The following is a 263,792-nucleotide window of genomic DNA, read 5'->3' on the forward strand; positions in this document are numbered from 1 at the left end:
TTCGCTCCAAGGTGAAGATATGTTTAATATAGAAGTTTTCATATATGTTGAGTGTTTAAGGTTGTATGTTCAGTAAAGATCTAGGCAGTGCAACGTAGAGACCTATTTTGCTGACAAAATGCAGGGATAGGATTCAATTACCAGACATAGGTTTATAGTACTATCTGAAATCTGTAGGATACCCATAATGTCTGCACAAGGCTGGCAGAGGTGACCCAAGATTTAAGGGGCCCCGCCTCTTCTGGAGCAGCTGGAGGCAAAGCAAAACAGCCTCAAGCTCCCCAAATGTCACGAAATGTTTGTCTTCAGGCAACTCAGTCAAGACCTAGGAATCTACTCAGGATGAGCTAAGCAGCACTCTGGGCTCCACTGACTGCACTGACTAGCTTTCAGTAGACTATAATGGGAGATTAGACATCTGCTCATCTGGAGGCATCTATTGGCTAGACTGATTATGGTAGGGGTTAGGCATCTGTCTCACATGCCAACACCAAAATTTCAGCATCTTAATCTACAATCTGAAACATATACTAAACCAGGGTCTCATTTCCCCAAGCATTAGTGGCCACATCTGTCCAACCCTCTTCTTCTATTAAGTTACAGCATTTAGCTCAAAGTGAAGAGCTTGCGCATAGCCAATTATTTTATGGCAATTACTTAGTGATACTGTGTAAAATAATAGTTCATATCTATGGCACTGAGATCAATATAACATGCTAAAGCTATCAGGACTTGCCCTTCTGAAGGAGTAGGTGAGTTATGGGGCACAGGCAGGAATGAGGTGAAGAAATTGAAAGGATCTCAGCCCGGAAAATTCTTTAGACTAACTCAGACCTTATGTGTACATTTTGCTAAGGATTGTAAGAAACACTGTGGCTTTCTCTAATCTCTTTCTATTGCACTAATTGCTTCTCTAAATCCCTCTCTCTCAACTTCTGTTTGTATTGAGTAGCGCTGAGAGACAGAATTATTTCAGTATACAGCAACAAAAGGATGTCTGTCAGGCACAGGATGCTCTTGGTTGACACCTACCAGTCCAACAGTCATAAACAACTTGTGTGTTCACATCCTTCTCATAAGGACCACTATTTGTCCTGTGGCACCTTCAATGCTTGAGTATTGCCAGGAAAAAGCTTATAAAAATGGAGACGATAGATACCAAACAGGTTGACTAATATTATCTGCTTAATTAATTATTAGCAGCGGTTTTTTTGCCACTGTCCAAAAAGACTAATAATTAAATTGCCTGGTTTCTTAAAATGACCTTTATTATTAGAGCATGCTAGACCTGCTTCCAGGAGGAGCTGGTACTATAGGTCAACATACAGGTAATTATTACCTGTAAAAACCCACTATTTCTATTGGCTGGTACTGAATTTTTGATGTTAGGAGTAAAAGGGTTTTTCTTCCGTCACCAAAGTTTTCCAATTAAAAAAAACCCCAAACATAATGGTATCACTACATATCTTTTTAGTGAACAGTCAGGCAAAGGGAATCTGACTCACTCTCCACAAACCAGCTTCTGACAAATCCAGAGGTGTTTCCACAGACTGAGCACCCAGAGGAGACATGAAGTTGCTCAAGCATTCGGGAAACTAGGACATTTTGCTTGCAAATAAGGGATTTAAAGGTGCACAGAAAATATTCTAGCTCCCCGCAGACCCCTTTGGGAGGCTGCTGAGAACAATAGGTCTGTCCACACTTTGCCCCATTACATCTCTTGGCATAAACACCTAAGTGTTAATGCCTGTATCTGACTTGCCACAGTGCCAAGGAAATCGTGCTGATGGAGTTCTCGTTTTGCAAAAGCTCGGGGAGGAAGGGTCTTGAGCCTTCTGTACGTGTGAGGTCCAATACAAGAAAAAGCTAGTTATGGCACTGAGGGCACCAGGCCCACCTAAAGTAATTTAAACCATGATAACACTGAAAGATCAGAGGTGGGTTCAATCTGCTATCTTCTCTAAGCCCCCTAGGTGCTGTACCTTCAAGCTATTCCTTTCTTTAAAAATTTCAAAACTTTAATCTTCAATTTTAAAACCTTCAGAAGGATAATGGGGTTGAATGTGTGATTCAACATGCACATCAATGGCATGTACTTTTTATTCTTCTCCCACATCTTAAATTTTCCTGATAACTTGTTAACATGAAGAAGGTGTGCCCTAACCTTAATGACGTTATAAATGTCCCTTGATATAGAGATGATATTTATTAATTTTTCAACAGGTATGAAACAGCCTTACACCTTTTCTGTAACAGTAGCTGGGGAGCAGTTGAATTCAATACTTTGCTAATATCCTGTGCATCAACGTTTTAAATCCTTATCAATAGCTGGATCAATTCTTATTAGTAAACTTCATAGGGCAGGTCTCCCTGGCAATTGAGGGCAATCAGAAGATTAGTGTCTAACATTCAAGGATAGCTCTTTGCTTACTCAGTAAATTGAACTATCCATCATGCTGCTGAACTCAGGCCCAATGGGCATTAGAAAGACACGGTGGCAATTTGCACAAAGTTCAGTGAGACATATCTACATTCTCTCTAAATAAATGGAAGTTCAGAATACAATTAAATATTTCAGATGCTTGCCTGTGATTATCCTCTTCTTTGTTATTGATTTGCCCCTGATGTTTTCAAGCCCTTTATCCTTTACTGTGTCTGTGCTCAACAAAGGTCTTCACGTCGCTTCCAGTGTCACCCAGGAGCTCTGTGTTTCCTGTTCTACAGAAAAGTCTACTTGGAAAGGGGTAATTAAATCTTGTTTAGTTCAAAGGACAGGAAGAATTCCCTGTGGGATGTTGACGATTCCATAGTTCCCAGTGTTTTTGCTTTATGTTTATCTCCAATGAGAAAATATAAGATGAAGAAGGGCACTTTAAATGTTTTTTTCTCCTTTCCCTTCGCATCTTGCAATGGTCTTTTACTGTCTGACTGCTTAACCGAAGGCTCAAGTACTGCATTGTTTCTCTGGTTGCAAAACTGCCTGTCTGTTTCTTTCTGAAATTGCTTTACAAGGTAAGATCACAAGAATGGCATCCGCTTTAGGAGCACCTCAATGGACAAACATTATTCAAACTCAAATAAGTGCAAGAAGTTCAATAAATCAAGTTTTTGCTGTATGGGAGACAAGATTATTAATAGATATTCTGAGACCATTTGAGATTGTTGCCTGGCATAGGTGCATGGATACACCAAGCCTTGCTAGGCTGCTGTCTCTGGTAGGCAATGGCTACCGACTACCAGCACAGCTTATAAACAGAAATGTAATCAAGACTGGAGCAGAAGGAGAATCAGCAGTATAACAGGCTTAATGAGGGAGAAGCGCATGATCTCATCTGTGTTTTCAAAAGTAGCCACGCTTTCTGGATGATAAAGCAACACCAAATGTCAAAAAGCTCCTCCTCAACAAAGTGACTCATCTGCTCTTTTTCCTGCATCCTACACAGCTGCCATGTGTTTATGATTAGCTATGAACTGCCATTTGGGTACTTATTTCTGCTATATCTTTCAATACGTGCTTCTGAAGTGTTCAGTCAAAGAGAATCATAGGAAGAACTGAATCAAAAATCTATTAACAAGCAAAGGACAAAGTCCTAGACTTGTCCTCCCAGAGCAGCCACTCAGGTGTGACAGCTTCCACATCCATCCAACTATCAGGACTTACTGCCCAGGCAGCTCTCAGCATGGGCCCAGGATCTGAGGATTCAACTCTTTTCAAGGCTATCAAACAGTTCTGGAAACAGAAGAGAAAACAAGAAAGTGAGTAGCAGTTTTCCTTCCCTTTCTCACCTCCCAGGATATCTGTTGGTAACCTCTTTAAAAAGCTACATGTAGAACAGATCCTTTGGAAACTCCAGCTTTCTGCTTGAGCGTCAGGATGGTCACAGTACTTCAACTGGGCTTGGGATCCTCATTTTTAAAACCCTTCCTGCAGCCTCAGAGATCCACGCCAGTGCTGTTTCTGACTCTTTTCAGTACAGTGCAATGTTCAGGTACTTTGTGATAGTCAACGTCAATAGACTTGATTTGGGTGTAAAGTGGGGGACAATTCCATTGTTAAAAGACAGGCTTGCAGTGCTATTCTAACGTGGCTGAGCACTGGGCATCTGCAGAGGATATGTGAATGTGAAATGACCTAAGAGAAACCCATGCACTTTTGGAGGGCAAGTGGGATATATTCTTTGGGAAGTCATATTGCCTCTCCACTCACTTCACTGCTACTGCCACAGCTGATGCATCTCACAATTTCATCACAGCATCCTTTTCCTGACAACTCGAAATCAATGTGTTCCAAGTCATTGTGTCCTTCTATCGCTCTAATTGCACTTTCCTCTAGGGAATTTTTCCAAAGTTTATTGTAATAAAAGGTGTCACTGCTGAAGTATACATGAGCCTTTTGTGCTAAATATATGAACAAAGAACAAAAGACAAACACTTCTTTTAGTAACTTACCTCTTCCAGGGGATACAAAAGAAAGAGAGACAGAAAAGAAACAGAAGAGCCCACACTAGACATAATGATGGACAGAGGTCTTAGTACCTTCTTCACATTGCTAACCTTTTGGAGACATCTAAGAGGTTACTTGCTGAGCAGGATTCAAATCTATTAGGAGGGTCAGAAGAATGGAGTGCTTTTACAGAGATCTTTTCACTATATTCTGGAATAAAAACTTTAGTTTTATGTTCCACTTTATATAGTAAATATGAACACTGATTCTAATGCTAGTGATTTTCTGCTATCTTCAATCATAAAAATCTATAAGTAAAAAAAAAAAAAATATTCCTACCTAGAGACACCTCAAAGACCTTCTTTTATTCACTTGAAGTGGAACTAATATTTCTTGTTGAAAGCTTTGCTGTAATAGGTTGACTTGAGTTTCATAAGTTTGCAGGAATTCAAAAAGGTCAAAGCTTTCAGTCCTTAAGAGTATTTGTCAATAATAATACATGAAGAACTGAACATTGATTGATCAGTGGAGTTGAATGTTCTAGGTTACATTGATGTAGTTATGGCTTCCAACTGTTACTGAATTTCATAAATGAAACAGGAATAAAACACAGAAATACTGATGGGCAATATATATTTTACAGTATAAACAGGAAAGGCTAGAGCAAATGCCCAGAAGTGTAACCTCTTTTTATTCTCATTGACCTTGCACAAACAGGTCATTTAGCTCTCACTTATTAAGGTATTTTAAATAACTCATATACTCAAAACAAGTTTTTAAGACTTTTAGGAACTCCACAGAAAAAAATAATGTTATAAATTTGAATTATATTAACTTGAGGTGTGTTTGAAGAAACTAATATCAGGCCTTTAATGACTAGTTGGCCTGGTATGGCAAACCTTGACCTTGATTAGCTTTGGTCTGCTAAGTCCGTCTAGAGCTTTAGAGTTTGCACTACCCTGGTCACTAAAAAGCTGTTGTAGGCCTTGCTGTGAAAGAAGGGAAATAACTGCTAACCAGAGGTGGCCCAGCATCCTGTGACAGAGATGGAATATGAACATCTGGATGAGGATGCAAGTGTAATCTAACAGAGTTGTTCTGAAATCTATATAAAAACAAGTGAGAAACCATGTGTGCTTTGATTTAATATAGAGGAGCCGGGACTGTGTTGTACCAGTGCCACGTCACAGATATACAAGTGCTAGCACCTCATGTAGTAGACAATTAATATAGGCATTTGCTATAGAAAAGAAATCCATCTTCTGGAGACAAAAAAACGGCTTTGGTGTCTCTCACCAGAGGGTCTGGTAGCCCAGATGTTTCTGAGATTACCAGTTTGCTCTACAAGTATTGTAAACACAAAGACCCAGAAAAAAAATCTTCTGCTTGTTTCTTAGGCTCTCCATTAACTGCAACTTCAGATGATCTATGAAAAATCTTTGCCCCGTTGTCCTTTTTCGTATTCGTGCTACTTCTTACAAAGAAGTTATTCCTCTAAAACAAATAAAACTGGAGGCAAGGGTGGAAACAAAGTTAGGGAAGAGAGAATTTCTAGACATTTTTGCCATTGTCAGTCATGTCTAGTATTGGACTTTGAGAACAAGTTCCTCCCATACTCTTGAAGGAATATTACGTGGCAGACAGTAAACTGAAAAACACAAAACAAAGATCATAGAATCATAGAATTGTTTAGGTTGGAAAAGACCTCTAAGATCATCAAGTCCAGCCGTTAACCTAGCACTGCCAAGTCCACCACTAAACCATGTCCAAAAGCGCCACATCTACACGTCTTTTAAATACCTCCAGGGATGGGGACTCCACCACTTCCCTGGGCAGCCTGGTCCAATGCTTGACAACCCTCTCGGTGAAGAAATTTTTCCTAATATCCAGTCTAAACCTCCCCTGGCGCAACTTGAGGCCATTTCCTCTTGTCCTATCACTAGTTCCTTGGGAGAAGAGACCGACCCCACCTCGCTACAACCTCCTGTCAGGTGGTTGTAGAGAGCGATGAGGTCTCCCCTCAGCCTCCTTTTCTCCAGGCTAAACAACCCCAGTTCCCTCAGCCGCTCCTCATCAGACTTGTTCTCCAGACCCCTCACCAGCCTCGTTGCCCTTCTCTGGACACGCTCCAGCACCTCAACGTCCTTCTTGTAGTGAGGGGCCCAAAACTGAACACAGTATTCGAGGTGCGGCCTCACCAGTGCCGAGTACAGGGGCACGATCACTTCCCTACTCCTGCTGGCCACACTATTGCTGATACAGGCCAGGATGCCTTTGGCCTTCTTGGCCACCTGGGCACACTGCCGGCTCATCTTCAGCCGGCTGTCGATCGGCACCCCCAGGTCCTTTTCCGCCAGGCAGCTTTCCAGCCACTCTTCCCCAAGCCTGTAGCGCTGCATGGGGTTGTTGTGGCCGAAGTGCAGGACCCGGCACTTGGCCTTTTTGAATCTCATACAGTTGGCCTTGGCCCATCGATCCAGCCTGTTCAGGTCCCACTGCAGAGCCTTCCCACCCTCAAGCAGATCAACACTCCCACTCAACCTGGTGCCGTCTGCAGATTTACTGAAGGTGCCCTCGATGCCCTCATCCAGATCTTGACAAAGATATTAAACAGGACTGGCCCCAATACTGAGCCCTGGGGGACACCACTTGTGACCAGCCGCCAACTGGATTTGACTGCATTCACTGCAAGTCTTTGGGCCCGGCCATCCAGACAATTTTTTACCCAACGAAGAATGCACCCATCCAAGCCATGAGCAGCCAGTTTCTCCAGGAGAATGCTGTGGGAAATGGTGTCAAAGGCTTTACTAAAGTCTAGGTAGACAACATCCACAGCCTTTCCCTCATCCACTAAGCGGGTCACTTTGTCATAGAAGGAGATCAGGTGAGTCAAGCAGGACCTGCCTTTCATAAACCCATGCTGACTGGGCCTGGTCACCTGGTTGTCCTGTACATGCCACGTGATGGCACTCAGGATGATCTGCTCCATAACCTTCCCCGGCACCGAGGTCAGACCGACAGTCCTGTAGTTCCCCGGATCCTCCTTCTGGCCCTTCTTGTAGATCGGCGTCACATTTGCTAACCTCCAGTCAGCTGGGACTTCCCCGGTTAGCCAGGACTGCTGATAAAGGATTGAAAGTGTCTTGGTGAGCACTTCTGCCAGCTCCCTCAGTACCCTTGGGTGGATCCCATCCGGCCCCATAGACCTGTGTATGTTTAAGTGGTATAGCGGGTCGCTAACCATTTCCCCTTTGATTATGGGGGCTTCATTCTGCTCCTCGTCCCTGTCTTCCAGCTCAGGGGGCTGGGTACCCAGAGAACAACTGATCTTACTCTTAAAGACTGAGGCAAAGAAGGCATTAAGTACCTCAGCCTTTTCCTCATCCTTTGTCACTGTTTCCCCCCACATCCAATAAAGGATGGAGATTCCCCTTAGCTGTCCTTTTGTTTTTATATTTATATGTATTTATAGAAACATTTTTCATTGTCTTTTACAGCAGTAGCCAGATTAAGTTCTAGTTGGGCTTTGGCCCTTCTAATTTTATCCCTGCATAACCTCATGGCATCCTTGTAGTCCCTCTGAGTTGCCTGCCCCTTCTTCCAAAGTTCATAAACTCTCCTTTTTTTCCTGAGTTCTAGCCAAAGCTCTCTGTTCAGCCCGGCCGGTCGTCTTCCCCGCCGGCTTGTCTTTCGGCACATGGGGACAGCTCCGGCGCCTTGAAGACTTCCATCTTGAAGAATGTCCAGCCTTCTGGACTCCTTTGCCCTTCAGGACTGCCTCCCAAGGGACTCTGTCAACCAGCGTCCTAAACAGGCCAAAGTCTGCCCCCTAGAAGTCCAAGGTAGCAGTTTTGCTGACCCCACTCCTTATTACTCCAAGAATCAAAAACTCTGTCATTTTGTTATCGCTATGCCCAAGACAGCCTCCAACCATCACATCGCCCACAAGTCCTTCTCTGTTCACAAACAACAGGTCCAGCGGGGTTAGCTCACTGACCAGCTGTGTCAGGAAGTTCTTCCACACACTCCAGGAACCTCCTAGACTGTTTCCTCTCTGCTGTATTGTATTTGCAGCAGACATCTGGTAAGTTGAAGTCCCCCACGAGAACAGATCAGCAGAAGTATCACAGGTCAAAGTCAGTTGGCCCTACACATTTCTTCAGAGGTGAAGTTGTGTTGGTCCTAATGGGCTTGTCAGAAAATAGTTGCATTGGTTTTTTCCATCCGTATAACTACATTAAAAATAAGAAGCAGGTGCCTAGGAGGTAAAAATCAAAAAAGACCCTATTTTTTTCTCACCCATGACACATGCGTGTCCCTCTGTTAGTAGAAAGAAAAGAGGTTATGAAAGATAACCTTGATGAAGGGTTACCATAACACAAGGATCTCCAGTACCATACATTTGCAATCACGTTATCACTGAGGTTAATGTTTTGACAGCAGTTCAGAGGCAACCAAACCACTCTGAAACTCAGTAAGCTATAGCCATTTTCCTTGAAAATCCTACAGTTGTTCTTCAAGCCTACCTAACTGAGGTTTGAAGGTGATAAAGGTTTCCCAGAAATCTATGACCGGTACACAAAGTAAGCAGAGAATTACTTAACGGTTGGAACATGAGGCTTACTGATATAAATATCTTTCCCCAGGTGTTATGCATGACCTTGTGAGTAAAAGCCATCACCCCATTCACACTGAGTCACTTTCAAGTAAAACACTAGTGTAGCAGAATAGAGGCAGCGGATTCAAGGCTAGCTCCTTAGCTAGTATAAATTAGTGCAGCTCTTCCAACAGTGGCATTCTATTGAATATTTTCCCTTTGAGTTATTGAAAATGCAAGCATGGAAAATACAACCTCTTGGTGGAGGCCACTGAAATCTCTCTGAAATGCTGGCATCACATGCACTGGTGAACATTATGTGCCATTCTTGTTGATGCAGAAGCAGATTAAAGCCTCCAGCTGTTGTGATTAGATCAACTAACTATTGGTGAAAGTATGGCCCAAAAATCACATTAATCTGAACTCACTGTTTGTTTTACACTTAAGTTGATTCCTGCTACTAAGAGTCGAAAATCTACTTGCTCCAAGAGGTATATGTCCTTTGAGCACTGCAGACCTCAGTGACCTCAGTGTTCCTATGCACTGATCATGACTGATACGTGTTAGGTGACAGTCCAATGAAACAAAAGTGACATGTAAGTAAAATTAAGTTGCTTAGTCAGTCCCATGCCAACTCCAACAATTCTTTTGGCCTCAGCAATTTGTACGGACACACTTTTAATTGAGGTTGGCTTAACAATGCTTTAAGATGATTCTAGTAGTGTAGAGTTTTGAATAGACGTTGATTTGATACTCCGTTCAGGTCTGGTACACCATCTGACTGTTGGTAAAACTAAGAAAATTAAACATTGAAGAGTCAGTTCTGAGCTCCAGAAATGCAAGAAAACTGTCTTGCAGCACCCTAAACAATTTAAACTCATGGATTCCTGTATGCACCAAGGAAACCATACTTTAGCCTCCCCTGGATTGTCCCAATTATATTTGGATTCTTGACAGCAAAGGGAAGGAGAAGAGAAAAATATTATTGACAGAGCAAACAATTCTTATCTCTAGCAATGTTCATCTCTCCCTGATAGTGAAACTTTTTTTTCTTTGTTGTCCCATATTCTGTCTCCAAATTTTTTTTGTAGGGCTTACCAAGGTAAAGGTTGGGGTTTTCCATAATATATACAGCATTTTAAGTAAAAACAGCTATCAGTATTATCACTGTAATAATATCATGGTTGTAATAAACCTAAACCCACTTAATTTCATTTGTTGCTTATGAATTTTCCAAAGTTTTTGGTTTGAATTACTTTTGCAGAGGTCATAATAAATACTGATATGACACATTTTTCAACATGAGTTCTCTCAGATAAAAACAGAATGATTCACTGGATGATCAGTTTTGTAATGATTTAGATGGGAGATTCATTATTTATTTAGTATTTTGAAACATTTTGAGCAAGGTTCCTAGAGTGCTGTGAAAACAAAAGGCCAATGTTTCCCTGGAGTGAAGTCATGGTGAATTGCAGTTGATGACTACACAGAACCAAGCAAAGGAGCTTCAAAATACCCCCATGAAATAATTGGGAGGTAGTTCAAAGAAAGCAAAAGATAAAATAATTTGTTTGCCAGTACAAAAAGAATCTGCCTCCAAGCAGGAGTCTAGGAACAGATTCCCTTGATTGCCAGCCAACAGTTTTACCCATCTGAACAAGCTAACTGTTTTATCCGTCTAAACAAGAAGTAGTCTGGACACAAAATATGGACACTGAATTATTTTGTGCATCTTAGTCTTCAGAGATGTAATTTCCTTCCACCTGTACCCCTTGTTTCAGGGCTGTCAGGCTGCCGTTTGTCTGGAATGGGCTGACAGTTGTACCTCAGAAGGTGAAATTTTCTATCCTCTCCCTCCTGAGTCTTTGAATGTGTTTTGACTGCTGACCTCAAAATGTCTTCAGACATTAGGAAAGGACGCAGTTTAAGCAAGGCAAAGTGTCTCTGCTTAGTCACCATGTAAGCAGGATACAAATATGAAATCAAAAGATGCTGACAAAGCAAAAAAACCCAACTGTATGCACTTGTGGTGACTTCCATCCAAATCCAAAGAGGTTTTTTTGGACGCAACAGTTCAGCAGTGCATTACACATGTTTTAGTTACACAAAATATAAAAAAATGTCATGGGGATATAGTTAAAGGCTTGCTTGCAGAACAAGAACGTGAGGAAAAATTTCTTTACTGAAAGAGTAACATTGGAACAGGCTGCCCAGGGAAGTGGTGGAGTCCCCATCCCTGGAGGTATTTAAAAGACGTGTAGATGAGGCGCTTAGGGACATGGTTTAGTGGACATGGTGGTGTAGGGTCGATGGTTGGACTTGATGATCTTAGAGGTCTTTTCCAACCTCAATGATTCTATGATTCTAAGAACAGAGACTTAGGAGATCAGCACCTTCTGGAAGAGATGCAGGAACTGACCATGTGAGCACTCAAGGACCATTTCAATGAGAAGTAAAGCAGACTGGCTGAAGCTTTGATACACTCAAACACAGGCAGATTTGGGCCTAACTAAAAACAAGTGCTGGTTGCCCGAGAGGACTGTATCAGATTCTGCTCTTCTCATTTGGAGTGCATCTGTGTTTTGTTGGTTTGGTTCCTTGTTTTTTGTAAGGAAGGGGATCTGGAGACAGAGAAATTTGTTTCTTAGCCTAACTCATTCCCTGAGTATTATTAATGATGAAGTGTGGACTAGATACTTGCAGCACACTCATTCCTTAGAGACAGGCATCCACTTACTGCCATGACGTGTGGAGTATTGACTGAAGCCTGACCGTGACCATGAATTTATGGGGATTTGGTGTCAGACTTTATATCCTGAAGGAATAAACCAAAATTTGGATTCATTTTGCAAAGTGATATATTTAAATTAAGGTGCATCTATCTGAGCTGGTTTAAGCTTGAGTTATATCCATTGGAGTAGTCAATATAGGCAGCAGAGCCCTGACAACAATTCAGCTCATGCTAAGGAAGACACATTAAGCGGCTTGACATGACCTGGGGTATTCAAGACAAGCAGGTGGGACATAAGGGAGACCTAAATCCTCCTTGAATGGAACCTGGAGGCCAGAAAAGATTTACGGGGCATCTCAAATAAGCTGTTACCCTCAGCTTGCTAGGTCCGCAGGCTCCTCTGACTTCACTGGCTAGATTTCCACTACCGGTAATGAGATCTGAGACACTCAGCTTGCAGGCAGAACCTCACAAGTAGACATCGAAATTTGAGTCAAATCTATGACTTGAAACACAACTTGTATAGTTATACTGTTCATGAATCTTACATTTTTCAGTCCTATAACTTTGAATTTCATGGCACTGGTTTTTCATGGTACCACTTTTCGTGGTATGGCAGATAAGCTGTGCTCTTACAAAGAGTGCCCATAATTGGTCCAGGAACATTTTACACTGTATGTACACAGAGTCTCACACAGCACGGTCCTTGTGCATGGCAGCTTTGATTGTTGTGAAAACATCGATAAAAGCTTTTCTTTTGAAAATACTGGATTGCCTGTGGAAGGGAAATTAACACTGTTCTGCTTCAAGTTCTTATTCATCTACCTGGAAGATAAAATGTTATATACATATATATATATATATATCTGTCTGGTTTTACTCCTGAAGCACTTATCAGAAGTATCTAATTAAGAAATTTATTGCTTTGTCCCTATACATTTCACGGCTTGTAAGTGCTGCCCAGGAGCCCACAACCATGCCTTCTCCTGTAATCTCAGAACACACACCTAAGGAAATGAACACACGCCTCTATCCAACTGAAAGAAGCATTTGATTGTCCATTTAATTGGAGAGGGATGATTTAGGGAGCAGGCTGCTAGCTTAGCCACCAGTTATGCCACCAGTTTTACCTAGTATGGGTATGGATCTATTTTCCCAGAAGAAAAACCAGGTTATTCTCAACCAAAATAGTTGCATGGTACAGACTTACAAAAGCAAAGACTTAATAGTTACTTCCAACATACAGCCTTATTTGAATTTCTCCTATAAAACAAAAATTAAATTTTAGTGTAGAAAATTATTTCTAAGAAAAATCCAAATGTTAGCTTATGGAAATCGCAGTTACCAGAGTAACCCGAACTCTACTCTGTGCAAAAATGTAATTACAGCTGAAGACATCTTGATGTATGGGGTCCAGAAAATGGAGGAAACAGTCATTTTAGGATTTTCTGTAGAAAAGTCTTAGCATATTTAGGTGCTTCAACTATGTGTTTCCCTGCTAAGACATATATTCCATTTACAGATACAGAAAAAAAAAAAAACCAACCTCAGGGGGAGCTTTATCACAAACAGCAACAAATTCCTGCAATCTATTCTATCAGTTGTAAGCCAGTACTTATTTCTAAGTTTAAAGGGGAGTTTTTCCAGTATATCTGAGCAATGTAAAGGAACAAGAGAATCTCCATTATTTAAACAGGTTTACTGCTCTTCTACGATATGAGTTTTGCATCAGCACTTCTGGCCCTTTGCTTGCAATCCTCAAATTGTCTTCAAGAACTCTCTAAGAAAGCTCAACATTTTATAAAAATCTTTGCTCTTCTGTCTCAGTTTCCCCTGGAACACTGCTTTGTTTCTATGTGCTGCAAGGCACAGAGAGTCTTTCAAGTACCATGTACTTTACTACACAGTTTCACTTACCTGGAGAATCTGTTATAAGCACCCTTGACACCTCCTCACATCAGCATTCACTATGAGGACAACTTGTTCCTGGATTATCAACATAAAGACAGGGAATTAATAATATTACCGTGCTACCTTACAAAAATTACCTTGCAAGAGTGAATTTATTACATAGCAAAACTACATTGGGAGCTGCTATTTGAGACACCTTTTGTAGAGGATTACAGGTTATACATGGAGTCATTCACTCCTGTTACCCAGGTAGGACCTACCCCATGTCACCCCCTCTAAAAGTTACCTGACTCAGCTGAAATCACTAAGAACTGTGCTGATTTATTCTGGCTGACGTTCTCTAACAAGGATGGTTGCGTACACAAACATTTACTGTGATTACACATCTAATGCTCCCTCTCTTTGGGAGATGGACTGTCTTAACCCAGTTTTCATTCATTTAATCTTTATCTTTAATAATTCTTTTATTTAATCATTTAATCAGAATTTAATCTTATTGAACTGTTTGTGCGGTGTGGGAGCCGAATCCTTTCTAAAACTGGAGCGATTTAAATGAACAGAAGACTTTGAAAAAAAGTAAGTCATTGAATGGGGTTGTGTCACCTTCCCAGAATTGCTCCCAAACCCAGTAAGATCATTAGAAAACTTCCAATAGATTGACATTAATCTTTAAGAACGTATCCTGAACAAGACAGAAGGAAAAAAAAATCTAGACAGCTCATCTGTTTTGTATAATACTATAATTCTGAAAACATTGCAGATTTTCCCTACAGAGCTACATTTCACCTAATTTATTGCTTAATAAACTCACACTCCACTCAAGGCAGATAGGTCTTTATAGAAATTTGAAGAAAAATTTCCATTTTAACTTCCAATTTTTAGTTATTCCTAACTTTGTCAAATTTTGCTCCTGATTCAGACTCAATCCAAACTTGATTTTATTTTTTGTTGCTCTCTTGTTGCCTTTTTTTCATTTGTTTGTTCCATGTAAGCTTGAGCAAAATTAAGCCTTTTCCTTTCTTTTGTCAGCTTTTTTATGTTCTTTTGTAGAGCAAACAAAACAAACCCAAATCATGTTCATTGTGTCCTTTTGGAGACTCGAATGCTAACACAGGTAGATGCTGAAAGCTGTAAATTCTAGCTTAGGAATAGCCCTGGCAAAACATACCCCTTGTTCGAAAGGAAACAGATTCTGATTTGATTAAACTAGGTGATTTTGACATTTTCATGCTGTTCACAATCACTCGGGGTTTTTTGGGGGGGTGTTATTTGCAGAACAGCCTGAGCCATAATTCAGGGCAGTAAAGAGGCTGCTCGTAAGTGCTGCTCAGGAGCCCACAGTCATGCCTTTCCCTGTAATCTCAGAGCACACACCTAAGGAAAAGAGTTTTGTGCACAAAAGCAAATTCATTACATACCAAAACCATACTGGGAGCGGCTATCTTGGGCTTTTTGTAAAGGGTTACAGGTTGTAGGTGAAGTAATATTTCCATCTCACTGTTTTCTATAACCTAAATTCCCTGATTACATTGCATCCCCTTGTAAGGTGGGCATGCGTCCCATCCTTTTCTTCATGCACAGCAATGCCCCATGGTGGTCACACGGCCGGCAGTTAGTCCTGGGGAAAGCAGTCCAGAGGGGGACCACATCTGTGGGATCTGAGGGGTGCAGAGGAGTCCTGTTCTTTTGGGAGGAGGACCTCTGAGTAGGAGAAAAATGAAGTTTAGCGATTGCCTGTTGCCTCCACACCAAGTGTGAATGACTGTCTTCCCACAAAGGTTTTGTTGTGGGTGTCCTTGATCTTTGAAAAGCTGAGGTAAGCCACATTCAGCTTATTTCAGAGCATGAGAAAGGAGAAGTTCAAACACATCATGTGATAAAACAGCTGCATTAATATCAGACCTTGCTTTAGTTGCTGTCAACTGTCGCTCCATGGAGATCAAGCTCCCCAGCTCTCCTACCTGCTCAAGGTTTTCCAAGCTTCATGATTTAAGAAGCTTTAATGATTGAAACATTTTTACTTGAATTTTAAGGACAGGGAGAACTGTATTTTCTGAGCACTGACCTTGCAAGTTTTTCAGTGTGTAGGCTGCAGGATTTAGCATCCTTCCCATCTATCTCAGCTCCTTCTAATCCTAACAGAGTGCACTCTCATTTCTACCCAGCTGTGGGCAGGAGGCACGGCCGCAGAATAGGAAACACACCACTGAGCTGACTCTGCTCCAGACCACAAAATTTACTTTCTGAGAAAACTGATTTGTACTATTTGAATATTACATAAGGAGGGTAAACTTTGAATACTAGTGCTCACTTTTGGCTATAACGATTGCCTGGTGTTTGCAATTCCCTGGGACCGTGAAACGGTCAGGACCAGATCAGATCACTGCTCAGGGAAACCTGGCAATGGGCATCCTGCTGTGAACACATCAGTGCAGATGTGAAACTCTTTAAAATGCCCCAATCTGTTTCTGTAAAGATACTGAGAAATATTTATAGGTTGAAAAACACCTCCCAGCTCATCCTCAAATGCCACCAAGGCATGGTATGTTCCTAGGTGGGTTGATGTGCTCTGACCCTCGAGGCAGGAGCAGGAACTGCATTGCCTTTAAAGCCAGAAGTCCAGCTGCTTTCCAGCCACTGAAATGAGGCAGTGACACTCGTCTGATTAAAGTCTATTTTGTGTTTGACTAAATCATAACTTCTAAGAGCGTTCCTTATCTTGCTCTTATAAACATCACAGGGTGGTAAATGCAGTTTATGTTCTGGCAGTTTGTTCTAATAATCATAGAATCATAGAATCATAGAATCATAGAATAGTTTGGGTTGGAAGGGACCTCTAAAGGTCATCTAGTCCAACCCCCCTGCCGTGGGCAGGGACATCTTCAACTACATCACGTTGCTCAGAGCCCCGTCCAACCTGACCTGGAATGTTTCCAGGCATGGGGCAGCCACCACCTCTCTGGGCAACCTGGGCCAGTGCTTCACCACCCTCAGCATCAAAAATTTCTTCCTTATATCTAGTCTAAATCTACCCCCCTTTAGTTTAAAGCCATTCCCCCTTGTCGTGTCGCAACAGGCCCTGCTAAAGAGTTTGCTGACATCTTTTTTCTAAGCCCCCTGTAAGTACTGATAGGCTGCACTAAGGTCTCCCTGAAACCTTCTCTTCTCTAGGCTGAACAACCCCAACTTTCTCAGCCTTTCTTCACAGGAGAGGTGTTCCATCCCCCTGATTGTTTTTGTGACCCTCCTCTGGACCCGCTACAACAGGTCCGTGTCTTTCTTATGCTGAGGGCTCCAGAGCTGGACGCAGCACTGCAGGTGGGGTCTCACCAGAGCAGAGCAGAGGGGCAGAATCCCCTCCCTCGACCTGCTGGCCACGCTGCTTTGGATGCAGCCCAGGAGACGATTGGCCTTCTGGGCTGCGAGCGCACATTGCCTGCTCATGTCCAGCTTTTCATCCACAGGTACCCCCAAGTCCTTCTCGGCAGGGCTGCTCTCCATCCCTTCATCCCCCAGCCTGTATTGATGCTGGGGGTTGCCCCGACCCAGGTGCAGGACCTTGTCCTTGGCCTTGTTAAACCTCATGAAGTTCACAGGGGCCCACTTCTCGAGCTTGTCCAGGTCCCTCTGGATGGCATCCCGTCCCTCTGGCGTGTTGACTGCACCACTCAGCTTGGTGTCATCTGCAAACTTGCTGAGGATGCACTCGATCCTGCTGTCTATGGCATTGATGAAGATATTAAACAGTACCAGAGGTACTGTCACTTAGGGGAGTGGTAAGTCTTTGAGTTTTGGGTTGGTTTTTTTAACTCACAGCCATTTGTTCCTGCTGTGTCTCCCCACTTCTGTAAAAAGGATTTTGGCACCCAGTATCTTCCACCTGTGAAGGCAGACAACTGCCATTCATCATCAGAAATATGTGTGTCAGGTTGGAGGGGCAAAGCGACCCATTTGTAATAAATTTTCCTATTAAAATACTGGTTTCAACCCATTTCTGGAGCATTCCTCTGCAGGAGAAATGGTGTTTAAGTTTGAAGTTCTTCTGGGTAACTGCTTCCTTCTGTTCTAGCCCATGCCATTTCTATGCTACTGTAAATGAAATTCACATAAATCAGTGTGTGATTCTGTTTCCAAAGTCCTTGGCTAGACATTACGTGGCATTTAAGTGTTGCTTTCAGTCTCCGGTGTGGAGACAAGAAATGTAGTAGCGTTTCAATTCCCAGTCCCAGATGAAAACATATTCAGGAAAATTTTACCCAAAGCTACTGCTAATCTAGACAATGAATGGTTGAAACAAAGAAAGGAGTGAAGTGAAGTGAAAACAATTGTGACAATATTAAATGTAATTCAAAATCTAAGGCACATCACATTAAATCCTGATGTATATAGCACATTTAATAATTTATGATAAACGAAACCTCACAGCTATCACTGAAAATGCTGATACACTGAAAACAATGTATTTTTTTAATATTCTGAAGAACTGAAAATGAGATTGATTGTCACAGTTCGGAAATGTTTTAGGGTGCCTTCAGATCCAGATATCTGAGATGTCTGAAGATAGGTTAAGATAGGTCTTGGAGATGTCTAAAGTCCTCTCATTGCCAGTGGAGATCTGGGACAGGATTGTTTAAATATAAACACAAGGTTTTATTCTGGAAATAATGGTGACTTTTACCTGACTTCCAGCTTCCTCCCCAAAAGGTTGTGGATCTTCTGTAGGTCTGGTATGATACTTGCAATCCTCACGTATCCATCTTGAATACCCAAGAACAAATAACACTAGTCATATACATATGAGCAACTAATTTATCTCAAGGTGTCTGTTGGCACTTTAGAAGACAAAGTAAAGAGTATCTCCTTTCTACAGAAGAATCCAAAGCCTATCATTAGGTGACATTTATACCACAAGCTTCTTCAGACTCAGGTTTAAAGCTGCTTACATATTGAGTGGGGAGGGTCCCAGGGCCAACTGAAAGTGTGATGCCCAGGTCTATAGCTATCTGAATTCTTCCTCCTTTGCATTTTGGCACACCCAAAGTCAAGTCTATGTAGTTGTCCTGGTTTCAGCTGGGATAGAGTTAATTTTCTTCCTAGTAGCTGGTACAGTGCTGTGTTGTGGATTTAGGGTGAGAACAATGTTGATAACACACCGATGGTTTAGTTGTTGCTGAGCAGTGCTTACACTAGTCAAGGACTTTTCAGCTTCCCATGCTCTACCGACTGAGCAGGCTGGAGGTGCACAAGAAGCTGGGAGGGGGCACGGCCAGGACAGCTGACCCCAACTGGCCACAGGGACATTCCATACCATGGGACGTCATGCTCCGTACATCAACTGGGGAAAGCTGGCCGGGGGGGCCACTGCTCGGGGACTGGCTGGGCATCGGTCGGAGGGTGGTGAGCAATTGCATTGTGCATCACTTGTTCTGTATATTATTATTATTATTTTACTTTATTTCAAGTATTTCAATTTACAGTATTTCAAGTATTAAACTGTTTTTATCTCAACCCATGAGTTTTCTCACTTGTGCTCTTCCGATTCTCTCCCCCATCCCACCGGGACAGGGGCAAAGTGAGCGAGCAGCTGCGTGGTGCTCAGTTGCTGGCTGAGGTTAAACCACGACAGTAGTCACTTAGGCACATGAGTGAGTTTCGCTAATATACTAAGGGTCTGCACAGGTCTTGAATCACTACCCGAGTCATCATGAAACACTGCTTTTCATGTTCTGGAAGTGACATAAGTCTCTTTCGGGGTCCACTCCTACATCCTTTGTGTGGCTTTACAATGCAGTTATGAACAGGGATTCAAAACAGAAATGGCTACAGCTGTTCAGGATGCCTCTGCCCTCCTTTGCCCAAGCGTTTGTGATGTGGGAACTGTAACCAAAGCTTTCTGCTCCCATATCAGTAGATACCTGAAAATCTGGAGATTAGTTTTAAAGCTGCTGACAGAGGTGGATTGGAGCTAAGCTACAGGACTTTGGACTGACTTGAATTCAGAGTGTCCATGTTTTTATTTTGCTGACTCTGCTGCAGAAGTTTACATACGAGAATGGTAACTTCCTAAGATACTCTAAATTAGATCCTGTAGAGTTCACCGTGGCCTCACATCTCTCTTGTATCCCAACATATCCCAACAGTCTGTATCAGGCCCGCCATATTCACTACATGTTTTAGTGCTGTGAGAATACTATTAAGATCTGTTGTGATCAGTCAGGACCCGCAAACCACTGTGTTAAGGAGTATACAAAATAAAGACATGATCCCTGCATTTTCTTTACCTGTAGGGGTATTATCTATAGGAGTCCGCAGCTACACACAGCATTATTTTCTTTCAGACCTATTGGAAGACCTATCTGTCCATAAAGCCTGCAAATCACTAGGAAATAATTGATCTGTTTGTGTGCCAAAAATAGAGTTGTGTGATTAAATAACTTTTTCTAGTCCATCTGGAACAAAAAATGTATTCACATTTTCAAACTAACTGAAAACTTGTAAAAGCTCTTGAAATTGAATAAAATGTTTTCTTTGAACTGAAAAAAAAAAATTCCTTTTTTTCAAGTCTTTTATGGTTTTATAAAAATACATTAAATTCCAAAAAAATAAAAGCTATTTTGCACTGAGAAGTGAATATGACTTTGTTTTGTACAAACACTTCAAGTTCTGTAGGTTTCAGGGTTTTTTTTTCTTCTTTTTTCCCTGATGAATTATTCAGTAAATGTGAAAAGAAATTCACAATACTTTTTGGACCACCTGACTGTATTTTTAGAGGAGAGAAGTGGGTGGTAAAGTCTGAATAACTGCTACCAAGAGTTTCACCAACTTCTGCCTGCAACTACTCCACTCTTATCGTCACCATAATGTCTTAAAAAGCAGACTAAATGGGGAGAGGAGGAACGCTATAGTTGCTATAGTCAGTGAAGCACAGCAAACATGGGAGAGCCTGGCCAACTAGACAGCTAGACTTTGCACATGCTTGGAGCAAAATTAGACACTGATGAGCTGTAGATATTAATGAAAATTGCTGATAACTTCTGGAAGAATGAATTTGGACCATTTCGAGTAATAACTTTCCTTTTTTCTCCCAATAATAAGAATTTTTCTATTTCTTCTATATTGACCATCTGATACTCCCACTATATCCCTAACAGTAAACTAATTCTCCAGTGACATCCATATGTAGTAAGTTCATTTTATGATTGGGAAAACAATCTGGAAAAGAGGGAACTACTTTCACTAGCAGTAGTAAAACCCACTCATCTGTGTTATTCCTGTTTGTTCTGCAAAATCCTACTACCCCTAATTATTCTGTTTGGAACTCCGTTGGGACTACTGTTGAAATAATCCAAAGTAGTACTTGTCTGCCCTGTAAACTGCTTCCCCATATGCCCTACACCATTGCAAAGTACAAAGCAATTGAATGTATGGGATTAAAATGATGAGAATAGGTGTTGTCCATTCAGTGCAAATCTTGAAGTAGTCTGGAAAACAAGAAACAATTAGTGAGAGAAGTTCTTCTTGAAGGAAAAGAAAGATCCGTGTTGTCAAGTACTGAAGTGGTTTTTCTCTTTAACCACCTATCAGTGAAAATCAAACCAAAATTATCTGTTCGCTTCTCACTCTCTACCCAGATGCCTCAAGACAGCATGTTTTTTTGCTTTCTTCTGTCTCCGAGAGATGACTCTGTCTCCAGTCTTTTTCAGTGTCACACAAAAGTTTTAGAAGCTGTTGTAAATATGCATGAGAGCATTTTTAAGGTTTTCATCAAGCAACCTCCTTTTGTGTCAATGAGGACAAGCCGAAAGAAGAGGATCTGTAACCAAGAGGAAAAAAAATCTATGTAAAAACCAGTCCACATGAAATGAAGCAAAGATCTGATAGAAAACCCTCTTGTTATTTGTATTTGTTAACCCTTTGCATTTAGAAGCTAATGCTATACAATTGCGATTCATAATATGTGTAGGTAATATAATATACTTCAGTAATTTGGGCATGTGGTAGGGACTGTAGGCATGGACAGATCCCCTTCCTCCCACACGATTACGCTCTTCTGAAAGGCTTTAACAATTTAAAGGTTACTTTGTCAAATGAAAAGTAGCAAATTCCAATTGTCAGAAGGCATAAAGGTATGAGTTTGTTAAGCCTTAACAGGAGTGCTAAGTCTTTCCTGCAGCTACAAGCCTGTACCTAGTCTCTTACTACAGCTCATCTGACCAAGAGTAACTAGTTAAGCAATAGTAAAATAATTGTCGGTCTGAATCATTCCATCAGAATCTCCTCTTGAAAACCAAAGAAAAGACTGCTGTTAAATGTCAAGGATTTCTTGCCTGGCAATAGACTGAGATTTGGAGATTTATGATACACTTTAAGAATTCATTTTCCTGATGCAGAAATTATTCAACTGCCATCCATAGTGAGCCCCTGTGTTAGGGATGAAGTGGCGTTACTTTTGAGATGAAAGTGAATTCAAGCTGTAAAGGCTGTTTATACACTTTATAAACCCTCATTCTTCATGTAAACATGCATAATTCTCACCTCTGAATAACTGTGTATTGTTTATTCTTTAGCAACTGTTGTATGCAGAGAAAAAGTCTGTGGTGGGTCCCTAGCTGACTTTATGTTCTTTTTATTCCTCTAACTTCTTCTACCCACTCGGCACGGCAGGTAAGTAACAGAATATTGTTCACAAAATCACAGAATCACAGAGTGGTTGAGGTTGGAAGGGACCTCTGGAGATCATCTGTTCCAACCCCACTGCTCAAGTAGGGCCACCCAGAGCCAGTTGTCCAGGACCGTGTCCAGACAGCTTTTGAATATCCCAAGGAGTGAGATTCCACAACCTCCCTGGGCAACCTGTGCCAGTGCTCAGTCACCCTCACAGTGAAAAAGTGTTTCCTGATGTTCGGATGGAACCTCTTGCATTTCAGTTTGTGCCCATGGCCTCTGGTCCTGTCATTGGGCACCACTGATAAGAGCCTGGCTCCGTCCTCTTTGCACCCTTCCTTCAGGTATTTAAATACATTAATAAGATCCCCCCTGAGACTTCTCTTCTCCAGGCTAAACAATCCCAGCTCTCTCAGCCTTTCCTCATAGGAGAGATGCTCCAATCCCTCAATCACCTTCTTCATGGCCCTTCGCTGGACTCTCTCCAGTATGTCTGTGTTTCTCTTACGCTGAGGAGCTCATAACTGGATACAGTAATCCAGTTCTCATTCCAGTTCTCAGTCCATTGCTCAGCCTTGACCTCACACATCCTCAAGTGAGAATGAAGACTTACACATGAAGACAGGTTCAGTCTCTCAAAAAAGAAACACCCCTGAGGTACTAAGGAGGCCTTCTGGTTGGTGAGCTCAGGCTGGAGCATTAGCTGCTCAACATGAAGAGCCATCCTTGATCTGTCCTGCTAAGGCTGTGCCTTTTGGAGGAGAAAGATCCCAAAAGTTGTTGGACTACCAAGGGTAATTTAGGCAGCAGGATGATGCTTTCTCTTTATGGTTAAGGGACATCTCCCCAGGAATCAGTTCCTTCTCCAACATACATCTTGCATACGCTGTGAGCAGGGCTTTCAACAGGAAAGGTGAAAAATGTCCAGCTTCATTCTTTTTTTTCTCATACTCTTCTGGGAGCAGATAATGTTACTTCCCCATATCCTTCATAAGCAATTTAGCCTCTACGTAAGTGTATATAAAACAGGTGAGTAGTACCACTGAGGCCACATTAGCTGTTACTCAAAGGAAAGAAACAGCCTCTTTCCACTGCAATTCTCTAACTGATTTTGAACACAGGCTTTCAGGAGAAGATTAATCTCTCCTTTAATGATCTGGAGGTATTGAGTAGGTCTCTATTGACTGGAAAGAAAGACCAAGATGATGAGCCTGAACGTAGAGCTCCTCGGTTCTTCAGATGAATCCCACTCCAAAAGCTTAGGTGAGGTGATGAGTGTGCATTTTCTTTGAAGGGTAAACTGTGTACTAATGACATTTTTTTCTCCATCAAGACTCACAGAACTACCCACATCTGAAAATCCCACAATCATCAGCCAGTAGTTGTATGTGTTGAGTAGCTGTAAAAGCAGCCTTTACTCATTAATTGCTAAGTCTTGTAAAAGAATGAGTAAATGGGCTAATGTCAGCCTCTTCATGGAACTGCTGTGTTCTGGGCCATCTGTTTTTAATTTCTTCATTTACTGAGAAACCATCATGTTCCACACATTATAGAAAATACTGAAACCAATTTAGAGCTTCTTTGGCATTATGCTCTTTCTGTGTAAATCCTGTTAAAGTTTATTTCATAAATGATACTTTTTTTTCTGTTCTTATAATGATTTTGAAATATTTAAACAAGAGCGTGCAAAAATGTGAGATATTTTCCAGATTTTATCCTACTGTGATTACAGGAGTGTGTAGTACATTTTAGAGCCCATGACAATGCTACCATTACTCACACAATGAAAATAATCATTAACTGGGGTGTCAGTGGCCAGTACCACATCTTCAGAGATGCAGAATGTTCACAGTCCCAGCTATACACAGTAACAGAAAATTAAAAAGTGATGACCCTTTGAGATCAAGGCGAAGGTAAAGACCTTGAGCTGACTAGAAAATTAAAAAATGAGGCATCCTATTGAAATGAAAGATCTAGGGGTCATAGAACAAAATGTCATGTTCAAAGACTATTATTCATCTTGGAGATTAAAAATCTGACAGTAAAGGAAGCAAAAAGGAAAAAAAAAATCATAAAAATTATGTGCAAAATCTCTTTAAAGTGCATGTTACTGGGAAGTGGTTTAGGGGACTGCTCAAAACCATTCAGTGATTTTTTTTGTTGTTGTTAGGGTTTTTTTCCAAAACAACTTTCATGTGTGGATGCTTTGATCCTAACATGTAGCTCATTCACAGTTGTGAGTGAAATCTTGCCAAGTAACAGAATACTTCATCAAATTTTGTTATAAATGAATAATATGATGACACACTGCTACTAATGACATAATATGAGGTCCCCACAGAAGTAAGAGAGTCATTAGTGTAGAAGCAGGTAGTAAAAGACAATCTTCTTGAAAGCTTATAGTCTAAACAGTGGGAAGGGAAATAGGGAGGAAGAGAAGGGAAGTATGGCTCACAGTCACCCCTGAAAAGAAGAGAATAAATGTTCCTCCAGCTTTTCAGAGTTCAGTTCATGCAAACTGCCCATTTTGCCAACCTGACTGCCAGATGTGGTATCCTTAAAATATACGTCCTTTTGTATGGCCATGCTTGTATTTGTAAAGGTAGGGACACAGTTCCTCACCAAGGATTTTCAGTACCTTAGGAGGGGGAATAGAATGTAATGAAAGAATGGGTGCTACAGTATGTTTCCCAGAAACAGATGTGATTTATTGCATGAGTTTAAGAACAGAGCCCTTTGGGAAAAAAAACTTCCTGGGTTCAGATTTCCATGTTTTTCTTGTCTGTCAGATGTCTTAATTTAAATGTCATATACCACCAGCATCTCCTGCCCACTCCAGAAATAATTCATTCTCTACCAATCATAGATTTTTCATTTTAATGTTTTTTAGTATCACAAGTTCCAACTTTTAAAGTATTTTGAACTTTGTAACTGTACGTAAAAAATAATTTCAAATCAAATAAAGACTTTTTTTGTTTTCCTGTTGGAAAATATCAGGCAGTACATTTGAAGATTTTCAGAAGTGTGAAACTTTTGTAAAAATGGAGCTTTGCCAGGCTTGACACTTTGTTTAGAGCAATTTCCCTCTTGGCAAATCTACATTGCTTTTAAACCAAACTGACTGTGTTGGATAACTTTCACATGGTTCTAATTAAAACTGTTCCAAATTACTTAGTACAACCAACCGCTGTTTTCTTGTATTGACACCAAGGAGACAGCAGCGGTTGGAGCACACACCACGTGGATCATCCCAGCCTCTCATGGTCAAAGCATGCTCTGTTGCCTAAACACATGGCCAGTTCTACTGATTAATAAGGTCTCCTTCTGAAAGTAAGCACATGCCACGTTTGAATGAGACAACCAATACTGAGACCTGGACAGCACATAGGCTTTGGCAGGAAAATTCACGTGTGTATTCAGTGGCCTCAAAGATCTGGTGTTGAAGTCACTGTGTCAGACTTCCTGTGGAATTTGGGACAAGTCATCTAGATTGTCTGCCTGAGGACAGGTATCTCAAAAACTATGAACCTCTCCAAAACTTTAACATATTCAAGGGCTGCATAAGTACCTTCATTAGAAATAAATCTAGTATTATCAAATATAACCCTACTTAAAATAACAGGCAAGTTTTATTATTATTTCAAATTTAGTAACACATACATCAACTGGAAGTGGCTTAATTCATTGGGGTTTTGTTACAGTCTAAGCCTAAAACAAGCCCTATTAGTCCATTCCTCAGGCTGCTGCTGCCCAAAAGTGGTGAACTATAGACCCCGTGGGATAAGCTTGCCAGTAGCTAGGGAGAAGGGGCACAACATAGTTCCTGATAGTAGCAAATTACCCAGGTACTTGGTTACACAGACACAATCTTCCATATTCCTTATGCTGCCATTTAGACTACTACCAAATTTTCCCCCTAATGGTTTGAAAAAGAAATTAGGAAAAAAAAAGTGAATTTTTTTCCTTCTATGAGGAAAACCATAGAATTATAGAATCATAGAATCATTGAGGTTGGAAAAGACCTCTAAGATCATCGAGTCCAACCAGCAACCCAACACCACCATGCCCACTAAACCATGTCCCTAAGCGCCTCATCTACGCGTCTTTTAAATACCGCCAGGGATGGGGACTCCACCACTTCCCTGGGCAGCCTGGTCCAAGGTTTAATCACTCTTTCAGTAACGACATTTTTCCTCACGTCCGATCTAAACCTCCCCTGGCACAACTTGAGGCCATTTCCTCTCGTCCTGTTGCTTGTTACTTGGGAGAAGAGACCGACCCCCACCTCGCTACAACCTCCTTTCAGGGAGTTGTAGAGAGCGATGAGGTCTCCCCTCAGCCTCCTTTTCTCCAGGCTCAACAACCCCCGTTCCCTCAGCCGCTCCTCATCAGACTTGTTCTCCAGACCCTTCACCAGCCTCGTTGCCCTTCTCATGCCCAACCATGTTCTGGTTGTTCTTTTATTTTCTTTTTCACAGCATGGAACTCTGCCAAATTAGGGGCCATTAGCCCAAATAGCTGGTCTGTTCCCACCTACTTATCTGTCAGATGGAATAGGGAGGAATTACATGGGATCTCTAAGGAGATTCGTCTACGTCGTGGACTTCTAAGCTACACGATCTGAGATGTTTATGACACGGTAGAAAGATTTGTCGAACAAATGTTGAAAAAATATTTGTTGGTAATTTTTTTTTGGAGGAAACAGTCTCCTTGGTCTTGTATTTGTACTGGTGTGGCCTGACAGGTGACCTTGCCTTAGTACTAGAAATTAAGGCAATTAGTAAGGTGTATTGAGTTCACGAGTGGCCATGTAGCCTAAGTGTGAGAGTGCCACTGCAGAGCCTTTTATATAGCCTTTTTTTTAATAGACACTTGTGTAAGTTTCACAAAGGAGCCCAAATATCCTTTAAATTCCAATTAAGAATTTAAATTGCTCATAAAATTTATGCATATACTCATATATTGATAGAACAACATTGTTTGGAATGGATCTCTGGAGATGGTCTGGTCCAACGCTCTGCTCAAAGCAGGACCAACTTAGTTCAGACTGCTCAGGGCCACATCCAGTTCATTTTTAAATATCTCCAAGGGTGGAGATTTCACAGCCTCTCTGTTTCCCAGTCCTCTGAACTAGCTGCATAGTGAAAACTTTTTTCCAAATATATCAACATTTTTCCTTCATCACAACTTCCACATGCTGCCTTTCATCTTGTGACCTGTGGGCCTCTGAGTAGATGCTGCCTCTATCTTCTTCATGTTCCTCGTCATTGCCTGGAGTCAACAGAAGAAGATACATATGCAGAAAGAGAGCATGCATCCTTAAAAGCACTAGTGGTTACCACTGAAAGAGTTCACTGAATTTCCTTATCTGAATAGTTTCTTTGTTCAGCTAAGAAATACAGTAAAACCAGCTTTAATCCTATGACTAAACATCTATTCAGTTTTGCCAATTAAAAAAAACAAAACAAAACAAAACAAAACCCTGTGACACTGGCTTAAGTATCCAGAAATAAAAAGGAGGGGGGGAAAAAGGAATTATTTTATTTTGCCTTGGGAGCACCGGCCTGGAGCATAGGCGTGGGCTCTCCAGCATCTCAGTGTTCAGCATCAGGACCCACCTTGCCATGTAATAGTTCTCACATATCTTCCTTCTTCAAAGCAACACAACTTTTTTTATCCTCAAGGCTCCCAGACGAGTTTTTTTAGGAAGCCAGTGTTCTGATGACTAGAAATTTTCTTCTAAGTTGCAGTTAATGTTCATGTGTTTCTCTGCCTTTATTCCCTCTGGCTGGAGCAGTCTTCTCCTTCCTGGTATTTACTTTGCAATGTTCAGGACTGCCAGCCTGTCTCCCACCTGCCTTCCTTTGCTACAATAAACAAGCCATATCCTTTTGTCATAGTTTTTTTCGTTAAAATTGCTCCCTGATCACATTTTCAAGCTTTCCATTGTAGCCAGGAGAGCTAAATATGGTTTGACTTTTTTTTTTTCTTTTCTTTTATATTCTCTTTCACTTTTTCTGCTGTAAACTGGGAACCATGAAACTGAAAATCTGCTGAGCTTTATTCATTTTCAGCAGCTAAGATATTTTTTAAAACAATCACCAAATATTAAGAGAATGCAACATCAGCAAAAATCTGGCATGATTGTTAGGGACTGGCTGTGGCTTTAAAGAGCTACAAAAGGCAAACAACAAAAACATATCTTTTTTTTCTCTCTTCTTATGTCATATTAATGAAATATGATTTTTTATATTAATTGCATGAGTTAATTCAGGTTCATTCTACTAGCATATGCTGTCCATTCAATTTCCAGGCCTTGATAGCAGTATAGACAAATAATCACATATCTTAGTCCAAAGCCAACTGAAACCTTTTGGAGAAAAAAAAAATTCAGGCCATTCTGTCCAAAATGCAAGCTTTTTAATTTAATTGGTCTTCTTCCCATGAGAGCTGGGTCCTCATTTCTAATATAGGTTGCATTTTTCCAATAAAAATGCTCACTTCCATAGAATCATAGAATCATTAGAATCATAGAATCATTGAGGTTGGAAAAGACCTCTAAGATCATCGAGCCCAACCATCGACCCTACACCCCCATGCCCACTAAACCATGTCCCTAAGTGCCTCATCTACTCGTCTTTTAAATACCTCCAGGGATGGGGACTCCACCACTCCCCTGGGCAGCCTGGTCCAATGTTTCACCACTCTTGCAGTAAAGACATTTTTCCTTACATCCAATCTAAACCTCCCCTGGCACAACTTGAGGCCATTTCCTCTCGTCCTATCGCTTGTTACTTGGGAGAAGAGACCGACCCCCACCTCGCTACAACCTCCTTTCAGGTAGTTGTAGAGAGCGATGAGGTCTCCCCTCAGCCTCCTTTTCTCCAGGCTGAACAGTCCCAGTTCCCTCAGCCGCTCCTCATCAGACTTGTTCTCCAGACCCCTCACCAGCCTCGTTGCCCTTCTCTGGACACGCTCCAGCACCTCGACGTCCTTCTTGTCGTGAGGGGCCCAAAACTGAACACAGTGTTCGAGGTGCGGCCTCACCAGTGCCGAGTACAGGGGCACGATCACTTCCCTCCTCCTGCTGGCCACACTATTGCTGATACAGACCAGGATGCCATTGGCCTTCTTGGCCGCCTGGGCACACTGCCGGCTCATGTTCAGCCGGCTGTGCATAGATTGTCATACACAGAAGTGTACAACAAAGCCAATTTTGCTGCAATACCAAAACAATGATGTGCTGATCATATTTGTTTTTAATGAGAGACAGCCTGTATTGATTACACCAGAAATGAATTATTAATCCAAGTGTGACAAAAAATTTAATTATCAAAATCTTGACTATGTTTCAAAATCTAAATGTGCCTCTCTCTCTCTCTCACATGCCTTCAGCAGTCTGTGGATCTACTGTTAAAAGAGACAGATCTGTTTGTCTGCTGAAGAAATAAGTAGCTATTAGTTTGAGGTGAAATTAATAGGGAAAAGGGCAGGACTTTATCTCCAGGAGACTGTACATAAAATGATTGATTGACTTGATGACAGATTCCCAATCCTTGTTTTAAAGTTTTGGGAAGTTCACAACTAAATTTGCAATGGTCATGAAAAATCCCTCCAGCAGTAGCCAGTCTGCGATCTCACAGTGCTTCCGTGACAGCACGGGGAAAAAAAGCTTTGACTACACAACATAGTATGAGATTTTCTAAAACTCATATTTTGCAAATCTTTTAAACTGTACTGTAGTAAGCACTTATGCACTGTTTGAAATAGTGAGTTTGGTGAACCTGAATCACTGGCACGTACATGTCAATGGTCATATGTAGGCATATTTCGGTTAACATCCTATAAAACATTTTGCATGCAACCAGGAGAGAACTCATAATTCTCATTTCTTAGGCCAGCCAATATCCTCTTAGCTGGCTTTCCCTCTGCCCAAATCCACAATCTGAAATTGTTTGCTATGTCCTTGCCCTGGTTACTGACACCCGACCTCTTAATGTATTTCACAGAATCATAGAATCATAGAATCATTAAGGTTGGAAAAGACCTCTAAGATCATCGAGTCCAACTGTCGACCCAACACCACCATGCCCACTAAACCATGTCCCTAAGCGTCTCATCTACATGTCTTTTAAATATTTCCAGGGATGGGGACTCAACCACTATTTCCATCTAAAGCGTTAAAGTGATGAGAAATAAAAATGAGAAACAAAAGAGAAAACCGTGGTTGAACTTTCCCTTCATAAAGCTTGTCTTTGTTTCTCCTTGCTCTGCATCTAACTGTTCATTTTATGTTTTCTGGGTTGTTATTTTTTCCATAGAGGACAATAAGAAGGCTGAATCACATATTCTTCTCTCAGGGAGGACAGACTTACCTGTTTACCCATGCTTCCATATTTTAAATAATGGGGTGGGAAGGTTTTCTTTTCCTCTTTGCTGTGTTCCATCCTATGTGTTGCTTTCTTTGCTTTTGTTTGTTTGCTTTGGTGGATATGAGAGTCATTCTGATGGGATATCATCTTATTTCTTTCCAAAAAGCATGTTAGGGTACTGTGTATGATGAGACTTTGCCCAGATTAGCTGTTTCAAAGTTAAGCCTAGACCAAAGTTAAAAATAGTTTTGGATTTTTTTTACTTGAGGATATGAGAGAAGAGCTAACTGACAGTGGCTGAAGACACCTATTTCTCCCCAGTGATCATAGAGAAAGGCAAAGAAAAGCTCGACCACAAGGGTTATGTGAAATCCATTTCCTTTTAAGAAACTGTTTTTGAAACTGGGATCATGTCTTCAAGCAAAGACGTACGTGGAAAAAATCTGAGATGATAGAGATGTAAAATTTGGGAAAACAAATGCAGGGATAGAGAATATTTCTACAGCATGTACCATGAAGGGTCTTGGAAATTTTTATTATAGTAATTTTAACTGTCTTTCTTTACACACGCTATCAATTTTGGCTTCAATGATACTCTGTTTTGGATATGTCATTATGTTCAGTTTCCTTCTTGATACTGTTACCGTTTTCTTTTTGTGTTAATTACTTTTTCTTCCCATGTTTCCCAAGAATGAACTGTTGCAGCTGTGGTAAATGTTGAAAATTCTGTGCCTAAAGGTAAAAAGAGCTGTTGGCATGTTCAAATTAGCTGACATTAAACAATAGCAAATGCTCCCTTGCAATCCTTGTGGCAAAAACAATAAAATAAGGAAATTACTGGGCATAAATAAGACTGTAAATAAAATTATAGCTTAATCTAGCCCTCTGAAAGAGTGGTAAAGAAGGAAAGGGAAGGAAAGAACCAAGGAAATTCAGAGGAAAAAAGGAATGAAATTAAATGAAATCACATTATCAGGCCCTAAGTACAATTGGCTTTTGAGACAGCTTTGAAAAGTGTATGTGGGAAAAAGCAAGGGAACAAAGAGAGAAACAGCAGAAGATATTCAAGAAGATGCTGGGGAGAGGATGCTGACGCTTTTTCTAGTGTGTTTCAGATCTTATTCATATGGAGTTTTACAGATATCTTTTTTCAATCCTCCTATTGGCTCCACAGTGAAACCTGCAAGGGTCTTTCTCTAAAACTATTATAGCAAGAGAAAAGGATTGTGAGAGCAATGACACAGTGACATGAACCACAAATGCCTCCTGTTTATAAATGAAAACCAGAAAAGGAGGTAAACATCTCCAAAACTAGGCCTTCAGGAGAGCCCTGTGAGCAGAATCAGCAATCAAGAAATAGAAGATCTGGTTTATGGGGGGTTTTTTAAGGCCTTATTTTGAGCAGTAGTGGATATAATTTTATTGAGCTGTTGCAATGAACAACTAGAATTTAATGCAAATAATACTTTTGGGTACCCAGGACATTTCTTGTTGCAATATACATATTTACTCAACGTGCAGTTAATCTATACAAGGATTCATAGAATTTAACAAACAAATTATATATTCTTTTTCAAAAAAAGAAACAACTGAATTGGTCAGGCAGTTGGACTAGATGATCATTGTAGGTCCATTTCAACTGAAATATTCTATTCTATATGTCATTTTAGCAGTGAGACCAGCTTTCCTTTAGGGAAGTGAGCTTAATTTTGGTGGTCTGCTCGATCAATAACTTACTAATGTAGTAGCATCACTTTTGAAGTAAGTAATAAGATAAAACTATTAGCTATAATAAAATGTCCTTTTTTCCAGTTTATGAAATTACAACCTTTAATCACATCTTTCTTTTCCCATTACGTTCCACCAACATCTTTTATTTTTCCCTCATCTCTTTGTGGTGTAGGCATACTAGAGCTCCACAAACACAGTGTAAACCATCTAGCAGGATCTGGGATAATTCTTGCTCCTGCTGAGGTCAAAGGCAAAAATCTTGCTGAGATCACGACAGCCAAATTGCATCTTTTGCCACACTTCTGATCTCTTCAAATTCTTTTACCTCCTTATTAACTGCTAGAACCACTGTTGACCTCCCTGGGGAGTTTTGTAGACTGTAACAGGAAAGCCTGAACTTGCAGTAGAGACAAAGCACAGTCTAGCAGATAGGTCATTGTGCTTGGGCTCAAGGAGACTTCAGGTTGATTCCCAGTGGTAGCCTGTAATGTAGAAACTTTGACTTCGTCCTGGTTTCGGCAGGGATAGAGTTAATTTCCTTCCTAGTAGCTGGTACAGTGCTGTGTTTTGGATTTAGGATGAGAACAATGTTGATAACACACCGATGTTTTAGTTGTTGCTGAGCAGTGCTTACACTAGTCAAGGACTTTTCAGCTTCCCATGCTCTACTGACTGAGCAGGCTGGAGGTGCACAAGAAGCTGGGAGGGGGCACAGCCAGGACAGCTGACCCCAACTGGCCACAGGGACATTCCATACCATGTGACGTCATGCTCAGCACATCAACTGGGGAAAGCTGGCCGGGGGGGCCGCTGCTCGGGGACTGGCTGGGCATCGGTCGGCGGGTGGTGAGCAATTGCATCATGCATCACTTGCTTTGTATATTCTTTTATTATTATTATTATTACTACTATTTTACTTTATTTTATTTCAGTTATTAAACTGTCTTTATCTCAACCCACAAGTTTCCTCACTTTTACTCTTCCAATTCTCTCCCCCGTCCCACCGGCAGGTGGGGAGTGAACGAGCGGCTGTGTGGTGCTCAGTTGCTGGCTGAGGTTAAACCACGCAGACTTCTATGCTTCCTACATAGTTCAGCACACCTCTCTTACATTTCTCTCTCTTCCTTCTCCTAATTACCTGTGGTGCAGGCTTGCTCACTCAGGAGCTGTCTCTCACTGTGATCTGAGAGGTTCTGGGGATTTCTGTGATTATGGGGTTTTTTTCCCCCAGAATATGATCAACATCCTCATGCTATTTGATGCTCAGTTTATTGAGGAAAATAAGCACCAATCCCAGAGAAAGGTTCTCTGTATCAAAGTCTGAAGGTTTGTAGCATAGATTAACAACTAATAGCTAAGGGCAGCTGCTCTTTCTGTCTCTGTTAAACTCTCTTGTCTGCATCCACAATTTGTATAAATTGGTCTCAGCTGTACCTGATGTGTGCAAGTTCAGATCTGACATACCACGTGTGGTTTGAGCAAGTCACACTGATACCTGCTCATGTTTCGTTGGAGCTTAAATTTAGAAGTGCGTGTTCATTGCGTTTTTTAATGTGAAAATACTGAAAACATGAAATGCTTTTGCACAGGAGGGCTTCTTTTCCAGGCTATGCCTTTGTGAAAGCATTTCTGTACAGTATTCATCACAAATATTTATTCTGCTTTAGTTTTCACACTTCACGGTAATCCCAGCTAACATCTCTGCACACAAGAGTCTCACGCCCTTCATTATCTCACACTTCAGACCTCCTCATGTGTGGGGTTTCTGTATGTTTTATATTTGCATAGGATCCATCTGCCCCAGTCACCACACTTTTTTGCTTCAACGCAAAACCCACGATCAAGTGCCAGAAGTGTAATGAGTTACCATCTGTCAGTTGGAAGTGTATTAACTAACAGCGCGAGCGCTCCTTGGGTCTTGACCCACGTGACTTCAGCCAACGGTTGGAACATTTCCAGGTGTTGCTCCACTTCTGCCAGAGGCCATCATCGCTGCAGAGCAGTTGGGGAACATGTAAACTGATCAAAGTGAACGAAAAAGCTGCATCAGACCTTGCGTTTGGAGCAGATGAAGCATTCTGGTCTGGTGATGCTTCGTGGGATCAGTGTTCCTCACCAACTGTATGGAGAAAGCGGCTGAAAGCGGTAACATTTCCAATTGAATGCATTCAGCTATACTCACTCAGCTGACAGATGTAATTGAGTGGCTCACACGTCCTTCCCCTGCAACCACAACAGAGGGGTTCACCTGACTTTACCTAGACATATTTTACATGCTTTGGTTACTCTGCTGTAAATTGACATTGAGATAGCGCAGCAACCAAGGCCGTGGGAGAGAAACCAGATAGGAGCAGAGCAGCGAGAAACATTCATTCTGTCTGCTGTGCCAAGTGATTGCAAGGATTTTTTCATAAAGATTTCCCAACTAAGATTTCAGAGGGTTCACATTTGGGGATAACAGCTGCTCTCTAGAAAAGCGACACCCCTCGCCCCAGCAGCACGTGCTTGGAAAGTCCAGCATTGTTGGTTTTGAGACTGGTAATGATATATACCCTGATGTGAGGGAGGATAATGTTGTCCTTTGGGTCTAGGTAGAGAAGATTCTTTTTACTAATTGGTACCATTTCATCATCTTGGAGGGAAAAAAGAATCAGAGATGACTCATTTTTCATAATGACCTAATTTTAGAAGATTGACATTTTTTGGTATAATAAATACAACTTTGGGGTATGCTCACATATAGTAACAAATTTAATCCACCTTCTAAAAGCACTTTCTGGCATCTTTGATTACTTGCTGGAACTTGAACATCTCTTCTGATTCTATCTTTCTGGTTTCACAATGGAAAATAAGGAAAAATAAAATATTTCCTGATATAAATCCTAGAAGATTAGGGTATCTGTAATGGTGTTTCCAAGGCAGCAATAACAGAAATAATTTGCAGAAGTTGTTGTTGGGAGGTTTCAAATTGTATTTTTTTAATGACTTAACAAAACTGACTGATGCTAAGAAACCAGGTTGAGAATAGTTCAGTCTAACAATGGATTGATTTCACATTTAAGCCTTTTAAAATGACCCTTCATCCCAGTCATGCAGCTTGTTTATATTTCATTTCATAGATGAATAAACTTTATCGGTATAAATTCATTACCTGGTTCTTCTGCTCGTTTCTTTCTTTCTGTTCATCAGCTGCTAAATAATTTGACTTCAACTTAAAGGTAGTTTAAGAAAGTTCTGATGCCTCCTAAATGATGCCTTTTGGGCAAAACTGCAGATGCTCTGATGTCAGATAAGTACCTGCTGTTAATTACATTGCATCTCTAGACACAGTGTTAAAAAGTGTACAAAATAAAGATTAGAAAGAATCTAGATTACATGTGAGCAAACCAGCCTGAGCACAGGAAATAGTGTAATCAGATTACTGCTACCTGATCCATACGAGCCCACGTAGAACAGCTACTTGAGTGATTACCCTCAGCTGGCTTACATGTCCAAAAAATTTATTCAAACAGACATTTTGGAATCCTTAAGACATCTTAAGCAACTCATCCCAAATATGCCAGGAATAGCGTGTAAGAATTAGCATGCAAAGTTTCATACCCTTCAGTTTTGTTGTGTAGAAGCTGAGAGCTAATGACTGTGGTACAGAATATTTATCTGAAGATCAAGCAATATTTTTGTGGAGTCCATATTTTGTATGCATTCTCTGAGCAAGAACGAACTGCTAGCACAACACACAGCTAGTTTCAGCTTTACTTGTGGAGGTTTAATTTCTCCAGTCAGGTCACAACAAGTATGAGTTACCTAGAATTAGTCTGTTACTAAGTGGTTCTTTTTCCCACTGTCTGACAACTGTAATACCTGATTTTCTGGAGTCTCCCAAAAGACAAGTTCATGGGATTGACAAAGACGTGCACCTTTTTGGGGTTGTAGAGTTCTACACACTTTATATTCTTGATACTAGCTGTACAGGACTATACAAATCAGGGGAACTTTTTCCATCATCTCTTCCAGGGGGTTCATGACCCGAGATACTAATACCCCAGAAGAGCTGTAGTTACTGTCCATTCTGTCTGTGGCCAGCACATATATGTGTGAAGCAAAACTGTACTAAGAAAACTGACTGACCATCCTTGCTGGCATTTGCTCTATTACTTCTTTGGAAATACAACAAAAGCCATAAGTGAATAAATAATTCATGCTTTCTAGCCTTTTTTTATCTGTATGGCAGGAATATTTTGATGTTTTTCCAGGTCTGTTCTAAGTCAGAACTTTAGGGATATTTTTGTAATTCTCAGCTCGGGCCTTACACGCACCAGCCATCAGGAGGCAAAGCCCCTTATAAGGTGAGCCCGGCAAGGCAAATCCTACATGAGGACCCATTGCGATATGAATGTAATGAAGTAGCTGCCAGAGCTCAGGTTATTCCATTATCCAGGAACAGAGAGGAAGAAAGGAGAAAGACTCGTTGGTGGAGATCCAGCTCAAGATTCAGATGTCTAAATTTAGGTAATAGATACAGATATCTACACGTAAGTTAGGCATTTAGATTCCCATGACAGTCATTAAAAACCCAGTCAATATAATCAGTGGAGCTTACAGCGTGATTCAATTCACAAACAAGTTGATACTTTCAGATGAGCTGAATAACTTTCCAGGTTCTATTGATGCTACTGACCTTCTGTATTGACCATTCATTATACAGTCCATTGGTATCAACGTGATTTTATATACCTAGCTCATATAAAGACAACCAGAGTTAAAAAACACAAATGAAGTAATTCAATTTAGTTGTCTATAACACAAAGTTTCATAGGGCCATCTGAAATGCCATAGGGTTTCTGAAGCACCCAGAAGAGCTGACAGTCATAACACAGGACCTGCAACCTTTTAGACTGACAGCTGGAGCTAGATGGGAAGCTCAGAGATATCTATAATGTCATTGGATGCTTATATAGGGCAACTGAATCAAGTCATAGATGTTTAAAAATCTTGCTCTCTGTGTTCCTCCTCCTCCTCTCCATTCCTCATGCTTATAATAGGGCACAGTTGCAAACTAATACTTGCTCCCAGGAACAGAGGACATTGGTGTAAGTGTTCAGCTGGGAGTGTTAGCTCCTGCCTCCCAGTGCCTCTGGATGCGAACACAACAGTGGCTGGCCAGTTCCCCTGCTGATTCAGAGCCTAAAGGCTCAAACCTAACCTTCATATCCTATGGGAAGATATCTGTGGAGTGCAGGAGTGACCCATTCAGTTCAACCTTGGCTAACACTCATCACTGAGCATTTGCACTGTGTACTAGAAAACACCATCTCATTGAGGCAGAGTGCTTCATGGGTAATGGAAGTAATCAAACCATCAAGATCATGGGATTTTCACAACTAACATTTACTTGCCATTTTCCAGTTGAGATATATTTGCTTTTTTTTTAAGAAACACTGCAGTACCACAATGCAGAAACACTTTCTTTGGTATCATTTTACTCCTGCAAGCTTCATAGAAAAAGACACCAAAATTAAAAAGAAAGGGAGAAATAAAAGGGGGGGCAAGGGAGGGCGAAGCAGCAGTTTCCAGACAAGAAGCACACTTACAATTCAGTGGATGGTTCATACCCAGAATCTCTTTCTCAGGACGTTTACAAATACACCCTGCTCTACTGAAATGACCTTTACATGCCATCGGAAAAGAGTCACTGCAAAGAGTACATGACACCAAACACATCTCCCAAAAGCAAATGCCACCTCATCACATAAATGTCAGTAGGCAAATCTTTTGGAAGGAATGCTGATGGGCAAAGTCAAGTCCTGTTGCACTGCAGTACAAGACGTGCTTCGAGAGTTCAAGCCATGTACGTTTATTTTTTAAAGACTCCAACTATTTCTTTTGTCTTGTTTGGATTCTTCCAGGAGTCTAAATGATTGACAATCCCTAATTAGTGTCTGATGGAAACGTTGAAAATAACAAGCTCCAAAGGAAAGACAAAGTTTAACAGGCTATATTTAAGGGTAAATTAAATAATCTAAAATGACTGGATACCTTTTTCCCTGTCTCATATACATTGCAAATTTTTTTTTTTCAGTGGTCAGCTTAGACTAGGTCTCTGTCTGTAAATTATGAAATATGCCAAGCATGGAACATATCTTACTTCAGAATAAATGTGACTTCTGTGAAAATCAGGTCTTAAAGTTTTTAATTTCTACACTGGCTCTTTCTCCCCTACACCCAAATATATATAAGGAATTAGGATGTTTCAATATAATCTTATCACATTACTCTGAAAATGGAAAAGAACAGAGAAGGAGCTTTTCTATAACTCCTTGATATTGATATCAAATGTTATCATTCTTTGCACATATATTTTATTCTTTTCTCATGGACATTAATTACTGTACATTCTGTAACACGTTGAAAGGCAGATTCTGTCCCTAGAGTTCTGCTGACCCACATTATCATATCTCCTTATTCAGGAGAGCTAGCTGAAAATCTAGTCCCATAAATTGTTCACTGCAGCAAGATGTAAGATAGACCGTCATTCCTCACCTTTAATTAACTTTCTTTGTCACTGCATTAATGTGGAAGCATTAGAATACGGAAAGAACAAGGCACTTGCTTCTTTATATCTTTCTAACAGATTTCTGTTAAGTGCTGTTAAGATAACCACTATGAATCTGTGTAATTCGTAGAAGAAACTATTCCATGTGTGGAATGACAAACATTCAAGTATGAGCTAACAGAATAAAACAAAGTCATAGACTCTGAAAAGTTTCCCCTAGAGAAAGGAAAACCTAACCTAAAGATACAATTTCAAAGGAGTAGGGAAGATTAGCTCTGCTTTTCATGATCTTATTATTGACTTCAGCATAATAAAAGAGAATCTCAAGGCAAAAACTTGACTTTCCTAGCACACACACATTCAGTTATTTCTTTGTGCTTTTATGTTGTCCCATTTCTCAGCTTGAGAATGATTGACTGTGTTAGTAATTTTTCCTAATTATTGGGGAAAGACAAGAATGACATTTCTGGTACAAGAACAAATGGATTCAAACTGGTCTCAAATAAATTTAGGCTACACTTTGTTAGGTATTTTTAACCACAGAACAGATTCCAGACCAACCTTTTAGTAGGTTGGAGAGGGCAACCAGTCTAGTTGAGATAGAGTTTGATTAATTGATAAATACAATTGTTTCAGCAGCAGAAGACTAGATGTGGAATGAGATTCCCTCAATAATCAGTAGAGACAAATACATTAGACCCTATATAGGATGGTGTGAACTGCCCTCCATAAGTGCCCATTTCATTATATTATTTCACATGAAGCAGAGAAAGCTGTCTTCAGCTAGACATTAAACTTGTGGATAGGTAAAAGTTGGCATGTGACAACACTGACAACCCAATAGATCTTCCATCCTGTAGCATGTTGCCCAACTTCACTTTGGTCACGCAGTCCTGGATGGGAAATTCACCTGTCCCTTTTACTCTCATTGAGTACTTGGTCCATCACAATTCCAGAGTGTGTTTAGGGATTTTGCACAGGATTGCTTGAGGTTAGCTGCCTTGTTCCTAATTCAAACATACCTTTTCAGGCTCCAGAGATGTAACAGAAAAATAAACTAACAAACAAACAAAACCAGAAGGAAAACAAACAAACACACACACCCCCAAAGAAAAAAAAAAAAGCTAAAAACCAAACAAGTATACAATATTTTCTTGAAAGAGAAGATCTGCCCAACTCTACTTTAAATCCACTGGATACCTATAGCCATTTTATCCAAGGCTGGGTATCCTTTCTCTAGCTGTATTTATCTGCAAGGAATCATTTTGTCTGATTACAGTGAAAGTCTCCTGACACTGTCTTTCCTTAATACCGAATATTCAGTGGTGAGTAAGACTAATAAGCAAAAATACCAAATAATAGTAATGTCCATAAGTAAGAACCAGATAAAATCTTCAGGCTAGATAGACTACAACCCTGACAAAAAGGATGAAAGTAGAACCAGAACTCTTTTTTACACGTATACTGAAGCTTCTGATCCTTTTGTCCAAGGTAGTGAAGGAGTGGCCAGATTTCATGTGCCACATAAGGTTATCTCCCTACATGCTTTAGTCCTCTACCCATTCCTCCTTTGGCTGACTTAACAACCTAGGTTGTCAATCGGTGTTGTCTTGACCAATAGTTAGAGCAGAAAAACCTAGACAGAACTGGAGTGATGACTCCAAGTGCTGAAATTAAGCAGAACAGAGTCAAGACGCTCCTGAGCCGAGAAGCCAATGTGAAACAGGGCTTAGAGAAGTTGCACAGGGCTATGAAAGCTGAAAATTCAGCTGGAGTAAAGGCGGAGAAGATTGGAGGTCGGTTATTTTGTTATAGTCGGTCTGGGCTTAAATATCCTTCAGGCTAGCCTGCCATGCCATCTTTGGGGCGTGACAAGGAAATTGGGACCTAACTGCAGATTTCTATCATGTATCTGAGAAAGCATGGAGGGAAAACACTTGGTCTTTCTCTGTAAAGTAAGAAGGACACAAGTGAAGAGTGATGATTTAGGTTATTTCTACACTGAAGTCCAAAGGCATGATAACAGCTCCTGTAAACAAACCTAATGTAATATTAAAGCAATTTTCTCCAACACTAGTCTCTCTCATGACTCAAGGTCGATAGTTTTCATTAAAACTTGCAAAACCCTTCCAAAAGTCCTGAATAATACAGATCTCAGTCCCTGTGATGATACCCCTGCCAGCTATTTTAATGCTGCCTTGGTAATATATACGTGCGCTCCAAGACCAGCTTTGAATTGCACTGCCAACATAGCTTTAGTCTTGTTTTCCAAAAGAGCTGGGAATCTAAAATTATTAATGCCCAGGAAACCGAACAATGCAACAGGACCTCTGTGACTCCACACAGTAACTATTCCAAGAGTGAAATGTTTGCTGGATATCAAGGCTTAAAATTGACCCCGCTCCCATATACTTCCCACATCTTCCCACTCCTGACGTGTGTTCAGAATTCATCCACATGGCACTTTGATCACGGGGCGCATGTCTTACTGAAAGTCAAAAGGATTTCAATTCTTATGTGACTAAGTAGCTTTTGAAAATACAATGTGTGCTCCTTAGGGGCTTGGATCCCTTCGGAATAAAACATGACAATTAAACCTCTCTCATCATAATTGCAAAAAGATGAGTAACAGACAAGTGTGGATTTGTCAAGCGGAAATCATGTTAGCAAAGTCTAATTTTTCTTGTGCATTTTGTGAACGGGAAAGAAAAAAATTGATGAGGTATACTATGGCATCGGTAGGGCTTCTAACACTATTTCTCATGACAGTTTCATGAGAAATGAAGGAAAAGCCGGTCTTGATGAAATTATTACAGACTGGGAATAATGCCACTCTATACTATTCCCAAGGAGTAGCTATCAGGAGCGTAATGTCAAAATGCAAATATACATCACATAGATTCTATAGGGTTCTGTTCTGCATTTGATGCTTTTTCGATAACCTGAATGATCAAAAAGAGAGTATGTTCATTAAATTGGCAAATACAAAGTAGGGAGGGACTGCAAGAACACTGGAGGACAGGATTCACATTCATAAATATCACAACATAGAAAAAAATCATCTGAAAGAAAGGAAAAATGCAATAGGAACAAGTGTAATATAGTCCCCTTTATTAGTAATAACTGACTTTACGTGGACGGGATGGGAATTAGCAAGTGAGACAACAACTTTTCAGGAAAAGGGGTTAAAATGGATGAACAAGAGTCAGTGATGGCTTATGCTTGCTAAAATGGTAGTTACCATAAGGAGATGTATGGTCTGAAGATAGGAGACACTGTTGGTCAGGTTATGTGCATGTGTACTATGAGGGTGTTGAGACACTGGAACAGGTTGCCCAGAGAAGCTGTGGATGTCACATCCCTGGAAGTGTTCAAGATCAGGTTGGACGGGGCTCTGAGCAACCTAATCTAGCAGATGTTCCTGCCCATGGCAGGGAGGTTGGAACTAGATGATCTTTAAAGGTCTCTTCCACCCCAAACCATTCTGATTCTATGTGTAATCTGCAATCCAAAGATATCATGTTAGTGTGACTATATGCATGTAAACATAATTATATGCTGAATAGTGAGATGCCTTCAATGGCATCACCATAACCCAGAGATGCTCATAAAGGAGAAGCTTGTGTTGGTACTCCAGAGACGGGGGCCTGCCAAATGGTACTCAGGACCAGACCTGGATGGCGGAAAAATAGCCTGAATTATCTTGCCAAACTATTCACCAATGCTAAGAACTTGGCAAGAGTGTGATGTCAACTATTGGACTCCACAATCCAGGAAAATGGAAGAGTCCCTCAGTGGAGTCCAAAAGACTCAGGAAAATTCAGTGAAAGGAGATGGATAGGACAAGAAGAGATGGGCTTAAATCACGGCATAGAAGATTCAGAATTTAGGAATTTTCCTATGATGAGAATATTGAGACACAGTCTAGGGGAGATGTGGGGTATTTGTCAATACAGTGTTTTAAAGACAGGTTAGATAAAAGTTTTTTAGGAATCATATATGGATCATCATATGGGAATTATCTTGCTTTGACCCAGGCAAGGTTTAGATGCATTTTACAAGTTACTTTTCTACTACACTGCAGCCTGGGTTACTGTAGTTTTACTTTTTCATATGTGGAAAATACGGAATAAGAACCGCTGTCCTCATTAATTTGTTTAGTTTCTGTTGAATCATTCATCTTAAAAATATGGATAAAATGAAAATATGTAATAGTTGAGTTCCACTTATTTTTAAACAACTCACTTTGATTTTATGTTTTGAAATGCATTAATCATGACAGCCAAGTAATCCAGGCTGCTTTTTTGTGGTTCTGTTGCACCAACAGAAGCATGAAAGAATCCAGGTTATTTCTGTTGTAAACAAATGCAACTTGGATAGATGCATATGGGGAACATCCTGTAGAAGAATTTGTTCATCGTACACTGGCTTTCAAAGCAGAAGTGTAATTTCAATGCAAATGCCCCTGGAAGAAAAAATTCTGATACACTTCCATATGAATTACCCATGTGTATGTGTGTGCGCGCGCATGTTTCACTTTGATAAAGCAAATTAAGCTGAGAGAAAAATTTTCCTGAATGCAGAAACGTGCAAGAAGGCAGATACAGCTTTCCACTGGGAGTTTAAATATATTGAGTGGCTTAGAAACCTGATAAAGACAAAACACTGTACCTTCTTGAGAGGCAGTGTGCTATGCTGGTTGTGATAGGTGTTGATGTGAGTTTGAGTCTTGGGGGTGACATACCGCACTACCCATCAGAAGTCACCCTCATCCCCATTGAATTTCTACCCTCAAAGATGCGTCTGTTCTGGGCCATTAGTCTCTGCCAGAAAGACCCCACCTCATCACATCAGTCATGTTAACCCCCAGAGCAGGACCATAGCAGATTCTTCCTGAGTTTGGGAGGGGATAGACAGCGTTGCCCGTCACTGAAAAAGCATGTTCAATTAAATTAACCCCAGGGAGTCATTGAAGTGTATCACACCCTTTTTCTGCCCACAGAATGGAAAGAGGACCAGAAAGCTGATTCATTTTCCTTTCTTTTCCAAATAAAGCTTATTTATGAGCCAGATTTGTTGCAACATCCTGATGTTAAAACTCAAGCTGTAAGCGAGGTGGTACCAGATCTAAATTGACTTCACTGGCAAATAAAATGGAAGAAGGTGTCAATTGTCCTCCTCCACTAGATTTTAGTGTGTGTGATGGGGCCTGAGGCTGGGAAGGACGTGTTGGCTTTTGACCTTTTCTCCTTTCCAAAAGAAAATGGAGAGAACTGTAGAGGTGATATATGCACAGCCACCTCTCTCCGCACCATCCTCCCTCCCACACTCACTACAGCAACAAGGCTGGAGTCAACCAACTCTTCTGGCTTGTGAGAACACATCGTCTGCAGATTTGAATTCCTATGGTGAAGCCTGAGGATGGTGCCCAGGTCTTCAGACACTGTGGTTATTCCTGTTCAGATTGTATTTGGCCATCACTCCAAATGCCTTCCCTCTCCCCATGTAACACCTGTATGACCACTGCTTAATCTTTCCTCTCAAGTTTTTTTGGATGGGAGGTTATGCCAAGAAAAATGCATACACGATTCTCAACAGGTTTCAAACTTATTGGGCATGTATAAGTGTATTAAAGCTGATGGCTTTTTTCTATATTATCCGAGTTCCTTGTAGCAGAAGTAGTTTCACTCGGAAAACATGGGAGAAAAATAAAACTTAGACCACTTTGCTGGGACAGAAATGCCTTATCTATGTGGTTTAAATCACAGCTGACAGTGGCTGAGATTGAGCAGATTGCATGGGACAGCCATTTTGTCAGGCTTACATCAGCCTAGCTGGCTTTAAGAATTGATAAAGTGCCACTAACATATATATTAACAATAGATGGAAGTAGCTGACAAGAACAACCCTGGAGATCCCAATGACAGTAGGCTGATCACTGATGGAAGATGAAGAATGCAATAAGCAAAGGGGATGCAATAAAAAAGGGACTTAGTTCTCAGATTAGGGATCACTTGAGTTGTAAGCCCAGAAATGAGTAATTATGAAAAGAAAGCCTTGAGGATCCTTAGTTTAAGAAATTATCTTCCTATTTCCATGTGCCTATTCAATGAGTTAAAACAGAATTTGATTTTAATAGTGGTGATATAAACATTGCTTTCTTTAATAAATTTGGTGCTTGCAGCTTTTCCATAGCCTACCAATTCTCTGGCCTCCTTTTCCACTAATAAATTTGGAAGATAACATCATCACTTCAATATAATTCATGCAACCTGACTTCAAAATCTAATTTTTAAATGCCTAAATATGAACTGGTCAGTATGGATTTCCTTTAGCAATAGTGGAGAGAAATCAACACCTCCAGAGGGCAATTCATCTCCATCTAACACAGTCATAAAATGCTCACCAAATGAATCAATTTCTGGAGGCAACTTTTTCTCTCCATTTTCTCTCTGTTTTCTGTAAAGAGAACTTTCCTAAGCTTAGACCAGCCTAGAGTTACACACTTAACATTTAGACATCTAAAATCGTGAGATATGAATCACCACTTGAGTTGCCTGAACCCTTCTCTTCTGGTTTTGTGAAGTGAAAGACTGTGCACAAGTTATGAATATGCTGTAATCATCTAGTAATGTTGTTCTAAATGTTACATCTCATAGGCAGCAATTCCTCCTTTAAAGCAATTGTGACTTTTTTTTTTTTTTCCTTAACCATTCATCAAGCAGGAGGCTAGCATGCAATAAAGGAGACAACAAGAAGCACCTTTCAGAGACAGTCCATTTGAACGATGATCTTAATGTTCTATCATTACAAGTCACTAACTTCTCCAAGGTACAATTTATGGTGGTTTCCACACCTGTTTAGTTCTCCTGATGTGTTCTTCTATCTTTATAGAGCTGTTTAGCAGAGCCTGTATTTCTAAGTTTCATCTTTTATTTTTTCTCATAACTATTATTTCCACCCTAGAGAGCCATGAACCGTTTTCTCTTACTCTAATACATTAGGTAATGTGACAGTTACCCTGCTCACATCAGGAATGTAATTCATCTTTCAGATGTCAGCCTGATTCTGTAGTAAATTTTCAATGTTTCGAGGAGAATGGAAGAATGTTTTAAGGAAAAGCCTAAGGATGTTTATGGCCCAATGTAAAGGGAAGCTAGATCAACTGGACCATGGTTAAAATATCGCCAAAATCTACCCTCAGTGTCCTTGAGCTTTGGCTGGGGAAAGCTTTGCATTCAGTCCTAAAGTCCTTATTTTAGAGAAAATAAATGAGAAGTGAGGACTACAAGCTGGAGAAGGAACCTGTCTTAGTTATGTACAACCAAACACCGACCTTTGCATGATATTTCAAAGATTTTGAAGATTTGCCAGAGATTTTCAAAGGTTTCAAATTAAAGTAGGTGAGATTGATCTTCCTTTCTAATAGCTTCTGATTCAACTAAATTTTCCACTAATCCAAGGAAAGTTTTTGAGTTGTTTTGTTTTATGTTCTGTAGAATAACTATTAAGCAAGGTGTTCAGAATTTAACCAAGTACAAAGGGCAATATTGGCTGCCTCTTCTAGTTGAACCGTACATCTAAGCCTTGAAACATCTTTCTAATATGGCACATTAGACAGTGTCCAGCTTCTTTGTTTTAATTACATTGGGATTTGCAAGTGCTCGATTTTACCTTGTGTTCTACATTCCTGTGAATCCCACATTTTGCAGGATCCACCATAACAGGAAACAATGGGTTGGTTAAACCTGATTCAAATCCAACAAAGCAAAATGAGGTAAGCAAAGAAGCATGCTACAAAGATATTTGCAATATAAATACGTGTATATAAGAGCAGAATAGGAAATTTGTCATTTAGAGGAGCTGGCTGTACATGTTTTTCAGAGCAGATTAACCTCTTCCCCAAGAATCTCACAATGTGAAAATAAAGGAATCATGGTATGTGGACAAAATATAGATATTTGTGTTAGAGACATCCAAATCTGCACTATTTACCTTCAGTCAATGGAAAATAACAAGCCCCTTCAGAGGGCAATTCCTCCTCAAGTAGACATCAGAGTATCTCAGACAAATCCTGGCCCAAACTCTCCTTTTCCTCTCCACTGATTATTGCAAGGGTCTGCACTGTGACTAACTGTTGTAGTCAGTTAAAGTCCAGTGAAATTATTGCCGCTTGGTAGAACTGATTTTTCTATTCCATTCTCTGCTTGGGAAAACAAACGAGCAATTCTCAGATTCTCCAAACTAATCCAAAATATAGATGTGAGTTGCCTGACAACTATGGAATTATAGGATATCAACAAGTCATAGTATCTTGTAAGTCCACTGACTGAGAAATATCTAAGTGGTAGCAGGATAATTTAGCCTGTGAACACATTTGGATTTAAAGCGGGTCTGTAGCACATCAGACTATGGAAGCAAATGTTAGAAATGACCATCTGGTGAACTCCTACAGTTCTCACTGAAAGCGCTTTAGAATACGGTCGAGAAAGCCTTAAGCTGTATCTACACTGCTGGATGCATTGACTGCAGGGAGATTTCCCTGGTCCCAGCCCAAATGATGAAGTGTAACTCATGTCCATCCTGTTTAAGATCAGCCATCTCTAAAGCACGGTGTGGTATCCACCTGACATAGCATTTCATTCATGTCTTCCCTGGGCTCTCTAGAGTGCTCCTGTGGCCCTAGGAAATAATTCTAATTTTTAAAAGCATTTGGATATTTTTCCAATTTAAAGTGTCTTATATAATGTGAATGTTGTGTCACAGCCCACAAGGCAAATGTTTTTATAGCATGAAACTAAGGAAATGCATTGCATGTCCAGAAGTGAGACGCGGGAGGCGGGGGCGGGGAGGTATGTGGTCATTGTAATGACCACAGTGATGTCTGCTGTTTAGCAGAAATAGACCTTATCTATTAGCTTTTCACCGTGACTGCGTCAATGAAATCACTAAGGTGAAATAACAAGAGCAAGAAGGTCTCGCACAGTGGGAACAGCTGAAGTCTGTTCCTTTGGTTTTTCATAGGAAAAAGGACGCAGAAATGTGTCTTTTCAGTGCAGGTGGAAAGATAGTAACCACATTTAGAAAGCTAATCTTATTTAAAACAAACCAAAACAAAAGTGTCTCTTCTATACAAACAGAAAACAAACTTTGGGATTTGGGCAATGGAATAGTCCTGCAAAAAGGTCTTTTGTAAACAGGTGTCTTCTACCAGTTGCTTAAACACTACTTCTACTTGGCCAAGACACAAGATGTTAAAAAATAAGAGGTAGAAATACCATTTCTTGTGAGTGTTTCACACAGCATGGTTTATTTTTGGCTTGCTGCTCGGCTACAAAGTCTTGCCCGCCTTACATGGTTCAATGGCTTCAAATAAACAACCAGCAGTTCAGCTCTAACCGGGACTGGATGTTGAGTAATGTTTGCAAACAGCGAATACTAAAGGGCACAAATATGGCTGAACTTCAGAATTCAGCTTGATGTTTGTCATTTATTTTGTATTTGTTTTGGAGCAGGGATTCAATCAAATACTAGTGATAATTGATGACATACTGAAGTTTAAGAATGACAACTTTAAGTCACAGATGTATGTACCAGAGACCTAATATAAAACATCGTTGTACGCAAACATTAAGAAATTCCCCTTTTCAAGGCAATTCTTTGTGTTTTCTGTAGGTGTTTACCGATCCCGTAGCTACGGCTTAAAATTCACTCCCTGGAGGTTAGGCACTTGGAATCTTTTTGGAAACTGCATTACAGCTAATTGAATTGCTGGACGTTTTCTCATTCTATGGTCACATGGTTATCACTGGCTGAAACCAGTGGCCAAAAGTTTTCCCTTTTGCAAGAGTCATAATAATACCAACGTCCACAATAGTTTTTACTCAGAGAATAGATAAGAGCAAGACAATGGAGCTAAAGATGGGGCTGATCCCAAAACTTCACTTACTCAAGAGGCACTACAGCACTAAATCAGACATATTGGACATTCATCAAACCAGTTGAGCCCACAGGCATGTGCATCATGCCCTTTCGAATATTCATCAGTAATGAAAAGACTCATAACTTGGCCATGATCCAGGGATGGTGCTGGTCAAAAGAATTTTGAGGGTTTCATAACTGAGCAAACCCTTCATGTGGCTCACCTTCTCAGCAGTGATAGTTCTCCAGGGAGGCTGTGTCTGCCTTTCCATGCCACTCTGGTCTTGGATCATGTCCGGTCCCACCACTCAGTCCCACCACCGTGTGGGATGCCGAGGGTGGTGTTAGCCAGTAGATGTCACTGGTGGAGCACTGGGCTATGAGGCAGACACAGCAGACTGTCCAGAAGACGAGCTGTAGACCTGCCGACAAATAAAATGGCTAATTATCTTCTGATTGTACAAGGACCAAATGCAAACACACAGCCAAAAAGACCTTGAGCTTCAGGATTTTTCTTTTTAAATTATTTTTATTTATTGCTTTGTCAGCAATATGTTGCACCTGGGAGAGAGTATTTTCAGACCAGTATCTGTCTGGAAAATGAGGCAGCGATTTTCTTCTCTGACACACTTTTGTGGCTATTCTGGGGAAGAAAGAAATTGTAGGGGAACAGGTACAGCCTCCTCCATTCATTTTGCATCCTGCTCTTCTTACTGTGAAAGCACAGTTTACGCTGTGCAAAAGGCAAGGGCTCAATGAAATGTGTCAGGGGTGAACGATGCCCAGTGCAGGTTCCTCTCTTCACTTCCACCTGAACGTCAAGAGGCCAGCCTCTCCACCAGAACGTGCCACGTGTGGAAAGATTTATCTACATGGCAGTCCAAGATATAAGAAGATACCAGCAACGGCACAACCTCAGCAACATGGAGCTCAGCACGGGAGCCTGTGTGACCTTTAGTTAAAGCTTTCACTGAGGCGTTACCGAAATAAAGCAGGGTGAAACTTTACCCTCAGTTAACCAGTCTGAATCCAAAGAGGCACAACTGCCTCCAAACTGTGGACTGCAGGCTCAGAGGTTTGCTGTGATTATTATTTTGGTACTGAAGTGCTGTGCAAACCCAGAACCCAAAGGTTTGTTTCCACCTCACAACTTATAAAAAAATAGAATTATATAACAGTTAATAACAAATAAAAGAGTAAAAAAAAAAAAAAAAAAGAAACAACAACAGCATGGGATTGACCTGCTTAAAAATAAATGTGGATTGTCTCCTAGGCTGCCTTTCAGGTAGAGGATATCCAATCAGGATATTCAGAGGGGTGCAGGACATTACAGGTCCTAAAATAAGTGCCTAAAATAGACTGATTGAATTGTGCCATGAAAGGCTTGCTTTTTTATTCAATCCATTTTTGGAGCCCTCCAGCTCAGACAGACACATCTGCATAGAAGGTGTCTAAACTCAGAGGTGTCCCACCAAGAGAAGCACAAACAAAAGGCTGGCCCTGAAAATAAAGCGTGCGGAAAAAAAGCAATTTCCACCATAAACGAGCCCAAAAGTGTCTATACTCAAATTGTGTTACAAGCGATCAATACCTGTGGCTAAGGTGAGCATGATCTCTTCCCAAGCATAGTACTAATTCTAACACTTTAATCCAAAGCTGAGATCCTGACAAACCCTCCTAGGAAACATTTTAATTTCATTGATAACTTTTTAATACTCCGATTAGGTATTTCCTTTCACTGTGGCATCAGATATCTAGGTCAGTAGTTTAACTTCAATTTTCATTCGCGTTAACTTTGGCTTAAATTCAGGGGGCGGGGGGGATAGGTTTGGAGAGTGAAATCAAAATATCACGTTTGGTCCTGAGCAGCTCATGCCATGCACTGTTTACCAGACTTTTTGATAACCTGTTTCACACACTAAGTACTCTCACTTTAAGGACTGGTGTCTGTCTTATCTCTTTGTCTGGATTCACCTTCCGAGCCAGCAGTCATGCCATTTTTCTGATTCTTTTCCTCTGTTTAACAAGAAATTCAGATCTAAGTAATTTGTTTCCATTAAAACTTTGCAAATTATGTCTGTATAACTAATAGAAGCCATCTGATTCATCAATGCTGTTCCATAGATCAGAATAATTGCTTGGAGGTGGAAAGAAGTAGAAATATACTGACTCATCAAGACAGGGGGTTTAGTGAACTATGAGCCAGGATTTTTCCCTCATTTATACTAATAAAGTACCTTTTAAAGTGCCTTGCACGCAGCAGCACACAGAAACAATTATGAAATGGATTTGATGTCCGCATCCTTAGGAACAGTCATAAAAAGAACACTGCTTCAAAAATAACAACCCAGGCTCATTTTTTTCATCGCTGGCAGGACATAGCCTGTTCTTAAAAACTCCTCCATAATGCATTCCCGCAATGTAGGCTACAAATGTAAGAGCCGTGTGCCTTCCAAGCCTGTAACACGGGAGGGGAAACCTGGCCTTTCCGCTTCAAAGATACCAGAAGTAAAATAATTGCAAGACCTGCTACATGCCATTAATCACAACAAAGGGAGAAATTTAATTACGCTTTACTAGCCGGTCTGAAAACCTCCAAGGAGAGAGAGAGGCTGTTTCTGAAAGTGATGCTGTGTTAAAGACTGTAACATGATATAGGGCAAGCACCTGGTTATGAAATCACAGGATTTTTAAGCTGGAGGTGCTTTGCCACTGCTCCCACTTTAGGTCATGTACAACAAGGGCGGTTCACAAATCAGTGAACTACAAGGTGGCACCACCCCGCCGGAGACAGCAAAATTAAGCACTCACTTAGAGACACTAGTGAACAACATAAAGATAGTTTATTTCTGATGAATCCTAACTGCTTTGGGGTTGTTAAGGTGTTAGGGTGGATAAAGGCGTTCTGCATGGATTTGAGCAACCCCAAACTTTGAAAGCAGTGAGAGGAGGAGAAGGAAGTTTAGATTCTGCTTCTGAGTCGGCACGCAAGCTCTGCAGCTTGCAAATCCTCCATATAATGCTTCCAGTCAGGACTTTGGATGCCATGACTCCATAATTTTTAGCATTTGAATCAGGCTCTGCAGTTTACAATTCAGACAGATCACATAAATAAAATATACAGTGGAATCATTTGCTTTCTTATTATAGCTACAAACAGACTAATAGGCAAATAAATGAACGCAATCAAACTGAATGTTCTCTTCATTATTTCGTGGGAGGTAAAAATCATCTGCAAACAAAATCAGATATGTTTTGTGAGTTTGAGATACACAAGTATTTTGAAAAGGTAAACAAGGTAATGGAACCTGGCTAGTACGAAATTCATTTTAATTCAGAAGAGGAAAAAGAACAGTGTATGTGGGAGCTCAGTAAAACAGACAGCAGCTCAGGGAGAAGTGTGTTGAGAATTTCAGTGGGTTGAGTGACATAGGATCACAGTCATTTGGGGAATGATTTCTTCTGTATGCCTCAGTTCACCATCTCGAAAATGGGCAATGGTCTACAATTGGCACAGATCTTCCAGTCAAAGAGGCTTCAGAAATTCTTGCCACTCATTGCCATTTTTTCTGACAAGCCATAGGGGGTGTTGTGACATACTGTTCTTTGTGTGTGTGCATGGTTGTGTGCTATACAATAACACGATACAGTCAATAAAGTGTTATAAACAATGAACAATCCAGACAACAGAAAAGCGGGAATAAGGGGGGTGGTAAGAAAAACACCCCAGACTTGTACAGATTGTTTAGGTAGTCCCTATGAAGAGCTGCTTCATAAGAAACACTTAGTCATCACACCTGCTAATCATTCAAACATTGTGCTGGGTCTTCACCACCATCAGTCTGAGCCCAGGTTTTCCTACACAAGGTCGGGACAGAATTAGGTTCTTGAAAAGGAATTCTAAAAGAGGAAATAAATCTATTTAACCATTCACCTCAAATAAATTCACTGGTAGAGCAGAGCCCTACAATGCTGGGATCTCTTCTGCTCTCTTTCTGTTGCTCACTACAGACCTTTGGTCTTTCATTATAGGGCTTAGGGCTGTAAAAGTGTTAGGAACTTCTTGTAACCTCGAGGGGATAGAGAAGGGAGGGAGGTGTGTGGAGTGGATCAAACAAGACCTGGTTCATTTCATGCGGTTGCAGTGTGGATCCAATAACACCAAATGAACCATCAGGACATGGTTCAGGTCATTCTGTTGTTCTGGAGGTAAAGGACATGCCTGGAGGTACCTCTGTGCGAGGAGAGACTCAAGACTTTTCCACCGCAAACAGCTGCCGCCTTTGCTTCTCTGTGCTCCTTGGGCAGCAAAGCCAAGCTTGTAGGAGATGGGAAGAACTGGAGTTTTAGTGTTTGCATTCATAAATAGTCTCTCTTTGTCATCTTTCACATGGAAACAGTATAGAGCCTTATAATTATTAGTCTTTAACTCAACAGGTAAGCTAACAGTTATGCAAGGGAACAGGTCAGGGAGCAAAAAATGCAAGAAGATCAGCACATATTTCATTTCTGCCATTCGTTTAGTGATTGCCCAGCTAATAAACAAAACTGACTGAATCAGGCCGCTCCAGTGGTACCACATTTCAGTCTGAGCCTTAAAAGGCCAGATATCTGCAATAGGCACCAGCAGAAATACTTAAGGATGTTTACCATTGGGATCTTTAGGCACTGATAGTGTTAGCTGGCAGCTCAACAGAAGTCTCAGGAATGTCAATAATTCCTGAAAAGTAAGCTTGGAACCTAAGAAAACACTGTTAAGGGTCAAACACCTTTTCCCATTAGGGATTTGATGTGTAGTAAAGAAAGCTGAAAACTCATGCACACTGGTTATTTTGGAGCAGTCCCTGCAAGCATACATTTAGTTCACAGTAAGAGAGAGTGCAAGGCAACTTGCTTCACTTTGAGAAGAAATAAATTACCCACTGCATAGCCAAATTATTCGAAGTTTCCTCCGAGTGAAAATTAAGTTAAACACATCAGTCAATCTGGACCTAAGAGAATTTGCAGGTGAAGAAAGTATATTTATCTTGCTGAGCTTGAAATCTCACACACACGAGCTCTAAGCCCCTGTGTACGAGACTAACACTGACTCTTCCTGCTAATATGGTTCCTTGAAGTCAAAGACACCAATAAGCATCTTAGAGACCAATTCAACTGGCTCAGCTTAGAGACCTGGAGTCAAACTCTGTTCCCAGGGTTGTGAGTCACAGCGGGGATGGGAGAACATGGCAAAGTGGTCACTACTTCCAGTAGGGACCCTCATCACAGTTGGCTACATCCCTTGAAAGTTAGCAGTTGAACCGTGGAAGTCTGTAGCGTTGTGCTAAAGAAAACTAAATTTGGTCGTGGTTTTCTTTAGGAAGGTTTTTATGCACTAAGCGTGGAATAGAAAAGCAAGAAGGACTTTCTAATCTGCTGTCTCAAGTGGAGCAAACCCCTTGCATAGATCCAAGGTCTCCACTGGACAGGTGCTAATCTGAAGTGAATGGATAGAGGCCAATAGAGTTGTTCCAGATTTTGGAGTGCAACAGAGAAGAATGTTGCCAGAAGCTCATTGCAGGCTTTGAGCCGCAGGGCTGCCTAGGTGGCAGTCTGTTTGCATTATTTTTCACTGACTACAACAGTGAAGCCACCAATGTGACTGCGTTGTGACTGCGCTAAATGTGGTCCTGATTGATTAAACCCAATAGATTTATATGGCTCGGAGCTGGAACAGGGATTTTGCATGACACAAGGGCAACAAGATTTAACGACAATGGTATTAGTGGTGTCCTTTTGCCCGATGCACGTATCATGTGTAATCACATCAAGGGGAATAAACTCAATCAAAGTAAATGCTGTCAAAGATAACTAGCATTAGGCAAAAGCATCTACAAATAAAACCATCATGGGCCTTCAAGTCTGATCCATGCGTCTGTGTGGTTGGAATAAATAAAGGCCTCAGACCTTGTTAGCATAAAGCTGATTTTCATTCAAAGCATAATGGATGGCTCTTCCAAGGAGACATATCACTATGCATGTTACCACCTTCTCCTTCATCAAAGAAAACCTATGCTTATGTAAAGGAAAATCAAATCAGTTGTGCTAAAATGGTTTGGCTGGTTTTATCTTCTTTTTTATTCATTCTTAACCATATTCTTCTTTCCCATTTCAGCATTTTAGGTCTTCATGGAGGAGTACAAGGTCATACCACTTGCCAGACAGGATCAAGTATCTACTTCACTGAGAAATCAACCTTAGCCAGATGCTTGGCAAAGGTGTTAAGAAATGCCACTCTGGCTGCAATTTATTCCAACGTGAGATTTCCTCCTCATGTCTGATCACTACGAACAGTTGTAAACTCTAAAGCAGGAGACATCTGTCATTAATGTCATTTTTATCTCATTCTTGACACCATATAACTGTTCAGTCCTTTCAGGATACTTGTTAAATACTTAACCTTGAAAACTCCCTGCCACCATAGCTGCATCTATATGAGGATATTGAATCATAGAATCATAGGATCATAGGATCATAGAATCATAGAATAGTTTGGGTTGGAAGGGACCTCTAAAGGCCATCTAGTCCAACCCCCCTGCCCTGGGCAGGGACATTTTCCACTAGATCAGGTTGCTCAGAGCCCCGTCCAACCTGACCTGGAATGTTTCCAGGGATGGGGCAGCCACCACCTCTCTGAGCAACCTGGGCCAGTGCTTCACCACCCTCAGCTTAAAAAATTGCTTCCTTATAGCTAGTCTAAATCTGCTCTTTTTTAGTTTAAAACCATTCCCCCTTGTCCTGTCACAACAGATCCTGTTAAAAAGTTTACTGCCATCTTTTTTGTAAGCCCCCTTGAAGTACTGATAGGCTGCAATAAGGTCTTCCCGAAACCTTCTCTTCTCTAGGCTGAACAACCCCAACTCTCTCAGCCTTTCTTCACAGGAGAGGTGTTCCATCCCCTTGATCATTTTTGTGACCCTCCTCTGGACCCGCTCCAACAGGTCCGTGTCTTTCTTATGCTGAGGGCTCCAGAGCTGGACGCAGCACTGCAGGTGGGGTCTCACCAGAGCAGAGCAGAGGGGCAGAATCCCCTCCCTCGACCTGCTGGCCACGCTTCTTGAATGCTCCAAGGTTCTGAGTACAGTTGCTGATGAATCACCCATGTGTAATACTAAACTCTCTCAGCCACTAAGATAATGTGACCAACTATGAAATGACTATTGAAGTAGTCCCTGGCCTGTAGTAGGTCCTCAGCTGTGCTAGAGAGGGCTAGCTGGACCAAAATTTAACAGTGCAGAAGATTGTATTCCCCTGCCACCAACCAAAGGTTTTAAGGTGCTATTTAGTCTACCAGTATGATGCAGTTAGCGAGGTCAATAGTCTAATAATGTGTTGAAAGGAAAAAAAAATGCCCTTTAACTTTGTTCTGTTCCCTTCTGTACCTGGCTTTATGAGAAAGAAAACACTATTTGTTGCATTCTCTATCCCGTCACTTAGTTTTTACTACTTAACTATTATTCTCTTTCTCTTTGTGAAGCTACCAGTCTTTTCCTAGAATTTTGCTTTTTTGATTAGATTCCCCTCAGACTCCCTCCTACCAATATCTGAGCATTACTTGTATCCTTCTCTGATTTGTTTATGTTCTGCAAATCCTTTTCAGGACAGACTAACAAGTACTGTCAAGTGCATCCAGAAGAGACCAATTTGTAGTTCCTTCTGGACAGATTGAAGATCTGTCTGCAACACAGAGGAAAGAATAAAGTCACAATTGCTCATGAAACAGGGATGAACAGAAAGGAGATGTATATAGTAACCAATCGTATAATGAAAGACGACTGCCCTTGCTTTAGAGACTTGGTTTCTTTGAACTCAAATGTTCTCCATCCCTTCTTCAGGGTACTATATCAGGAGGTTTGTGTATCTCCACTTGACAGAAATCCTATTCTGGTTGGAGGTGCCTGGTGTCGTCACAGGAGCAAGTGTGGTTGTGTGGGAAGGCACCATTAGTGCATGGAGATCATTCCATGCTCAGCCAGGGTTCTCCTGTGGAATTATGGCCACAGGTTGCCCAGGCTTCCCATACTCAAATGTCTAAGCTAATTCAGATATTATTCAAGAGATTGCATCTGAGTTATGCAGACAACATTACTGCTGACCCTGAAAAACACTTTATTCCTGGGCTGTGTTCAGTTTTACTCCAAATGCCACAGAGCAGGAGGAAAGGCAATAGGACAACCCATGTCTCCCTTGGCTACGTTTGCCCCCATCCTAATATTTACTGACCTTAGCTAGCTCCAAATAATGAGCAGCAATACAAAGAAATGAAGCCTGACAGAAAGGCAGTTTTAGCTGATTTTTCTCCTTACATTCAGGATTATGTTTGTGGTCAAACGGAATTCTTGTGAAAAATGTTACTTTGTGGATATCTCTGGATTTAAAATTTCCTTTTCCGAAGTGGGGGTTGATGACTTGGATTCAGTTGAGCCAAGCAAGAAGATAATGAGGTAACAAAAAGGAGAGAAAACATAAAATAAAAAGGACGTAACAAAATGGGGCCACCCAGCTGGAAAGCAGCTTGGCAGAAAAAGACCTGGGGGTCCTGGTGGACACCAGGTTGAGCATGAGCCAGCAATGTGCCCTTGCTGCAAAGAAGGTGAATGATATCCTGGGCTGCATTAGGCAAAGTTTTGCCAGCAGGTTGAAGGGAGGTGATGCTTCCCCTTTATTCAGCCCTGGCGAGGCCACACCTGGAGGACTGGGTCCAGTTCAGGGCTCCTCAGTACAGCGGAGATACAGACATACTGGGCAGAGTCCAGTGAAAAACCACAAAGGCGATTAAGGGACTGGAGCATCTCTCCTATGAGGAAAGCCTGAGAGAGCTGGGACTCCCTAGAGAAGGAAGGCTCAGAGGGATCTCATCAATGTATATAAATACCTAAGGGGAGGGTGCAAAGAGGATGGAGCCAGGCTCTTTCCAGTGATGCCCAGTAACAGGACCAGAGGCCATGGGCACACACTGAAACACAGTTTCCTGAACATCAGGAAACATTTTATTTATTTATTATTCCTTTTTCTTTGTAATTCATAGCCCATGACAGCTCTTCATGTATTGCTTTCACCACATGCTTGGGTACGTCTAATTGGACACCCAGTTCCAATTTTTAGCTAACTAAATCACAGCATGCTGAGTTCAAGGCCTGCTGGGAACTTGATGCTCTCAGACATTTGTGGTCTAGGTGCCCATGTATGGATCTAGGTGCCCAATGACAATTCTAAGCATTGTGGCATAGTGATTTTCCAGATGCCATCTGGGAAGAAAGTTGAAGAGGTGGGAACAAGCATTCAGATCATCCAACTCCAAAGCTATTAGCTCTTTGCTGTATTTCTGCAAACTCGAGTTACATATTGCATCCTTGGTTTCAGCTGAAGAGGTAGTATACGCATAGGTGCAAACGTGACCTCAGATTTGATTCCTATAACTCCAAGATCATTTTTCCTCTTTCATTTTTCTCCTGGCATCCTGGCCAAAATCACCAGGAGAATAAAAGTCAACGGCAAAGCTCAGCTATGCTAAAGAGCTTCAGCTCTATGAGCTAAAGCCTTAGACATAAATGAGATACAATAGGAAGCAAACTCTTCACAAATGCTTAGGGAAGACTCCAACCAGCCTTTTGTAACTTAATGTTGTATTCACTGGGTTTTATTCAAAGAAAGAGAAAAGGAAATTCTGAAAAGATAGCAGAGTCCACAGCACTTAGAAAGTGGAAAAGAAGATGAAAATATGATATACTGAGGGAAACTGGAAATAAACCCACATATAAAATCATAGGGGTCTGGAGAACAAGTCTGATGAGGAGCAGCTGAGGGAACTGGGGTTGTTTAGCCTGGAGAAAAGGAGGCTGAGGGGAGACCTCATCGCTCTCTACAACCACCTGAAAGGAGGTTGTAGCGAGGTGGGGGTCGGTCTCTTCTCCCAAGTAACAAGCGATAGGACGAGAGGAAATGGCCTCAAGTTGTGCCAGGGGAGGTTTAGATTGGACGTGAGGAAAAATGTCTTTACTGAAAGAGTGGTGAAACATTGGACCAGGCTGCCCAGGGAAGTGGTGGAGTCCCCATCCCTGGAGGTATTTAAAAGATGTGTAGATGAGGCGCTTAGGGACATGGTTTAGTGGGTGGTGGTGTTGGGACGATGGTTGGACTCGATGATCTTAGAGGTCTTTTCCAACCTCAATGATTCTATGATTCTATGATATATTCAACTAGAAAATGAGGCTACATTCAAGCTGGCAGAGCCCTGTGAGCATTGCATTCCTTAAAATTACAAGGGGAAAACTGTTCTGTTTTTTTAATCACACAGAAAACAGGCTAAGGCTTAAGGGACACATTCTGCAGGGCATTGATTACTGGCTCAAAGGATGCCGGTGTGCTTAGTGCTGCCTTTGGGTCAGTGGGACTAGTTCCAGTATTGCTGCTTGACCTTGCAAATAGACACAAATGGGCTCAGTGGTATTGGTCCCGTGTCTCCTCTTTCCAGGCTATGTACTTTCTGATGCCAGGATGACTTCGACAGATTAGGCAGAGAAGTCTGAAAGTCTCCTTTCCTCTGTTTTGGAAATAGTACTTTCATAAAGCCTGAACTATAACCCATCAAACTTAGTTCCTTTGCTTACCTCTGAGTTTTAGCTGGATGGTTTTGTACTGAAAGTGGGTGAAGGTTGTTACATTCCTTTTACTATTCATTGTCTGGCTTGTATGCTTAACGCTCGACAAAGATAACTTTAGCCTTCAGTTTTAATATGCCAGGTGCACTAGAGTGTAAAAGGCATGAGCATGATTTATGATGTATTCACAATGTTCATATTACAATAAAAATGCTGAGGTGCTATTGTGAAACATTTCATTTTAAAGGTTCACAGTCCTAAGAAACAAAATTAAGCATGATGACCTATAGGATACGTCAGCAAGTTGAAACAAGGAAGTGCTGTGATTTGAATGGGTGTCGTGGGTTAACCCCAGTCAGCAACTGAGCACCACGCAGCCGCTCGCTCACCCTCCCGCCTCCCAGCGGGATGGGGGAGAGAATTGGAAGAGCAAAAGTAAGAAAACTCATGGGTTGAGATAAGAACAGTTTAATACTTGAAATAATAATAATAATAATAATAATAATAATAATAATAATAATAATAATATTGTAATGGAAAGTAAAACAATGAGAGAGAGAGAGAGAAAAACAAAAAACAGGGCAGGGGGGCTGGAACCAAACAAGTGATGCAACCACTCACCACCCACCGACAGATGCCCAGCCAGTCCCCGAGCAGCAATTGCTGCCCCTCGGCCAACTTCCCCCAGTTTCTGTACTGAGCATGACGTCCCATGGTATGGAATGTCCCTTTGGCCAGTTGGGGTCAGCTGTCCTGGCTGTGCCCCCTCCCAGCTTCTTGTGCACCTCCTCGCTGGCAGAGTATGGGAAGCTGAAAAGTCCTTGACTTAGTATAAACACTGCTTAGCAACAACTAAAACATCAGTGTGTTATCATATTATTCTTATGATAAATCCACAACACAGCACTGTACCAGCTACTAGGAAGAAAATCAACTGTATCCCAGCCGAAAACAGGACAATGGGGTTTTGCGCTACAGCTCCCCACACTTTAATTAATATACTCTGCATGGGAAAGCCTAGGCTAAAATATGCAGTCTGTTCCATCGTTTCCCTCTTCATTAGAAAAATGAACACAACAGAAAGAGAAAGCTGTGACATATAAGCATTGCTTTCTTACAAAAGGAGAGAAACGACTCCCACACATTTAAATCCTTAGGATATAAGATGGCTTTCAATGCACCCCTCTTAATCTCTTGAAGTAAAGGACAGCCACTACTCGAAATTGTGAGTAACCACCACAACATGCATTTAGGTTTGTGCTTCAGATCCACTGTTGTTCCAAAGGGAATGAACTTTACTGTTTTTTCTACTTTTTGTCTGTTATTCAATCAAGGTCAGACTGATCTTAAGCATCTGGAAGTGATGAAGTTGAGGGACAGCACATTGATAAAAGTAGTAAAGTTTCAGGGGAAAGTGTAAACTACTTTCAGGATGAAGTTTGATCAGCTTATGAAAGGGCTGTGGTTGTGTGTGGTAACAGGATACTGGAATCATTATTTGAACAGGTCTCCACCATTTCCTTCTCTTCTCTCTAATCTCACTCTGCACAGAAACATGCTTATTCTTCCTGCAGAATGATTACCGAGTGTACAGGTGGTTGGATGGACCCCAGTGGCACTCAATCAAGGCTAGACCACCACTAGCCTTGTTCCCATCAACTTGATTGGTTCCTTTTACATTTCCACTTCTCCCCTGCAACACATGTGGGGACATTGAACGTTTGCTGGAATATTTCATTCTCTGAAAGCTTGAACTTCTCTGTATTTCAGGATGTATAGAAGTCTGAGCCCATTACTCATACATAGAAAGGGCCCATTTCATTGTCTTTGGAAAGGCATCACCCTTGTGTACCCAGCTCCCACGTTTCTCTTTTGTTCTCCACTCTGGGGAACTCCCATGTGAGTTTTGTCCCGTTACGATGACTCCACACCTTATATTGAGATGTGAGCAAAAAAGCACAAAAAATTATCTTTTTTGAGCACATCTATCATCTAATTGTTCAGAACAGAATTCAAAGTGGGGGCAAAATGCTGCAAATGACATAACTCCATTGAAGTTATGTCTCATACGTTCACTGCTTTATCTAGCCAGACTTTTGAATGATTTACTCAACTAACTAAAAATGTTTTATTGGCTATTCTTCCTTTAACCATCAGTGCAGACATCGCAGGGGACTTTTGCATGCCCTGGTATAAACTTTGCTCCGCTTTTTCAAAAATGATTGATATTAGGCTAGAGTAGCACTTTCTGGAAAGCAGGGGACTGGCTGAAATGATAAACAGTGGCTGCCACTTTCTGCCTACTTTTAGGATAGAGAAAAGATTGCACGGCATTATATTAGTGACCAACATGTGACTACGCCAGGACTTTCTATGGACTTGAATTTTTACCCCATATCCCACCTCTCATACTACACACACACACACATATTAGGTCAGCAAACGCCTGCCTTTATTTTATAGGTTACACTGCCAGAGGTCAATGCTAACCAGGCAGGAATAAGATACAAAGAATAGAATAGAATAGACTATTTCAGTTGGAAGGGACCTACAATGATCATCTAGTCCAACTGCCTGAGTAATTTGGGGCTGACCAAAAGTCAAAGCACGTTATTAAGGGGTATTATTGAGGTACTTAATGCCTTCTTTGCCTCAGTCCTTAACAGGCAGATCAGTTATCCTCAGGGTACTCGGGCCCCCTGAGCTGGAAGGCAGGGACAGCGAGCACGATGAACCCCCCATAATCCAAGAGGAAGCAGTTAACGACCTGCTACACCACCTGGACGCTCACAAGTCTATGGGGCCGGATGGGATCCACCCGAGAGTGCTGAGGGAGCTGGTGGAGGAGCTCGCCAAGCCGCTTTCCATCATTTATCAGCAGTCCTGGTTAATGGGGGAGGTCCCGGACGACTGGAGGCTTGCCAATGTGACGCCCATCTACAAGAAGGGCCGGAAGGAGGATCCGGGGAACTACAGGCCTGTCAGCCTGACCTCGGTGCCAGGGAAGATTATGGAGCGGTTCATCTTGAGGGCGCTCACAAGGCATGAGCGGGACAACCAGGGGATCAGGCCCAGCCAGCACAGGTTCATGAAAGGCAGGTCCTGCTTGACCAACCTGATCTCCTTCTATGACCAGGTGACCCGCCTAGTGGATGAGGGAAAGGCTGTGGATGTGGTCTACCTGGACTTCAGCAAGGCCTTTGACACCGTCTCCCACAGCATTCTCCTAGAGAAGCTGGCGGCTCACGGCTTAGACAGGTGGACTCTGCGCTGGGTCAAAAACTGGCTGGACGGCCGGGCCCAGAGAGTTGTGGTGAATGGAGTTACATCCAGTTGGTGGCTGGTCACAAGCGGTGTTCCCCAGGGCTCAGTTTTGGGGCCGGTCTTGTTCAATGTCTTTATCGATGATCTGGATGAGGGGATCGAGTGCACCCTCAGTAAGTTTGCAGATGACACCAAGTTGGGCGGGAGTGTTGATCTGCTCGAGGGTAGGAAGGCTCTGCAGAGGGACCTGGACAGGCTGGATCGATGGGCCCAGGCCAACTGTATGAGGTTCAACAAGGACAAGTGCCGGGTCCTGCACTTCGGCCACAACAACCCCATGCAGCGCTACAGGCTTGGGGAAGAGGGGCTGGAAAGCTGCCTGTCGGAAAAGGACCTGGGGGTGCTGGTCAACAGCCGGCTGAACATGAGCCGGCAGTGTGCCCAGGCGGCCAAGAAGGCCAATGGCATCCTGGCCTGTATCAGAAATAGTGTGGCCAGCAGGAGCAGGGAAGTGATCGTGCCCCTGTACTCGGCCCTGGTGAGGCCGCACCTCGAATACTGTGTTCAGTTTTGGGCCCCTCACTACAAGAAGGACGTTGAGGTGCTGGAGCGTGTCCAGAGAAGGGCAACGAGGCTGGTGAGGGGTCTGGAGAACAAGTCTGATGAGGAGCGGCTGAGGGAACTGGGGTTGTTTAGCCTGGAGAAAAGGAGGCTGAGGGGAGACCTCATCGCTCTCTACAACTACCTGAAAGGAGGTTGTAGCGAGGTGGGTGTCGGTCTCTTCTCCCAAGCAACAAGCGACAGGACGAGAGGAAATGGCTTCAGGTTGTGCCAGGGGAGGTTTAGATTGGATATTAGGAAAAAATTTTTCACCGAGAGGGTTGTCAAGCATTGGACCAGGCTGCCCAGGGAAGTGGTGGAGTCCCCATCCCTGGAAGTATTTAAAAGACGTGTAGATGAGGCGCTTAGGGACATGGTTTAGTGGGCATGGTGGTGTTGGGTTGCTGGTTGGACTCGATGATCTTAGAGGTCTTTTCCAACCTTAATGATTCTGTGATTCTATGATTCTAAGGGCATTGTCCAAATGCCTCTTAAACAGTTAACTTACTGTTATTTGAAAGATTAAAATAAAATAATCTTTTTTTTTTCTTTTGTTTTTTTTCTTGTATAAGGTTTTAATTTATTTTACATTTAGGATCTTTGCCCTTATGAAATGAAAAAGAAAAATCTTTCTGAATCTGACCAAAGGCTGAGTTTGGGGATAGATGAGTAGAAACTGTAGAAATATCCTGAGTTAATCACAACAGATACTTCAGACTGCTGCTTCCCCATGTTGCTTTAAAAGACAACTTTGCAAGGCTTTCAATAAGTAATGAAATTAACAGAAACAGGCATCTACATGATATTTGGAGATGGTTCCAGAATGCATCTATGCCTGAATACAGCTTCTCCCACCCCATACTAATTACCCTTCAACCCATCAAATACAGAAACAGAATTTTAACTAGCTGGGAAGCCAGCTTTCCACTGGAATAAGGGGTTTTCTGTTGAACATTAGTGAGCTGGATCTTAAGTTTGCAAGATTTTAATTTGAAGATAAGTTATTGTAATTCATTGAATCTCAACTATATATTGAAAAGACTTTGCAGATAACATTTTCTAAAGTGTTTAGCAAAACTAATGGTGAAAAGAATACAAGAATACATTTCCTGCAGAAATTAATGAGTTTCTTCTTATACCCTATTTAAATTGTTATCATTGATGCAGCCAGTCATATATTCAGCAAAGCTGCAGGAAAAAAAAGGAAAAAAAAGAGTGGAAAAGAATTGCATATTAATGGTAAGGCAAGGGAACGAAACTGCTGGTATATTTTAACCTAGCTAGTCTGTCAGGGAGACAAGGACGTTGTGAGCCTGTGAGCAGCCATGTGCAATGGTTACCGGCAGAATGGACTCATGAGCAAGGGGCAAGGCACCGTGGTCAAGGCGTGCAGAGGTCAGGAGCTAGACCTTAATCAAGCAAAGTAAGATGAAAAGGTAAGAGAAGAGACCAAGATGAACTTCAGGAGTTGGCATATGGACAAGTTTAGAATGGGACATATGGAATGATGCGTTGTAGGAACCAAGAGCTATGACTAAACAGGAAGGAACTACGAGAGAGACACGCTTTGCTGTTGCCAACTGATAACAACTGCTCAAACAGCCTCCTATACCTGGCACACGTGATATCCCCAGGCAGATTCACCGGCTACTCCTTCCTCAGCTCATCAAGCGCTTCAGGCCCAATGTCCCTCAACGGAACAACTGTTCCCAGATTACCATTTGCAGAACTTGGTCATCCAAATGAAGCTTAATGAAGGTCAACATAATGGGAATCTTGGCTAGAAAATCCAGCTACATTGCCTAGTTTCCAGGAATCATCTTCACTAGTGGTAGCTAGATATCTAACTTGCCTGGAAGCCATCTCTTGTCAAGGCATGGGTCTCTGTTTTAAACGCAAACTGGCATGCCTTGGAGGGTAATTTGAATCACAGAATAATTTGTGTTGGAAGGGACCTCTGGATGTAATTTGGTGCAACCCCCCTGAGTAATAGGTCAAGCACTTTGTGAAAGGAATAGAGTGGCAGCTCTGACTTCCCGGTCCTCTGAGCCTGTACTGGTTTTATAGCACAAATTACTCTCACTCAGGTTAAATCAGAAGTTGTCAGTATGATTATAACAAATTTAGGTTAATGCTTCTAAACACAAGGGCCTATCTCCAAAGTATATTTGCATCTGTGCGATTCCCTTTTTTCTAATTTCTACATTTTCCGCTGCTCCTTTTCTATCCTGGCTTTGCTGTGTCTGCTTTTGTCACCTTTACTATAGCTGCAGTCAGCCATTTGGATAAATACCATAATGACAGCAAAGAGACCTATAGTATGGTATACCAGCCAATGTAACCACTATTATAATATTCATTCACTCACCGTATGACGTTGTGCTCACCAATAAAAGCCTGGGGAAAGGAGAAGGAAGAGGGACATTCATGGTTATGGCACCTATCTTCTCAAGGAGCTGTTGTGCATGCAGAGGCCCTGCTCTCCAAGAAGAGGCTGGAATCTGCCTGCTGACGGGAAGCAGTGAACAATTTTCTCTTTTTGCTCTGCTTGTGTGTGCAGCTTTTGCTTTTTTTATTAAACTGTCGTTATCTTGATCCATGAGTTTTCTCACCTTCCTTCTGTTTTTCTCCCCATCCTGCAGGAGTTCCGCATAGGTACCTAAATTTACATGTCGTAATTGACAATCTCAAATCCACCCCTCAAAAGGACAGGATCCAGTTGCCTAAACATAGCTGCCTAGTGCCTTTTGTGGTCACAGGATATCTGAAACTCCTGAACCAGGCTCACAGATATGATGTGGAACCCACAGAAGACCAGTGCTCATCTGGTTTGGCAGCTGGTGGCTGGGGGATATCCGGTAGCATCTCACATGGCATGAGATGACTGTTTAGGTGACCAAATCCTACCCTAGCCTTTTACAATTGCAATTTAAAAATGGAGTTCAGACCATCTTTGTGGGAGTATCAGACTTGCTCACAGTCTTTACATGGGAAAACAAGATATATAACAGCTGGCCAGTAACAGCACTATGAAATGAAAGCAGAGAGCCTTGTGTCGCAGGATGGTGATAATGGGATTTGACATGAAATGTACCCTGCGGTAAGAATAAACAAGACTGTACTTAGTCCCTGCCTTCTCTTCCTTTGTTTCAAGTTGGGAGCTCTTGAAATAGAGGAAAAAAGTAAGGGAACCGAGGCAGTCAGCTTTGCTAAACAGTTTGGTGAGCATATGGATTTGGTCTTTCTTCAAGAATCAGCATGTAAAATTTCTTAGACTTTACTATGCAGAAGCCTGCAAAAAGATCTCTTTGTCATAAAAATATATACATCTACCACTCAATAGTGAATCACCTAATGCATACAGCCCCTTCCATATTTGGGACTTTAGCCACATAGGTATAACTTTATTGTCTTAGCAGTTTTTTGTACCTGTTTTTTTGTTTGTTTGGGGGTTTTTTGCTCTAACTGAATTTCCATGCCTGACTATTAAGAAGGAACATCATTTTATTGCAACTCTTAATGACACTAGAAATGTTTGGGGATTATGTACTAAGAGCAGGGACTGAGCTCAGAATGATTGTTTGCTTCCTGCTATGGAAAAAATCTGTATGAGTATTTACTTTTCCAGCTCTTACAATTTTCTGTAACTGCAGGTTTGAAGTATTTTAAAAACATCTTTGTGTCCTTCCTCCTGAGTATTGTCTGCATTCCAGATCCAAAAGCTGCTCCAACCCCATTACCACACTTTATGTCTGCACCTGATAGTAAAAGTAGATGTAAACTTGAGAGATGGGTTTCTCGTCTCTGTAAAGGCTGCGGCATCCAAAGCTTCCTGACTCACGTGGCTTCAGCTGTTTGTGAAACACTGCATTGATGCAATTTAGAAGCATTGCAGTTGGAGAGAGAGAGTTTTTCAAAAAACCGTGACGCACTGTGTGACGCCAAAGAAACTGTTTCTCCTTTGACAGCCTTCGCGTTGCTACCTATAAAACAGCAATAAGGGCACTCTTCTTAGCAGTAATAACCCAGCTGAGTCTCTGAGCCTTTTGAAGATGTGTTTGCAAAGCAGGAAGAGAAGAGAAACCAAAATACTGAATGGAACCTACAGCAGAGGTAGAATGGTCCTGTTTAAACTGGACACTCTAATACATACTGCAGGCTATATAGCAGAAAATGACACCATGAGGAAATGAAAACTCATTCTAGCAACATATAATCAGTCTTTCAGCAGCTTAAGGAGTTAGCATTGAATAAGACAGTAAGTCTTCATCTTCAGTGGGTCTTTATTAATGCTGCTGTTAAAGTGGCTGCTACATCGACTTGTTTACATAAAAACCTGTAAAAATTGTATAAAAAAAAAAAAAATTACAGGCTTGTGCCTGTAACAATTGTGCTGGCACACACAAAAAGAAGCCATGTTCTAGCCAGCCCTGTAGCACAAATAATAAACGGGCCATCAGAGGTTCAAGTCAAAGCCCACTACATTCCTTCCATCAGAAGAAAGTGCACCAGGCTATGGGTCATCCGTTCTGCTGTTCAATGTTACTCTTCAGCATTGGATTTGGGGTTGACTTTTAGAGGTGATGATCTGCGTGAGTTAGGCAGTATCTTTGCAGAGCCAAAGGGTTTTTTATAGAGACAACAAAGCATTAAATATATCTATTAAAAAATACATACATACATATGTACATGTACATATATAGTTATATTTATACACACGTGCGTACTCCAAAGGTAGTGTGGTAAAGTACAGCATCTGTTTAGCTGTCTGCAAATTCTCTCTTCCTTTCCCACCTCCTCCCAGATAACCCCATGCTGCTGGGAAAAAATAAGATGAAAGATGCGGTGAGAGCACTAGGCAGTTCTGTATGTTTGCATCTGGAAAGGTGAAAGGCCATTTTATGGACAGAGACTTTTGAAAATGTGGTGATTTGGGGAAATATATTCCAGCAAACAAGCTCCCTTTCTCACACACCCACGCACGTACAGAGATCCTTACCCAACAGTGGTGTGTGCCCAGCAGCACTCCAAGCTGCAACTGCCCATTCTGAGCACATCCACAGTGAAAAATGACTGTGCAAGGAGCTTGGAGTTCCTGACTCTTGGATAAATGGGGGGGGGGTGGGGTTGGCTATATCTGAGAGTTTTTTGGTTGCAGGACTTTGGTTTCGGTGGTTTTTTTTTTTTTTTATTTTATTTTTTAATCCTGCTGCTTATTTGTCTTCCCACCTGCAAACTCTAATTTAAAGTATGTCTTGTTCTGTTCCTATGATACTGGTCTGTATTTTGTTGCCCTTTATCATGTAAAGGAAAAAGGGGTCCAGCTGAAAAGGTGAACAGTTGAATTTAATGTTAACTGAGTCAATAAGCAGAAGACTTTCAGCTTCATCAGAAAAAGGGGTCAATTACTTTAGGTTTGCAGCTTGGTTCTGAGCCTGACCCATGACCTCACTGGTAATTAGTGTCACAGTTGCACTATGCAAGGAGACAAATGTGCTGTTATTAGCAATTAATATCACAGCTGACTTGAGCTCTAAAGGTTCACGTGTGGCCTGAAGGGACATTTGAATGCTTTGTGTTAGCAGCTGGAAATTTTATATATGCCATTGTGTAAAGTCAGAACATTGTGAAGACCCTTAAGGCACTCAGAAACAGGATAATAATATTTGAATCTGTGCCTCAGCATCTCATGCAAAATATGAAGTAAAGTCTCAATGCAATGACAAGCTGCTCACTGTTCTATTAAAAAAACCCAACAAAACAGGTAAAAGAGGTAAAATGGTACCAGATACTTCCCTCATGGCCTCCTTTCTTTCATAACTGCTATTGGCATAAGGAGATACTGAGCCTTTCTATATGAACCAATTTGCACTTAAAATGGGAATCTAAACAGGCGCCAATACTGACATCCAACATAAACTCATCTGAACCCAAACCTTAAACTCCCTCAATACCATCCCTTTTCACCTGAAAGCTTTCTAGACACCTCCAGTGCCTCTCATGCCTTCAGCTGGACTGGTCTGATTAATTAAGAGACAAACACACATGCTTATATGACTGTCGTGGTTTAACCTCAGTCGGCAACTGAGCACCACGCAGCCGCTCGCTCACCCCCCCAGAACCCGGTGGGATGGGGGAGAGAATTGGAAGAGCACAAGTGAGAAAAACTCGTGGGTTGAGATAAAAACAGTTTAATAATTGAAATAAAATGATAATAATAATAATAATAATAATAATAATAATAATAATAATAATAATACACAAAGGAAGTGATGCACAGTGCAATTGCTCACCACCCTCCGACCGATGCCCAGCCAGTCCCCGAGCAGCGCCCCCCCCCGCCCAGTTTATGTACTGAGCACGACGTCCCATGGTATGGAGTGTCCCTTTGGCCAGCTGGGGTCAGCTGTCCTGGCCGTGCCCCCTCCCAGCTTCTTGTGCACCTCCAGCCTGCTCAGTCGGTAGAGCATGGGAAGCTGAAAAGTCCTTGACTAGTGTAAGCACTGCTCAGCAACAACTAAAACATCGGTGTGTTATCAACATTGTTCTCATCCTAAATCCAAAACACAGCACTGTACCAGCTACTAGGAAGGAAATTAACTCTATCCCTGCCAAAACCAGGACAACACCACTGGAGTCCTAACACTAGCTGGAGCAGCAGGTTGAGCCCAATCCGCTAGGCTAGTTCAGAGCTAAACTACCTCGTGTAGACCCCTGACTGGTACCTTGTAACAAGCAGAAGTAATTACTTTCCTTTTGACCACAGTAGGGGTGTTAGACCTGTTTTTGATGTAAAACCCTGCTGTTCAGGACACAGTCTAAGACATTTTAAGCCTGTAGCACCCACCTGACAAGAGACTGCTCTAACAATCAAAGCACAGATGAGGAAAAAGAGGGAGAAAATATGTGGCTGAAGATGCTATCTTTCCACAATAGTGATGCCACATTCGTGGGGCTAGAGGAGAGGAGCCCAGACATCAACAGGTCAATAGCAGTCCAGTAGTCCATGAACCTGCATCACAAAACACCAGGATCTAAATATAAAGGCACTAACCTGCAGATCCCTGTATCTTTTTATTAGACATGTATTTTCATTTCTCCATGCAAAACCTGTACAGTTGTGTTAGCTCTGCCAGGACGGAGATAAACTGATTCACTGCTAACCCTCCAAGAGGACCATAGAAGGTGGGTGACCTCATACTCCAAGTTCCCCGCTCTCTCCAGCTGTGGCCTGTTATCTCCCTGCCCATATTGCTACATCTCAGTTTCCCACCACAAGACCTGCTGGACACTGGGCTGCTAAACAGCTCTTCTGCCACCATGTCTGCTGTCTACTGGTGTCTCCTGAAGCACCACCCGCCAGATAGGAGACTGATGATGTGTTGCAAGGTTTCTCTCGTGAAGCAGGTGGTCCTGACGGTCCGGCACTTCCTTGGAAAGGGGATGGTAATTAAGCTGCAGTAACGCCCCATGTGCTGACTCTGGCCTGGGGAGCAACACGTAACCCAAGAAGTTACTATGAAAAGGACTGCCAAGCCTCTATTGGTTTAACAAACCAACACTTGTTTAAGTGGAGGTGCTTGCGTCACAGGTGTTCTCCTGGAAGTACATTCATAACCTCAGGATTCAGAAAGCGAGAGAGCAACCTGAACAGTTATTCTCTCCGCCCCCCCAAAAAGATGCACTGCGTCCTTCACAGCCTGAGGATGGTGGAAAGGTGCAGTGGAGGCTGAGGCATCTGGGCATATCTACACAGCGTACGTTCCTGCCAGGCAGGTAGGCATGTCTGTTTTCACCAACTGCCCTTCTGTCAGGGATGTTAGACCCAGTACTGGGTGAAAGCAGCACTGATTGCCCTGTTACTCTGGGGAAATGGCTCCCTTCTGGCCTTGCAGAGGTTGTGGGGATTTATGGACCCAATATTTTCCTTCGTGTTTGCCATAGGCAATCTATGGTGACTCATTAAGACTTGCAAATGTAATCACCTGTGAAAGCTCTCAGAGTACCCTCTAAAATTCACCTCTTTTCTCTTAAAATGTCAGGAGAAAATGCAAAGGCAATAAACTTTGCAGTAATAAGGAAACTTGATCATCTAGCAGGCCTATGAAACCTACATTATCTTAAATAGCCTAACGTTATTTAGACTAGTCACCACATAATGGATGTCATTAGCATTGAGAGCAATGAAGTTGTGCATGCAGATCATTGTAAAGAATTTGGATGCATTATGAGATAAAAAAAACAGCACCAGGATAAAAAACCAGCACGGGGCTGGAGATAAGGGATGTATTGTCCTGGTAGTGCTCAGAGGTGTGTATACAGAGGTACAGCAATTACTTCCTCTATTCAGAAAACAGAAGTGGGCAGAAATCTCCATATGCTTGTCAATGCTTCTTAGCAAAATGTGGTTGCTCTTATGTAGAAATTAAAGTTGAGCAAACTGATGATTAACAGGATGAGGAGAAAAAAAGCTCATAATAATCTAGCAGTCAAGATGGGGAGAGGCAATTCTGAAAATAAGCAGGTGACAGTGGCATTTTCTCTGTAAACACTATATGCCTTCCGAGGAATTTGTTAATCAAAATAATGAAACAATTCAGCTAGCAGTTGTCAAGTCACCCGCGTTTGCTCACCAGATTAGCTTTGGTCTCCTGCTATGACCTTGTAACTTAATGGAGACATGATGTGAACAGCAGCCAAAGAATTGCCCCCAAAATTCTATTTCCTACTATAGTCATCGTAAGAGCAACAAGATAAGGCAAAAATGATATAACTTAGAGGATAAAATATATTAAGGATCAATTTTCTAATTTTCCTGTGTGATGCTGATTAATTAGGACCTATAATCAATTGCTTTTTGAAAAAAGCAGTCTTTCTTTGCCCTTTTCTTCTTCTGCAAAACAGGGATTATATTGTTTTTCGTGGTACGAAAATACATATGTCACAACCAATATTTCTAATTTCCATTCAGATCTTCCAATGAAGAAGTGAAATAAATCCAAAGGACGCCTTGAACCCAAAGTCAGGCAGCATTTGCATCTCACTCGGAGGCGGAAGCTGGCAAGGGCGGGCGGGACCGAAGCAGTTGCCTCTGTCCATGGTGCTGGTTCCTGCGTCAGGAGCGGCCCGACTCCACTCGGGACCTCTGGCTCCTTCTCCGCCAGCGAGCTGACAACAAGGTTTTCAGCAGATTTCTGATGATTTTCATTAACATCAGTGCCAACACAAGTGATTATTGATTGCATTTTCTTTGGCAAGCACTCCTCTCTAAAGGGTTTTTACGCATCAACATTCCAGCCATCCTCTATGGCTGTGAGCGTGAGAGTCACTGTAATCACCCCAGGGAGGAATTTTTGTGATCCAACCTGGATGTCTAGAGTGATGGCTTTACAGCCAGTAGACCTCTGGTCGGTAGAGTCCAGGACAGAATCAATTCAGTGCTAAACAAGATGTTTGAATAGGTCAGATAGCTAGTGACTTCAAAATAACTGTTTCTTTCTTTTGTTTATAAAACAAGTTGTCTTGCATTGGTGCAACTGTTTACACTGAAGTTATCTAAAGTTACATGAGGATAATTCCACTCCATTCAAAATCAGCCCACATCAAAAAAAATCCAAATTACAGTAATCTCCCTCACTCAAGATGGGATTCATCTTCCCCAGTACTGAAACTGTAAAGCAGATACCTATTCAGACCTGCATTATTTCAGGCTCCTTCCGAAGTCAATGAAGAGAGATGGGCATATTCAGAAGGTGATCCTAAAATTGTTGCCTCATATAGGTGAGATGAATCACCCCCACCCTTACAAAAAGGATGAAGTCCATTAGCTAAGCAACAAGGGAAAAGGCTGCTGCTTTTGTTAGCATTGTTGTTTCTTGCCAAATATGTCTTCTGTGGACGGCTCTGGATGACTTTGCCGTCGACCCATGTGTCCATACAAGCTACTCATGTGCCAGCCTTGGTCTTGCTTATGTTTTCTTTTTAAACATTCATTTGCTTAGCTTCTTATATCTCTACAGGAATGCCTCTTGTTGCTCTCTAATGACCCTGAAGTAATTTCCCAGATATTGTGTTGTCAAATGCAAATCCCCAAATCATAGTACAAATCCCAGTACAACTGGGTCTATAGTTTTTTCCCTCCTCTGACTCTCAAAAAAGTAGACATTTGCCACTCTTGCTGCTTTATTGTCTCAGTAACACATACCTGACCATGATGAATTCTAGCAAATTCTCTTTAAAAGTATACAGATTAATTAAAGGTCTGCTGCATATTTCTCCCCTAAGCCTCTAGGCTGTTAATAAACAGAAGAAAATCTTATTTCAATAACCTCTCTTGTAATTAATATTCTTCTCTGCTTTTCCCTGGGTATCTTAAACATCTAGTGCCACACTGGGACTCAGTTGGATAGTGTCTTCCTACAGACAATGCATAGCCCTCTACGATGATATTAGAAGTTGGATGACTAGTAATGTTCAATTTATGTTAAAAACTAAACATGCATGGAAAGCCGATGTCTAAAATTACTCACTCCCTTCCTTTCCTTTCCCTTTGACTTTGGCTGTACTTATGGTCCATTTGTTTGATCTGATTATTTTAGGCACCTCAGTTTAGCTGCCTGATAATCTCCTGCCTGAGTGCATGCATTGGTTCTACCAGAGGAGATCATTAGGACCAAATGAGCCCACAATAAAGCAAAAAAGCCTAATAATTTACCCTGCTATTTAAGAAATGCAATGCTGAACATATTCAAAACTAGTATTAAATATGACTCGAAGATCTCACATATGGTAACTTAAGACGAAAGTGGTCCCAGGTTTCTGAAACTTCTGTAGTAAATAAATTTCTGCATTGCTGTTTTAGCTTATGCCTATCTACAAGCACCAAATGGCAGTTCTGCAAAAAGATAGCCGTCCCAGTGCTTGGTGGGATCTCAGGTAGTCGTCTTATTCCAGTTGATGATCTTTTAGCTTTTCCAAGATAATTAATTCTTATGTGTGCATATATCCTGAGAAGTATAGCAGATGCAAGTCAGCTGCCAAATGACCAGAGTCAAGCGTATAAAGGGTAAGGTGGGTATATGACAGACGTCATAAAGATTGAGGCGTACAACAGAAATCGAAAATTCCTTGATTACAAATTAGCGATATTCTAGGGGGGCTGTCTGTTTGTTTACTCTTGTGTAAGGTGTTTTGGTTTGTACCTAAAAAGTGCTCTGCTAGTTGAGTGATGGAATTAATACAATTAGAGACGGCCACAGCTGTAGTTTTTTATTTAATAACCAATCCCACTCCTCACACCCAAAAGGAAAAGAGCAAGAAAAGAAAAAATAAGAAATAGAATAGCGAGGGGAGCAACCCTCTTTCTGCCACATGGTTCTTGGCAACCCCAAATTATTTTGATCAAACCATAATAAAACACTCTGTTTCATTTAGCATTTATTCAATGTTTTTTTATTCATTTAGATTTATTTTTAAAACAGAAAACTGCAACAATTAATTCAGCTACTACTTTACTAAGAGTTATAGAAACATAACCGTTTTCAAACACTTCTCCCAGTTTAACTTCATGCTTTTTTTATGCTATTTCAAGCACAACAGTAAAATATGGTCAAAAAGTTCAAGCTGGAGCACTGCTTGTGAGTGACGAGGGGTTGCCTCTGATTTTGGGATACATGTGGATTTGTTTAAAGATGACTGATTCTGAAGATTTTTTTTTTTTCCCCTTTGATTTGATCTCTTTGAAAAGGGAACTCATTTTCATTGCAAAGGCATTGAAGGCTCCTCAGTAACGAATTTACAAGGCTTATGTGTCACAGCACATTGCTGTTCAACCCTTGAGAAAATAACCACAATTATTAGGTTATTTTAGGACCTTCCATTAAATTTGAGGGTACAAATGAAAATACATTAGTCAAATGAATTCAACTGGCTTTGGAGAGTTAATATTTTCAATAGATGTTCTGATAAAAGTATTTGGCTGTGTTCCTTTATGTATTTACAAATATTTGTGTTACAGCCTTCCGTGATGTCTTACATTTCACCCTTAAAGAACCTGTCCTTGGCTGGAATTACACTTCATTTTTTTTTTCCAGACTATTTTTATGCAGCTATTCAGGCACTAGGTTTATTTATTGAACTAGCAGTTTAAACTGGGTCCCAGAGATTGTCTTGCATCTCAAAATGCTATTTCAGACCTTGTCAATCCTGATCCTTTCCTGTGGACCTGGTGATGTTCTTACAATTCCTTTTTTCTTCCTGCATCATTTCTGTTCAATTCTCATTAACCCTGTGAGTCTTCCAACTACAAATTACTCTGACAATTTTAGAACAGGAATGTATAATTTTCCATCCTGTGGGGTTCAATTAGTTGCATTCACTTGGTTGTAGATTTGCCATAATCTTTGAAAACGATTCCACATTATTTGTGGGTTTCACAACTTGAGATGAACACAGGCTCATACTCACGGATAGCTTTCCTTGTAGCTTTTCATATTCGGAAGATTTTCAAAATCAGTAATCAAAATCAATAGTCATTCAGAATCTGGGGAATTAATGGTCTTTGTGAATGCAAACCTTGCAGCTTCTGAATGTCATAAATGCTTCATTGTTCTGCTCCATCTTAGCAGCTAATGAATTCTGCTTAGACATTTCGTATTTTCTATCAATGGTGACAGCACTGGCTTCTTTTTTTTCAAAAACAAGAATGTACATTTGAATTGCCCTCAATTCCTTCGATTTTTTTTTCACCTTCTTTTTTCTTAGATCTGCAGGTCAATAATACAGGTTATCACAAGTTGCCCAGTGAAATTACACTCAAATGTTCTATATCTATCTGTTGCAAATAATCATTGTTCTACCATCTGAAAACACATTATAGAAATTAACTTCAAACAAACCTAGAACAATGATTGTTGGAAGACTGCTTTCTTCTGTGCAAGGAAAAATTTCACCAGATTCAATCTCACATCCAGGAAAACCTTGAAAATCCTTTTGTTTTCCTTAATACTCCATTTAGAATGATTTATGACTTTCAGAATAAGGTAGCTTGGGCACTGTGGAAATTCAGTAACTCTCAAAAGAGGGCTGACATTTTAATCTTGGCCTGACAGATCATATGAGATCTTCTGTGAATATAAGATCTGGATAACCCCTCTTAAATCTGTTTTCAGTTTAATGTTTTAGATTGACGATGCTGTTTTTTTTCTCTATTTTTCGCTACTTATCAGTATGTCCTGTAATAGAGGAAGCTTTCTTAAAGACTTTGGGAGACTTTGGTGCAACTGAAGGTTGGTGTCACCTCACTCCCTTCACTGTCTGCCTCAACCACGTAATGGCCGGGGTGCTACACTTTTCCAGTGGCAGATTTGAGTTTTACCTGTAAGGACCACTGATTAAGTCTGGAAACAGACAAGTGACCCTGGCTGCACCAGGACTTTTTTGCCAAGTTTGTTTATGTTCACACATTCTGTGAACGTATTTCCAGGTGATTTAGAGCCTTCCTGACAGAGCTGGGCTTGGGGGTGAAGAGGGTTGGCTAAGCAGAAGTTTTGAGGATGTCAGAAGAACCTACACACCTCTGGTGATGTGGTCTGACACAGCTTCCTCAAAACAGTACTGGAAGTTTGCAGTGAAATGAGGAGCTGAAAGCAGGTCCCTCCCACCTCTTTCTAATCTCCAATCTACAAGGCCATACCTTTTTACTCGTCAGTTCCATTGATTTTCCCCAAAGTACACAAAATAACACTGTTGTTTTTCCAGTTAGGCTGATGCCCCTTCAGAGAAGAACATATTGGGGTGGGACTCAGTTCACAGAGGGACACCAACCTTTTGGGCTGTATCTGTACGTAAATTGAAATCCCGTTAATAATCCCCTACACCCATTTTCCACTGATCAGGAACCAAGAAGGGAGGGAACATGCAACACTCAGCTGTGGACAATACCGATGTAATACAATAAACCACCATAACAGGAGTCCAATTACTACATCTTCTTACTTCAGCTAATCCATCTGACTTAAGCTGCAGTGGGTAATGTTTCTGACTACCTTAAAGCATCAATGTGTTTTTTTTTTCCTTCTCTCGTCTGAAGCTGGCAGACAGGTATTGCTGCTTTATTCATCTTGTTTCGCAATCCTCATTTATTCTATCTCAGACTCAAAACTACAGCCACTAATGTAAGAGGGATAAAGAGGAGGTATGAACATGCTGTTCATGTCTTCATGCTAAACTTGTCAGATCAAATGAGGGATTTAAGAACTGCGTTGTAATCTCAAATTTGGCAGCATTGCTGGGAAAAGGAAAGGCTGGTGCTAACATGTTTGATATTGGATGAAATTGATCCTGGAATCATTAAAATGGATATTTTACTTTTTCTTCACCTGCCCTACTGACTGAGCCATTGAAGTCTTAGTCTTGCAATATGTCTGTTCTGCTCTTCTAGCCCTGATTCCCAAATGAGACAGTGAATTCACTAGAATTGTGAACTTCAGTATCTCTTTTACTCTACTGTCAGGTGCCTAGCAGCTCTGTCAATGCTCATCCATCCTAAGCTAAGTCTTTTTCCTCTCCTGGGTGTCTGCTGAAGTCTTTAGCACTGTTGTCATTTGACCAGATTAATGAATGAGGGAGCTGAAATCACCACTTCTGGGTAGGATTCAAAGCCTACACCACAGTGAGAGTCTCCATTACCATGGGTTGGGCTTCAGGTCATATTCCCTATGATGTACGGGAGGCTTTGAAGCCTGTCCTCTGAGGGTAAACCCCCAATGCCTACCAGATCACTAGACTATCCACCTGTTTAATAAAAACAAATGGACCTGTAATGAAAAGTACTGAGGCCAGACCCATGACTGGAAGTAATCAGCATTCCTCCATTGACTTCTGTGATGATTTAAGGATATTAACTGACTATCAGCTCAGCAGAGCATTAAATCAGTGTTACACAGGAGAAAAATAATTCACCCTACAACATTACTATTGAACAGGTCTCTACAGCCCAGTGTGTATGATGCTCATGTTGGTAATGCAGCCTCAATTCTATTTCACAATAGGATTGTTTTTTCCCAGCACGGAGTCATTCAGTAGCCTGTGTGTTCCACAAAGGCACCGCCTGCATTCCAGCCTCTTGCCAACAAGCCCATGATTTGTGTTTTGTTTGGTGTTTATTGTTGGGACATTGTTTATGTGATTTAGTGATATAAACAGTGTTGATTGTGTGGACAGAAATTTAATAACTGCATTGCACAAGTCTGAAGGTTGTGTGTATTTTTAGCATATGCCAGGGTTTTTTTGTTTTGGTTTGGTTTTGCAATTGGGATACAAGTGTTTAGTTTATGAAATGCAAAACACTGACTTTCTGGAATTTGGTATTAGACTTGGGACTCCTGGATTTAAAATCTAAGCATTTACTGCTGGACTTCATAGTTTCACCCCTTCTGTCTGTGCTAGTGCTCCAGCTGTTTTTGCAACTGTATTTGAACTAACCAGAAACTGGGGTTTTTCTGAGTCCTCATCCATCCCAGGAACTTGGTAAAAACTCTAGCACCATGCCCATATGGACTGCCTGTCCTCTGCAACAGCACCGCTGCCAATATCTCTACACAGCTGTCCCTGCTGAGATTGTCCCCCATGCTAAATCTGAGGTGTCGGCAGGCAACAGAGAGGTCTCATGTAACATCTGTGACATAAATTGACTAAAGAAGGAAGAAAGGAGATTTCCACTGAATTCTGCCTTTACTTCTTTTCATTAGTCAGTGCAAGTTTTGAAATCCCAGGAAACTGGAGGTTTTCCTCTTAGCTTCATGTTCTTCCAGCTTATAAAAGATGAATGAAGCTTACTTACAAAAAATAAAAATCTAAGGACAATTTAAAGAATTTTATCAAAATATGTCTTCTTTTTAATGAGAACATATTTTGAATCCCTTATGTTCTTCAACCAACAGTGGATTACACATAAGAAAATTTAACTGTTATTGACTCTACTGAATAATAGAGTTATATTTTTTAGGCTGAGTGGGTGAGATGTATACTTTTTATACTGAAGGCCTGTCTGCTTTGCTGTTAGTTTAAATGATGATTTTTCCTTTCAAAACCCATGGCAGCCTTCCTCCATCCTCACCTTACCCAGTACTGTGACAAATGTATAGAAAAGCCATAAGGGAGAAACAATTCCGTGCGCAAATAATATTTACCATCGCAGCAACTTTGGTCTCCTAAACAAGCATCCTCCACCTCCAAAGAAATATTCTCATCCACCCTGTGCCCTTAGCAGGGTTGTACCACGCGTGCCCCACCCACCCCACTTAATATCAGACACAGAGAGTTGCAGAAACTGTGACTTATGTTGTAAAAGCCCTTAGTGAGAACCGGTCCCTTTGCTCTGTGTCTTCACCGCACGTAGCACGGAGGGTCCTGATATGAGTTTGGTGGCTCCTGGGACCTGCACTCACACAAATGCATTCATAGCGTTAGTCATAGCTGGAGATTACAAGGACGGCTTTGAACTTCCACATTATCTGAATGGTACTGATGGATGGCAAAGACAATCTCTAACTCAGAAAATGAGGTAATATTGCTCTCTCTCTCTTTCACATATATGAAGAGTTGTTTGTCTCCCTCAGCCTCCTACGTACCTGGTTAAACAGGCATGATGGAAGTCGCAGTGATTTTCACTTATTTCGAGTCCTCAGCAGGAAGGGTCAGACTGCAGGTTGAAGACTCAGAGGTCTTTCTTGCATGATGGCAGGCTCTGATACAGATTTTATCACTGAAAAATGAGGTCTTGGGGTAGCAATTCTCTTATGGAAATGTCACTTCAGCAGCAAGTAACCGTCAAAAAAGCAAATGAAATCTTAGGAATTCTGAGGAAAGAAATAAAGGAAAAAATGGAAGGCATAGCTACGGCACTATGGGTAACGTGCTTGCATCTTGAGAATTGTGTGTGGTTCTGGTCACCCTATAGTAACTCTGGAAAAGCTACTGGGAAGATCCATCACTAAAGGGATGATCCATCACTGATGGATGGCATCTGAACGAGGAGCAACTGAATAGGTTGGTGGCTAGCCTGGCAGTGGGATGACCAAAGAGGGTATGATGGACACCTATAAAATCAAGAGTGATGTGAGCAGTGGCAGTGAAGATGAAAAGGCAGCAAATGTTCCCTGTTTTTCTTGTGTAGTAATTATTCCACATCAAATCAAACTAGCAAGTAGCCAGTTTGAAACAAACAAAAGGAGATGCCAAAAAAAGGGATGTTGAACTGTGAAACCCTCTGAAGTAGGTTGCAGCTAAAAGTTGCATGAGTTCAAAAAACAATTGGAGATAATTCCAAAAAGGAAAACCCATGAAACGCACAAACACACCACCTCATCTCAGGAGGTTCTCCAAGCCTCCACCTCACAGCTAGGTCTCATATTGTGGGAGGTCGAGAGAATATACCAAGGAAACTTGTCCTATTTCTGTATCCATCCCTGGGCAACTGCTTTGGACATATTGAAGACAGGTTACTGAGAGAGATGGATTTGGGGACTGATCCCATAAGGACATTTTTACAGGTTTTACCTTCTCAGTGCACCTATTTTTAATGTTTGTTTGCTGCACAGAGCAGCGCTAGAGTGGGAAGTGAGTACATGAACATGTTTGGTAGGTTAAATATATAAGATTGAAGTGTGGGGAAAAACAGCTCATTAATATTCCTAGAATGAGGGTGTGTTATCTGACCATATATGGTTTCTGAGAACACCGCCTAAGAGCTGTGCCATTCCAAGTAAGTAATGACAGAGGAAAAAACTACCAGAGGTGGTTTGCAATTATACCCTCCCTCAGATTGGAAACTGGAATGAAACATATAACAAGCTTCGCATTCACAGGAAACATCATAACACGCTCGGTGAGCTGCGTAGTTTTCGCAGGAATGGTTATATTACCTAAAGAAATAAAATGAAATTCTATTGACTGAAAGATATCTGTCTTTCAAGCCACAGGCATATTTACTAGGGTGTGCAAGAAGTCTCACGGAGGCAGGGTGAGCTAGTGGGTGGACCGGAGGGCTGGAAGCCAGCAGGGTCCTGTCTTCTCCCTCTAGCTACTGAGGGTTTTCCCCGTCAGTTCCTTCGTTGGTACAATTTCTGTTGTTTGCAGCTGAGTAACTGAATTTTCAGGGTTTTTTGCAGTGCCAAAAAAAAACCCCAAAAAGGTGGAGAAGAAATATTTTGGGTCGGCCTCAGAAGCTTTAATTTCTTAATGAAATAAAAAGGGGAAAATAATTTAGTGGAAACCAACCCATTAATCCCAAACTATTCTTTTATTTTAGCTTTTATGGAGAATGTATTTTAATGACATCATGTTCAAAATTAGAAATGAAACAGTTATTTTAAGAAAAGGCTATTCAAAGATATCAGCTTTTTTTTTTTTTTTTTAATTGTTAACTGGACATGAACACCCTCAGTGCTTTAACTGACAGATTTAAAAAAAAAAAATTCTTTCTGAAACAGGATTTGCGCAAAAAGAAATTTTTCAGCCCTGTTACAAACAATAATAACTGGGATTATCTCCCATAATGAGTTTGTGCAACACATAGCATAATTGCATGCTTGTAACCAGTCCTAATTCTAGAATAGTAATAACCAAAATTTTAAGTGTATATCTGAATTTTACCTAAACCTTCTAATTACATTGAGATTATCACAGAAATGAGATGCTAAATGAGATTTTGGTTCAACAGCTGCAGAGATAAAAATAACAAACCTACCCATCTTTTCATATTTTTCTGCTTGCTCCAACAGCTGGTACCAGACTCAGAAAGTACAGAAAACGCAAGAAAATGAAGATAAGTTGGACTAAACGCCAGCAGAGTATTTTGACCTCCTCCATGGGCTGGATTCTAACATGGGGTAAGAATCTTGAAATGGTGCAGCTGAAAGAAGCTAGCTTGAATAGGCTGAGATTTCACAGCTCATTTTCCAAAATCATTTATTTATATCAGATTTGAGTCCAATCCAAAAACCTAGATCTCACACTCCAGACTTTAAAAAGCAGAGAAAAACATTCAGCCTTTTAACCTCACCCTGCTGATCTTTACACACAGGATAACCATTAACCACGGTCCCCTCTCTGTTTTCCAGGTTTTCTGTCCTCAGAGTACTAATCCATTTTTTCCTGCTATCCTGGATTTGTGTTTATATGTTTCCTCCAGTCCCTGTATGTTTTGGGATTGCAAACTTTCTTAAACAAGCATAATTTGATGGGAAAAGCAGCTGTACAATAGCAAAGCTTTCATGCAGCTTATGTTCCATTTTTTGCTCTACTGTTCACCAGGGCTGATGTCCTCCTCAGATTTCTTTGCAACAAATGCAGACTTTTCATAGCTGGGCATGATAATCCAAAAATATCACTCACATAATTAAGAAGCATATGTGTGTTGCATGCTGACAACCATAGTTAAGCTTGCTGGATTAAGTATACCACTTCAGTGTGAGCTGGAAAACTAGGTATCTTCATCCGTGGTGTCCACATGCCCTCTCAGAGTTTCCATAGCTGCTTAGTAGATGATTTCTTTCACCCAGCTGGTTTCAGGAGGCAAATAAAAAAGTCCCTCTGCCTCTAAATTTCATGTCACTCTTCTACTGAATGGCACTAAGGTCTACTATGGGTTATGCCCAGTGTTAGATAAAACCATATGTAAACTGGCTCGTGTCCAAAGTCAGTACATTTCAGCATGTGCAAAGCCCAAGGTGTTAAAAATATTTATAGCCTGAAGCAGCATTCCAGCCAAAAAGCTACAGGTCTCAGAATAAGGACTAAGAGTATAAACAGAGACTTGTTTCATCTAGTCAACATCCTGTAATGTTCCCAGTAGACTGTAAGTGGGACTTCTCTGAGTTCCTAAAACCCAAGAATGTCATCCCAGAAGGCAAACATGTTAAGGCTAATTTCAATGGGAGTGATGTTTCTTATAGCCCTTTAGAAACACTAGCCTAGACATGCATCTTTAGATTTTATGAATCAAACCAGTTGACTTCTAAAAGAGCCCCGTTACAGTCCCAAGGCAGATCTGCTCCCCCTAAAGACACAGAAGGAGTCTTTTGTTTGGGATGCATCTCACCTAAGGTTATATATCCCCAATAAGGGCACTTTCTGCAGGAGTTATCCTGCTTTCCTTTACAGCTGTGGAGAGAAATAGGCATTTTGAGGTATCATCCATCTGCCCAGGTTTAGACAGCTGCTTTAGAGAGAAACAGATCATTCACTGCACTCCACAGACGACTCACTAGATCTCTCTTATCCAGAAAGGGAGTTGAGGTTTGTCAGCTCAGCGGCAGACGTCAGATGAATCTCTCTCTCTGTGCCCTAAGTAGTTTCTATTCCCAACGTGTATCTCAAAGACTCTCATCCTTTCACCATCCAACCCTTCCTGGTTCTGGTTGGCTTGTCTGGATGCATGCTCTACCAGGGCTAGCCTCAAGTTTTTCAGCTTTTTCAGCAACTAGAGCAACGATTCTCTCCTGTCATGCAAAATCTCTAACCCAGCAGCTCCTAAGCTTTTCTCACCTCTTCTCTCTTCCATAATCAGAATATTTCTTCCATTTACACTTTCAGGCTGGCCACTCTACTTGGGCCCCTGGTTATAGCAAAATAAAATATACGCTATTTTGGATAAGGATTGCAATAATCCTGCCCATCTGCTAAATATCTTCAGTTGAGCCCTGAGCTTCCTCCTCCAGAGTAGTCCTTTTCATGACCAGCTCCCTTATTAAAGCTCACCAATATTGTGTCCCTGCAAACACATTGCCTAGTTTTTTTGGAGGTGTTTAAATTTCCGTTCAAGATGAGAACACTCTGGAGCTAATAAAAAGCAAGCGGCTCTGCCACGGCTTACTGGTATCCTAGTTCTGTTTGTTGCTATATATGTTTCTCCAAACGGTTATTAAGCAGATTGCTTTCCCTTCCAACTAGTTGAGAATGTGAATTTCTTCTGCCGGTAGTGCCTCCTTCCACCCTGCGGACTTCTCTTTTTGGAGTCATTTCTCTGTAAAGATGACACTCACTGACGTGCATTGTCCTCCTTCTTCTTCCCAGAGGGGAGCTGGCACAGACTTCAAACAGCATCTCTAACTGCATTTTGCAACAAGCCAGCCCTCACCACTGATATTAATATGTGTCTGCAAAACATCTCGCTCAGGTCATCGTTGCCATTAACTCCTACCTTGTGCTTTCCTCTCGAGAGCACAGAATGCTTTGCAAAAGAGACAGGACTATCAGCACTGCTCTGCAGATGGGAAAACCTGAGCTGCCATTTCAGCCAAGCTCTAACCTAAGGTTCAAGCAGTTACCAGCCAGACTGCCTGCTCCGTCACTCTGCTGGAGATTATCTTCACAGCAGAGCTGGTGGAAATGAGTGTATGGGCTCTCATAAATCACTTCAGGGTGAAGTTCAGGAGCTGAGCTCTCATAAATCACTTCAGGGTGAAGTTCAGGAGCTGAGCTTAAGCACTTTCCAATACCTGAGCACCTCAGGCCTGTGCACACAGACCGTTCTGCTGTGCAGTCTGTAAGTGCCACCAAGGCAGCAGGGACAGACCTGGCCCTGGATGTGGAGTAGCCAAGAGAGATTGAAGGGCTGCTGCTTGCCATTTTCACACCATCCTGGAAAGCCACATGGACCCAACAAGGCCACACCCTGCGCCTGTTGCATCTATCCTGCAACTATTGCATCTACCCTATCCCGTATCTATCCTGCAACGATCTATTCACCATACACAGGACCTTGCTATGCAAATACAGCACTGCACTCTCTGCCTTCCAAAACGTACAGTGCCCACGGTGTGGTGGGCACTGCTGAAAACTTCGCAGGTCATTCAAAGGGACACAACTCAGGTTTTTTTACTGTGGCCCTAACTCATAAATTGTGTAGACTACATCTCTCATTCACTTCTTATCCAAAACTGTCATCAGCAGAAATCCTTCAAGCCAGATAAGGTGTGACGCTGCTAGGGTGTGACTCATCTGACCTATTTCCAGGGTAAATTGAACCACAGCCTAAGGGGACCCTAGGGAAACCGAGTCAGACGGTGGTGTCTAGAGCTATGTGGGATGAATCTCATCTTTATGCTGACTGTTTCCATATTTAATCTTCTCTGTGGCTCCACTGTTGTTTCACCAACCCTCCATTCTCACTCTGAGGAGCATAAAAATGCCTGTTTACATCTCGATAGTGTGTGCATCTATGTGCTCCCACTATGCAGAGGAGTCAACTCCCATGGGCACCTGATGGTTTGGGAGCATAACCCCCATATAGCTTTGTACTCATAACACCTTTAATCACATTTGAACATTTTTCCCCAAAACAATGAAAACCTCAGTCCTGGGGAGAGTGTAGTTAAAGCACATTCCAGGGAGATCACAGGCAGAGCACAATGCACAGAACAGGGAAGAGACAGAGAGATTCATCATTGTGAGAGCAGCTGTGGACATGGAAATTACTTACCGACTTCTTACAACCACTGTCCAGGAAAAGAGCAGAAAGAAGCAATTAAAAAAAGATACCAATTATCCCCATAAACCTTTTGGCGATTTCCTTTGGTTAAACTTGGTCCAAAGTTTCTCATTGGAACCGTTGATGTTGGCTGCTGATTAAAAGCATCCAAATGGATACATTTAATTTACCTTTTTGTCATGTTGCAGTGCTAAAAGAGATCTAAGGCAGACAGCATTAGAGAGGATTACTCATGTATCCAGAAGCAAATACATTCCTTAAAAAGGAATAAAACCATCTCTTTGTGACTATCTTCTAGAAAATTCCTGAGAGGTTATTCAAGGGATCATAAGAGACCAGAACACTATTACAAATAATCAGAATATGTTTTTTTTAATCTGAGTCAGAGCGTATGAGGAATGACCCAAATCTAGCAGCTGTACTTTTAAGAAAGGGACTGAAGGAATCCTGTATCTTTTAACCTCCTTCCTTGGTGTTTGACCCATCAATACTGCTACTTTAAAGCTTCACTAGTCATTGAATTCACCTGTGTCAAACTGGCATCCCAGAACGATGCAGCAAATGCTGAATTCCCAAGGAATCAGGCATCAGTGCTGTGGATCAATTTTGTGCTCTCGTCGTTTCTTCTCTTGCCACTCGACAGGTGAATCCATGAATGCGAACAAGATCTAAATAAGGCTGTAGAGCATCATTTTCAAAACATATTGAGTCCACAGGCAGAAACGGTCGCTCTTAATGAATCTTCATGTTTCAATTGTATTTACTTTAGCTTAATAAATCAATAGTGCATGCTGTGACAGCTGGAGGATTGCTGCCTATACACCCAAGCTAAATCAAAAATGTCAAGACAAGTGCTCAGGATGCAGAATCATACAGAACAAGCCTAGAAGGGACCTCAAGAAGTGATTTAATCTATTCCCTCTCCATGCTAGCCAAGCCCATGCCTGAGAAATGTTTCTTTAACCTGGGCAGAGATCATCATTCCACATTCTAAAGATAATGAATATGACTCATATAACTCAATATAACCATACAACCAATACAAACTGATTGGGAATATAACCATAATCTCTTTCCTTTTTTTCCCCCACTCTCCATAAAAGGGTGCATCAACATGGGGAAGTACGAAGCTCTGTGGATGGGTGTGGGGAAATCCCATGGATCAGTACAGGCTGGGAACTGGCTGGCTGGCAGCTGCCCTGCTGAATGTGGCCTGGGTGTTGTGCTGTGTCCCTCGGCGTGTTTGCATGAGACGTATGCTCTGGGCCCCTGGCAATTTTGGTAGCCCTTTTCTCAATCCCTTTTAGTTTCTTCACATCCCCCTTGAGCTAGAAGAGGTGGGGGAGAGCAGAACTGTCTACAAGGTTTCAGGAGTGACCTCGCCAGTGCTGAACAGGGGAAGGAAAAGAGCTTGACTTGATCGGCAGGCCACGCTGACCCTCATGAATGCTGATATGGGCTTTGCCTTAATTTCAGTTGGAGCACACCATTGGTTTATATTGTCTGATGTCCACCATAACACCCAGACACCGTTAGCAGGGCAGCTGCTCAGATATAGACGGGGACATATCAACATCAGAGTTAATTGAAGCATACACATAGGAGTTACCAGGCTGGACTGGGTATTATGCCTCATTCCATATCCAAAAAGGCAGCTTGGACCAATGATTAGAGCTAGGGACCAGGATTTAAATGCATTGTCCTTTACAAACTACTTCGATTATTTCAGACAAATCCTTAAAGGCTCTAATCAGACCATCTGTTACAGGTACTCAACATCCTAATTACAAATCCCACAGCCTTTTTGTTCAAGAGAGCAAAACAAATTACTCAAAGTTTAGGGCTCCTATTTCCATTTAACTGTATAGTCAATGAAAAGAGTTAGGCATGGTGTCTGAATTAATCTGTATCAGGACATGTGAGTGTATTCCTTTCCTTTTCCATGGCTTTTCTCCATCCGTGTAGTTATTTCCTACTCCAAAAAGGCATTATAAAAAATCATTCATTCACACTGTAATACGCTCGGGTAATGTGGCAGAGAAGAATATCAGTTTCACAGGCAGGTCTGTCTCAAGCACCGACCAATACTACATATTTCAGAAGAAGCTGCCAGTAAAAGTACAGATCCTGCTACCTTTTTGTTCATTTGTACCCTATCGTTGCTATTAGTTTGTACTCTGAAGTATGAGTTATTTATTCTATTTAACACTGCTGCAGATATATCCCATTATCCACTAATTTTTAGTGGAACATGGTCATCCATAAATGCCACCTACAGATATGTGCTCTCCCTCTTAACCTTGCATTTGGCGTTAATTTATCTGGTGGCAATTAATTCCTCAGGTTATTTATTGTCTGTAATTAAACAAACTTCCTTTTACTAATTTTAAATTAGTCGCCATTCACTTTTATCAGTCTTCTTGTTTTAGTATCAGTGTGCCTGATTTTTCTCAATGCACATTTTCTCAATACTCATTTTGTATTCTTCTATCACATCCCTTCACATTCATCTCCTCGCGCCCTGCCTTCCCTCTGCCTCTTGTGGAAATCTTTCCCTGTCAATGGTCATTGCTATCACCCACTTCTGAAGATCTCTCACTGTCTACTCAATCTTTTGGGAGATGAGGCAGCCAGAAACAGGGAATGGGGATGGATTCATCATACTAGAAGGCACATATCTCCCCTTGAGCTACTTACATGAGGTTCCCTTTATAGTCAATGTCAATCCAGTCAACAATACCTTTGGAGTTTGGTTTCTAACAACAAGGTTGAGAAATCAGTAGCACAAGAAAAGAAAGCGGTGGGTTCTCTATCTCTTGACACTTTCAGGCACAAACTGCTCACCTTCCTTGGAGCTATGCCTCAGCCAAAGACGATTTAGTGAACTCACTGTAAGAAGTCCACAGTCCCAGTAATTTATACATCCTAGACTCAAAATCTATCATAAAGAAGAATGAATTACCCTATGCAGGGAATAATCCTTTTCCATTGACTGTAAAAGGAGCAGATGGAAACCAGCTCATTTTAGAGCAAGGTATTCTATCTCTAACTTCACTGTTTAAATAATGGTGAGGTGAATCCCATCCCACATACTATGTAAGAGATCAGGGTGGATGAGCTAATGATCCCATCTGGCCTTTAAATCCATGAAAATCTCTGAAATATGAGCTGATTCAAGGGACTACTTTCCCACACAGGCAGCCAGCGTAACCAATTTCTGCAAGATAGAACTGAAGTCAGCCAAGATTTTTAAAAACATATGTAGAGTTAAATACTATGATTTAAAAATACTGGAGAGTTTTGGGAGAAGGATTTACATTCTCCACTTCAGAGATAAAACAACCAAGGAACGAGGATTAGGAAGAAACTACTCATGCGGCTAAATTGTCTCAGAGCTGACTGCTTCATGACTCCTTCCTACCTGCAACCAAACCAGACCTGTCCCATTTTATGCTGTAATCATAAGACACACTTTTTAAATGTCCCGTCTTTGACCCACTCACCTTGTCCCAGGATGTCATGTGTTTGTGGTGCAGTAACCCTGCTCTGCTCCCACTGGAGGATCCCATGCATCAGGCATTGATATCAGTAGACCAGCCAACTGTTCCTTGCATTTGAGGTCTCAATGGAAGAAAGAGACCACGGTGACTTGCTACATGGCAAGGAAAGTGACATTAAAAAGCTCATTTCCCAATAATGGCCTACTATTACAGGTTTTATCCTTACTGTGTGACCTCAGACCATGTCCATCACATGGCTCCATAGAGAAAGTGTGCACTCATGACGCGAACAGCTGACTGTCTCCGTGACACAGCCCAGTGTATATCTTGCATCAGGTTTCCAGTAACTTGAAAGGTCTGCCACATGCTTGTCACTATCAAAGACAGCAAAGACAGGACCAGACAGACCATGATTTGATCCAGTATAGTAACATCTTATTTAAATTTTACTTAGACAGCTATAATTGAAATGGAGCCTTCACAAGGCAAATTTCCATGTTGGATATTTTTTAAAGTCCAGCATCAAAAGAGAATGTTCAATACAAAGACTACTAAATTAGCCTGAAAAACGAATCTAGGGACACAGTCTTACATTTTTCCTCCCAAATGAGCATGTAATTAAACATTCTTTTTGGATTTGAGTAATTTCAGTGAGCTTCAAGCCTTTGGGCTACATTCTGAAGTGGAAGATTGATTTTATAGAGGTTTTGATGAAAAACTGGCTATATTTTTGAAATTGATTCCATTTCTGTACCACGTCTGAGTGAGATTCATCCCACTTATGATTCCAATGACTTCACTGGAGATTAATGTGAATTAAATATGACTGGTGGTGCCTCATAAATTTCCAGATACCCATATGGTAAACGGTTCTGCACATGGAACCATGGCTTTGGACGTATCTACAACTAAAGATATTGCAGCATGCCAGATTGCTATTAGAGGTTATTGTCACTGACATACTATTAGAGTGCTGACTTTGCAGATGGCCTCCTCTGCTCATAACTAATGAGACAGCTATCGTGGCTGTTTTGAAATGGCAACAAAACACACCTCAAACCTGAACAGAGATATTCAAAACATTGGCAGACCAGCCAGGTATGGTATAAGAAGTAAACTAATCACATCATTGTGGTGATGTGCCCAAGTTAATCAGCCAATTAGTTTACCAATTAATTAGTTATCAGGAGCATCATGCTTCCCTCCTGTTTTCATTTCACTGTAAAGCTCTGGTCTACTTACCACCTCCCAAAGTAGCTTTGGAGAGTGTACATAATACTGCACTTCCTAGGAGAGACCCAACTTGCGGGTGTTTGTCAGTCGAAGGAGATCATGGTCTACCCTGCTCGGATCAAAACAGGATCATCCTCTAGGAGCTGTTTCAGCTCATTGTGGAAAAACACATCCCATTCTTGAGGACGCAATCTGTGTTCCCTTAAGTCTGGCCAGAAGGTTGGGTTCTGCTTTGGATTCCTTTCTCATCATGCTGGTGTGAGGTTTCCCTGGTACCTCTACTGTAATCAATCTTTCATCTGTTGATCTAGCTTATCAATGTGGCATACTCATGAATAATTGCCCGAGGATATAAATAGTGTGCTGATTAGAATGAGCATTTGAATGCTGGCTATGTCTGCATGACAGCCTAGCCACCTCTTGAACTCCAGATAGTGCTTTCCTTAAACCACCTTCTGTGCAAATATGAAGGACTTGAAACATTTCTGCAGCGCTGGAGCCCAGCCCGGTGGGATTGCCTGGCCAGCGTGGGAGAGCAGAGTCCTGGCACTCCCTGCCGTACCACGTGAATCAGCCCAGTAGCCAGAAATTGAGCCCTGAGCAGACACACCTTGTGACGATGTTGAGCAGCAGACCTGGAAATCACATGGGCACAGTCAAAGTATTTTGCCACACAGAGCTCACTGCAGTGCATGCAAAGTTCATAGGCCTGAAAATAAAAGCTGTCTCAAGATATCCATGGTGTATCTATGCAAATATTATCACTGTTATGAGATACATGTGGAAGAGGATCATAAATACATAGTATGTCAAGGTTTTATGGCTCAGCCTCTATAAATATTCTTCAGATTGCTTCCACAAGGTGATTATTACCCCTGGCTAGGTAAGAAAAGGATTTTTTTTAGATCCTTCTAATGACAATCATAGATTTTTTAGCTATCTGCCTCTATTTTTCCCTCTTTTTAAACAATAGAGAAATTGAAAAGTCTTGATAGGCTTTGGAAACGAATGGAATATAAAGGGTTACACTAATGTATCTACAGTTTTTAAGATAATTTATCTTGTTTAATTATGTACCAAAACCAAAGTCTCGTGCTTGTAGAAGTGGATTTCAAGCGGATGACCATCCTTTGAAGGAGCCCACAGATAACTATTTTCCTGTTTCCCAACTCAAAGCAGAAGGCAATCCAAGCAAATAATTTCAGCTCAGATTGTTATTGTTTGTATAACCATTGCACTTATCGGCTTTATGGATTGGACAAATAAGCCTAAAAGCTAAGCAAATTGAAGGGATAAAAAGGAGAAGTGTCAGCTTGCTGAAATAACTGAAGTGAAGAACTGTGCCAGATTTGAATTGAGGGTCCTGGTTCACAGGCTGTGCTGTCTCTCTGAATTAAACCCTCAACAACACAGTGTCTGGGAGCATTTCAGCATCAAGATTTCCATTCAGTCCACAATTTTAATGCCTGAAGTGACCTACTACGTGGCCAAAACCAGAGCACAGGGCACATCTGGAGGAGATACCACTAGCCGTGACCAAATACTCCTAGATGAGAGCATTACCAGCGAGAAAGGTCTAGACTGTGGTCAAGATGAGTGGGTCCCACACGTGCTTGCTGTTAAGCTAGACAGCTGGAGACAACAAACCCCTGAATCCCAGTGAAATCTATGTCACCCAGCTTTAGACATCTACGGTCTAGGCTTCTACACCCGAACTAGTCAACCCTGAGCTGCATAAGCTTTTTTTTAAGAGGATTCACCTGAGCTGTTTCAGATGTTTACATCAGGATGAGCTACATCATTCCCTGGATTCAAGTGATTAAACTCCCAATGATTTTTAAAAGCCTGGGGAGGCATATGAACACCTGTAACATCGTGCCCCATAGCTCAAGAACCATGACAGTTTGAAAGAGCAACACTTATTCCAACACAGTACTTGCATCTTGCCCAGCCTTCGTTGCCTGTCCGGAATAGCACAGATGTATTGCAAATCCTGTAGATCCTGTATCGTGTTTACCACACTCACACAGCTACGATGGAGCATCCCAAACGACATTGTCAGCCTATGTTTAAGCAAACAAATTCCACCCAGAAAGCCCAACAAAGAGGTTGTGTAAAGGAGCAATGCTCTTTTTTATGTGCAAAAGACACAGTGACTCCAGTAAAGCCAGAAAATTATCTGAAGATGCAAACTGTGGTGCACTGTGATAACACTTCACTATTTACAGGCCGGCTTTCAACAGGGAGTGTGCTTGCTTTTGTGGCCACAATTAAAGAAACACATGTAAATACCGACATTTATTACAGGGCCCTTTTGCTGTTCAGGAACAGACCAAGCCTTGCACAACATGAAAAGCACAGAGATTTCCTTGCTGTGAAACTCATCCTGCTGGGGACTGCCTCAGCAAAGGCTCAAGCTCCGCGGCCTTGACAATGACAATCCCTGCAGGGAGGAAAGGAGGTTATCAGAGGGGGTATAAAGTGACATCACTACTCCTTAAGGTGAAACAGGTTTCAGCCTGCTTGCACTAAAGAGTTAAAACCAGCTGTCTCCCTTGCAGAGTGCCTTATGCAGCCTGTGCTTTGCAAGTGTGGCATGCGCTGGCAGCAGAGAGAAGATAGGAGACAGCCACTGTTGATAACTAACTCTTTATATTATGCTTCACTCTTGTCTGGGCCTGACTGGTTGTTCTCATATACAGTCCTATTTATCTGATCTGGGACACTTTTGACTCAGCTCAGGAAAACCCTGAGTAAGTCCCCAAACAGGAAACTGTTTGAATAGACGTTTAGCTTTAAGCACTTAACGATAATCCCACCAACTTCAATAGGATTTGAGTAACTGAAATTTAGAAAAGTCTACTTTTTTTTTTTCCCTGACTGTGGATAATTTCTTAAAATGAAGACTTAGCTGATTATAACCCCCAATTAAGAGATTACTTGTTAGCTTTACATTGTTTACAATTATTAGTTTCTCACTTGTAAGCAAACTGGAAGACTGGATTTCATTTTGGAGTTGATTACGGTCTCACATTTTATAGTCATCCTTGGTATACAGGGTAGCAGAGAACCTTGGTTTGACCTGGGTGTGGTTAAGTGGGTCAATCAGAATATCTTTAGATCTACAAATTGTATCTGCGTATCTGATGCTATGACCTCTGGTCTCCACCCATACTGCTGAAAAACTTTGATGGAAAGTGTGGAGACTTGATGCAGTAAGTTTCCAGAGCTGCATGCATCATCAATCAGATATGCCTGGAACACACACATAAACAAACGAAAATTGGTAAGCTGCAGTTAAACAAGATGGGGATGACTCACTGCAGAGTGAGTACAACCCACTCACCTCCCCAAACAGCATGAGATATGGCACAGCTGCCTTTGAATTCACCCTCAGAGAACTAGTGGCATTAAGGAGGGAAAAGATATTGTAAGTTTTCTAGCCCAGCTGCTCTTGTCAATGGGTTGTTTGATGTGCAAAACACATCCATCACCCCGTTTCTCCTGGGAATCTTGCCTGCTATGAATGCCTGAAGATAGTAGGATCTCAATGGGGTCAGCAGAGGTATTTGTTTAAAAAGGTCGGTCCCCTGTCTTACTTGTGACCAAAAACTTGGGTACCTGAGAACAAAATTTCCCATAAGCATATCCATGAATGCTTGATGCTGTCCTCAATATTTGCATTAGAATATTTGTTCCTTTGCCAACTGCATAGAGCCCAGTTTTCAGGCTATCATCTCCAGCCCAGGATGAACAAGTACGCAGATGCCACTCCCCCCCCGCATGAAATTGTGGAGCATGAGTGATTGCTCTTTGCTATTGCTAGCCGAAGTACTAGTTTGCTATCCAAAATATGTTTGACGCAGCATGCAACACGAATATGAAAACCTACTCTGCTCTGAAAGGTTTACAATCCAAGAGGTGGACACAGAAATGAAGACACCTTAAAAACACGGAGGACTGAGTGTAAATAGAGAGATAAGGTAGCGTTTAGGGAGAAGACTGATGTTATAAATGCCAAGGGTCATATTTTTTGTTGAAGCAAATAAATAAAACTTTGTTGAACCCCAGTGAGCCTCACTGGGGCTACGCCGAGCCTTTAATACATGGGGAGCCATTCCAAGGCACGGCAATGTAGCACCTCGGAGGCAAAATCCAGTACCAAACTCTTCCGCCCTTGAGAAAGGCCGGTCACCTCTCTGTGAAATCCCTTTCGGAGTCACCAGGTAGTACAGGAGACAGCAGCACAGAGCCTACACATCAGGAAAGCTTAATAAGTTCAATGCCATTATCTTAACTCAAAAACACTGGAGCCTGATGTTTCACTTCCCTCGACATATATTATGTCATCTTCTTGGATAATGTTTAGCTCTCCATGGGAAGCATATCGTTATATGCCTGATATTTTCTAGATGGCTACAGCAGCATCCACAGTTTAAAATCTTTTTCCCTGAAAAAGCCAGTGCCAAACCTCCCGGAAGATGGTTGCAATTCTCATGCATCAAAGTAATGCCATACACTTTAACTCCTTCATTGTCATTCATCTCTTGATACAGAAAATGAGAACGGGACCTCTCTGGGGAAATGATTGCTTCTGGAATATCTTTATGTCATTGGCATTTACACTGTCAAAAAATGACAGGAACCATGGAAAATCTATTGTTGTCAATCCGGTTAAATCTAACGCGATTTAGTCTGCAAATACCCCTGGATTAGAAGAGGGTTTCCCTGTTTTGTATAGTCAGTCTGGCAGGTTTTGAGCATGAAACTATTTTCTGCTTACAAGGAAAGAAGAGTTTTCTGGGAAAAAAAAAAAAAAAACCTCAAAATGGTCTGGAAAATTACATTTATGTCAGACAAATTCTTCCCAGACAGCATTCATTCAAGAGAATGAACTGTCATTTCTTATTCCCCCCAGAAACTGTTTTATTTTTCATATGCGTTGAAGGGACTTAGAACATAACACTTCTCTTCATTAGCAGATGTAATGTTTTGCTAACATATAGTAAGGACGCTTAATTTGCTTGCACAAAATATATCCTGGAGGCAGCAGATGAGAAGAAATGCATCAGATGAGGGAATCAAGCAAGCAGCATAAACCCTTAATTGTGATATTCAGCAGCTCAACCAAGGGACCTGAACTGCAGCAGACAGTAAGTCTTTAATATCTGATTCATAGCAAGAAGGAATGGAGGAAGAGCTCCCAACCGTAATACCTGGTTGGACTCTTCCTCTCCAACAGATTATAACTCTGAGTGAAAAGGGACAAGCAGAGCTGTTCTCATTTCTTTGCTGCAAGAAGGATTTTGAATAGCAGGTTTGAGTTGGAAACAAGGGATATCCCAGCTAAACAAACAGATGAAAAATCAATAGTCTTACAAAGGGTGTTCATCGACTGCCAAAAAAAAAAAACAACCCAGGGGGCTGCAGAAATTCATTCTTCACTGATATGACAGCGGCATTGGTTTGTTTGGGGTGTGGGACAGTGAGCTCACGGGAGAGTCCTCCAAGCAGGCAGATACTTTCCCATTAACCACTCAGAGAGTCTCTGATTTAATTTCTTTCTTTGGAAACAACCAGATTTTGGAGATGCATGAGAGACAGCAAGTTTCAGACTCAGGTGGTTTCCTACTGAGCTGCAAAAAAACCCTTCTGTTTGGGGGGAAGAGGGGGCTGTATTCCCCTCTCCCTATTCTCCATCGCCGTGCCCGAGCCCCAGGCTCCAGTGAGACCCTGTGATCTCTGTGCCGTTTGCCCGACCGCTGCCTGCAGGTAGCCCAGCGCTGCTGGGGAAAAGCCTGCATGGTCGGGGCGTACCGCACGGCTGGCCAGCCGCCAACCAAGCCTACCGCTCTTGTGCAAGCAATTGACTTGAACACAGCTGAAAGGACCAAGGCCGTTGTCTGCTGAGATGAAAGAGTTCCCTCTTTGCATGCAAAAGAGCGGAATGAAGGCAGACTGAGTTTGCTGTTCATTTTAGAAGAGTGGAAAATAATAATAAAAAAAAATAATCGCAGGAGCTTTTGTGACAGATAAATCCCAGTGAGTGTTCTGGTGTATGTTCAGTGCTTTGAATGTCAGCTGGACCTTTCCTTATGCTGGGTGTCGTGGTTTAATTTCAGTCGGCAACTAAGCACCACGCAGCCGCTCGCTCACTCCCCCCCACCCGGTGGGATGGGGGAGAGAATTGGAAAAGCACAAGTGAGAAAAACTCGTGGGTTGAGATAAAAACAGTTTAATAATTGAAATAAAATGATAATAATAATATGATAATAATAATAATACACAAAGCAAGTGATGCACAGTACAATTGCTCACCACCCGCCGACTGATGCCCAGCCAGTCCCCGAGCAGCGGCCCCCCCGGCCAGCTTTCCCCAGTTTATGTACTGCGCATGACGTCCCATGGTATGGAATGTCCCTTTGGCCAGTTGGGGTCAGCTGTCCTGGCTGTGCCCCCTCCCAGCTTCTTGTGCACCTCCAGCCTGCTCAGTCGGTAGAGCATGGGAAGCTGGAAAGTCCTTGGCTAGTGTAAGCATTACCTAGCAACAACTAAAACATCGGTGTGTTATCAACTTTGTTCTCATCCTAAATCCAAAACACTGTACCAGCTACTAGAAAGGAAATTAACTCTATCCTTGCCGAAACCAGGACACTGGGTCTGGACTTAAGAAAGAGAAAAAAGGTAACTCAGACCAGCAGGTGTAAAAAAATGGGATAGTGCTCTGCAGTGTGGCCACAAATGCTCTGCTGGGCACCAGCTCCTGCTCTCTACCTCCTTCCTGGGGTCTGGCTTCCCCTTGTCCTAAAAAAAAAAAAAAAGGCATTAAACTAAAGGGGGGTAGATTTAGACTAGATATAAGGAAGGAATTTTTTATGCTGAGGGTGGTGAAACACTGGCACAGGTTGCCCAGAGAGGTGGTGGCTGCCCCATCCCTGGAAACATTCCAGGTCAGGTTGGACGGGGCTCTGAGCAACCTGCTCTAGTTGAAGATGTCCCTGCCCACGGCAGGGGGCTTGGACTAGATGACCTTTAGTGGTCCCTTCCAACCCAAACTATTCTATGATTCTATGATTCTATAAATCAGAGTCCACTGTCCCCCATGGCTCTGCCAGACCCCTCAAGGCTCCAGCACTCACGGTGCCCAGACCAGCTGGACGGACCATGTAGATCTTCATTAATAGCATGAAGGCAATGAACAGTGTTGACTTTTGAAATGTCACCATTTTCCACTTTAATTCTTGCTGAGACAAATGTGGCGGTTCAGACTTCTTAAAACTGGTTTCAGGCTCCCAGTAAACTCAGACATATCCAGTCTCACGGGTTTTGGAGATTTTGTCCACAGCTGGTAAAGACAGAGGTGGATGAAAGCTGGGATCTTGGAGATCAAGTACAAGCAGACAGCTTGGAAGAGCCCTGAATCTATTATTCACTATGTATTGCGCTTGTCAGTTTACACCACGACTTACAGCATTTATTTACAACATAAACCAACATTTATCACTGAAATTAGTTACAGTGTAAAAATTCCTGTTTTCAGCTGGTAAGGTCTTAAACACAGTTCATGATATTAGCCACAGAGGTTCTCATCACCCAGTCAGAAACTGTTTGGCGTTTGATCTATGGACACCAGCAGCAAATACTCTCTGTACAGAGCAGCTCTGTGATGCATCTGACCAGGCTGTGTAAAATGTTCCATTTCCTGCCTTGTCCACAAAAACATCAGCTGTGTCACGTCCTCTAATGATAAGTTGGAGCCTTTATCTCAAGTCTCTAGAGCGTCATGTTTCAGCACAACCTTTTAGCTTGTATAATCTCTGGTGTCAATCAAGAAGTTGGGTGCCCTTCCTCACGTGGCTTCCGCTGCCAGACTCTTCTTTGTGAGAGCAAAATGCTTCTTCATGGTGGCTGTGACCTAGGAGGAAACCTACTTCCCCCGGACACAGTTTATCTTAAGAAATATGGTTGTGGTGATGCTAGGTATTCTGCTTATCAGCTTTTTGCACACATAACACTGCCATTACTGCCTCCTCTCTCTTCCTTTGCTCTGCAAAGCTCTAAGGAGACAGTAGGGAGGGAGAGGCAGGCACCCTGCTTCCTCTGTGTCTTCAGCACGTCATGTACCCTGGAGCGGTTTTACCATGCTCCCAGTGTAAATAGCGCTGTTTTAATAATGCATAGTTTTCTACTCACCTTAATTCATTTCATTTCCAGGAGAATGCCACCTTGGGTTCAGAGAACGTTCTTGCTTGTTTGCTTGTTTGTTTGCATAGGTTTTTTGGGTTTGTTCTTCCTGAGCCTGAAGAGTTTCTCTTTTTATGCCCAAACATAAATAAGATTTTTTTTTTTAATTATTTTTAAGAGAACTGTTTTATCCAAGTACTTCATGAGTGAATGGTCCCCTGTGGATATGTAATAGTAATTGCAAAGCTTATTTTTCTGCTCCCAGTGGCATTGATTGTGTGAAAATAAATGTTGAGTACTATGAAGCAATTAATCCTTAACTCTCCTGGGAGTTTCGTAGGTAATTATTACTATCTTTAGTTTATAGAGTGAGGTGAGCAACAGGAGCTGGATAATTTGCCCTTGCCCCAGAGACCAAGGACAAGATTGTAGACTGCTTGTATCAAGTAGATCCTTTTAACTGAAATATTCCACTTATGCTCTTCAGATGTTTCACGTTCTGCTCTGATGTATCCACTTCTGCTGCTCTCATAGCTTTATGAGGCTATGACATTGCACAGGTGGAGATTTCGAGGAGAACTTCTCCACTGGGTAACTGTTGGGGACAGCTGGGGACAGAAAGGGAAGAGGGTCTGAGCTTTTAGCCCTGCTGGATGGTGGTCAACTTGCTCTAGATTTCACCTAGGGCCACACTAGTGTCTTCACACAAGGCCACGCCACACTGAACTGTGCTGCTGTGCTAGCTGGGTACCTAGTTCAGAACTCTCTGTGCTCCACTGAAGAGCAGAGACATAACTAGGAGATGAACAGGGACCACCAGGAGCTGCTCCTCTGATTCTCAGAATAACCAGAGTCACTGAACTCCTTGGGTGGGATTCAGCCCCAGATCCAGGAACCTGAATCTCAGTGTTGACACTGTCTAAAGTCCCATAGCAGCCAGTGGAGAGCTGGTCAGTCCAGTCGGTGGGGCCTGGAGAGCAATTCAGCTCATCTTGCACAGGCATTTGACTTGCTGAATATCTCTTGAGGCTCCATTGACTTGAGGCTCCATTCACCTCCTAGATATAAAACCAAGCAGATGGAGCTCATCATTCATTGCAAGAGGGAAGGAGTCTTCCAATACTCCCTTGCTCTCACGGCTCTTATCTGAACCATTTACAATGCCGTAGCAGTGCTCTAGATGGTTGGCCTCACAGCCAGGAGCAACATTTCTGCTCCAGGGGCAGTGATCTTCATGGCTGAAGGTTCACCTTTAAGGAACCTTTGTAGATGACATCCACTTACGGAGCAAGGTGTTGATACGTGGAGAGAACTCAAAGCAGAGGGTAAGTGGAGGAAAGATGCTTTGCAGGGAGGTATTTAGAATTAAGATCACAATTAAGGTAGGAGAATGGAGAGTACACATTCTCAAAAAACAGCTTTTTCTGGTGGTGGAACTCAGGCATGGCAAATGATGTTCGCTGGATTTGTGCACAAACTAAATGTAGTGTGATTATTAGATTCCTCTGTCTTAATCAGAGCTTATAATTTTTCTCTGTGTCCCGTTCCTTAATGGTCTCATCTACTGAGATCCTAAGGGTTATCTCGTTTGCTCTGCTCACAAAAAAAAAAGTGAACAAATCACAGTGACATGTTGAAGACTTCAGTAAACATTTATACAACAGACTAGAGGACTTAGCTGCACCTATGCTTATGCCCACAGTGCTTCTAGCCAAAGTGCGGTTAGTATCACTCAAAGATCATAAGTTTTGAAAGGACAATACCCTGTTTGTATATTCTTCAGCCAGAAAAAAAACTGAGAACAGGCCAGGAAACAGTGTTGCAACCTATAACCTATCACACTGACAGTACTGCCTCACTGAGACTGAGTCCACCTTCTGTATCTTGTATTTTACTAACATCATAAGCTTGACAGAGTAAAAACTTTTTTTTCAATGTTAGTACAGCACGGTATGATCCCGACCCACAACTGGAGGCTGCACGCATGAAACAAATACAGATATAAAAACTAATAATAATTGTTAATAATCTCATAGTGCAATACTGCTTGAGTAAAAGGTAAGTATGATCTATTTTCAGAGGATTAGACCACCAGATGGTAAAAAAAACCCAAGAAAATCCCATGGATATGATATGATATGACATGATATGATATGGCTGATTTACACCAGCTGAAAGACTGGCCCTTCCCGGTATTTTTGGCTTGTGCAATCGCTCTTGTGGAACCATCAAATCGAATACGATTTTCCTATGTTCAGTCTCATCATTCACTCACTGAAACAACCGGTTAGCGTTTCAGTTGTTTTAACTTCTCTGCTTTTGATAGTAATATGTAAGCTATAAAAGGGGTTCACAATATATATTTTATGGACTGTTCATAAAGCTGACAACTGTATACAAATACATTAGACAGCTCATTTCAGTTTTAGCACCTTGTTTATCTTTCTTCACTTTTGAAAGCTTTTTCACCATAACATAGTATCTCCCTGTACACACATGAAATATTTTTTATTGAAGTGCCATGGCCATGATTCTTAACTCTTTTTGCCGGGCTTGGTACAGAGTAATCTGAATTGTGAATGGTGAGGACAGAGATAATTCAGGTTCAGTTGGATGTTTGAAGCCCTAGCTACACTGAATGAAACCTCATCAGCTGTTTACATCTGCCAAGAAAGTCATTCAGCAAAGAGGTTTTAGGGATGTAGGCTGACTTCAAGTGGTGACTGAAGATGTCTACCTACGAACGCCCACATTTCATGCTTGTCATAAGAAATCCCTTTACAGTCAGTAGAGATCTGTTCAATGTAGACAATAGAGGCCAGGGCACAAGCCACTTGATCCCAAAGGATGCAAAATAGATTAGATAAAATGTGCTCAGGTGGCAATATTTAAATTCTAAACATCCACAATTAAATAAACTGAATTCATCAGCTAAGCTTAGTTTAATGGAAAGTGAAGCAAATGATCAAAATCTCAGACAACATATCTAATTGATTTACACAGAGATAGGCTCAAAACAGAACCATCCTCTGGGGAAAATACATCTTGGTATCATAATATATCAGTAAGTCAGCTTAATACTTAAATGCTCCTGTCCCCACCCACCTAAGGCAAAAAATAAAGGTTTAAACCACAACCATCACTATGCCACTCCATAAAACCACAGTGCACCGATGTTTTTAATACTTCTGGCTCCCGTCCTTGTCCCAGAGAGGATACACAGGGTCAAGAACGGGTACAGAAGAGGGCAAAAAGGATGCCAAACGTATGGCACAGGCTCCAGGCCAGAGAGCATGGGGCTTTTCAGCCTGCAAAAGAGGGACTGATACAAAATCTTAAGCCACATGGAGAAGGGAATACGTGTTCACTGGCAGCGTAAGATTTGGGGGCATGGGATGAACTGAGCAGGAGGTGGGTTCAAATCAAACACAAGAGCTGCTCCCGGCACCGTGGAGTTCACTTGATGCCTACAGGCCATCAGACCTGCTGGACCTACACCCAGCGCAGTCCGTAGGGCAAAACGTACCATTCGACAGTGGTTGAGACTTTTCCTGTAAAATCACTGTCACGAGACACAAACCCTTCAGGTTCACTCTCCGCAAAGAAACTAAAGAGCAACATCTGCCAATACCTCCGCCTCTCCCCCCGAGGGAAATCTGTCTTTAACAGGCTACTTGAAATCGTTCAGGCTGCATGAATGAATGAAATAAGCAAACATAAAGTGGCTATTATTAGCGGCGAGAGGCAGTGACCAGCTAATCGGCCATTCCCCTGTCATTTTATGATCCGAACTGAGCTTTATATAGCTTTGTTGCGTGTTCAAATCATTGTACAACTAATTGATGTAATTAACATCTTGGCCCTCTTTCTACACTGGCAATTTTAAGCCACCATCAGGCCTACGATGAGAAACGAGAGACAGGACTGGGATTTTTCATATCAAATGCAAAAGAAAAGGGAAAAAAAGTCTTTCAGATACCAACAAAAGCACAAGTCTTTCCATAGGTAAAGGTGGGGGGGACGGGGGACGGGGAAGACACTAAACTGTTTTTTCTCACCCTTTGCGTGTTACCTTTAAAAAGTGAATGTTTTAGTGGTTTGTTAAGAAGAGCTAGAGACTGGATATAACTTTAGTATTTTAACCCATTAAGCCCTTTCCCTAAAAATGGCAGGTTTCCTGGTCGTGTCAGTAAGTTGAACAGCCTGGAATCAGGGAGCTGTCTCCAGGGCCTCCCAAATACGAGGATCTTGTTTTCTCTCCTCAGCAGGTTGTTTAAAAGACAACAAATCTGTCCATCTGTTTGAGCCTGAAAATCTAGCAGGACTGGGGAGAAAAGAACGGCAAGGAGTATATTATTTTTCTTGTTGTTACCTTTATTTATGGGGCTTGTTTGGGATTCCACGCTAAAGCAAGCCTATACCTGTGGTTCCTCTTGAGTTGAAAAGAGCGTTGCCCTTAATATGAAATTAAATGCTCCACATCATGCTGGAGAGGGGAGGGATTTCCACATTTGCATCAAAAATGCAGGTCAATCTGGTCTTGAGCTGTTCTTCCAAAATAAGAAACCCAGAAATGTCGTGTCACTGACCTGCACCTTGGAAGTTTTTTCTGTTTTTCTGGGGAGAAGGACAGAGAGAGGACATACAGATTCACTGAACAGGGCTGGGATTTGCAAACTTTGGTCCACCTAACCCCTTCCAACCAAGCAGCTATTTCAGAGGAAGCCAAATGCCCCAACCAGCCATTCCTCTCCTTTCCCGGCAGTGCTGGGTCGCTTTCGCAGCACGACTCAACCCACTTGTAGAGCTCATGGCAGTTCCTGGGCCCATCTCCTGTGCCTCTAACTACCACCCCCACTAACAAGACCATTTCCCATCACCCTCCTCAGTGTCTCCCAGGGCTGAACCCAGCAGGGAGCCCCAGGCTCTGCAAAGAGGCGAGATGCTTTTGCCCTGCAGGCTGTGGCTCTGCAAGCTTCTGGCTCTGGAACGGGAGGAACCCCACAGTGACTGCATCGGCTGGTGGGCGAACACTGAAAATCAAGCTTTGCTGCTTTCCTCAGCCTCGGTTTCTTTCCAGCCCATTGCAATGATTTAAAAAATTAAAAATAAAAAACAAAGGGGGCAAAAAAAGGCAAAAAAGAAAAGAAAGGTGAGAAGGAGAGAAAGTAATGAAGTAAAAAGGAAAGGAAGGAAAATAAAAAAGGAAAATAAGTGGGGAGCAGAAAAGGGAGGGGAAGGGTGAAATGGTGTAAAAAGCGGGCAAGGGGTAAAAAGGGCAAAACGGTGAAAATGGGGAAAAAGAAGGAAATGGGGAAAAAAGAAAAAGGGGGGAAGGGATAGAAGGGGAGAAGATAAAAGAAAGATGGAAAAAGGGAAACAGGAAAAAGGTAAGAGGGAGGAAAACAGTGAAAAGGAAAAATGGGAAACAGGAAAGGTGGGAGAAAGGGGGAAGAGAAGAAAAAGAGGAAAAGCAAAAGAAAGAAAAAAGGGAAAGAATAGGAAAAAAAGGAAGGGCAAAAATGAAAAGGGAAAAAATTAAAAGCGAAAAAAGGGGGGAAGGAAAAGGGAAAGAGGGAAAAAGGGAGAAAGGAAGGGGAAAGGAGGAAAATCCAGGAGAAAAAGAGAGGAGAAAAAAGGAGGAAGAGGCAAAAGAAGGGAAAATTAATAAACGGGAGAAGAAGAAGGGGCAAAAGGAAGGGGGAGGCAGAAAACAGGGGGGGAAAGGAGAGAAGAAAGGGGGGAAGGAGAAGGAAGGAGGGGACACCCCGGGGAGCGCGGCTTCCCCGCGGGCCCGGCGGCACCTGGGGCGGGGGGGGGCGGGCGGCGGGCGGGAGGCGGTGCCGCCCCGCCCCGCTCAGGGTAGGCGGCCGGGGGCGGTGGCGCGGCCGGCTCCGGCGGAGCGGAGCGGAGCGGGCGCGGAGCGGGCGCGGTGGTGTCCCCTCCCTCCCGCCCTCCCTCCCTGGATGCGCTCAGCCCGGAGGCGGGAGCGGAGCGCCGCGCTGCCCGCGGCCGCGCCGCCGGGACCTTGCGGTGCGGGGTGTCCTCTGCTCCGGCGCGGGCACCATGGAGTACGCGGTCCTGGGCGTCGTGGTGCCGCTGCTCGGCTGCCTCTTCTCCGCGGTGAGTGCTGCCGGTGCGCGGCGGCGGGACGGCGGCGGGGCTGAGCCCGGCGGCGGCGGGGCCGGGGTTCCCCCGGTGCCCGCTCCTTTGGCGCGGGGGTTTGCCGGTTTAGCCTCGGGCAAACTTTGGGCAACTTTGAAAGTGCTGTTGGTTTAGGGCAGGTGTATCTTTGTTGGCTTTCCTTTCCCCCCGATAATCTAGAAAATAGCAATTTTCTTTTTGTTCAAGGTACGCTTCCTCTTCGAGAGCGAGAGGGATCTCTTGAGCTAGAGGAATTCACTTCGGGGTTTTAGTGCTTTATTTCAGGACTGGCTCGCGGTTTCGTTCTCATTCAGGTTTGCAGCCTGGCTTTTGGGTTGCTTTGGTTTCTGTTCAGGAGCTTGATTGTTTCGTGCAAACCTCCCCCTAAAACTGTGGATAACGTGATGAAATTGCCCGGAGGCGATTCAGCGGCAGGGCAGGGGGCTCTCGGATGGGACCTTCCTCCAGCTGAAGAACAGCCACCCATGAGAAGTTCGGCAAAGTGCTGCTCTCTGACACTTAAACCTCACGTGGATGCACTGTCTGAGGAAAGAGCAGAAGCTGGGAGCAAAGGATGTGTTTTCTGGCTGCTGTGTCCCCTCTGCTTATAATTTCCATGCTTGCAGGTCCCTGATTGGGGCAGTGCTGTTTCCTCCCCCGCCGCAGATGGCTCGTAGCACAGGGTAGAATTAGCGAACGGGATTGTTTCTCCTGGCGATGTGTCTGTGTGTGCACACACGCACGCGTGCATGCAAAAGCTAATTCTCTGTGCAAACAGCGCAGATACGGGGTTCTGCGCATTTCACTGATGCTTTGTTCTTGCGGCTTGTTTCCTTGCAGCGTATGATTTCTAGTGAGACCATTCATTTCTATTCAGCAGGCTGGGGTCGGGTGGGGGGTTGGGTTCTGGCTGTGACTGAGTTTCCCTCTTACTTCTAATCTTCTCCCACGCTTGTTTTCTCTCTTTGGAAGGTGAGGTTGCCTCACCAGCATCCTGTTGGGTTGGGTAAGGTTGCCCACAGGAACTAGGTCGTGCCATCAGTACTTGGTTGCAAGTCGCTTCTGTTTGCTCTGCTCGGCTGGTGACAGTGATTCACTCGAAGCTGCTCTGATCCCCAGCAAGCAGAGTCAGACCAACCAAGCCAAGCCTCAGAGAGTGGCAGGTAACCCAGATTTGGCACTGCATCACTCATCTCTCCTTTCCTCTCCCCTTGCCCCTTAAGAAATGAGTCTAATGGACTGACTTCAATTTTTTTGGCTGTCACTGTGAGCCACCCAGCCATCTGCATCACCAAAGACTTTCTTTGAGGAAGAACAGGCTAGGAAAATGGATTAAAGTATTAAAAAAAGACCAGGCAATTAGTTCCTGGAATTCTACGGACTTTGCTTTAGGGAAGATCCAAAATAGCTCATGTCCAGGACTGGAGCTGGGGAAATGAGAAGCGGGGAGCGCTCCCATCAGCTGCTGGAGCTGCTCCAGCTCCTGCTTCCACTGAAGCCCATGGCAAAAATCCCATTTCTTTAAACATTGTTGGCATGAAGAGGTCCTCTGGGGCCAGATCCTGCAGAGAGTTAAGTCATGTAGTCTGCTGAAGTTCAACATGCAAGTGGTGGCAGGATCAGGTCCTTACTCTGGTGCTCTTGGGTTGATTGTTGCTATCAATAAGCACAAACTCCTGAAGCTTCGGGACAACAGCAAGGCACAGCCTAGGTGCAGTCCGAGGGCCTCTACTGGTTCCTTTTCAACCCTTTTATTATCTTCTTGTTTCGTACTTTATCTCGCTTCTTTGCCCTTGGTTTAGTGGCACCGTTGCTTGCTTTCTCATTCGTTCGTTGTGTTAATGTTCCTGAGACCTGGTTCATGCTAGTGTGTTAAAGAGATTCACATGCTCCTTATCAGCGCTGATCTGCAAGGTGACTAATACTGAAGTGCCTCAGTGCTAGAGAAAATCCCTGGGTTTTTTTGTTTCTCAAAAAATCCCTGGGATTCGGTGCTTATTTTTAAAGTAACTCTGCAGTTGTTAACAACCTGGCTCTGGGACCTACGATGGCTCAGCAGAGGTTTTTTTCTTATAATTTATTGTGATAATTTTTATTGGTGTGTCCTTGGAAAAACTCTGAACAATTGGCTGATCGAGAAGTTCAGTGCTATAAAACTGTTGCAGCCATGTGGTTTCTAATTGCTGTTGTAAACTTTCACCTCGGCCTCTCATGATCTACAAATGTGGACAAAAGGAAATTGGGCAAATCTCATTTGCTGTAGTTCATCAGACCATGCTCACCAGAGACCTGCCTCCTGCAGCGGTCAGCTTTTAACATTTCCAAGCAAAGTGCTAAAGCTGGCGGTGGTGGGGGCATGGTGTAAATCCAGCGTAATCCCTATTAGGTTCTAATGGGTCGGTTTACCTTTTTAGGGGTGTAACTAAAATAATCTGGCCCGGAGAGCTACAAGTTGGGCTATTTTTTTTCACTGTGTGTCTAGTAAATGAGATGTGGGTAATTCGAGCAGTTGGTGGATTCCACATGCCTTCAGACTGCAGGCTTGTTGAATTAGCCAAATCTGTCCAGCTGGTGTAATTTGTGCTTTTCTTCAGAGTTCTATTCTGCTCCAGCCATGAAGTAGACGCATGATGGAAAGGAATAAAAAACTCAGATCTGATCCTTTAGCATTCTGAGTGTAAATGCTGGAAACAGGATCATTGTAAAAAAAATCAGGTAAATTTAAGCTCACGGGACAACCACTTCACCGTATCCGCATCTCTTTCATCCTGTCATTGACTGAGAAGTTAGATAAATACATTTAAACCAAAATAATCAATGTTTTTGGCAAAGAGGCAAGGTACTCGCTAGAATCCTTTAGCCTAATGCCTGCATCCCACACAAAGATCCTTTAGCACTGACAACTTGTGTTTAACAAAGGCCTTGTCACAAAACCTCAGCGTGTTACTAGGTGTATGATTTATTAAATTTATACATGTATAAATGCATGACTGACTTTATTTAAAGCCATCTAGGAGAACCAGTTGCCCAACCCTGTATCTTTTTAGCTCGGAAAGTCTCATTGCCTCTCTGTAACGTTGAAAGTTTTCAGCGTACATATTTTCAGCAGTACATGTATTTTCGAAGCTCTTATTTAGGGCATAACAAGGCAAAAGAGCAAAATAGGCAAAAACACAGTATCTGAGGAAAAAAAATCCTGTGTGGAATATTTAAGGCTGTTTCCAACAACGTGTTGCTCTAGCCCGCCAGCGTGTCAGCAGGGGGATTCACACCATCATTATCACACCCTCCCCGCAGCCGAGAGGTCTGTCTCCAGCAGGAAGACTCTGAAGAACCAGACAGGAGGGGAATCATGATGTATCGTAAAAGGAGATGAGTCCACCGGGGTGTTTATTAAAAAGAGGGAGAGTTGCCAAATACTCAGCATCGGGAGGCAGATGGGACCATGGACAGAGGAAAGCTGCCTGCCTTGTGAATTTGGGGGTGTGTCTGTTGTTTCCTTTTCCCCCTTTTTACAGTGCTTTGAAAATACTCTGGTTCAAAACTCCTTCCCATTGTAATATCAGCAGCGGTTTGACAGCCAGAGGGCTGCACCAGATAAAAATGCAAAGTAGGGTGTGCTGCGTTTTGTGCTAAGTCCATCCAGTGCTGACTTGTGAGGCTGCCGTGACATTTTGTTCTTGTTTTCATTGTTTCATAGCGGCGTGACTTTGCTGAGTGGTATTTGTCTCTTCTCACTTGACTGTCCAAGGAGGGGTCATGGTAGTTGGTGGATGCAAAGCAGGGAGGTGCTCTGCACATTTTGCAAATGGGGCAACTGAGGCATCAGTAGGTGGTGGGACCCGTGTCGTGAAAGAGGAGTTTCAGCTCTCCCGAGGCACTGAATGTGAGGCTGCCTTGGACATGGTAAACATACAGAGTTTCTATTATTTTTTTGGGGGGGAAGGGGGAGAAAGGATAGCTTTTTCCCTTTACCAGATTGTCTCCAGCAGAAACAACTGGAAAGACTGGTATCTTGTCAAAATCAATCTTCTACTTGCCACATCATATGCTGACTTAGTCCTGTAGGACTGGGAAGTTACCTGGTATTTGGGCTAGCTTGTAGACACAGATCTTTGTTGGAGATGGAGAAGAGAGGGAAGAGGGACGGGAAGGATATCTCCCCGTTCAGCCTCAAGTGTGCAATTTATTGGCAGTCCGAGGAAGGGCACCAGACACTTTGTAGATCACTGAGACCCAAGGTGAGATGATTTTTTTTTTTTCAAGTCAGACCTGAGCGCACTTGGAGATTTGGCACACTCTGCATGGCATCTGTGGCTCAAATTCAGGAAAGGAGTCAAATTATCTGTGCAGAATAAAAACTGTTACTCAAGTTTTGATGAGGAGCAGGACTTAGCTTGGTTTTATGAACACAGTAGGTCACGTCCTTCCCTCAGACCAAGTCAGCACAAGCGTGGCAGTGTCACTTCACTGCTGCAAATGGGATCGCTGCTGCGTCACGCTGGCTCGCTGGGAATGGATATGTGGTTTTCCAATGCCTGGGAAAGGTTGTGTGATTAAATATAGCCCCATTCTCTGGTCTCATCAACTTTCTCTCTTCTGTATTGGAAAGAAGAGGAAAGTCCTTTGTCGGAACCAAAATCTAGGAAATGCAGCCAAGAAAAATCCTCAGTTGTGGGCCGATACAACATAGCTATGTTGTATTATATTAGATTTAGGTTAGATTAGACATGATTAGATACGATACAACATAGACAAAATGGGTCGGAGATGCCTGGAGACCCCAGAGCAGGAGGGGCTGGAGTTCTGGCCCAGCAGGTGGGATGGAGAGCATGGATGGACGGACAGGCAGGCAGGTCAGAAGCTCCTGATCCCTCCATGAGACTTGCCGAGCCTGCCTGTGCCGTGGCACTGATTTGTCCTCCTGCCCCATGCAGCCAGGCAGGGTTTCCCTCAGTGAGTGCTGAGCACTTGCCGTTTCACTGCTCCCTCCCTTCCACGCTCCCAGATGTTTTCCAGAAGTCATGAGCTCTCACAGCTTCATTTGGGTGGGAACCAAGCCAAGAGGGGAGATGTCTTTGCCTCTGAAAATGAGATCCCAGGGGACTGCAGTGGAAGAAAACTCAGGCCCGTCATTTTGAGGTAGGAGAGGGGCAGAGAAGTGATGCCAGCCATCAGACTGGCCTCCATCCAAGAGCTAACACAGCTAACGCCGTGGCAGGGAGGTCCTGTGCATGGCTGGGGAAGGCTGTTCACCAGCTGAGTGGTCTTCTTGTCACCATTCCCTTTTGGAGCAACCTGCAGCTTGCTTGTCTTCATGCCTGACCACCAGGGATTTCTCTGGGATGATTCATCTCTCCAGGCACGAGCTTCACCTTTCACTTTACAAGACCCCACCTGGAGTACTGAGACCCCACCTGGAGCACTGTGTCCAGCTCTGGAGCCCTCAGCACAGGAAAGACATGGACCTGTTGGAGCGGGTCCAGAAGAGGGACACAAAAATGATCAGGGGGATGGAACACCTCTCCTGTGAAGAAAGGCTGAGAGAGTTGGGGTTGTTCAGCCTGGAGAAGAGAAGGCTTCGGGGAGACCTTCTTGCAGCCTATCAGTACTTAAAGGGGGCTTATGAAAAAGATGGCAGCAAACTTTTTAGCAGGGCCTGTTGCGACACGACAAGGGGGAATGGCTTTAAACTAAAAGGGGGTAGATTTAGACTAGATATAAGGAAGGAATTTTTTATGCTGAGAGTGGTGAAACACTGGCAGAGGTTGCCCAGAGAGGTGGTGGCTGCCCCATCCCTGGAAACATTCCAGGTCAGGTTGGACGGGGCTCTGAGCAACCTGATGTAGTTGAAGATGTCGCTGCCCAGGGCAGGGGGGTTGGACTAGATGACCTTTAGAGGTCCCTTCCAACCCAAACTATTCTATGATTCTAAGACCCGTAATGCACGGAGAGTTCATTCGCTAGTACTCAGAAAGTGCTTTGGGGAAGGTCTGAGAAGAAGGTGGGCTCCCTGAAGCCACCTGTTGCTGGATGCTCCTTGCATTGTTATGCAGCCCTTTAATTTGTTGACTGGGATGATACCAGACTTCTTCGGCACGGAGTTTTCAGAAAAACCTAAAGGCTTCTGGAGATGTAAATAAAAACGCAAAGTTTCTTTCTGATAAGGATGTTGTTAATAAAGTACCAAGATTTTCTATCCTGAAACTTCAGCTTTGTTAGAAGCATCTACTGGCTATTAGCTTTGCTACAAATCACTTTTAAACTGCTTAGCCTCATGCATAAACCCTGATGAGGGAAGAGCTATAATAGCAAGAGCACTCATGTTTAATAATTGCCAATCTGCACAAATATAAATAGCCTATGTGAACACGGCTTGACCTGCTGGAAGCAAGCAGGTAAGGTTAAGAGGCGGAAGCGATATTTCTTTGCTGTTACGGTCCTTGCCTCCAACATTCTTTCCCCACTCATCCGTCAGTCGTGCGGCTGCAAGGCAGATGCGGTGCCCTGAAGTCAGTGCAGCCCTGGTATGAAGTTAGCGTAGGTGACACCAGAACTCAGTCCAGTAATTTTTAGATGGTTGGTTTATAAAGTGAATTTAGGGACATTTTTGTGCACAGGAATATGTGTTGTGGGTTGCTTAAGGCTGGAAAACACACATTAGTGCTGCTTTACTGGTGATTTGTTGTGCCAGATTTTATCTACCACACTAACTTTTATATATATATTTATATATATATATATATATATATAGTATTCCCAGGACTTAAAGACCTATTTTAGCTCCTGAGCTGTAGCTGTAGGAGACCCTGATGTACTTTACATTAACAAAGTCACTTTTCCAGTCAACTGAAAGAGTGGATGTTAACAGCCTTAGACTCCTCCATTAGTCACATTAGGTAGATTTCTTACCCCCAGGGCAGTCACTAACCATCCATTTCACTGTTTGCATTGCTGGGAGATGGGGACTTACACTTCTGTTGTTTGCATTTAAAATCAAGTGTTAGAACTGCATTGGGATTATTTTCTAATTCAGAACCAAATTGGGATTATTTTCTGATGCATTTCACTAGTGGGCCGGACAACAGACTTGGTGATGCTGTTTTGATAAACTCTTCTGGGCGTCATGACTTGGCTTCATTGATTTGCATTGATTTAAAGTCGAGAAGAGACCAAAGGAACTGAATACAGAAGCCCCAACTCTACTCTCTGTTTGCTGAGCCGCCATCCCCATGATCCCCTTCTTGCTTTTGCAGCAGGCTCAGGGACGTTCCTACTCGTGACAGCCAGTTGGGAAGCTGAGTATGAGCTCCACGTTTTTTTTTTTAATCTTCATCCCTGTGAAATTGCATCTCATCAAGAGGGAAGGGAAAAAGAAATCTATTTAAATACAGTTCTTGTCTGGAGGGGAAAATATCAATACTTTGTGTCTCCTTTGTAAAGCTGAAATCTATTGGGTGTCTTTTTAAAAGATGTTTCGTCGGGGCTCCAACCTTGATTCTGTGTTTAACAGATGTTTCAATTAATACCTGGTGATCTGTAACATCACAACCAACATCTGAGCAGCGAGTGTCTCCAGGGCCCTTATAAATGTCATTGTCTATCACAGCTAATCAGTCTGTGAGCTTCCTTGCAGGTGACCTCGGGGTGGGATTCACCTTGCAGATTAGGACACCTACGTTTCGGCATTTCTGTGTAGGTGTCTATATGTGACCCAGATGGTCTGAGCTCCCATTGTGGTCAGCCGTGTTGTCAGGTTCATGTCAGCTGCCTGCTCTCAGGTCATTTGAGATGCTGGAAAAGGTCCCGTTGTCCCACATCGTCCCTTTCTGGAGAGCGAAGCCCCCGTAGATGCTGTGTTATCTGCCAGCCCCACGTGGATGCTGTGAACGCAGAAAATAAAGTTATCTCAAATGGCACCACATGCCTCCGTTATGCACCTCTTTGAACCCTCATTGACAATAGTAGCAGTTCAGCCACTCTCAGGTGGACACCTACATTTAGAGATCTTAAGCTGCAAGCTGAATCCCTCCCCAGGTTTCTCTTGTGTTGTGTAAGAACGAAAAAAGAAGAAAACCTGCTCACACTGAGCTTTTCCCTGCAGCCTGCTTTATTCATTACTGAAAAGCAGCTTTTATTTCATCTTTCCTAAGTGGCCAGACTGCTGCAGTTCGATCTTTAAGGAAGGTATCCCTTTGCAAGGCAAAAAGAAAACAAAATTAAATATACTGAATGTGATGCCCACCCCCCCCCAAAAAAAAAAAAAAGTCTGTAACAACTCTGTACAGTTGTAACAAAATGAAAAGCTGCTTCAACACTGGCACTCAGCATTTTTATGCACTTAGCTCAGAAACAGCCAGAATCCAAATCCTGCGGGAGATTATACCTCTTCCACCTTTATTTCACTGTAGCCAGATTCAACTCTTATTTTAAGTGAATGTAGTGATTATTTTTTATAGCCTCTTTCCCATTATAGACCCCTAGCCATTTATCAGGGGAGGGGTGAACCCCTTTAGAAAGTTCATCCCATTCATGGCTATGTGGGACATATGTATTGCTTTTTTTTGGTTGGTTGGGGTTTTTTAAGTCACCTTTCACAGCCCTCCGGAGTTTGCTGAGCAGAGATTAAACCCCACTGCCCTGGCAGATGGGCTTCCTTACAGAGGGAGGGAGTGGATGAGATCCTCCCCAGGACCATTCAGCCCTCGTTTGAAGGAAAACCGCTCATCCATGGAGCTGCAGCAGTGCCAGCTGATGTGGTTACATGTGTCCTGCTGCTAAAGCCACTTCATCCTCCTTGCCACCAGTGATTGGGCTCAATCCTGAGCTGTGCCCAGTATTTCTTGGCTGCTTTTTCCCCCTGTTATTTGGAGCTAATAATTTGGGACGATTCAGCAAGGAAGGCAAAGGGATGTGGCTACTTTCTTCCCCTCGCTGAGTCCTGCCCTGTGCTGGGAGCTACAGGGAGGGGTGATGGAGCCCCTCTGCCAGCCGTGCGCTGGCTGGGGACCCCTTTGGGACTCCCTCCCTGGGGAGCTCACAGGGGTTTCCTATTGCCCCGGGGTCATTTCAAAGCAGGGTGTAAGTGCAAAAGAGCCAACGCTGAAACAAGGCACTTGTTTCCTGCAACGTCTGCATCCATCTATTGGGTTATTTTTTATTTTCACCCTGGATCTTAAGCATAATTAAGCTTTTCTAGCTTTTTTCACAATAGAACCAGGTTTTCTTTTTGCTTGACATACTCGAACGCAGAGAAAAAACCTGCTGCTGAGATGGTTCCCAGCTTCACAGGGCACCAAAAGGAGGCCAAACACTACGTGAAGAATTACTGACGTGCTCAAGTGTCAACTGCTAGGCTGCTTGCATTTTTTTGGGGAATGACATTAAACACGGCTGCAGAGCCATGTGGGTCTCAGCTATGCCGTGCACTTAATTCCAGTCCTGCAATGATTCCTCTCAAAGGATTTTCCTAGCCCTTCTGTTTTGCTCTACTCGCTGACTCTTGTTGTACAGTTCCCTTTTTGCACAGTTTCTCTGTGCAAAGCTTTTTTCACTTTCTGGAGCTGGTGCTTTGCAGCTGGGGCATGGGCAGTGTTTTTGAGCGCAGGAATCCTTGCTCTTTCGTCCTCTCCACAAAATTTTTTGCAGCACCGTTTTTGGCAAAATGAACCTTTGTTCCTCCTCGCCCCGCTGTCTCCTCCCTCCCCTGGGAAGTCATACACTTTTCAGCAAACAGTATGTCAGAGGTTTATCTTCAGGCTGTTTGTGTACAAGGCAGATGAGGCAAGGTTTGTCAAGAGAAATAACAGCTCATATTGGAACAACTGAAAAATATATATATGGTTTTATATATATGCATCATTTTACATAAATATATATATTAAATAAAAATAAATACTTTCAGGCATGGCAATACTTCCTGAGGTCTGGAAGAGAAACAAAGCTAAGTAGTAGTTGCTCTGGGTTTAGCCTGAATATGTTTGTCAGTGGGAGAACATGAAAGAAAAGTGAGCTGGTTGGAGAGAACGGCTCATTGCAAAACCATCGCTACCATGCTTCTGTGTTATAGACCTACAATGTATCTCCGAAAGCCAAGCCCACAAATTAACATGCATGGTTCTGCTGGGCATTAAAAACCTGGGAATCAGGAGACGCTGATTTTTATGACATGCCACAGTGTTCTTCACGTCTCGCCACCTGCTAGTTTCTTGCTGTCGCAGAGGTGATAACTCTTGCCCACCCCTGCAGTCCTACAGGGGCTGATGGTCCTACCAGCTCCTCCTTGGCTAAATGATTCATCTGCTCTGCAGGTGCTAATTACTCTTTTTTTCTGTAATTAATTAACTTGACTAAACAGAACAGTTCTGTCAGACGTGTGCGTATCCTGAAGTTTCCTGAGTGTTGACGTTTCAGAGTTAAAGAGCTTCAAAAGCTCTTTTTTTCTTTTTCTAGCTGTACTAGTCGGTCTAATAAAAAAAAATATTATGTCCCATGTATCAGTAGTCAATCATGGCTATAATAGCACTTAATAAAACTGTGGTGTGAGATGTTGCTTTCTGAGATCCATTTGTCTTGGTACCTAGTTCTTTTGGAGACAGTAGGTTGGATGTCTGTCAGTGGGTGAAGTTGTGCTGGAAGTGCGTGACCTACACTATAACTAAACTTACATGCCATGAGGAAGAGACTTATAATGTTGGCGTGAGTATTTGTGCCTTCCACCTTGACTATTGTTTTCATTTGGATCTTACAACCTTGGGGATATAAGGCAGGAACAACCTTTTTGTCTCCTTGAGGTCTCTGCCAACGTAGGGCTCCTGTCGTATTCGTATGGTTATTTACCCCCAGCTTCTTAAAGTTCACTTTTTTGCCGTACTCCTTTGACGGGGAAGCTGTTCCCAGAGCCAGACGGCTCTGATGGTTAAACTGTGTTAGCCAAGCCCCGATGGTTTTGTAGATGGAAAGGAAATTAAAAATTGGAGCTTGCTGCCTTGGCTCTACTTGACCTGAGCCTCAGAAGTGTCTTAAGGGACCAATAAGCATCTGGAAATATTTTTAAACCTAGCTATAAAGCTGAAGCTTTGGTTGTCTGTTCAAATTTTTTTGCTATGTATTGTTGTTACAGGGAGATAAAACAAAGCCAGGATTTATTTAAGGGACATCTTCCAGAAACACTAAATTCAGTTGTGGAAGAATAGCTAAGTAAAGGGCTGAGTAAAGGTTGCGATTTTCTAAAGGAGACACCTAGTGTGCTCGACAGCACTATATGTACTCTTTGGAAAAAGAGATGCAGAAGGGAAAAGAGTCCAAGTGGCTGTTGCAAGCTGTGATGGAGGCCTCAGGGACCGGCCAGGACCTGTGATCCCAGAGTGGTATTTGCCTGGGGATACGGTGAGGGCTGGGATGGGGGAGAGGAGGAGGTTGTAGTACCATATGGAAGGGCAGCTAGGGGCAAGGGGCAAGAGAAACATGAGGGCAGCAGTCATGAACACCAGCTGCAAAGAGGTTAGGAACCGCAGCCTTGTGGAACAATCCCACATTTGAGCTGAATCTCTTGTGCAGGTTGATCACTGGGTCTGCTGCTCCCACTTGGATCGCCGCTCTCTAGAAGCATCCCAGAGCTATAGCACTCCTAGGGACAGCCCGTGTTGGGAACACTGAGCAGCCTAGATGCAGTTGTCTCTCCTGTACTGCCTTTTCCCAGTACGTTTTTGTCTCTGCATATTGCTCTAATAGTGTATTTCTCCTCCTGTTCCTCTCTGCTGCAGATCTGACAGGATTTCTTATTGCACAACTGAAATCATTGTCATAATAAAACAGCAACTGTGTCTTTGATTCAGGCTTGCTTTCTTCCCCACTACGGGACAGCTGAAAAGTCAAGTCTCTGTTTCTAGAAGGGGTATTAAAATGCTTGGCAGGTCGATGCCCCTCTGCTTTGTAATTATTTCTTCCCTGCCAGTTCACCACTCAAGCTTCCTGGGCTGTCAGCTCTGGAAACAAGTATTAAATATATATTGCAGTGCTGGGAGGAGAGCCCAACCGGTCAGAGTACAATGCACCTAAAAATTAACGCTTATTTCCCTTGCAGAGTAGCCTGGGGAGAAGTACAGGCAAGGAACGGCGTCCACTGGGGTAACCATGAGTAGAAGGAGATGAACCACTAAATTCAGCTGCAGCTGGAGAGGGGCAATGGTTCAGGAGTAGGACGAAGCTGAGAAGCTCTTAGTTCAGTTCCAGACTCTGTACATGAACTTTCTGCTAGGGGTGGTCTTGCAGCTGGATGCCTAAAACTCAGTATGGAAATGAGAAAAATAGACTTCCTTTCATCGCCCTTTGCTTATTTCTTTTCACTTTTGTCTGCCTGCATCATAAAGACACTGTAGTTAGTGTTTGGCTAGATTAGCCTTGCAAATTGATGTCTTGGGGATGATGCAGTTACCCCCTACATGTGCACTCATGATAACGTCAGGGAATGGAAGCATCTTCTAAACTAAAGGGCTAGTGCTGGTGACGGGGTGTTTCTACGCTTGATGGGATTGAATTTGCCTGGGTGTGGGAAGGTTTGTAGCAATGAGGGGAGTGAGATGTAAGAACAGCCTGCCAAGAGCAGCACTGAGAGCCAGAAAGACAACTTCTTTTGTGATGGAGCTTGGCCCATTTCTGAAAGGGGTGTGCTGTCTGTCACGGGGACTGCCTCAGAAGGAGCCTTTCTGTATGATGTGTATGTTATTCAACTGCTATGCAGGGAGAGCAGTTGATGTGATACTGTTCACAGTGCAGTGCTCGGCCTCCTGCTTAAGGAAAAACTTAGCAAGGCAAAACCACTTCTAGCAGGAGCAAGGCATTATCGCAGTATGGATCTACCTGTCAATGCAGGAATGGGAGGCTGGCCGGGCTTGGAGACACATCCATGTTTGCTTTGAGACCAATGAGAGTAGGAGATGGAAACAGATCATCTTGGAAAATTACTGGTTTGTTAAGAGATGGGCAGGATCTCTCTAGGGTTTCATATAGTCCCCACAGTATTGCAGCTTTGCCAGTTCTCCAGTGGGAAGGTCCCACCAATGATGCCTCTCTTGGCAATCTTCCCCTTGGTCTCTTTTTTTGAAGGCATGTGTGAGTGCATTTGGGCACGCTGCAGGACATGTTCCTGTTGCAAGAAACTCAAAGCCAACTGGAGGGCTTTGCTCTCCATGTGACAGAGGTCACTGCTCTCTCCCACCGTTACCCCTTGTTTCAAGGGATCCATCCACGGTGGACTTGGGCCTCCCTGTGCCAGCCAACAGTGTCATCGTTCAGGCTGTCATGGAGGTCATGGCTGTGAAGGGAAAGAAGTGTTTTGTTAGGGAGCAGAGGCAGGGAAAGGTTTTTATCAGGATGACCGTGGCCATATGCTCAGTGTTCAGCCAGGGGCTGAGTTGACAGTCCCAGCACGGGGTTTCACAGAGGAGATGTGGTCTGTTTCTTGTAAAGCTTTTGTTTCAGAGGGGTGGGAGAGGGGGATTGATATTTTTGATTGCTCTCGTACAAGCAATAAGGAGTTTCCAGATCCTTCACACCGTACTAAAATAACAACAGCAAGTTTAAAAAAGGTGCTTCTCTCCAGAAAAAGATGCGGTCGACCATCTCCAACTACACATGCACAGGGACCTGAGCTGCTTACAAGGGGTGAGCAATGGGGTGAGAGGGAGAGAAATTTAAAATCGGTATCGTACATCGACAGTGAGGTCTACAGTGGGGAAACCATTATACTTCACAGCTCACCCAATTAGTGGCTGCAGCTGACCCCTCTGAGTGTGGGATGTGTGGTTACTGTGAAATGAGATTTAATTAATCTTAAGGCCAAGATATAAAGAACCTTGACTGACCTCCTCACGTTAGACCTTGCTGACAATTTATCTTCCAAATGTATTTTCCTTAACAAAAAACCTAACCTTTTACTTGAGGAATATTTTCAGGGAGGTGGGGTTTTTTTGCTTGTAAAGTTGCGGAGGGGTGAGGGAGATATTTATTCTTGGGGATTTTAATTCTTGATCCATGGGGGAGAAAAAATCAAGTAGCTTTTCCCTTTCTTCTTCTCACCAAGAAACTGGAAAAGTTTGCAAGTTCTGAATTATTTTTCTTGACAGAAAAGTGAATAAATAAAAACCCATGCTTTTTATGGATTGTTTTTAAACTTCCTTTTTCAAGCCAGAAAATGGCCAGAAGGTGCCACACCTTTAAATAGTGGCACAACTGTTTCTGGGGAGGAGGGAAATTTTACTTTCCTGATGTGCTGGTTTGGGCTGGGGTAGAGTTAATTTTGGTAGCTAGTGTGGGGCTACGTTTTGGATTTGTGCTGGAAACAGTGTTGATAACACAGGGATGTTTTCGTTCCTGCTGAGCAGTGCTGACACAGAGTCAAGGCCTTTTCTGCCTCTCACCCCACCCCACCAGCGAGCAGGCTGGGGGGGCACGAGAAGCTGGGAGGGGACACAGCCGGGACAGCTGACCCCAACTGACCCAAGGGATATCCCACACCATATGACGTCGTGCTCAGCATATAAAGCTGGGGGAAAGAGGAGGAAGGGAGGACGTTTGGAGTGATGGCGTTTGTCTCCCCAAGTCACCGTTACGCGTGATGGAGCCCTGCTTTCCTGGAGATGGCTGAACAGCTCCCTGCCCATGGGAAGGAGTGAATTAATTCCTTGTTTTGCTTTGCTTGTGTGCGCGGCTTTTGCTTTCCCTATTAAACTGTCTTTATCTCAACTCACGAGTTTTCTCACTTTTACTCTTCCAATTCTCTCCCCCATCCCACCGGGGGCAGGGAGGGTGAGCGAGCGGCTGTGTGGTGCTCAGTTGCCAGCTGAGGTTAAACCACGACACCTGATTAGGATGTTGGAAGACTGACACACTCAGAGAAGGGATAATGACCTCTATTTTAGATCATAGATCAGATAGTGGAAGAGTTTCAGTGTTGAAAGCTGTTTGGTCACAACTATTAGTTTGAAGCGTATTCAGTCTTAGAGTCTGGGGATCGCTAACTCACTTCAACAGCAGCAGATTTAATTGGGGAAGAAAATTTCCAGGCTTGGAAATAGAATATTGTACTAAGACCAGAGTTTAAAGGTATTTAAGACTCTAGGAAAGTCCTGACCAATGAGATCAGGGTTTTGCTGTCTCCTGTGGAGTATATCAGTGGGTTACCCCCAAGTTATGTTTTCCTGCAAAAGGGTGGCATTTAAATGGTGTGACTGAAAGCAGCACATCTGGGCGTCAGGAGGGAGAGGCCAGGAAGAGCTGCAAGGGTAAATGCATTTTCTTCATTATGTGGGAGACACTTAGAGGTCAACGTGTCTGTTCTTGGCTTTGTCCGGGAGATGGTTATTTCAACCTCTGTAATCCAGCATCTTGTGGCTGCAGTGGTCTTACTGGAGCTCATGACAGAGTGACTTTCCCAATTGAAGTAGTATCTGATCTCCTTTCTGTCTGTAAGGAAAATGCAGCTGAGTTCCTGTGACAGTGCTATTCTGATAGAAAGTCCCACAGGATCGTTGCAAACAGCATGGGTTCAAGACCTCAGTTCTAGCATCTGCCTCAACATCCCTTTCCCTAGCAGGAGCTGGCACTGAAAACAGAAAGATAAAAGCATGCAGGCATTCGGTCACATATTCATTCAGCCCTAGGAATTTAACTAATAATTGTGCTTGGGAAGATCCTACCCTGCAGTTACCATCCTCAGCCAGAATAAATCAGCTTAGCTTCGCTGACGTTAACATTGCTGTGCCGTGCCGTCTGAGGATCTGACTGTGAGTTTAATGCTCGTGAAAATTGTTACGGGAGCAACCCCGGAAGGCTGAAACCCAAATGTAGCACAGGCAACAGCTGTCCTCCCTGTGGCCCAGAGGCTGTGGCACATGAGATGTTCCTCAGGGAGCACCTCAAGGTGGGTGGGTGGCATAGCTTTCGTGACCCAACCTTGCCCATATCATGACCCGTGTATTTTGTTGTCACCATATGGAGAGGCCTCCAGCAAAATAAACTGACTCTGGCAACAAGCCTGGATGATAGTGCTTGTGGAAAAAAGAGGTCCTTAACCACTGGAGTGGGATGCTGGGGTGTATCTGCTAGGAATGGGTCAGGTGTATGGTTTCAGCCTTTGGCCTGAGGGCGCTTTCGAGACAGTGGGAAACATTTAAGTTGTCTGTGAAGATAAATAACAGCACAGCCAAGGAGTTGAAATTAAATGTATAGAGATTCTGTGCTTCCACAGGGGATTTCCAGGAGTCAGCAAATTAAAACAAGAGTGAACTCCATCAGGTTCAGATGGGAGCTTTTGTATATACCTTTTTGTATAGACTCTATATGTCCTATATGACTTTTTTCTGATCTATAAATAGGGTGAGGAGAGCTCATGTGGGGTGGTCTCCAAAGGGTTACACATGGTTTAGCAGAGTGAGTTTGCTGCACAGCCTGGCTGGAGAATGGGGAACAGGATGCCAGAGGTTTCCACGTTTCTTTTGTAATCAGTTAACTGTTCTCACTCTGATAAGCAAAGTATGATTTTAATTAAAAAGCCATTCCGGCTGGATTTCATTTTTATGCCATTGAAGAGGCAAATTACTGTGGATATAAAGAGGAAGAAAAAATATGATGGTCTTCTCGTTCCAAAGAGTTTTAATCCATAGTGGCTTGGATCCAGGGTCAAGGCTAAGTTCCCCACTCCTTGGAAGAAGTGTTGGTATTTTTTTTTTCCTCACATCTCCTCAGCAGAAGGACCAGTAAGATATCCCTTCTTTGACTCCATGTATTTTTAAGTTAAGGAGTTAAGTTAATTGTGCCATCCCAGGGGGCTGCTGCACTCGGGGAGCCAACCTTGACCTTTGTCGCCTTTTAAACAAGGGCTTTTCAGAGAAGAGCTGGACGTTTTGGTGTACTCCGATGCTGAGGAAAGCACTTCCCTCTATTATCTGTCCCTTTCATATGCTGCATTTAATTTTATGGGGCAAAGACTGGAGCTGGTGCTGGGCTAAATCTAGGGGACATTTAGGCATGTTTAGTAGAAAATGGCTGTTCACCTAGGAAAAAGTAAAGATGTTCTGCTGTTCACGTACATTGTTCGGTCTTATCTGGTCATGCTATTTAGCTGTGGCATGAGATGCTGCTGTCAAATAACTCTAGTAATAGCTGTCTGATAGCAACTTGTATCACCAAGGATATGAATGACATGTAACTTTCCCAAAGGCTGATGTACAAAAAGAGAGGCTGGACCAGAAATGCAGCAAGGTGATAGTTATAAACGCCACCCAGAACTCTCAAAGGTCTTGCAGATTTATTTTTTTAAGTTTTTTTTTTATTTCATTTATTCACCCATAAGAGTATTTCCAGTCCACATAATCACAATTATAGTCTGGAGTGTTGCTGTAAATAAATGGGGCAGGGTCCTTGAGTTTCATTTTCCTAAAGCACTTTGCAAAGCTCAGTTTTGGATGTGTAGCTAGACAGGCGTGCTGGGAGTGTGCAGCAGTGGATGGCTCCTTGCCCAGGTTGGGAAAGCTGTGGAAGAAGAGCGCTCCCTCCTTGCCTGCCGTCTTGTGAGCACATAAAGCACATCAGTTATAAGTGACAGTAAGCGCAGCTATGATGACTGAAATAATAGGCTTTATATTAAAACATATGTCTCGTAATGAGGTACTAAGATTTGATTTTAGGCTTTGTTGCTTCTTCTCTTTCCTCACCCTGTGCCACTGCTGTGTCTTCTGTGTAATTCCCTTGATCCCGAGCGTCGGAATTTAGGAACGAAATGAAGAGGCAAAGCTGCATTTCCACGCTTAGAGGAGCCACTTTCTCTCAGAACTACTCATAGCTTGATTAAACCTATGAGGGATGCACAAGGCACAGCCGTATCCCGGTGCCAGTTTTGCTATGATTTAAAAGCGTTCCAGCTTTGTGCTATGTCAAAGTGCCATAAATTCTCATCTACAAATAGCAGTCCTCGGTAATGTGTGCAGGGCTGGGAATGGGATGTTCTGGGCAGGAAGCAACCCCTTGAGGCAGGAAACACAGTTAAGGGACGTTAATGGCAAGAACCAGATGATGGCGAACACAATTTTTCATTGCGGTGAGCAGGCACGGGCTGCTGAATAGAATATCCTCATTTTTCACTTGTCTAGCTGGAAGGCTGCAGAGCTGGGAAGAGCTTCCTAAGGACTCCTGTCCTGAAAACATGATGCCTGTTGGCAATAGCCTGCACTGCCTTGTCTGGAAGATCTTCCCTAGCTGGAGCAACCTCTGCCATGGCTGTATGAGCTTGTGCCACTGAGATGCATTTTCAGCTCTGACCATAGATGACCCTCAGGGAAAAGGTTAAACTCTTCACAGGAAGAGTAAAGCAATTGGGTTGTGAAATCCCAGCACTGCAGATGTGTTCTGGGTCCGTGTTTCCAGATTAACACCCAGATGAGTCTGATAAGCCATGTACGGCGCAACCCTCCTTTATACGGATGGGGGCACCTAAGATAGCAAGTGGGTTGAAACACTGTCCCACAGCACATCTGCAGTCACAGGAATTGCACAATCCATTTGTTTTCATTAGGTTAAGTACGTCCAAATAGTTCGTAATTGGCAGATGCACCAGAGTTCACTGTGTCCCTGGCTCAGTACTGCAAGCCTGGGCTTGTAGGGTCCAGCAAACCCACAAGTGACGACATGGATGTTCTTGCTTTGAAGACCAGAAGATAGCAAAGAAAAGTAAGAATGGTGTCTCTTCCCTGGAACAGCAGGACAGCTCCTTCGTTCAAGATTGATTTCTTTGTCCCATACACTGGAACAGAGGAAGATGTTATGCAAAGGACAGCTAGACTCCCAGCATCCTTCATCCAGTAGTAAGAACTGGATGCAGACCCTCCTTTTGTCCTGTAAAAATGTCCCCAAGGTGGGACTGGTTTGCAGATTTAGGCGTCTAACTCTAGTCATTTCATTATGGTCGCTGGAGCTTTGAGGTTTGCTTTAGCTGCCCACAGGTAGGGCCTTGCGCCATTTCAGATAGCTTAGGGCTCCCAGGTGCCTGTGCAGAGGGCACAGGTCTCCCATAGTCCCTTTCTTATACCAGCCAGCTCATATGCTGTTCCAGCTCTGCTCGAGTATTTCTTGTGGGACTGGGCAGCAAACTTCGGACAAATGAATTCTGCCTTGAGTTACGATACGTCTGTGTCTAGTCGTGTGTGTACAGAGACCAGCTCGACATCACCAGTCTGTACGGGTGAAATACCAATAGCTGCTAGTCACTTTTGGCAACCCCAAAAGCTAAAGAAGCAAAAACAGCAGCAAAAATAATGAAACGATTCTGAAAAAGTTGAATTTCTCATTTATTTGTGTCCTGGATTACAGATGTTTGGTATCTTTCTTTTCTGTGCAATCAAGATGACTAGAAGCCTGCTGCTGCTGCTCGTTCGTTGCCTGGGATGCACTAACCATGCCAGGACAAAGGGAAAATACTGCAAGTTTCCTGATGAAGCCTTGGGGATTGGCAGCACCCAGTGGCTCCAGCAATATCAATATGATTTTGCTTTGTTTCTTCTTGCTGCATGACGTGGATATTGAGACCTTGATCAGGCTTTTCCTAACAAACAGGTGTTAATCAAACAGGAGTGCCCCTAAAGTGGAGTTTGTAAGGACTTCTGTGCAGCAGTTCCTCCTCTTGAAGTTCAGAACATTATTGAAACTTCATTATTTGAATGTGGTTTTTTTCCAAACATACAGCAGCAAGAGCAAGTCAGCTTCCATGATTAGAGGCCAGCAGCTATTTGAGAAAATCCAAGTGGAATGTAACGTCTCAGTGCCTGGGCCAAGATCTGACATCAGAAACCCAGGAAGTCTGTGCAGTTGTAGCTATATTAAGATTAGAGTAATCCCTGATGGGAAGGGTAGATTATTTTATTTGGCTAGTTATTGAAAGCAACTAGTTTTCACCAGTTACCTCCAGTAAGTTGAGTCCAACAACCTGTTTCTGATAAAGCATAAATCACATTTCGTCGAACTCTTCTTTTCAGGAGCTGAGATGGACAGGTCAGCACATCTGTTTCCCCTTGCCCTAGCTATTAATCTCGATACCCTGGAGAGAGTTACGAATTTGCCTAGGTTTCCACTTTGCATGCCATTGTGCATTTCTCTGCTAGATTGAATTGCCTTATAGTAGAGTACCTCTGAAGACATTCAACACCTGATTGAGTTGCCTAAACATAGGTGCCCAGTGTCTACTGAGATAACCTTGTACTGAGGGCATCCAGGTCTTGCTCCAGAAGGATGCGGAGCTCCACTAATTGCTTTTATGCTTCCTTTCCACACCCTCCCTTGGTCTTTATTGCCCTTTTAAAATGTGTGACGTTAGTGTCACAATACAGGCTTCCCAATACCATGTAGGAAAGGAGTATTATCTTCTTGTTCTTCCTTGCTGTTCAGTTTATACAGCAAACAGTTGTGTTAGCCTTTTCTCAGCAGCACATACTGGGAGTTCACGACGAATTATTTACCTCTTTTATTCCCCAGATCCTCCACCATATTACTTCTTTTCCAGAATTCAGCCTGCCGTACTGGAGGCTTGTGCTGAACCTTTTCTTTCTTGAGTGCAGCTTTTGCATTTGGCTGTATTCAAATAGACCTTCTCAGCCAGCTATTATAAGTGTTCTTACGTGCAAGTTATCCAGGCCTGCTGATTTTAAATGTTGTGCTGGTTTGGCTGGGATAGAGTTAATTTTCTTCCCAGTAGCTAGTGCGGGGCTGTGTTTTGGATTGGTGCTGGAAACAGTGCTGATAACACAGGGATGTTTTCCTTACTGCTGAGCAGTGCTGACACACAGTCAAGGCCTTTTCTGCCTCTCACCCCACCCCACCAGCGAGCAGGCTGGGGGGGCACAAGAAGCTGGGAGGGGACACAGCCGGGACAGCTGACCCCAACTGACCCAAGGGATATCCCACACCATATGACGTCATGCTCAGCATATAAAGCTGGGGGAAGGAGAAGGAAGGGGGGGACGTTCGGAGTGATGGCGTTTGTCTCCCCAAGTCACCGTTATGCGTGATGGAGCCCTGCTGTCCTGGAGATGGCTGAACACCTGCCTGCCCATGGGAAGGAGTGAATGAATTCCTTGTTTTGCTTTGCTTGTGTGCGCGGCTTTTGCTTTACTTATTAAACTTCTTTATCTGAACCCACGAGTTTCCTCACTTTTGCTCTTCCGATTCTCTCCCCCATCCCGCTGCAGGGGGAGTGAGTGAGCGGCTGGGTGGGGCTTAGTTGCCAGATAGGGTTAAACCACGACAAATGTTTATCTCTTGTAGATGTTGTTTAACATCTGCCTTTGTTACTAATGGACTGGAAAAAGCTTCATCATTATCGGACACACGCACATTGCCCTGCTGCTTTCCAAATACAGATCAAAATCACACGTTGAACTTTCCCCTGCTGGACTGTACCATCTGTAAGATTTTGTTTGTTGTAATGCTTTTGTTTAAAAAAAAAAGCCAAGCAAACCAAAAAAACCACACCAAAAAACCCCAACAAAACAAAACCCCAAACCAACCAACCAAGCAAGAAAAACCGTTAAAATAATAACTTCTCATTAATCTCTTATTCTTACCAGCTGCATATTTTTCCTGGTGTCTTGAGGTTCCCATATAATACTTCTAAGCTTCATGATACATTATTTATATTTCTTCATCTGTATTTCTCTTCCATTTAGTAAATATTGCTGGGTTTGGGTTGCTGGTTTACTTATTTATTTTCACTTCTGATTCCTCCTTTTAATTCATAGTTGAACTGAGATTAGGTTTTGCTCAAAGTTAATCGTTTCGATTGGGAAATCATGCTTGGCTTGGTTTATTATCTTTTTGGCCACCTGGCCCGTCCTTCCAGAAGAACCGTGACCTGTCTCACAGCACTGTGTGCAAATAGGGCAAGCAGGGGCATGTGGTGAAGGAGGTACCCCATCATCGGGCGGGTACCCAGCCGTCAGGAGGGGAAGGTTATGTGTCAGGTAGGACACAGAGATCACAAGAGGAGTGAAGACAGGTTTTATTACAGAAGCATAATTTGGGGGACAGTGGGGATATTTTAATAGGGTACCACAACATGCTGGAGTTGCTTTCTGGAAAATACAGATCAGAAGTCGGAGGTGGGAAAAAGATAACATCATCTTAATGACATCCTTCTGAAAGCGTAGGCAAACATCTCCCAAAAAGGTATGAAGGATCAACAGAGAAGAGCACATAAGTGCAGCAATCCGTTTGCTACAATTGTTTACTCAAAAATCAACTTTTAATAAACATTCTAATCAGTGCAGTGAAATTTCCCACAGTTCACAGAGAGGATCTGAGAGGGGAACTTCATTCTTTTCACGGGGAGATAGTTTTAATGTTGTTATGAACAATTTAAGTGCTGTTTCATTACCAATTTTATGGCTAGTACCATTAATAATACCAGAGGAGAAAAAGAAACGTGCCTTATATTAAACTCAGCTTTCAGTAAGTAGAATACGTACAAATGGGGATCTCCTGTTAGGTATCATTGTTTCCAGAGATATGTCTGTGTTTATAGAATATATTCCTATTCATGTGACTTGGATGGCAAGCTTAAAAACTTGGCTGGGTTTTGTCAGTTAATGTTTTTAGAAAATTCTTGGAATACGTTTGTTGTGTGTCCGTGCTTGAATTGTTACTGTGGTGAATGCCTTCTGCGGGAAACCTGTGATTTCCAGGAGTTTGTAATGTGGCCAAGAAACCTCTGCTCAGGGTAAAACCTTGGAGGGAAGAGGCACTGGATTTTTTTTAAATTATTGTTTTTATTTTTTAATTATGCACCTTACTTACTTTAAGATACCTTGGGTTTTGTGGTTATTTCCCCTAAGGCATTTTGTGTCTAGAAACTTTGACAGCAGCTTGAGCTATTGCAGAGGGATTTTTAATGGGGTTTTAAATCCGCTTGCACAGTTTCATCTCTACATACATCCAGAGTTTCTTGAAGCCGTGAGATTTATCCTCCTTGGATGGATACACTTGGCTGGACTCGTTGTTAGAGAAACAGAAAGTGCATATGGATGGCGTAGCAGGTGACATCTTATTTCCAGCTGCATCCTGAATTAATACCCTAACAAGACAGTGGTGTCGGCTGGGGATTGCAGGCGAAGGTCTTACACCGGTCGCTGTTAAAATACCAGGCAAGGCATCGCATGTGAAGTTGTCTCAGGCAAAAAGGTGAAGGAATATCGTGGATCACAAATGAACTAAAAGGGCCCAGGCAGCTGGGCAGGAGGGACACAGCGTGAGGAGCTACAGCTGTCTCTGATGGAATCGGGTGCTTGGAGAAGCTATCAGCAATCCGGGAAGAAGAGCAAGCGTTGCAGCTGCGCGAGTGTTGGCCAGAGCTAACACCTACCCGGCGAGCGTGTGTGTTTGAACAAGGAGTGCAATGTCTTGGGGCTGTAGGTGCACCACGGCCGCTCCAGGGAGATCTTGCGCAGCTTTGCCCACAGCTCCCTGGAGACCTGCACTGCTCACATCGGTGCTTAGTGATGCTGAAATCTCAGAGACAGGTCAGGGTGGAAAACAGCATTTTCCAGAGCGGTAATGTATTGTGTTAACAGTGTCCCCCTCAGACAGATGCTGCGTTCAGGTCTGCTCACCCCAAGGGACAGAGAGGTTCAGATGTCGAGGGTGACTGTGTTTAGGGGATGATGTCAAGGTCTGTTGGCTGACTGCTCCTGGGCAGCTGTACAAACCCTGGGGAAAAAGTAAAACCACAGCAGACGGAGATGCCTCCTCTGCAGAATAATTTCCCTGGTTACCTCCATTCCTTCAATGTTAGTTTAAGCTTCCTGATGTTTGAAGGCAATTCAATCCTTATTTATAATAAGGAAAGTCCCAGGTATGCTGTGAAGCCCGCCTGTCTGGGGAGCTCTCAGTGAGGTTCACGTGTGTGCATGTGGGCTTCTGGGCTTTATAAATAGAGAGGAACTAAAATGGGGAAATGCTGTTTTCTTTAAGAAGCCTTCTTTTATCAATTGCTGTTGATCTTTGCAGGGCAAAACTGTATTTTTACCTTCTCTTTCAACATGAACGTATATATTCAAGAGATATTGGAACTTGTTGTGACACTTAGGGAGTTGGAGGGTATGAAGGGGACGCCCTTTTCAGAGAGCTTTTCTGCTTCTCTGGGACAGTGTTATTGCTTGCGGTTTATTTTTCCTGTTCAGCTGTGACCCTGCAACACAAAGTTCATTGGAGTGTGGCATTCACCTGCCGCACTGATATTACCGGAATTTGCTGAAAGGTGATTCTGTTCTTAAGCCTTAGATAAGGGATCTGGAAGAGTTACACTTGGTGCCTGCTCCCGATGAAACGTCTTGTCATCCTCAGCTTTGTAAGCTTCTCTTCTCCGCCTGCAAAATCAGAATTTCTCAGTCTTTTTTGCCTGTTTTAGTCTTATTTTCCATGTCAAGGGTTCAGAGCAGGGGCTGAACACATAGGCAACTCCTCTTATGTTTGCCTGCTGATTATGTTAGGCTGCAAGTAACATAAACAATAGACTGGAACCAAACTTTTGTTTTGGTTAAAGGAGAAGAGGCAAGTGATCCCTGGTGGACTTTTAACTGGAGCAGATGTGTCCAGTTTGGGGCAAAAGCCCTTGAAGAAGTTGGAGAGAGTCCAGGCAGGGCCAGAAGAAGGTGAAAGGTCTGAAAAATGCTGTGGGGGAAAAAAGTGAAAGAACTGGGGATGTGTATTCTGGAAAAAAAAAATACTGAAGGGAGAAAACACAACTTGTCTTTAAGTATATGAAAAGACTACTGCAAATAAGAAGCAGGGGGGAAAAAAAAATCCGTTCTCCACAACCAGTCTGGGTAGAACTAGAAATTGGGCCTTAAATTGCAGCCACAGAACTTTAGCGTTTCACAAAATAGACAAAATCTTTCTGATGGTCAGCATAGAGAAGCCTAGGAATTGATTAGGGTCTATAAGGACACTGTGGAGTCTCTGCCACTGGGGACGCTTGACAAAGGATGGGACAAAAGCTTGTCAGAAACCATTGCTGGGACTTCTTACGTATCACACAGGGATAAAATAGGCCGTCCCTTATGGACCCTCCTAATCTTTGTTGGTTTTTCTTTGCCCTTAATCTGTGAATGTGATAGCTAGATTGTTAAAAGAAGAATCCCAAGAATTGCACCTGCTCCCTTTTCTCTTGGCCAACTTGAAATCATTTTCACAGAGAATCACAGGCTGGTTGAGGTTGGAAGGGACCTCTGGAGGTCATCTGTTTGACTCTGTGAAATTTAGTCTGACCATCTGCATAGCCCCAACCATCAGTTTCTGCTTTGGACCTGCAGTACAAACAGACCCGAATGATTTGAAGACACTCTTCTGGTAAGTCATGCCAGTCAGTGTTAAACCATTCCCAAGTAGTGCTTTACTTCTAATCCACACTTGTCTCAGTAGAGAATTCAGTCACAGGAATTTGTTAAGCCTTTTTTTTCATATTAAATAGTTATCCTTGGTAGGAAATCTTCTTATGGTTTAGGCACTTGCTTGTTGTGATTGATTAGACTCTTTTTTTTTTTTTTCTTCTCTCTCTCTCTCTGTAAGTTTAGCTGAGCTGTTTTGTTTTGGAATTAGCAGGTTTTCCAGACCTTTAATCATTCTTATGATGCCATTCTCAAGTCATTACCAAGTCAGTTAGCCAGGACGTATATTAACCAGGGTGTATATTGTGCCAGCCACCTGGAAATCCTGTTTACCAGTCTACTAGGGTGTCATCCAGTCTACCTAGGGTGAAATCCTGGCTGTTTCCAAGTCAATAGAAATCTCTTTGACTGAAGTTTGTGTCTTAACAATTTACCCTGCAAAAAGGCTACCGCCTCCCAGTGCAAATTTATTGGTTATTATTTTTAAAGGTGAAAAAGTGGAAACCTAACTATGTAGATGACCTTTTGCTGTATAAGAGGTGGTGGTGTGGCTCTTCTTTGAGCTCAAGTTATGTTGTCCCCAAGGTTGTATTCAAAAGGTACTTGAAGAGCATTTACAAATAAGACAGAGATTTCTACACTAAGAGAGTTGTCCAGCAACAAAACAGTCACCTAGAAAGATTGTGCAGTCTCCATGCTTGGAGGGTTTTAACACTTGGTTAGAGAAATCTGTGGCTGAGCAAGAGTAGTGTTGGTGCTAGTCTGGCTTCGAGCTGAAGGCTGGACCAGCGTGATCCAGAGGTCCCTTCCACGCAGCATTTCTGTAATTCGATGATTAGGTAACACTAGGCCCTACCTGATCTCCTGTAGTCACCAGGATGCCTCTGCTGAATCCTTGCATTGACCAATATTGGGATATTCCTTTGGCCAAATTTACTACTTAACAGGTTGTTAAAACAATAATTATAAGGGATAACTCACACCTATGTTACTTTGCTATTATGTTGGATGAACTTCCACCAGCTTACAAGCGGAGAGAATTAGTTAATCAGGCCATGAATATGTTATTAGCTGGAGGCATAATACGAGTGTCACTAATACAGGATTGAGCTTTTTCTGGGGCTCAGGCTCTTGCATTCAGCTTGCCAGAGCATCTAACTGTCTCAGATTTGCTCTGTAAAAACCAGAAATTACTGCTTAGTACCACTGAGATAGTATCAGTAGGATACAGCCTAGGAATCCAGGCTATATTAGCAAAAATGACCACTCTTGTTATTGGCTTTGTGCAGAGCCATATTTCTTTATGCATGCACAGAAGAGCTGAGTGTCAATCTGAAATCGCCCCACTTCGTAAGGTCATTTGAGAACCAAAATCCCAGTGAAGTCAAAGGGACGCATGAAAATTTCCTCTTCTGTTATCCCATGTTATAACCAACGTTTGAAAGGCACACAAGACAAAGGAGGAATAAGCAACAGGTAGGGTTGATTTCTCAACAGCAGCTTTCCTTTTCTCCCCTCTTTCACCCTTCTGGAGGTGAATGCTGGGGATGTAGATGTTCCCTGGGCCCCTCACTGATATTCCTGCTGCTCAGCATGCTACTGCTTGTCTCTCAGCTAATTCAGTTTACATACTTGAAGGAGATGGAGAGTCAGCAAAATGGTTTTTGGCTCGGTTTCATATGTTCTTCCCCAGAACCAAAGTTGGGTTTAGTTGCTATGGTTTTTTCTTTCTCTCCCTCTCTTTTGTTTTTTTTCTTTTTTTCTTTCTTTTCTCCTCCTCCTGGCTTTCCAGCATTGTTGTAGCTAACCTGCAGGACTGCAGTTTCTGGGGCAGCCGTCTGGTATCATTGCTGTCTCTTGATTTGATGTGACCAAGCATACAGCATCAAGGGATGCTGGAGAGGAGCCAGGAAAGATCAGGCTCTGGATGAGAAGTTGTAGGGCAGGTAGGTGCTGCTGAGGCATGGAGGAGGTGGCTGTGAAGGGCTGATTAGTACTGATTATTACAGAGGCACCACCATCATCCTTTAAATTATCCCTCTCTGCCCCTATTAAGGGTCCTTGCCCCCTCTGTTGTAGGCAGATCTGCATCAGCCATTTGCAGACATGTGTGCACGTGTGTGACGGATTCTGCACCACCCTGCTCACTGAGGCCACCAAGGAACGTTACGCTCTATGAGGATGTTCAGAAAATGCTCCAAGGGGTGTTTGCTGGAGACAGAGACCATGTGGAGAAGAGTTTGTTGCCCATAATATTTTGGTTGGTCCGCTTTGTTGTATGTGGTCCAGCTTCCCTCGAGTTCAATCAGCTAACAGGTCCTTTTGCTCTGTCGTTTCCACCGGAGGTTTCAGATTCTCATGGACCTTTTTGTTGGTCGATCCCTCTTTCCTCTTCTCTTTTTATCACTGCATTTCATTCCATCCTTATTAAAGCCAGTGGATCCTTAACTAATACCACTGCAGACCTCCCTGTGGCTCTGTATTTCTGCCTTCAACACAACCTGCAGTCTTCACGCTTAGCCACTTCCTTAGTTTCCTTCCAGTTGTTGTATTAATCCCCGTATCAATCCTTAAGGCAGTCATTCCTTTTGGCATGCCGTCAGACTATTTACTGAAGTTAGGAAAGATTAGATCCACTGATTTTACTCTCTTCAAAAAAAACCCAGGAACCTTATCAAAACCTTATCAAAAAAAGCTATCAGTTACATTGCCACGATTTACTTTTGATAAACCACATTTTGTATTTTACCCAAATCTCCGTTGCTGCCATGCTTTCAATTACTGTTTCCTTCAAGTGGTGTTCAAAAGTCTTGTGTACTTTTGTGCTCAGACTAACTTGCCGATAGCTGCCTGGATCTTTTTTTTCCTCTCCTTCCGACATATAAAAAAGCATTACATTTGTTGACTTTCAGCCAGATGGTACCACTCCCACCATCTAATCTGAGCACGTTGTTCTCTTTTGAGTGGCTTTCACCTCATATACAACAGTTTCCGTACCCTTGTTTGCCTTCACAGTCAGCCCTGTTGTTGTTCTCAATTATTCAAGCTACGTCATTTTCACCATGTGTAACTATTCCACTTTGTGTTAGTAAACTTATATTTTTATCTCCAAATCATTGGAGAAGCCAGTGAACAGAAGTGGGGGGTGGGGCTGAATGTGACTTCTCTTTTTTGGGGGCTATGTTTAGTTTTGTCTTGAATTTCAGCACTTTGCACAGCAATTTCACTCTTTTTTCCCCCCTGTTGTTGTTCTCTTTTTATTCATATCACTGAAAGACATTTTCTGCTTAGCTGAGTTGGTCTTGACAGCAAAGGCTAGACTTCTAGCAGTGCTCAGAGGTTTTCTGCTCCTTGTACTGATCTAAACATCGTTTTCTTTCCAGAGCCATCAGCCACTCTGCCCAGGTGTTCTGATCACTCCTAATGTCCATCTCAGGTTTTATCTTCCTAATTATCTAATCTATTATTTTCCTCCTATCCAATATTCCTAAAGTGCGACTTGAAGTCTTTCTCTTGTTGCCATGGAACAAGGGCCGACTCCTTTCCCACTCTCTCCCATCCCAATTCTCTTTTTCTCAGTCGGCTCTTTGCTGGCTGACCAGGGTGTTTTGAGGAGAACATTTAAATATTTCATAGAAAGCAGGACATCTCTGACAGAGGTGGACATCAGCGTACACTGGCATGTGGAAAGGTCTTTTAGAGACATGCAAATGCTGGTAACACAGAGTGTGAAGTATTTAGGGGGGTTGTGTGACTGCTTTTATCTATCTTTGGTATAAGGAAGGAGTTTTGGGAGGCAGCCAGACCAACCTGACATTTTTGTTGTGGGTTTTTTTTTGTGGGTTGGGGTTTTTTGGGGCTTGGGTTTTTTTTAGCTACTAACTTGCTGGATGATCTTGGGCTTTCTGCCTTGGTTTCTCCATCTGTCAAAAGAGGCTAGAGGTACTACCTTTGTAAAACATTCTGAGATCTACAGCCAGTGGCATCACCTGAGAGAGGTCTGGTGATACTGTAGTGCTAAGATTTGGTTTTGCCATCTAAGCATTCATTTTCTGTGTCATTTGTGCCCTTGTATTTTTTCTCCTTTAAATAGACAAAGCAGAAACATCTTCCCTCTGAGCTCTTTCCCCCATCTGTGTTGTTAGCAGGTAAGGAATAACAAAAGAAAATGCCCAGCACAATAAAGTAGAATTAATTATCTACCTGAGTAGCCAGTTCATCACAATCTAGTTGCACAGTGGAAAGCAGCTGCAAGTTGCCTTCGCTTCAGGGACCGATGGGAAGCAAAGCTGTAGCTAACAGCCAAGCTGGGACGGTGAGGCTATGCAGGAAGCGAGGGTGAGATCCTTGCTTCCTTAAAACCATTGGTAAACTCTTTCCTGGCCAAGCCTCGCCGTGTTCAAACCATGGAAATCACCAGCAGGTTGCTTTAATTTGTAATGCAGATATTTCTAGCATCTGACCCTTCACTTTGATCATCTGTTTCACTTGACACTCACTCAGCAGAAGTGACGATAGTTGAGATGCAGCCCTGTCACAGCACCCTTGCATTCTGGGATGCTGAGTCTTTTCTGAGTGTTATTAAGAGGAAGGTGGTTGGGACTGTCAGAGATACTAAATGCGGCCCTCAGGCTCCTGGGAAGACATCGATGCTCTCTTCAGGTGGAAGTGTTGCATGCATGTCTGGTTTAGACAGCATCTGTGTGTGTGTGTCATGTCATATTTGTTAAATTTTCGTGTGTGTCTAAGGCTCTTGGGCTCATGTTACAACCTGTAGCTTTAAGTCCTTCTTTTCGACCAGGAAGAGTGGAACCACGTTTTGAATTATTTTCATGTTTTCATACTGATCCTTCACACAGACTACTCAAAATTGTGCGGGGTGAATGCTGATAGTTTCAGCTCTCATGTAAGTCCCTCCTAAAATCTCCATCTTTAGTCAGTTCATTAAGTCCTGATGAGAACAAGTTCCTCTTTATCAATTGCTCAGATGTGCTGTGTTCTCAATATAGACTAGCCATTGGGCACAGTGAGGGGTATCAAAAACAACGGCTGAATCCAAAACTCCCAAACATAAATGTAATTAGCAGCTTTCCCCTAGAAGAGCTCTGGACAACCAGGCAGCCATCTCCAGCATATTCTGTTCTTCTAAATCAAAGCTGTCTCTGTGTGTCCATCCTGCACTCTCTTAGGTAAGGATCCCTTCAGTTGCTCTCTGCATGGTTTTTCCCACTCCTGTGAATCTTTGTTCTTCACTGCAGCAATGCTCCCCATGGTTGTCCTAACCTTCCTCTCCCTCACATGTTTTAGCAAGTGACTCGCCCTTTTGCTTCCTTCCATCCTCAGCCAAAGAAGGGAAGGGTGGCCCTGTCCTGATTTTGTTGAAGATGGCGAGTCTTGTGCTCGGAGCGGCTCCAAATCACTTGGGTACTCTTGACTCCCTCATTATTAAGAACAATGACTTGATCCTTTGTTCTGAAACACAGCCTAGGCAGGGAGCTCGTCCCGGTAGGCTCTTCTTCCTGGAAGACCCGCCTGGATGCTTCAGACTGTCCGTGAAGAATCTTTCTATATAGAGCTCTGATGCTTTATAAAGGATGCTTTATAAATCCCTAAGTAACATCCTCACCCAGAGCCTTGTTGACTGAATCACTTCTGCTTCATTTGAAAGAGGGAGGATTAATTTCTTCCTGATCTCTGAATGAACCAAACTCATCTTTTGCCAACATCTTTGTATTTTTTGTACTCTCCCTTGTAGGTAATCAGTCTTTTGAAGTGAACACTTTGAAATGAGATGCATTTATAGATTGTTCCAGGCATGTACCTGGATTTCAATAGAAAGCTTTGAATAGTGGCACAAACAAGCCCTGTTAGGGACACTTTTTCAGGAGGGTAAGTGATGTATGAGTAGTAAAATCATCCTGGAATTGGTCCTAATTTGGTTTAATAAAAGATGTTGAAGGTATTGATAGCCAGGAAGGTTAAAACCTTATCACCAGCTGTATTGTAGAAGGGCGCTGTGGTGACTGCTGGAAGACATACGCCGTAGGAAGGATTATAATATGCATGTCTTTTTTCCTATGTTTTCTATGTTTCTTGTTCCTTTATCTCCTCCTGGTTGCTCTTGGGGAAGTGGTACTGACCTTGACAGACCTGTGCTCTGACCCAGTTTGCTTTTTCTAACAGTTGCTGGGACAGAAGATCGGAAGATCCGTGTCCTAAAGCCATTTACTGTTCAGTGAGCTCAGGAAAGTTTCGAGAACTGAGTGCTCCAAATGCTGAATGTGTCCAGTTTTGACTGCTTAGCTGGAGATGCTAAGGCTGCTATGCCAAAGCAAGGAGAGGACACCCAGTAAATGCCAAACACCCTCTTTCGTCCACACTGCTAGCTGCCACTGAGCTTCAGAGTGCCTGCTCTGAAAAGGAAAGGCCATGCCTGGGACACTGGCTGCTAGACTGCTCTGTAACATTAGCACTTTGCTGTTCAGCCCTTCCCTGAGTGCATGAAAAAAACAAAACAAAACAAAACGCTGAGTTTGCAATGAGAAGCTGGGCATGGGAAATGCATCCTCTCCAGACAGCCCTAGAGCTCCAGGTGAAGTGGCCGCTTATTGCAGCTGTGAGGGTTTTCAGCATGAATGGTGGGCGAGCCTGGTGTCAGTCACTCCAGCCCTTGCTTTACTGATGGTGCAGTAATGCTGGACTAACACTGGATTTCTAGACATCCTCAGAGCTTTCAGTGCCCCTAAAAGTTAAAAGGAGCTGCCCATGTTGCTAATCAAAACTATTGTTCCTCAAACCAGACCACTGCAGTATTTCTGAGAACTGGAGAACATCCATCTTTCTTTATCCAGCTCCCTGGTTATAAATAATATCCAATAGCCAGCCTTGCGGGAGGCTGGTGGGGTCCTGTTTCCAAAGGTTTGGTGTATGTGACCCGTGTATGCAGCTCCCAGGCAGCGGGAGAGGTCGAAGGGATGACTGAGAACGTGAAGGGCAGGGAAGAAACCACAGGGACTTCACTGTGATTTTGATTAAGCTCTTATTTTGTCACAGCCTCCTGTGACACTGAACTGCCCGCTTATGTGCCTGTGGATTCCCCAGGGTGTTGCTCAAACTGCCAGTCTCCATTGCTCTGGATTTGGGAACCCCTTGTGCTCTACACCCCACCCAAAGCCTTACAACTTTCTGGGGCCATCTGAGCAGGTCTGAGCTCAGTCCAAATCTTCTTCAATGTTGTGGCAGGTGGACTTGGTTGGTGGTAACATCTAGGTTGGATTCGGGAGGAAAACAAGATTTTGGTGACACAGTTGGAGTGAACTGAAGCAACAGGAGATGCAGTGAAGAGCAGGCAGGACTGGATGGGAGCCCCTGTGGTTGCCCAGGGCAAGAATCAGAGCTGGATGGATGGAGGCTTTGTCAGGAGTTAGCATCTGGCCCAGGACAGAGAAGACAGGAATGAGCACAAGCAACTTGCAGGTTTTGCGGAGACATCTGCTCTGGGCTTTCTAGTCCCTTCTGAGCCTACAATTGAATTAGGGACCATTTCTTCTATGCGCAGCAGTCAAGAGGTGGCTACTCAGGAGATGACTTGGTGCTGGATGGGCAGCAATTCAGGACAGGATGAACAGGGTACCTGCACATTCTCCTGAAGCTAAGTACCTTTTTTTGAACAACAGCATTTCAAAGTTAATATATCTTGAAAACAACAACCTGTAAACATACTAGAGCACTTACTAGTCTTTCAGTCAACTTCCCGATAGGGATCCTGCCAGGTACCATCTCACATCTGCTCTTGGAGTACGCTGGGGAAGGATGGGGCTGTCTGGAGGGGAATCATTCAGTTTAGAGACGAGCCCAGGTCTGTGGGTTTTCTCTCATTTAACTTTAGATATTTGCAGTGTAGGCCTCCACCCCTCAGCCAGTTGCCTAAGGCTCCCTGTTGAAGCAGTGTAGGGTAAGTTTCCTCTAACCTATTTTAGGCAGTTCCTTTAGTCTGAAGTGACTCATGTCCTAAAAGCGCCTGCTTCTGTCTTCAGGTGAGGAAGGATGATCAATGTGCAGTAGGCAGATGAAGGCCCAATGGATCCCCAAATCATCTTTCTGAGTCCTGGGGGTCAAGCAGTTCTGGATTTGCACATCCTTTGTATTTCTGCTCTTCCTGTAATTGGCTGAGCGGAAGCTTTGGAGGTGAACTTTCTCCAGAAGGTTTGATCAGTTTAGCAGTTAAGATTCTGAACAATCTATAAGAAAAGGAACAGAATTTTCCTCAGCCAGGCTCTGGTCCTTAGACCTGACGGTAAAAGGAAATTAAAAGCAGTCAATGACCAGTAGTTCAGGGAAAACTACAGGTTACTTTGCTGCCCTCCAATTTCTACAGTCATGTAGTGGAGTCCCCTTTTTTCCTTCCTTTGCTGCCCCTGTGTACTCTTGGGATAATCACTGTCACTCCTTGCTTATTTTTTCTTAACCATTAAGAGCGATATTATAACACTTTGCTATTTGCTCTGAATTGTCGATGTAAACACCACTGATCTCAGTGTTGCAGCATCCCTCTCTTTCTGCAATAGCCTGAATTAAAATCCTTCATCTGAGCTTCCTGGAAAGGAAATTCATACTTACCCACTACAGATGATAATTTAAAGTAAGGAGGTACATGTGCTTACCCAGCCATCAGAGCTGTCTCCTACTCAGTTGTGAGAATTTACTCAAGTGCTGCCTGTCCTTTAATCGCTGTGTGTCATTACTCCAGTGCCACGGCATCATTTCTTCCTTAAGACCCTAATTCAGCTGCTTTCCAAGACAGGCGTATGCAAGCTTGTCACTAAGGAGTTAAGCAACACAGCTGCTCAGCTTCCCTTTCCTTCTGGTTCTCTGAGCTCTTTGCAAAACACTCTGCATATGTTTCCTTGATCTTCCAACCCCTCACACAGAAAGGGGACAATCAGAATAAATGAAGCCTCCGTGCCTCCAAGCTGCTGGATTGATTTGGCCAAGTTGCCTTTGTTTAACAGGGCCTGCTTAGATGAGCTGGAAAAAACCATCTGCTTTCCTTGTCAAATGATAGGTCTGTTATTGGCATGATTATATTTGGCAGAAGCATAAAATGGAGTGGTTTGAACAGCAAAGTGAGAGTCAGGGTACTTGGGTATTTGCCTGGACCTCTTTTATTTGGAAGTCTCTTAGGGACACATGCTGCTACCTGTGCTCTGAGAGTCCCTTACTGACGGCTGGTTGCAGAGCAGTGTATTTACAACATGAGTAGAGGTCATAGCAGAATATAGCTTGCCTCTGCTTAAAAAACATTGTTTTGGCAAGTCCTTCTTTATTGATCCTACAAAGGCCACACAGGGTGTTTGGTATGTTTTGAACTTGGTTTTATCTCTCAGTTTATGTCTGTATTACTGGTATCTAACATTTACTTCCCCCTGCTGTCATGACGTATTTGTAACATGGTTTTGGATTCTTAGACAAAGGTCCTTTAGAAGAGCAAATAATTATAATACTCCATAAATACTTTCTTTTTTATTTTTTTCTCAAGACCACCAGAGCTTTCACAGCTTTTAAGTTTGACAGTGTTATTGCTGGAAGTTATATTGTGTTACCCATCAGTATAGATAAAAATCCTGTGTCGGTGTCTTCCTTTGGTCCACTCTCTTTGCTCATTCTTGCACTTGTACACAGTATTTTTTTGGCTCACTCAGAGGGTTTTTAGGAATAAAACTGCATTTTCCTGAGGATGTTCAAAAGGAAGAAACTAAAAAGAAACTGAAAATCTAGTTTTAAGACAGAGCTGAGTGAAGTTATGGAAGAAATCAAAGCCAAGATTGTTGCGTAAGAAGTTTCTTCAGTCCTGCATTCCTACAAATAACGAGCATAAATGAAAGCCCCTGGACTGAAATTAATGGTGAGCTCTTCTGGCAACTAGCCAGAAGTAACTCCTTCAGGTTATGCTACTGAGGCTTGAAATAAGACCTGCCTGCTAAAATCTTTCATTTCCTTTGCTGTCCACATGAAAAAGGGTTGAGAAACTCCATCTCCACCTAGAGCAGTGACTGAAGTCATGTTATGGAAACTGTAGGAAGGCAACTGATGCTCTTGTCTTATACTGTTACTGCCTTCACAGAAGCTATGGGAAGGTAGTAATGGTATAAGAAATTTTCGTGTCGCTACTCCGTAGGCTTTGGGAGTTGAACAGAAATGGGTGAGGGATGTGATTTCATCATCTGTAGGCTTTTCAATTCTGCTCCTTCCTTGTTTGACTCCAAATCCTATTATCACTGTGGTCACCCTAGTCCCCATCTCTGCTGGAGTCTCCATATGGTGAGCTCCAGGTGAGCCCAGGAACACCCTGGGATCAGGAGAAAGGGCAGTACTGAGGCTCACGTCACTTCTTGTGGGCCCATACTCCTGCTCACCAGCAGCTGTGGCTTCACTGTGAATCCTGCCTGCCTTTGAGGAGTTGCCATGTGAGCAAAGGAGTTGGCCCGTGGTTAGCCTGGCCCTGCTAATGGCAGACAGCGTAGATGAGACAAAACATTTCTGCAGCTCCTTCAGTCTGTGACAATCCTTTGAATTGTATTTAATTAAAGAGTGTACACAATGGCTTTCTTTGCAGTAGCAGACTGTGCGGTAATCCTCTAACAACTGTTGGGATCCAGCGGGAAGGAAAACTCTCATTAATAAAGACTTTGGGGATAATTCCACATGAGAGTTGCTGCAGAATTCAGAGCTGCAGGAAATCACATCCAGAAAAAACATTCCCTTCATCTTTCTGCTCAGGGCTTCAGAGTGTGTGCAGGAAAAATGACCCCTGACAAACCCACCACAATTTTCACATGGTATCTTGGGCATGCCAGGAGGGCTTAGCGAAGGAGGGTTTACGGAGTTTCAGCTTCACCCACAACGGATTTGCCCAGGAAACTGGATTACTGTTCACTAGCTGATGTTAATGTGAGCTAACCAAAGCTGGTCATGCTTTTCCTTTATCTACACTTTTTGGATGGGAAGTGTGAATTAGTGTAGCCCTCAGCCCCATGTCTGCGTGGCCAGTTGCCCACTGTAGTGAAAGATGCCAAAGCCCAAAATCTCTGCCTTTTCCACAGGAAAAAACAAACAAAGGAAACAAAACAGCACAGCAAAAAAACAGAGCTGGGGAATAAGTAAAGTGAGTTTGTACCAAGCTGTCTATAAAGTCTACTTCAAGCTTTTCTAGGAGGAATACACCAAGGAGGGAGAGTTATTTAGCCTCGCATCCTAGGGAAGATCCCCCTTGGCAGGCAAAACTCGCAGCTCTTGAAAGGTCTTTTCAGCCATGAGCATTTTGTCAACTGGGAGATGAATTAAGGCAGCTGAACTTGTTGCCCTGCTCACCATCATGCCAGCTGAACTGATGACCTACCAACAAAAAAAGACACACTTGTCTGTTTCCTAATGATGCCCAAAACTGTGATTTTTTTAATTTTTTTTTTTTTTTTTTTTGTTCCAGCTGCCTTTGTTAGCCTATAGCAATGACAGCTGCGATATGTGAGGGTTATTAGTGTTATCACTAGGGAGGTAGAAGGAGGGTGGTTGTGATTGTTTGGGTTATTTATTTACTTGTTTAGTTAATGTGGAAAATGAGCCATAAACTAGAGGGCCTCCAATGTGTGTCTGTTTGTTGACCTTGATGATTCAGTTAAAGGTCTTTAGACATTAAATTCACACATCACTGACCTTCTCCAGCTAAATAGTAGATATTTTAGATTGAACTGGTCCAACTACAGTCAGCGAAGTGGGATGAAAGCCTTCAGGGCTGATGCTCGCTAGCTCCCTGTGGACTAGAAGGAACGGTAAAAATCAGTTCAGACTAAACATACAGCTTTTACCCAGCTAAAATGAAGGAAGACACGTCCCACTGATAGACAAGGTGAGATACATCCCACTCTTTCTTTCTTTGTTTCTTTATAGAATCACAGAATTCCATAGAATCATTTAGGTTAGAAAGGACCTTTAAGATCATCAAGTCCAACCATTAACCCAGCACTGCCAAGTCCACCACTAAACCATGTCCCTAAGCACCACATCTACACGTCTTCTAAATACCTCCAGGGATGGTGACTCCACCACTTCCCTGGGCAGCCTCTTCCAATGCTTGACAACCCTCTCGGTGAAGAAATTTTTTCCTCATGTCCAATCTAAACCTCCCCTGGCACAACTTGAGGCCATTTCCTCTCATCCTGTCGCTTGTTACTTGGGAGAAGAGACCGACCCCCACCTCGCTACAACCTCCTGTCAGGTGGTTGTAGAGAGCGATGAGGTCTCCCCTCAGCCTCCTTTTCTCCAGGCTAAACAACCCCAGTTCCCTCAGCCGCTCCTCATCAGACTTGTTCTCCAGACCCCTCACCAGCCTCGTTGCCCTTCTCTGGACACGCTCCAGCACCTCAACGTCCTTCTTGTCGTGAGGGGCCCAAAACTGAACACAGTGTTCGAGGTGCGGCCTCACCAGGGCCGAGGACAGGGGCACGATCGCTTCCCTACTCCTGCTGGCCACACTATTTCTGATACAGACCAGGATGCCATTGGCCTTCTTGGCCGCCTGGGCACACTGCCGGCTCATGTTCAGCCGGCTCTCGACCAGCACCCCCAGGTCCTTTTCCGACAGGCAGCTTTCCAGCCACTCTTCCCCAAGCCTGTAGCGCTGCATGGGGTTGTTGTGACCCAAGTGCAGGACCCGGCACTTGGCCTTGTTGAACCTCATACAGTTGGCCTGGGCCCATCGATCCAGCCCGTCCAGGTCCCTCTGCAGAGCCTTCCTACCCTCGAGCAGATCAACACTCCCGCCCAACTTGGTGTTGTCTGTTTGTTACATCTATAATCAAGTTTACCTGAATCTATCGCGAACCCACTTTTCAGAATACTAATGGTGAATCAGCCTAATTTTTTTTTTTGAAAGGTGATAAAACATTTACTCTAAGGTAAATACCAGGCTGGTGAGGTAAATATGCAATCAACCAATTTAGGCATGCATTTTTAGTGAAGGGAAGATGCGACAGTGAAGCACTTGCTAATGGGCTTGGTAGAAAACTTACTGCATAAAAAAAAAATTAAAATATGTTGTAGAAGTACACAGCACTTTGCCAAGCCTGATCAAAGTTAGAGCTGTATGAATTAATTTATAAAGTGAAAACTTGAGTTATTTATAGATGTGAGATGAGTTTGGCAATAGTTTAAGTCCAGAGAGTTAAAACTTTCCTTTGAAAAAGTCAGGATGTTTTGAAAACATTTCAATCTTTATTTTTACAGCAAATGTTCTGCAAATCTCTCACGCTTCCCCTCCCACTTTTTTAAGGTTAAAATAAAAAGTCAAGAAGGACTGTAAATCAAAACAAAATGAATCTATGGTATTTTAGATGAACCAAGATAAAATTTCCTAAGATCTGTTTCCCTTTGGGAAAAAGAAACATTTGAGTACCAAGACAACTCCAAATAATTCCCCCCTTCTCATGTTTGTTTTTTTATTTTTAATTTGACTATAAAACCACATAATTAATTGTTTATACACTACTAATCAAGGCCCATTCCCAACCTAAAGGAAATTACAGTCCGAACAAGACATGGGGTGAAACAGGGAAAAGAGCAGGTTGGGTTAATAAGAAATGGTGAGAATAAATTTAATGTGCTAAATTATTTTATAATTTTAATCCCAAGGGCAATTTACATCAAACAATTGTTCCTTCAAAGGATTTCTGGGCCTTCTGTCTCACAAACTTGTCTGGCAAATATATGGATAGAGAAATAGCTCACACATTTTGAAACGAGACATGAAAAGATCTTTTTTTTTTTCCTTTCTCTGCCTATTTCTGATTAAAATATATGCTTTTTCCAAAATCCAGCAAGAGTGAACACTGAATCGCTGACTTCTTACAGGCAAAGGCTCATCCCCTGCCCTCCAAATCTGTCCCTGAAGTTCACCCAACTCATGTTTTTTCCTGCATTGCATTTAACAGTGACGGTATAAACTCAAGCCAAGACTTCTGCTTTCTTCACATCATTCCCCTTTGCCGTCTCTTTGCAGCTGAGTTTCTGAATAGGTTTCTCCCTGCTGAATGCCATTTCCAATCTCTTTGAAAGAGACGGGGTTTTGTGCAGCACCGTGCGTAATAGGACCTCAATTTCGGCTTGCAATTGCCATAGCAATGAAGCAAGGTGTTCCCTCCAAGTTGAGAGCGTGTTGGTGACAAGGGGACACTGTGTTATGTGACCCATTGTCCAGCTCCTGGTTCCTTTTTTGGAATGCAAATTGTCATTTGCACATTTTATGATTGAGGCAGTTCATGAATTACATGTTGTAAGGAGTCCACGATTAACCACCTGAACATTTATAGCCACTGTTGTATTACAAACACAATATAATTAGGTCTGACTGAGGAGAAACCACTTGGGGGAAAAAGTCTTGTCATTAGGAATTTCCTGCTTCTTAGCTCCTTGATCTCCTAATCTGCATCAGAGATTTCGTTCTTATTTGATTTGGTTTTTGTTTTGCTTTGAATTAGCATGAGCCAGGAGGCAGGCCATGTGAGAATGGAGGGAAGAAACCTTATAAGCACAGATCCCACTGCTCTTGGCATGAATATTAAAACTGCCATCTTCCTGCCCTAGATAGCTGTTGGTGTGAGGTTAGTCAGGCAGGGTTCCCAGAGCATAAAGAAGCAGAATTCCTCCTGATCATCAGAAAAAAATAGTTTGTTTTTTTTTTAAGGAAGGCATGGAGGGAAAGGCTGTTTTTTTTCAGCAGGCTCTGGGTTACACTTCCTTCTCTCAAGCAAACATAAAATTATGCTGGGTATATATCCCCATTGTGCAGTGGCCCAGGGGAACTCAGGTGGCCATGAATCCCCGGGAACGCATCTCTGAGGATAGATGAGTTTTGCTCACTCTCTTCTTCTCTGCCCTTTCTGCAGGCATCCAGCACACGTCCGGAGTGCATCATCATGCAGGAGATTGAAGAGGAGCGCAGCCAGTGCTTGGCAGAGCTTATTGGGGATAACCAGACTTCAGGTATGGGGATGCTCTCTTCTCTCCCTGGCCTGCAAGCCAACATCAGCCAGCCTCACATCTGCCTTGCCCATGCCATTTCTCACCCGTTCTGCTGCTCGAGCAGGGCAGTCACTCCAGCTGATGTTGAGCTCTTACATTAGGAGGGAGAGAAATAGGTACTTCCAAAGTCTGATTCAATCAACCAAGAGTTTGAATAGCTCGCTGGGGATCACTTGCTGCCTCCCAGCCAGGTAAGCCTAGCTTAGGTGTCTCAGTGTGTTTAATCACAGTCAGTCTCCCATCTCTCTGAACTGGAAGTGCCTTAACCAGTTTTTCCCTGGGATCTGAAAGCCTGAAGTTCTCATAGGCCTTGGTTTGCTTCAAGAGAAGTTATGGCGACCTTCTCCTTCCATTGAATCCCATCCCCATGCCAAAATTCCTCCTGCCCCAGTGGCGAAGCAGAGGAAGGAAGGGTATGCTCCAAGGCTGCAAGGTATCTATGAAGTTGGGCCAGGCAGCTGAGATCTCCTTGTTCACGTGATATGGAGCACACAACACACCGGGCAGTCCTCCTGGAAGGCTCTCCGGTCCCCTTAACCCACGCCCTGCTTCAGTGATCAGGACAGGAGGGCCAGGTCAATGATGCCACCTTTGCTCTCCGGCCTTACAAGGTTTCTCCATCCCGGCCTCAGGCAGCAGCCATGGAGCTGTGCCTCCCTCGAGGAGCAGGCCTGGCACACCACACGTTGGGCACATGGGGTTTCAGAGCAGGAGAGAGGCTGCGGGGTGTTGCTGTGAGCAGAGGAGCTGCAGACCAACCTGCGAGACAGGACACGGGTAGGTGATGTTGAAAGGGTCTATGCTAACACAATTCCCCAGCGGGCAGCCTGCAGAGAGCTTGGGAGATTTTGATACAGCCACCCATGCTCAGTCTTAAATTGTAGAGATCAGTGTGGCAAAGAAAGCAAGCTTTTGGTCTTGGTGCTGTCCCACCCCATCACGTCCCATCCCATCCCACAGCAGTGCTGTCAAAGCCCCAAGTTGAGGCATCGAGTTGGACCTCTCCCCCTCCAAGTGCCTCTCTCAACTTACAGGTCCTGGTTTTGTGGGTAAAGGAGGTGTAGGGACCAGTGGCAGGCTGTCAGGCTCCGAAAACAAGGGATCGCATTGCTGGGGGAAGGGGTGGGAAGATGCGTATCCTGCTTGATATTTGCATCCCACCTCCCAAAAGAGGAAAAAGTGGAAGAGGATGTCTTCTCATCCTCTCTCTCTTGGCATTGCTTGCAGTTAGGCTAGAGACAGAAGGACTGTTCTACCCAATGCTTATTAACGATAGAATAGCATCCTGGGGACAAGCTGATCCCTGGAGGAGCTTTGCTGGATGCAAGGATGGCTTTTGGCCCCGCTTTTATCTACTAAGATATGGTTTTCTTTGGTTCGGAAATTATTTCAAGTGTGCCTGTACAGTTAAATGGAGTCGTTTGAAGAAATGTTCTCCTGGAATCCAGTAAAGGGAAAAGTCAGGGTCATTAAAAACATTCGTCTGAAAGCCAACTAAATGCTTCATTTCATTTTTATGGACATTTAAAGAAATTCAATTAAATACAGTACATTCAAAATAGAAGAATAAATACTTGAAGTGTTAATATTTTCTTTCTGCTTTTTCAAAATTATTTTCCTCATTGGAAAGTTTAATCCAAAACAGCTTTTTTTATCTCTCCAGTGAATTAAACCACTGAAAATATTTTTCCGGATTCTGATGTAAAAACACACTCAGTCATTTTGCAAACCCTTAATGCCCAAGCACTAGCAAGTATAGAAGAATCCTTTGGGGTTTGTTTTTCGTAATGGAATGCTGAAATATTGGACTGGGATAATTCTGCATTTCCACCAGTCACTACCCATAGTCATTAAATGGGACTGATTCAGAAATCGCAGTTGTGAGCACTATAACATGTTTTTTTGTCCGTGGAGACAGTACCTGCTACTCCTGAGTTAATGTCAGATGTCGTTTGTGTATGTCTGCATGTCCTGGGTAGAAGTGGTCATTGATGACATCAGCATGGAACAAGTGCGTGTAGGGACACAGAGTGTGTCCAACCAAATTTTACGAAGCAAACTGTGTGGAAGGCAGTTGGCATCCATTTGCCCCAAAACATCAGCAGGTATTTAAGAGCTCAATACCCGACTCTTCGCTAGGCACTCACGGCTGCCCTTGCCATCAACAGAAAGAAACCAGCACCTCTAAAGTGTTGTCTCTCAAATGGGTGACAATGGGTGAATCATCTTATGGAGAAGTCTGTTTTGAAAATGGTGTGGACAGGTAACTTCAAAGTGTCTAATTGGCATGTCCTTCCCCCTTGGAGTGTTCAAGGCACAGCATGTGAGCACATGTAGGTAGAAAAAGGTGTTTTTCTGGAGTGGAGCTCCATAACTCGATAAATGTAGCTGAGCACAGCTGCAAAACAAAACTTTAAACTTTGACAGTTGGGGATGAGGGGGAAGTTTGGTGGGGAGAAATCTTAGGCAGGTGATGATATGAGATCATATGAAGGTGATGACTGTTTAGTCTGAGTGTTGCTGGAAAAAAAAAAATCCTAGTAAAACTCCCCGGAAAAATGTAATTTTAACACGGTTCAGTCCCTCAGAGAAAGAGAATGGAAAGCAATTGAGATTCCCTGCCATCCATAATGTAATACCTTGATTTATGGCCAGGTAGGTGTATTGCCTTCTGCGCGTTCCACATCCTTTTAGCAAAAAGAAAATCACTCGAGGTTTAACAACCGATTTGTTATCCTTTCTAATTAAATGAGTGGAAACAAGGAAACACACCATCTCGGTACAGTCTGGAAATAAAGCTTTGTTTAGAAGCCATTATCAATTGTATTGATCAGAGAGGCTTAATCACAGATGTAATTTGATGTGTCAGATAGATTAGTCACTTATTAAGAACACCTGATGGTAGTGCTGCGATTGATCACCGGCTCAGGATAAGCAGGTAGATTTCCACTGATAAACAATAACGTTTGTCTTAACGCTCTTTTGTCTTCGAACACCCATTCCTTATAGTGGGTGTATATGCATGGGTGAAATCGATGCTTTCTTTCCAAATTAAACCTCTGTGTTTTCAGTGCTGGTAGTAGGTGCCAATTGCTGGACCACAGGACTGCTGTTTATTATTAGCAGGATGGGAGTCTCTCTATTCCCTGGTAGGAGTGTGTTTCAGTATCCGTGAAGTTACCCACATTTGAGGAGACTTTAGCGGGGACACAGGAGAGACACGGGGGTCACAAAAGCGCGACCACCTCTGATGAGAAGAGGTTAGCTTTTCAGCACAGGAAGGGCTGCAGAAGATGCAGCTAGGGAGAAAACAGCAGGGAAGACCAGTTTAAGCTGGCAGTGTGTACACAGGAGAATAAAACGGCTGTGAGATCAAAGTCTGGACTTTAAAGGAAGTTTGTAACCATCAGAGGAGACTGAACAGCCTTTCTGGAGGTCTGCAGGAAGGAGTGTTTTATTGACTTCATGGCAGAGCTTGCCCAGTTTATGAAAGGGTGTGTAGGATGCAGCTGTGTATTGCAGCACAGGACTGGATCTCATGAGCGGGACTGCCCTTGCAGTCCTCTGCCCTGTTATCCTTTTACCTCCATGCTGAAATAACTAGTAAAGATGTAAAGTGACGATTGTGATTCAATACAGAAGTGGATTCTTTACCATTAAAATCAAGACTAAGTAGATTGAGACCGGTTTGTTTCACACGGACAAATAGCCATTGCATGGGAATGACTTTTCGTGAGGGATTTCTCTCACTTGATTTTAGGTAGCTCTAGCGTGTTCTGGCCAAGTGTAGGCATCTCTTTTAGGATGTGGTGAATCATGTTCAGATTGTCTTGCCTGTTGACGAGATCTTCGTTTGCTATGAGGGGATTCTTAGTGAGCAGCTCAGCTGTGTTGGAAATAACCACACTTCGCAGATGATGCCTGTCCTGGTGTTCACTGGCTTGGAGGGGATTTGGCCAAATGAGGTGAAGTCCCAATTCCATCATTAGGAGTGATGAATCTGTTTGTTCACATACAGAATTGCATTTCAGGAAGCTAAACTTTCACTTGGGTATGTGTTAGATGATCTTTCCGATCCTTTGCCCCCCCCCAAAGAGTGCTCACAATATAATTTGAGGCATTATTAAAAAAATCTTTTCAAAAACCTGTTACTGTGCAAGTGGCAGGATTCTTCCCTGCTCAGTGCAGGGGATGATGTACAAAACGCCTCGTCGCAATCTCAGTGCAGACTGCGTTCCTAAAGGACCTAAAACTCAAGTCAGTGAGATGCCTGCACCATTTCTGTGAAGTGAGAGAGAAGACTTTTTTGCTGGGTTTTGACATGCTGGAAAAGAAGTTTTGGTTATTCCTCCCCTTATCACACAGCTAAGGAGAAAATGCTGCATCACACACAGACGTACCTGGGTGTTGGACTAGTGAAATTTGTAGTTTTGTTATGTGTGAGATGTTTGTGAATCCACATCCATTAGCTGCGGATGCCTTAATTTCCCACCCTAAGCATGTTTTAATCCCACTCCATGCTAGTCTAACAGTTGGTCTCCCCGCAAACTTTGCCTTACTTGATATCCATAGATTATTGCAACTACAGCAGCACTGTTGCTGCAGTTAGGGTGACTCCCTGGGCCTCTTGGCCTTAGTTTTCCTCCTTTAAAATAGAAATATTAATATTTTCCTATCTAGCAGGGGTAAGGTAAGGACAAACAAATTGAAAAGTGTCCAGCTCTGTTACGATTGGGACTTATAAAAGTACTGTGGGTAGACAGAGGAATAGGAAATGCAGTATTTTGGCAGCACCCACAATTTGAATTCACAGGAAGCTACTATGTGTCTGGGGAGAAACAACACCCCAAAAGAGAAAATACACGTCATCCAGGTTACGTTGCCTCTTCTCTTTCTCCGCCTTTCTTCTCCCAAATATATCTCTACATAGTATCGTACATCAATCTGCAATGGCTGCGGGTGCAGATTTTTGTGGCTGATGTTTTCCCAGCAGCTGCTTAGGGAGTTCCTTGGGGATGCTCAAGTTATAGCTGACATATACAAAGCCACATTGCCCTATATGCCAGTGCCGAGCAATGCAGTGCTGTAATGGGTATGCAGAGGCAGGAGCTAAAGTTCTGACAGTGCTCCAGTGTCCAGAACAGCTGGGACATTTAGCTCAGCAGCATCTCGGTGCAGTTACACCACCAGTGACCCTGCAGCGCTGCTTTCTGCAAGATCGGTGTACTGTAAGCAACTGGTAGCAGGTCAAGTTCAGGGGTTCAGCTGCACCGTTCAAAGGGTTCCCAGATCATCCGAAATTTTCAACAGCCAGTGCCCGTGGGAGTCCTGCCTGGGCAACTGCAGTGTCAGTTCAGCCAAGTCAGTCCCAGGATTTGAACGTGTTCGGTGAGAGCTCTCTCTGCCACCCCACTGAGCAAGTGTGATGGGAGGTTTTTGAGAATTGCTTCGCAGAGAGCAGTTTGCACGCTGCCAGCAGCTGCTGCGATATGCCCAGTAGCTGTTTGGGCTTCTTTCCCTTTCCTTTTGCTCTCTGGCTGTACAGGGCTGCTTCTCTGGTGGCATCTCCCACCACTGCAACGTAAAACAAATAAATAAGGCAATTCCACAGCCTGGGGTTCTCCAAGGCACTTAGTAGTTTTAGGAGCTTATAATAAATAGAGTTCCTCAGTCCTCTGTAATATTTTGAAAATGCTTACAAACATATTTCAAAAGTGAAGAATGCAATCCCAGCCCCACTGAAAACCAGGCTTTTATTCCAAATACTTTTTCAGCCAGGACAGCTGTATGCAATACAGTGACTGCTTAGCTGATAATTCAGTTAGCAGCAGTAGGGAAGTGCTCTCCCAAGGGTTAGGAGGAGAGGATGGCTGAAGGAGGTTTTGCTTTCCAGACTCACAGATGGTGGCAAATCTCTCTCTATGTGAAGTGTGGCTGAGCTCCTAAAGGCTTGCCGCAAGGCAGGTCTCACCACTGCGTTGCCTCTTGCTGACTTCCACTTGCTTTTTTTCCTGTAATGATCCCCGAGCACAGCGGGGCTTTTTTGGTTTTGTTTTTAAGAAAGCCTCACCTCTCCGTGGCTGCAGCTTACAAACAGTTCAGCTCAACCTGAAGCACCCAAATAAAATTAAAAAAAAGTAACCTTTCTTTTCTGTCAAAAAGCCAAGAAAAGCAATCAGGTCTAGGTCGGTTGGCTCAGCTCATTATCTGTTTATGCCATTATTGCTAATCAATTCGCTCTGCAATCAGATATCCTTTCAGAGGCAGGAGAGTCATTTAGGAATGGCAGTTGAACGAGGTACTGTGACTCGTGTTTGGGTGGGATGAGCAGCTCTGGAGACCATGCCGCTGTGCAGGAAACATGGCATCGTATGGTAAACAGCCTTCACGGAGAGTGGTGGGAATATCAGGCGGCGCTTGGGCACGGGAATCCTGGCCCAGTTTTGGAGTTTACTTTAATGGCATGGAAGTTTGAGTATGAGGCAAAATATTCAAGAACAGAGAGGAGAGCTTTAAACCACAGAAGACTCCTGACACCAGAGCCTCATGACCCGAGCAGGTGGGATGCGGTTTTCTGCATTAACATAGAACCTTGGCTTAGTATCACAAAATCACAGAGGTTGGCAGGGAGCTTCTGATACCACCTAGTCCAAACCGCTGATTAAAGCATGGTCAACCAAATCAGGTTGCTCAGGGCCATGTCCAGTTGGGTTTTGAATATCTCCAGGGATAGAGAGTCCACAACCTCTCTAGACAACCTGTTCCAGTGTTTAAGTATGTTAACAGGGGGAAAAAAAAAATCTTATTTTTAAATGGAATTTCCTGTTTTTCAGTTTGTGCCCATTGCCTCTCTGTTTTCTTTGCTTTCCCCTGAACACCATCGGATATTTATACACATTGGTAAGATCCCTCCTGAGCCTTCTCTTCTCTAGGCCGAACAGTCCCAGCTCTCTCAGCCTTTCCTTAGATGTGAGATGCTCCAGTTCCTTAATCCTCTTTGCAGCCCTTTTGCTGGACTCTCTCCAGTATGTCCATGTCTCTCGTGTACTGGGGAGCCCAGACCTGGACCCAGCACCCCAGATGAGTCTCACCAGTGCTGAGCAGAGGGGAAGGATCACGTCCTTCAACCTACTGTCAACGCTCCTCCTAATTCAGCCCAGGATCCCATTCACCTTCTTTGTGGCAAGGGCACATTGCTAGCTCATGTTCAACTTGGTGTCCACCAGGACCTCCAGGTCCTTCTCTGCAAAGCTACTCTCCAGCTCGTATGGGTGCATGGCATTATTGCTTCCCAAGTGTAGGACTTTGCATTTCCCTTTGTTGAACTTCCGTCGCTACAGTTTTTCAGGACTTTTTTTCTTTTTCTTCAAAAGGGAAGACTTTGGCTTGATTTGGTTCCTAAATACTTGCAGAAGTGTAAGTGAAATGAGCTCAGAACTTCACAGCTGGAGGCTGTCAGCATCTCACAGAGCCAGACCTGCATTTTGTCTGTCTGTTCCCCACAGTTCAGTAGCGTGGAGATAGCTGAGATTATTTTCTAAGTGTCAGTGAAAATTGCCAATAGCCATCAAGGAACTGCTACAGCCAAGCTGCTTCTGATACCTCGAGTACTTCAGCACTGCAGTTTATATTTGCAATCTAGACCTGTCTGTCTTGCAAGCAGGATTTGAAACCCAATCAAAAAGTCAGAAAAGTGGAAAACGTGAAAGAAAATAGTGCCAATCCCCTTCCCAATGCCTGTTCACATCTGCTTAACTTGTACATGCTTCACATTTGTTATGGGCAATAGAGCTGAGTCCTGCAAGCTCATCATCAGCATTGTCGCATGCAAAGAAATCCAGGTGGGAAATGGCCCATGTTGTTTAAAAACTGAATATTGCTTTTGCTGTTCCACAAGCCTAGAGTGGAGGCTGGCTTGAAAAGCCAAATTTAGAGCTTGGGGTTCTTTGTCAGTCTCCCTTGAAGAAGTCAAGCCGTGTTTGATGGGAGAAGAAGCAGTGAACATACGGAAATTAAAAGTCAAGCTGGAAAAACGTTAATGAAGTTTAAATTAGCAGTCTGTTTATTCATCACCATCTGTTTATAGTGCAGTAAGATAAGAAATAATTAATAGTTCCTTGCTTGCAAAAGTTCAAGTGAATTCTCACCTTCCAGTTGCATAAGACCTCCTGCAATAGATGATGTGTCGGATGGATTTGTATGACAGTCCAGTTATCAGCAGCTCTCCAGGTGCTCCATCGCTAGAGTAGGCACTACGTGGCTGATGGCAGCTCAAGCGCTCGAGGTAGTGCACGTGGCAGGGCGGAGATGGTGGATGGACCACTCACCCCAGGCTGGGGAGATGCTGCATATTCTGGCTGCGTCAGGGTGGTGGTACTACCCTGAGACCTGCCAAGTGCTCATGTGGGTGCTCCTTACACCTTCACATACATGAGGATGGATGGTTTTGTTAGCAAAAAGCCACTGTTTTAAACTCAGTAGTGGAGGGAGCATTCAGATGAGCCACTGAACTGGTAGATTTGAAGGGTGGTAGCTTCCAGGGGAAATATACATCCTGGCAGACATCTGAGGGGGTCTCTGGGTAATAATGTAAGGTGGCACTGGTGCAGCCAGAGGAGAGACCTGTCCCCAGGCTGAGAAGCTCTGCAGAGAGGCTTTGCTTGCAGGGGAAGCAGGCAGGTTTGTCCCTGTGCTTCAGAGCAGTCAAAGAAAAAAGTCAAGAAAAGTCAAGAAAAATAGTCAGACCCCCTTGGACGGGGGTTGACTCTTGTGAGCCCTTAGCCACACATCAAAGTTCTTAATGGATGCTCTTGGATAATCAGTGAGGCCTCCAGTTGTCATTTCAGAATTGTGTAGGGCTATCATAAGTCTTGTACCATATCCACCAGCCCCTCCAAAAATCTCATATGTCCTGGGACACCAGGAATGGCATTAAATGACTACTGCTGGTCCGCTAAATCAAGCCCTGAGGATCTAGTCAAGATATTCAATGAAGCCTGGAGAACAATTTAGTTCAGTCTAAACTAGATCCCTACATTTGATCTTAATGATCTCTTTAAAGGCAAAGGGACCTGCAGGACTTCTTTCCATGTTGTCTTTCCTTAGTTTTTCATTTACTGCACCTTATTACTCTGGTCTAGGTGATACAAAGGGCCTCTTGGTTTCAGTCTTGCTCTGACCAGCAACATCGGGCAACTTCCAGATATGACATCTCTATTCCTGGACAATGTGGCCTCTCCTATAACAGCAGAAAATTCAGCCATGTGACATCAAGACCTTAAACCCCAGACTCTCATTTATCTTCTTTAGAGGATCAGTACCAGAGTCAAGGTGCCTTTTATTTAACAGAATTTTTTCTTCCAGTTATTGGACAGTGGCCATGATACTCAGTTGGGACAGGCCACTGCATGGTACCTCCAAATGGTCTTCCTTCATTAATGCTTTCCTCATCTGCTCTGGGACTCTTCCCAGCCACCAACGCTTCATGCTGCAGCTCTTACAGAGGTGGAGCCTGCACTCTGGAAATTCAAAAGAAAGAAATCTGCCCTGTATTTTTCAGAGGATAACCTTCCCTTGACCACGCTAGGAAAGATGGCATCTGAAACATGAGAAGGAAGCACATGTTGCCATGGTGGTAAACCCAGCTTCAACCCTTAGATGTAAGCAGCCCCCCGACTTTTGTATTGGCTGCTTTGATCCAGTCTGAAGCTGATGGCCATTCTTCCAGGCCATGAGTCTTTTTCTGAGGAAATACTACCCAAAGGTGTTTTCCCTACAAAGCTGTTATTTGGCTGTCCATCCTTGCTTGGTAACCCACTGCTCAAGGAGGGTGCACCTCTCCACTGAGGACTGCTAATTCCCAGTTGAATAGTAGCACCTCCTCAGTTGCTTGTCGCTGTCTGAGCCTACCCTATCATCTGAAGTCCAGACACCTACCAGCGACAGGATGAAATTCAAACACAGATCTACACAGCACTTCATCATTCTTCCCTGTAGAGCTAAGAGTTGATTTTTGCCTTGACCTCACTTTTCTACAGACACAATCACAAGATAGGACGTTACAACATCTGTTTTCTGCCTTAATATGCTACGGGGGTGGAGGCTTTGCTTTTGTTTTGCCTGTTGCTGACATGTCCTGGCTGCAAGGTTTCTAACGAACAGCAGTGTTTATTTGACTTGGGTACAGCTGTCTTGTGGCTTGTGGGGATTAACAGCTACTTAGTGGACGTAAGTCTTGTACTGAAAAAAAGGCATTTTAGTTTGGAGAATGTGTAACCTTTTTACATGCCATCAGACTTTTTGGTTACCCTTTTTTTTTTTAGCAAGGGGTAATATATAGATGCACGCAGCCTTAGCTATGCAAACGTTATAGAAATAAGGAGAAAATGCCATTGCTACAGAGCAATGGAAAGCAAATGTAAAGCATTTTCAAAGCTCTGGATAATTGCTCAGATGAAATCCATCTATGCAGAGCTTTTGTTTCTGACAACGGCTTGTATTTGTCCCCCTCACACCCCATCAGATTTCTAGTTAAGAAATCTCCCCTTCCTGATCTTCTTTATTTTTCTTTTCTGGCTGACTGTATCAGGGCACTTTCATGATGGTATCTACCCTTTTTACATAGGAAAGTACTTTGGAAAACATTGCATATGCCATAAGTGATGTCAAACTCCTGTTACAATATATGGCTGAGGTCCGAAACCTGCTGCAGCTGGTGGAGATTTTTCCACTGGTTTTACTATGCACTGGACTTTCTGTAATCTAGGTGCCTTTATTTCTTGATATCCAGGCCTTTTAACATAGGAAAGTGAAACTGTGGAGGACATGAGGAGCTGAGGTCAGACGTACCACGGTTTACACCCACCAGGCCTAAGTAGGGTTTCTATTATGGAAAGCTTTTAAATGATCGGTGTCTCACAAATTTAACTTTTCTTTTTTCTTGCCTTCTAACCATTAAATATGCCTCCATGTGAAACCAAAGCTTTCTAGTCCTTCTTGTCCCTTCCTACAGAGCTAAGGTACAGGGCTCCCACACAACCTTTCCTGCTTCTGCAGATGCCCCTCAATATTTATGAGCGAGAAGCACATTTCCAGTACAAACTCCAGCACATTTAACAATCAAGAGCTAGATCATGAAGATTTTACGTGATGAAGCTCTCTCCAGCTTTGCGTAGAGCCAGCAGTATCTTTCTAGTAGCAGGACAGGCAGTCTTTTTTTTAGTGGAGTAGTGGAGTGTCATATCTTAGCCCAATATTTACCATGAAGGAGAGCATTGGCTGAAAATCTCCATTGCAAAGCATATCATTTGGTCTTGAAGGTACAGGGTGATACTTTAAAGTAGCAACAGGGTAAGATTCCTCTTAATCATGCCATAATTGCTATAGGACCTCTCCACAGCTTATTCCAGACTGGTGAGCCGTGAGCACATTGCCAAGGGGGGCTGTCACTTGCCTGATGGCCTTCAAAGAGCAAGTCAAGCTGAGTGTGTGCACTTCATTAGAGTGCCATACTTACCTGGCAGGGGAGACACCATGATCAGGCAGGTGGTTTTCTCAGGGCGAGGCTCATCCCCTGCACTCCGGGTGTGCTGACCCCTGCGATTTCCCCAAATGCGGGAAACTCAACTGCATAATTTGTGGCAGTTGGGAACTGCATTCGCGCTCTCCCCTGTTTAATATTGTCCTGGTTTCGGCAGGGATAGAGTTAATTTCCTTCCTAGTAGCTGGTACAGAGCTGTGTTTTGGATTTAGGATGAGAACAAAGTTGATAACGCACCCATGTTTTAGTTGTTGCTAGGTAATGCTTACACTAGCCAAGGACTTTTCAGCTTCCCATGCTCTACCGACTGAGCAGGCTGGAGGTGCACAAGAAGCTGGGAGGGGGCACAGCCAGGACAGCTGACCCCAACTGGCCACAGGGACATTCCATACCATGGGACGTCATGCTCAGTACAGAAACTGGGGAAAGCTGGCCGGGGGGGCCGCTGCTCGGGGACTGGCTGGGCATCGGTCGGCGGGTGGTGAGCAATTGCACTGTGCATCACTTGCTTTGTGTATTATATTATTATTATTATTATTATTATTATTATTATTATTATTATTATTATTATTATTTTATTTCAAGTATTAAACTGTTTTTATCTCAACCCACGAGTTTTTCTCACTTGTGCTCTTCCAATTCTCTCCCCCATCCCACCAGGTGGGGGGGAGTGAGCGAGCGGCTGCGTGGTGCTCAGTTGCCGACTGAGGTTAAACCATGACAAGTGGCCTGGTCTCCTGAGCTCTCATCTTGATGAGAGCTGCCATATACATTGAAGCAAGTCAAGGAGTTCATGTAGATTGGGCTAAATGTTGGAAAGTTGAGGAAGTCTCCTGACTCTCACAGCACTTGAACCATCAGTGAGAGCTGCTGCACTCATGTCCTGTCCTTGCTTGGCTGGTTTTATTAGGAAGCCCCACAAAATCTCTAATGCTTTCCTCCTTACAACATCCCTGTGTCTTTCTGGTAGGCAAGACAGTGAGGTACAGAGGAGCTACAGCCTGGGTGAGTCCCATTTTTGATCTTACATTATGAGGGTAGTCACTCTTGCCTCCCTAACAGTCAAAAAATAATTGCTAGAGGTTAAGCCTAGTCATCTTCACTATGAATTGCGGTCTGGAGGTGCCAACATGAGAAAAGCCATATAGGAAGGGTAGGTACCTAAATTCAATGCCTGGTTCTCTATAAATCCAGTTCTCTACAACTTCTGGAAAGGGAATTTGAGAGGGCAATGAGGAAGCCCTGGAATAATCCTTTAAGCATGCTCTGTGTCAGAGAACTAGAGAACTGTCTCTTGTTTAGATGCTGGTGAGGAGATAAGTTATGTTTTTGGCAACCCACTTTATAAATCTTGGCATCTTTTATTTCAGTTTACATGTTCTGGAATTAGGCAGAAGGGCTTAGCTCACAAATTTGATTTATAAAAAGAGTGATCTGGAGGGATGAAAAAAAGTCAAGTGTTTATTTAGTTTGTTGTTTAAAGAAAGGCTGAAAGATTAGAAACATTTTTTTTTTAACTTGTTTCCTAGTTGATGTTGATTAAAAAACTCACAGGATTTTCATGCTTAAAAGTAATCCTCCAGAAATAGTCTCTGGTGATTTCTTTCACGCTGTTTAGAATGACTCGGTCTGGGGGCTTAAGGTGAGGCTTCCTTCATATTTCTTTGAGTCAAATTTCTGCAAACATTTAGGAAGAAAGATAGCTTTTAACATTTCCTGTTGAGTGCTTGGACAGCTTCTGCTGGAAGCCACTGCGGAAGTGCAAACCAGTTTTTATAGCAAGTAACGGTGTTCTTGTTACGCTCCAGCTTGTACACAGAGTGGGAAAAATGAAATCAGTATCTCTGTCTTGCCACAGATATCGAGGCAAAGTCCAAGGTAAACTCTTCTCACTTTCCCTCAATCCGGGGATCCTTTTTGCTTTCTGTGATTGCCCAAGTCCATTTTCTGCTGAATTTGGCCTGCAAATCCCTGACTGAGGGATGAATGAAGGAGCATCGGTGCGCCACAAAGAGCACGTCGGTGGCGGGAAGGAAATGCTACAGTGTCAGGGTTTTGCATGCCCTGGCAGGATTGTGGTTTTCCTTCAGCTAAGTGGTTTCTCTGTCACATCCTGCCTACAGTGCTGGCGTGATAGCAGGCAGCGCGACAGGCAAAAAATATCCAAATTAAATGCAAAGCCAAGGAAAAGTTGAAAGGGGAGCTCTGAGGGGACGGGTTTGCTTCAGAGCAGACTGTCAGTGTTGATAAAAATAAAAAGGTGATGAGATGGAGCTGGGGGAGGAGAGATGCCCGCAGGATGCTTGAGTGTATGAGCGGGGCTGGGGAGGAGGAGGGCACGGCAGTGAATACGGGAGGGAAGGGGTTGAATATTGCAGGGAAGGGTGGGAGGATCCATTTAGTGAAACCTTGGATCCAAGCTAGCCCCGGTCAAACCCATTCTGTCACTGAAAAATAAAGTAAAACCTCATTCTGCAAGTCCAGGGCAGGGCAGGATGGGGTAGAATTAAAACCACAAAAGATAGAAGGGAGAAATGATAGGGAACCGCTTCCATGCTAGAAGCAACTAAATAGACCAGGACACTTCAGCTTGGAAAAGAGATGCCTGAGGAGGGATATGAAAGAGGATTTTATGTTTTTTCTCCCCAGGGAAAGGGATATTGTGGTTAGGTTATGAATATTTCTGTCTTTGTAAAAGAACTAGGCAATTCCTAATGAAACCAGCAATGAGCAGGTTCAAAGTGAATTCAGAAAAGGATGTATTTTTTTCTTTCAGTGGACGCTTAAACTGTGCAACTCCTTGGCCCAGGAGGTTGTGAATTTAAAAAATTTCCTTGGGTTCAGAAGCAAAATCAAACTGCATTTAATTTAAAAGACTTATGGAAGAAAAAGAATCTAAGGTTATTTGTTATTATTACATACAACTTTGAAGATTTAAGTAGAAGATTATCCCTGATTCAGGAAGTGTCTGCTCATTGGGGTCTGGGGCAGTAGTAGTAACCCAAGGCTCATGATGGGTTTTCCTAGCCGCTACTGGGACTGAATTCAGGCTGCCTGTCTGGAACCGAGTTAGTAGATTGTTGCAGGGACCATCTTTGGGGGTCTGTTTTCTTCAGTCAGGCAAAAGCTTAGTGCTCAACTGGGACCAGAAGGTTGGTGCAATGATAATTGGTTGTAATGAGACCAGAGTGGGCAAACCAGGGGTGAGCACCTAGGCTGCACTTCTGCATGAGCTTGTCTGTGGGAGAATAAATGTCACCCAATAGCTATTTACAGTCCTAATTCCAGAGAGGTTGGAAACTGCCTGTTGATATCAAATTGGAGTGAAAATGAGTTTCCATTGCAAGCACACCAGCCTGTGATGGTACCCAGTGATATCTGATATCTTGGCTTACTCAAGCTGCACCTTTGCCTTGCTGTTATCTAACGGTGGGTAATGAGAGGGATGCAGAGATCCCGAGATACCCCAGGCATCAAATGGTTACCTTTGCATCTGAACATGGATTCAAAGAGCAAAAGTCTTGTGTGTGAATGTCTGTCAGAAGAGACCAGGGGTGACCCCATTCATTAGGGAGAATTTGGTGCGGATGAAAGATGTGCTGAAAGGGGTTTTTTTCTGAATTGGGAATTCACCTGGGTTAAGTGAGTGCGTGGCACCAGCCTACTGCCATTCATTTCTTTCCTGATCCAAACCTAGTCACATCTGAGAGCCGTGCCAGAGCTCTGCAAGTCATGTTTATTCATGAAGGAAAGTTATTCTCTGCTGCTTCCTAGATAAGCTTTGACCGTATATGACTCAAATAAATCATAGAATCATAGAATCATAGAATCATTGAGGTTGGAAAAGACCTCTAAGATCATCGAGTCCAACCATCAACCCAACACCACCATGCCCACTAAACCATGTCCCTAAGTGCCTCATCTACTCGTCTTTTAAATACCTCCAGGGATGGGGACTCCACCACTTCCCTGGGCAGCCTCTTCCAATGTTTAACCACTCTTTCAGTAAAGACATTTTTCCTTACATCCAATCTAAACCTAAAAGTTTTTTGCGCTCTAGTATGCCAGTTCTGCAAACCACTGTATGCCTGTGCCTGTGCCACTGTGCCTGTGCCTCATGATGATTGACCTGTTTTCTGTTTATTAACCTTTTAAAGGGAGAGGAAATGAGGGCCTGAGCTTTGATTCACATTTAACTGAGGCAGCGGAAAAGGTTTCCACCTTCTGCAGCTGTGGTGGGGTTTCCTAACCCACTGCAGCCAGGACTGTGTCCGTGGTCTTCAGCCACTTCTGAGTCAGAACCTCTTAGAGGAGGGCTCTCCAAAGCTCAGCTGAGGCTGATGCAGCCCTTGGCTTGCACTTGGGGCATGTGGCTTGCAAAGAGGGAGGCTCAGCTGCTGGATCTGAGCGTGTAGCTGTGTGGCCGACAGCCTCCAGCCCATTCCTTGAGCAAGACTTCAGGAGCCCGCTTCAAGAGGGTGGGAGGTGGCTGCTAATAATTATCCTAATTGCATGGCTTACAGTGCAACGATGAGCAGTTTGATCTGCTTATCTGAATGAAGGTTAAAAGGCAACTTCATTAGAGTTGTGAAGGATTTCTCCCTGCAGCCCTCCAGAAGAAGATATTTGGCTCCAGAGAGCACTTCATGATCTACCAGGCAACAGCAGGACAAAGCTGAGTGTCTGGAAGTCACAGTTGAAATAACTGAAAAGGAAAAGACTCTCTTTTTTATTTTTATATATATATTTATAATGACAAGAGTTTAAAGAGTGTGCCTGATTACCCAGGGATGTGGTAAATGCTTGAAAGTCTTGAAAAAGTCACACGCTTATTTTTACACTGCTTCTCCAGCCTCACTTGTGATCCTTTCCAAAGCAAAGCACAGCCCTTGGCAGTGTGTATTCCTTGGTTTTCGGTAACAAGCAAATGAGCAGAGCAGTTCTTTTGATTGAAATGGAATTGAAGGGTAGGTGTATTCATGGCTCATTTGCACCTGCTGCCTTGGGTAAGGATTGATAAATACCTTTGCATCCTTCCTGCAGATACTGAGTGCAAGGGAGAAGACAACATTTATAATTAATTAATGGAGAAGCACTTAGCAATCACCAAACATGATTTGATAAGGCAAAACAAATTGTCATATTTATTATATCCATGAAGGCCAAGTGATGCCACAGGGAAGAGACGGATTTCATTTTTCCGAGGCACATTGCAGCTGTTTTTGCCCTCACATAGTTTTCTTAGGTATTGATCTGTCACGCTGACATGACTGAATATTGCCTGCCAACCCCCTGATCCCAGCAATTTCCCAGGGTAAGGTCTATCAGTTTTGGAGAAAGAAAACCATTTTTCTGGAAGGCTATTTGATAAAGGTTGTCTGTGTCCTGGTTTGGATGGACAGGCACAAACTTTTGCCTGATGCTGTAATGGGATGACTACAGGGCGAGCGGCAAGCGTTGGACTGCAAATGCAAAGCATCTTGCAGGTATCAATCTTTGTATTGTTCCAATTCATTAAACTCGAGTTACTCATGCAGGCCCTCTTCTAGTCGTTGGAAAGAATAGGACACCTCCAAAGAATGACTCATTTTCTGAACTTTAGATAACCATCCTACGGTGACGTTAACTGCCAGCCAGAGCTCTGGTTTCCATCGGCTTCTTTAGGTTTACACGTCTGACATGCATAAATTCAGGGATGTGAATCCCACCTTTAAAACCTGGACCCTTCCAGGCAGCTGCACAAATATTGTCAGCACGTCTGGGGAGGGCAATAAAGAAGAATGGTTTTGGAAGAGCTAATAGGCAGATATGAGAGGTCTTTACAGAGGCAATAATTTTTAAAGATCCACTTTGTGTGTCTTGCAAGGACGGTCTTGTGTGTCTCCACTTTATTTTAATCAGAGTGCTTTTGTTACAAAAGTGAACACCTAAAAGCTTTTTTCATGCATCGCAGGTGGTGGTGAAAAATGCTAACACAGGAAAAGATACAGATCACAAAAATTGTCAAAGTGTGTAATTCAGGACATTTAAAAAGCCATCTGATACTCTCACCTTGTATTTTATTTTGCATTATAACCTATCCTGAGGTAATGGGTGCACTATAATTTATTGAGGTTGATGGAGGAAAAGATTGTAGAACATGAAAGATCCTGTCATGAAATCATCTATTTTCCATGGGCAGAATATCTAATATCTTAATACTTTTGGAGCTGCTGGCTGTTTGGTGGCAGATAAGTATGACGCTGTGGAAACCGAGCTTTGCACCTGATATTACAAACCTGAAAACTGAATTTTAATGAACGCTACAGAAGAACATGCACAAAGAAGATACCATCAGTTATTCTGTTTTTCAGGCTCCGATAAACTCACCTCAGGACTTCATTTGAAAAGTTCTGTTTGCTCATGAAAGAAGGAAGGAAAAAACTGTAAAATAACTTTGAAAGAGAGCTGAGGGTACTTTTTCAGCTTCAAAGCATTTTTGTGTGCTCTCCTTATTGATCTGAGACAGCACGCTGCCTCAGTCTGAACAGGCTGATGATGACACCAGCCTTTTTCTTAGCTAAAGTAGCAAAAGATGATTTAAAGGAGGAATTTCAGATCGGGATATAATTACCAAGAAACGCAGCTTGACAGTGGTTTTCATAGTTCCCTTTGCTTGCATGTGAAAAGTATTTTCTCAGTGCTTTCTTCTTCATATTCTAGTTTCTCTTGCTAGGCTGTTGACCTTAACAGCAACGTGTTAGTCGCGTTTGGGGAAGTGTTGCAATCTAATGGGGTATGACAAATAACTGAGAGCAGAGGTGCTATAAAAAAATGAGGTCTGTTGACAACCCGTCTGTCTAACCCAGCCAGCAACTGAAGTGCCTGTCTGTTGGAAATTTAAAGGGGAAAAAAAAAAGTTTTCAAAATCCTAGTAAGAACTCTAAAATATGTAACATGTTGAGGCAAAAACACGTCTGATTTTTTTTTTTTTAATTCAGGTCTGCCAACTCCTTTTGGCTTCAGTGCTAACGTTACATTATTCAACAGTGCAGCATGTACGTGATATCATTAATGTCTTTTTTAGAAAGCAGAAATAAAAGGGCAAAATCAGAACAACATATTATAACTCTGTAGGAAGGACATGCGGTTTTTTTCACCCAGAAAGTTTTTATTCTATCCAGAAAATCTTCAGAAATGCTTAATTTTAACAAAATCCTGTGTTTTCTCCCTGAAGTTAGCTCCATTGGTTATGCCTTCATTCCTAGCTTGGAGAGCTAGGAGTGTACCACCTCGCACCACCCTTCCACAGAGAGCATCTCCTGGCGACAGCACTGTCCCTCATCAGCCTTCTGGAGGGTTTTGTGCCTTCTGCCTTTTTAAGGAGAAAAACTGCTTCTGGAGAAGGGATTTGGCTCCTGATCTCTTGATTGTCATCAGCGTCCCCTTCCTGCTGAGCACATCCCCTGCACAATCATCTCATTTCAAGGGAAAGAAAAAGCTGGTGACAGAAGTTTGGGGGAAGCAGAGAAGGAAGGGGAGCATGTCTCACATGTTCAGACCAGGTGTTTTAATGCAACAGGGAGAGATAAGAGCAAGGAAGAGAGACATTTAATTAGGCATTTCTGCAGTTTTCATCTGAAAAAGGGCACTGTTCTCTGTTAACTCTCATTTGCCTGATTCTTGCACCGATCTGCTGTTCTTTCTGTGCCAATTTCTGGAAAATTACAGACACCACCAGTGCTGAATTTCAGGGACTGGGGTAGCTGAAAGCCACATGTTTAAACAAAATATTTCTGTGCCTTTCCTTCCAAAAGGTGCCTGCACCGGGGTGGTAGGCTCCGCACGCCTTACAGCCGCTCTGCTCTGCCCCTGTTCCTCTGCTCCATCCAGCAGATACCACTTGTGCTTGTTCTACCAGAGAAGGGCAACGAGGCTGGTGAGGGGTCTGGAGAACAAGTCTGATGAGGAGCGGCTGAGGGAACTGGGGTTGTTTAGCCTGGAGAAAAGGAGGCTCAGGGGAGACCTCATCGCTCTCTACAACCACCTGAAAGGAGGTTGTAGCGAGGTGGGGGTCGGTCTCTTCTCCCAAGGAACAAGCGATAGGACGAGAGGAAATGGCCTCAAGTTGCACCAGGGGAGGTTTAGATTGGACGTGAGGAAAAATTTCTTCACTGAAAGAGTGGTTAAACATTGGACCAGGCTGCCCAGGGAAGTGGTGGAGTCCCCATCCCTGGAGGTATTTAAAAGACGAGTAGATGAGGCACTTAGGGACATGGTTTAGTGGGCCTGGTGGTGTTGGGTCGACGGTTGGACTCGATGATCTTAGAGGTCTTTTCCAACCTCAATGATTCTATGATTCTATGATTCTACCATCTGCTTTTCTCTTTTCCCCAGGTTGCAGGAGGCAATGGGACAACATCACGTGCTGGCCTGAAGCGGAGGTGGGAGAAGTTGTGGTACGGCCGTGCCCAAAGTACTTCAGATTCCTCACCACTTTTCTCGGTAAGCAAAACCAGACGGCTCATCTCATTGAAACGGTTTCATGGCTTCACTGCCTGTAGGGTTTCACATCATTTCGCAGGGGAAGCTTCTTGGTATAATCAGGGGGGGAAACAAACTCTTTGCACAAGAGTTTGTGCAAACAGGTTTGCACAAACAAGGAGGTTTCCAAGCCATACATGAATGCCCAAGCCATTAGAGTATCCTCCCTATCCTTCTTGCAGCACCACGTATTACTCTGGATCATGGGGATGCAAAAATGGCTCCCGGTGAAATCCAATAATATGGATGTTGTGCAGTGAAAATTGAATCAACCTTTGTAATAGTATGTTTGTTGTACAAAATGAACAGTTTAGCACTGTAATTAATTAAGTCTCTGACATAAAACAAACAAGCTGAAACTGGGTGTAATAAAGTATTTTTCTGCTGAAATGACAAATTTGGCCACAGGCCAAGAAATTAACCTGACAAATAATGGGCAGGGAAGCTTAATGGAGAAAGTAGCTTAACTCACTGTTCGGGGTGTTCTGGGAAGCGTTACTTTAAAACTCAGGTCTCAAGGGCCGTGCAGCAACAGGATTCTTTCTTCTGGCAGTTTATAGTCATTATTTACTATTTTTATTATAGTAGCCCTGCAGGCCTGCACAGAGAATTAAGCCTTTTTACATTGGAAATTATGCACTGAGCTGATAAGTCTCCACTTTTACAGCCTTGCAGTCCAAACAAACATGATAGATTATGAATGGGAGTAAGGATACAATATCACCCCTGTTTAACAGACCAGGACACTAAACTTATTAACCAGCACACACTGATTACATGACTTGCCCAAGGCCACACCAAAAGTCTTTGCAGACCCAGAAGGGAAATTCAAAATCCCCAGAGTCCTATCCTAGTGCCGTAACCTCCCTGTTTCCAAAACTCCCCAACAGTTCATCGCTGCTGCGTCAACACCCAGGGAAAGCAGGCAGAAGCTGCTGTAATATCACATCTTGCAGGACAAGACCCCTGCGCATTGGGCCAGCCATGTGGAATAGTTGCCTGCTGTTGATGCTTTGTGCCCTCTCCTCTCCTGAGCACAACATGCGCTCACTGGGTTTTAGAGACCCAGCAGAGTTAGTTAAACAGCAAGAAGAAAACTCTCTAAGAAGTTTTTCTAATACTTGATCCCACCAGAGCAGAACAATGAGGAAAGTATAGAATATATATTATATTGTGTGTGTATATATATGATTATCTCTCTCTCTCTCTCTCTCATTGTGACTGTGTTGGACTTAAGCTAATGAAAGTGGGCTGCCTTTAATTGTGCGCTAGGATAGGCTTATGAGACTTAATAAACTTGCCCATTCAGGGGCATCTACTGGTCTCTGGAATGTCCTAGGACATCTCAGCTGGTCTCCAGGTTCCCCTGCAGAAAGGTGCAGTTCTCCCATAGTTCACGTGTCATGGGATGTCTCAGGTACTTAAGGGTATCTCAAAAAACCTATGCTTAGGCAAGTGAATGGTTCCTATTCTGGGAGAAGTCCAGACTTCACCAAGAGCAGTCAGGGCATCACTTGCTCTCTGTGCACTTATCTCAGTGTGCCGGGACAGGAAAGAGCCTCAAACACAAGCCAACCCATGACCCTTCCCTGCATACTCATGTTGTAGCGTGGCTGCTGGCATTTGTGCAGTTCTGTCAGCAGTGAGCTCGGCAAACGTCATCTAGCCTTGCAGCTGGCAATGTCAGCAGACTTCTAGGGGGAGTTCATATTCCTTTGGATGAGTTTCCTCTGGTTAAATGTAGTTTTCTGCATCTGTCATCCAGGGTTTCCAGCCACTGGAGAGCTGGCTGGTTTGGTCAGTGGTGGCTAGGGCATGATTCAGCTCATCACAGATTAGCCACTTAAAGAGATCAGATGAGCAGCACCGTGAAAATACCTATTTCTCCTCATTTAGAATGGTAAAGCACAGAGTGACTTGCTTTGTTGGACAAAGCGGATTTAGCGCTCTTAATTTCTGCTGTTCCTAATGCAGATGCGTCTGTATGAGATAGGTGTCTAGGATCCCATTAACATCAACAGTAATCTAATCAGTGCAGTCAACAGACAACTGTATGTAGGAACCTGAACAGCTCTTTAGATGACATCTGCTGTATTGATAAATTTTCTGTGGTAGTGTCATGTTTTAACCCCAGCTGGCAACTAAGCACCACACAGCCACTGGCTCACGCCCCCCCGGTGGGAAGGGGGAGAGAATTGGAAGAGTAAAAGTGAGAAAACTCGTGGGTTCAGATAAAGACGTTTAATAAGTAAAGCAAAAGCCACGCATGCAAGCAAAGCAAAACAAGGAATTCATTCACTCCTTCCCATGGGCAGGCAGGTGTTCAGCCGTCTCCAGGAAAGCAGGGCTCCATCACGCGTAACGGTGACTTGGGGAAGACAAACGCCATCGCTCCAAACGTCCCCCCCTTCCTTCTCCTTCCCCCAGCTTTATATACTGAGCATGACGTCATATGGTATGGAATATCCCTTGGGTCAGTTGGGGTCAGCTGTCCCAGCTGTGTCCCCTCCCAACTTCTTGTGCCCCCCCAGCCTGCTCGCTGGTGGGGTGGGGTGAGAGGCAGAAAAGGCCTTGACTCTGTGTCAGCACTGCTCAGCAGTAAGGAAAACATCCCTGTGTTATCAACACTGTTTCCAGCACAAATCCAAAACACAGCCCCACACTAGCTACTGGGAAGAAAATTAACTCTACCCCAGCCAAAACCAGCACAAGTGGAAGTGCAGACACTAAGCTCACAGGGAGGCACCTACACTGTAGCCACTGAGGGCTCCATTCAGTTTCCTAAACATAGGCTTCTGGTGCCATTTGAGATACTCTGGGGGTTCTTAAGAAATCCATGAGGATGCCTCAGCTGGCGCTAAGATACCTGTATTTAGGGAACTAATTTCTAACCTGGAATGGCATCCATATCAACTGATTTTAGAGTTTTCCATATGTAAACCTACCTCTGAGCTTGTTTTACAGTGAGTGGTGAGAAACAGGCTCTTTAGGCATGCAGTTCAGCTGACTTTTAGACTTCAAGATGAGTTGAACAACATTGATAAACCACGTATTTCTCTCAATTTACAATTAAATGATTGTAGAGTGGCTCTGGCAGATGTGCATGTCTTACAATACGGGTGAATCCCACCTTTGCAGAGCGTACGTGCTAGCGTCTCCTGTAAACAGAGAAACTAATGCCATTTCCAATGGAAAACCAACAGCTTTGATTTTCTCTGAGCTATGTGCTTTGTACAATCATATACAAATGTGGAAAGCAGATATAGTCTTAAATAAAAGGAGGGTAAGATGGCCTCTTGTTGTATAGGATTTGTTGCAAAATTAATGCCATTAAAGTTTGTGAAGCCATTCTTCCTTTGTAGTTGTGAGTATGATTGAATAGCTTTCAAGGAAATCAATCATCTGGTTAATGTTTATGTCTTACTCTTTGATCCCTTTGCAGGAGCATGAAAGCTTATACCAAAGTTGGTATAAGCAAGAGAAAATCTTTTTTGCATTTATAGCAGGAAAAGGGTGAAATACTGGGAAATAAAGAGTTAATGTGATTTTCCTGCCTAAGAGAGAATATGCTTTTCAAATGACTAATACCCTATCTCATGGTAAATAAAGGATAAAATATCTCGTGGCATTTAGAAACCTTAAAATGCCTAGCATAGTCCTGATGTCATTTGACATTAAATTTTTATGCCATTCACAAATCCAGAAGATTTTCATTATTTCATGACATTCGTCAGTACCATGTGAAGGAGATGGATGAAAATATTTTTGGCACCTTTCATTATTAAAGTGCATTACTTGCTATCCTTTGACCAGAGCATTCCAGCTTTCTTTCAATACATAGAAGATGACATTTGTAATAGGAATTTGTTTCCTGCAGTTTCTCCAAAAGCAAATTGTCCATCATGTACAAGTTAAACAGTAAAAATTAGCACTGACAGTTTTTAAGCTTCAACTATGAGATTAATTGATTTAAGGGGGTGGGGATGGGAATAACCAAGCTCTGGAAACCCACTCAATGAGGGTGAGATCCTTCTGGCTTTCAGGATTGCCAAACTCCTTTTTTTCCTCTGGTGCTCTAAATTCACTTCTGCTCTCCTTTCCCCTCCCTCATGAACGCGTTTTACTTCTCTTTCCGGCTCCACTTCCCTTCCTTGTGCTTCGTGGGCCTACTGACTGCAAGGACTGCAATTCATCATTAATTCTGGTGTATTCCTACTGTCAAGCCATCTAGAACAGAGCTGTCCAGATCCTGCCTCTCTGCAGGCGAGTAGTGCCAGTTCTAGATCACCCAGGCATGGCAGCTTCCCTGTGTGGCGCTAAGCACACCAACATGTGCATGCATTTGCATGGTTCAACTCAAAATCCTTCAATGGATTGAATATAGCACTGTGACACCAGCACTGTTATCAGATATCACTGCAGCTTCAGCCGTATCTTCCCTCCCCTGCTCCACGAGTTCCTGATTCCCCCCCATTCTCCAATACATAATGTCTTCACCCCCTTGCTTGTTTTGTTCATCTTCATCATTTTCACACCAAACACCAACTCTTTCCTGGTGGTAGAAACACACTGCCGAACACTGGGCATGAGTGACACAAGGAAATAGAACTTGTCGGCATTGACGGATCCCGCACCGTGAATTCATGCTTTTGCTGGACTGGTGGAGAGTGCACAACTTCACAGGTGTAGCCAAACTGTGAGAGTGTTGTCTGGAACAGGCGTTGTCATCAGTGCATTTTTATGTGGGTAGGAAGCCGTCAGAGAATTAGCTGGCATTGCCATCCAGTACTGGTTCATGCCCTGCCATCCTCCTATTGCATTTAGACATAACCTGCTCCAACGGATTGAAATTCTAAAACTATATCACAAGAAGACAACAGAAATTCTCAGAGAACTGTTGTGACGTGCATACACAAATAAAGAAAAAGAGAGAAAGCAGGGAAGCAGTCAGGAAACTGGTAATGGAAATTTGCCTGATATACCTGTCCTGGTTTCGGCAGGGATAGAGTTAATTTCCTTTCCAGTAGCTGGTATGGTGTTTTGGATTTAGGATGAGAACAAAGTTGATAACGCACCGATGTTTTAGTTGTTGCTAGGTAATGCTTACACTAGCCAAGGACTTTTCAGCTTCCCATGCTCTACCGACTGAGAAGGCTGGAGGTGCACAAGAAGCTGGGAGGGGGCACAGCCAAACTGGCCAAAGGGACATTCCATACCATGGGACATCCCCAGTACATCAACTGGGGAAAGCTGGCCGGGGGGGCCGCTGCTCGGGGACTGGCTGGGCATCGGTCAGCGGGTGGTGAGCAATTGCATTGTGCATCACCTGCTTTGTGTATTATTATTATTATTATCATCATATTATTATCATTTTATTTCAATTATTAAACTGTTTTTATCTCAACCCACGAGTTTTTCTCACTTGTGCTCTTCCAATTCTCTCCCCCATCCCACCGGGTGGGGGGGAGTGAGCGAACGGCTGCGTGGTGCTTAGTTGCCGACTGAAATTAAACCACGACAATACCATAGATCACAGATTATGAAAATACCACTTTGACTGACCACCCGAAGCATTTATTAAATTTCCACATGTCCTCTTGAACACTGGACATCATCATTCCTCAATCATGCCTTGTACCAGTCGGATCCTTGGACCAGGGTTAGTACTTGGAAGTCTCCTGAGATGAACTGTGAGCCACTGGAGTAGGGTGGATTCTCCAAGGCTACTCTTCTTGTTCCTCCAGAGTACAAGAGGGTAGGAGATGACTTGCCTCATCCTACAGTGGTTTCCAAAAATGTTGCCACTGCTTTTTACTCTCCCCCTGTTGCATGTAAATGACAAAGATAAACTGAAGCTGTGGAAGATAGATATTCTGGTAAATAAAAAGCCCATCATACTAGAAGAGACTGGAAGAGTGTGGCTTAGTGACACTTGCTTAGTTTGGTAAGAGTGAAATCAAGGAAGGGAAAGAGCAGTTTAAGCCAAAATCCAACGAAAGCAGAATATGCAAACTGCCATGAAGAGAATCACAGTAGAAACTGGAGGAAGGTTCCAGTGGGGATTTATGTGGGAAGTAAAGACTAACTTTGGAGATAGCTTTGATGAGCTTTTAAAGTGATCAGATGATGTTAAGGATCCAGACATCTCCAGGGCTGCTTCTGCGTGTTCTTCTGATGGATCCACAGCATTTAATATGCAGCGAGCCAAAGATACAGAGAGGGAAAGAGACCAGACCATGTCGCTCGCTGACTGCCAGGAGGGTGAGGGACTCAGTTCTGCACCTGTTCACTGAATATTCAGATACAATTTGTGCATTAGGACCAAGACTGTAAGTATTGGTCTCAGGTGAATCTTGAGCTGTCTCAGCAAAATTATCTCCCCTCCTTTGAATGTCATTGCTAAGAATGCTGTCCATCTGGCTCAGGACATCTCCCGGCTTCAAGCTGCTGCTCTTTGTCCTGTTTAGCAGTCCCAAATCCTACATGCTGAGAAGCAAATCCTCCAAGTCATATCTGGCTTTAGATCTCCATGGAAGCAATGCTTTTGCTGGCTACCTGCAGTCTTAGAATGAGCATGAAGCTGTCTGTGCTTATTGCTGACAGCTTTTAGATGCACTCACAGTTTGTGAGACTGATTTCCATGGTGCTCATTCAGAAGGTTTCGTGCGGTTCTTCAGGCAAGAACTAGGGTAGGTTGAGAGTCATGTAACCAGACTTCTGTGGCTAACACCAGCTACAAAATTTGGCAGTTGTACTGTGTCACCTCTAAGGTACATATTTGTGCAGAGCAATACTAAGTGTTTAGGTTTGCAATCTTTTCTCTTAAACAGGAATTTTGAAATGACAAGGATATTTATCAGCATTGATTCATGAAAACAGCAAGCTGCTTCCACATGGCAATTGAGATCTAAAAGGTCTAGGCTGCATGAGAAAGATGATTCAATCCCGTCAAGGGATTTATAAACTCCTGAATTTAAACAAGATTGTGGGTTTTCTACCGATTTCAGCCTTGCTCCTGCCTACATGGTGCAGGTAATCAGGGTCAGTATCATCTAATGTTAGCCGTATTAAAGCTCAACATTAAATCTAGCCAGATATATGTGTTTTCTCCTGCAGTGAACAGAGAGGCACATCCCATATGTCCTGGAGGTGTTTCTCTGCAGTTTGAATCAACCTATGATTTCCACACTGTTCATGGAGGGAAGTCTATGGAGTAATTCAGAACAGACACTCAGGTTCTCAGCTATAGGTGGACCAAATCTGCTCATCCACAGGCACATAGATAAAATTTTCCAATGTATCTAAACCACTTGTGTGTTTAATATCATTGCAAGTTGTATACAAATATTATCTTGTATCTAAACAATTTGGAGACAAATTCTTCTTTGGGTTTACAATCTTTTAAACCTGGAGTAACTCAAGTTTATACCAGCATTAGCATTCAGAATCTGACCTAAAGTCATTAAACAAGCCCTTTTGTGCATAAGCAGAGCCCCGAGACTCACCTGAGAGATCATGGATCTTATTATGTTATTGTGGATGTTTTAAATCATCATCCATCATGAAGACTGTCTTTTTTTCTTAATGCCTTCTATCATTTTAAACTTGCACATTCATACTCTTCTGTCAGATAGCTTTTTCATTTGAATTTAAAAGGTATCTTTTTCTCTGCGGTACATTTCAATTCAACAAATATAAATCAAGAGCTTTTTTGTTGTCTTTTGTTATTCTCTTTTTTGATATTGTGCCCAAAGTTATTTTAACTGCCGTTTGATCCTATGTACGTCTCAGCTGTTGTGAGCGCTTACACACAAAACATGGTTCCTATCATTCCTGGCCTCTGACTGATGGCCTTTTGGCAAATTCAGTATAATGGACAGCAAAGGTCTAATTCTGTCATCTCATTTTTTTTTCCTGATTCATCTGTAGAGAGATTTGGAAATGACAGCCTCTCTCCATACCTTCACTTTGAAAGACATTGACTAATCCTTTGTAGCATTATCTAACTTCATTAGGACAGAAGCAATCAAGTCGAATTCATTGGATGTATGTCATTTACTGTTAATATCCAGGTCCTAATGGTTCAGACTGAAGCAATACCCAGCTATCACCGCTCCCCACCTTTTCCAGTTCTGGCACAGACACACAACTCTACACAACTGCACAAAGCAAAGGGAAGAGCTCCCCGTGAAATACCATGAGAATGAGCCCCTGCAGGTATTGAAGCAAGTGGTTAAACAGACTACTGCAGGTAGCTCCACTCATGCCACCTGCAAGCTTGCAGGGTCCTCACGTGGAGCCCTCCAAACACATTTGAGTCCCTGTTGGCTCAGCGTTGACTCAAGGAGTAAAGTATAGCCGTGTCCTGGGATAGGCAAATGAAATTTGTAAGTAGGACATGGATAGGGGCTCCAGGGAGCTGGCATTGTGCTGCCTTTCTTTTTGGTTTGTTAAACATACGGATGAGACTCCTTCCACTGAACCGTGGGCACCTAACATTAAGCATCTAATCTAAACTCCTTGTCTAATTTCTCCCTCCAGCACTTTAAGGACATGGGTTATCCCACGACATTCCTTAGGAAGGGATGAGATGACCTTTCGATGTCTGATATGGCCTCTACAGGGAACCTGATAGGCTACTTTAGACTAGACTCCCTACATTTCCATAGCAAAAGTTAGGTGAGATGAATCCCAACCTTTTGCTCATGCAAAAGAGATCTGTAATGAGTAGATGAAAACAAACAAAAATGCAGAATCATATTTATTTTCCCCCTCCAAAAATGATTCTCATTTACTTGAAAATCGTCTTAATCTCTCTTTCTTGAGCCAGCATTCTTTTGCTCAATTTGTTTTCTCCTTTATTCTATATTGCTTTTGAAACTGGAACGAAAACTGAATAAAATGAGGAGAGGGATGAGCAGATGGCAGCAGATAAGCAGAAAACATTGTCACTACCATCGAGAACCCAAAAATTAACCAGACCCACTATTTATTTACTACAATGCTCATTTAAAAGGAAACAAGCAGTTGAGTGCATCTGTTATGGAGGTTTGTTCACTGAGGGCCCTTGACCTGTTCACGTGCTCAGTCCAAATGTGCCTTCATATCACAAAGGCAGAATTGCCAGGAAACCTCCTCATTTATGTGGAATTGTGCCAATTATTTGCACAGCCCACCTTGAAGTCACAGAAAAGGGGACAAGTCAGGCAACGCTCCTGCTCCCTGTGCCCGTCAGGGCAGCCTCCAGCCCTGTTTGATGTTCATTTTTCTCATTTGTCATGGACAACAGAAGGTCCAAGGCAGAAAACAGTGCTGGATGACCCCATTTCCACAGATCAGTATCGATTTTACATTCGCATTTCAGAGTGCACCTTTCATGTTAGCCAGCTCCAGCAATGTGCATGGGTGTAAATAAAGAAACAGGTGGTTTTCCAGATATACAGCTTATTTAAAGCTTGGTTTTTGCTTTAGACCTTTGAGATTTGTTTGCAACTGAGGTGTCACAATGCATGTGCCCCACTCCTCTGCAGGATTGGTGCTGAGAAGGTTTTGTGAGCAGCAGCTGAACCTCTCCACCATCCTACAGAGAACCCCAAGCCATGTACGTCCAGTGATACCAGTGCACACTGCGTTGAGGTCCTTAGGTTGAAAGCCCACTGCCAGCCCAAGGCTTGTGGAGTTGCTGTACCTCCACTTATCCAGAAATGTGCATCTTTTTCCTGTAAATATTTCCTGGTATAGTATGATTGCAATATCAAAAGATCTAATGAGAAATTTGTCCTAGAGTTTGACAGATCTGCTTTTAGTGTGAGAAAACAAACAGAGTTTACAAAAGGTGCCTAATTAAGGGGAACATGTGATGCTAAGAATGGAGGAATTATCTGTATTTATTAAGGATCGAGATCTTCACACTTAGAAATGTAATGCGCAGGAAGGGAAAAGGAGGATAATGGAAAATGGAGGATTTCTCAAAATCCAGGGTGCAGTAAGCTTTGGGCACCGGACATGTGGCAATGGTAACTGCAAACCAAGTGATGTGAAAAAGAACAAATGAAGAAACTGAAGGCTGTGGCTGACATGTGACATACTGATACCAGGCCATAGTTTGTACAACGGCATGAAATTATGGAATAGCATGAAACACTAAGAAGAAATTGTACTGAAAGAATGATCTTGAGAAATCATGACTGAGGCAGATAAAGCAGGTTTGGAAAATATCTTGTCCTGACTTACCCGACAAGTTTCTCCCAGATCTAACCACTTCAGCATCCAGTTAAGTGCAAGCTATAGCTGTCTGAAAGTCTCAGGTGTTTCCCAGTAACAGTAGGACAGATCAATAATAAAAATGGAACCAGAGACGTTCCAGTGGGCTCAGCAGCATCTCAAGAAGAATAAATGATAAGAACCTCTATTGCTTTAATAGCTTCTGCTTGAAAAAAATCGATTTCTGACCATGGAATATGATGACAGAGAAGCAGGACAGATTGCTACTCAGAGCAGACCTTCCCCTCTTCTTTCGAAGCTATTACAGTAAAGGGCAAGAGAAGCAAGAGGGAGGCAAAAGCAAATACCCCTTAGCTATGGCTGACCTTCTATCTCTTTGTATGAATTCAGGCTCCCAGTAAAAGCCAATAAGAGGTTTTCTTCCACTAAGATCAAAGAGCTAAAACCTCACCTATGACACAAACTTTCAGACATGTTTCTGAATCTGAAGTGAGTATTTGAAACAGATGAGAGGCAAAAAGAAATTAAGAAAGAGAAAAACCTTAAGAGCTAGACATAGGCAACAAATTGCTTGGAATACAGTTATCTCTGCATTTATTCAGTTCACCTGTTCAGTGTTTAACTCCTACCCAGATCAAACACCTTTTATAAAGAAAGTGTTCTGGTTTTATCTTGGTTCCATTAACTCCTCAATTCTCTTCCGATATGTCGTGAATAATCATGTCATTCCTCTACCAGGCCCTTTACTGGTTGGTATAACCCAATCTGCAAAGTCATTTTGATTCATACCTCTTCCACATCATTCCCAAGTACATTTATAAATCAGGAAGTTGAATTAGAAGTTTTTCATGTGTTTGTTCCTGTTCCAGAAAGCCTATCCCAATTAATAACTTGTGTGTGAAGTGTTTTGCTATGGAACAACGTCTCTCAGTTTTTCCCAAGGACCAGTGGTGAAAATAAATATTCACTGCAAAGCAGAGTTAGACCCCTTGTATAGGGCTGTGAGGATCTTGGAGGCAGAGGAAGAAGACTTGGAGACAACCCTCTGGGCTGTGTGTGTGGGCAGCGGGAGGGACCAAGATCAAGGCGAGAAGACCTCATGGAAGGTGCAGCTGAGCAGGTCCGTCAGGTGATAGTGGGAGGTTCATGTCCAAAGGAGAATAGGGCCACTGTCATTGGAACAATGTATGAATAAAGGTATGGACAGACACTGTACAAGTAGAGTAGATAGATTAATGCTCTTCCGTCTAGAAAAATGTGGATTGAAAGGGTGTAAGTCAGAGGTAAATAGAGTCATGAATGTTTTGGGGAAAGTAGGTGGGGAAGGATTGTTTCATGGTGTATTAGAGAAGGCGTACTAAATGAAATTGTCCATCAGCAGGTCTAAAATAAGCATAGGGAGGTATGTTTTCACACAACATATAAAGAAATGATAAGGGTGATTGACCTGGAAGGTGCCAGTGAAAGCCAAAAATATAAAGAGCTATCAGAGTTATTAGAAAGAGGTAAGAAAAAATCAGAGTATAGGAATAAGATAAATTCAGTGGTTAGGTGTGTGGAACACTAGCTCATATGCAACTTCCATTTGAGGGAGCTGAGGAGATACTTCCACCATCACCAAGATATGCAAGATGCAAAGCCATAAAGTCACTTAGCTGCTTAACTTGCCCTGCTTCCTAGGAAGCTTCAACAGCTCTTCACCCAATTCGGGGAAAAAAAAAGGTGGGGGGTAAAGACAAAAAAGTCCTTCTTGTCTCCTGATCAGTATCAGTAATGTCAATTCATTGTTATTTGTAGATCCAACTAAAAAAAGATAAAAGTGGTGTGGGAAAGGAAGAGGAGAGGAGAATGCCTTTATCCTCAGAAGAAATTGAATTAAAACAATGAGTAAAATCTGAGTATCTAAAAACTGAAGTAAACCCACGAATACTTGGACTTTTCCATCGTGAGTTTACAGGTGTTGTTTTTTTAAATTTTACTGGGTTTTTTTAATGCTAAAAAGAAACATGCGGGGGGGGTTTAACCAAAACTTGTCGCAGAATTTAGCCAGTCCTGCTTGTTTTCATTCAGAGGGATTTCCTTCCCTCTGTCTTTGCTACCCAGAGCAGAGAGTTTCTGAATCACCCTGCCAATGAGAAAAAGCCACTTAGGATAGGTGTGAGCCATGTACCAGATTTTGTACAACTACATGAGCTAATCAGAAGGAAAAAGAGGAGCATTCAGCTAATTGCTTACAACCACCAACTCCATTTTCATAATAGGCATGCCATCAAACCGTGCAGATTAGGAAATTAGAGAGGGCTTTGTGAACTCTAAAGAAGCATTTGCTTAAACCAGGAGCAGCTGCTGGGCCAGATGGCGAAGTCCTGTCCTACAGCAGACATGACACTAAAAAGATGCAGAAGTGTACGGAGGAATTGCAATCTCTCCTCGTGCTTCATGTACATGATCATTAATTGCCGTGGCACACTGCAAGCAGATTTTCAAGGAATACAGGCAGAGGTAGCGCATGAGGAAGAGCCATGCTTAATTAGACTTAATTATATTATATATACAGCAGTTTACATTGACTTGGATGGCCCATCCTATCTGCTCAACTTTGCAGTTGGGTAGGGTTTAGCGTGCTGCAGACCGGCTGGTGTTGATCTTGGGAGAGACCCTGCTGATCTCTCTGGGGCTTGACCTGAAGCCACTAACACACTTGCAGTTCTGTGGTCAATATATCTGCAAAGAGGCAGAGCTCATATCTCGGGCTGGACTAAGAAATGTGGGGATCTGATTAAACAATTATGGCCTGTCATGCTATGCGTGAGCCTTTAAGGCACTGTGCAGTAAAATTTACTGAAAACTGGTTATTCAGGCCTGCAGCTTCACCCCTTGCCTTTCAATAGTGTTTTATGCCTTGACTGTCATAAACATGGATATAAATGAGCCAAAGGTCTAGCCTCATATTTGCACTTGTAATTCCTTTCTGTAAGCAGTGGCTTTTATACCACAGCGTACTTTTGGAAAGCTGACTGGTTAGTTTCCCTTCCTGGTTCTCCGGCAGCAACTATAGTTCCTTTAGCTTGTATAAGGATTACCTCTGCACATTATATTTGTCAGGTCTAGGGAACTAACTTTTTTTTCCCTTTCATTTCTGCACTGTTATTTTGCTCCCTTTGTACATTCATCCCCTCCTACCTGGCAGGGAGCCTTATGAAAAGGTCATCACCTTGTTCCCTTTAAAACCTCATCTTTAAACTCCTTTGTCCTGATATCTGCAAAGAGAGAAGACAGCAGTGAAAGAGCTGGGGTGCTGAGATCCCTCTAATTGTCTCCCTGTGGTGCTTTGCTCAGGACTCAGATACACAATCGAGTTATTGTATCTTAGCAATTATTGTGCGTCTGCCAAGCCAGGGTAGCTCCCAACATGCATGATTTACACCTTTGGCAGCCGTGGAGAGATTTCACTTAATTTACAGTACAATGAAAACGGTTTAGCCTAGTTGCCTTACCTCCTTTTTGCCACACGCAGAGTCTCTGTGGATGAGCTGGAGAGCAGTCTATCACTGCAGCATCAGTAGCAGCATCGCATAAAGAGTATCCCAGCCTCATGGGAGCATATGCCTGGTGCTTCTGCAGCGACTGTGCACCCCTGAAATGGGAACTAGGGGTTTTGTCCTGTGCTTGTGACAGCACCCAGAAGAGGACTTCTCTTACACGCAAGGGTCCCATTCACAAGTGCACTTCTGAAGTAACGAGACCTTCTTGCACTTTCTAATTTCCTTTGCATTTTCTAACCATGGCCAAACTGAAACACAGGAGGCTCCATCTGAACATAAGGAAACACTTTTTTACTGTGAGGGTGACCAAGCACTGGAGCAGGTTGCCCAGAAAGGTTGTGGAGTCTCCATCCTTGGAGGTTTCCAAGGATATCCAAAAGCCATCTGGACATGCTCCTGAGCAACCAGCTCTAGGTGGCTCTGCTTGAGCACGGGGGTTGGATCAGATGACCTCCAGATTTCCCTTCCAACCTCAACCATTCTGTGATTCTGTGAAAGCAGGAAGCTGAGTTCTGGTAAGACATGTTATGAGGTTATTGTTACTGTGGATGAGAGTCAGTTGTGGCTTTTTCAAATGAAGCTTTTTTTATTATTTTTTTTTAAATGGAAAACCTCATCTCATCAAAATGGTTGTGGCTTTTAGGAGTAGATGCACCGGTTTGACAGTTGTAACATTTCTGATCAAAATGAAATGCAAACCCCACAAAAGACAGATTATTTCATGACTGGGATAGGGAAAAAGCTGTTAACCAATACCACCCTACCGAGGGGACTCTGTTCACACTACGGACTTGAACCTCCTTTTTCCACAACGTAGAGGAGAGCCTGGGGCACAAACCTACTGGCAGTGGGATGCTTTCCAGCTCTCACTGTGAATCTCCTCCACCTGTGCACGGCTAATTATGTGTTACTGAGTTGTAAACCGCTGGTCTTCTTTCTCATTAATTCTCCAGGACTACAGTTTGAAAAGATTTAGCTTCAGTCTCATAGGAAATGGGAAAGTTTCGGAAACCTTGTGAACTTTCAAAGGCTGGAGATACCATTTCCAAGTCCCGAAGTTCTGCCTTTTCTGGTAGTGCCACTTATGTTTTGCGGCTTCAATGCACTTCTTTAGTGCATCATTCTGGGGAGAATTTGTGTTACAGAAGAAACACAAGTTAACGGGAAACAGTTCTGGAAAACAGCATATAAAACTTCTGGTGCTTTGAACACTTTGTCTTCCCATTGACAGAAGAACAGCCTTTATTACCGCAGTCCTACTATTGGTGGGGAAACGGAGATCCAGGGAGATCACAAGAACTGGCTGCAGTTTCACTGGAGTCTGTGGCAGAGCTGGGATTTGACCTTGTAACATAAAAATCTCAGTTTAATGCTTCAGTCTAAAGCTTGCTGCCTGTAAATCTCAGGGTAAGAACTAAGCTTGTGAGGCACTGTCCTGGTTTCGGCAGGGATAGAGTTAATTTCCTTCCTAGGAGCTGGTACAGTGCTGTGTTTTGGATTTAGGATGAGAACAAAGTTGATAACGCACCGATGTTTTAGTTGTTGCTGAGCAGTGCTTACACTAGCCAAGGACTTTTCAGCTTCCCATGCTCTACCGACTGAGCAGGCTGGAGGTGCACAAGAAGCTGGGAGGGGGCACGGCCAGGACAGCTGACCCCAACTGGCCAAAGGGACATTCTATACCATGGGACGTCATGCTCAGTACATCAACTGGGGAAAGCTGGCCGGGGGGGCCGCTGCTCGGGGACTGGCTGGGCATCGGTCGGTGGGTGGTGAGCAATTGTACTGTGCATCACTTGTTTTGTGTATTATTATTATTATTATATTATTATTATTATTATCATTTTATTTCAAGTATTAAACTGTTTTTATCTCAACCCACGAGTTTTTCTCACTTGTGCTCTTCCAATTCTCTCCCCCATCCCACCGGGTGGGGGGGAGTGAGCGAGCGGCTGCGTGGTGCTCAGTTGCCAACTGAGGTTAAACCACGACAGGCACTTTTCCAGATTTTGTGGTCGTTTTCAGTATAGAAAGTAATCTGGTAAGTAGTACTAATTAGAAATGTTGTTTGCTCTGAGGGGAGACACCATCCATCACTTGAGCCAAAATTGTGGTGTGGTAACATCTGTGTCTTCTAACCTCGTACTTTTTGCACCTCCCAGACGTCTAGTACAGAACATGAGAGTTATTAGAAAGGTTTGTTGTATCACGCCGTGTGATACCATGTTTTGATTTGCGCATCGAAAAGTGACATGGGCAGCAAAGGGTGGTAGAAAAACTTCTCTGTGAAGCGAGTTTCCCTAAAATTAGGAACATTTTTATTATTATTTTTTAATCCCAGTGATGCTGTATCATTGTGCTTCCCTCTACCTTAGTTTCCGCATCTGCTAAAGCCTTAAGACAACTTTTGAAAGTATCCTTGAGAGCAGTGAGAAGAATTACAAAAAGAATCAAACAATTGTAAGGAAGTGCACTTAAAAAGAGTAAATAGGAGAAATATGAGAAAATTAAGCTGAAAGAAGCACCCCTTAGTTCACTGGGAATAAGAAGCAAAGAATCAAAACCACTGTGAAAGCTAAAGGCATTCCCAAACGGAGAGGAGGAGTTTTGAGCAGGAAATAGGAAGCAGAAAAGTTCAGATAATGGGAACCATTGTAATGAAGAAGAAATAACATAAATTACATAACACCTCAACAAAAAAAAGTACTGAACAGTCATGTCCTTCATTTGTTTGCACAAGATCTCTCATGATCCTGATATGAACCCTGGTAAAAAGAATTGCAAACAATGACCGTGCAGAAAAAGCCTGGGGAACAGCAACCCACCAAACTGTGCTAAGGTTAACTTCTTTTGGAGAAGCTGTTAAAGTGAACAAAGGCACCAGAGCCTTCATGGGGTTTAGATCTGTTGTAAAGGCAAATTACAGGGGCAAGTTTTAGTGTCAAAATACACCTCTCACGGGGATTCAAGACGTGAATTAAGCCAGGGGATAGGCTGCTGCTGATTTCAGTGTAAGACAGGTCTATGGTTAGGAAGATGTTCAGATGACTCAATTGTCAGAAATTCCTGGAGGTGATGCTTGAATGTTTTCATGACTCATAGCTGCATAATTGATTTGCTCCTGTTTGCAGTGTTATTATTCCTGTGCGCAAAGAACCCCATTGTTGGAAATGTTTGCAAAGCTCTTGAATTCCACTGATGTAATTCTTCATCTAAGAAGCGAGTTTTGACTACTGTTTGTTCATTCTGGTTTATTGTACCAGCTTTCCAGTCGGGGATGGCAGGCAGTTTTGTGTGATAAATGACACCAAAGGCGTGCCACAGTGATGTGATCCGCATGAGACGGACAGGGTGGGGACCGCTGGTCAGAGTGGGTGCTGGGGGAATTTGCAACGTGCTGTTGGATTTATTGCTTCTTTCTTATTTCTGTCTGACAAACATCTATCTTGGCCTTTTAGACTACGAGCCTTTTAGGCTAAGGCCTATCCTGGTCAGATTGTTGGTCTCTCCTTCTTTTGCTTGATTAACGTCTGTACAGCCCCTAGCCAATGTGGGTTTGAGGTCCAGCTGGGACAGGAAGCAGAGGTGTCTTACAAAGTGAGAAATGCTTTGCACCGGACAGCCCCGTTACAGTCCCGGATGGACCAGGAAGTGCAGAGTACCAGAGAGGCATGCAAACTTCACAGTTTTGTCAGTTTTGGCTGAAGGAGAGAGACGTCCTTATGTTAATTAAGGCTCTTTTTAGCCAGCTGGAGGCCCTAGGCACTCAACTTGCTTAAGAGTCCAGGAAATCTTCCTGCCTTTGAGTATACATGTTAAAACAGGCAATACAGGTTGTCAATATATGTTTTTTCTCCCCTCATAGCCAAATTTTGAAGTGTTTCGTTCTCAAACAAGAGTGCAGTAGATTTCCCAGGAATCACATTTGATCAGGGCTCATCTTGTAGGCAAGGTCTGTGTTTTGAGGACTGCATTCAGTTCCCAGACCTCCGACCTTACCTGCATAAAGTGAAATGACCACTTTATCTATCCCTGTCTTGGCTTCTCGCAAGCGAAGTGAAAGACGTAAATACTTCACTGCTCTGTTTAGATGAAAAAATTTCTAGGAACAAAGGCAATATGACAATAACACTCTCAAACAATATTGGTGCAGTGCCAACAACCAAAGGTCCGGGTACAACTGGCATTATGGTACCATTAGAAGAGATGTTTTGTGGGCACCTCAGTATTAAAATGTACTTGTTTTTGAGGCCTGAAATTTACGACCCTGAACTTTCCCTCCCATTTATGTGTTCTGTGTAATATGAACACTTTGTAACAGAGAAAAAGTATGAGAATTTTACTCATTTTAAGTGTTACAAGAAATGTGCTCTGGCATTTGAATCAATAAAGGCAGACGTTTAACAGCAGTTTGAACGTTTCTTTTGAAATCATCCTTTTCTCTTTTCTTCCAGGGAACGTGACCAGGAATTGCACAAGCCAGGGCTGGACAGATGTGTACCCTGCGCCGTATGCCGTAGCTTGTGGATATGATTCCAACAGCACTCCAGGGGAAGAGGTTTGTAAAGCTGGATGGGTAGACATCAAGATGTACCAGGGATCGATATCAAAATCACGTGATCTTCCCATGCCCAATTTTTTCCATTCCCACCCTGATTCCTCAAGAAGGAAGGATCCTCTTGAGGATCCCTGGAAGCAGAGATCAAACGTCTGGTCAAAGAGACGATCCTCCCTTTGATTTCCAGGGGGCTGGTAGGAAATCAGCACCTGAGAAGATCAGACCAGTGTCTCTGTGATGCCCACACATAACTTCAGGTGCTTCATTTTCCATGTTCAACTTTGAAACAAGCCCTCTACATTTATATTGATCCTTAAGTAGATATGGTGATTCCATTATTTCTAGGCCAACATAAGTATTGAAGGATCAAAAGGGATAAAAGGAGTAACTCGCCATCAGTGCTGCTCTGCTGATCTCAACCAGCTTAAGATCTAGAAAACTGTAGGGAACACACTAATTTTCATGCAATGTTACTGGATTTTGTAAGGAAATCCGCAAGCTCTCTGGGATACTGCCTGTATGTAAATTAGTAATCACTGACCTAGGTATAATTAGCTTTATAGAGTATTGTCATTACACAGGAAGGAGTTTGTTATTGGTTTGCTGCATGCTGAGACATGAAGGGTAAAGTCTAAAGAGGATAACAAATGTTGTTAAAAGCAAGATTCGTCTCACCTAACTAAAGACTCACCTAACTAAAAGTTCAACATCTAATCTAAACTAGTCACCTATAGCTGTCCCATAGTCAACAAGAAAAAGCTTATGCCAGAAAAGATTTCTATTTCACTGCAGCCGTATGTTTATATTAAACCTATGCCCATGCTTTTTTTCTGCTGTATGATATATGTCAGTGTTTGTGAATGTTGGACATAGGAATCTCAGTCATGAATAAATATATATGGTGAGAAGTCTTTGTGTATGGTCACACACTACCAAGGCACTCAAAGAGTTAACGGAGAATCTGAACAGAACTGAGCCAGCCTTAATAGTGAAAGAATGCAGAAAATAGCAAAGGGACAGTTGCACAAAGAATTTCAGGGCTCTACTGAAGAAAGCCTTAGTCTGCCTTCGAGGTCAGCCACGACTTCACGTCCTCAAGTGTCCCGTTTCTCAGATCAAGCTGCGTGGCACCAGTTGCGCATTGCAAAAGCCATTGTTACGGGTCTGCTCTGGGAAGGTCCTCCATCGAGAGCTCTGGTTTATGTTCCAGCTGCAAAGGGGATTTGGGAATTCCTGGGACATGCTTTGGCGACCCAATGGATTGCAGCGTTGCCAGAGTGCCACGTTACCAAGAGAACACGTATTGTGTTCTTTTAATTCTTTCTTAATTATTTTCTCTCGATTTCCGCAGTTTTGTCATGCTGTTTAAGTCTAATTTGTGTGAAAGGTGGTTGAGGGGGGTGAACATGCAGTACTAGCCTGTGAAGAAGAATAGATTTTTGTTGTTGTTGAACTGGCTGTCAATTTGGGGAGGAAGAAGTAAAGGGAATAGAAACAAAGGAGAACAGCAGGCTGTATGTGACATGAGGTCCAGAACAGACTGATAACCTTCCATGCTTTAAACGCTTCATGCACTTTTAACGCCTACTGGTCTCAAGTCAGAAACAACAAGAAAAATATGAAAAATAAATATGGGCTGTGTGTAAGATTTTAGTTGTGAATTCTGGCAGTCCCTAAGAAGCAGATGATGCAGGCACCAAAGTAGTGCACTTATGACCTTTGCAGTGATAATTACCCCTTCTCCAACCTGACCTTTAAAAACCACGTATTAGCAAATGGGGGGGTTGTTTTGCTGTCCCGTTGTCAGACGTGATGCACAACTTCTCCCTTGTGTGCCTCCATCTGGTCAGAAAGGGGCCACCCCAGGTGTCCCCATAGGCTCTATCTGAAGATGGTGAAGAAAACAGACACCTGCAGAGGTCAGTTCACCCCACATTTTTCTCCAAAGGGACCTCTTTGCATTTACTCTAGAGGGAGCCCAGATGACTTTAGGCTAGGTGACACGAATCCAAAACACATTTGGGTGCAGGGCTACTGAAAGACTTGATATCAGTATTTCTGTTCTTTTTCTCTTACAAATGTAAATGTTTCACATTCTAACCTCAGTTACCAAGGGACAAATGTAGAGGTTACTGAACAGAAACCAAGGAAGGTAATTCTCAGTTAATCTCAGTTTAGCATCTACTTTAATTGTTCTTATCACGTTCCTGTGAAATTAAGCAGAGGCTTTTAGAAGTCAGAGAGAGAATGATGAAATTGCCTAATTTCATTCTGTAAATCAGTCTAGGTCTACAGCTAGAACCCAGGCATCCTGGCATGCATTTCCTTCACTTCTCCAAATTCCTCTTTTTTCTAATAAGAATATTTTAGTAATCTGAGCTCTGAGTGAAATTCCAGTTCCATTTATGATCTTAGGTCAAATTCTCTGCTTCGATAAATAGGAAGTGATTGTCATTAGCAAGTGCAAATGAAGAGTGAGAAGTCATTATGTGCTGTTTCCAGAACAGGGATGACCCCACATGCTACATTAAAGCTCAATGCAGAGTCATCTCGCTCTACACAAGAAGGATTGGTCATCGTAAAATATAAGGGCAGGGGATTGCTTGTTGAATAACACCAAGATCTTTCTGTGCATTACTTGCTCCTGTGAATAACTCTAAGAAGCAAAAGGCCTATACTTGTATTCACACTGGAGAGTTTCCATCCACCACCCCACTACTGACATCTCCTATGATATCTCTTCATTTCCTTTCCCCCATTTCTCTGCTCTCCTAAATATAGTGTGGGACAACCTCTTCCTCAAACTCAGTCCCCTACCACAAGCTCCCTCCTTCTGCTGGCCAGGTCTTTCCTGGAACACTTCTGCTCTGGTGCCATCAAGAAGGAAACTAGATAATGAGAGAAAGACGAAATCAACATGAAGGAAGTTGACTTGGAAAAGTCTCAGCTGCCTTTGGGAGCCCAAACTCAGACAAGACTGGAAACAAGACTATATTTAGTTAGCTTTGGGTGGAACCTGCAAGACAGTGGGGTAGAAAGGTGGAACCTCTGCTGTTCCTTACTGCAATGCAAGTCCCTCCATGCAGTGCAGATGAGCAAGGTTTAGGTATGACCGTACAATACTGGGTGCCTCCATCACCATTGCAGCCTCCTGGCATCATATGGGCAAGATCAGGTAGATAAATTGGTCTGAAACCCTTGCTATGAATTATGTATTCAAGGTTACTGACCCAAAGCTCTTAGTGATGTGGATTCACTGAATGGGGTGTAAAGACACCATGCTTTTAGCCGTCTCTGAGATCTGTGGTCTAAGAAGCAATATAGGTAAGACCAGTGTAACCTTTGCACTCTCTGAAAGCTCTGTCTTGTTTTAACACCCCTCCAAGCTGGCTTGTGCAAATGCTGGAGGATTACTACTCATCTCAGCCTTACTGGTTCTGTAAAGTACCTAGCACTTGTCAAGGCCTATGAAAATAGCGTATAAAAATGTCAACCCTCACTGTTATTAAAGAGTGTTTTCCCAAACAAGGTTGGGTTTAGATTTTCTGTCTAAACTGCTCTTTGTGGTTTTGGTTGTGTAGGTTTTTTATAGAAAATGGTGACAAGGAGGGTCAATCAAGGGCTGGAAAAATTAGATTTTCCACAAACAGTTAGATTCTCATAAAAACTTGGATTTTTCATTGATAAAACAAATGTCCAAATACCAATGATCTTTTGTCCTTTTTTTAAGCTTCAAATCAAAATACATTGATTTAGAGTGTTGCTAGAGAGCCTTAGAAGGCTGGAGTTTTGTTGCCTTACTTTCCCATTTTATTTAGAGCAGGATTCCCTGTTGGATTTAAGTCCCGTGGTGCCCCATGCTCAGAGATTCCCTCTGTGTGCTGTCAAAGAGAAAAGCCATGAACTAATTTCCAACTTAACATATATTTCTGATTTAACGTATCTGTGATTTCAGTGAGAACATTTTAAGTTTTTACTTGCCGAAACACAATGTCTAGCTTCCACAAAAGCAAACCAATTTCCAGACCAGTTCTGTCCTCAAACTTCCTTAATAACATGAAGCTCATCATACTCACCACCTCAGAGCCGATGTGTCAGTGCGCTGTTTAACTGAACATTAGTCATTCTTGTTCCACAAACTTATAACCATGTGGCTGTCTCTGCAAGTGTCAAATCAGACTCCTTCCTGCATGAACTTTTCCCTTGTGTAACTGTAACCTGGTTTTGGAGTGATCCAAGCTCTACTGCAACCAGACACGTTCTTCTTATTCACACTGGTGGTATTCGAGTCATGTACGCTACTGGATGTGATTTTAAAGGGTGAAGGAGTTGGAGATTTTTTAAGAGAATGGAGTAGGATGATTTCCTTGTCTCACCAAGAAAGTCAGTAAAAGCTCAGTGATGGTGTATTTCGGAATGCATGTTGGCAGCTCTTTGAAAGACCTGTTCTTTTTCTTTCCTTCACATTAGCAAACGGCGTTCTATGGCACAGTCAAGACCGGCTACACCATTGGACATACCTTATCGCTCATTGCTCTCACGGCTGCTATGATCATTTTATGTCTCTTCAGGTAAGACCATGAGCAAAAAAGGCATAGGTAAGGGGGTGACGTAGTGGACGTAGTGGCTGTTTAAGTTATAGGCTATGAGTATTACAGATGGATCCAAAAGACTTTTGTCAAGTCTCGGTTGGACAGGGGAGGAAAGTTCCTCCATATTTCAGTACCACTGTTTTCTGGTATGTGATTTGTGGCCTTTGAGTGAGAGTTATAACCCCAGTTCAATTATTTAGGTGGGATTCATCTCACTAAATGTAGATTGTTTCGTGATGGATCTCTGTATTAGAGGCCATTGTCCCATAATCTTGTTATAGTCCACAGAGACCTAGTCAGTATGGAATATATGGATACTGTGGAATGATGCATTTCTACTAAAGTAGATATTCAAAACAGTACAGGTGAATCACACCCCAAAACTACCTCCCAAAATCTATTTCAGAAGTGCTTCCTGCTATAGCTCTATGGCAAGACAAAGACACCCAGAGCCTTTTTAGACATGCTGGAGTCTCTGAGATGTGCACAAGGGTAGCAGATATGATGCAGGACCTTCGGGAGATCCAGGCCCTTATGGATTGGTGGGCAGATACTCTACAGCATATCAAATGACATTAGATGCCTAGATTGCAGCAAATGAATTAATCCTTAGTGTCTATTGTTTATAATAGATTCAGGCATCTAAATTTTGGTGCCTCCAATGAAGTCTGCATATAAGGTAATCTCCTATTATAATGTTGTTTATGTATAGGGAGAACAGCAAAAAGCAGATGGAAGAACCTTCTAGATGTGATTCCATCTCCTCATGCCACTCTCCAGTGGCTTCCCTGAAATGCGTTATATGGTTGTCCAATTTATGACAGTCTGCTCCAGGCATCACCCCCAAAGAAAGCTGTAGGAAACAGCGTACGTTCTAGGGTAACTCTCACACTTATACCAAGACTGGCCTCACCCTTCAAGATCTTTGCACTTCTCAGCACACACGCTCTCTCCACTCCTCCTACAAGGGAAGAGTGAATCAGACACACATGCAAATTATCTCATCTCAACAAGGTAGAAGGTGCCAGCCAAGCTGGTGAAACTGTCGGGGTTCACGCTCCTCATTTGTGAGAAACAGGGGAATTTGACTTGCCTTCGCCTGCAGTACAAAGGACTCAGCTCAGTCGCATTATCATGGCATCATCAGAGATTAAGAGCATGAACTCTGCCAATGCACAGTGACTCATTAAGAGGTGGTGATTTGATCATGTTGCTGAGTGAGGTCTGCTGTGGTTCTGATGACTGTACAAAGTACCCATTTCCAGAGTATTAGGCCCCTCCATCTAGCTGATGTAAAGTCTCACTTGAAAAAAAAGACCTACTTGATCAGAATTCATCTTCAAAATATTAGTGGGCAAGGGACAGAAAAACCCTGGTGTTGTTCTCAATCATTAATAACTACTCATTTTTAAGTGAAAATATAGTTCATATTGCTCCAGAAAACCTGTAATACGTGTTAATTTTGGCAGCTGCTGCTAAGAATTTATTTCTCTTCCTGAAGAAACATTTCACTTTGAAAAGAACTACTGCAGTACAAACATTCTGTAGAAAACAGACCTTTATCACGAGCACAGTTTGCTCAGTCAAAACCATTTCTTTTCCAGTGGAGAGCAGTGTGATGGACCTGTTTTCTGTCATTCTGTATTTTGACCTTTTTTTCTGAGAATTGGAAAAGCCGCAACACTGCTGCAGATGTATGGATTGCCACATATTTTGTGGATTTAAAAAGGCTTAAGTGAATTTGCAGTGATGTACATCAGAACATAGTCTGGCTCTGTTCTAATGTTTAATTGTAAGTCTATGTCTTGGCAGAAGAAACATGTAAACAGATAAATAATGCTTTTGAGAAGCCGTGCTATTCAGAAATGTTGTTTCATCTCTTCCCAACAGAAAACTACACTGTACTCGAAATTATATTCATATGCACCTCTTCATGTCCTTCATAATGAGAGCCATCGCAGTCTTCATAAAAGATGTCATCCTATTTGAAAGCGGAGAATCTGAACACTGCTTTGTGAGTTCAGTAAGTAGCCGCACACATTGAAGTTTCCAACTTATTCTGTTGCCCCTCTTAAACAATGCACCAAAAATTGCCCTGCAAATGCACGTGAGACAGTACTTTGGGAAGATTTCAATTTTTTTTCTCGTTTGAAAGAAACAAAAACATGACTGCTGCAGTTTAGTTTGCATGGAAAAGGCATAAAATAAATTAGCAGGGTCAAAAGTTTATAGGCATCTGTTCCCTTCTGAGGTCAAACCCACGACTGGGGCTCTACAAGATGGTTAAACATTGAGTGGTTAAACATTGGACCAGGCTGCCCAGGGAAGTGGTGGAGTCACCATCCCTGGAAGTATTTAAAAGACGTGTAGATGAGGCGCTTAGGGACATGGTTTAGTGGACATGGTGGTGTTGGGTTGACAGTTGGACTCGAGGATCTTAGAGGTCTTTTCCAACCTTAATGATTCTATGATTCTATGATAAGATTTTGGGGCTCCCATCAGTCCTGTGTCCATCTCCCAGTCCCATGCTAATTTCTTGGATATTCTGGTCAAAGGAGACTTGCAGTCCTGTGTTTAGGGATTCAGTAAAACCTTTCCCTTCGGTGAGGGTGGGAGTCAGATCCAGATTCATATAACTAACTTCAGGTATCTACGGGGTAAGTACCTATACATGAGCTACATGTGTAAAGTGCAACCATAGTCAGTCGAGCTCTAATTAATAGACTCACTGGAGTCTGGAGAGCTCTTCACCTCGCTTTGAAGAAGGCACCTGCGTTTGGATGGGTCTCTGGGCTCTGCTGATTGCAGTGACCAGATCTCTGCCGGAGTTTAGGCAGGAAATCTATGTGCAGACATCATATTGTCTATTTTTCATCTGGATCTGTATCCCATGCTAGCTGTCTGCAACTGTGAGATTTCCCCACTGGGATGATAAATGAGGGGAATAAAGGAGTTGGGATATCTTTTTCACTTTCAAACTCAGTGTTATCAGCTGGAGCAAACATTAAGGAGGGAGAAGAGCTGTTTATCTAAAGGCCGTATTGACGTAAGAGGACACTAGTCATGAATAAATTTAGGCAGGAAATTGAAATCACCAAAATAAGGAGTTGTGATCAGAAGTCAGGGGAAAAAAAAAAAAAGGAACCCTCCATAATAAATTCATAATGTTAGATGAGCTGCTTGCTGGTAATAGCAGGGGACTGGGCACAGCAGTCCAGCAGATCGCTTCTGGACCTGTTTTTTTATGTCATACAGCACCAGAAAAAGGATTCTCTTTTCTCTTCCATCCACCCAATTCCTTCCTAGCCTCCTGGCTTTTCTGTATCCTTACCCTGAGTCCTGTCCCTGCTGTTATAACAACCTTTCTTCTTGAGCACCTCTCAGTTGATATCGGAGCAGCCCACTCCCAGCTTTTCCCCGAGAACTGTCTGCAGCACGACACATTCCCGCTGCAGTGACCCTCTGGGTTTTTTTGCCCTCTGTGGTTCTCCGGGATCTGTATTCTTTAGCAATGGGGTTTTATTGTGAAGGTCCGTGAATGGTTAGAATGACACATAAACTGGAATAAAAAATTGCCCCGTGTCTGCTGCCACAGATAACTGACAATGCTAATTGGCAGAGGAGCCAAGAACCCAATGAGCCATAGAGTTTGAACGAACCTCTCACCCCTGCGGGAGTTTGCACTGGGTCGTGACTGAGGCACGACTGCAGAAAGGTGTGTGAGAAGTGTTCGCTTCAACCGTCTATCCAGAAACACTTCTGTGTATAAATACAGGACTTTGTCCTGCAGAATCCACAGCTCCTGGAAGCCAGTGCGCTTTCGGGCAGACCCATGGCTACCACCATTGTGTGTGTTTCTCCCCGTCAGAGTATTTTCATGTTAAATGCCAGCTCAGGGTGAATGGCTGGATGATGCACAAGGGTTATAAAAATATGTGGAACAAATCTGTCTCTGCACCCATCTAGACCCAACATTTTGGACAACCTTTTAGGTCATAGGGAAAAAATACCAACATGAAACGCAGTCAAAATGCCTCTCCTAATATTCATCTGTTTGCAGAAATAGTTATAAAATCCATTGTGCTTATGTGGGTTTGGTTGGGTTAGGTTGACTTGAGTTACGTTAAATAATTGGTTTGTTTGTGCATTGAACTTGCAGGCTAAAGTTTTGACTTGGGAGACCTGGGCACTAGTTCATATACCCAGGGCCTAACACACAATTTACTGAAGGTTTTGTGTATAATGGCTAGATATGGCCTTGAGCTCATTCATTCTGAGGAGAGATTTGAACAAACAGTTCAATTTAGTGAATGCTCTCACCACTATGCTGTTTTAGAAGAGGGCAAAGCCAAAGCAATAATAGCGGTTTTTTTAGAAGAGAAACATTTAGTTCCTTAAGGAAAAAAGGATAAAGGCACCCCCCTTCCAGAACAGATTCAGGGCTATAAAATCCAAACGAACAGAGACTGCTCCCAACATTTCTGATGAAGGGACCGAATTCCTGAATTTGGCATTGCCTGTTGCAGTAAGAAGACTTAAAATTGTTTTATGCACCAGCCACACAAAAATATTTTAAGTTCTCCACCAACAAATGTGCCAATGCTCCAATCAAGTAGAAACTCCCCTACATGTAGGTATATATGTAATCGAAAAAAAACTTATTCATAGGCTTTGCTGCAATAGCATTTTTACTTCATTTTACCTAGCGTGGGAAACCTCGGTTACGGTGTTAACTCTATGCCTTTTTAAACTCAGATAGTTTTGGATTACCATTAAGTTCAACATGAACACCCTGAAAAATTAAGTTTGTTGGGCATTTCTGTGGGCCACAGAGCCTGAGAATGCAGCAGTAATGCAGCCAAAATACATGTGATGAGCATCACCGAGCCATCATGTGAGCCAGAACATGCACCATGCACTGGGTGATGTTTACAGAGTGATGTGTGGCACCCGGAGCCTCCTTGAATTCCTTGGTCCTTCTTTCTTGATAAACCCACTCCTGGGGGAAAGAAAAGTTTTGCTGCTTGGGTGACAAATTCAGCCTGTTTCCATGGGGCAGAAACCCTGAGCTGGCAAGCAAGGCTTGTTTTCATAGCTAAATGTAGCAGGCTTAAATGATCATTGATCCCAGGACCTGCGCAAAGTGGCCCAGGCCCCTTCTCCCACACCAAGGAAACTCAGCAGCAGGAGCTTTACAAATGTCCCTCACGCCTTCTCCTCCCCCCAGCTGCCCAGATCAATTAGGCTTGTTCTTAGGCACAATGGGGATCCCTTGGCTCGTGTAGAAGCATGTAGGCTGACCTTCAGAGAAGGCTGGCCCTCCAAAAGCCCACTGTGGGATTTTCCAATGGGAAAGAAAACACTGCAGGGACCTTGAATTTTCTAGAGGGGTAGAAACAGCAGAGGAGTCTGATGGCCACATACACACACAGCATATTTCCCAAGGTACCAACAGTCATTAGTAGACCAAAACCACTTTCTTTCTCTATGTCATGCCTTCAGTCATAAAGTATGTCTGTAATTATGTGTAACTGAATCATCCTGTTGGCTTAAATTGCTTAAAAATAGGCATATACTCAAGTGTGTTAGTCACTCTGGGCTTTAAGCACTCAGATGTAGAGATGATCAGGCTAGGAGGGGTCTGTGAAATCACCCACTCCAACTTCTTCAATAACTATTACTTTTGATTCATTCAGAATACGTTCTGCCTCAGTAATTGGTCATTTCTGATGGAAAACTTGCCGCACGTGGCTTTATTGCATCCAACGGTTACTCATAGTGCAGGAAAAATTGCGTCACTTTCCAGCCTGTATTTGCCTGCATTCTTCTGGGGTTTTTGTCACTGCCAGACTCAAGAGGCCTCCTTACAAGTTTTAGTTTTTTACATTAGTTTTCTTAGGCCTAGTGACCTTCCGTCTTGGCATTCCCATGCTTTGTCTTCCCCTTTCCTTCTCTCCCTGGAGAACACCCTGTGAAACACAGTAGCCAAAACAGCAAACCTGGTAGAAGGATTGAACTGAACACTTCAGTTGTTGTTTCATTTGATTTTTTATGGTTTTATGGATAGGTTTTGATATAGTTTCATTACTGTAATATCTGGATAGCCTAATGATGAACCACTTAAATTTCCAGCCTAGCTGAAGACAAAGAAGCTGACAGTTTGATATAAACAAAGATCAGGTTCTACAGAATTAATTCAGGATGACTTTTTCTGAGCTCTTCAAATTTGCCTTTGCTGAGGATTCAGCCAAGGGAGACTACATCATTTATCTTTTTCCTTTTGCATTCCAGTAAGACAATCAAATTCCAACAAAAATTTCTTCTTTGCAAAGGAGGGTGGGACTTTTAGCAATTGTGAACATATAGAGATATCTCATATTTTCAGTGTGAAAAATTGTTTTTTTTCACATAAGCTTCCTCAGGCCAAATTGATAACAGCTACAGGCCCCTAAATGAACTTTATATATGGAAGTTGAAGACAGACACATTTTCTTTTCCAGCACACCCCCACCTGAAGCTACTCAGATCCGTATTCTCTGCCTCATGTGGGACTGCCCCAATATGCAGGCTATTGGAGAGATGGAAGAGTATAAGCCTTTTTATGCACTTGTGTAAAAATGAAACGAGTATTAGAGACTCAGCCCTTTCACTGGGTTACGTTCTCTGGGAAAGGCATCTACTCCCACCTACACAGAGGAGGGTGAGCTCTTTTTAGCAGCACAGGCGGGCATCTGCTGAACTTTGGATGACTGGCTTGGGGGAAGAGCCTGGCAGAACTCTTTCTGAAGACAATGCGAATCTTTCCCTTGACTTTATTTGGAGTTGGGTCAGTCCCCAAAATGTGTAAATACATCAGCTGACACTTTTTCAGTAGCTGTAGACGTGTAGATGAGGCACTTAGGGACATGGTTTTGCTGTGTTGCAAGCACATAAAATAGAGGTCGTCTCATGTTACTTCCATATTAACAGAGACAGACTTTTAAATGCCTTGCCATTTTCAACTGGCTTTCAGCTGGCATTAAAGGTGAAAGCACAAAGAAAGGCTAAGGTTATCTCATGGGACTTTGGGGTCCGTATGGGTTGAGCTATTGCTAGAGAAATGATACTCTGACCATCGAAATAATACTCTATCCTGGTTCGGTAGTGGCCCAGCCTTGGTGCAAGTGGAAGTGGTGGTGCAGGAAAGAGAGATGGAGATTGAGCCCAATAGCTTCTTCCTAATCCTTCCACAGTCTTGATGGGAGCAGGCAAGACTTAGCTTGCTGCAGTAGTGTGTGTGTGCATGTGTATGGCTGTACAGCACAGCTCATCAGTCTAGAAATAGCATTTCTGCTTTATGAAAGCGGTAACAAATCAACAAGCTCAGACACAAATCCAGGTTATAATGGCTTAATAAATTGCCCAGCGACAGCTGACATAGAGTAAGTATTCCAGTGTGTGCTCTTAGGCAATGATGGACACATGAAAATGCAATGTATTGTGACCTAGAGGAAAGTGGGTTAAGATAAATTGAATTAATTTGCTATTGCCAAGGCTTAAGAGCACTCTTGCATAATGTTTCTGGGGCACCATTGATGCAGAGCAGCATGTTAACAGGGAAAATGTGTGTTTGAGGCCTCTTATCCCTGTGCCTGAGATAGATGGTGACCGTGAATTCAGTTACGTTGATCTATCTGCTGTACTTTTTATAGGGTTGACTTACAGTTGAAGCCACTAAGGGCAGCAGGAGCTGAAGGGTCCATCATCAAAACATAAGATTATTATTCCCATGAAGGTCTTTTCTTTGTTATAAGTCCTGATAGATGAGAAATTGCTGTAACCGAGGCGTTGAACTTGACAACTTAGGCTCTCACAAACTGAAGGCTACATGCCTCAATCAGAAGCCACTTTGTTTCTATCAAGATGGCATTTTAAGAATTTCTTTAGTCAAATTTCTTCATTCATAGATAGTGTTAAGTCCTCAACACCCAAAATTTCCATGCATCTTCCAGGAGAATTTGCAGAGCCACCCACTAATGTAGCAATTTATCATTTAAAATTACTTGCTTGTCAGACTCCATGATAGGGAAGGAAGGAAGGAGTCAAAGGCACCCAGTTGATTCAGGAGGAGATTTCTTGTTTGCATAGACCTCAGTTCCCTTTCATGGTAGAACATAAACCTTGTGGGTCTTTTTTATTGCTAACCTGTTTGAATCTAGTCTACAGCTGCAATTAAAATGAAGGAAGAAATAAAAGTGATGGCTTTTTGCTAGGCAGTCTTGCTGGTTTGTTTTTAATTTGTTTGTTGTTACACAAAAGGTTGAGTGTGCTAAGGGTAAGTTAACACTTTTTCTTTTTCTTTTCTTTCTTTTTTTTTTTTTTGTGGCTCAGCAAATTGATTTAACCTAAGGGCTCATTTTTGGAGGAACAGAATCTCCCAGTAAGAAGCTGTTTAATTTCTGTCAACAATTTCCATTGACATCATGCCGAATTTCTGCAAATTAGGCCTCCAGCACGAAGCCCTGTTGAAGTCGGCAGGGGCTTTGCCATTGGCCTCTGTAGGGTCAAACCATTACCCTGTGTAGCCAAATTGTCTCTGCAGAAGACTAGGCACAGTAGCAGAAGGCTGAGATAACAAATTGATATTCACATTTTCAGTTTACCAAGTCAACTTCTGGAAATGTCTTCTCTGCTGCAGTTTCTCTTGCAGGAGCGTGGATGTGGCATGCTTTTTCGGTCTTCGGTCAAAGCCAACTAAGTAGTGAAAAGATGATATGTAAAAGCCAATAGCCTTGAGTATGGGAATGAGACAAGAAATAGCCTGAGGCTATAAAGACACAAGATTATATCTTAGCCACCTCCTCAGGAGAAGTCCAAGCCAGGAACAACAGTCACTACTGAAAAACCACCTCTCTTCTCTCTGTGAAGGTGACTTGTAAAAGAAGGTTGCTCTAGCCTCTAGTTGGAACAAAAATCCCCACTTGAGTGGGTAAGAGAAGTTTTCTTTTTTTTTCCAGTAAACAATACTGGCTTGGGCAACGTCTTTCTAGGACAAAGTTCATTGAATATCCTCACCCTTCCTGTCTTAACAGAGGCAGTAATACCTAGGCCAGTACAGTATATCCACTCTTCCCATCAACATTTTTTTCTCTCAGAGAGTAACCAACCTTATAAGAAATAAGTCTTATTCCTTATAAGTTTTAAGAAAGACATTGAGGCGCTGGAGCGTGTCCAGAGAAGAGCAACAAAGCTGGTGAAGGGTCTGGAGAACAAATCATATGAGGAGCAGCTGAGGGAACTGGGGTTGTTTAGTCTGGAGAAAAGGAGGCTCAGGGGAGACCTTGTTGTTCTCTACAACCACCTGAAAGGAGGTTGTAGCGAGGGGGGTGTCAGTCTCTTCTCCCAAGTAACAAGCAATAGGACAAGAGGAAACGGCCTCAAGTTGCGCCAGGGGAGGTTTAGACTGGATATTAGGAAAAATGTCTTCACCGAGAGGGTTGTCAAGCATTGGAACAGGCTGCCCAGAGAAGTGGTTGAGTCACCGTCCCTGGAGGTATTTAAAAGACATGTAGACGTGGCGCTTGGAGACATGGTTTAGTGGTGGACTTGGCAGTGTTAGGTTTACGGTTGGACTCGATGATCTTAAAGGTCTTTTCCAACCTACATGATTCTATGATTCTGTAAAATAAAAGTGAAGTTAAAAGCAGAGAGAAATACCCCATGAAAAACAAATACATGTATTTGGAAACTAAGTCTATCCTGACATCGCCACGCAACATGCACAGAGATTAATGGACAAGGCATAGCTATGAACAGTGCTGTACAATATTTAGGTTAAAAATAATTGGGAATTTGTCAATTGTGTGAATGCCAGTGCCATGATAGTGAGATGGGGTTTAATCATACTGTGTAATCTTACAAGCAGAGCAATTCTTTGGTTATTGCATCATCATTACAGATTACATTTTACTTTGGCTAAGGTGGACATCTCAACAGAAGAAGAGCTGGGATGGGATTCAATCTAATTTAAGCATGTTGGGTGGGAATCAGCTCAAGATTGTGACTCCTGAATTTAGTTATGATTATCAGATGAGTGTCTAAAATGGCACTATAGTTATAGAGATGAAGGGTTAGGCCAGTCCCTGTGCTTGCAGACCTTAATTTCAGCATCTGCAAAGCAGGCAGTGCTTGCTCAGTGCTACCCCATCTTCCAAGCGTGCCCCAGCAAGAGGATCATGAGTGGGATCTATAAAAATCTTTTAAATAAGATTGAGAAAGCCTTCTTGACCAGGCTGGGGAGAAGAGCAGCTGTTGCTGTGGGCAAATTCGGCATGAGTCACTCAACAGCTAGACCTTCAGACAGATCATGTCTTCTGGGCAACATAAAAGAAAAGTACTGGATAAATCTGTCACTGAGAAAATGAGTTTTCATCTGTCTTCTGTTGAAGAGGCCTGCAGAAATCTCCATGTAAATCTCTTCCTCCTGCATCGGTGGGGGTAGCCCAGGTTAAAGGACCTAAGTACCTTAAAGAGGATTTTGAGGCCTCCAGGTTTCATGATTGATTGAGGCAAATCTGAGCCCACGCTTTTACTGAAGGCACTGGGGACGGGGCTGAAGGCACTGTCCCAACTTCATAAATAATGCCAGGAGCTGCAGCATTGCCCAGGATTGCATGTGATATCTTAAATATATCTTTAAGCTGACTTAAATATGTCTTGGTGCCCTGCCACAAACCTTCCACACCACCGGAAGCCACAAAGTTTAAGAGTACGAGGGGGGAACATGGGGTCTGCACAGGGATCGCTTCCATGTACAGGAGAGGTTATACACGGGGAGGGACAGGTCAGGTCTCATGATCGGGGCAATGAAACTCAGGCAGATTGTTTACATCGCAATGTATTCCCAGGCCAGCTATGATGGGTTGGGTGGGAGTATGATCAATCACTCAAGTACCCCTTTATACGTCTTTGATCTAAATCCTTCTTTGATCCAAGTCCTAAACCTGTAACACACCATATCCCCAATAAAGAAGACAAGGGAGATTTGTGCAGTGATGCTCTGTGATGCACCGCAGCATTTCTGTGGAGTTGATTGACCTTTTTTTGTAGAGTTTTGTTGCATTCACAGGAGGCTGATGCATGCACATGTGTTGGTTGTGTGTGTGTACCTCCCTCAAGACCTCATACCAACTCCTGTCCAACTAAGCTGTTTATATTGAGCTAGAGAAATTCAGCAGCTGGTCAAGACTGACGATCCTTAGCAGTTATGAATGAGCAGGGATACTTCGAGCAGAGTTATTATCACCGAGGAGTATGACACGTGTATTTAATGCATTGACAGATTCAGCTCTGAGTTAGTTACTGCCTCCAGCATCTGAACTGCCTTTTTCTAGGTGGGTCAGCTGGTCACTACATCAGTTTTAGGAGAAAGATGTTTCTCTCGAGGCTAACATTATTTGAAAGTATAAAGTGCTACTAGGCACAGGGAAGAAGCCTGGTAGGGTTATTGCTCAGTCTTGGTTTTCCCACCCTTATGTCCCTTCTCTTTGCCTCTTTCTCAGAAAGTCTGGTTGCATCTTGAGTGCATTCTTCCTATGATCTGACAAAGTGGGCTGTGGTTTTTTATGGCAGCCGTAGCACGTGTGCTGTGCTGCATGCTGGCTGTGGGTAGCTCTGTTGCTTTTCTCACCATTCCATAAAGCTCTGAACTTCACCCACTATTGACACCCTAAAATTTTTGCCCAGGTTCTCAACTAAGCGCATTTCAACATCACACCAGCCTTCTAACCAACCACGTGCTTTGTCCCTACTCATCCATCTCCTTATTGAAAGGACAGCGTACATTCCTAAGTATCAACAGCTCATAAATATTTGCCCTAAAATGACTGCAAGAAGTCCCCTTCTCTTTCAAAGCAAATGTGGTATCTTCTGCCTTCTCTATTGCTTTGTTAGGCAATACATAGGTGTATGCTCAGGGCAGCTCTGTCTCAGAGATAATGCCCGTCATTCTGAAATGAAGTCATTTCTCTGAGAACCATAGGCCTGGCTCCTATCCAGAAGGTAGACATTCACACCCGTGTTCAGGGAATGCTAAACATTCCATGACCAGTAAGACAGTATTTTGCGTGCACTTTGTACAGGTGTGAATATCCATCTAAAATATAAAATAATAGGGATTATTTCAACGATTTGTCTACATTTGAGGAAACCAGCCTTTCAGGACAGTAGTACAGTGCAATATGTACATTTTTTCCCTGTCTTGCTGTCTCAGCAAGGATTCTTCATAAAGGGCAGACTTCTGCCATCTGAGCATGGGCATCTCATACCCCTTAAAATGCCTGTGAATATCCCAAAGGTCTGCACAGGAAATCCCCATCCCTCTGGAGCAACAGCTGGAAGCCCAACACAATACTTGGCAGTGCCTAAAATGACACTAGCAGTCTACTTTTAAGCAGCTGACCCTTGCACAGTGTCTTCTTTTCAGATAGTCCTCAGTTAAACAGTCATAAATGTAGATTCATACAGCATAGATGGTTGGGCACACTAAGGCAAGGGAGGGTTGGCCCATACAGTAGGTCTAAGACATGCCTCGTCTCATCCTCAAGTAAACTTCTACAATAATTAATCAAGATTATCTTATCTTTTGATAAGAAAATTTTCTTATTGACTATGAGGAATTTAAAGAGAAGCACAAAAGTGTTTGTTGGGGTCAAAGAGGTTTCTATGCCTCATTGGCTGGAGGCAGAATCCATCTCAGCGGTTAGTCACCAGCAGCGCGTGTGGAAAGGGAGGGGACCTTCTTGGGAAAAGCAAATGGCCCATGTCTAACGCAGTCCCAAAGAGGGGAAGCAGAGAGGAGCCACTTGGGTAGATGTGCCATCCACAAAGCCAAGGAAGACCATCTCACTGCAGCATCTCGTGTGGACATGAGCGGGGCAAGATCCCTGAAGAAAGACAGGGAAATAAGCTGTTGTAAATGAGGTAATGGAAGGGGAGAGAATAGAAAAAGCAGTGCTGTAATGCTGCTTTTCCTGCTGAAAATGTCTTTTCTAAACATAGCCTGCATTAGTCTTTCAACACTGACACATCATGAGGCCTGCTCTTTATGATAAAAGTCTTCTATGACTTTTTTAATTACTATCTCTGCCTAGTGTCTGTATTCTAAAGGGTAAATCATCTTATATAAACATGGAATTTATTTCCCAGCGTTATAACAGCCATGCTGAGGCTGAATCCGATCGATCAGGAAGATAGAGACCCATTAGCAAGTTCTGCATGTAATAAGGTCTCTCAAAAGCCAGGAAGGGCTGTCTTCCGAATGTGTTGCTGAGTTGGCTGTCAAAGAGGATTCAGTGGAAGAACAACACTGCCGTCAACATTTAAACTGCACCTCTCATAGAAATATCTGGTCTGGTTTAAACTTACCCAGCTTAGGCAATAGTAGCAAGAAGCCCAGGCAGCGAGAAAATACCATGATTTAATTTGTAAGAAAGGGCAGTGCATCCAATTCTGTTCCAGTGTGGGTCATCCCCATGCCACAGGAGATCCCTGGCTGCAATACGTTATCGCCGTGTGCTCAAAATGATGCATAAAAATATGTTTTCTCCAGGTAAAACAAAAAATGCCTGAGGTGGTAGCAACTGCTCAAATAGCCAAATATCCCTCAGCATGAGGCAAAGAATTGATCTGCTACAGGTCCCTCAGAGAAGAATTTGCCAAAACGCAGCTGCTGCCCATGGGCATGATCCACCTCAGATCTGTAACAAGCCACCACCACGGTAGGGAAGGCGGTAGGGCCAGAGACTACCACAAAAGCAATGGTTGCCAATACTGGGAGAAGAGGTGATAGATTTGGGCACCCAGATTTGGGCCTTCTGCTGCCACAGCCCGAGTTCAACACAGCTTCCTCTCCGTGACGGCAGTAGCTCTGCAAGCTCAGGCTGGGGATCCCTGCCTGAGAGTCTCTGTTAGGCAGAAATCACGTGCACTTTTTGTGAGCAGCCTTTCCTGGTCCCATAAAGTATTGCAGTTCCTTGTGACATGCTCCAGCCTCATGCCTCTGCCATAGCTTCAACGCGACCATCCAGAAAGGATTCCCCAATGTTCAATCCCCAAAGCAAATCCATGTTTGAGGAGCATGTGGTTGAGAGGCGTCAAAACTGCTCCCTTAAACCTCGTGTCTCACCTGTGAGCTGCTGATAGAGTGAAACCATAAAAGAATTCAGTAGCCCCAGTTGGGCTGAGTACACTCACACCAGCAAATCCCCACTGGCTGCAGACACACCAAGCAGGCACTCAGGCTTTGGGCAAAAGAAATGAGGTGTGCCAATGTCACACAGCCACATGCACACAATAGCAGGGAGAAACAAAGAGCATAGGGATGCCATAGGGAAGACGCTGCTGCATCCCCAGACCTTGTCAGCTCAGCTCTGTGTCACCTTCCCTCCCTGGGAGTTACCTGCCTGCTCTGTCTCCACCTTCCCCCATCACCGCCCTGCAGCAAGTCTCTGCTTATGCTATCCGCCTCACAGGAGGGAGCTGATGTGCATATAAATTGATTAGCAGGAGCCCATGAGGGTCCTCAGTGTGACATACTGGCGGGTGCCAGGGGAGGGTTGAATTAATTTTGAGTGATCAGGAGGGACAAGTCCCTCTTCAAAACATGTGGTATTGAGAAAACACTTTCCACACGTCTCTTTTTAACCAGTGCGTTTCATAGCAACTGTTTTCAGCAGGAGAGGGGAGCGGGGGGGGAAGTGTGAGCTTGTCACTGGTGCAAATCAATTATTGCTCTAAATTCAACATATTGCACGTGCAGGGAAGAGCACCAGCATTGCAGAGCACCAGGGAAGAGCCGCTAACCAGAGAGTGCTAGCAGCCAGATTCTCGTGCCCTTGCCCCACTAAGTGCAGGCTATTAGCCAGGCAGACTCACCGAAGCCAGCAAGGCTATTGCCGAATCAACATCTCAAGGATGCTTAGACAGCGTGGATGTGTGTAATGATTCAATCAATGATCTCCTGTAAAGCTGCAGCTGGACCTGGATACAACACATGCTGGGGCAATGGCCAGGGCTGACATACTTCTTTGGGCAGCTGATTTCTACCTTCAGGTGTTTTGCAGTGGGTTTGGCCCCTAATTGTCAGAGAGAAATTTCCCATTTTTTTTCTTTTGTAAGGTGACTGTTCCCATTACCTGTGCTGCAGTGAAATCTTCACACAGCAAGTTACTGTGTTTAATTATTCATTTCCTGAAGAAAAACAATCCTTCTGTTTTCAAATCTCTCCCTTTCCAATGCAATCAAATCTGTCCATGCTCATTAGTGTTTACCCTGCTTCTCCTTCTTATCCTTTTATTTTAAAAATATGTATCCCAATCCTTCTTTTCCTAACTGAGTATTCACAATTCTTTGTAGACTTGGCTTTCTTCAAACCCCTGTCTCAAACTCCTTCAGTTTTTGCAATATCTACCAGGCCATGGTGTGATTACAATTGGACTTCGCTTTCAAGGGCTAATTAACGTGGGGGGGAGGGGAGGAGCGGGAAGGGGGGGTGGTGTTGGGTTTTTTTGTTTTATTTTTTTATCCTGGGGAATCAGTTTGTTCAAGTCAGAGACTTCATTTCTTTGGGTTTAGGGAGCCAGGTAATACTAGCAGGCAGCTCCACTGAGAATGATGGGGAGGACCGTGATGTCCAAGTCACTCAGAGGGTTGTTCCTCAAGATGCTGACTTTAGTGCCAAAAATAGCGTAAGAAATTCCCACCCATTCTTGTTTACTCTCCAGTGCAGATCATTTCCATCATGCTGAACCAGGTGTTTGTTGGCTACACCATAAACCAGTCACTGAGTTGGTCTCAGTTCAAAGTAGCGCCTTTTTGGAGGGTCCTTCTGAACCAGTGCAATGGTTTGCTTCACAGCTCAGCCCCACGAACCCCTCCCAGCCTGGCAGAGCAGATAGGCTGGCAGCTGCACATCAGGGCAGGACCTTCTGGCATCCACTCTGCCACTAAGCCAACTTCCCACAGATGTACATCCAAAACCTACAGAGAGCAGCACCATGCTGGTAGGGATCGTGGTCCAGCATATCAGTTTGTCACTGCTCAGCAGGGTTCCCAAGCTTGAGTTTCCAAGCTCACACAGTCCAACTGCATCCAGACCTGAGCTGGCTCTCTCAAGGATGCACACTGCACTGCCCATGCAGGGGTTCACGTGTGTCAAGCATGTCCACCCCAAGCAAGCTTGGTAGGGCTTTTGGCTTTTTACCATAGAGCTCATTCCATAAGGGCTTCAGGTGCTGCAAAAAGCAATCCCAAAGATACACGCAGAGCAAGGTTTGCTGGTAATTCGGTGTGTTTACTATGGAAACATGCTGCGGTTCACCACTCTTTGTTTCTTCTCTTCCAGGTAGGCTGCAAAGCCATGATGGTTTTCTTCCAGTACTGCGTCATGGCCAACTTCTTCTGGCTCCTGGTGGAGGGCTTGTATCTTCACACCCTGTTGGTCATCTCCTTCTTTTCAGAGAGGAAGTACTTTTGGTGGTACATCTTGATTGGCTGGGGTACGCATCTTCTCAAAGCTGAATGCCAAGAGGTGATCCTGACAGGCATTTTTAACAGCAATTTAATCCACAAACCTGGAGGCTTAGACAGGGCAGAGATGTAGTATACATGTTACCTTGCTGCCAAGAATTGTTATTGCAACCAGGAGCAAGATCAAGTGATGGCCAGAGGAGTTTAACAGCATTAGCCTAAATCTTCAAAGGTGTTTAAGAACGTAGTTTGTGCTAGGTTAATTGATAGTTGAACACCTAGTGTCTTTAAGGACTGTGGGCCTGAAACTCCTCATCACCTTTATAGTCATTTAGTCCTTTGATCCTGACTGGGATCCAAAAGTTGATACCATGCATTGACCTTGAATTGTCGGGATGGATCCCAGCAAAGCAGGACTCCTGGACTGAACCAGACACTGCAGTCCATCACTCTCTCTTTGTCTTATTGAATTCGGGCCAGCTAGCTATCCTGAGATCCCATCACCTGTGTGCTAATGCTGATAACCTTCTGCTCACTGCATTTGTGATTTCTCCAGCTTTAATGTGAATCAAGTCTCAAACACATAAAATAAAATAAATAAAATAAAATAAAATTAGAAAATTCCAAGGAAGACAGAATTAAACTCTTCACAAGGTAACTCAGAGCTGAATTGCTAACTTATGCAAATTAATCCTACCAGATCAACTTCTCTTCTTTCCCCAAAGAGAAAACAGAGATCTCTTTTCCCCTTCAAGCCATTTAGCTGAAGATTTATGTGTACGTAAACAAAATGGCTTTCTATTGCATGCTCTCGATAGCTGAAACTGAGAAATAATTAGAGCGGGGAAGAATCTTGAAAAGAAAAATAAAAATAAAATTGTGTCATGGACAGGGGTATGCCTGGACTCCGGATTTGATCAGTTAGCCATAGAGTAACTTGCATCGAAAGTGACAGAAGTGACACTTGGGTTCACACTGCAGAAGAGAGACAATTCTCCATGCTATAAGCATAAGAAGAGATGATGTTAGCAGGCCTTGTTTCAGATGCAGTTAATCAGGTCAGACCTTCTTTAAACCTGCCTTGTGCATAGGTACCCTTTTTCAGCACAGTAGAGCTGGCAGATTTTAAAGAAAAATGTATGAAGCTAATGATTTCCTTTGATTTAATCAAAGGAAATCTCTTGCACTCGTAATGTATTCTGAGGTTGCTTGGGTGAGGAAGGGCAATTCAAGAAAATGACAGGTGCTTGAAGGATCTTTTGGCCTTTCAGCCATCCATCATTTGCAAGAGCATCCGTGATGGATCTGAAATGGATCATGCAGGAATTAATAATTTGGACGCACTCATTACAGTTCTTACTGGTTTTGTTACCATTGCACTCAGAAATCCCTGGTAATAAACAACACGCAATACTGTGACTAACGCAGAACAAAGCGACATGTCCTTCCTGGAGTATTTCCAATCTAAATCTAATCAAAGACAAGAGACAGAGAAAAGAGGCACCACAAGGACGGAACAAGACCACCCTAGTCAGGCAGAAGATCATAGAGTGAGGAGCAGAGGCAGGTTCATCTGGCCAGCTACACACATCTACATGTGAACTTGTCACTTCAGGCTCCCTTTATGGCCAGTGGAGGTCCAGGCAATACAGTCAAGGGAGTCCAAGGGCATATTTCTTGTCCTAAAGCAAACATCTAAAGTAGCTCAGATGACCTGTGTGTTAGAAGTACATATTTCTCCCCGTTGAAGCTAAAGAGAGCCTGTGGTGACTGGCTTAGATACAGGTGTCCACACTGCAGATGTCTAAAGTGATTCCTACTCCTTGTATTTCACCATCAGGAGTTTTGTTGGGGGCACTGCAACAGGAAGATAAATCTGCTAGGGAGCAGTTACAGGAAACTCATCTTACATGGCCAGTGGGAGAGAAAGGCAACATGTTGCTTGTTTGGCATGTGAGCGTTGAAAACGTGAAGCATTTGCCCACTCTTGAGGGAAGGCATCACCTCAGTCACTCAGGAGAGATGGAGAGTGGGAGAGAACAGGCCTGAAAACATTGATAATGATTTCTGACAGTAACACCATCTCTTCTCTTGTCAGGTGCACCCTCCATGTTCATCACTGCTTGGACTATTGTCAGGATTTACTTTTTCGATGTTGGGTAAGCCTGTGGACTCAATTATCTTTCCTTTTTAATTCTTCCTTCCTTTATCTCCAAGGAAGGCCAAGGAAAGCCTTGCAGTTTTAGTAACCCAGCCATCCTGCCCTAACCCCAACGGCAGTCAGAGCAGAGCAGAGGCTTTCCCCTGCCGCCATGAACCGGGAAACGCTCCAAGGTTTCCCTGAGGACACACGGTTTACGTCAACTTAGGCCAGTCACTCATCTTCTTTGTTTCCCAATCCCTTGGTCAGGATATTTGCAGGGAATTTGTGAACAGACCCTGATGGTCGCATTTGGCTCCGTGATCCTGTGTATAACAAAGACACCAGCTGAGCAGCTGCCCCATGCTCAGAGTAGAGCTTTGCATCCTGCAGGATTGACCCTAAATATGCTCATGCAGCAGATGATACTTAATAAACACACCCATTAGCTCTCCCACAGAAAAAGTCTAAAAACTCTTTTTTTTTTCCCCCAGGCAGATCTTAGGATCTGTTCTTCATCCTCTTTAACCTAGCAGCAGCCTCTGATATTTTATATAAGAAGCAGATAGAATACAGCTAAGTAAATGAGGTAGATATCAGAACTATCCAAGGATATATGCAAGTAAATAGGATCTGATCCTGCAGTCCTCCTTCATGCTTTTACTCAAGCAGTCAAACTACAGTAATTGGAAAGGCTTTTATGGGAAAACACTCCAGAGAGTTACAGAATCAGGTGCTTATTATGTACTCACTGTGCATGCCCTCGCTTCTTGCATTTGCAGTATATGGTTAACTCCCTTTTCTCCCGTGCATTCTCCCTCTCCAAATGTGTCCTGATTTGTCCTTACTTCAGTGAGAGAAGCGGCTCAGATTTCTCATTGCATTTTTGATTTATAGTCATGCTAACACATTTCCTGAGGGCTACTGACTTTTTTTACGGTTTCACTCTATCTGCATAAAACTGACCCTATTTACTCTGTTAATAAATAGCCTCTACAATGAGATAGACACCAGAGGATTTAACCGGTTTGGATACCAATTATTCTTACTATATATTCCAACTCAGCTGTAGCAATTCTTAATAAAAATACAGACTTCTCTGCATTTTCTGGAGGCTTTAAAGCTCTACATTTTTGTGCCAAGTAAGATAGAGTGTGAATTTACAGGATATGCTAATACCTAACATAGATTTTTTTGGCATACTAAAATTACCTACAGAGAAAAATTACAGGAAATTAATCCAGATTAAATAAAACCTAATTATGTAAGATTGGTTAAACAACATTAAGCCTCTATTTAAACATTCTAACTCCCAATTAAAGTGACCTTCCTTCAGACTGCCTGAATTTACTTTAAAAATGAAGTGCACTAGACATAATTAGGGCCACTTTAATTCTAAGTGAAAGGGTAGCATGCACCTGACTAAGTATAAGCATCTGTATCTGAGCAATTCACTCTAGTCTCGTTTTATAGCTAGTGGAGATTTAGTCGTTGTAGTCCATGGAGTGCAATTCTTTTCATCCTAAAGTTGATGCCTAAAATAGGTCTCAGGAACTGTGCCCTAAAAGTGCCTCTCTTCATCTACCATTACTTACGCTGTCAACATTTTGAATTAGATGAGCTGAATCCAGGTGAAATTGTCTACAATGGGTTCCACTAATCTACTTCAAACATGAATGCAGACTGATTTTCATGAACGCTCTCCTAAAAATGCACCTTCGATCACCTGTCTCTTGTGAGGTCTGCAGATAAATGTGTCCCAAGCAATATTAGTCATTCCCACGTCATTCCTATTCTGTCATTTCCTTGTTGGCTTTAAAATATAGTTCCAGATGACCTAGGTGAGTGGTGTGGTTTGCAGACAATTCTGACTTCAGGATGAAATAAATCACACCATGGACCCTATGGACTTGTCTGACTAGATGCATAGCTCAGAAGCAGCTAGCTAGATTTAGTCTGACTAATCCCACCATAGGCTGTCTGTCATCTTTTTCAGAAGGGCATGTGTTTTTTTTTCTGATGGTGCCAATTGCTCTGTGCTTAACAAAACCCCCATGTATGATGGCGGATAACATTGGAGGCCTCATGAATCTGTGGTTTCTGATAGCATTTCCTTGTAGCAGACCTCAGTGTAGGAGAAACAAAGTGAATCACCATCCTCCCCTACATTAACCCTGAGATAACATCCTCCAGCCCATTCCACTACCAAGGGGAAAAGAGCTCACAGGATTATATCTGGGGCAATTGCTACCTACCAGTGCTCAAAGCCACTGCAAAGCAAGTCTTCAGCCCTTTCCAGTTCATGCACACCAGGTTTAGTCCTCTTCATATAACCTAGCATAACCATCTTTAGCATTTAGGGAAACCAAGTATCTGAGAAGGTTACATAGCTGCTTGCTTGCTTTACTTGATGTTTTAAGTCTGGTTTTGTTTCTTTTTAGGTGCTGGGAGGAAATAGTGGAATCCCCATTCTGGTGGATCATTAAAACTCCTATTTTGGTGTCTATTTTGGTAAAGTATCAGCACATTCTGCTGGCTGCAAAGCCATCTTTAATACTAAGTGGGAGGGGTAAAGGGGTGTTGCAAAGTGTTATGTAAATGTCCATGGAAAATGCGTTGTCAGATAAAATCCAGCTGTATATTGAATGTCTGTCTTAGGATGAGGAAGCTCACCCTCTGGATAAACATCTTTACCTTTAAGCATTGACCCTGGGAAGAGCTTGAGTGTCTAAACAACCAAGCTGGAGCTCATTTGATTTAACTTTGACCACCTCCATCTCAGCTAGTCACCCTGGGCACTCTGGTGCAGTAGCCATGGGTGTGTGTAGCCAGAGGAGGTTGAGGAACATGGTTAGAGATCCAGGAAAGGCTCATCTTGTCTAATGAATCAGTGGATATCTAAATTCGATCAGATGAATTGTGCCATGAATGTTTTTGTTTCTCTGAGCTGACCATATGCAGAGCCCGGGATGACTTGTTCAGTTGTAGATGTCAACACTATAAAGTGAAATGGGATGAGTCCTGCCATAAATTTCTACCTAGATACAAAGAGGTTAGATGAATTCCCCCAGATATTTGCCTCTTGTTATAGCATCCAGTACAAAGTTGAATTCCAGCTATGTGTTTTTAAAGTAAGTTCTTGAGAAGCCTGGCTAATTTCCAGATAAATCAACAGAAGTGCTTGACTTCTTACTTCTCGGGATATGATCAATTCTGACCATAGAAACCATGACACTTCTGAGGAACTCTGAGTCCTTCCATCCTTGTTGAGTATTACGTGTTTCCTCTGTCACGTATCAAGCCAAAACTTGAAATCAAATGAACTTGAGTTAAACTTAGCTTTGAGTTTTCTTAAATGAAGGCAAGTATGTGGGAAGGGAGGAAAAAGAATGCAACAGAAATCAGACCAAATATATCTCTTTTAAACAGAAATCTTTTCTTAGACATATATTTGTCTTATTCCACGTACATGATGACCTTTACAAGAAGACTTTTTTTCTGTAGCATTTGTCATACAGGGGTTCCAAACTGAAACAGTTTGAATAATTACATCTTACTCTATTCACCTCACTGAAAAGAAATACAATACTTAGATGACACATCTCAAAATATTTATGTCATTATATAAAGCTATAGATAGTATTTCCCTTTCCCGAGATAACCTTATGGTAAAGAAATACACCCTGTTCTCCTCAGATCAATAAGTCTGTGTTTTCTTTTGGCCAATAAATTATTTCCTCATTGCCAAACAAAATTTACCAAGCAATTTCTGATTTTCCTTCTGCAGATATCATATAAATCTGGCACAGAGGAAGGGCATGATAACCGCTATCTGATGAACAGCAGGTTTCTTCAGGGAGGAATGCAACATTTTCTCCATATCCATGGGAATAAAGCATAGATCTCAATGGAAGGAAGAAATACATATATAAGATATATAAGATATATAAGATATATAAAAGATATATAAGATATATAAGATATGTAAGATATAAGATATTAAGCACTGGGAACAGATCAAGCGCCTTTGATATACTCTAGGTTGAAAAATAAACTAAACAACTCCTCCAGTAGCTTGATAGCCATATCTTCTACCATGCAATGCTAAGACTGTACTAGGCCTTTAAGTCATACTCCACCTGACTCATCACTGCCCTGTGTCCGTGTTTGCTCTCGACCACTACGAGCCAACACAGTCAGTATTTAACGGCTCCAATCTTACCTTCAGTGCTGCAGCTTGTGTGCTATCAATGCTCATTAGAGTAATTGATGTAGATAATACTGTTTTGAACTGATAAATTTTACTTGCCACCAAGTCAGACGCAAACCATTTTTATAAGCAAATAAATATTAACTGAAACTATGATAAATGGCATGGGATAGATAAAAAGTTATTAAGCAATGCATCATAACCAAGAAATACAATTAATTTCCAAGCGCTCATAGCCTTTGAAAAAAGAGTGAGTGTCTAATTGAGAGATGTGTTTCAGTCGACTTTATTCACCTGTTGTGGAGATACATGTAGGAACTGCTGGAGGAAATTTTACAATCTGTTTTTGCAGGAAATCAGATTGGCTGGTTAACACAATCCCTTCCAGCCATTGAGTCTCTGAAAATCAGAATCATTTGTGCATTCGCTAACCATGAAAGGATAAAGAAAGAGGTTGTGTGCCAAACTAAAACTAAACAAAGTCCATAGAAATCTGTCATTGCTTTTCTATTGTATATGTTGCTTGAATAACAGCGTGATTCAATGGATAGGACCTTAAAAGCAAGTAGATTTGCATTCAACTCATGCCATCTACTACGTGCCTTTAGGAAACTGCTGTTCCTATCTCTACACCTTTGCTATTAAATAAGGTTGACATTGCTTGAGTGTGTTGGTGGAGCACTTTGAGATTTTCTGAGTGAAAAACACCATCTAAAATCTAGGTATTAGCTAGACTCCTCTGGTCTAACGCCCTAGGAGAGAATGTTTTCCGCTGTGTCGGTGAGGTCTATCCCTTGCTATACAAGGTGTCCAGCTTCTCTCCAGAGAAGACATGCCCAATAGCATTCAGTAGAGGCCTGCTTGAGTGGATACTGCTTTGTGTTTTTGGTTTCCTTGGCTCACCACCTCAGTCTTTGACATGCTCAGCAGCCGGTCCCATGTCACCGTCTCCCGAGGGCTTTGACGTCCGTCGCTCCGCTAACTCCCAAGGCTCTTTTCCCACCCTGTCGTCGGCACTCCCCCACGCAGCAGGACGTCGTGCATAGCTGTGCTCTATGGGTTTGACATCATCATACTTGGGATGTATGACACAAAGTCCCAAGCAGGCTGATGTCAGGCCCAAGATGGCTGCCATCCTGTGTCGGTTTACTATGTGCTCCCAGAGTGGGGTTCTCTGCTCATGGCTTTTTAACAACAGCTTGCTCCATGGCAAATATATTGCAGTGAAAGGAACTCCCCTCTAATGATCGACTCTTTTCACTGGACAAAAATACTAATTTTTTATTTCTCTGATTCCTTTCTACCCATCCCAACAGGTGAACTTCATCCTCTTCATTTGCATCATCCGTATCTTAGTCCAGAAGTTGCATTCCCCAGACGTTGGACACAATGAAACCAGCCAATATTCGTAAGTCCTAGACTTCTTTAACCGTATTGTATGGTTTTGGGGAAACCTTTTTGGCTGTTAGTTCAGTATTGCATCTGTCTGCACTGATCAGAATCAATTATTTGTTAATTGATTAAAGCTGATCAGAAATCAGGAAATGGGGCATTTGCTAAAACAGCTGGGCATGTTTTATGTCAGTTTGAACAGACAGGCAAGAAGGCTTTCTCCTGGGATTAACGATGAAGAAGTGAGAGCAACAGTAATGATCATGAAACAAAATAGGATTTTTCTTTGTATATTAAATATTTATCGGATTCTGAAGGCAGAGGGACCCTTATGGAGAACAAAGAGTAGTTCAGTATACAGGCTTTTTTTCTGAATTAGTTACCCTCAGCTCCCTTTTTAAAAGAAGGAGAGATCTAGAAAATTAGTACATTCAGTACAAACTGTGGCAAATTTTCCTTATCTTAAAGCAGACCCCTAAACTAGGTTGGATTAATTCAATGCATTTCTCTTCACTGTCGAAAAGTAGCACTGTCTCAGAAGTTTTGCTTGATGTAATGCTTTTATTCCAGGGATGTAAGGTTGACCTTAACGGGGCTTTTTATAATGAACAACATGCAAGTGAGATCAGCACCTGTCTCAGTGGCCAAGACTGGTCTTAGTTGCAGTATTTTAAGAGTGCAAGATATCTGTCTATCTGCATGGATTTATTCTGGCTTCAATACAAACAAAATAAAAGTTCAGACCAGCTTATTTTTGACTCTTGCCACTGTCCTGGCTCAGCATTTCAACTGTCTTGGATATTTATTCAATGTTTCCTAGAAAAGAACTGAAAAGAAAAGAGTCCAGTGTCTACATGGTCACTGCTCACAAATCTTCTTTGTCTTTGGAGGGAGCTGTGCACTTTGGTACCCTGAAGAATCTAAGCTCAGTTCATCTTTCTGCAAGATGGAAGACAATATCAATCTGGTCCTTAAATACTGACCAGCCATGACACTGAGTCTTTCTCTCTGGTGATGGTAAATTATGCATTTCATCTACCTTGAGAGATTCTCAGATTTATGAAAGGAAATTCCAGTATTTGACCTTAACTTCTCCCTGCAGCAGCCAGAGCCAATTACCTCTTTTTCTGTCATCGTAACACGACAACATTACCAGACCCCGTGCTTTCTGTCACCTCCCTTTATGTATTTCCAATTGGGCATTGTATCTTTGTACCCCCAGGACTGCAACAGATTTGGCCAGGTACATAGATTAAATCAGCATATTGAAATATGTTCTAGTACTTAGCAGCAGCCTGGAGCAGTTGGCTCCCATTCATGTCAGCAGAAGTGCTGCCAACACGTATCGGAAGGGTTATGCCCAGATTACCTCGGAGGTCATGCTGAGCTTTGGGTTCAGGGCTTTTTACTTCACATTTTCCAATGAATTGGGAGCTGCCAGGAAAGCTCTCTTAGCCTTGTAAACAAACGTAGCACGCCAGGGCAGTAAGTAACACAGACTTCCCCCCACTGGCCTGCCAAACAAGAGGCACTGCTGAAGTACAAACGATCTTCACATCTTCAGTCCCTCACCTTCCTCCTCCACCTGGAAAAATATCTTCGTTCCATTAGGGCATGAATCAGTTGCTCACTTATAGGTGTGCAAGCCATATGAGATGCTTTAGGACATTTGAGATACTTGCCTGGACCTAGCATATAGGACCCAGAACCTATGGGAGACTTGTACCCTTATACAGTGGCAGCTAGCCACCAGCCAGATTCTCTGGGGCACCTGGAAGTCTCCGTTGACTGTATTGACTGCAGTGGAACGTAAGACACCACATTTTCCTATGGAAATGAATATTAAGTGTCCCAATCTGAGGGCTGGATCTCACCGAGGGGAGTTCTCAGTGTCGTCCTAAGTTTTTAATGTTTAGACAGCTAGCTGTAGAGACATCTGGGGTCCAGTCCCTTTTATAAATGCCATTAGGCATGTGATCTGCAATTGTAGGTACCTGGATTCTTTTACATGTCATTCCCTTATTACCTGAAATGCTGCTGCTAGCTTCAGGGGTTTGGCCTGTAGGACCCAAGAGATCTTAGCAAAAACCTGCTGCTAATGATATGTGTGGGTTCCTCCTGCCAAATCTGAAATAAGTATGTTTTAAACTAACAATACCAGGGGTCTCTCATTTGCATTTCTCCCTCCTTCTCCTGTTTATTTTATATTGTTTATTTTATAAAAAAATAACACGTTGACATGTTGGCAGTATTGTTCAATTCCAACCAGTTTCAGTTTAGCTGCAGGCTGGAAGTTGAGGCGCGCTGCTGACTCACTCAGTAATGCTACAGACAGTGATCCGGGCTTTAATGTATTGGAAACTGTGAAAACAAGTCTCCCAGAACAGTCTTCTGGAAATGACAGAGGCATGCAACAATGGGACAGCAATATTTCAGACAAATAGAAGTTGTTTCCTGCAACAGAAATCTTGAGCAAAATTCATCTCTTTCTATTTTGTACATGTACACAGATCAATATTATCATCAAAGTTTTCTGGGTAACGTTTCCATTATGCGTTCAAGGAGCATGACTAAAATGTTGGTTCACTCTTATCCGCTCCCAAGGAGAGGAGTAGGTTCCGTGCAGGCTAGTGGAGACGTGTTTTCCCTAAATTATCTGTCACCATGTATATCTGTCAGAGAGGGTAGGTCTACCTGTGCTGGGGGTGGAAGTAATGAGTTCTTTGAGAAACCATGGCTTCCAACAGGTAGCTTTAAACAGCTTTGGACAATCTCCCAAGCAGTTCTGCCTCCTGCACAGCCAGGCTTTAGCTTCCTGGGAGAAATTACACCATGACTGGGGAAGATGACTCTCCTCATTGCAGTGTTTAGGGGGGGAGTCTTTTAAATATCACAGGACTAGACCATAGGGCCCTTGCCTTGAAGCCAAACTGAGATCTAAAACATCACTCAATATTCTGGGGAAGCTCAGCGCTGGGAGCAAGAGACTGGTTTGGGGTGTTGTGCAAACCGGAGGAGGGGGCTCCTAAGGTTTGGCATTTATGCCCCGTCTATTGCCACAGTCCAGCCAGGAGGGAAAATGCTATAACTGAGGCCCCGATATTGCCTTCAGTGATAAGGTAAAATTTTCTAATCCATTGGAGGTTGCAAACAGCCTCTCTATGAATATGGTACATGAAGGTAGCATCACATCGATCTCCTCTAGGTTGACTTGTTGCTGAAAGATTGGGGAGAGAGGAGGGACCTCTGCAAAGCCAGTATTAATATTCATTGAACTGTGATCTCCTTAAAAAATTAGTTGCTTTCTCGTATGTCAGGAGCTGGGGGAATTAGGACTGGATCATACTAGTGTGGGTCACACTGGCCAGAGCTGCTTCTGACAGGGAGGAACATGGTACCCTGATGGTCACCAATGACAGTGACAGTCCTCTGGCAGAGCAAGACATCCAAGACGGCTCAGATTTTGGATCTGCTCACTATGAGCAGGTATGTGCCCGCTAGTGAGGGATGTGGTAGGAAAGGCAAATTCCTGGAAAGTTCCTCGGCTTCCTACAGGCACTCATTTTGCCTGGAATGAGTTGCAGCCAGGTGCTTTTTAGCCACCAGGTATTCCCTGGGGAACCACAGCCTCCAACCACAGCCTTAAAGTCAAACTGTCTTTGGGCCAGGCCCAGGGAAAGCTGGAAGGGTCTGCTGGGAGATACAGTGATGAGCATCATCTGCATAAAGCTGGCGCATCAGCCGTCCCAGCGGGCTTACGCAGATGGCAAATGAATGAAGATGGTCTGGAGGGACTGAGCCTGATGGGACTTTGGAGGTGAAGGGTTTGCAGATGGAAGAACAAGTATTTCCAACATCCCAGCCTTAGCTTCAGTTCCTCCAGAAGCCTCTGGGAGAGGGGGACATGGGAGGATATGGGTGACCAAGGGAGCCAAAACCCCCATAAGCATCCTTAAGTCCTTGATTTCATTTTATTTCTGTCAACTATATTTTAATAATGATTAGACTTAATAAATTATCATCTCTTCCTAATTAGACCTGTGATTACCCAGCCTGGTGCCATTAAGCACTAATACTGTTCATCTCCCTCCTTTGGAGACATTCATTGTGCGATAGCCTGTCATTATTCTGAGCTAAACATACCATTTCTCTCCCAGAAGCTGTAATTTTCAGAAATCCCAAGCAAACAAAGACAGCACTAGATGATGATTTAGCTTGTAGAGATAAAAAAGATCTCCGGTGGGAGGGGAAGAAGAGAGAAAGAAATACCTCCATTGAAGTTACCGGGAATAAAGATGTCACATTTTATGTTGTCACCACATCTGAAATCACCAGCCATCTGCAGTCTGCAGGCCAAGGAGAAATAATCTAGGGCTGATCACTCTGCCTCAGCTAGAGGCACATATATATTTATATGAGAGCTGTTAATGAGGAGGAAAGCAAGCCTGTGGAAATGATCCCAGCACGGTCCTTGGTTAGCGTGAACTGACTGTGCCCAGCCAAGGGTCTGGCTCCACATATCGTTGCATCCCAGCCCAGGTCATCAGAGGGATCCTGGGGGCTTTAGGCTGTGAGGAGCTATCTCAACTCCCTCCCTTTCCCTCTACCCCAGACACATCTTCCCTCTGGGCGAGGGCAGCCTCCTGATGCTGCCTCACTCGAGGCTGCTGTTGAAAGGCTGGATGTTCCCAAGACCTCGGGGTAAGTGGCCCATATCACATCTCCTAAGGGCAAACAAAGGTACTTAACATGCATGATACAGGCTACACCATCATCATCCAGGTAATCAGCAAATATGTACTGCAGCAAGTTAAAGTTTCGGGGTTGCACAGGGCTCAGCTGCAGGATTTCTCATCAGCTTACCCTTTAGCTCCTCTTCCCTCTCCCGTTATGACTCATGTTTGTCTTTCCAACAGGAGGCTGGCCAAGTCCACCTTGCTGCTGATCCCTCTCTTTGGCATTCACTACATCATGTTTGCTTTCTTCCCTGACAATTTCAAAGCAGAAGTTAAGCTGGTCTTTGAGCTTGTGGTTGGGTCGTTCCAGGTAAGCCACCCTTTAGGCCACCGGTCAATCACCAGGACTATCAGCAGGGAGAAGTGTAACAAGCATGACAAGGGAATAAGCAAGCATGTGAGCTGGGTTTTTCCTGGACATGCGCAATACTGCTGTTATACCTTTTGGGGAAAAAGCTACTCACTCCAGCTTGGCCAGGATGGAAGATAATGGTATATTTTGCCTCCTGGAGTTCCAGAAGGAGATTCTCTCTCCTCATTTTAGGCACCTGAAAAGAAAATGTACCTCTATAAGTTAGTAACCCTGTTTTTTTTTTTACTTAAGGGAGAAAAATGAGCACCTCGGTTCAGTTTATATATTATTGACATGGTGTAAGATAAGATAAATTGCCTTTGGAAGGAATGTCTTTCTGGCCATTAATAGGAGCCTCGTCTGTCTTCAACCAGTTGACTTGCATGAACTGTCTCCTCTGTTAATAAGCCAAGTCCTGCCTGTAGATCCTGCTCAAGCAGGATTCCAGTTCATTGGTATAGGAGACAGGTTCCCCACGAGGATGGATAATGGGGCTGTCCTCTGCATTAATCTTCAGGAAGCCCTGATGAAGTTTGCTCTTAGACCCTCCCACACACTTCACTTCAGTCAGTTCCCATGTTGGGCTGTTAACCCTGGCCCTGCTGTTGCATGAAAAGAAGCACTTACTGATGTATTTCATCCCATTGCATCCATCCATTAATCAGCTGTAGTCACTTTGTGTTCTCACAGCCTGCAAGCAGGATCTATCTGTCACCATGTACCATACACGTGTCAGTGGCATGCTTTGTTCAGTGGTGAATGAGTTAACGTCCCTGTCTACATCATTATCACTTCACATCTGGCATCTCTCCTTTGAGAGATAAATGGACCTACACTTACCTCTTGTCTTCAGTGTTTGCAACCATAAGGGCTAGAGATAAGTTTGTTTTATTTTTTTCAGTGAAAGCTGAGATTCTCAAAAATGAGTTCTCACTTCAGGGGGGATGGGAAAGGAAGAGTATAGCCCCATACTGTGTCTAAGATCATTCTGACCTTGATGATGTACTAGAGAGCACGGTTACATCTCCCCAGTTTCAGCTGCAAAGAGCAAGCAGGAAAGCTGGGTCTAGTATCCCATCCAGTTGCCTCTAATGCCCCAGTTTGAATGACCAAGTGCCCCTGTTAGAGCTGAGCTGACCCCTGATGGCTTTAAACACCAGTCTGGAGCAATCTTTGAACTCACAGCCATACATCTGCTGCAAAGTACCTTAACCAATCTTCCCCTGCTCATTTTATAGGAAAAATGCAATCAAGTGGTTTCTAAGGGGCACCTTAGCAGTCCCCCAGCACTGTGCCCTTCCTCCAAGGCTGCAGTGAGTTTGGGTTGTGATCTAGGGGAATATCAGCTATGAGGTGCTAAAAGCCTGTTCTCTCCTTTTCCCTAGGGATTTGTGGTGGCTGTTCTGTACTGTTTTCTCAATGGGGAGGTAAGATCAACAATATCGTTTGGTTCATGTTTGCAACTAAGGCAAATTGAATGCTTGTGGAGAGTGGATTGAGAAGTGTCCCATTCCTGATGTTACCATATTGGCGGGAAGCTTCCACGTCAAATCTCTCACTCCAGAAAAACAACTCAACCATTTGCCTGACAGTTTCCAGCACAATTAAACATATTAGCACTTTTGTGTGGACTATAATACTTCTGCTGCTGAGTCCTTCCTTTACTCATGAGACAGCATCAGCAGAACCCCCATATGACCTTGCATAAACCCTGATCCGAAGGGACCACCTTCAGCAGGGAAGGATAAAGCCCATCTTTTAAGCCCTACTCATGCTTAGCGCCTCAGTGAATCCTCCACAGAATCAGGCCCACTGCCAAGATGGAGGCTCGTTAGTGCAGTGATATTTTTGTACCATGCTCCGTCTGCCCGTGAGAAATTCAGCAGAGACTGGTTAAAGCCATATCGCGAAGGCTACCAAGTAGGTGTGAGCAACTAAAAACTTGGAGCTGCTGTCAGCTGGAGCACTTTCAGCTCAATAAACTGAGCACGGACAAGAAAGAAGCAGCTGTGATCTGGGTTTGTGTTCCAGCTTCCTGGGGGGAGGAAGAGTGTCCAGAATCACAATTTGCTCTCTTACAGCTCTGATGCTGCTTTCAGCCCTGCTGATGCCATGTGTACATCACGCAGTGGCATGCAGGGCAGATAGCCCAGCTCCAGCAGAGACCTTTGCCCGTAAGCCTGCGCAGAGCAGGACAGAACCACACAAACTTATTAATGATCCAAAACCGATATAGGCATTAATGTGACTTGTTAGGCACAGACCAGTGCCAGGTAACATGCTTCTACCTTACAGGCATTAATCTTGTCTTTCCCACGTTTCCAGTCCTGGGGTTTGCATCCTGGTGTTGTACTATTCCTGTGCTTGCTGATCCCAGAGACCCTCAGACACAGCTGTTTTATCTCATTCATACTGTTATCTAAAAATTTGCACTGGAAGGCTGCAGGAGGGGACAGGGACGGTGGCCAGATTTGTTCAGGATTTGAATCTGGACAGTGTAAACCAGATGATGTATGTAAACTCCCTGAACAGGAATAAGTAGCTTCTATCAAAAAAGCACAGCTGTATTGACAGCTTTACAAACAAGCTATAGTTAAATCATTTGTATTTGGACAAAAACAGGGCAGTGAAAAAAAAAAATCTTAATTATACTCACAAAGCATATGTTGCCATTAAAGTTAAGTATCTGATGCCTTCACTGTATCAGATAAGCAATTCCCTGTGCTCAGCTTTCTGCTGAAGCTCAGGGATTTCTGCTCCCGTAGTTCACTGGCTGGAGTGTGACCTCTCTTCTATGTGGCTACAAGTTCTGGCCAGGTTGAGTTTAGTGACCTTTATAAAATAATTCTTAGCCCCTTGGTAGGTGGGTCACCCATTGCTACTCACACAATCAAGTCAGAGCAATGGAAAATGCTCGCCTCTGCTGATTTGCTTGTCTTTCCACCACCTAGGTCCAGGCTGAGCTCAAGCGAAAGTGGCGGAGGTGGCATCTGGAGCGGTTCCTGGGCTCGGACATGAAGTATCACCACCCTTCCTTAGGCAGCAATGGCACCAACTTCAGCACCCAGATCTCCATGCTGACCAAGTGCTCACCAAAGACACGCCGGTGCTCCGGCTTCCAGGCTGAATTCTCTCTGGTGTGATGGGGAGAGGCTCTCTGAGCACTGAGCATCCAAGAGAGAAACTGAGAGACAGAAGGATCCCCAGGAATCAGCACTACGATGACAAACCCTTGTGAAATTACATGCTCCGCATGAGCCAACAGAGGACACAAAACTGGAAAAGCCACTGGCATCCAGAACAAGAGGCAGAGAAAAACTTTCCCTCTGCCTCTTTTCAGACTTTTCACTCTTAAGTTTCAAGGCCTCAGGGGTTGGTAACTATGAGTAAAGGTCCCAGTCACTTGAGGAGAGCCTGGGAGATCCTGATGTGTCATAAATAATGAAGTAGGGGGGGTAAAGGAGGGGAGAGCCTGAGTCCTTGGTGGCTTTACCAGAACTGGCATCTCTGAAACAGATAAATTGCACTTTTTCAAAAATGAGCCAGTAAAGGAGAGAGGGAGGCAAGAAGCAGGAAAAAAAAAAGAAATGCCAAACATATGAATGTGCCAAAAGTCCCGTTGATAAGAGGTGGTGATAAGGCACCGAAGACAGAGTCAGGGACATGGGGAGAAGGGACAGGAGGAACATGAGCAGGAAGGGGAGAGGCCAGCGCACAGCCCCTGCCTCTGCATTTTAGACGTGTGAAGACGAAGCTGCAGCACCAGGAAAGCCCCTCAGAGGATGCCACAGTGCTGTGGTGTGTTCTGCTAATTGCCCACCGTCTTTGCTAGCAAAAGCTTTCCAAGCACCCTTGGGTGCCCTCTGGAAAAGCAGGTCGCTGAGAAGGAACAGCGCGAATGCCCTTCTCTGCGCTATGTTCATGACATCGTGTTTTGTTTGGTTGTTTTCAATGAACAGGAAACTCGATTTGCATGTATAAAAACCAGGTACAGATGCCAAAAGCGGAGCACGGCTGTGTTTTTCATTCTTTTTAAGTTCGCTCATAGATCTTGGTGCATTAACGCACCCAGGATCATTAGGGATCAGGGGAAAACAATTGGTCTGTAATTCGTTTGCACTTGCTTAGCACACACTGCCAGGAAAGGGAGATGTAGAACCCTGTAATCCTTAATTGAATCAGACCCGCCATAAGGAGCCACTCTCCAGATGAAAAAATTAGCATCACAGCAGCAAGCAAAATTGCTTTCATCAGAACAAGGTTGTCTCAGCACGTAACTGGCACTCCAGGAGTCAGGAAGGAGTGAAGGAGCTATTAAATTGATTTCTTCTTCAGCTTTTACGGGGAGCTTTCATCCTATGATGAAGGCATTGTTAGATCTTTAAGACGTGCATGTGTATTTTACCTCTTTTCTGAAGGCCTATTAGTTTCCATATAGGGGCAATCCCTATTTGAAGAATGCACATAGATCTTGTTAAAGCCAAGGGAATAGTTATTTTTTTCTTTTCGTGGTGGAGGCGCAAAGGAGAGGGGTGAAACCAAATCCTGCTCAGACATGCCAGGCTGGCGGCTCGCAGGGCATCACATGCAGCTCGCATGCCCGGGCACTGCATTTGAGACAATCCCTGCAATCCCAAGCTCAGTCAGAAGTTAGACAACATAAGGATGCAGATGCTTACGTTGGTGTCCCACCCAGCTGCACGGAATGGGGTTGCACCAGTTTTACACTGGGCATGGGAAATCCCTGCCCAGCTCAGGTGTACACTTAACAGTTGGGCTGCTGTCATCATAACATGTCATAGCACTGTCCTCGTGAAGGAGAGTCTGGGTCACCAATGCATGTACATGGAAAGGAAGGTGGGCTCCTCTTTCAGAGTTCAGAGATCTCGACTTATCCACCAGGTACTAACAGCACCTGGACTTCTTTTTCTTCAGAGTGAAGTGTAGTTCATTGAAGGGAAGCATCTTTAACTTGGTGGGTTTGGCGTTTGTTTTGCTTGTTTGCTTGCTTTAAGCATCTGTGATTCACTGCCAACAAACCACACTGAGCCCAGGAGGAGAGTTGCAGATCTGGACATCCAGTTCCTTCCTCAGTTCTGAGAGGGTGGTTGTTCCACGCTGTAACCCTCCCCAGAGCTATACCCCTTATCATCTGAGCTCGATGTTTCCAAAGTATTTCTCCACATGCGGGACTGAGAACAGCATACAGGGCTGAAGTCAGTAAGGGGCATGAGATACTCCGATACAACTGCCCTGAAAGGTAGACATGCACTCATGAGTTTCCAGTGAGCTGGCTCAGATGCTGTCACAGTGTAGCCATGGCTACCCAGCCTGTGAAACCTAAGAGGATAGGTAGATATTTGTGAAGGTAGTCATAATGAGCTTCATGGTCCTGGAATTAAAGTGCTGATGAGACCCCAGGCTAGGCAGGTGCAAACCATCTTTGTTATGGCTACGTTACACTGAAACTATGTCATTAGCGGTTAGAATCTAGCACTGACATGCCATAAGATCATCAAAATCCTCTCTTAGCAGCTCTCTCATTCCCAAACTCCAGAAAAACCAAGAGGATGCTTAAAATTTCCCCACGTTGCTTGCACTGAAGCCCTTATGCCCTGACACCCCAGGAACAAGGTCCCCGTTGAAACGCCCATGACGTTCTCAGAGGCAGGGACCCTCTTTGTGTTTGGTGCTGGTGCTGCTCTGGTGAGTGCTTTCAGACCTGGGTTAGGACTCACACAGAAGATGCTGGAGAATTCCCACCAGTATCTTCTCCTGTGCCTGGTTCAAAGCAAGAATTTGATTCGGCTCTGCATTTCACCGGGTGAATGGCTAGCTGCAAGTAAGCCCAGAAGAAACAAGGGAAAGCTCTTTCTCAGCTTCCATGGTGTAAAATGCTTCCTTTCACTGGTTCAGAATTTGGAAGCACCATCAGTCTGGGAAAGATTCAATTAATCAAGCTGCAAAGTCATTCACCCTCTTCATCTGCCACGGTAGCTATTTATGCCCAGCAAAATTGGTGGGCTGCAGAGGAGCACTGCCTGATCTTGTCAGTGTATCCACTGAGGTGCCTAAGGTGTGAATTTGAATCCCAGGTCCCAGACGAGCAGAGGAGGAGTTTCAGCACAAAGCAGTTGAGCATAAGTGACTCACCATTACCAGCAACCTCCTTTGTGAGATGTGAGGGAAACCCTTCCCATCTGTTTTAGGCAGCCTTGCTGGAGCAGAAGGTCAATGTCTGTGAGCCACGAGCAATGAGACACCTTGTGCATTTTCACTCTGTTGTTCTTCACCTTTTCCTCTCCCCGTGCTCGTAACGCCATTTGCAGGAGGACCTTCTGCTTTGTATCTACAGCTTCTCTTCCGTTTCAGCCCTGTGCTAACCTGTGCCAGCATCAACCATATGCCAAAGGCAGCAGGAATGGGCTTGCCTTTTAGAGACATGACAGGGAAAAATTGAGTTGGTTATTTACCCATGCCACAGGGCCTTCTGCAGCCCGTGGCATTCACCACCGAGCTATTCTGCACGGGAGCATGAGGATGGGATGTAGCCTAAACTGAGGGGCTCCTTCAAAGAATGTTGACTGCATTAGCATGCCAGGAACAGTGCCCCCAGGCATCCTACTTGCAATTATTTCATCACTGAACATCCAGCCACATCGCCGTTACGCTGTCAAGGGTGTTTGAGAGATTAAATGAATGTGCTGAATATACCTGCTGTGACAGGCATGGCAATATTAGTGACGCAGGCAGTGCAGAGCTGCCAGCCCAGCTGTGTTGGCCTCATATTTCAGGAGAACAGAGGAGTCAGTGGTGAAATCAGAGCTTTTCACTCTGGGGATATGAGCAATCAAGTGAACGATGACATTTGGATCAGGCCCTCATTTAAGTGGCTTAGTGCAGGACTTTGGCCCGATAACTTGGCCTCCTCTACTCTGTTTTTCATCCAACTCATCGATAAAATGGAGTTCAAGGACCTCACTGCAACCCCAAACGACAACCCAAGCTGCATCATCCTGAACCCATGCAGAATACACGATGCAGTGCTCGGGACTGCTGCTGTTGCTCACGACGCACCAGTCTGACCCCCTCAACTCTGGTGTAAGACAGGAATGACTCCAGTGAAGGCAGCGGGAGTCATTTGCTGCAAAATAAGATTAAGAGGCATACCTGGATGTGGCAGGCTTTTAGATATGTGTGAGGATCATGAATTCGGACTCCAAAACTCTTTACAGAAATCAGGCCAAATTCTGATCCCACTTGCACCAATCAGCTCACTACAGTGACTCCTGAATTACACCAGCATCAAACTGGAATTTGCCTTTAGAATAATTTCTTTATCTTCAGCCTGGAACTGTTCCCTCCCTTTTTATACCAGTGAGAAATCAAACCCCTCCTGCTAATTAGTCACTCTCTATTTCAGTGATTAAACTATTAAACAATTATTAAGTATGGAACAATTAAAATATAGAAATTAAATTATTTTCTCGAGGTCTAGAGGTACAAGGTTCAATGCTAACATTAGACTGTAGATATTTCTATTCAGCTGGGACTGAATAGAGCTATATTGCTCTATTGCTATATAGAGCTATATTGCTCTGTGGCCCTCTCATAAGCAGCAAGAAATGAGAATATGATCATGTTTAGGGTTTAAAAAAGAGCAGTAAAGAAATTGTAGGCTGTTGCAAAATATCAGGGCATTAACTTGAAACTAGTTTTTAGAATCAGTATATATGCAGCAGCAGCATTACTGCAGTTATGGAATGAAAAAGGGATCCCAAGAAAGCCCAGGAGGCGAAACACCTGAATGGTTTTTTTTTTATTTTATTTTATTTTATTGCCTAGGAAACAGTTATATTTTTCTCAAGGAAGGTGTTACTGGAGAAAAAATGTTTTGTACATTAACTAGTCAGCAGATTTACTTCTTTCTCAGTATCAGTGAGGCAGGGTGGTGTCTGTGTCACAAGGCTATGCGAGCGAAGGGATTAAAACCAAATCTCTGCTCCAATCTGATGGAAATACTTTCCGAGAGAGATGCACCTGCTGATTAACGAAAGACTGCCAGTGGTTTCTAAAAAGCAAAATGAAGTTCCAAAGAAAGCTCAGGAGTGAACATCGCTTGGCTCCGTGGCAGGGATTAAAGGGGCTTGGTGGGATTATTTTGTCTCCATTCCTTCCACCTTCACCACAGTGTTTAAACAAGGCAAAACCCAGTGGATTTCTGCAGGAAATATGAAATATTTTCAGGCTAAAAGGGAATCTCTCAAACTTGGAAATGCCAATATGTGTCTTTGTGAAGCTTATTTTATTCTGTCTGCGCAAGTCCAACTTGGTTTGATAAATGGCCTGTGGAAATCCATGTGGTATCAGAAGCAAGGAGACTGAGAAGCAACGTTTCTTCTCTGGAAGATGAATCTAGGTTTAACACCAAAGCCCATGTAAAACATGCTTCCTCCCCGCTGTGTCCCAGCCTCTCTGCTTTCAGGTAGGGCGTTCAGCTGAAGGAAGGATCTTGACCGGGGTGCTGACGCAGCCCAGGCACAGCTCTCTGCTTCCTCCCAAGGCTTCTCTGCACCAACGAATGTGCCAAACTCTTGGAGACAAGGGCTGCAGTCCTGAGCATCCTGACTCGCAATTCAGCTTTGCACTTTTCACACACCGATGCTTATGGTTGCAAGGACCATAATGCTTCTTGATTGTAGATGACCCTCGAAGAGCAGGAGGCCAAGCTCTTGGCCTCATATATACCCATATCAATGTGGAATTACTCTGCTGGTATCATTCGTGAACTAAACTGGTGTAATAGGGAAAAGAATTAAGTCCCAGACTGGTACATGGAGTCAGATGTCCCAAAATCCAGAACAGCATGGATTTCAATCCATTTTCTTTCAGTCAGTCAACTTTTCACCCCGTCTCCAAACCCAGTATTTACATACCAGCCTGATGAAGTGTAATTACAATGACTGATCTTGTTACTTCCCCTGGAGATCTGTACAGTTGTAAACTATGGCTTTTAGGAATTAGGAGTTGCCTGGGCCAACAGACCACCTCTTCCACCTCCTACTGTCTGAACGTCCTAACTCCTTGTTTGCTTGCATGGTGTTGCGCTATACACCGAGGAGCCCTGGGTTTGAAACGCTGGTTATTTCTAGCATACTCTGAAATCACAGGGAAGAAGACAAACACTGGGACTGGAAACTACATAACAGGTCTGTAAGGGAAATAATGCTCATTCGGGTTCTGAGGGCCAGGCCTTTAGGACACGCGAATTGGCATCAGCAGAGCACTAGTGTTTTATACCCCAGTTTTGTGGATATTGTAAATTTGTACATAGAGGAAATCTGAATAGCACATTTAAAAAAAAAAAACCAACACATTTTTGATACTCTGATGATGATAAATTAAGTTCGAAAGGGCACTTTTGAATTCAAAAGTGCATTTTTCAGACTCTGTTTCAAACACCTCAAGCTGTTGTTCGGTAGCTGGTGCCAACTCACTCTTCTCACTCAAACTGTAAGCACCTCTGCTCTCCCCTCCTGTAAATAGGCTTTGACAGCAAAGAGTGATGACAACTGGCTGTGAACGGAGAATCACTGTCTCTGTGGACTTTTATGTACCTAGGTGCTTGTGATGTATTCTTCATGCCAGTGAGAACAGGCCTGCTTGCTCAGCACAGGTGAAATCTCCGCCTTGTTTCATGGCCTTTTACCCGATGTTATTTATTTTGTTCTGACTGTACATATGCAATGAATTGGCTATTTTTTTCCCTTGTATTTGGTTCATCTCCTTGCTTCAGAGGAGGTTCTTCTCTGTGGTTGACACTGCTGAAAACAAGCAATAAAACCATCGTGAAGACATTGTGTCTAAGATGTTCCACCTGATATTTTAATTTATTTTTCTCAGTCCTGAAGAGGACACAGACAGAGGAGGAAAGGCTAAGAAGGAGGTAGTGAGCTGGTAGGGTGGTTGCCTAGAGTTAGGCATAATTATCTCATACTTTGTAAGGTTAGCCAGATAGACCAAATGGCTCTCAAAATGGGAGACCTTCTTTGAGAACATCTGTGCCAGCAGAAGAATCAGTACCAGCCCCAGCATGAGTGATCCCCAAAACGACCACGATGAAGGCAACACCACTGCATGAGCTAGGTGGCTGGATGCAATGTCTTTTGGAGGCAGAACCCATGCATGGAGGTAATAACCATGCAATTACAAACACACTATGGTTCTTTTGCCACAATCAAGAGACGTTAAATGATTCCTGTATTTGTAGGTACGTACACCCAGGCACATACATACACATGTATTGATTGTTACCAGCGTAGGATTGGATGCTGGAATATCCTCCAACTGTCTCACTATGCTGTGCCGTTCAAATTCATCCCCATGAGAATCCCCCCCAGTACCCTGGATGGACAGACCAAAGCTAAGATCTGTCTTTTACATCACAGACTGCAGCAGTTCATAACCACCCTCCAAGAACAGGAAAACCCCAAAATATGTGAAAAAACGTGTTTGCTCTCATTCCCTTCGGGACTGAACACACTCAGACTGCCAGTCGTCCAGGCCACATGGTAGGAGAACCTGTGAGCAGCTTTTCGAGAGCAGATGCGATGGGTCCATTCAACCCGCAGAAATCCCACACCGCTGCGAGAAACCAAAATGCTTTACCCATGAGATGCACGAGAGCTGCCATCCAGTGCTCTCTGCAACATTTGGCATGTATAATATCCAAGGGCATCTTACAATGCAGTTTCCAGCTCAAGGCGGTGGTTTGACTTGGGCTTGTCACAACCAGATGATTCCACAGCACTGATGGTGTAAATTCATAATCTGAGCATCACGAGAACATCCTGCCTGAAGATCTTACAACTAGACCCTCGACCCATCCACCTCAGTACTGTATGTACACACCATCCCTGTACATGCATATACAAACACAATACGTCTGACTGTAGCAATAATTATATGAGTGGGTAATGAACGACTTGCACGTGTAAAGTGAAGCACAACAGCTGGGTCTGGAGTTAAGCATCCTGCTGCTTGGTTGTTACTTTAGTTTGCCTTTGAGACATAGGTTAAGTTAGTCCTCTGAATGTGTTGTTTATCCACCTCAAAAAGAATGCCTTGATTTTTGGAAATGCAGAGTTCATTGGATCTTTTCAATGCGGAGTACAAATTTGTCTACTTAAATCCCTTCTCATACCCTCTGGGCTGAAAGTAGCTCTCTCCATGGAAAGAAATGGATTGGTGTTTGAACATGGATTTTGCAAAGCCTCCAAATCTCTGCTAGTTGATTCCAAATCATTAGCAAGCCATTTAAATTAACACTTCTTTCAGGCACAGAATTGCCCGGTAGGGCTAATGAGACTTAACACTCTCCCTTTCCATTTCCACTGCCCCTGCATGGAGCTGGTGGTACTGCAAAGCTCAGGTCTGTCTCTGCCTCCTGGACACACTGTGCATGCCAAGTGCTGGCATCTTGTACACTGGTCCCTGGAGCAGTAGACACAGCAGTAGTGCTCAGCCTGCGGGGACTGCGTGCTCACCCCTGGCAGCTTTCCCACCCTGCCAGGTGACCAGATACCTCCTGAGCCTCGTATGGTGACCTCAGCTTTGCAGCTTCCTCCAGCTTTCCCAAGGGTGCTGCATCTTGCCCCTGCATCATGTCTGTGTTTCATCCTCGCTGTCTGCCCAGTTCAGTAGCGCTGTCTTTTCAGGTCTTTATTGCTGAGAACAAAGCATGAGCCTTCCTCTGTGTTGGAGAAATGCCTAGCAGGCAACTACAAGTGAACAGTAATTATTCGTATAAAAGACACATTATTTGATGCACATGAATATTAGGCAGTGAAAATAGATCGCAGTGAGAGAGGTCAATGAGCTTTTCCTTGTCCATAGGGCCAGTTCCACAGCTCACCCCCTTTTTAAGCTGATTTACACCCACTGTTCACACTACTGATAAAGGCCAAATCTACAACAAGTCTTCGCTATATATGTCCCTCCTTTCTGCGTGGATAAACCATTTTCATTTAAAAGCCAAGGGTCTAATGCTCTGGGCCATTCTGAGAAGCAAAGCTGTTGCATACTGACTTTCACTGGATCCCTCTGTGGATTAAATCAGAAATCAGAAAAACAGGTTACAAAGGCTGGGGAAAGGGAAGATCAGCCAATTGCATTTATTCTGTGTCTATAGACGTGATGATAATCACATACTGCCAAAAAATGTCTTCCATATGAGGAACTCCAGTCACTGCCCAGAAATTAATTAGTGTAAGTGGCTTTGATGAAGGTCGCCTAAGAAGTCTGAGGCAAAAATCAACCCAATCATCTTCGATCCCTGCTGTGTGTCCTCTGTGCAAGAGCCACCCTTCCTGGTTTACAATGAGCATAGCATCGCTTTTCTTAGACACGCACCATTATTCTGAATTTGATAGAACATGCGATCACATACATCTGGAAATTTTTGACCTTGGCTTTGAGAGCTTCTTTGTGTAAGTTCAGTGGTGAAGTGGTTTTTCATGACTGCAAAAACATCATTCTCTATAAGAAAGAGCCATGATGAAAAATGGCCAATGGCATCCTTTTCCTTTGATCCCCTGTGGTTTCCATGGCAAAATGCCAGGACGAGGACTTTTGTGATCTCCATGACAAAGCAATTTCCCATGTAGTGAATCAATTGTAGCAGTTAAATTATCTTCACGCCACATGCAACCAGTTGCATTCACTCCCTCCCACTGGGGATATAAAGTTTGAACTGTGACTCAGTGCAGTCCGCAGAAAGAGTCCGGCTGCCCTCAGACAAGTTCAGAAAGACTCTGGGTTGTCCAAAGATCACAAGGGAGTGTGGCACAAAGAGCCTAGGTGCTGCATCACTGCTGTAATACCATACACTTTGAAAGCCTTAAAACCTTTTCCAACACTGACACGTGCTCGCAGAGGAATCATTCCTACTGGTGTAACTTCCTATGCATTTAACATCTTGTTGGATCATATGAACAAAGCCAGGTAAGTTGAAATGTCATCTCAAAATAGCCATTTCCCACGTAGTGGTATTCTCAGAACCAAATTGGCCTTGCAGCCCAAGACCAGAGAAGGCAAGAGGTTTATGTATATGGCATTAGGTCCCCCCTTACAGTGCTCAGTGACGAACTCTCTCCTAGAGTCCATCCCTGCCCCATCACACTACTGATTGAAGCTCTGCCCTTGAAAATATCTCCACTCTCCCAGCTGAGATCAAAGCCTTGAACCCTTATCACACACAGCCTAAGAGCATGGGAAATAACTTGGCATGCTGAAACCTGCTCTTGGTTTTCAGAGCAACTCTACATAATTATTGCACATTGACTGGGACAGAGGGAGGGAAAGCAAAGAAAACAATATCTGACTTGTAAGCCTGAGGGTTGGTGTGATTATTGGGGAACTAAGACACTCTAAAGCACACTTCGTTGTCCACACATTAAGAGGACAATTACTACACCTCAAAACTTCAATACCTGATAGTCAGATGTCCTGGGTGGCAAACAGGAGTCCTGTCACTTAATATCAGGTCCAAATCAAGGAGAAAGGAGATTCGAAGTGGAGTCATTAGCCAAGATGTCACATGAGAGCACTGCAAGCATGTCATTAGCTCTGGAGAGTTCTTCACTTTTCCAGCAGGTGACACAAAAGTCCTTAGAAACAGAGGTGTGGGTGGGAGCTGGGCAGTGGCTTTTAAAGCAGTGATGCCTGTATGTGATGTGAAGAAAACTAGGGTAGAACAATGTCATACCAACACCCACGTATTTGTATATCTTTCCCTTCCTTCTGGCAGGTCCTGACAACTGGTTGCACCCCATTGTCACTTTTTACCTGAATCCACGTGTGAATCTTATTTTACAAAGGGAGGAACATACCGGCAGCAAGACCCCAATACTGAGTTGGCCACTGCTGCCTCCCCCAACCCTTACAGATCTACTTCACTGGGATGCCTAATCAATGGCTGTTTCTTATCAACCACTTAAGTCTCAGCTCTTTGGCATAAAGCAGTTAGAAGCCATGATATTTCATTACATCCTACCTGCTCCCAGCTAAAAATACGGGAATCTGATAGAAACATGGCTTCAGTCTGCAGTGATGAAGGAATTTATTACTTGTAATAAATTCATGTGTGTAATGTGATTTCTGGTTTGGACTGGGTGCAGCTTTTCATTGCATCCCATCATGTATTTCCCACCAAGTCAGTGTCTGTGTGATGTAGTTCTCCGCTAAACTCCGGCCCTCTCTCCTTGTGTCCCATTTAGTTCATAGACAGGACTCTAAACGGAGGGCTCCTTGGGAGCTATTCCAGCAAGGCTCTTTGGCTTTTGAGAAAATGCTAAACATGTTGGTCTACGATGGGAGAAGGTCCACACACATCTCACAGCTCGCAGAGCTCTCCCTGAGACAGCAGTAAGCATGAATGCAAGTTGCTCAGCCTGGTCCTCCCGCTGCCAAAGCCTGTCTTGGCCTTGTCCTCTTGGCTGAGTCTGAACTCACCCCTTTCTTGGTTCGTGATGGTCACATTTCCAAGGATCTGTTTGTAAATTAGAAGGTATAATCACAGTCATTTATCTGATCTGGGGAAGAAGACTGGATGGTTTTCTCCTTTCCTGCTTCCATTACTGGCCAGGCACCAGCAGTTTCTGAGAGGATTATTGTCATCGTGGCCAGAGCTGGACAAGAATAAAGCTTAGAATCAAAATTATAGAGTACGCCTCACTTCTGGGCTCTCACCAGCTCCCCCATCTCAGAGGAAAGCTTTGGCTTTCATCAGCTGGATTGGTTATTAGGACTTGTGTGAATAACTGATTGCATTTGGCTGCTGAGGATTGAAGGGAAGGAAAAAAAATCCATGGTTTATTTTGAAAAAAAAACCCAACAAAAAACTATGGTTTATTTTGAACAAAATGTTAAAATAGACATGTTATGGTTTTTTTCCCCTGAAAGGAGAAACATAAAAATACTATTTGAAAAAAAAATAAACTGTGATATGGAATGGAACATTTCATTTCTGCCATTTGAAATTACAAAAGGAAAAAAAAAAAAAAGAAAAAAGAAAAAAGTCAAGATAAACTCAAATACACTCATAAGAAAAGAATAAAAGACAGCACTGCCTCCCTTCCACTAACTCACCTTACAGCCAGAGCAACTAGGTAGGGTGAGAGCAACAACTTGAATCTTCAAGATCGAGTCCTTTTACATTGTGCATTGCTGAATGAGACTAATTTATTTACTGGGGTATTAAATAGAAGAATTTGAAATCCCTCAGCTCTTTCCAGTTGCGCTGTTACGACTTTCTACAACTGGAAGAAACTGGGGCTCACGTGTTCGTGCTCTCCCATCCCTTTCCCAGCCTGGTCAGTTCTAATCACCAGCCCGGGGAGCTGTGCTCTGTTTCAGTAGATTTTGCAAATGGTACATCTTTCAGACGCACAGCCTTCTTTCCTTGGGTAGGGCATTACAGGTTTGTCTAATTCACAACTGAAATTAGACATTTATTCAAGCTAGGAAGGACTTAAGGTAGTGAAACAAAGCATAACGTTATACAAAACAGCATAGCCCAAAGAGCTGGAGTCTGGGCCACCCTCTCAGAATATTGTATGGGCTAGGTTAGTAACCTCTACTGTCTAAGGTGGCAACTTGTAAGTAAAATTAAAATTATTGGAAGGCTTAGCAGAGTTAGTTTACCTACAATAATTTTTCTACGTGGGTAATGTTTCCAAAATGGTGATCGAAATTAATTCTGGTTGCTGCAGTGTCCTACTACATCAGCTCACTTCTATGTACATGGTGATTAATTTGTACATAGTTTATAATACACATAAATTTTGTGGCAGATTAGAAGCCCAAGGGTTGCATCTGTGGAGCTAAGCAGTGATAAGAGTCAATGGGCACCTTTCCTAAAGTCAACAAAGATGTATATAATTCAGCAACTCCCATTATTCAAATGCCAATCTAATCATACTGCAGAATGTAAATTAATGGAACATTCTTTTGAGAGCTGCTCAGATCCACAGTAGTAGTCCAGTTCTGGATGTTGCCCAAGCCTTGAACAAGAGTGAATTTCTTCAGATTCAATATTATCTGAAGTGCTACGGCCTGTTCACAGTGAAAAAGCTTTTTAGGTGTTATTAAGTTAAAGAGCAAAATAGTAATTACTCTGGCAAGGGATAAATTTCCAGGGAGCATTTGAGACGGGTTCCAAGTGGATCACACACGCTCAGCTAGAACATATCTCTCGTCAGAAGAAATACAAGTACTTGAAAAAACAAAGGATTTGCAAAGTGCTGGTGAAGTGTAGTATGACACACAGGTATGAAGCACTTCAGCGATGAAGATAAATGACAAAGTCCTCACTACTGTACAGAGAATCTGGCTGCAGAAACTCATTACCAAAGCTTTTTCTTTTCGTGAATCAAAAGAAAAGCAAATTTAAAAAAATACAGTGCAACTTGGTGAGGCGGACAATGCAGATTCCCATTATTCTGAACTCCCATTTATTCTGAACCCCCATTTAAACCTGTCCTGACCTCCTCAGATGTAAGCACTTCGGTTAAATAGGTTTGCTTTCTTCATATAATCTTAACAGGGCAGGTACAAATTCCTAGCATCACACAGGAGGATGCATCTGATAGACCCCATTCAACCACAGGTTGAATTTAGCCACCGAATGTGGAAAAACCTTCCACCTAATGTGTCTCTCCATAAAGCAGTTGTCTCTCTGCAGAGACAAGAAGTTGAAAAACTACATTTCATTGCACACTGTTTTCTCCCTGTGAAGTGGGCCAGAGCGTGAAAATCTATTGGCAGCTTTGTAAACAGAAAGCAAAGAGCAATTGTTATTGTAGTATTGACTTTCTGGGTGAAATTCCTCTCACTTGGTTTTATGTATTGTCATGGTTTAACCTCAGCCAGCAACTGAGCACCACAGAGCCGCTCGCTCACTTCCCCCGCCCCAGTGGGACAGAGGAGAGAACAGGAAGAGTAAAAGTGAGAAAACTCGTGGGTTGAGGTAAGAACTGTTTAAGAATTGAAATAAAATATTATAAAAACAATAATAATAACAATAACAATAATAATATTAATGAAAAGAAAAACAACAACAGAGAGAGAGGAACAAAACCCAGGAAAAACAAGTGATGCAACCGCTCACCACCCGCCGACCAACGCCCAGCCAGACCCCTGACCCAGCAGTGGTCACCGCCCCCCGGCCAACTCCCCCCAGTTTTTATACTGAGCATCACGTCATATGGCATGGAATGTCCCTTTGGCCAGTTGGGGTCAGCTGTCCTGGCTGTGCCCCCTCCCAGCTTCTTGTGCACCTCCTCGCTGGCAGAGTATGGGAAGCTGAAAAGTCCTTGACTTAGTATAAACACTGCTTAGCAACAACTAAAATATCGGTGTGTTATCACATTATTCTCATCCTAAATCCAAACCACAGCACTGTACCAGCCACTAGGACGAAAATTAACTCTATCCCAGCCAAAACCAGGACACAGATCTGTTAAGCAGTTGTTAAAGTCAGAGCCACTCATTTGAACTCCTTTCTAGGGAGCTCTTGTCAATGTAGTTAATTCAGTTTAGGGGGAAATTCATCTGTCCAGGTGCAGCAGATAAATTGAGGCAACTGAGAGACATCATACACTCAAATAACTCCAGACTGTCTGATTTAGGACTTTGGAAACTAAAAGACAGAGCAGACATTGAAATTACCAATTATTCTGTTTGAAAGGGGTAAAATGTCCACCATGCAAAGACCTCCTCTCCCAGAATGCATTGCATGCAAACTGTAAAGAAGGGACTTAGAGATGCCTGATGGATGTGAACTGCTCTGCAAAGGTCTAAGGTGATGACTACAGAGGTGTTGCCACCTCTGGATGGGTCACCAGCACCCAAAGCTGTCCTTGACCTTCTGAGACACAGCTACTCTGGTTCCTGTAAAATCAGTGAAGACAAAAAATAGTAACAAGCTCTTCTGAACAAAAACGTGTATTGTGGGAGGAAGCGCCAATAAAAAGATATGATGATGAAGAGGAAGATGCTACACAAACTCATTTCAGTTCAAAGCTGGAGGAGGAAAGCAGCAACAATTATAGTTTTGTTTGAAATACACACCTGCATGCCTCACAGTATATCCAATATTCTTTTCTTAAAAATATATGTAATTGTCATTTGTTTATTTTCTATATTAATATTGAATACAAATTCTTGTAATAAGAATCCTTTGGTGATCACTGCACATGGAAACCTTGAGTATTATAATATAAAAATATACTTATGACCAGAAAGGACATTGCTGTTGTTAAGAACATAATTACACTCACTACATTAGCACTTAGTGAAGGTTACCATTTGTAAGTAAAATATAAATTGAGAATTTTTCAAAAAAGTAGAGAAAACATTTGCTACCTCCAGTAATATACGTAAAACTTCTGACCTTGGCTCATTGACAGTACTCTTTAGAACAATTTTTTGGGCCACGTGGGTTCAGCAGAGAGTGAATTTGACCATGGCTCCAGTAACGAGATATTAGCTGGGATAAAACACCCATTAGATGATCATTAACACAGTAATTTTCCTTGTAGGTCAGAAAAAGTTCTTTCTCTTCCCAAAGATCAAATGAGAACAAACCTGCACTTAAATATATTCAGTTTCTTTATAAAGGAGTATTAATTTTTGTTTTTCACGGGGCTGTTTGGGAGGTTTTGCTTTAATATATTGAAATTTCAGCTGCATATATTTAAATTATTTATGCACTCAGATATGTAGACTGTGATTAAGTTTCTTATTTGGTTGTAACACAAGGTTCTTTTCTTTTGCTGGTTGATTTAGCATGGAGAAACCTTCCCCGCGGGTCTGCTTCACAATAAATTGCTATTGGCAGATAGAAATGTCAGGTTTACCCTCCAGATGGGAGCAACAACGAATCAGACCTTTGCTTGCTCCATTTTTCCTTCTGAATGTGTGGCAAGAGATGTGTGTTTCTCTCCGCTTACTCTCAAATGTAGAGGTATATTCGGACACTTTTTCATGTGTGAATCTGGCCACCAAAAACTGAAGCAACATAGCTCAGGGTCTGCGAAACTGGCTAAGAATGGCAAACTTCCCAGACCCAAATTTCAGCTTTACTATTAATCTACTGAAGCTGAAATAATGTTGTTTTGATTTCCTGGATTGCACTTTTACAGTGATGCTCTCTCTATAGTCACTGGCGATTTGGTCAACATAAGCAATGCACCAGCAATATAATCATTTCAGCTCATCTCAAGCAGACAGCCAAATTACATCAGATTAATTATACATTAGTAGGGCTCCATTGTGTCTAATGCCACATGAGACCCCCAAAGCGCTGTAGGCGTCTACATGGGAACACAAGAGGTAACACAGGACTTGCATCACACCCACGTCGCTTTGTAAGGACAACTGAACTCCTGGAATAAAACCCCACAGCGTCTACTATGACTCTTCAAGCCTGTGTTTAGGCAGCTGCAAATCTCACCCAAAGTGCCTGTTTCTTGCCGTGAATACAAAGGGTTTACTGGGACTATCTCAGCTGGAGATGCCAGCAGTAGTGACGTCTAACACTAGGCCAGGGCAATTCACCCGCTGTTGCATATCTTGATTTATCATGACTGTAAGCGCTACATAACAAGGAGTCTTTTTTTCTGTGGGTGCAGAATACATTGATCTGAATCATAATTTATTGGTAGTGACAAGGGACAAGTCAGTACAGTCCAAGGGCAACACTACGGTTTCCAAGCTCCCAAACAGAAAAAACTTACCTCAAACTCTGGATAAAGCTGGCACTGTGGGAGAAACAGAGCCATAGCTGAAGATACAGCCAAGATCTATGGCTTTTAGGATGTTCACACACCTACTGATTTCCTCCACCTTCTCCACTGCCTCCATCTTCCTGGACGCAAAGGTACCGCCTTTCGCTTCTTCACTAAGGCTCAAACCTTTTGTTCCTGCACCTTCTGAATGGCTGTCTGGAAAAGACAACTAATAACAAGTGCTGCTTCCTCCTGATGGGACAGGGAATGGTTAGCCACTACCACACGCATTTTCAACATGGTTTTCAGAGCCCCTCTGATCCCCGCCCAGTTCAAGCTGAACTGCAGCTGGTGAGTAACCTGGGAATACATTAATTTTATTTCCTTGCTTATTGTTATCAAAGAACTTAAGTGACAGTGCTAGAATTGCATTTTTTCCCATGTTTTATTTCCAGGAGACTGTTACTCTTAAGGAGGATGTAAACACTCTTGCACATTATGTCATTGCCCATGACCGCAAGAGATGGCGCAAGGGGGAGGGAAGTGACTGCTCTCAGAGATGATGACCTTGCCTAGTCGGGTCATCGCACTCAAAACACCAAAGCCAGATGAGGACTTCATGCAACAGAAGAAGGATTTGTTGCTGGGAGTTTTTCTCCTGGCTCAGTTCCTCATACTATCTAGGAACATAGTACGCAAAAGGGTCAGCCACCTTAAGCAGCAAATGACTTTACGTAGCAAAAACGGCCATAGTCCTGCTTTGCCTTTCCCTGCTGCCCCTTCTCCTCGCAGCAGCCCACGTGCTGATGATGCTTCTCCAAACCAACTCTGGACTCCAAAAAAAACATCACAGGGTGTAACTGCATGGTGTCCACAAAGCTATGGGATGTCAAAGAGGGAAGCACACATGGGGAAAGGTGCTCCTGCTGAGGAAGAAGCTGACTGTGCAACCTCACCAGTGCCCTCATCAGCATGCTTATGTCTGTGCTACTAAATAGAAGGGTCAAGGGCTCATTTCCTGCTCCTGAGAGAAATGGCCTAGGACAGCTTGTGTCCTTACAGATAAACTTTGATTCTGCAGGAAAAAGTTAAATTTTCCACATTGCCTTCCAGGAACATTTCCACAAACGCACCCTCAAAAAAGTCAACTGGAAGTCAGACACGTGAGAGTTAGATATTTCCCAGTTTCCCGGTGACTGGTGGCATTTAGAGCAGCTTCTAGATCATGCAGGAATTCAAAGTGTCGCTGCTAAAGTCTTGACCCAGGGGTAGCAAACAGTGGCTGAATCATGGCTGCTAGGAGTGCTAAGCCTGAAATCTAATGGGAAAAAAATTAAAAGACACTTCAAGTACAGAGCAAGCTCACAATCAGTTTCAAAAGGCCAACCATGTTTCACCATTTTGTTGTCCCTCTGTTTTCACTCATCCCGCTGACCCTGCTCCAGGCTTTTGCTGCAGTTATCTCCCTTTTACCCCAGGGCACCTTTTCACAGCGTCTTTTGGGATATTTGTCTACCAAGCAAAAAGACAGAGAAACAGGGGCTCTGAAGAGCAATTCACAGATCACCGTTCACCTCAGGTAACCAGGAGTGGGACCTGTTTGCAGCAAAAAGCTATTTTTACTTGTCCTGTTCCAGTCACCAACATAAAGGAACACTTCTGCTGGCTGGCCAGACCAGAGTTGTTTCCTCTGCAAACATCTGGACAAATGAGACCATTTGTTGAAATCATGGCAGCTTGCTTAAATACAACCTAATGTGCAAAAATATCAGCTTTTTATAGGGTAGGTTTTGGTTTGTTTTTTTTTTTATTTTAATTTCCCTGAACTCTGTGCAATACCTGGTTCAGACTGAGAAACACAGCGTTCTTACCCCTGGGACAGTTGCAAAGGTGCATTTGAAGGCTTCATTATTAATTCATTTTACATCCATTAATAATAAAGCATTCTGATCCACAGACACTGGGATGATCTAGGCACATAGAGACATGCAAAGCCATCCCTTTTTAGTTCACTGAAACGGACTAAATGAATGAGTTTTATTGAAATAAAAGTATTCAATAGTGAATTAAGGTGGAGAAAGAAGATCTTGACAAGCAGAGGAGGAGCTCTGTTGCAATAAGTCCTACCACTCCAATATGATTTTATGGCACTTCATCAAAAGGAGTTTCCACTCAACACGCGGGTATGTCAGCTGTATCAGGCCTCTGTAAGACTGCAGCATTCATGTTAAGCAGCACGTACACATCAACATGCTGATTCCTGACTTTCCCAAAGATGTGCCCTCCAGATCTACTTTCTTGGAGAAAGCAGACACACCAATTTCTTACGGGTTCCAGAAAACAACAACAGAAACGTACAAGTCCTCCTGTTCTTCAACACCTCAGAATAGGTGTTGCACTTCTCCGAGCACCTTTTGGGATCTACAAACTTTATTATTGAAATTCACCTGTTCCTTCTCAATGGAGGAGTCATTCTCACTCTTACCTCTGTAATTTTGCTTTTTCTGTAACTTTGAGTTACAGAAGTTGAGTTGAGATCAATCCCCTGTACTACGAAAGGATGTCCTGATTCTACCTGCTTCCTATTTAAGTTTCTTGCACACGACAGTCCTTTCTAGCTCTTCTTAACTGTCAATAGTCCTGGCAGAACCAGTTTTAGCCTATTTTCTAGAGCAGGGAGAGGTACCTTTCATGTTGGTAGCACCCCATCAAAGTGTAATTTCTTTAGTAAAATGCTAATAGAATTAGATCCATCATTCTTGTTAATTTTCCTCTTTTATCAGGTAAGTAGGTACAATGGGCAAGAAGTATTTTTTCCACATTTGCTTTTTTATATGCCTATTTGTTTTTATGGTGCCTCTAGCCTCTTACTAGGCTGGATAACCATCATCCTCACCTAACCTCAAAGTCAGCCTTGGATTCCCTGACTTACAAACCCCAGCAACAATAGCAAATATCAATAAAAGATTGAAATAATAATAAAAAATTGATTTTCCTTTCAGGAATTTTCTCCAACCTTCAGTCACTTTGGACAAAACTCCTTGGACCGGTATTTCTGGGCATCAGCTATCCCAGCAAGTCAAGGAGCTTTCAGCTGTAGGGGAACCATCACCTTTTTATGATATCTTTGGTCTGGGACGCAAGTGACAGCCTAGATGGCAAGTGGCAGAATGAATCTACATTTTTATAAACCCCTTTAGAATGCATAAGCTATAGTGTAGAAACTTTTAACAGAAAAAGAAAAAAAAAAAAGCCCATAATGACACATGTATATTAAGTCTTTTGGCCTTTTCTGGTTGAAGGCTGTTGAAGTCTAAGCTTTCCCCTAATGCTAGGAAATTTCCTCCTTTCCTAAGGAGGAGCAAACAGACCTTTCGCACTGGCTCCTTAAGAGAAAATGACAACAACAAAAACACTGCCCTAGGTGAAAAAGCACCCCGAATCTTTCAGGCAAAATGACTTTTCTCTCAGCACCCGTTTCCCAACAGGCAGAGGGGAAGCTTAAAAGAAAGGCGGCCAGACTATTCCAGCAGAGGCAGGGGAGCAATAAATAAAAAAAGAGCAAGATGTTTGTGAAAAGTGCCCTTCCAGTACTATGAGATGATTCTGTCCTAATTCATTTTCTCTTTCTGACAAAGGACACCTCTCCTGGATTAGTGCACAGGACAGCAGTGTTTCCCAAATTGCTCGGGTTTGGGTACTGGCAGACCTCGCTGATCTGCACGCTTCTTTTGAAACCTCAAGATATGCCTTAAATCATGCCTAGCTCTCTACACAGGAAAAAAATTCTGCCGTAAAAAATGCCTCAGAAATGCTTGTTCACATCTGCGGTTTGGGACCCTTGAAAACAGAGTTGGATTAGATCTGGAGAGGTCAGTTTAGCCATCCCTCTGCTACAAAACATAAATGACAGAAGCTAAATTCCTCCAGAAGGATGACTGACATTTTCAGGTACACATTTAAAACAGACCAACTCATTGCATTTAAAGGCACCGTGAGAACATGTCAAGTGTGCTGCATGACATTACAGCTTATTTGGGGCTGTGGACTATGGAGAAAAAACTATTTTCAGGTTACTCAGGCATGTCTCTAAACTAGACAGCTAAAATCTAGTCACCTGCAATTACAAGAGATTAAACTGGATGAGTGTTCTGCTCATTTCCAACCCTACAGTCTGCAGCAGAATCGTGTATCAGTATGGAGCTCAGTGCTATTTCAGCAGCTCTTCCTCATCTCCCCTCCACGCTTTGTGAATGACAGACTGTTCATCATTAGTACCATGACACTGGACTTCAAAGGATTCACAGCCAGGGGTAAATCTGATACCCAAATAAGGTTCTACTGGGCTGGTGGGGTCTTTGACCTCACACAGTGTGCCTGATCTTCTTAACTCCAGTGCCATGTTTGATTATAAATGTGAAATTATCTGAAGAATGACCTTATTCATTGTCACAATTATTATTCAGTTGATATTGACTGTCTACAGACTGAGTTAGTGGCAGGGTCCCAATGCAATCAACTTCTGCTGATAAAACTTTTCAAGGTTGACCATGGGTTGATTCTGTTGATCTATCATTTAAATGAGCAGGCACAAGTTAATTGGCTGCTGTCTACTGCTGTTGTTGGGAATTTAAGGGGATTGCCTTAAACCCTGCAAATATAGAAGTGACTGTAATGTGTGAGCAGCTCTATCTAGTGCCACTCCTTAGAGATGCTTACTCATAGAGTACCTACACAGGCTTACCATCAGCCGCACACCAGCCTGCCGGACTTCATGTTGGGCTGGGCTTTCATCTTCAGGAAGCCCTGGAACCACAGAGCACAGATATGTCTGAGATCTGCACTGCTTTGTGAAAAATCAGAGGTGTCATCTGAGCATAGGAATTTAAAATCAGTGAAGACCACGTGGAACCTGGTGTCTAGTTTCCCACAACCATGGACAGCCATCGCATACATGTCCTTTTCCACAAGGTCCTCACGTGCTGTACACTAGAGACACTTCCCAAAATCTGTCACGAACTTAAGGCTTCTAGCAAAAGATAAAAGGCTACTATAACATGCATAGAAAAAGAGTAAGAGGTATTTGCAATAGCAGGGAAATTATTTTTAAAAACTTGCAGATGATCCTCAGAAGCCAGGCACACCCCACACCCCAAGAAGAGACAAAAAATCCAGTGATCTTGGCCAATCTGACCTGGGAGAAACATCTTTTCCTAACTTCCAATTCGTACCATGCAATCAAGACACATTGACTACGCACGTGAAAGATTTAATGAGAGTAGGTGCATCAAGTGATTTCGGAATGCAGGCACAGTTTTGGGAGGAGTTTTCTCTCCAGAAAGTCTGTCCAGACCCTGATACTGCAACAGTTAAGAAAATGACCCCCATGAATCTTCACGCCAATACTTTCTTCATCCCCTCTGAACCATCGCAGAGTGTCAGACACCACAGTTTCACTGTAACACTTCTGTAAGTCCATAGCTGGTGGAGATTGAAAGAGTTCCATATTCTTGTCAGCATTCTGGTCCCATGCATAGGTATCATGATGTTCTAGGTTATCTGAGACTTCCAGGGAGCCGCGAGGGATGGTTGCTCCCCAAGGGACAGGCAGCCAGAAGCCAAGCTTGATGACGCATCCATGAGGATTGAAGCCACTGGCCCTAGGTGAGTTGGGTGTCTGTGTAGGAAAAGGGTACGAGGACTTCTGAGCAGGAAGGGAGGAGGAGCAATAAAGGTCATTGAAGTCAGGAGATGACACTCATCACTGACCGTTGCTGACCAAATGTGAATACAGGGTAAGATCTACATCTGAGCAAGTCACTCAAAGCTGCCTTCACAGACACTGGAGAGAAATAAGAAGTTTTAAAGAGCAATTAATCTCATTTTAAGGTCAATAAGCTATATGTTAACATGGCCTATTTCTCTGAGTGACTATAAAGGTAGCCCAAAGAAATTAGCTCTGATGTGGTCACCAATACTGTCAACTCCTGAAAGTGAAGTGAATCTCAGTGAAAATGTCAACACCCAAGACGCAAGTCATCCTAACCCTCCAAGGTCAGCTACTGGACAAACCAAACATTTTGGGCCGTGTTCCAGCATTTACTGGTGACAGCAAAAAGCAGCAGTTTTTCTCCAATGACTTTGGACTAGATCCTCAACCGCCTCAGGAGGAAAGGCTTGTTATGCCTTAGAAAGCATCCCCTTGTGACAGGCCAAAGGTCACTGTTACAGATGAGTCTACAGCTGTGACTAACGCTAGTTTAGTGCTTTGTGGTTAAATCAATGAACTTCTGAGGTGGTCTGTTGAAGTGAGAAAGGATTTGCCAGCACTGAAGGAACACACAGAGACTTCATGAAGATCTTTATCATTTTGTGCGACACTGGTATGAGTGTTGTCTCTATTTGTGCCAGGTTTCACCTCATCCATCTTTCTACACCTCCTCCTGAGGTCAAAACAAGTCTTTCCATTTATTTCTCTGACTACTGCATTAAGCTCTTATGGTGCTAACACAAGCTTTAATGTATATACATGAGAGAAGTGTAGTTTCATAAAAAACATTTGCTGGAGTTATAAATAACTAGATGGTGCCAGTTTAATGCTACTTCATTATTGATTAGCACCTAATCCACCTGAAAAGCTCATCAACAGATCCATTCACAGAGCACAGCAGTATTTAGCAGGAGAAGAGATAGTCAAGCCTGACTGTTTTTCAAAGCACAGGGGAAAACAAGCCTTCCCAGCTTCTTTCCCTAGGCACCCAGTATGCCACATTCACCACCACGCTGTGTTATCCCATTTCTCCCCCCCTGCCAAAAAAATATTTTGGCCATGAAAGTCAGGCTGAGAGCAGAAAAGGGACAGTACCGGGAAGCACTGCAGAGATCCTAAATTATCCCTGTTCTGAACCACTACCTGGGCATGGCTTGCTTTCTCTCCCCTGAATACAGATGGAGCTCAGAAACTCTTCTCTTAACGTAGTTGCCCCATAAAGCTGCATAAATTTAAGCCTACAATATGCCCCAAACCTTTTAATAGATATACAACAGGTATTATTACTCAACACTATGTTCACCTCGTTTTCCTTTTTTGCTCATAAATTTAACAATTTGGGCTAGACATTATTTTCAGTCCTAGTTTTCCTCTTGAGACTAATATTTTTAGAGAGAGCGTGTTTCTAGACTGGTTGGGCAAGTTCCAATAATGAGGGCAGCTTTTTCTTCCTTAATCTTGCAATCTGTTTCTTTGAGGGATTCCTAGCCCTGCTGCAGAAGAGGGATTAGAGCCTGAAGGGTGATTGATGCCGCAGGATGGCGGTTCTGTTCTTTCCATCTCCTTCTTTTTACAGGCTAAGATACTACGCACTGAAACGATTGCATTTCAAAACCACTTTTCAAGTCGCAAAGTCAAACCTGCAAAAGTTAGGCAATGCCAGAATATGAAGGATACCTGTCTGTATTGGGCCAACATGCAATAAATAAGAGCAGGGGCTGCACGTTTGTATGTGTGAAAAGGGGACAGACATTTGAGGAGCCGCCCAGCGATGCTGGCAGCGCAACCTGTCCATGCACTGAACCGGGCAGGTACTGGTTCCTCTGCCAGAGGAGAAAGTGGAGTTCGGAAGCGCTGAGGCCAGTATTTCCAAACTGAAGGGCCTTAAATGAGTCACCCTAAAGGATATTACTCGGAGGACCTGAATAAACATTTCATCCCTCTCTTCCAGCCTGTTTTGCTGGATTTAAGCCTGAGTTAAAAAACGGGAGTTTGACAGTCCCAAGAAGAAGGATAAGGAACAAATACTCCCACGTCTGACTGCTCATGCTGCCTCTGAGGTGAAAACCAAATAAACAAGCTACAAACCAGACCAATTCATTTACACGCTTTTTCTGCCTTGAGGAGAGAGCCTGAAAGAAAGGAGGCATTGCAGGAGACTGGAATGAGTCACTGCACTGCCTGCAAGGCTGAACAAAGCTGGGATCCTTGGGTCTGTGAATTATTTGCTGTTAAAAGTAGGTGATATAGATATAAATATAAATATAAAAGAATCATAAATGTAACTATAAATAAATATATGTATAAATATAGAAATAGAAATAAATCATATAAATATAAATATCATATAGATTCAAAGCTGTACCAGGAGGAGATCCAGGAGTCAGCTCATCAACCCTACCTGTAACAACACATGAGTTTTGCTGCCCATTTCTGAAAAGTTTGGGTAGAGAATAAAAAAATCTTACTCCACGGAGAGCAGGGGGTGCCCTACTTCATGCAAGGTTAGACTTCTTCATCATGACTTATTCTGTTGGCACTGCAGACACCGTAAAGACAGCTCAGGGATGCTGTTCATGCCATCCAGCTGTCTAAGCAGTATGTTGCATACCATCATGCCCTGGGTAGTCTGACAGTGCAAAGGGGGCCCAGAAAGCACTTGGAATAAACAAGAAGGCTACAGCTATTGCAATAAGTGAAATGGGTTCAGGATCCTTCTCTGGTACTGAGACCAGCTGGCTTGGAATGGCCCACTGCTATTTTATTAAAATCTCCTGGTTTCCAAAATATGAGGCTCCATCTAAACTCTTCATCAGGAATGAGCCACACAGTAGCTCCCCTCAGAGACATCCCCAGAAATTCTTTGGGAAAGTGCTATTTAGCCCAGGCACAAGGCACACCAAGGAGTGCCATAACAATTTCACAAGATAGACGATCAATTCCAGTGTCTGGGAATGTTCCCTGGCACTTTGTAGACATAACCTCAAACGTTAGCAGGGTTACGTAGGTGGTTAAATCCTATCTGCAAACCTGGTTTTACTGTAGCAGGGTCACAGGTCAATGTACCAATGCCATTGTGGTCTTTGCAGTGTAAATGTGTCCGGATAAATGGAGACAAAAGTCCAGAAAAATGTGCTTGGACAAAAAGAGACTCCTTTTGCCAGAGTGGCAGGACGTGCTTTGGAGAAGGAGCTGCAGAACTTCAGTGAAAGTCTTCAATTCACTCTATGCTGCTTCTCTACCGATGCTAAGATGCTCATCGGGTTTAATACAGAGATGCAGCACAGAGCTTCCAAGCCAGAAATCGCAAAGTGCTCTTTGAGGGAGGTCAAGACTGCAGCCCTTTCTTTTACACATAGGGAAACTGAGGCTTGTGCCGAGACATGGAAAAAGGCGATCTGACAAACAAGTGAAAGAGCAAGATGTGAGCCCCCTCAGGTCATCTGAATCATATCCAAACCTGTTCATCACGCTGTGTCTCCATCATGGCTCACTTCTCCGAGTGAAAGTGTAGTTCCTGCACTTATGAACAGCTGCTTGTTGTGTAGTTCACGGGGGGGAGGGGAAAGTTTTTTCTTCGTTCTGGGGTTCTGTGGAAATAGAGAATGAGAGAAGGACAATGAATTAACATGCTTTGATCTCTTTTTCAAGTGCCTCTAACAGCTGCCAGGCCCTCCTCCCCATTTTGGGCTCTCGGCCAATACACTGCACCTCTTCAGCAAGGAGAAAGCAGCCTCTTCTGCATATTAATGCCTTACAGCTTCTAGATGAGCCAGGCTGTGGTGAGGAGATGCCTCTCACAATGTGCTTTTAATTTCTGTTATGCAGACAGGGCGATGTGCCGTGCAATCTGCTGGGAGATCTCCTCAGTGGATCCCCCCCGAGCACAAAGGCGCAGATACAGCCTTGACACTGCAGAAAAATGTGCAAAGCTGCACCATGCACCAAAGACAGAGAATGTATTTGCTGCTTCTACTTGGCAAAAAATTCTCCAACTGCCACGTTTGCAACTGAAAAATAGCCCACGAGGGCAATGAAAGCACCCAGTGCTTACCTCCTCGTCACCTGCCATGACTGCCTCACAAATCTGGCATCTGAACTGTCATTGAAAAATTCCAGGTCATTGTATTTGGTAAGGAAGCACTTTTGGTAAAAGGTAAAAAATGTCCAAGATTGTACACTAAATGGGTGGTAGATCTAGGGACCCCTGGCTTATTTCCACCACTTGGGATGTAGTTCCTGGTCTGATTCCTACTGAGAAGTCTACTCTTCGGAAAAGTCATGGGCAAATTGGCTATGCAGTCTATCCTTATGCTAAACAAGATCAAGCTGGGTTCAACCTAAGAGCAGATTACCTTCTGTACCAGATAATTTTATTTTAGGATAGAAGCTTCCTTCGGTTCCAAGGCACACACAGAAGGATTACGGAGTAACGCCAGCATCCCAAAATCCCACCTGACCATCCTGCAGGAGATCTCCCAGCTTTGACATACCTGCCTTGCTTTGGATAAGGGCTACCACAAACACAGATTTGTTCACTCATCTCTTCCCCGCTATTGCTGAGCACGGTAAAAAGGCCACTGCTGACTTTTTTCTGTGCTGTTGATAAAATTTTGAAGCAGCTGCAGCTTCACCACTCATTCACAGGCAGACCTGAAGCTGAGGTAATTGTGCTTTTATTGCTGAATTTGGAAATCCTCTTTGCTTCCCTTTGAGCAGCGGAAATGATTATTGCTCCTTCAGCCGGTCGCATCCGCCGCAAGGCATGGGGGTTTCATGAAGGGCAGGAATGTAAATGAGATTATCCACAGGGCAGCTTTTACAGACAACAGGAAACCAAGTATGCTCTCTCCCAAGGGAGAGAAGGTGGTTTTTTGGGCACAGGCCTGATTCTGTGTGGAGCCAAGACACCGCAAAGCACTACAGTGCTTCAGTAAAATGCTTTGACATCAGTAACCGTGTTAAAACTCTCTTCATCTGCTGTGTTAGTAAATTTATGCAACAACAGCAAATCTCTACAAGTGCCGAGAGTGGTTACAGCCTGCTTAGACCCTCATCTCTGGCCCAGGCACTGGCTCCCCAGCTTAGGAGCTCATTCACTGGTGGGACTCCATCCTCCAAGTGGCACAGCCACGTCCCAGACCTCTTCTAGCAGACTCAGTGCAAAGCAAAGCCTGCTTTGCTGCTGAAATGACCTACCTCACTTTTGCATTTAGCTGGTTAGCTCTCAATCTATGACAACCCCAACAAGGGACAAGCAAAGAGGAGGTGAGAAGTCCAGCTCAAGAAGTTGAGTTTCTGAAACCTGGGATTCATCTCATCTAATTGCACAGCTCTAAAAGACAGACATTAAGTCTACCGACTTCATAGGCCACCTCTGGACCAGAGGAGAGAGCTGCCTACCTGCCAACTCACAATAAACTCTACCAGGTCTCAGCTGAGGTGGTTGAACACTTCTCCAGAGGCACCTGCCTCCCTCTATTGACTCTAGCAAGAGCTTAGAGCTCTAGCAAATTAGGTTGGGCTAGACAATAAGGTCATTTAACAGATAAAAATGAATCCCACCCAAAATCATCAACCTGTTCCACTTTCTCCATCCAGCCCTGGAATGCACTGTTTGATTTGCATCCCAGACTGAGGATTCAGCCCTGTGGGACACAGTTCAGGAAACCAAAGATGCTTTTATGAGCTGTTTCCCAGGCTCCTGCATCTGAGCTGTGCAGCAAGGTTTCAGGAGGTGAAGCACAGGTTTCCTGAGAAGGATCTTTAATTGAGTGTTATTTAAATGTTTCTTGGGATTGTTTTTCTGCTTGTTACTGCTGTCTATACAAAACTGTGCTTGCAAAAGTAAAATAAATTAGCCATAGACACCTGATCAGTTAGAGAAATTGCTGTCACGGCTAAACTGGGTGAAACAAAACTGTGGGCAGGTCAAGAGAAGTTCAGACAGAGCAAGCCTGACAAGCCTCAGTCCTCAGGCCTTGCAAATTCAGTGCAAAGCTTATGGCCTTTTAGTAGCGATGGCAATACTGTATTACAGGGCTACATGGTTACATAGCAGGCACCTTTTTCCTCTAATTTCCCCATTTTAAGCCTTTCAGATCACTTATCTTTGATGATTTTTAATCAAAACAAACAGTTCATGGAGGTCAGCTGCAGGCATGGCACTAATTGGAGCTCTGGCTGAACTTGGCAATGATGGCACTGGCACCTCAAAAGAACATTTTGGCCAAGTGGAAGCTTAAAAGCTCTCAGTAGACTCCTCATGCTTTGTTTTGACCCAAGCATGGTCACGACAGGGAACCCTGTCACACAAGATTACCACAGATCTGTCCGGATAGATAGATCACACCAGACAGATAGGTCTATCTGGTGTGACTCACCTAATGAGATGTAGAGCTCTCCATCCAAGTCCAAGTCCCTCCTCTCAGACATGCTGTGTTAATGGAAAACTAGTCTGTGTGGCCAACAGTGCAGTTCAGCCTATCTCGGTCGATCGACATGGTGTTGCAATGTCCCCTGTGGGCTTCCTGGCTTGAATGCACCCCTAATTCCAACATCTCTTCATGAACCTTGTCTTGTAGTGTTGTACCTTGCCATGCCCTGAATTTTTCTCATCCTCTTGAATGGGCAACAGAGAACATTATCTCTGCTGCTGTCCTCAGAGAGTGAGAGCTCTCATCTAGCTCAATTAGCAGAAGTCATGCTTTGGAAGATAATACAGATATCAAATTTAGCACTGATATTTTCTCCTCTATTTATAGTTTCTTTCATTGAAATAATGGCACTCACTTTCTCCTTGGGTGATTAGTGAGCTCTTAGCAGGAGATAGCGTATAAAAGTGCTCGCTCACTCACCAAAAAAAAAAAAAAAAAGCCTAAAATCTCCCTTGACATTTTTTACTCCAATATTTATAATAATGAATCAACTTCCATCCTATTGTCAAGCATCCAGCTGTAAGCCTGGTAGCTAAGCCGCACAAGGGCATTCAGATTGCTGGCCTGCAGGTTTTAGACTGGGATCAAGCTTTTAGCCTCACATAGCTTAGGTGAGAGCTTTGCCCACAGGGACACTGCCCAGCCCCTTTCCTGGGTGTATTTTTACATGAACCTCGAGCCAGCAGATGGTTTCCCAGCATGTGAAATTAATCAGGCTGTGCAAGAATGGGATATAATTGAAAACCTACTTTATCGAATCCAGAAGGGCTATGTTGGCTTGTGAGGTTGTACATGTTGCCATCAGCAGAAAAACAAGTGCTTTTACAAAGACTTTCTTCACGGAATTTGGAGCGAGCTTCTACAGCAAAATACCGTATCCTGCAAGTAACAAAGTTAATTTTGAATGAGGCAGCTAAAGCGCCTCTGCTTGGAATGGCTTTGGGTTTTGCAAGCGTCTGACTGTATCCATCAGGGGTTAAGCATCAGCTGAGCATTAATCTTGATTGACCTCAGTTTAAGGGTAAGTTAACCAACCTGATCTGTTGGAAATGCACCCCAAATCATTTTCCGGGAAACTCATTAACATTTCACTCCTTTATCAGATAGAGAAATTGGAGTCATAAAGAAGCAGCACAACTAGTTAAACGTTACCCAGTGGTCAAAGGTAGGAATAAAAACTGTACCTTCTGCACCCTAGTCCAACCATAGCAGCCACTAGGCAGTAGCCTTCCAGTTATAAGGCAGAAACAGTCTAGGAGGAATGCCTGATGAGTCTCTCCATTGGCCTCATTAGGATTTGGATCAAATATAGAGGCTAATCTTTCTATGTTCCCCTATGAAGCTACGCTCTTAAATTATTCATATAAATGAGGTGCATACATTAAATTTGCAATGCTGTAGGCATCAATATACAAGTGTTAGAAACAGCTCTTTATTCAAGCAACCTGGGCAAAACCCTGATTCTCCGATGAAAAAAAAAGAATGCTAAAGGAACTGGGATAAAGATGATTCTTTTAAGTACACTTCTAAAGAAAGGCAGAATAATTTTGAATGTATCCTCTATTATTGTGCCCTCTATTATTCACCAGAAAAGATCTCATCTTTTGTGCATTTGTAAATATACTCGAGTCCATGATTATGCATTGTCATGACTATTTTGTGATGAAATCATCAAACTGAGCTGCTCTGGAATTAAGCTGAATTTTGCAAGGGACTTCTTTGTCAGAGAAAAAGGTGTAGAGCAATCTCTTGCTTCTTGTATTCAGGGAACCAGCCATATTAAAAAAAAAAAAAAATCCACTGACTTAATCCAGTGGTGGCTTGACAGCCCAGCCTTCCAAGCCTTGGAAAGCCTTGAAGTATCTTAATTCATACATGAGTCTCACCTGTAGGCAGCATTGTTATGGACAAGATCGCCGCTTTTGAGAAACAGGCTTAGTTTGGCTGTCCACACAGAAGTGACCAGTGCCACTTGAGATGCTTCAGGGTATCTCACCAAGCTCCAAATATTGCTCCAGAAGGACACAGGTCTCTCATTGCATCTGCATTGTAACTTCCATCTTCTTATGGATGCTTTGGACGCCTCCAGATGTTTGTTCTGAAGGTCTCAAAGAAGATGAGAAAACAAAACAATATTGTTCTCATAATTTTCAGAAAAAGGAATGACTAATGATGTAATTTGGCAATTACATTAAATGTTGGCCCTGAAAGAGATAAGTATTAACACCAGATCTCTCCAGATCATGTTCTATGCTGTTACTAGAAGCAAATCCATCTTTCCTCTCAAGCTATGAAGATAAACCCTCCAGAGCAGGTTGGTGAACTGGAGAAGTCTGACCTGAGAAAAAAACAGGAGAAACTCTCCAGCAACATCTTTACCAGCAACCAAACACTGGCACAGGCTCACCCATATACTGTTAAACCCTCAGAAAGGCTCTTGTCACAGTTTTGACCCAGGGCAACTTGTCAGCCAGCACTTTCCCAGCCATTGTCCAGGCATAGTTAGGAGTCACCATGGGCCAGGGACCATTTGCTGTTTCACTAAGGGACGTCCCTTGCGCCCATCTGGAAAATGAACACACTCAGCTGCCTGAACAAGGGCTATGTCCATGTTGGCATCATGGCTGAAAACCCATTCTAGACTCAATTATAAATACAGGCAGTGATGTCAGCAAAATTACATTTTGAGGTCTAGAGTCCCTTCAGTCTGGAGACTCCAGGGAATACAAAACCTCAAAAAGGGTTTGCATGTGTCTCTGGCAAGCCAGGCAGACCTGCCTGGACAGGCGAAAACCCCACAGATTTCTTTTTCATCCTAATTGCAACAGCAGGAAAAAGCAAGTTTATAGTTGCATCTTCAAATAAAAGTTTCTAGCACCTAAAGCAAAATATGCCACTTTCCCATATAAATGCTATAGCACAAGTCAAAGACATGAAAAAATACTTACATTTCATAAGTATATAGAATAATATGAAGTTCTACTTATATAGTAGCTTTTCATCAGCTGCAGCCCACAGCCTCTCGTAACATTTATTAATAGAGCTCCAAAAGCTTGGCTTTCTCAGCTTGCACATAATTCGGACAGAAAAAAAAATCATTTCAGGATAAAAAAAGTTCCATTCTTTTTAAAAAAAAATTAAAGGTAATCAATGGTTTAAAAGCATTGTTTGGAGGTAGATAACACTTTCAGTCTCAGCTTCAAATGTTTTCTTTAAGGGATTCTTTAGTAAAGGGCTTTTTGCTTAAATGGCACTGTTAAAATTCAAAACTCCATTCAAATCAAAAAGCTGAAAGATTTCATTCTGAAAAGCAGGAAAGGGGGCAATTTGAGAGCTTTTCAAAATTGTTGTTTGTCTGATTTCTACACAAATAAATTGACAATACCAGCAATTAGCATTCTGGTGCCTCTAAACCTGAAAGTCTCCCCTGGAAAAAAGTTTTAGCCATAAAATGCCCAGTTTTTCACTACACTGTTCCCTGCCTAGGGGTATTTTCAGAGAAGACACAGTTTGCTAACCGTACAACATCCAGAGCTACAGGAGAACAGCTTTTCTGAGCAAACAGGATGATTCAGAACTGGAAATGGAGCACAAATGTACTTCACAGAAATATATAGTGGTATCACTAAAATCTTGACATTGCCACAGTAAGGTGTTTGCAATATTGTCTCTATTTAGCAGAGAGAATTTCAAAACCGCAGTAAATGTTACAGCAGCCAGAAGTCCATGTCAAGACTCTAGTGGTCCTTACTGTAATTACTTGAGTGAGAACTCAGCCAAATGGCCATTATCCTTCTGAGAAGTGGCTTTTTCATTTTAATGGCCATTAGATGTCAAAGCTCTGGACTGATGTCTGGTCTGAGAGGCAGTGCTTCTCCCAGCCTGTACTCCGTTGCACTGTGTTGGGTCTTTTTTGATCACTCCAGGGAGGCCACCTATGAATTAACACGTCCCCTGCAAATACAGACCTACCAGCTCATCCATGGTGGGTCACCCACGGACCCGAGCTGGACAGGAATCCTGGATAAATGACCCTTTAGCACAGGTATGTTGTGTCTATACTATATGCATGGTAAGTCCCGTGTATCCTGGACTTGTTGGATTCATTGTCCATGCAGCGTATGATCCATCTGACATGGGGAGTGAGTCTGGTCTTCCAGGGCATGCTGTGTTTGCTGGTCTTATGGAAATTACGCATGCCAGCCACCATAACAGGGCTCGACTCTAGGTTTCCGCTGAATCAATAAGCCGAAAAGAGATTCTTCTGTGAAGTCCTTTTTATTAACAGCGCTACAGCTCGAGCTGGGTGCCTCTGAAGGAGGACCACGAACAAAGACATCCCTGGGCAATTATACCCTTACAATCTAAATTCCCCACCCCTCATGCAACAGTTCGGACCAGTAGTAACATTAGGGTCTGGGGTCTTCCCATTCTTCGTTGGGTCCTTTCATTGTCTCTAGGCGGGCCGTTTCTCTTACTTGTCTCTGAGGTTGCAGCTTCTGTTAATGCATGTAGCTGCCTTACCTTCTGGCTTGAACTGGCTCTGGGGCCTTCTTTTACTTGACTAGGTAAAAGTTCAACATATCTAGGTGAAAGTTGACAGCTTGCAGCCTAAGGCTGAAGCAAAGTTAGCTACTAATGCTAAGCAACTTAAGCTAAACAAGTTCTATATAAGTAGTATACCAAATCACACAACACCGGGCATGCGCAAATCAGTATTGTATAGAGCCGAGGGGGTTGATATATAATCTATCATCCCTCCTGTTTTCAGAGCTGCCCACGCAGCAGATCTACAAATGCTACTTCACGGCGCACCCCTGGTCCTAGGGATTCATCAGGACGAAGACACGCTTGGTCAGCAGGAGTTTGAGTACGAAGTGTGTGAAGGGTGCTCCATATCCTCCAGGCCGCCAAACCAGCTGTGCGTGGCATTGCCACCGAAATTATGGGAAATCCCAGGTGTCGGCTCTTCCCAGAACTGGGTGCTCAAGCCTGGGGTTAAAAGTCATTCCCTAGCTAGTGCAAATCAGCTAGACAGTGAAGATTTCCACCACTGTTACTTTTCTGGTCCAGAAAAGGTTAAATAGCTCTCTCCGCTGACAGTTAAAGCAGCTTAGCCTATTATGCTACAGATTGATTGTTTCTTTAATTATATGCTGTCATTCCAGACTTCACAGATTCTCCCGATATATTGCTTTCTTTTTATATGCCTACACACGTGTGTAGATAGATAAATAGATAGAGACATACTTCTTTTTTTTAAGTTCAGCATCAAACTGCAGGCAGAAATGACCCTAGTCACACTTGAAATCAAACTACTGCAAGCTCCTGAAATACTGTCTTCAACATATCCCCCTCTTCCCACCTCCTCCTCATCCCCCTCCTAAGGAAGTTACAAAGGAAATACTAATCAGCTTCCAGCATCAGGCACGTCTATATTATATGCTGCTCTCAACTGACAGATACTGTACAGTAATTGGGTCAAACGCACAGATGCTCAGAATAACCAAAGCATTGTATTTTTGCCTGCAGCTCTGTTGGAGGAAGAACGGAGAATTTCACAGTAAAGGAGGACCCAACACAGTTACTTGCAGCTCGACTTCTTTAAGGATGCTTGACTAGAGCTCTTTACTAGCATTAAAGATTTATGAGGATTTTTACAAAAGCTACCAATATGTGACTGGTAGAAAAATCATTTTGCCCTTATAGAAAAACCATCAGGCCGAAGGATCACAAATATGTTATTAACTTGATCCAGATAGCATGCCTTTCCTCTGCCACATGCATGCACTCTTCACACCCTTCATCTTCTCCAAAACTGAAATCAAAGCATCTCCTTTAGTGAACGTATGGTGGCATCATTAAAATCTTCACATTACTGCAGTAAGGTATTTGCAGTGTTGCCTCTCCTTAGCACTGAGACCATCAAAATAACCACAGTAAACCTATCCAGTGCTGGCAGTTTGTGTGGACAAGGTGCTGGGCTGCAGTGTGAGCACTTACACAGTCTGAAGGATGCGAATCCTCTCACCAGCCAGCAGCTAAGGGTGAGCCCTGCAGCTGGTTAATTAAACCGTGGGAAGCTGGGAAGGGTACGGCAGCATGAAAGGCCAGATCCTAAGATAATACAGCTCTGCACACACCAGTGTCACAGTGGTATGTATCAGAGTAGCTAGATGGAAGCCACCTTGGGTCTTCATTGGTATAAATGGATGTATTTCCTCTGCAAACAAATATCTTAATTAGTGAAAATCAGTGCCTGCAGCTGGTGTTGCCCTGCCAAAGCCTGTAGAGTTGTGCTAGTTTACGTCTGCAGGAGTTTGGACCTGGATTTTCAGAGTTGGAGCATCTTCAGATTGGGACAATGGACATTTATGTTGGCCATGCTTGAAAACGTGGTTAGTCACATGATGCTGACACTTTTTCTTCTTTCCAGGTACAAAGGATCCATGAAAACTCAGCTAAAAATCCTACATGGTGCTACCCCATTGACTTTCTCTGCTGCGATACTACTACAGGATGGCTTGGATGAGTTCAGCAAGAAGGAGGTGGTCTGTACAATCATGAATGAATAAAGGGTTTGCATGAGATGCTTTTTCTTAAGCCAGCTCCATCTGTGGAGAAAAAACAAATGAGTTTAAAAAGGGCTCCAGAGAACCAGACATCTTCTGAAAGGAGATGTGGAGAAGCAGATGGCATCTGCTCCTGGTAATAGCTCTGCAGAACCTTAAAATCTTTCAGTCGGGAAGCTTGGCCATTCATCCCATCCCAGGGATACACCAAAGCACCTTGTGCAAAAAGGGTTCCCTCTTTTATTCTTGCAAGATAACGTTTTTGGCCAGACAGAGTGTGACCCACATAATAATCAGCCCCACCTTCCTCTTTAGTTTTGTGGACTTGTCTCGTCCAAGCTGCTCAGCAGGATTGTTGCAGCCTTTATTGTTTCCAGTCTAAGAGGGATGCAGCTTCGTGCCTGGCATATAATTTAACAGAGGCAGAGGAGCCCTTGATCCCAAAGCAAGGATCTTCAATGCTATGAAAGCTTGACACACCAGGCACACAGATCCCAACTTCAAAGAGCAACTCATCATTTTGTGCACAGCAGTTGGGGCTAGCGCAGCTTTTGAAAATGCCCACCAAAGACATTCCAGCCATAGCCCAAAATAAAACAAATAAACACCCTCCTGAGATAGCTACTCTTTGCTGATCAAAGTCAGAGTGAGTGCTGGGTGAATCTGGAAAAATCCCAGAGCCAGGTTCGCTTCATACACAATCCTGCTTTTAACAAAGCAAAGGATCCACCGGGATTTTACCCACAGCTCAGCACAAAGGCAGGCTCCCCTCCAGGGGAAACAACCTTCCCTGAACTGGGGAGTGGAAAGGAGTGTTGGGTCAGAACTGCAAAGTCCTTCTGCAAGGGGAACTCCTAGAGACACACAGAGCCTAAAGAACCACAGAAATAGTTTAGGATTTGTTCAAGTTGGTTATTTTCCTAATCTCAGACCACCAGCCAGCTCAGACAGACCTAGTTTCTCAGCAGTGAATAGCACTGAAACCCTCCAGACTCCTCACATTGCTTCTGACCTGAGATGCAAAGATCTCTACACCACAGCTCTAATGGGCTAGATCTTTTAAATAGTCTCTATTTGGGATGAAGCACAGGGAGAGATACCGGTGGCCATAGGGCCTGATAGGATCTGTACCATGCCACAGCTTCAGTCCTGCCTTCTCGAGCCCCTCCGTCCCCTCCAGCACCGCTGGCAGCAGATGCAGCTCAGCTGCCTACGGCTCACAGGCCAGGGACCAGGCAAGGGGCCACCGCTGGACAATATGAGGCACCACCCTCGTTGTGGGTCAGTGTAGAGTCAGCTCACATTCAACATGTGAGAGTTGACAGGCCTGCAAGGATCAGCACAAATCAGCGATGAGCGTTGGAGAGGCTTGTTAGACAGCCCTGCCGGCTGGAGCAGAAGAGACCAGAAAGCTTTGTCCTGCAGAAGAAAAGAGGGACAGCCTACGAGTAGATATACCAGCCCTCATGAGAGATATTCCCAGCTTCTAGGACAGCTTTCTTCTGCTGGCGCAGTGCCCTGGAGCTCATGGCCAGGCTCTGAATGGAGACCCTCTCTATCTGCTTTGCAACAGCAATGGTCAAAGCTGATGTTATCAGGTCAGGCAGAACCTCAGCAAGAAGGTTTGATGTCTGGCTGTACCCATCCCACCTGGGCACCTTGCAGGTACCTCTCCACTCACCCTCCAACACTGACCTGCAGCCCAGCAGCTGTTAAATGCTGATGGGACCTGCCATGAATTTGGCACCTTCCCCAGTGAGTCACCTTGAGCAGAAACCTCTTAACCATGCCACACACCTGTGGAGACCACAAGGACCCTCGCTACAGCTCAACTGATGCTAAGCAATCCCACCCTCAACCCGATCCACCTTGCCTGGGTAAAAAGCAGGGTGCAGATGAGGCACAGCAGACTACTGCCCCTCTCTTGTCCAGATTTTTCTGATGCTGCCAAAAACTAGGGCAGCTACAGGCACGTTATCTGTGTGCATAGCTTCTGCTGTCAACCTGCAAAGAAATATCAGAAAGGCAGTTCCCGGTGCTGCTAATTTCCCAGGAAAACGAGATGGACCTATTTCTCTCTTATGGCTGTGGGCTTGCAGGAGGTGCCTGTACCTGAGGACACTGTCTGCAGCACAGAAACACCCCGTGTGCCACCAGATCATGCTGCTCTTGCCCGTACAAGTTGGGTGCTTGGAGTTACCCGCTGCAATCGTGTGCAGTTTGCCGTTTTTTGAGAACACGACTCTAGAGAAAAAAGCACAAGCTGTTGCTTTCTGCATATTAATAAGCACAATACATATGCATATAATATGCCTATAATTCTGTGTATTGGACATGCAGCAGTCTCTATGAAACTGAAGCACTTTGAATATAGAACTGTGATTTCTTACACACTTCACCATTTATTACCTCACACAGCCAGGGCAGCAGGCCCACTTTTATGAGGACCAGGTACCGAGTTTATGACTGCTTTTACAAAATGTTCTTAAAACCCAAAATGCCCCGAGGCACCTCCCAGTGCCATTTTTCCCTGATTCTGCCAACTGCTCACTTGATTAAAGGTAGGGGAGTATCCCATTAGACATGTAAAACCAAAGATCACATGCAGTACAGCAGCACATGCACATACATTGGGGAGGAAAAGGGATCTGTGACAAAGTGAATTCACTTATTTTCTTCTCTTTTTTTTTTCTTCCTTTTTTTGTGTGTGTGTGTGTGTGTGTGTGTGTATTTTTCTGTTTCTTCCGGGTCATGATAACTATCAGAAAAAGAGGAAACAAAGTCTTTGCTTTTTTTCTTAAAAAGAAAAAGTCTTGATAGTATCTCCCAACTAAACCCCTTTGGAAATCTACAGCATTTTTTGCCATGGGGAGGGCTGCTACAAGCCTTGCAATCCCTGACAAAGCAGAGGAATGGAAATGCTCCAAGTGCCGTATAGCCTGTGATTAATCTGAAAGAAGAACATCAATAAAACATGATCTGCTTCTTTTCAGCTGATAGAGACTCATAAATAATAAAGCTATAAGATGTGGAATCCAAAGTGGAAAGACTTTTTCCGTGTCAGAAACAGTAGGAGAAAAATCACTGAAAAATATGTGGGAGAAGTTAATTTAGAAGCCCCCACTGCTTGTTCAGTGCTCTGCTTCCCTTCATGCCCTTCCCACCACAGCCTGCCACCTGCACAAAGCATTAACCACCCAGCCTTGAGCATCACCTGAGTGATCCCCTGGGAAGAAGAGGTGACCTAAATTACACCTATAGGCTTTTCCCAGCTATAATGCCCCGCTGCTATGCAAATCCAGGTGTAGATGCGCTCGTCACTTGTGTACTGCCTATCATATCACAAAGCTTGTCATATCCTCCAAAGTCTGCGCTAGCTCACGTTGCGTGTCGCTAAACAAATGCCATGTTGTTAGAATGATGTCAAAACAAAGCAATTTGTTATATGTAAGTTGAAAAGTATAGGTGTGGAAGAAACCTCCAGAAGTCCCCACCACATCTGGCAACCCATGGATATAAGCAGTACATAGACCTTTGAGGTCTTCAGTCTCTGTCCCTAACCATAACACCCCACCTCTTCCAGCACGGCCTCTTTCTACAAACCAACTGGATTCTGATTTTCCTCACTGCAATGAAGGGCAAAAATCTACCTGGAGATATGCAGGTTGGCTTCATGGTGCCTGGGGAGGAGAACGTCTCACAAGGCTATGCTGTCCTCCATAACCAGCATGGAGTATATTAGTATTGGTAGTATATTTATTAGTACAACACAGCTTCAGATAGCAACATACAGAGTGACTTAGCAGAGCATGAATAAACATAAGAGATAATAAACACCCCTCCTCGACTCTAATCAGGCCAGCAGAAAACAGTCTGCAAGGGGTAAAAGGTTCAGGAGTGAAAACTGAGGCAGGGACTTTCCTCGATCGTAGATCAGAAAGTGGAATCAAATAAATTATTAACAGCTTGACTTATACAAAATAAGATAACTTGGTGCTATAAAGAGTTATATGGATGTACTTTGCAGAGGTGAAGGTTGCTTAGCGTTAGTAACATCCAATTGTCTTCAGTAGATTAATGTCGGTTTCTATTTGTGACAATAAAAGAGGTGCCATCGCTGTGGCATGGAGCCTGTGTCCATGCTCAAGTTCCGACCTGCAAAGACCACAGCTCTTCGGAAACTTAGTTCCTGAATTTGAGTAAGTTCAGGAAGATTTCTCCTCTGCTGACTCTAAATGATCTCCAAAGAAAGATTTGAATCTAAATCTCCATTTTTAATCTAAAGCTTTATTTCCTTTGGCATCTATTTGCATTTGTTTGGTGGTTTTTTCTTCTCTCCTACTACACATAGAAATTTCACAAGTGGCATAATACTGCCATGTAGTAATTCTTTGTGCCTTATTTGAAGTACTCTTATTTACTGATTAGGATATGTTTAACATTTTAAGCAAACATTCCTTTCTTTCCTATTTGTTTGAGAGACTTTTCTCTGGGGGGTTGCTTGAACTCCCCGTGTTGCTGTATTGAGTCTGGGGGGTACAGCAAGATCCAGAAGCTGTAAAAATCCACCACTGCGTCTGCTGCTTCCCTGGTGTTTTCAACAGCGATGGCTGGACTCGGGCTGCAGTTTCACTCTCTCTTCAAGCATATTATAGCACAATCTGCAATCAGCCACTTAGATCAGCTCAGAGCAGTCGAGAAACCGCCACCTTAGACTATCTCACGGTGGACCCTGAAGAGCTTTAAGTACTGTCGTCAGCTGTGCTAAACGCAAGCATTTATGTTGCTCCAACATGCTGGAAGCAAGTGGAAATGAAGAAAAATGTAAATGTGCCAATGCAACATGCCAATGCAACGCAAAATGGCTGTGTGTACATTGCCCCAGGAGAGGGAGGTGAGCTCTCAGCTCTGCTGCCTGTGGTTTTCTCCTTCACCTCAGATGGCTGGTGACTGTCCTCTGGCCCAGCATGACGTACCCTTGCTGCTGCAAAAAGTCCATTCTCCTCCAGCTGCAGGGTTCTCCCAATACCTAATGATAAAATAGCTAATACAGTATTATTTTCTGGAACAGCCAACTTCCAGGGAGGTGGATGGGACACCAGGTTGCCTCTCTGCTGTCACCTAACACATTCAGCTTTCATGACTACTTTCATTCTTCAGCCGCTCCCAAAGTCACAGGTGAGATGGCTCTGAGGTTTTGATTTTTAATGACTACTGGAAATGTGTGCAAACTTGGAGGGACTCCAGGGTTGCTAACCTAGACAAAAAGAGGTGGCTGATACGGAAAAATATTAGCAAAGCCAAAGACATGAGACTGAAAGCATATTCTGTCTGCGCTGGGAATCCTTTCTGGGCCTGGCCCTCAGCAACAAATGGGAAAGAGAATAAACCAGTGCACTCATCCATCATCATGACAGTATCTATACAGACAACACTTTTCATCTGAGGAAGCTTTATGCATTTATCATAGTAACTGTCCCCAGAATTCGCAGTACACTTCTCAGCCTGGTATCTACACATCACCCTCAACCCTCTCTGTGAGAAACAGAGATAAATGCACAACTCAAAGGAAACTGGAGTGCTGGACAGTGAGGGAGGCAGAAAACAGCTATTCAAACAGCAAATCAGCCCTGGAATTAAAATACATGCAAATTCATTGGTCCAAGAGGGTGAAAATCAACCATCTCCACCATTCATGGTACTGGACCCATGAGCAGGAGGGAGGAATGATGTACTGAAGGACGGCACCGCTCCTTCCTCCATGATGGGATGCTCTTCACGGGCCTTCGTGCTCTTCCCAATGACACCCACCAGCCTGCCCTCGCAGCAAGGAGGTCATCCCTGGAGACAGTGACAGAGACACGGCACCTCTGAAAGCTACCACGTAACCGCTGAGCAGCAAGGACTCTCCATGTGCATGCCATGGCAAAGGTATGCTAATTTGACTCCTATTTGCCAGCAATAAAATGCGTTGAACCCATCCCAAATTACATTGCATGGACCCTTCACGATGTTTATGAACAGGTGCTCATCTAATCCATGGCAACTTCTACACTAGGGCAACTGGAGGAGTCTGAATTTGTGGATCCTGCACCATGGGACCCCAAAATATCCTCACAGAGGCTGAAAGGGGTCCTCCCCATCCGGGACCCCATCTCCTCTTCTCTTACCAGGGGAGGCAGAGCAGGCAGCTCAGTCTGTTTACGGGGAAACATTTCCCTCTCTGGCTGTTTGAGGGAGGGAGAGCATCTACAGGCAAGACAGCCTTTGTCAAGTCGAGACTATGGTAAGGGAGAAGGAGGTATTTGCGTTTTCTCTTCCACCCTGAGCAAATTGAGGAGAAGAATTCAGCCCCGTCTGGTTGCCCAGGATAAGCTGGAAGGAAGAAGAAGACAACCGCCACCTGCCAAGGATAGGCACAACTGACTTGAGCCAGTACCGCCATGCAAGTTTTAGAGTTTGATCAAATGTAGTTTCAAAACAGGCTTTAAGCAGAGCTCTCCAGCCACAAAAAAGGAGTGGAAGGCAGGCACCTGTTGCCAGAGGATGCTCTGGCATTGCCATCCAGGGTCGTCAGCGGTGGGGTCCCAAAACTTTGAACAGCTTTTGAAACAACTCCCATGCAGCTCCAGGCCCTGCTATCATGGTTTCCTCCCCCAGGTATGCTCATGCTTGGTGAAGGGGGTGACTTCTCCTCCTCCTCTTCCGTCCTCTCAGGCTGGACACTGATGTCCCTGCATCTCCCCACCTGCCCCACTATACACAGAGGGCCCAAACCCTCCGGGTTCTCTGTGCTTTTCAGCTTCAGTCTCAAATACTTCCTGAACCCACCCTCCCACACCCCCCAAACCAGCAGATACCCAGTTTTTCTCCATCACTGGATGTCTTTAGGAACCAGCTAGATTGGTATCAGTCAGGTGCTGCTTTGGTGGTTGATAGCCAGACTCTCACTCTTTTTCCCAGCAACCACATCATGAGGCTTTCCCCTGCTTGGTCTCAGCCTCCACGGTGGCCTACAGGAGCCTGTTATTTTTCTCTTGGTGGTGCTCAAACGGCTGCTATAAACAGATACCCTGCTAGAAGGGAGTCTCATTTCCTCTGTGTAACTTCAACTCCAGTATTGTAACATCTGAATAATGTATCAGAGCTGTGATGTCTACCACCCCTTCAGCTCCCTATTCACCCCGAGTTTCCTGTCATCTCGGCCTGATGCAATCAAAGAAATAGCACAGGATTTTTTTCCTAGCTCCTGGGTACCTCTGCTGAAAAGTGTCTGATCACTGTTAATAACGTTGGTTCAGCAAGGCCCAAATTCTAATGCAATTAACAGGGGAGTAACTGAATCGGCTTTATTGTGCCTCCACTGGGGACATACAAAAATGCCTCAAGGCCTATTGAGGCCATGTGTAACTCCACAGGCTTAAAC

The 263,792-nt window shown here is 43.2% G+C and overlaps 1 protein-coding gene and 1 non-coding gene across 2 annotated transcripts; both read left to right on the forward strand.

Moving 5' to 3' along the window:
• The first annotated feature begins 104,853 nt into the window (after positions 1-104,853).
• LOC143157247 (vasoactive intestinal polypeptide receptor) lies at positions 104,854-227,657 on the forward strand. The gene is made up of 13 exons (XM_076332035.1): positions 104,854-104,960; positions 145,348-145,444; positions 165,399-165,506; positions 183,769-183,872; positions 188,343-188,443; positions 190,355-190,487; positions 204,846-204,999; positions 207,069-207,129; positions 209,552-209,621; positions 212,637-212,728; positions 217,629-217,758; positions 219,186-219,227; positions 220,752-227,657. Exons 1-13 carry the CDS (start codon positions 104,904-104,906, stop codon positions 220,941-220,943), a joined length of 1,341 nt encoding a protein of 446 aa, XP_076188150.1. The 5' UTR covers positions 104,854-104,903; the 3' UTR covers positions 220,944-227,657.
• LOC143157567 (U1 spliceosomal RNA) lies at positions 156,991-157,154 on the forward strand. Its single transcript, XR_012994832.1, has one exon. It is a non-coding gene; the product is annotated as a U1 spliceosomal RNA (small nuclear RNA).
• Positions 227,658-263,792: the final 36,135 nt, after the last annotated feature.

The sequence above is a fragment of the Aptenodytes patagonicus genome, chromosome 2 (genome assembly GCF_965638725.1).
Source record: "Aptenodytes patagonicus chromosome 2, bAptPat1.pri.cur, whole genome shotgun sequence".
NCBI classification, from domain to species: domain Eukaryota; kingdom Metazoa; phylum Chordata; class Aves; order Sphenisciformes; family Spheniscidae; genus Aptenodytes; species Aptenodytes patagonicus.

Bases quoted from the DNA above. Each gene is read 5' to 3' on its own strand.
- LOC143157247 (XM_076332035.1), top strand. From the start codon at position 104,904: ATGGAGTACGCGGTCCTGGGCGTCGTGGTGCCGCTGCTCGGCTGCCTC. The intron at 209,622-212,636 runs GTAAAGTATCAG...CCATCCCAACAG, and splicing joins CTATTTTGGTGTCTATTTTG to GTGAACTTCATCCTCTTCAT. The intron at 219,228-220,751 runs GTAAGATCAACA...TCCACCACCTAG, and splicing joins ACTGTTTTCTCAATGGGGAG to GTCCAGGCTGAGCTCAAGCG.